The sequence below is a fragment of the Ictalurus furcatus genome, chromosome 2 (genome assembly GCF_023375685.1).
Source record: "Ictalurus furcatus strain D&B chromosome 2, Billie_1.0, whole genome shotgun sequence".
Taxonomy (NCBI): Eukaryota; Metazoa; Chordata; class Actinopteri; order Siluriformes; family Ictaluridae; genus Ictalurus; species Ictalurus furcatus.
Genome location: NC_071256.1, coordinates 27,361,199 through 27,649,556, shown reverse-complemented (window position 1 = coordinate 27,649,556; position 288,358 = coordinate 27,361,199). Strand labels below are relative to the sequence as shown.

The window sequence follows — 288,358 nt, the reverse complement described above, 5'->3', positions numbered from 1 at the left end:
AGACCTAATACACCATTGACTATGCAGTACATCTACAACATACTGTATATATACAGTGCCCTCCACTAATATTGTCACACTTGGTAAATATGAGCAATGAAGCCTGAGAACATTTCCAGTTTCCAAGGTTAAACAAGAAAGACATACAGTTTTGTACACATGATAAAATGTATATATACAGTTTTATCATGAAACAATTTAAGGAGATGTACTACTAGCAAACTATCAGCCCTGAACCATCGGGTAGACTTTGAAATGTATGGAATTGCTTGATATCTTCCGAAATATAGGGCACAGGTATGCAAGGTATAAGACATGTTTGATATCAGCAGGTACACATTGCCTAATAATAATAGAATAGTAAGGCTGGGAAACTTGCTTGCATTTTGCAGTTGCTTTCTCACCAACAAAATGATGTCTCTTCTACAAAATTCATTACTTTAAAAGGTTCGTGAAAAAAACAATTTTAATTGGAAGTTTTCCCCATTCATCCATTATGCATTTTTTCAGCTACGCAACTGTACATCTGTGTGTGTGTGTATATATATATATATATATATATATATATATATATATATATATATATATATATATATATAATGTATGTATAGAGAGAGAGAGAGAGAGAGAAGAGAGAGTAACTACAGGGCAACTCATAAAATAGGTGAGGGGTTGCAAGAATGTGAAATGTATCTATGTGTGCACTATATGTAACTATATGTAACTTATGAATGCATTTAGCCTTATGCATTATTTCCCATCTAAAAAGAAATACCCACCATCAAAATTCACCAACAATGCTACAGACGTATGTTGAGTTAACTTTAATTTTGGTAAATTAACTAGTTTTGAAACGTAGCTAGTTAAATTAGCTAGTTAGTTACTAATCTACCTTATCGTTCATTTCAAAAGGGTTGTTAATCAGTCAGGTTTTTAAACATTCAGCTAGCCCAATTCCAGGTTTGTTTGCGTTAGCAGAAATTTTCCTTTTGTCGGATTGTTTAGTGAACTAGCAAGTCATGCATGAGTGGGCACGGCAAACTTGTGGTTAGCTCTTTTCATCAGTCAAAGATGTTTTCTTTTATACTTGAGTACTTGATTATGTTTAAATGTGGGTGTTTCTTACTTTCACTCAAGTATAATTTTACTTCCAAGTACTGTTTGTACTTTTTTCCACCACAGGTCATATCTCCTGTAGAGATTATTACATTTGTATTTATTTCTTTGTCTAATTGACTCAGCAAATCTGAATTGCAGGCATTTGCACCAGGTCACCATGACTGTTTAAAGTGCTGTTTTAAATGTTGTACAGAAAGAAAAAGTCACTTGACGGAGTCGTATGCCATCCCTTTTGGTGTTACATACTGCTCTTCAAATGTCTGCTCTTGATATGCTTTTGTTGTTAGAAAATACATTGTGATAGTAAAGACGTTCTATTGCTTTTTCTTTGAGACTTAAATTCTTTCGAGGTATGGTGTATGGTTTAAACCCATAAATGAAGATTTACACATGCAGTTTCAACCACTCGCTGTTTCCCGAAGCTGTATTAAAGTATAAACGCTGTTGCAGTGTACTCTTCCAGTCTCTCTAAATCAGAGCGCTTTGTTCACACCAAGCTGTGATCCTCTGCTGTAGTAGTTCACTTATTACTAAATAGCTACAGAGAACTCAGATTTTACTCTTTTGAGTGGTGCTGTCAATATGTGGAATTAGTTTTAGTCCATATGTGCTCTTTTTTAAGTTTGTTCTCCTTTTTAAAATGACTTGTGAATTAATCCAAATGATATATGGACAGCTCTCTGCAAACATGAAAATGCCCTGCCTTGCTATTTCTGTTGTGCCACAGCCAGTTTCCTTTCTAGTCGTAATTACTTGGCAAACATGCTTTATAACTGTAAAATCCTCAGAGCAAATGTTTGACTTTCTGTCAGAGTCTGTTCCCGGCTTGTTGCTTCCCTGAGCTTTTGAATTCATTACTTCCCTCCTTTCCTTTCGAGTGCTGCCTATAGTATGCGTCATCAAAGTATCGATCATGTATTTTATCCTCTTTCAACATTGCAATCCGTTTACTGTATGAAACAAGATGATTGTAGTTTGGGCTTCCTTTCTGAATGTGACTGATAAAATAGCCTCTAGTGGTTTACAAAGCACTGTGTGGTGGGATATAAAATCATGGCCCTGAACCATTTTTATACATTCAAAATGCTGGATGTGTGAATGGTTGGAACACTGTGTGTGTATGTGTGTATGTATGTATGTGTGTGTGTGTTGTTAGCAATTATAGAGATTCTACAGTGGCCGCAATGTTTCAGCGCAATGGGCCGTTAAACTGTGTAATGGCCCTGTGTCGTAAATGAGAAGTCCTGCAAGTCGAATAGCAGCAAAGGATGATGGTAATATCGGGAATCTACCTTGACTTTCTTTTATTTCCTTCTAGCTGCGCCGACTTGCTATCTCGAAATTTATATGATTGCAACAAACGAGATTATGGTGGCAGTGTGAACTCCAATGGCCAAACATAGGCCTGCGGAACCACTCCAGTTATTGCACGCAGTAGTTTTATGGTGATAGGCGTGCTGCTGTTGTATTGATCTTGTAATGTGATGGAAAGAGGGCCAAACAAAGCCAGGTCCCGAAGAACTCACCTATGAGCAATAAATACTTTAATGTGTATATTGGAATTTCAAAGACATCGGGGAAGGCAAGACAGTTGAGATGAGGTATATTTTTGCATGTTTGGTTTAATGCAGTAAGGTGGAAACATACTGCATAACAGAAAGGAATGTGCTTTCCAAGGATTTTCTTTAATGTCGTCATTATTTCATCTCCTGTGTGATTTCTGTCTGAAGGGGAAATGATAGTTTACAGTCAGTACATTCATCAACAGTGTTGTGATTTCTGTTTGCAGCACAGAGAAAGAATGTGAAGGTAAGTGGTACAAATAGAAGGAATGAACAACCTACAGTGCCCTCCATTAATATTGGTGCCCTTGGTAAATAGGAGCAAAGAAGGCTGTGTCTTTATTGTTTAACCTTTTGATCTTTTACTCAAAAAATTCACAAAATACTCTGCTCTCATGGATTTCAAATAATTGCAACACAGGTCTATTAAAAAAAACCCTATCTTTGTTAAATATATGTGTGCCACAATTATTGGCACCCTTTTAGTCAATAGTTTGCGCTACCTCCCTTTGCCAAGATAACAGCTCTGAGTCTTCTCCTGTAATGCCTGATGAGGTTGGAGAATACATGGTAAGGGATCTGAGACCGTTCCTCCATACAGAATCTCTCCAGATCCTTCAAATTTCGAGGTCCACGCAGGTGGACTCTCCTCAGGGGACTGGGATGGCCATGGCAGGACCTTGATTTTGTGGTCAGTAAACCATTTATGTGTTGCTTTTGATGCATGTTTTGGATCATTGTCCTGCTGGAAGATTAAAAAACATTAAAGAGCCACCACCCTATTTAACCGTGGGCATGAGGTCTTTTTCCATATGGCTACCTCTCTGTGTGTGCCAAAACCACTTCTGGTGTTTATTGCCAAAAAACTCTATTTTGGTTTCATCTGACGATAGAACCCGATCCCATTTGAAGTTCCAGTAGTGTCTGGCAAACTGAAGACACTCGAGTTTGTTTTTCTTGAAAGCCTTCCAGACAACTTGTGGTGCTGTAGGCGAATTCGGATTGTAGTTTTGGAGACTTTCTGACCCCAAGACGCAACTAACTTCTGCAATTCTCCAGCTGTGATCCTTGGAGATTTTTTGGCCACTCGAACCATCCTGTTCACAGTGCGTTGAGACGATATAGACACACGTCCTCTTCCAGGTTGATTCATAACATTTCCAATTGACTGGAACTTCTTAATTATTGTCCTGATGGTGGAAATGGGCATTTTCAATGCTTGTGGTATTTTCTTATAGCCGCTTCCCATTTTGTGAAGCTCAACAACCTTTTGACGCGCATCACAACTATATTCCTTGGTCTTACCCATTGTTATGAATGACTAAGTGTTTATGTGTTCCTCATATTTATACACCTGTGAAACAGGAAGTCATGGTTTAATAATTTGCTGTTCCTAGTCACCCAGGTGTACTAAAATAATGTAAAATATCAATGGGAATATACTTCAATTATATTTTTCTCATATGAAATCATAGGGATGCCAATAATTATTGCATTGGAATACTGCAATTATTTAAACAAAGATTTTTTTATATATAAACATGTTTTGTTTGCAATTATTTGATATCCATGAGAGCAGAGTATTTTTGTGAATTTTTTGAACAAAAGATCAAGAGGTTAAACAATAAAGACAAATTTTCACAGCCTTCTTTGCTCAAATTTACCAATGGTGCCAATAATAGTGGAGCGCACTGTAGCTAAAATCCTGGTATTTCTCAAAAAACTGCACTGTTTAGAACATTCCACTCACTACTTCATGAAACCAGAGCTGTGGTATGTGTCTATTTGCTAATCCTTGATCTGCCTGCTTAAATTTCATCACAAAAAATAATACATTCAGTGAATGCTAAGGCCCCTATATTTAATGTGCCGGCAGCAGGACTAATGCATTTCAGGATCCTCATTGATAATTTGTGCTTGCCAGTGGTTACATTTAACTTTTGACCATGACATCTTTTACTGTGCTTGAATGGAGCCATTCTACCATCCTGCAGGTGCTACTCTTGCCATTATCGACAGTAGCACTGCCTTTCAGATACAGCAAAAATTCAGCATCTGCTTTTTATCTGCATGGCTGAAAGGACACACCGGCAGATCATTAAAATAAACCTGACAAATCACACTTCTGACATGTATTGCAGGGGACAGGTGCTGAGAACAGTAAGGAGAAAAGGATAGATGGTAGTATCAGATTTAATTCTTATAGCTCAGTAGACATGGCTGTTTACAGAGCAGCACATATTATTCAACTGCCTTTGATTCTTGAATTTTAAGTAGTCAATAAGCATTTTAAATGCAATGAATTGTCTAATTAAATTGGCTAACAATGTAAATCAATGGGCCAAAAAGAAGCTGGTTAATTAAACAGACAGTTTTCCTAGTGGAAAGAACTCCAATTGTCTCAAGAACATAGAGAAAGTCTGTAGCACAGCAGAAAATAAGGCTTACCTTATGTTCAAGTAAGCACTCAGAAATTGAAACACATTGAAATACAACAACCACAACAAACTCATTATAGTCATCTTAGTACCACTTTGTTTTTGCTGTGAGGAACACATAATAATTTAGCATCATCAGTAAGATACTGCTGCTTTCATTCAAATATATTTTGGTGTGATCAGCTAGCTTTACTTTTCCTAAATCCTAAGTGATGTAATTACAGACAATCCTTTAAAATGGACCATGCGACTTCCAAATCCATCAAATACATTACAGTTATTATTAACTTAATTTGGAATTTAGACTTTGGATCAGATTATCCCCTCTACCCACTCTCGGCCTCTTATGGGCACTTAACAAACATCATTGTCATCATTTACAGTCAGTTCCAGGAGTGGGCTGGAAACAAAATCAGCCTGAGAATTTGCTTTAAAATGGCTACAGTTGTGCAAAATAACAAATGACAGTGCATCAACTAGTGTTATGATATAAGGCTACACTGGGTCCAGCTTAAAATGCCAAATAAATAAGAAAACTACAGTATAACCAAATTATTAAGAAATGTGATAAAGGTGAAACTCATTTCTATATAGTTCAATATTTTCTTTTATAAAGCACTGACTTTTAATCAGTGAGTAATTTTTGGTTAGCAAGCAATTTTTCTGCTGCTAAATGATTTGAACACAGGACTAAAAATCAGACTTTGTCAGCTAGCACTGGTGTTCCCATTTCAGAAAGATAGAACCACAAGCACTAACAGAAATTCAGAAGCACACATCAAAGTGTTTCAGGGATATACACACTAAAATATACTGCTTGTATATACACACTAATATTTTGCTTGTATTTTCTCATTTGTAAGTTGCTTTGGATAAAAGCATCTGCTAAATGAATAAATGTAAATGTAAATGTAATATACTAGGTTATTTTTTCTACCCAAATGCTGGGTTGAGTCTTTTGAGTCATTTACATTTATTTACATTTATTAATTCAGCAGACGCTTTTATCCAAAGCAACTTACAAAAGAAAATACAAGCAAAGCGATATATCAAGCAGAGAACAATACAAGTAGTGCTACCATACAAGATCTATTAATTGAGTTCTAGAAGAAGCAAAGTGCGCAGAGTAGAGGTGTAAGAGCCAGAGTAAGGTTGTTTTTTTTTTAGGGGTTGGTTAGGTGTTCACGGAAGAGGTGGGTCTTTAGCTGTTTCTTGAAGATAGTGACAGATTCTCAGGTCCAAATTGAGGTTGGAAATTCATTCCACCACTGAGGAACAGTTAGTTTGAAGGTTCTTGAAAGGGACCTTGAGCCACGTTGAGTAGGCACTACTAAGCTTTGGTCGTTGATTGATCGCAGATTGCGTTATGGAACGTAAGCCTTAAGGAGAGTGTTGAGGTGGAGGGTGCTGTTCCAGACAAGGTCTTGTACGTGAGCATCAAGGCCTTGAATTTGATGTGGGCGGCTACAGGAAGCCAGTGGAGGGAGATGAAGAGGGGTGTGAGATGGGTTCTCTTGGGCTGGCTGAAGATGAGGCATGCTGCTGCATTCTGAATTATTTCATTGGGTTATTTTCTTAGTCTTTGGTAGTGCTTGGGTAGTTTTGTGTAACCCAACCACTGAGTTAGTGGCTGGGTCATTTTCACTGACAGTTGAATCAATGCACCCTTGCACCATCCTTGGGTCAAATCAACTCAGCTCGGACTGTTTGAATTTGCCTCAGGTGGAGGTAGCAGTTTTTACTCAAGGTTTGAATCAATATATTTATCCATAAAATAATTAATACACAATAAAAAAAATGAAAAATGTGTGATACCAATCCAGTTTACATGACAATATATGCACCGCTATCTTCGTTAGCTTTGGCTTACTTATTTGTAATGCCCAGTGGTTTGTAAGTTGGTTACTCAGTTCTTTGGATGTTTAAACGTCTTCTTTGATCAAAATCTGACGTTTTCTTCTTAAATATATGACTTGAGTCAATTACTTTAAAGTCTATATATAAACACCACTTTAGCAGATCTAGCAATACATTTCTGAACACCTTCTTGTGTATAAATAAAGGAGGTACCATGATGACATATTTGTTTATAATGTGGTTTATTTGTCATTTTTGAAATAAAATTAACCCATCCTTTGGGTTGAAAAACAAACCATTTGCTGCGTTAAAATTAATAACCCAACTTGATGGGTTAGTTTAGCCCAAAATGTGTTCTGTCCTATATTTACCCAGCTGTTGGGCTAAAAATAACCCAATTTGGGTTGTTTTTAACCCAGTGTTTTTTTTTTAGAGTGTAGTACATATAGTATTAGGCCTTCTCACCATTTCAGAGTTTTAAAAACTTACATTTTGACTTATTTTTTTTTATTTCAGCTTGTAATTCACTTTGAATTTTAAATGATTTTACACATTAAAATATTTCAAAATATTTAGTAGTAAATCAAGGCAATGGTTTTAAAAATGTATATATTCTGTGTACACTATATGGCCAAAAGATTGTGAAACCTGACCATCACACCCATATGTGCCCACTTCCCAAAACTGTTGCCACAAAGTTGGAAGCACGTAATTGTATAGGATGTCTTTGTAAGCTGTAGGTTTACGATTTCCCTTCACTGGAATTAAGGGGTCCAAACCTGTTCCAGCATGACAGTGCACCTGTGCACAAACAAAGGTCCATGAAGACATGGTTTGCCAAGGTTAGAGTAGAAGACCTCGAGTGGCCTGCACAGAGCCCTGACCGCAACCCCACTGAACACCTTTGGAATGAACTGGAATGCCGACTCAACCCCAGACCTCCTCGCCTGACATCAGTGTCTGACCTCACTAATGCTTGTCTGGTTGAATGAGCACAAATCCCCACAAATAAATCTAGCATAAAAGTGGAAGTAAAACTTGTAAAAGTTGTTCAACAAGCATATATGTGCGTGATTTTCAGGTGCCTACATACTTTTGGCCATGTGTTGATGCACATATATAGAATATATATATATATATTTAAAATTCTATAATATCGCTCTCGACCTAGAAATCAGAGCTGATGATCGACACACAGAATGTAGTCACAGTACTGAATACAAAACCCCTCAGACCTGGAGAGAGGAATCCATTATTTCTTCAAAACCAGCCAATTATCTCGCCACAATACTGTATGAAGCTGATGATTCAGCTGGAAAATTAATGTCTCTATGAAAATTCATTTATTCAGTGTACAATGTAGAAGCTATAAGAGTAGGGGTACATATGTGCTCATATAGCAAAAAAAAACAGAGAAAGAACAAGTAGCGTGAGCAATGCGTGAGGAGCCATGCTGTTATCTTATCCCACTGCGTATATGCTGCAGAGGCCTTTCTTCCTACACCAGACAGAAATTGATTGCTGGCTCTCCCTGACTGCAGAGCTCCATCTGCTAAACTTAAATGTGAAGTTCAAAGTACAGCATCTGAGTTCCTACGTGTGCTAAATCATTCTTGAACCTTCCAAACAAATTCCCAACCTGCATTCCAATACTATTTTGCCCTCACCATTTCTCCATGGGGAATGCTTCATTAGCTCAAATATTCCACAATTAGGGCACCATTTAGCCCTTATATGTCTTACTTTTAGCACTTTTTGAACCTTTTTTCTTTTTTCACCCCTCGATCTTCAAAAAATGATACAACTTCCTGTTGAACATGAGGTGGAATATTTAAAAGATTTCATCTGTGTGAATGTTGTGGGAAAATATAAATATTGTAAAAGTATAATGCATGACTCATTGAAAAAGGCTCTTTCAAATATGATATGTTAAATGGATTCACACATTGATGCAAAAAAAATAACATTTTTGAGGTATTGCAAGGGTTATATTTCAAGGTAAAATGTAGTTCCTTTGGGCTGGGATGAACATATTAAAAAATATAGTAACACTTTACAATACTGTTCTACATTTCATAGATAACTATGCAGGAACTAAGCAGGAATGAATCAGTAGTTCTTCATAAATTTTTCACTTATTCCTATTAACTATTAAGAACTACTAGTTAATTACTAAGTTAGTATGTATGTAGTAGTGAGTTCATTATTAAGTAATTAATTGAGTCTTAAGCAGTAATTACTGAGTCTTACATTTCTCCTGCAGAACTGCTAGTTAATTATGACTCTTTTATAATAACTACTGATTTAATAATCCACTAACAAAGCCTTACCTTCTTCCTGGAGGTCGACTACCATAAGAGGAGCACAGTGTCAGAGTGTTGCGTTTATTTAGCCAGTCAAGATCTAAAGAGAGAAATCAACAACAACCTCACAAATGTACAAGGCTGTAATGAGTAACAAATATTCTCCATTAACATACTTTCCATTTTTGTGGGGGGGAAATAATTGTCTTTTATATAAGAAACATTGGTAATGAATTGGCATGTGTAATATTGTTCCACATCATTAACTACTGAAGAACAACACACTAACACTTCAGTCATTAGTAATGGGTTTCACTTTATTGCTTAAATTCATATCCATATAGTTAAAATACATGCAAACAACATTATTCAGTGATTCATATATAACGTGGAGGTGTTATGGTACAAAAAAAGACAAATTCATGTAAATGTTGCAGTTAAATTACTTAAAACATGTACATAAAATAAAAATAATAATAAACTCAACACACATTAAAATTAGTATAGACTACCGATTGCTCATATTTGTCATGTATCAAGAAACTCTGGACTCCACTTCCCATCAGCCACTGCACTGCACTAGCTGTCACATGACCACCTGCACCTGACTCACGTTTTGTTAATGAGCACTCGTGTGTATATATAGTCCTTGTCTGCACTGTTTGCTGGTCTTTCGTTGTCCTAGACTCTTGTGGTTCATGTCTCGGTGTTTTGTGTCATGCCACAGTGTTATACCAAGTTGTCTTAGTGTCTTTGTTTCATAGTACGTTTGTTTCAATAAATGTCATTATCTGCACTTGCTTCTGGCTCAACCTCGATACGTGACAGAACGAAAGACCATTTATCAGAAGCAGCAGATCACCAAGATGGACGCCTGGTTTGCAGCATATGAGGAGTGGTATAGAGGACTATTGGAGCAGGGAAGAAGGACAGATGAACTACTCGCTCAGAATGACCGCATGCTCAGGCTGCCGCGGCGGGACAGGCCAGGCACCAGGTCACCACCGGCAATGTTCACAAAGGACTACGCCATGCCACGCTGACAGGAGGGGGAGTCTGTGGTCAGGGCGGAGACCAACTCCCACCCTCTCTCCCCTATTATGGCTCTCGCCTAGCCTTCATGTTCAGTGGAGAACATCGCTCTGCCTCCACGTTCCGTGAGAGACGTCGCTCCATCTCCTACTGGACTCAAGGATTCCCCACTGTTCAGCTACCTCAAAGTCACTCAGCCTCCCTGTTCAGCTGAGGTCGTCGCTCAGCCTCCCTGTTCAGCTGAGGTCGTCGCTCAGCCTCCCTGTTCAGCTGAGGTCGTCGCTCAGCCTCCCTGTTCAGCTGAGGTCGTCGCTCAGCCTCCCTGTTCAGCTGTGGACGTCGCTCAGCCTCCCTGTTCAGCTGTGGACGTCGCTCAGCCTCCCTGTTCAGCTGTGGACGTCGCTCAGCCTCCCTGTTCAGCTGAAGTCGTCGCTCAGCCTCCCTGTTCAGCTGAGGTCGTCTCTCAGCCTCCCTGTTCAGCCGAGGACGTCGCTCCGTTTTCATGCTCCGCCGAGGACTTCGCTCAGCCTGCCTGCCCTGCTCTGGTCGTCGCTCTGCCTTCATGCTCTGCCGAGGACGTCGCGCCGCTTTCATGCTCCGCCGAGGACGTCGCTCAGCCTGCCTTCCCAGCAGTGGTCGTCGCTCTGTCTTCATGCTCTGCCGAGGACTTCGCTCAGCCTGTCTGCCCGGCTGAGGTCGTCGCTCTGCCTTCATGCTCCGCCGAAGACGTCGCTCCGCTTTCATGCTCCGCCGAGGACGTCGCTCAGCCTGCCTGCCCAGCAGTGGTTGTCGCTCTGCCTTCATGCTCTGCCGAGGACTTCGCTCAGCCTGTCTGCCCGGCTGAGGTCGTCGCTCTGCCTTCATGCTCCGCCGAAGACGTCGCTCCGCTTTCATGCTCCGCCGAGGACGTCGCTCAGCCTGCCTGCCCAGCAGTGGTTGTCGCTCTGCCTTCATGCTCCGCCAAGGACTTCGCTCAGCATGTCTGCCCGGCTGAGGTCGTCGCTCTGCCTCCCTGCTCGGCGGTGGACGTTGCTCAGCCTTCCTGTTCAGCTGAGGTCGTTGCTCTGCCTCCCTGCTCGGCTGAGGTCGTCGCTCTACCTCTCTGCTCCGCAGAGGACGTCGCTCCGCTGTCCAGCTCCGCTGAGGACGTCGCTCCGCTTCCCTGCACCGACGAGGACGTCACCCCGCTTTCATGCTCTGGCGAGGACGTCGCCCCACGTTCATGCTCTGCCGAGGACGTTGCCCCGCTTTTATGTTCAGCCGAGGAAGTATCTCTGCCTCCCTGTGCCATTGTGGAAGCCGCTCGGTCTCCTGGTTCTGCTGGGGACATTTTGCCCAGGGGGCCAGGACCACCAGATGGAGGACGTATAATTTTGGGCGCTCCGGGAGTAGCGCCCTTGGGGGAGGGTTCTGTCATGTATCAAGAAACTCTGGACTCCACTTCCCATCAGCCACTGCACTGCACTAGCTGTCACATTACCACCTGCACTTGACTCACGTTTTGTTAATGAGCACTCGTGTGTGTATATATAGTCCTTGTCTGCACTGTTTGCTGGTCTTTCGTTGTCCTAGACTCTTGTGGTTCATGTCTCGGTGTTTTGTGTCATGCCACAGTGTTATACCAAGTTGTCTTAGTGTCTTTGTTTCATAGTACGTTTGTTTCAATAAATGTCATTATCTGCACTTGCTTTTGGCTCTACCTTAATACGTGACAATATTACATACAGCACAAGGTTTTTTTTTAATCTGTCAGTTATTAAACAAAAAAAATGAAAAATAAAAATAAAGAGAAGGCAATGTTACAATTTTATCATTTACTTTAGTGCTCTATATTAATATCTATTTATGTACCTGCCGTTATGTTTTAGCCCAGTTATCATTTCGTAGCCGACTCGAATCTGGGTAAAGCCCTGCGATCTCCATGGTGTTTTTTAATTCAGAATCTCAAATGATTTCCTCTCTACTAGCGCCTCTCACTACATTTCATTTTAAAGATATAATACAATATACACTTTGAACACATACTGTTGAAACTGGTATATGGAAGTACAAATTGCAATCAAGTTTGCAGCCTTCAAGATTCTAAAGATTGTTGCCATCTTAGTATACAAAAGACATCACGCACTCCATGGAATGGACACTCTGAGTTTCTGAGACTAGCAACCTGTCAAGGTCAAGTGTTTTGCAACACACTCAGAAGAGAAGGTGTTAAACTGTACCATTTCATGGTACTGCAGTGGTACCCTCAGTGCTGCTTTTTTGTACCTTTAGACCTTTTTTGTACATTCATTTTTTTCCTTCTGCAACTGGCAGAATAAAAAGTAGCTGTAAATGAAAACAAAACATTTATGAGAAATGCAAAATTGTGTGTTGATCAAGGTTAAAATGTTTTCAAGGTTTTAACTCTGGTCTTTCTGTCATCAGATTTTTTCTTGCCAAAAAAATGTGATTGGGTCAATTGCACTATATGAGTTAAAAAACCTCTGTGAACATTTAACTAATAAAACAACATTCCAAGGTTTTGCTTTATTCTAAGTTTCTTTTTTTTTCTGCTAGCAGCTCCGTCTTGTTTGCACACATATCATTTTGAGAACCTTACAAAACTGCTACCATTAATATACCACATATAAAAGCAAATATAAAACATATATAAATCATAAAGTTATCAACATGGAAAGAGCAATTGTAGAAAAATCATTTAAACTTAAACAGTTTTAGTAGTATACAAGTTTGCTATCAATAACTATGTGAATAGTAGTGTCTATGGTAAATGGTAAATGGTCTACACTTATATAGCGCTTTTTTAACCTTAGTGGTTCCAAAGCGCTTTACACTGTGTCTCATTCACCCATTCACACACACACACTCACACTCACACACCAATGGTAGCAGAGCTGCCATGCAAGGTGCTAACAACTCGGGGTTCAGTGTCTTGCCCAAGGACACTTCGGCATGTGGAGTCTTGTGGGCCGGGAATCGAACCGCCAACCCTACGATTAGTGGACAACCCACTCTACCACCTTTTGTTTGTAAAACTGTGAATATTTAGAGATACACAATATCTGAGTATTTTGCTATTTAATCTGTTAGTACCGGTGTGGCAAATACAGCATTATCCAGCTGGACATACTGTAAGTTCTTGGCTTGGATTTGTCTGATACATTCAGTTTCCCAGTTCCCAGGGGAAAGATAAATGCTAAAGGTATAAAATGTGCACCACCTCAGTGACACAATGATGCAGTTGTAGTTTCCTCCCCTCCACCCCTTTGTGCTCCAAGTGGCCAATCGTTTTATAGCTTTTATATACTTCATGCCATATTGCATACAAGTAATGAAGAAAAACTGACAAAGATTTGCACTTAGGAAAGTTAAAAAAAATTTCCTCCATTGTCATCAGCGTGTCACAGTGTATGTAGCAGGCCACCATGTGGACCGTACTGCTCTGAGATTCTATTTCAGTCCATTAGGCATTGATTCCTGTTTGTGGACGCATGCAGACTAGGCAACAATGGAGTGAAAGCAATTCAGGTGCAGCAAATTGTTCAGAAATGAACTTTTCAATTCCAAAATAGTACTCAATGGCTGAGTCTTATTAGCTAAATGAGACAGAGGAATGATAAATCCTCTTTTAAATCAGCCTTAATTTAGAACTGGTTTGTGTTGTCATATCGTCCCACAGCTTTCATTGTTTTGTCTCGCAGAAAACTATTACTGGCAAACTACTAAAACTTACTGGCAACCTGGGTTTACAGTATACTTGATGGTCTGTGTTTGCTGGTGAGCGATGAGTCCGGGTGCGACGATCCATCAAAACAAAACAGTATATTAGCTTGGTAGGCTACATTTGTAATGCTTCACCTCTATGGCTTCACTCTTTAACACATTCTGACAGCACATTCAGACAACACTCTAAAAAAACACTAGATTAAAAACAACCCAAATTGGGTTATTTTTAGCCCAACATCTGGGTAAATATAGGACAGTAGAAAGTAACAATCGAGATGTAAAAATCTAAGACCTTTGTTGTAATTTTATCTGTAATGAGATAATGATACATAATTTTCAATCAATAGAATATTTCCATGCGCAAAGTATGTATTAAATGGCACACATTTATTCAGGCACAATATAGAACCACTCGTTAAGGAGAATTCCATTCTAACTCAGCTCACATTTAGTATTGGCTCGGCTTGCTTGGAACCACGACCGCGGCGGTACTAAAAAAGTACCAGGTACCAGGTACTGTGCACAGTGGAAAGCCCCCCAAAAAGCGAACAGAGCCGAGTCGAGTCGAGCCATACCGGGCGGTGGAAATGCGCCAATTAGTTCTGTTAGCCACTGACTGTCTGCGCCCTAACCCATCCTCCTAATACTAATTACTACAACTTGTCTGAAACACTTGCTAAATGTAATTAACATTAACCCCCTCTCTGTATTACATCATGGTGAACAGCTGTAATGCTAAGTTATCGTTAACACTCAAAAAGGTGGAATGGGAAATTGGTAAAATGGGAGTGTCTAACATTACCGCGAGCAGTATGCTAAAGTAATGTTATTACCTCAAGTGAGTGTCTACGTTAGCATCATTCATCCCTACTGGTGACAGCATCCAGCTAGCTAACCCTCACTCGGATGCAGACCCAGAGAATTATAGAATAACCTCAGCCAACATATACACATGACACTAGTACTGTAACGCCAACACTGAAGAATCAGTACATGATATTCACTTCTGAAGCCTTCGCGATAGGTAAAGTTAATTATCACTTGCTCAGTTACTGTTATAAAATGAATACTGCCTAGATATCACAAACTCGGAAAGGCATTTTCAGCAGCGTTAACGCTAAATAGTGATGAACGCTAATTTACCTGCGGTCCGTGTGAAAATACCCCCTGAGGTGAATTCAAACTGAATTGATTTGACCCTAGGAGCTGGGCTGATGCGTGGGGTGGAGATGGGTGCGTTCATTCAACTGTCAGTGAAAATGACCCAGCCACTAACCCAGTGGTTGGGTTACACAAAACTACTCCAAAAACTACCCAAGACTGAGAAAATAACCCACTTAAATGACCCAAAAGTCTCAACCCATTGTTTGGGTAGAAAAAATAACCTAGAGTGTAAATCCTAATACACAACACTGAAAAGAGAGTAAATGTAAATAGCTTAAATACAGGCAAATTTATGTAATATTTATCACTGAGATGACAATGTAGTAAATATAAGATGCTTAAACCTATTTCTTGGTGTTTTTACTAATCTCAAGCTTGCAGATGATGTTGCTTGTTTTCAGAAATTCAATTCAATTCAATCATAGAATTATAAGCTTGCTAAGATATGTTTGCAGTGAAATTGTGCATTCTAGTTAATAAAATAATATAAAAGCTCTATTACAAATGCAAAACTATTCCAACACTGATTGGGTATCATTCCAGGAAGTTGTGACAAATCTGGTGTTTTCATTGATGCATGTACATTTGTGTGTGTGTGTGTGTGAGTGTGGAAGACATTTCAGCCAGAGGGACCAGTACTGGGACTGGGCATGGTCACAGCAGGGCAACATTTGTGTAGCAGCTGTGTGTTTTTTATTGCGCGCTGTGCCAGTGTGAGCCCTGCAGGGGAGATGAATGAGAGTGCGCCAAGGAGTTGGTTTTCACCTTGAATGTGACATCACTCTTCCTGACTAATCCTCCTCACTGGCACTGTGCTGAGCTCAAGTCAGGTGGCTGTTAGTCAATGACACAAGAAGACAAGGGCTGCATCCGGAGTCTTCCACACCCATACATCACCCTGCTAAGGGCTTAACAGGGCTTAAGTGCTCTATTATGACCCGCAAAATTCGGGTATCTCCCGGCGATCTCTCATTACTTCTTATTTGGATATGGCCAGTGAAAGATTCTGAAGATTGTTGCCATCTAATCGTGTGTGTGCGTGTGCGTGTGTGTGTTGTCATGCAATATGATTAACCGTCTCTCCTCCTGTTTCTTTTTTTTTGGCTCTGGGTGCTGTGACTAGGCCCTGATAAAGGTAGACTGTGAATGCAAATAGCACAGAGAGAACTGCCTGCAACCACTATTGTGATTCCAAAGGGAGAATGAAAAATCGTTTTCTGCTCTCCCTCTCAGAGGGCTTCTTTATCTGTTTGCCTTCTGTTTTATTCCTTTTTCTGGTTATGTCAGGTAGAGGGCAGAGGAGGATTGGAGAAAACGCACTCAAAAGGAAATCTTGTGTGCTTCCACAGACACTGGCTGGCTTGAGGGAATGACAGCATAAAGCAAGCATCCTCGGCTTGTCCCTCACCATAGCAATTGCAGGAATGTCATGTTCTCTCTATGTCATTACCACTGCCTGTGCAACCCACTGTGACAGCGGGGAGATGAGTCTGAATTCTTTGTCTTCCCCACCAGTGCCACTGCCCCCTCCCCAATCATCCAGCAGATGATGTGATAGCCTCAAAGCACTATAGTGCAGAGCTCTGGCATCAAGAGACTCAATGAAGCTACTGAATTTGGGCTCAGGATTGTACGTCCCTGCAGAAGTTAAGGTTTTGAATGTACTGTTCTAGGTGAGCCTATTTCCACAGAATAAATCAGTAGGGCCTGTTACTACAACCACCACCTACCATTACCTACCACCCACCTGCTCCATGCAATAGTTTGCAACCCAGCTGCCACTCCAGATTCTATAATGCCTATTGAGCTCTACAAAGGCATGACGAAGGAATGATGAACAGAACAAGAATTTTGGATCTGCAGGCTGACATGTAAATCCAATAGTTTGAGCATTTTCCAATCTCATTCCAAAATGTATCTCGGGCAGGGCACCTTGAGCCTGACTTGTGCTAAAATGCACTGAGAATGCAGAATCTGGAGAAGCAGCTGGCAATTGCAGACTGAAATATGAAATGAGATCAAAAGAGAAGCTGCAAACTGGAGAAGTCAAGTGGATCGACTGGTTTTTATAAACGTTAAGGAGAATTGGTAATAATCCTTTTATTCTGCATGAACTATTTGTTTCATGTGACAAGCATTCATACATCATATGAGCACATAATATTTATAATGTTCCTAAATGATTTTTCAGCATTATCAGACTTTTCCCCATTGAAATTCCCATCATATTTCGATCGTATCTCCGTTTTTTTTTTCTTGCACCTTTATCTCTGCATTTTGTTTCTAGAGGCAGATACATACGGCGCTGGTCCAGGCTGCTGCAGAGTGATCCTTTGGCCCGACAGCTAAAAAAGATCAGATTCTTGCCGACATGAAAGATGAGAGCCTCCACGGGCTGTAGAACATCCAACCTTTGAGGAGGAGAAGAGGCCGGATCTTTGCGGGCAAGCAGAAACATATAGAGCAAATGCAAGAGCTGTACTGTTCCTTGAAGTTCCCAGGGGGCTCAACTATTTTTCATCTTATCCAGAAGGCTGGACGTTGCAGGAGAACAGCCTGTCTCTGTGCCTTGCCTGGCACCAGACTGGTTATTATGCCAATAAACTAATGTCTGTTGGCTACTTTTGCTGTGCTGACTGAGCGTGATGGGGAAAAAAAAAGACCTTGAATTCTGTGAGCCAAGACGTTGTATAAGTGGTAGTTTTGACTCCTGGACATAATAGTGGAAGGGAAAACAAACAAGTCCAAAGCTGTGACAGGATCAAGTGTGAGTTAAGACAGCACTTAGAAATAATTGGAAGCTTTTACTAGGATAGGTTATGAATTGTGACTCCAGAGACAAACCAACCTCTGAATCGCTTGTCTTGTTTACTGCAAACTGTAACACTTTTTAGGGTCTATATACATTCGTCACAGTGGTGTTTTTATAACAATTGATTAGTGTGCATCAGAGGTCCATTCATTGATCATCAAATCCACACAGTATCTCTCACTTATCACTTACAGCTCTCAGTCCAAGTAGAATTGTGATAAAGAAGCTGGAGTGGATGGAAAAGCAGGGTACTCAAGCCCTGTGGCAGGAGTGTAGTGTTAATTCACCAGCGCTGATACAACACCAGACTGACAGAAACCATCTCCCAAAGTACCCCGGCCCCTTGGAATCCTCTGGTCCTGCCTGTGGTTGGTGAGGTGGGTTTGAACCATGCCATGTCAGGCACAGGCCTGGAGCAGAGCTTTCATTTTGATTAATGGACCCCTCTCTGCCCCTGAGTGAGCAATTATCAGAGGGTCAACACGCTCGTTCATCACTACAAGCGGGCAGCTCCGTCTGTGCCACAGAGCAGCGTGTGGCTTGGTGAAGTGGAGAGCAGAGTAGATAAGATTTCCCTAGAGCAACAGTTCAGCTTAATTTTGGATCTGCTTCCCTGGCCGTGGCATGAACCCTTCATCAGAACTCCTGATTGCATCTAGACCAGAAAGCACAATTCCTCACACCTTACTCGAGTGGCTTACAGTTCCCACCTGTCCATGTGGCTCCTTTTTCTGCTCCAGACAGCAGCAGTCTAAATAGATAATGATCCTATCCTTTATATTTTTTTCTCCAGGTGCTAGCAATTCATTTTCCATGCTTTGTATTTATTAGCTAAATTGTTCTCTGGATGTCCTTACTGTGTGTAACTGTGAGTTTCAGAGCAGATCTTTAAAACATAATATAGAGATAAATCTCATCATGTGTACATTTAAACCTATCAAGGACATCGGACAGATGAAATACATCATGTGCTTTATTCCTTGGCTGATGCTGACATTAAAAGCGGTATTAGACAGCCAACCAGTGATCAAAATCCTGGTGAGGCATGATCGATATGTAATTTTCAGAAGTATTATTTCTCTTGCCAGGTAACACATTAGACAAGGCACTGTGAGTCTGTCTGAATAGATTTTTGCAGGTTGCTTTGAATAATCCACTCTTCCTATACTCTCAATCCATATTGCCTGACAGCCAACAACCTTTTGGAGCACGATACAATTATAAACAGGAGAAATTTTGTGAGCCACATATTCAGATAGTGCATTGACTGACTAAGTGACCTTATTAGCTTACATCCTGGGGTCGACTAGCCCCATGCCTGTGCATGTACCTCTATTATTACCAGGTATGCCGGGCTGTTGCAAATAGATTTGCAAATAGATTCTATTATCACCAGGCATGCAGGTTTGCCCCGCTTTGCAAATAGGTTCAGCTTTAGTTCCGCCATCTCAGCATATGTCATGACTGTCACATGGCCCTAATTTCCATGTGAAGAATGAGGCTGGATGCATTTCATATGAGGGGAAATTAATTACTGGCTGCTTTCTAATGGGGGAAAAAAAAACCTGGGCATTTTTTTCTCTAGGTATCATCACCTTCTGGCTAGACCTGTATTTTAACTGCTCTTTAACAGTAAATATTAGTCCATAATCAGAGTGGCTTCAGCCAGACCAGATGAGTTAATGGGTCTGGAGGAAGGCCAGGATTTGATTTCTTTTAAACACAGTCTAATGGGATGTCTGCCTATGTATTATTAATGCAGCCCATTGGAAACCAATCACTTCTGCACATTATTAGGGTGTTTTTCTCCTCACTAGGTTTTTGTCTTTATTTTTAGTTGTTGATTTTATCTTGATGATAATGGATGCTGCTGCACTTCCTTACTTTTCAGCTACGGCTATTGGGAGGGCATCTATCAGTTGAATGGCTGATAGCAAGGTGTTATAGAACATAGATTGGTTTTTACCTCTGTCTGTAGAGATACAATACAAAAATACAAGGTAATGCACAAATCATCAACATTGCTGAATTAATACCTACATTTAATCGATTTGAACACTAATGAACAATGTTAGAGTTAAATCAGCATGTAAGTTTTGCTTTGTGGTATCACCTTCAAGGAAGAGACATTATGGTAGACAGCAAATGACTTATATCATGGCTTAACTCACATGATTAAACAAAAATAATAATAGTAATAATAATAATAAATACATTTGTCACATTTTTTTTTTTTTTTTACATATAGGTACATTTGTGTGTTAATTATTCATGATAACAAGTACCATTTTCGTGTTAATATCCATGAATAAACAGTGAGGTCCATAAATATATTTGGACATTGACAAAGTCGTTGTTATTTTAGCTATATGCCACGGTTGAGATTGAATAATGAATATGTGTTAATTTGAGGTGAAAATCAGGTGTAGGAATTGGTAGGAATGGTGTAGAACCACTTTTTTTTTTTTTTTTTTACACAGTATTCCTTTTTAAGGAACCAAAAGTAATTGGAAAATTGGCTGCAGAGCTGTTCCATTACCAGGTGTATGTTTTTCCCCTCATAATTTCACTTACAAGTAGCAAATACAAGCTCCAGAGTTGATTTCAAGTGTGGCACTTGCATTTGGAATCTGTTGATGTTAACTCTCAATATGAAGTCCAAAGAACTATCACCTACAAGTGGAGCAAGCAAAACAACTGTGGTGGATGAGAGAAAAAATTATTTTCTTGGTGAAGAAAAACCCTTCACAACAGTTGGCCAGATCAATAACACCCTCAAGGAGGTAGGCATACCTGTGTCAAAGGCAACAATCAAGAGAAGATTTCACCAAAGTAAATAAGGAGAGTTTACAACAAGGTGTAAACCATAGGTAAGCCTCTAAAACAGATTTGAGTATGCACTGAAGAAAAAGAAAAAAAAAAAAACAATCTAAAGAGCCTTTACAGTTCTGGAACAATATCTTGTTGAGAGATGAGACAAAGATCAACTTGTATCTAAGTGATAGAAAGAGGAGAGTTAGAGAAGGAATTGAATTACTCTTGATCTGAAGCATAGCACCTGATCTTATAGTGTGGGCATGTATGGCTGCTGGAACTGGTTCCCGTGTATTTATTGATGATGTGACTGCTGGCAAAAGCAGCAGGATGAATTCTGAAGTGCATAGGGCTATATTATCTGCTCAGATTCAGCCAAATGCTTCAAAACCCATTGAAAAGTGCTTCACAGTACAGATAGAAAATTACCAAAAGCATACATCAGAAGCACCTAAGACTTTTTTAAGGAAAAGAAGTGGAATGTTCTACAATGGCAAAGTCAATCACCTGAGCTGAATCTAAATGAGCATGAATTACACTTGCTGAACAAGAATTAAAGACGGCTGCGGTAAAGACCTGGCAGAGCATTACCAGGGATGAAACCCGGCATCTAGTGATGTCTGTGGGTTCCAGACTTCAGGCAGTCATTGGCCGCAAAGGATTCACGACTCAGAAATAAAAAAAGATCATTTCATTTTTGATTACTTATGATTAGATTGATATGACCACGCATAAAAAGCGCTGCAATTCCTACACCTTTCATGTGCTTTGGGGGAAAATATCTTAATATTAAAAATCTGAACGTCTGCACTTTGTGCTCATATTCATTATTTAATTTCAACTCCATTATACTGTGGTAGACAGCTAAAATAACAACAACTTGGTCGTTGTCCAAATATTTATGGACCTGTTGTATGCAATGAATCGAAGAACCAAAATGGTACAATGTGGGTGGGTAAATATTGGGCACTGCATTATACACAAATATGCCAAACACATGAAAAACCATTTATATGCTTGGGAGCGTCATCCTTGTGCCACAGAGTTTTCTAGGAAGGAAACCAGCTTTTCAAGCAAATCTTAGATAGTGTGATAGTGGTTAAGGCTCAGGGTTATTTATCAGAAGATTGGGGGTTCAAATCCACACTCCACCAAGCTGCCAGTGTTGGGTCCTTGAGCAAGGCCCTTAACCCTTTCCAGGAGTTCCATTTCATGGATAACCCTGTACTCTGACCCCAAGTACCTGGGATATGCAAAGAAAAAAAAATGACTACAATGTGACAAATAAATGCTTTCTTCTAAGTTCCTTAGAGCTGTGATTAATTTATTGTTCTTTGGCAGGCAGGCAGAGAATGCTACTGAGCATGTGCAGAGTGAGCGTCACCACAGTAAGTTGTTGCTGGAGCAATTGATAGTCTTACAACTGATCCAGTCTCTCCTATGTCTACAAATTATATCTTGGACAAATGTACCCCTATTACCACCCTTCTTACTATAACCATTATAATTAATCTGTCATGAAGCAGTCAGATGGACACACTTGCAGGTTTACTGGTTTTGTTAAAAGCAATTTAGCAAGCAAAACAAATGGCTAGGCAATACTGGGAAATGTGAGGCAGGCAAATATTCAGGTGATGTACAAACAGGCATAAACCTGACAAGACTAAATCAGTTAAAGTGAAGTAGGCAATGTTCCGAACACTAATCAAGACAAGCACACAATAAAGGCTTATGATAATCTCAGATGCAATACTGGAGCAAGACTTTACAAAATATCACTTAAGAATCTTGGATATAAAAAGTGCAATGGTCAATACTTTTTTAATTTCTTACTACTACAAATAACCTGGAGTACCCTAAATGGCCAAACGTTGTGGTTACCTGTCCATTATACCCATATGTGAGCCTTCCCCAAACTGCTGCCACTAAGCTGGAAGCACACAATTGTCTAGAATGTCTTTGCATTAGCATTAAGATTTCCCTTCAGTGGAGCTGCAGGGCCGAGACCATATGTGTGCCAGCATGACAATGCCCCTGTGCACAAATGGAGTTCCATAAAGACATGGTTTGCTAAGGTTGGTGTAGAAGAACTCGAGTGGGCTGCACAGAGCCCTGATCTGAGCACCTTTGGGATGAATTGGAACGCCGAAAGCACTCCAAGGCTTCTGTACTGATATAACAGCCTGACCTAGCTAATATTCTTATGGCTGAATGAACACAAATCCCCACAGCCATGTTACGAAATCTACTGGAAAGGAACGTTCAACAAGTACATGTCGGTGTGATGGTTAGGTGTCCACGTACTTTTGCCATATAATGTAAATGTAGAGCCAATAAAATCATAATTATTAAGTGGCTGAAAATAAACATGTAGAAAACTATCACAGGCTACTGTGCTTGTTTGTGTTTACATGAGCTTTTTTTTTTTATGTATTATTTTTTATAAACACTCCCCAAAGCCTCTTCACTCTACCCCATCTCAATCTGTTCAGATAGAAAAAAAACCATGGCTGAAAGCAGTAAACTCCAAGCACAGTCAGATATTTCTCCTGTGAGCAAAAAAAACAAAAAAAACAAAAACCATGCTGTAGTTTGAAAAAAATGTAACAAGCATTGCAGGCAAAAACAGAATAAACGTTGCTAGCACTTTTCCAAGATGGAGCATTGTATTACCGGTGAATGGGATGAAACTGGATGCAGAATGAGTGATGTTGCTCCTGGACATGTATATGAAAACACCATCTGTATAATGCTTTGAAGTGTTTGACTAGCTTTATATAACAAATCAAGTAGATACATTTTGATCACTTTTCATAAGGCAGTGCTTTGGATGAAGCAATTTCATAGAAATGTATGTAATGCTAGCTAACTAGCTGACCTCCATTAGTAATCAGGTGACTTTAAGTGGGAATAATTGTGTACAATAACTAGAGGTTATGTGATGTCTTTGTGGGCTGAGGAACATGGGAGTTGCATATGCAGGTATTACATGGTGTCACGGTGACACGACAGAGATGTCATGGTAATGTTCTAAGATGCTTCATCACCTTTATAGGCTTAATTCCCAATAACTTTACCTTTTATATGAAAGTACTAACAACATCAGCAATGGATATTTACTCTCCATTGCATCCAATTCACTTTTTAAAAACCATGTAGTCATATATTAGACTCTCTTAGATATGGCTAGCCAACAAGCTTTTTTTTTCCTTTGTGGGAGACAAGTTAGCGTGAATAATTGGCCTATCTTGAAAGCTAGATATACAGTCAATACAAGATTTAAACGCTGTTCAGTGGAAATTATTGGATGTTTTAATAGCGCTCAGTTTCAGTCAGTTATGAAAACATGTAAAATACTGCATGTTCAAAGGGAGAGGAAATCTACTAAGATATCTCATTGCTATTTAGATGGATGAGCTAATACAAAAAACCTGAATGAGACAAAAAGGAACCAGTGATTTTCCGACATAGGCTTGAAATGCTACCTAGTGTAGAGGTATGCATTTTGGTGAAGTTCCTATGGGCACACTGACACACACATAAAAAACAAACCCTCTATTTGGCACACCGTGTCTGTTCCACTCCTACTCCAATTTAGCTTTAGTCACTCTCATTAGTAAATACAGTTTGAAATCCCAAACACAGAGTGTATGAAAATAGCTCGTATGAATTAAATTTGCAGGCTAAACTAGATATCACTAAAAACACTACTTTGAAATAGGCTGCAGGATTAGTCTGTGCTGTTTAATCCAGGGTAAGTTTACAGCTTTGAGTTTCCAACACTTTTGCTACGCGACAGTTTCTAACATTGTCACATTATTTAAAACCTTACTCTTACCTTGGTTTTAAATAACCTTTTCATTTGTGAATATTCTCCAGAAAAAATGTAGACACCAGTAGCTGCTACAAAAAAAAAAGGTCTTTACTCCCATTCATCTTCTTTGTACATGGAGAAAAACAAGTGATTGAAATTAATAACTGAAGAATTTATACACGTCCCCCATCGTCCCATATCAAAACCCACTCTTGTGTTATTTATTACTTCCAATGTCAGTTTACTGATCGCAGTGTTGATGTTTGCTCAATATGGTACAACCCAACAAAGTTAATGTTCCATTTTGTGTAATTACAATGTAATATTTAGTCTTATGGAGTCTTAATAATTTAAAGCAAAACATCTGAGGAAAATAGTGGTATTGTTTCCATTGTTTTTACATTGTCAAGTCAAGTCAAGTGGGTTTTGATTGTCATTCCTTTATAGAGCTTGTATACATTGGAACGAAATGACGTTTCCTCAGGACCATGGTGCAACACGGAACAGTAGGCAAGACTACATAAAGTGCAAATACACAACAGTAGCCAGGTTTCCACTGCAGTTTAAAAGCGATATTTTAAAAATGTCGACAAAACATAAACGCCAATGGTCTGTGTTTCCTTTAAATGATGTGATGCGATAGAATCTGGGTTTTCTCCTCTTGCAATAGTCATTACAATTAAACATGGCGACGAATCTCCAAGATCTGATGAGTGTTGGCACGGTGATTTCAATTGCATCCACAGCAAGACCCGTGGTAGTGTTTAAGAGAAGGCGACGAGGGCATGTAATGCACGCAATCATGGAAAGGCAAGCCCCTTATATCTGGCAGCGGCCACGTATCCGGGAATTCTGGGAGATCATAGTCTGTAATGATTTTACAAAGGTCCTGTGGATCCAAAACTTCAGAATGATTTGCTTAACATTTGAAGAGTTATGCAACAAAATAGGAGCGCTCGTAGCGCCTGCCATATCAGGCCCGAAGGAGCCAGTTCTGACCGAGAAGCGCCTAGCCATCGCCATGCGAGAAATGTGTTTCCGTTTCATTTTTTCGAAATATTGCTTTGTCGAATCGTCTGAAAAACCACCTCATGTGAGCGTATAAACTTTTTTGCAATATTTGAGAGTTTTTTCGAAATTCTCACGTTTCCATTATCTGTTTATTAGTTCGCAATTTCAGATTGCGAATGAAGCAGGTTAAGCAGGTCACGCTAGTGTGAGACGAATGCAAAACAATAAATACACAGAACAAAACAGTAAATACACAGGACAGTAGATACACAGGACCTGGACTGTAAATTGTAAACATGGACTGTAAGCTATTGTGTAATGCACAAGTATAGCAGCAATACTGGCAGCAAAAACGAGTTCCATAGTGTAAAGTGACCGATGCAGCAGTGTAAAGTGCAGTGTAAAGTGCAGTGTGCAGTAGTCTATAGTAAAAGGCTTAACAGGTGCTAGCTAGCCAAATTGCCCCATTCATTAGCAAGCTTATGCTCAAATGTCCGGACTTCACAGTTTCCTAGCAACCATGTTCTTACAATGTTAACCACTTAAATCTGACCTGCAAGCAGGCTTTGTTTGCCTTTCCATGTTGAAAGCAGAAATTCAGTTTTTATCTATTAAGTGATAATGCTGTGTGAGCAGCTGTAATGTAACCAATATTGCACTACCTTTTCAAAATTGTTCAGTTATATGAAAAAATAACAATACAAGCTACAAAAAGAGTGAATGTTATTTTTGTAAACTTTTTAAAAACCTGTTTTATGCAGCACTGAACATTCTGATAACATTCTCTGCTAGCTGGTACAACCCCGTTTTTGTGCATGACATCCTGTCAGGAATCAAATGGACCAAAAAAATAAAAATAAAAAAGCCACACTTTTAGGGGTTTGGAATTGCACACAGTCTGAATGGGCTTTCTTTTTTCTGTTTGGATCATTGTGAGTCTATTGCACCCAGTACATTTGGAAGCTGTGCAATGCTGGGAAATTTTTTTAGGTTTGATTCATTAATCCCATCCAGGTCATTTGTGGCTGTGTGTGGTTCTGAACTTGCTGCAGAAGTGACCTCGAAACTGTGAGCAGTGGAGCAAAGGAGCCTGACTGTGACATTCCACCAACTGAAACCGCAGCGTTCTGGAAAAAAACATCCTGAGGCCAGAAAGTGAAGGGCGGTAAAGGAGGGGTTCCACGGCTCTTTCGTGGTTTGGGACAGCATATCGTTTTCTTTTGTATTTGTTCCAAATATTCATTTTAGTATGACTTGGCAGGAGATGTGTTCACAAAAGGGTCAATTAAAAATTAATACTATGTCTTTTGGTACACGTTGTCTCTGCAGGCATCAATGTCTACTCTGAGCAAAGCTAGTACCAGAATAACTCCAACCCTCTTTGTCCCTAAATAACACCAGCTTTTCAAAGGGCTTAAATAGCACACTCTATCACAAAGGCAGTAATTACTATCAGCCTTGATCAATCGAAATGGCTAGTTTATTACAATAATCTCCACCCAGTATTTTGCACTTTGAGACAGAAACTCCCATAAATGCAATCAGCTTTTAAAGCTTAAAGAGTGTTTCTAATGGCACATAATGTTAGTAACTCTGCCGTATAGACTTTATTGAATCTGGGGTGTTAGAATGCAGTTCCACGTTCAGAACAAGCTTGAAGACTCAATTAGTACTAAAGGTTGACTGTCAGAAGATGAGCTCATGTCGCATACAGCTTTTGACAGCACTGTGATATCATGTTGTGTTCCTTCTGTCCTTGGCAGCCCGGTGACCTGTTGTATTGTGTTTGAAACAGAGCAAGAGCAGAACAGAGCAGAAATCATTTACATGCCATTTGCTTTTACATAACAATGATCAGAGCTAGTTAATATTAATGACAGTGTTTCTTGAAGTCTATTCATGGGTATAAACTTGCCTGTAATTGTTTCTTCAGAATCGTATTGCCTTAGAGTAGAGAATAAGACACTTGAGTTAAGACTGATATTTGAAGTCTTTATATTGCTTTCATGTCTGCCCTTTTTATGCCTCAGCTTCGTCTCTCACTTTTTATACATACCACCCTTCTTCTTCATCTATTTCTCTCGTTCGCTCTCTTATCCTCTAGCCTCCCCGTCTCTATCCACAGCTCAGTTTTTTTTTTTTTTTTATTGCAATTTTCACACAGTCAGTCGGAAATCGAGTCGGAGGAGGACTGGGTAGCTGGATAAGACAGAACTGTCTTAGAAGGGATGAAAATAAAAGTCAATTTCAACCAGACCTGATAGCCCTTCTCCCAAGAGCAAGCACAGCACCTGGAGCATCTCAACAAGCACTCTGATTATGCAGAAAAGAACTTCTACTCTTTCGAGAACAGCTTGTGAGTTTTGCCTAAATGTGGAGGTCAGATCATTAACACATCCCTACACACATTCTCTCTCTCATAGCACAACTGGCAGCTACGCTGTAGCGGATGTAGTAGCATTGCATGTGTGCGGATGTTGTCCTACCTTAGAGGTAAGACTATTGTGATATGCACCAGAGGGCCAGATTACAAGTAAGCCCTGCTGCCCTAGATGAATTATCTGTCAATGAATCAGGTGCTCTCTGGCTCAGCACCTCTGATGGCAGCAAATTACTGTGACAAAGTAGCGCTGGGCAGCTGTCAGGCATGAGCTCTCATCACGCACTACGCTCTGATGGCAGTGCAATCGCATTGCAGGTTCACCGGGTCAAAGCAGACTCTCTCACATTGACAAAAAAGAGGAAGGATATGTCCATTTCACTACCAGTGAAAGATCCAGGTGGAGCATTTGAGTTTTTTTGTGATAGGTATGTGAGGAGGTGCAGCACAAAAAAGGGACTTGAAGCAAAATGTGCTCACAAAGCATCTGGCATTGATGTACAATTAACCAAGGCTGATCACACAAACTGTACCTGGGCTGTATGTGAAACATATATTGGTGGAAGGATCAACAGAGCCGTCACATATCTTAGGAGTAAAGTGCAAGTTTATGATCAATAACAGATATACAGTCAAGTCCATAAGCATTTGGACAGCGGCACAATTTTTGACACAATCAAGATGTGTAGACTTTCATTGCATTGACCGTTTAGGAATTACAGCCATTTTTCCTTTGTAGGGGCAAGTTTCACATGCTCAAAAGTAATTGGACAAACAAACATAATCATAAATATTGGGAATATTTGTAATACTTGGATGCAGATCATTTGCAGTCGATAACCCAAAGTCTGGAACTCATGGACATCATTAAATACTGAATTTCCTCCCTTGAGATGCTTTGCGAGGGATTTACTGTAGCTGCCTTCAGTTGCTGTTTGTTTGGGCCTTTAGTTTTATCCTTTTGGGCCTTTTAGTTTTATTTAGTCGTTAGGCCTTTAGTTTTATTTAGTTGTTGGGCCTTTAGTTTCATCTGCAGTAAGAGAAAAGCATGCTCAATTGCTGGTTTGCATCAGTGGTTTGCATCTTGAGGTTTACCATCTATATTTACATTAAAGAAGGCATCTCTTGATTGTAGACTTTGACAATGATACATCTATACCTCCTCCAGAGTGTTCTTGACTTGGCTAGATTTTGTGAAGGGGTTTTGTTCTTCAACAAGTAGAAAGAATTCTGCGATCATCTACTTTAGTTGTCTTACATGGTCTTCCAGGCCTTTTGGTGTTGCTGAGCTCACCAGTGCACTCATTCTTTTTCAGAAGTTCTTGCTATCTTTCTGATAGGACTGGGTTGTTTTTTTTTCCAGCCTAACGATGGCCTCCTTCACTTGTATCAACACCTCTTTGTACAGCATATTGAAAGTTTCCACGGACAGCTACCAAATGCAAATTCAATGTTTGGAAATAAACCCCAGACCTTTTATCTCCTTAATCTGTCATGCAATAATGAGGAATCAGGCCATGCCTGGGCATGAAACTGCTTATCAGTCAAGTGTCTAATTACTTTTGAGCCTGTGAAAAAATGGCTGTAATTCCTAAACAGTTAATGCAATATTTTTGTTAAACTTGAATTATATTAAAGCTGAAAGTGTACACTTCTATCACATCTTGATTGCTTCATTTCAAACCCATTGTGGTGGTGTACAGAGGCAAAATTACAAAAAAAAATTGTGTCACTGTACAAATGTCATAGTGGTAGGTTCAATTCTTCCATTTTCTGTAACACTTATCCTACACAGGGCCACAGGGAGCCTGGAGCCTATCCCAGGGAATAAGGCGGCACATCGCAGGCACATTCACACACAACGGACAATTTAGAGATGCCAATCAGCCAACGACGCATGTCTTTCGACTGGGGAGGAAACTGAAGAACCCAGAGGAACCCCCAACCTTGGAGGTGCGAAGCAAATGTGCTAATCACTAAGCCCCTGTGCCTCGGGTATATATAATATTTAGTTTAAAAAAAAAAAAGAAGAAAAAAAACTTTCACATTACTCCACACCCACTCTTGGTTTAAATTTGTATAGGGATACAGATATGGATACAAACAGTGGCTCTACGTTACAGGGGCAAAGAGCATATGATTGTAGGCAGGTTTAGGCTCACGTACTATGTTTGTACATATCACACAGGTATTTTGGCTTAAAAAGCAGCCTAATTGCATCTGAAAATGGTTTCAAATAGCATAATACATCGGGTCCACAGTCTAGTCACACACAAGTCAAATACTATAGGATCAATACCATCCCAGGCTGCTAATCTGAGATACAAGATATTAGCCAGTGAGTTACTGAAATGCCTGCAATTTGTATCTGATTCTCCTACTAAGGTGATTGCGATCACCTTAGTAGGAGAAAAGAAAAAAATAGAGAAGAAAAAAAGAAAAAAAAAAAAAGAAAAAAAAAGAAAAGAACCATCCTCAGTTCACCCCAGCAGAGAAAAGAACAGTAAATCGCTTCAAAAGGCCACCTTGTTCACATGGGTGAAAAGGGTAAGTGCTGTCAGGAGCAGATATCTGAGTCAAATGATGGAGAATGCAAAGAATAGGAAAGAAAACCTTTCACTCTAACAATTTTATTCCTCTTATAGGAAGGCGTAGAGCTCAAGGATCTTTACCGTGCGTTCACTGAAGTGTAGTTTCAAAGCGTATAACCCCTTGATAATGGACAGACACTCATGATAGTTACTTACATCGAAAGCCAGTAAGAAAAGAATAAAAGTAGCATGAAGGAATATGTATGAATGAGACCAATAGCAGACCTTTGGTTTATGACAGACCATTATTCAGAGTCAAAATAAGTCAAATTAAAAGAATTTTTGCTGATGAAACTATGCAATATCTATAGGTCTGTATGCAATCTCCAGGGTCCCTGGTTCTATTGAGACCTTAGGTTACTGTCTGTGTGGATTTGTTCATGTTCTCTTTGTGTCCATGTGGGTTTCTTCCAGGTTGTCTGGCTTCCTCCCACCTCCAAAAAACATGCTGGAAGGTGGATCAGTGTCTCTAAATTGCCGCTATGTGTTAATGTGTGTGCATGATGCCCTGTGATGGATTAGTATTCTGTGCAGTGTGTGTTCCAATCTCATGCCCAGTATTCTCAGAGATAGACTCCAGATCCAGCGCAACACTGACCAGGATAAAGTGGTTACTGAAAATGAAAGAATTTTCAGAATTGTCAGATGGACTATATAATCCCAAGCTCTTGATATGCACCACTTAGTCCAAAAGGTGAAATATGCAATATCACTGGCTATATACGTAAGGGATAATCCATCGCTATGTGTGCATTAGACAGTTTAGCGCACGACTTGGAGGCAAAGAACCTCTCAGAATGCTGTAATGCACACCTAGCTGTGGATTATCTCACTTATACCATGGTCACTTGCCAGCATTGACGAGTTTAAGTTGACACTGATGCTTGCAGTGCAAAATTTGACTGAAAGGATCAAAATAACGCTTCATTTTTGTTAGTTATTTTATATATGGGTCCTTAGATCTAGAATTCTCAGTCCCTTCAGGATTTTGCGATTGCAGAAATGAACGCAAAATCAAGGAGACCCTGCAATATTCTTCGGGAGCTTGCAATTTTTTGCGCAACGCCCATTCATTCAAAGCCCTCTTCGGTTCATGTGAACCGAAAATGAGTACAGCTAACAGGCCTCATTAACCAACAAACATCACTGCAAAAGACCATGCAAAACAATTTTGTGCAATTTAAATAGTTTTCCGGGAAAAAAAAAAACCCAGCTTAAAACTCAACAAATTGCATCGCAAATGTCAAAAACAAAAGCGCAGCAAAATCAAGCATTTTTGGCCACAACAATCACTAAAAAAAAAAACCTGTGAAATTCTGTACTGACTGCATTCTGCCTACTCGAAGTCATACACAGCGATAAAGTAGCATGATAAAATTACATTTATTTTGAATGAATTATAACAAATAGTTATTAGAGAGAGACCGAGAGAGCGAGAGAGAAAGATTGTGCGTGTGTGAATTACCTGCATCTCTACTAATAATGATGCTGTGAACACCATTTCAAAAATAACTGAATTCTCCCCATTAAATAGCTGTCTCTCTCTGTATGCAACTGTACAGTAACTGTATGTTACTATGGTCACAGTTGTTTATAGGCTACGCATTCATTTAGAACAGTGATTAAACTGAATAGAACCACCTGTTCATTATACGGGTTGAACGCACACTTTCCAGCCAATCAGACTCGAGTATTCAGACAGACCATGATATAAACGATCTTATATTAGCTACTGGTGTTTCATCACAATTTTGGGTGACTTTCATGCTTTGTCCTTCAATACCTTGCTAGATCAACTAAGCAGAGTCTGTGTGAACTTAACCTGAATACATTTATCATGCTGCTGTTTTGCTTGCATGTACAGTACATAATTCAAAAACTGCAGATAAGACAAAGATATGTATCATGCTTTCTTTGTATTTTTAAGAACAGAGAGCAGTAAATCAAAGTCAGAGATGTCACCTTTTTTTTGGTGAAATTTTGCTCAGGCTACATACAAACATTTAGAAAAATGACAAGTGTTTTAGTTCACAGAAACTGATAGTAATTTCTAATCGGTTCTGAGAATAATAGAATAGGTAAGGTTATGTGTTGAGAATACCAAGAAGGCAACTATCCTCCATTACTCATATGCAAATGAAAAGCATTACAATTGTGGGGAAAGACACATCAAATGATTAAATTATTTAAGTGATTTAAAGCAATTAAGAAAAACATTACAAAATTGTCAACAACATGGCCTCCAGTACCACCAGTCTTTTTAATCTAATTACTTCAGTTGCAGATGACAATCGTAAAGAGGCGCAGAATAATCTGTAGCAGAATGTAGTAGAAAAGTCAACTTTCACAGACTTGTTCTGAGCTAAAAGTATCTAATACCCAGGGTTTTTGTTGAGGCACAAAGTAGTGGAGTGTAAAAATCAAGGTCTAGGATTTTCTGATTGTTCACCTGCAGGCACTCGGTCACTTCTCACTGCTACACATTCCAGGACATACAGTAGCAGCTGAGGAAAGACAGACACCTAAAGATGCCATCCATGGAAAATCCATGACACTATTTTTACATTAAAAATCAATACGTTATTAATCTATTCGGAGAGTCTTTTTTAATACGTTACATTTTCATTACCCTTTCTCCTGTTTGATAATTTGTTTACTTACAGATATGCTGTTGTCAGAGATATATGACTCAAAAGATATTTATTTAATGATTGAGGTGATAAAATAGGGTTTCATAAATAGGAGTTCAATCGGGTATGTTATAATGGCTGCTTAGTAGAGATTCCATAATTCATGATGCCTCCTATTGTTTTTAGTTCAGGACGGCAGCCGCCAGGAGACAAACTGTTCTTGACTCAGAAGCAGCAGAAATCTCTGTGAAAATAAAAGAAAATGATGCCCTTTACAACAGGCAGACAGGATGACAGACTTCAGAATTGAAAATGAAGATTAAAGAAAATGACTCCTGAAGAAAGAGCAAGAGTTCATTTAGGCAGTCAGATGCAGTCTAGCCTGAGATTTTAGTTGTTTTTTTTTTTTTTGGCATTACGACAATGAATTAAACGAAAAAAAGAAAAAAAAAATACAGGTTAATAGCATTGAATGTAATGTATTTTTCAACTGACAGCACCGAGTCCTCAAAGAAGGGCCTGGATGAGTCATATCTGACTCAGAACACAAAAGAACTCAAGAGCTATACTATTAGTTAGCTGCCAGCATCCTGATGAACTGTGCTGTAATTGCTTTTTGCAGTGTTACTGTGGACAATTGATTCCAAAAAGGCATATCCCCTGATTTTTATAGAAGTGTACACTGTGTGACATTTAATTAGCTGAAGTTGTGAAATTTACAGCACTTGGTGTTACTGTCAACAAATGTCATTGTGATTATGCAAATTAGCTCACTGTGTTTGAACTTACACGTCCACATGCGGATACACATGCCACACATAGCGATGACGTTAGCGATGCTGAGCGCTCTGCCACATTCTGGGCTCATCAGGCACCTCTTGGTACTCATGCAGCACCGCATGCAGCCGTTTGGCCCCGAATCGGCGCGCTTGGTCTCGGAGTAGCCCTTATCCACATTGCTGGTATGCTGCTGCATTATGACATCAGGGTGGCTCCTCTTCATATAATCCTCCTCCATGGCTAGTATCCAGACTCGAGTCTGTGGGAAAGTGTGAAGAAGATAGGCCGTGACAGACTCTCGGGCAAAAATAACCAATCGATAGTAATTATGTTACACTATCTGAGGCCACCCTTTCATTGTCATTAACTGATATGGAAATGGGTCGATAGTGTATGGATCATCGAGCTGCTATCTGCACGCTGCTGACATACACTGCACCTTGGCAAGCCCCCAAAAGAACACCCAAAACCTTCAAGGGCAATTAGCCACAAATCTGACTGGCCTTAGTAGTTTCTTTTTTCAACTGTGACGCAGGCATTTGAAACAGGCAATGCAATTTTGCAAGGTGGGTCACCTCCTCGAGTGTTTAGTCTCATTTTTGTACCATGACTCAGAAATCACATAACACATAACCATAAAAAATGGTACTCAGATAGCTAACTACTTTTTTACTTTAGCATTACAGGCATAGAACAATGGAAGCACGTTTTAAGCTTTGGATTTTTCTGAACTCTCACAGTGTATGAAGAAGGTTATAGGAAAGGCCCAAATGATAAAACAGCAGTGCACTTTACCTCTGCTATAGCTTCCAGAGACTTTTATGTGTGTTATTGTTCTTGAATTGTTCTTAGGCCCTTGCGGATGCTATTCTTTTTTATCCTTTTTTTTTTTTTTTTCAAGAAATCGAATTAGCTGGAATTAAAATCCTCAATCACACTGCTGTCACAGAAGGAGAGAGAGCACAGAACACAATAATAGCTGAGCCTTATCAAGTATTCTTTATTTACCTCTCAAGCTTCCTCTTTGTCTTCTTTTTCACCCTTCAAATGCACTCCAAATGAACCAGACAAAATCCTTCACATCATCTTCAGTTCTACCGTCACAGCTTTTTCGTTGTCGATAGAGTTGTTCTTTAGGGCAGTGGTTCTCTTTAAATCACAGAACAACCAAAATACTCAGCTCTGGGTTGGTGCATTTTTGAGGGTGTGTATTCTTGTTTTTCCAGCCTGTCAGCATTGAGTAAGACATTATAATGTTCCCTGCATATCACAGATGCCTATGTGCTACCTTGATTTATTTTTTTAATGTGTCTAAATTTAGGAGGTGGAAAAGTACCTAAGGTATGTATTAGAGATGGACTGATACTAAATTTCTCAGCCGATACGATAACCGATTATTCAGAGTGATTTCGGCCAATACCGATAACCAATACCGATAGTTCTGCCTTTTATGCCTTCTTTTAAATGTATAATTAATTCCACAATTCTGAAAAAAATGCAAATAAAAACTTTATTCTCTCCATTTCAACAAGTAAATGGTCTCATAAACAGAAAACACATTACTCAAATTAACATTAACTAAATTCTGAAGATTTCTTAACTTACTGAATGTTATTAATTCATATTAACATTCACACTAACCTCCTGTTAGGCTTCACATTCACTCACCACAAACAAAATCATTTCTACTTCATCACTGACATCAAACTAGTAATATATAATATATCGGTGCAACTCTAGTATGTATATAAAACCAGCCATTTTGATTGCTATGAAATGTCTACATATGCTTACAGAATAGAGTGCTATCTAGATCAAATGGAAAATAGTGTCTCTTCAGTACTGGAATGTAAATCAATACTGGGTTTTCACACACTCTCAGATGATAATTAATAAACCCAATTTAGTTGCAAAGTGCTGAAACTGGTGGCAAAATGGAGAGGTGAGAGATGTTCCCATCTGGACCAAGGACTCAAAGTTTTCGATCTGCAGTTCATGTCCTCAGCATTCTAAACCACTTGGTCTCTCTTTTAAAGGAGCTTGAACAGCCCAGACTAAGAAATGTATCAAGGAAATTGCAAAGCAGACCCATTTAAAACTTTTCTGGCCAGAGCCAGATCACCCTGCAGCTCTCGCTTGGTTTCCACTGAAGCTAAGCAGGGTTGAGTGTGACTAGTACCTGGATGAGAGACCTCCTGGGGAAAAACTAAGGTTGCTGATGGAAGTGGTATTAAGGAAGCCAGCAGGGGGTGCTCACCCTGTGGTCTGTGTAGGTCCTAATTCCACAGATTAGGTACACTATACTGTAAAAACAGCATTGTGTTTTGTATGAGACGTTAAACTGAGGTCCTGACTCTCTGTGGTCATTAAAAATCCCTGGACACTTCTCTTAAAAGAGTAGGGGTATAACCCCAGTGTCCTGGCAAAATTCCCTCACTGGCCATTATCTATCATGGCTCCCGAATAATCTCCATCCCTGATTTGGCTACATCACTTTCTCCTATCTTCTCCACCAATAGCTGACGTTCTGACACACTGTGGCCACCGTCACATCATCCAGGTGGATGCTACACACTGGTGGTGGTTTGAGGAGATTCCCCCCCACCCCCATACAGTGTAAAGCAATTTGAAAAGCGCTACATAAATCTAAGGAATTATTATTACTAAACATGAAACTTGTTTGTGCTTGGCTCAATTACTTACATGCAAAAAATTCAAATATACTTTGTAAATATAGATAGATAGATAGATAGATAGATAGATACTTTACTGATCCCACGAGGGAAATTGTCATGTTACAGCAGCAAGAAAATTGCAGAATTGCAACACTGAATATTAAAGATATGTACAACATCAAAAGGCGTAATAGTGATACTAAATAAAAGAAAAAAGAAGGAATAAAATCAGGTGTGCAGTGAAAAATACATGCAACATATTTGGCATATATTGTGCACATATTGGTTGTGCAGTAGTGTGTTCACATATCACACAGAGATGAGCTGTTGTACAGTGTTATGGTGGAAGGTAAGAATTATTTTCCTAAAACGTCCATTATGGTAGCGTAGCTGAATGAGTCTGCTGGAAAATGGGCTCTGCTGTCTTTGTAGTGTCATACAGAGGGTGGGCTGGATTGTCCATGATGAAGAGTAGTTTGTTCAGTGACCTCCTACTCCTCACTGACTTAAACGTCTCCAGTTTTTGTCAGATAATAGTTTGGGCCTTGCAGATGAGTTTATTCATCCTGCCAGCATCTCTGACAGTGATGCTGCTCTGCTAACAGACCACAGCATAGTAGCATAGGCACTTGCAACCACAGACTGGTAAAATATCTCCAGCAGCTTGGTGCACACATTGAAAGATCTGAGCTTCCTCAGAAAATAGAGTCTGCTCATCCCCTTCTTGTACACAGCATTGGTGTTGGTTCTCCAGTCTAGTCTGTTGTTCAAGTGGACATCCAAGTACCCAAGAGTAGTGCTCGACCAGTCCAAAGTCCTCACCCATGTTGTTTAATGGCTTGGTCACAGTTCTCGTACTTCCAAAATCCACCACCATCTCCTTGGTCTTGTTTATATTTAGGAGCAGATGATTCCTGCTATACCACTCCACAAAGTTATCCAACAGTTCCCTGTACTCTGACTCCTACCCATCTCTAGTACACCCCATGACTGTATCAGAGTCATCAGAAAACTTCTACAGGTGGCATGATTCAGAGTTAAACTGGAAGTCTGAGGTGTACAGCGTGAACAGAAATGGAGACAGGACATTCTCCTGTGGCGCTCCTGTGTTGCTAACCACCACATCAGACAGGGAGCTCCTCAGCAGCACAAACTGGGGCCTATGTGATCTGAAGTATGAAAAAAAATAGTGGTTTTAGTCACAATGTCTCATGGCCTTAGTCAATTCCCTTTGCTAAAAGGTTAGCAGGGCATGGTGGTTAATGGCTGAACACTGTAAACATTTGCTAGCAAGCTTAAACTCAAATGTTATGTCAACTGGATAAAAATAACCCATGTTGACTATAGTCCACAGAGCTAAAAATGTACCATAGTAGTCACCCACCCACAAACACATTAACCAGAAGAGGCAGCTGCAGCAGATGTCCACATACAGCTGGCAGCAGCAGTCGTAACAGCAGTCTCCAAATGGCCTATGTTACTATTGGACACAATGGCGTTGCTCTTCATATGAGGGGATGTGCTGGGGTCTTGCATCATTTCAGCCCCAGTGTTCTCCTACAGTATTGCCTTGGGTTTACTACTTTACTACTACGACTTTATTTTAGTTGTTAGTACTAAAATAAGTAGTAATGATTAGACCAGGAGCTTTTTTTTTTTTTTTTTTTTACAGATGAACAGAGATTATTTTGTTAGAATTATTTTATGTACATAATCCAACTATTCAAATGTGAAGGTACGTATGTACATGTGTGCAATTATATTTTGACTGCATATTGGCACCATAATGTTTTTCAGTACTTTCCACTTCATTTTGGATTACAATTGTCATTTTATAGGCCCACATGTTTTTAACTCTTTGAGGTTTGGATTAAGCCCATTCAGTTGAAATGACCAGTCCAAAAAAAAAACCTATAACAACTCCTTAAAAACCATAATAACTTTGATAATGGTGTGGTTGTGGTTTCCACCTCTGCAAAAAAAAAAAATTGTAAAAAAAAAAATAAATAAAATATAAAATCATGGCTCCCCTGGCTATACTTCATGACCCTACTCTGAGAACTGTGGGAATAGATGGAATGTCCCATGATTAGCAGTCTTTATGTTGCCTTCCACCTGTTTGAGCAAAGCTTCAGACCAGTGACATTTCCAAAGCCACACAGTGATCAATTCACATAAGCTTTTATTTTCCTGTCAAGGTGAAAAAGGAAGTGATTGTGCTTGTTTACTCTGGTCTATATTATCAGTATGTTTAACATTTCCAACACCATCGAAACACACTTCACTGAAGACAATGGCTTTGCCATAATGGGACAGTAAAGGCAGCACAGTCAGTGTTTCTCCTTCAGAGCGGATTCAAAGTAGATCCTCTTTAGGATGTTGAGAACACTTAAATGGCCACTATAATGGAAATCAGAATTTTTCTCTGCATCCAAAGAGCTTAACATCAGGGACTGGTAGAGGAGGAGGATGCAAGTGTGGAGAATGTATTGTATAAAATACAAACAAAACAACCGAAAAAACTGTGAAAACATGAATTGTGGATACAAGGCAACAAACATACAGACTATATGCAATACTGTGTCACATACAACAACAAACAATAACTATAACAATACAACAGGAGCTTAAATAGTGGTGCTAAGGCATAACAAGACACAAAGGAGAGTGATTAGTGAGACATGTGACATGCTGGGGCTGATGGGTATTGTAGTTCTCTGCCCATTGGCGCTACCATGACAACCCCCACTTAACACCTGGCACCCGAAGTGTAAAATACAGTCAGGAGAGAGTCCTGGACAACCAAGGGAGATGTCTCTTTTTAATAAGGGCCCTTAGGCTCTGTTTACACTAGTGCGTTTTCGTTTTAAAAAGCATAATTATTGCTATGGTTATATGGTTATATCATTTTTGACGTTCGAAAACGGAGACTTTAGGAAACGCCGAAGACCCCATTTTAGTTTGAAAACTCCAGGCACACATTTCAGTGTAAACAGACCAAAACAAAGACTTTTGAAATCGAAGGCGTGGCTCCGCCCACATTCACCCCCTGATTGAGTCTTCTGGATCATTGTGTATCCTTCCCTGATTCGTCAAACCCCTACCATATGATCATTACGCTACCTTGATCGTATACACAACAACATAGAGACTGAACAGCAAGCTTTGCTGGCTTTGTTGTCATTCTTAGCAGCCATTGTGCCGTTCAATTCGGGATTTTACAATACTGCAGCTGCCTACATGCGCAAGAGGCGAGCTATGATTAGAGCAATTGGCAACAACAACAACAAGCAGCGTAAGCCCTACATGGAACACCGGTTTGTTGTGCCTGCCTGTGACTAGCAACCAATTCCTGTTTACACTTGTATGCGCATGCCCAGTGTGCATGAATGGTCATGTGACATGCGTATTCGCTCATGTAGTGTGGACGGAGATCGTTTCTGAAACACAGCGGAAACACCAGTGTGGACGAGGATCGTTTTCATTTTAAAACGCCGTTTTGAAACAACAAGTTTCATTGGGAGTAATACCCTTAGCATAGCCGACAGGAGATGTGACATTGTCCACGGCAGTGAGGCGGAGCGGTCTCTTATGTATAACTAAAGGGTGGCACAACGTGGAACTTTAATAGTGGTGCTAACAAGGCATAATGATACACAGGTGAGAGTGTTTAGGGATTAGTGCTGGGGCTGGTGGGTATTGTAGTTCTGTGCCCATTGTTGCTACCATGACACTTAATAGTGTCTCAAGTCTCAAAAGGTACGACTCCAGTCCATAAGGTCGATTTACAGAAACCAAACTCCAAAAACAGCCCATTTTGTATTTCTTGTTTCTTTGACGTCACAAAAATGAACCTGCTTAAATATACCTGCCCAGTCATTTTACAATAGGTTAGCCCCACCTAGTCCTGATGATGTCAGCAGCAGTTAGTGAATGATCCTGGCTGTCATGAAATAAAATATATCTCTACAGAAGCATTCAGAGGACCAAAACATTCAAAATGAGTGGCTGAAGTTGATTTTCCGAATGTTCCTGAGCATTCCAATCTAAAGTTAAAAACATGTTTAGCGCATTTCTGTCCTGACTGTGTTTTGACTGTCATCTCCCAGACTTTCTTACACAACTCCACAAGTGATGTGAGGAGACGTGTGAGGTGAGGTGACTATCCAATCAGTAACAAAAACAGCCTATTTAACTTGGATGGATTAAAAGAGGGTGCATTCTATTATTCCAACCATCAGGAGCCACACCTGTTTTCACCTGTAGATCTTGCATTTCAATAAACAGACTATCAGGTGTGGCTTCTGCATGGTTGGAATGAAAACCTGCACTAACACCGGCCCTTTGTGGATAAGATTGGATACCCCTGATATATAGTATATAGCGCAAACAGAAGATGAGTGTAATGACCAAACACGAGTTCAAAATTCAGGAGAAGGTTCCCTCTGGTGGCATGGTGGAGAAGTGTTCATGACAGATTTGAAAGATTAGAAAATGGTTGAATTACAATTGGGTACAAATCTATCTATCTATATATATATATATATATATATATATATATATATATATATATATATATATAGCTATGCAGTAAAGCATGGGTAGGTCATGCTGTTAGTCTAAAATCACTGTTTCCTCATTTAACATGCATGGGATGTGTTCTCCACATAGGCTGCCTCATGCTCTCACTGTTTATCAAGTAAACAACTCAATTTACGTTGACTTATATTATTCATTTCAAACAACTGTTGGTCACTGTTTGTCAGGGTAGCAGTCGCTGGACTGTTCTGGCTGCCGTGCAACATTATTCATTCAATGTTAATGGCTGCAATCCACTCAAGTCTGTTCTCAGACATGCTAATGGTGTTGCAAAACACAGACAGGCTATCCAGGGTTAATTGCTTCAGAGTGATAGGGGCAACTAAACAGATAAGGCGTCGTGCCTTGTCCTGAAAAGCTCTGTCAATGATGCTGGTGAAAAGTCTACAGGATTATTAGATGATAGTGAAATATGCTGCCAATCATTTTTGCAAATAGGAACAGACAATCACAACCTCAGACAAAAGCACAGGAGAAAACTGATGGCTGTGCCTATTTATTTTAGCCTTCCAGTGTTATCAAGACACAATTTCCTTTCTTTTTGGCAGCTTTGATCTTCGTTTTGCGGCAATTTGCGGTGATTCTGCTAAGTAGCCTCCAGATCACACACACACACAGTGTTGCTGAAGCCTGAGATATCATAGCTGACTGGGCTCAAGCACATGAAATTAAACTGCATTATGGCATTGGGAATATACTTCATCTCATGGAACCAAAAGCATTACTTCAAGCAGATATGCCAACAGAGCTGAGTTCCTGCTAGAGGCTGTGAAAAAGAGTGATGACAGAAATTGTGATGCTGTGGAGACTGAGGGTAAGGTGGACAACGTAGTTTATTCTGTAAGAGAGGGCATCCTCAAGAGAGGGCATCCACTATAGTATATCACGTGGAATGGAATCGAGCTTCTGAAACACTCCTATTTTAGCATGACCTCTTTCACTGCGGCTGGATTCCATAAACCAGCCATTCCTCAATAGCTCAGAGAGCATGAAAGTGTTTTGAAGATGGTACAGGTGTTAGTGTGCACATACAGTACATGGGTGTATGTCTGAGTGTAGCCTCCTGATACTCCATGAATACCCCTGGATTCTGAATAACCTTTATTCTTGTCTCTATGTAAATGAAGTCCAAGCATGCGTTTGATATATTGCATTGTTTGAGTTTTATGGGAATGGGAAGAGTAGTCTGATGAGCGACCTCGGTGGTTCATGTTGCATCATAAAAAAAGGAGTGAAAGAGCTTGTTACGCCGTTATGCTTGAAAACAAATGATCTGAATACATAACGGCTATATAACAGCGTGTATGAGGGCTAAATGTTAGTCAAGGTCTCTGAGTTCATATTAATGCTGAGCTACAGTCAGCATTCTAATTTCACAAAAATTACATCAAATAAGTGAACCCGCCTCAAAGATATAGGTGATGGTCGGATGTCATGCGGCAGATGGTTATCACGTGTCTGAAACACTGTATGAGTGATTGATGTTCTGAAAAAGATCATCACAGCATTGTTTTCACCTTGTCAGTGCAGCTTATTTCAATCATTAACCTCTGTCAGTCACTCTTTCCAACTCTTTCATAACGTCAGCCACATAACATAAGCCACCCCCCAACGAAAGAAACTCAGCACCTAAAAATCCGGATACTGTTGTGGACGCAGCTAAAAATGATCAAACGGGACAGCTGGGATATAAAAGGATGGCTGAAATAAATCTATTCTCTTAGCTGCACAGCCTGACTCTGGAGGGAGAGCTGCAGAGATGGCAGCCGTCAACAGGCTCTTCGCATCATCTATCAAAGGGGAGAATGCGTTGTTAGAGAGGGAGAGTACACATCACACTGGGGAAGTGCTGAATGACTGCTGATTTATGGACCGAGACTGACAGTGGCAAGCCGTGCAAGCAGGAAGGACTCTCTCCAACACCTGAGCTCCAAAAGAGATGGAGATAGAAGGAGAGTGAGAGAGGAAGAGATTGAGAGAAAAAGATAAACAGTGTCTGAGTGAATGTGTGTGTGTGTGTGTGTGTGTGTGTGTGTGTGTGAGAGAGAGAGAGAGAGAGAAAGACAGGAGGGAAAATCAGTCCTGTAAGTTTTAAACACATCCAGACAAATGGCTATAAAAAGCTTTCAGACTTGGGTTTTAATTTTAGACTTGCTACAGAAATCTGAACATTAAAAAAAACAACGACAGTAGCTTGGAAAAGTTGAGAACGCATACACATGATTCATTCAACATGTTTTAGGTGGACCCAAGTTTTAAGTGATGCCTGTGGGTCATGCAGCAATGATGAGGAAAGTCAGGCAGCAGACAATGGCCTGATGGGAGATTTATTGGCAGCGGTGATGCCTGAGGGTGAAGCTCATGGGAGACTCTGCTTGTACGCACTGATAGAGAGGGACTAGCAGGCTAATAAAGCAGCAGGATGGAGCCACAGGGGCCAGCTTCTTTAAACGCCTGGGGAGTGTGCTAGTTTGGTATTTGGATATGTAATACATCTTTACACTGAAACACAGCAGGGCTTTTTGTAGACAAACCGGCACATGAGAAGGTCTGAATTATTGATGTCTGGCGTGGCTGACTCACTCATTCAAAGCCCAACGAACCAGAAGCCTCGTGCTGCAAATATGAGCCATGCAAATTTAATGATTTAATGATGAATGGGGCGTATGGAATATGTATAGCCACGCCACTTACATATTGTACACGTCCGGCATCTTATTACTTGTTCTGACCCTGCATGGACTGATTTTTTTCTTTTTAATTCCATGAGGCACAAATTCCTCTGAGGCACCCAACAAGAAAATGATTGCTGAGTGTAAGAAGGAAGCTGCATGAAAAACAAACAAACAAACAAACACACACAAATATTCCCCAGTAATTTATCCTGGGTGGTTAAATATAAATTGGGAAATAAACCTTTTTAGCACCACTGAGCTCTTAATGTGCAATACAGGGTTCCACTTTCACCACCTGACCTTTTTCTATGGTCTTCGTTCAAACAGTGTATCATCCATAACAAAGCTCAGAGAGTTTTAGTCTGACAAAGGGAGCGTCAATACACCAACAAGCAGCTTATGTTCAAAAGGAACTTTGTGTCTCACACCTCTTTCGCTGTGTACTGTTCTGCTCTGTAATCGAACTGGAAAGTGCATTGTCCAATTCAAGGGAAAAGCGCAACAAGATGCCTATGACTATACAAATCCATAAATAAGGCCAAATTCAACTTTGTCTTCCAAGTCATTGTGTTTAAGCTCTGAAGCCTGGAGTTGTACCGCTCCAAAGATAAATGGTGCGTGTAAACGAGCTAGATGATATGGTTAATGTGTCATGGCACACCTATGTCTGTTGCTCCTGTGACCTTCTCTTTTTTTTCCCCTGAAAGACGCCATAGCAGATGGTTCGGCACATATTACAACAGATCAAAAAAAAAGGTTGTGTTTATGCAACTTGTGTTTAAAGGCCATGCAATTTCATCAGCCACTCTGCTAATTGCATGTTCCGCTCATCAGTGACCTAAAAGAGCAGAGGCTCTCTACTTCATTAATGTACACGGTGCCCTAGCTCAGATTACTTCCCTTCCATGCTGTGTGTGTGTGTGTGTGTGTGTGTGTGTGTGTGTGTGTGTGTGTGTGTGAGGTTCAATAATGCCTAGCCTCACGCCGGACCCCCTCTTATCCCCCTTTCAGCCAAAGTCCTTTATATGCACTGGGATTGCTTTGTCTGGGAAATGCATTCATTCAAGGTCATAACTGCAGAGTTTGATTATATGAGTAGCTCAGAAAGACTGTAAAGCCTTCTTCTGAGGAAGTGATACCCTATTTCTACTTTTTCATTGAGTAGAAGCAACACATATTTAGGTTCAAATGGATGATATTAGAGCACCTGCACCCTGTATTGGATGAAAAATGAATTCCTATTTCTTGTCTAATCCACTTTGGCTGAGATTAATTGTGATAGGCGGTCTGGTGTTCATTTCAGCTACCTGACAGCTGAGCTTCTGTAGGTTTACTGAAAATGTGTGGTTCAATTCATGTGAGATCAAAACTGTACAAGGTTTTTTCCTCTTTTTGACGGTTTTATAAGGGTGTTTTTTCTCTACTGGATCTCCAGGAAGTAGATATATACTGTTTGATAGTGGTCCATGAAAATACCTTTCATTCATTAATTCATTCATCTTCAGTAACCGCTTTATCCTCATCAGGGTCCCTGTAGATCCAAAGCCTATCATAGGAACAGTCTGAATAAGATACCAGTGCCTCACATGGCATCATGCCCACACTCATTCACATCTAGGGGTAATTTAGCATAGCTAATCAACCTACTGGCTAATTTTTGGGAGGTGGGAGGAAAGTGGAGAACCCAGAGTTAAAAATAAAAGTATTTTAATATGAATTTTGTATATTTGACTTATATACAGTACATGTGACATAAAAAAAATCATGTTTTTTTCTGGGGTGTATTTAATAAATTAGCATTTTCCCATGTTTTTAGTTTTGTACTTGCTAAGCGCAAAATTTACCATTAAAAACATGGTTTCATCCATCATTTGAAATAACACGTTACTATATATATATATATATATATATATATATATATATATATATATATATATATATGTATATATATATATATATATATTGGGATCATAGACATGATATTAGATGCTCAGTCAAAATTCACTCAACTCTACTCTCCCTCACTTCACTTCACTTTGCAGTCATGGATGTGAACATGCACTGAAAACCTTAACAAGTTGACTGTCCTCAATTGATTGAGTAAACGCGTTCCAATAATCCATTCATCCATTTTCTGTACCGCCTATCCTACACAGGGAGTCTGGAGCCTGGATCCTATCCCAGGGAACTCGGGGCACGAAGCAGGGGACACCCTGGATGGGGGGCCAGTCCATTGCTAGTCACAATCGCACACACACTCACACACTACGGACAATTTAGAGATGCCAATCAGCCTACAATGCATGTCTCTGGACTAGGGGAGGAAACCAGAGTACGTGGAGGTATGGGGAGAACATGCAAGCTCCACACACACAGGGCAGAGGCAAGTATTGATCCCCCAACCCTGGAGGTGTGAGGCAAACGTGCTAAGCACTAAGTCACCGTGCCACCCATTCCAATAATTTCATTGCATTGCATAATAGTATCTCCCAAAACTTGTATATTTAAGTTCACTTAACTTGGTGCTCATGTAGACTGTACTTAAATTGTTGTGTTCACGTAATGTAGTGTTCATATAGTGTACTTAAATAAGTAAGTTCACTTAACTTGTTCATTTCAAGTGTACTTAAATACAGGGTGTCCCAAAAGTCTCCATACATTGGGGAATTGACCACTTTTAGCAAAAAGTAACTTTATTTACAAAACATCCTATACATGATTGCAATTTCTTTGTAAACACACACAGAGTCGTCTCTCCTACTCATGATGAACTCTTGAACTTCACTACACCGGTACCAGCAACAGATGAGACGAAGAGGACCATCTTTTTCAATTATCTACCAATCAATGTATTAGTTCACTTGTTGCATGGCCAAACACATGAAAGAAAAACCAGAGTGAGCTATTTTCATAAATCATGTTTTGAGTTAATAACACTTGAAATCTTAAGCTTATGTATTTTGTAGGTAAATAAGCTTTTAACATTTTAAGTAATGTTCAGTCTTGAGTACTTGATTGTTTAAGTAAAGACAACATTAGGGTTTACAGTGTGATATTCCACTCTGTGATTGGATACATGATGTGTTTGTCCACTTTGAAAACATCTACGTTTCTGGAAATCTTCACCTTTGGCCTAATTTACATCAAATCTGTATTTTTAAAATCTGAATTTGCAAGATTTATGAGGTATATGATATTCATATTCAAATACTTTTGTCAGCCTCCAAGCTCCATTAAACCCATGCAATGGTATTTTTAATAAACTACTAGATTAGCTAGCCAGTTATGCACCAACCTGCTTGCTAAAATTTTCATTACTCTAACTTCCATCAAACACTGTGTTAAAGTGAACTCTATAACTCTATAGCTCTAAGTCAGCAGCCTACCTCATGATGGCCAAATTTCGTCTTGCTTTTCAAAAAGTGTACCTTCACATAGTTCTAAAAGGATGCTCCCAAACTCATGTCCAAAGGAATTGTGTGAGTGATTGGTTTATTCAAAAGCCCTGTTATCTTGCTTTCCACACAGAGAGCGACTTAATATTACCTATTTTAAATTTCTAAGTTTGGAGCTTATTTTCTTTGGGGTTTTTATTTATTATGATTGTGGTCTGAATATTTTTATGCCTCTTACGTAAAAAAAAACAAAAAAACAAAAAAAAAACCCTCCAACCACTCCATCCTAAGAGACAGGATTAATTGCTCTTGTGTAAAGAAGAACTAAAATGTAACATCAATCCTGCACATTTCACTGGTCCAGATGTATATTTGTTAGGAGACTTCTGGAGCTTGTGAAAGACGGCATTTCTGTGAACTAGCCAAGCTCAACCCCAGGAAGGTAATGACTCAATCCCTATGTTTGGTTGAATGTTGGGTATCTGAAAGCAAAGTAGCCACAGTGATCGAAGAAGTTATTAATCTTCTCTCTTATCTGCTCTTGTCTCAACTGTTTGTTTCCCTCAGGCCACAGATGGTGTCACACAGGAACTCCAGCATGGAGCTTTTAATGAACACTGAGATGGCCAGCATCAGCTTCTCCACAGGGCCTAACTTTATATTAAATCTGCTATTGATTGCTGTAACTTTGTTATAGTTATAATTTAAGTTTGGCTCGATGGTTTTAAAGGTTCTATGAACTTGAGCTAGAGTCGACATTAACGTTAACAGTTTTGTATCATCCCTGAAGGCTGCCCATCTTTTTTCACCCAAATGACACAAAATGGATACTGTGAATTTCAGAGTGCCTTAAGAAGCTCAATTTTGTTTCAGAATACTCAGTCTGTTAAATCGCTGATATCCGACCATTACTGGTAAAGCTAAAGAACAGCGAGTTCCTTTTTTTGTATCTTTTGTCTCTCACGTCAGTCCTACTCCAATTAGGCTTTTGTTATCCTTTTGAAGCTGTCTTGTGAAGGACTGCTGATGAGTTGTAACAGTCACACTTTTGCAGGAAAAAGGAAAAAGATCTTTTGTAGAATGAGGCTCAAGCAATACTTAATAACATAGTAATAAACCTTTCATTGCTCATAGATGTCTGATGAAAAGTGTGGTGGCAGTTGATTCAGAGAATGAACATACGAAGCAAAAACAAGGCACCAAGCGTATGCCTCTTACAATGGGGGAAATAAGTATTTTTCAACATTTGTCAACATTTTTTTCAGTAAATATATTTCCAATGAGGTTATTCACATGAAATTTTCACCAGACTTTAGTATTAAGTCAAGAAATCCACACATATAAAGAAATCCAAACATTAAAGTCCATAAATTAAGTTAAAAATAATATTAAAGTTAAAAATTAATAAAGTGGAATGACACAAGAAAAAAGTATTGAACATGCTAACTTAAATTTATTTAATACTTAGTGGAGAAGCCTTTATTTGTAACGACAGCTTCAAGACGCTTCCTGTATGAAGAAATTAATCGGCCGCAGTATTCAGGTGTGATTTGGTCCAATTCTTCTAAACATATTGTCTTTAAATCTTGAAGATTCCAGGGCACCTCTCGTGTACCTTAATCTTTAGCTCTTTCCACAAATGTTCAATTGGATTCAAGTCAGGTGATTGACTGGGCCATTCTAACACCTTGATTTTTTTTTCTCTGAAACCAATTGAGAGTTTCCTTTGCTGTATGCTTTGGATCGTTGTCCTGCTGGACGGTCCACCCACGTCTCATCATCATCAACCTGGTGGATGGCAGCAGATTCTTCTCAAGAATCTCCCGGTAAAGGGCTCCATTCATTGTTCCTTCAATTATATGAAGTCTGCCAGTACCATGCGATGGAAAAACAGCCCACACCATGATGCTTCCACCTCCAAACTTCTCTGTTGGTATAGTGTTTTAAGGGTTATGTGCAGTGCCATTTCTTCTCCAAACATGGTGTGTAGTATGACAGCCAAAAAGTTCAATTTTGCTCTTGTCTGACCAGACTAGACTCTCCCAGTATTTTATAGGCTTGTCCAAAGGAGTTGTAGCAAACTTTAAACAAGCATTGACATGGCTTTTCTTTAGTAATGGAGTTTTGCAGGGTGAGCGTGAGCAGTGGAGTGCATTGCCTATTGTTTTCTCTGTGACGATGGTATCTGCTGCCTCCAAGTGTTTCTGGAGCTCTTTCTGAGTAGTCCTTGGCTCTTGGGCTACTCTTCTGACTATTCTTCTGACTCCTGGTCAGAAATCTTGCGAGAAGCTCCTGTGTGTGACCGGTTGATGACGGAGTGATGTTACTTCCACTTGTGTATAATGGCCCCAATGGTGCTTACTGGAGGATTCAGAAGTTTTGAAATATGTCTGTATCCGATTCCATCAATATGTTTCACAACAATAAGGTTGCGAAGGTCTTGGGAGAACTCTTTGCTTTTACCCATCATGATATGTTTCTTGTGTGACACCTTGGTAACAAAAAGCCTTTTTATAGACCATCAATTTACTAGCCCCGCTGATATTAATTTGTACAGACAGGAGGTATAATTACATTCTAACTACTTACAGATTTCAGCTGGTTCCTTGCCTTGGAGAACTGCTTTTTTTTTTGCGTTTTCAATACAGAGCAAAATCACCAGTGTTGATTTCACACCCACAGTGTTGAATTCACACTCTTCAGTGTTTATATGAGTCCATTGGACTCATATAAACACTCTGGGTGTTAATTCTTTTTAATACTTTTTTAATTAATTTAGTTAATACTTTTTTTCTGGTGTCATTCCACTTTATTACCCATACCTTTATTTATAGACTTTAATGTTATGAATTCTTTGCGAATGAATGAATATTATGAATACTTGCGGCTTTCTTGAGTTAATACTGATGTCTGGTAAAAATTTCATTTGAATAACCTCAATGGAAATATATATATATATATATATATATATATATATATATATATATATATATATATATATATATATACAGTGAGGGAAAAAAGTATTTGATCCCCTGCTGATTTTGTACGTTTGCCCACTGACAAAGAAATGATCAGTCTATAATTTTAATGGTAGTTGTATTTGAACAGTGAGAGACAGAATAACAACAAAAAAATCCAGAAAAACGCATGTCAAAAATTTTATAAATTAATTTGCATTTTAATGAGGGAAAAAAGTATTTGACCCCCTCTCAATCAGAAAGATTTCTGGCTCCCAGGTGTCTTTTATACAGGTAACGAGCTGAGATTAGGAGCACACTCTTAAAGGGAGTGCTCCTAATATCAGTTTGTTACCTGTATAAAAGACACCTGTCCACAGAAGCAATCAATCAGTCATATTCCAAACTCTCCACCATGGCCAAGACCAAAGAGCTCTCCAAGGATGTCAGGGACAAGATTGTAGACCTACACAAGTCTGGAATGGGCTACAAGACCATTGCCAAGCAGCTTGGTGAGAAGGGGACAACAGTTGGTGCGATTATTCGCAAATGGAAGAAGCACAAAAGAACTGTCAGTCTCCCTCGGCCTGGGGCTCCATGCAAGATCTCACCTCGTGGAGTTACATTGATCATGAGAACAGTGAGGAATCAGCCCAGAACTACACGGGAGGATCTTGTCAATGATCTCAAGGCAGCTGGGAGCATAGTCACCAAGAAAACAATTGGTAACACACTACGCCGTGAAGGACTGAAATCCTGCAGCGCGCGCAAGGTCCGCTGCTCAAGAAAACACATATACATCCCTGTCTGAAGTTTGCCAATGAACATCTGAATGATTCTGAGGACAACTGGGTGAAAGCGTTGAGGTCAGATGAGACCAAAATGGAGCTCTTTGGCATCAACTCAACTCGCCGTGTTTGGAGGAGGAGGAATGCTGCCTATGACCCCTGGAACACCATCCCCACCGTCAAACATGGAGGTGGAAACATTATGCTTTGGGGTTTTTTTTCTGCTAAGGGGACAGGACAACTTCACCGCATCAAAAGGACGATGGACGGGGCCATGTACCGTCAAATCTTGGGTGAAAACCTCCTTCCCTCAGACAGGGCATTGAAAATGGGTCGTGGATGGATATTCCAGCATGACAATGACCCAAAACACACGGCCAAGGCAACAAAGGAGTGGCTCAAGAAGAAGCACATTAAGGTCCTGGAGTGACCTAGGCAGTCTCCAGACCTTAATCCCATAGAAAATCTGTGGAGAGAGCTGAAGGTTCGAGTTGCCAAACGTCAGCCTCGAAACCTTAATGATTTGGAGAAGATCTGCAAAGAGGAGTGGGACAAAATCCCTCCTGAGATGTGTGCAAACCTGGTGGACAACGACAAGAAACGTCTGACCTCTGTGATTGCCAACAAGGGTTTTTAAACCAAGTACTAAGTCATGTTTTGCAGAGGGGTCAAATACTTATTTCCCTCATTAAAATGCAAATCAATTTATAACATTTTTGATGTGCGTTTTTCTGGATTTTTTTGTTGTTATTCTGTCTCTCACTGTTCAAATAAATCTACCATTAAAGTTATAGACTGATCATTTCTTTGTCAGTGGGTAAACATACAAAATCAGCAGGGGATCAAATACTTTTTTCCCTCACTGTATATATATATAAAATGTTGACGCGTTCAATACTTATTTCCCCCACTGTATATTCTACTACATTAGATGCTGCTATAAGATCACTATGGACAGAGATTTCTTTTTGTTCTTTTTTTTTGTACAACTTATCTAACCAGGCATACAGCATTTTCAAACATGGAGCCTGTTTCTAGCTACTGCATGGCATTCGCTAAAAAAAATAAAATAATAATAACACAATGCAGCATAGAGAACTCCTCTTCCTACTGAAGCGAGCTGGAGGTAATCTAATGGCCCCTCTGAGAACAAGTTTATTTGCTATTACTCAGCACAATATATCCCTGACTGATCAGGCACTCTTTGCTTGTTGAAGCACATGTAAATGATTTCTATATAATGAGAGCAGTGAGGACAGCAAGAAGGTGGGCAGGCAGTGAAGACACTATTGAAAGGATGCAGGGAAGATGTCTCATACCATTAAGGCAACACAGTATCCCATGGTGGAGCAAGCATCATGATTGAATCAGTACTTTTTTCATCTATCATTGGATGCACCGTGGTGAAATGGTGTATGGATATTAAAAGGCTGTTGAGCTATGACGGTGTGGAAATGGCGGTTATATCAGTTTTGCATTTATAAATAAACGCTTTCCCAAACCGCGTGTGAGCTCTGTGAAATGAAGTCTACCGAGTCGGGCAAATATGAGAAAGGCTTACACACTGGTGTTTAAATATGCTCCCTTTGCATACTATGCACATCCATCATTTGAATAAGCTGCTTTCCTTTACCGTGCTGTAACATTGTACATCAGCTCAGAGGAACAGGATGACTAGAAATGGTTAAATTGTGGCATTTGTATCACTTCAGGCTCGTAGTAGTAATTTATTCAAGGGCTCAGAATGTGCCTTCTTAATGCACAACATTTCTCTGTGTGTCGTCCACGGAGACCAGATGCACAAGAGCCCTTAGGGTCATCGATTAATGTGTATACATGGCAGGCCCTCAACCCAACGCATAGGCATTCGACACCTCTATGAGTGAGGGGGAGTGCTAATTTGGTTTTCATAGATTTTAAGATTTTAAGAGGGATTCATGTGAGAGCTCCACTGAGAAGGAGAAAAATTTATCAGTCTGATGATTCATAGGTTCTGTTAGCACCATGGTTGTTTTATCCCAGTGAGCTGGCATTTTCCAAGTTTCAATCTGCAGCTTGGCTACACAACCGTCTCAGGGACAATGCTGCGTCTGTGAAGGATGATTTCTCTCTGAAGGGAATTCGGATCTTTCCACTGAGGTGCACTGTTTAGTAGCAGTGGAGCAAGACTGATTCTGGGATATCACATAATTGTGGAAGTGCGAGAGAGTGGGAGAGACAAAGTCAGACCATGTCCACAACCAAGTTTGTATACAAGCATATGTGAAGTAGGCACACTTTAGACTCTAGAGGGGTGAGATTATCAGAAGAAACATCTGTGCCACATTAGAACAGCAGCCACAGTGGGAGATAAACCAAAAGAGCTGCAGCATTAATGAGCTGCCTGCATGGAGCTGCAAAAACAAGCTTGAAACCCAAAAGTGCTAATCAGACACTTAGCATGGGGCATCTTACTGGGCCTTTGTTAACAGTCCGTGGGGACAATATATGTTCTTACTGGATAAAAAAAATGTGTACTATTGTGAATATTAAGGTGTAACAGTAAAAGCAACAAGTTGGGGAAGTGAATGTCTTTATTGTAGTACTTTTTTCTATTTCTATATACATGAATACAACTGATCTTAAGAGAAGGTACACGTTCTTCGTTTACTCCTTCTTTGGAACAGCTTTATATCCTTATTTATAGCAATATTTCTTTAGTTCATTTTCTAAACAAGCATTCAGAGCTATTCCATTATGCCTTTGGGCTATTCCATTTGGTCTGGTTCATTTTAATGGCAAGCAGAAATTGTGGCTTGGTTTTCTCAAGGCCAAATAACAGTGTTACAGCTTGATAGGCAGGAAATTGAGATGGAATTGACTAAACAACTAGCATATAGGCTGTTCATATAGATATCTGGGTTGATTTGTATTCATCCGAGTTGTTTCATTAGCTAATAAAATGGAAGGTGTAGTCTTTCTGTTGGATGATTGTCATTTCCGAACCTCTGCCTGACATGGAACGAGGCTAGGTAAAGCCCTTTATGTATGATATATCTATACCGGGCTGAGCTCAATATGGAATGTAAAACAGTAAGCGGGCCTCTCTTAAATATCAAATAAAATGTGTGACATTCTTGTCTGCATCAGGAACAAGTAAATTTAATGGATCATCACAAAATTGCCACCTAAATCAGGAATCACTAAAGCACTACAAACTCATTCCAGTACTGAAAACCAGCCTGATTAGAAAACAGAACAATAAATAATGTATCAAGATCTGAAATGCATGAGGTTAATCATGAGGCTGCTCTACAGTGAACCACAACACGAAGCTTTGCTCTTCCTGCTTTGTGTTGTAGGCAGCAGGAGATGGTTAAATATGGACAGATACACCATTTCCTTTGCATCGGAGACTCAGGCTTAGACTCAGGAATGGCTTCCCAATATGAGCACCTCGTCATCACTATATCATGAGTCTTGGCACCCAGCACACTTCAGATCATCATGAGTGAGGAGCTACAATGCTGTAGTGGTGCACTACACTCTTATTTGTACTAATTATACTGTACTTTTCTACCAGGCTACATAGCAGTAATACTTTTTAGACATACTATAGTGCCACATTTGTGTGATGGTCTCCAAAAGCAAGAATTTAGCAAACAGAACAGAACTGAATGAATTAATCATTGATTATTTCCCCACTAAATGTTAGGATGAACAGAGGTCAGTCGAGTGAAGAGCTGTTTAAATGCTGTAACTTCTACCTCAATTGATGAGACAGAGATTGATGTTAATGATTTAACATTTTGCAGCAATGTTTTTTTTCTTTTTCTATAAGTAGATCAGGTTATAACTGAAGAGGGCAGCAGGTCATCTTTCAGTGGAGATGTAATGAAAACATTAAATGCAATTTTCTCTCTTTTCACTTTTGAGAGGAACCAGAATTCAAAATGTTAAAACTTTACTTCTGGAAATACATAGAAAAGCCTATAGTTTTTTAAAACTATAGACTATATATCACATCACTTTATGAATGTAGAAAAATATCTGACAAGGGTCATCTTGTTTTTTTTTTTCTTTCTTTCTTTCTTCTTCTTCTTTTTTTTTTTTTTTTTTTTTACATCCCAGAAACCTACAATTTTAGTAGGGGTAGGTGCAGACTTTTTATATCCACTGTATAATAGAAAGTGTCCATTTTTTCCTCTTATGCTATTTAATGAACCGTATGGTTTTGGGCACTCATTTCTCTGAAGTATGTTGTAATATTACTTAGAGGTATGCAATTTTAGATGCTGCCAAGAAGAGAGGCGAGCATGACAGAGTGGGGCACTCTGCAGGCGCACACACATGGCATAGACCTCCGCCAGCAACATATTGCCTCATTACCAGATAGGCATCTCCTTGAGGAAACCAGGGCAGGGACACAATGCCACTGGTTTCAACCAACAGAACCATCTGAAGTACTGCCTCAAATGGGCATTATCTATTTAAACCACACCCTCATACCTCATAGAACCATATACAAACCATAGGTTTTGTTTTAATACAGTAGCACTCGTATTGGTTGTGTTTTCTTCCCCAGACAGGAACAGATGTTAGTGCTATTGGGGGTGGAACAAACAATTTGCTTTATGATACTCATTCTTATTCAAAATGTTGTTGGAAATCCTCTTTGGTACACCCTAAATCTAAGCCTTTCATCATTTAGAATTATAGTGTTGCTATCCAGAAGCTGAAGATGCTATACACATTACTGATGCCTTTGTGTTCTCTTGTAATCTTGATCAGAATGATGACCATGACTCATCACTGCCACTATCAACAAAACTCCTATTTTCCCAAGTATGAGGAGGATAATTATGATCTTTTTTATTTTTCCAACGTCTTTGCCTGATTCAGCCTACTTTTTGAATGTGACCCGCACAGTGGCACAGATATATGAGTCGTGACTATGCCTGGTAATCAAGCTATTCAGAATTCAAAACCAGATTTGAGCTCTCAGGATCAAAGCAGGAACTGAGTCTGTGAGTTTCTGAGAGGGAGTTACTAATATTGCCGGGGGAAGAATTCAAAACTCTCTGTCCCTCCACTGACAAAATCTACCTTGCTCTGTTACATTTTAATGTTTCCTTTTTGGTATCACACATCTTCTAAAGAAGTGCGTTACTCTAGTGAAATTCAATTTACTGGATTAACAGATTTTCAAGTTAAATTTAGATAACGCTTACTTAGAAGCTTCAAATAGAAGACGAACATTTCATGCTTTTAAATTAAGCCTAAATCATATAGACTAGTTTTAAAGTATGAGGCCACAATGTACATTACTGTGAGCAGACTGTGTGCTCTAAGACTGCCTTCCATTTCTTTTAAGGCAAGTGATACAAAGGACAGTTATTGAAAAATACTACTGTATGCACTTTTGTGTAAGCAACCTTGTAGCAGTCCTCAGGGACCTCCAGGCAGTCCAGAGTTTTTCTTGTGTTCCATCTCCTAACTTACTGGAGCAAGGTCAGTATTCTCCAGCTTTAATTACCTGGCTCAGGTGTGTAGAAGCTGGAACAGATTAAATTGATTAAATATAAATGCTGTATGATGTCTCTGAGAACTGCAATGGGAAACACTGCCCTATGGCTAGCTTAAATCTTTAAGGAATTGACCTAAATAAAGTACACTTGGAGCACAATTAGGCTACATTTTAGGACAGACATTAGTCTCAAGTGGCATGCACCCTCTAAGAAAGATGGGGTCACTCATACACTGTTCGGATGATTTTAGCTTTAAATGGAAACTGGCACATGGAAACACTGGTACATGGAACATTTAAGCCCTCTACCACCCAGAATAAACCAAACAAAAAACCTTTCAGGGTGTTTGATGGAACCATTTTTTTTTTTATTTGTGAGAGTATAAAGACTGAGCTCCAAAAGGATAAAGGTCTTATGTTTCAACTGAAAATGCATCATAGTTCCTCAGTCAAAAAGACATTCACCATCAAATCAGTTATTGTTCTTGCTTTCTTCATAGCCATTGTTTGTTCATTATCTTTTGGTTTATACTTTAAAAAGGTTCAATCTGGAACCCTTAGAACTTTTAAGGAACCCAAACTTGAAGATTTTAAGGAAACTAAAAACCTTAACTATACAAAGTACCTTTTGAAGAACCATCGAAGAACCCTTTTTCCAGTCCCTCCAGGATTTAGCGATTTTGCAGTCGCAGAAATGAGCGCAAACTCGAGGAAACTGTGCAAAACAACTCTGCAATGGTCGCAGGATTATTATAATTTTTCAAAATTGCTGAAAAATTTCCATTGGTATGGTCCAAGACGTGTCATGCGATGTCATCAGAATGAGCATTCATCCAAAGCCCTCTTCAATTCATGTGTGTCGAACATGAGTACAGATAAAAGGTCTCATTAGCCAAGTACTTTTCTGCAAAACAAGCACAAAAAAACTCAAATTGCAGTGCAAATTTTGAGAAAAAAAAATATCATTATCATGATTATCATAATCAAGCGTCTTTGGCCGCAACAATCACACACACAAAAAAACAATGTGAAATCCCCTACGGACTGTTATTCTAAGAGTGTAGGTTATTAGCTAGATGCAAAAAATTATGCTAGTTAGTTAGTTTCAGTTACATTTTTTTATGCTAACATTAAAAAAAAAAGCCAACAACCAAAAACTGGTCACGTTGGTAGGAATAAAGACTGAAGACAGTCTTCTTAGCTAGGTAGTTTGCTAACAAATCTCTTTGCTTGTGCTGATGTGTTTAGCACAAAACGAGTGTGAAGCAAGCTATAGTGCATCAAACTATCAACTGATATTTGCACTTAATTAGCAGATCAGCCAAATTAAAAACTGAAGAGCTATTAAATAAAGAACTACAAAGGAAAAGAATGAGGAATGAAAATAAAGGGGTATGGATAATGATGCAGTTTCATGTTCGTATTTCTAAGCAACGGGGGCAAGAGAGGTGGCAGCACCTAATTATGTTTATTGGGAAAAGTATGTTTGCAGAATACTTGATTTGTTCCTTGATATAAAATAAATGGCCACATAGTGACATTAATGCATTGGCTTTCTGAGGGAGGTGGTCAAAATAACTATACCTTACATTGATGATTATATTCACTTAGCTTCAATAGGCCTGAGCCTGTATGAATTTCATAGTCCTTTCAGACATCTAAGTCAGAGTTGGAGTGGCAATTGGTGTGGTAAGGTTTTTTTTTTCTTTTCTTTTTTCCAGAGTGGCTACCTGCTGAAATGACTCTAATGACTTGGAGCTGTCATAAATGGTACACGTGTAGAAACGTGTGTGCTTTGTTTAAAACAAAACAACAACAACCAAAAAGTAATGCACATTTAGCACTAAGTAGACTACACTAAGGCAGTGCTTCTTAATGTCTTCAGCACTCCCCAGGCATCCCAGACAGCCAATATATTTAATCTGCTCGAGCTGGGAAAACACACCTCTGCGCTAAAGCGTGAATGTGCAGTCCTCAAGGTGAGGGTCACGCACTTCGGCCACGCGCCGCACGGTGGCGATCCTATTCCAGCGCCGGCTGCCTCACTCATTCACCCGCACCCGTACAATTACTCGTGGCTGAGCTGAGCTCAGGGTGCAAGGCGAACGCTGAGGGTGGGGGGGAATACATATGCCAAAGCGAACGGGATCGCCCTTGTTTTTCCTCCAGTTGTTTGCGCGGCTCGCTGATTCTACACCGCCATCTCTCCCTCGCGGACTGGAATGGAATCTCGCGCGCGACACAACTTGACCGAAGGCGGCTTTACACTGAGGCAGTCTGTCTGCTCGCTGGTTTGTGTGGAGTCGACAGATTGAACTCTTTTCCAGCAACTTTTTAACGGAACCCGGGATACTAACGAGCAGACGCGTTACTGTGCAGTCCGTCTAATTCTTCAACCAGCCTTATTCGGGTTTATTAACATTCATTCAGACAGACTGAGCGCGCGTGACGCACCGCAATCTCTCCGAGCGCGCGCGCAGGGAAAAAGTGGTACTGACTTCCGAGCAACACGTCCTCTCTCTCTCTCTCTCTCTCTCTCTTTCTCTCTCTCTCTCAGAGACTCTGAGGAAAATGTCCGGCTGTTTGTTCACCCTGAAGCGGGGGACCGGCTGGATTCTGCTGTTTTCCGTTTTTCACCTCACACATGCTCAAGGTAAGGACGCGGGTGTTTTCAATTTGGAAACGACTTCGAGTTTGGACACTCTTTTTATTTATTTATTTATTTGTTTGTTTGTTTATTTATTTAAAAAGCATTCGCTCCATCCTCGTTAAGAGTCGCCTCAGTGGGCTGGGATGCTGTCAGCGACATTAGCATTTTTAACATACAAACCTGTCAAGACTGTCAAATAAAGGTGTGTTTTGTTTCGAATATGACACACACACACACGCGCGCGCGCACACACACACACACATAACGGGTTGTGGAGTCTTCTTCATGGACATAGAGGTCAGATTCCCTTCTTTACTTTTAAACAGTGGTCATGTGACCTAAATCCAGCTCGTTTTTAACACAAAATATTTTTTTTGTAAATATGGCTTCATGGAGAGAAAATGCACTTGTAGACTGGCCACTTTATTTGATTCTCCTGCCTTGTAGCTGCACTTCCTGGACGTTAAGGTGCACTTTGTAGGAAATTACTGACTCTGGTCCATCTGTTGCTATGTATAATTTGTCAGCCCAGCTCTCCTCTGTCCATCAGTGGAAAGACCACCACAGGACCACTAGTGAGCAGATTTGATTTGAGCGGTGGACCATTCTCAGCACAGCAGTGACACAGTAGTGAGTGGTCAGATAACGCTTAAGACAAACTGTACAAGGATAAATAAACTAAATGTCTACAACATGGACCAACAAGGTAGGTTTGTTTATTAAAGTGGCCAGCAAGTGTTCAAAACCCCACTTATTCCTTATACGTTCTTACCAGTTCTTACACACACTACCGTGTCAGTATGGAGGGCTTTTTCCACTGATGGATCGTGATGTGTCGTTCATGAACGGTTCGTTCATTTTGAACGAATCTTTAGTAATGAGTTGTCTCAGAGAGTGATTCGTTCATTTTTGCTCGCACATGTGCTGCAACATCCACATGGCTTCTGTACAGGAAACAGAAATGACTAGTTCACGTCTCGAGTCTTCGGGTTCGAGTCGTTCATTCATCATGTCACAGCCCCACGGGAGTCAGCCTACGGGGCGGTCACAGGATGAACGAACGATTCGAACCCGAAGAGTCAAGACGTGAACTAATCATTTCGGTTTCCGTGGAACAGACGTGACGAATGTGACGTGAAAAATGAAAGAACGACTCGGATCGGGAGGCGAGGTGAGGTGAACTAACAGACTGTATCGCCTGAAGACCTAATTCTAAACTATTAATTAATCATTTCTCTTTCTCATAATTCAGCCTTGGCTGTGTTAGCCTATAGTTTATTTTTGGCGTAAGTACTAGATGTGCTGGGGAATTCAACATGTAACATTTTAATTATATTCAGCTGAAATGAACGAAATGACTCGAAAAAAGATTCGTTCATTTTGCAGAACGAGATTCAAAGATCTGAGTCAGTAAAATGATCAGAACTTCCCATCACTACTGATAGATAAAGTAGAGGGGGTGATGAATTGCCTAATGCAAAAGACGGGCATCCTTCGATATTTATATACCTACAAAGTAACAAAAATGGTTCCTTGATAAAACAGCAGATATGTGTATGTACCCAATACTGTGGCCACTGAATGAATATACTGTATGTATATATTTAAATTATACCTCACTGTGATTACAAATAGCCCAATCGAGCTAGTAACCACACAGTCTAGCAATACTGTCCAAGCTTCCTGGAGCTTTCTGAATCATAGCTGTAACATGCTCAAATGGCCCATTTACACCATACTGCTGGTTGAATCACTGCAAAGCGTTTTCTCATTCTTCAGGTCGTTGTGTGAGACGGTTGCCATTCATGTGCCAGTAAAGCAGCAGGTTGACCTCTGAAGATTAAGCTGCTGTCATGTTTTTGGATCAGAAATGGCAGTGATTGCCATTTTTCAGCAAATCAAATGACTTTCCATTTTGGTCTTGGGGAGATTTGACCTTTCGACATGTTTTGCTTTGTCAGTGGGGTCCCTTAGTTGCTGTAAAAATCATCCAGCTGTCCTGAGGCAGATGGTTGATATACAGTCCAGTGATCCATTTTGTTCGACGGACCTCAAAGTACATGTCTCGGTGATTCATTAACTGCAAAGTGGCTCGGATCTGGTATTGTACATTTGATAATCACAATACTTTAAGCACCCCTTTGCTGAAAGCAGCATAATCCTTCAGCTTCGTCTGTCTTTGAACAAGTCACACTATTATCCAAACGCTGCCAGCCTTAAAGGAGAATTACTCAGACATACCTGATTATGCATGGCACAGTGGCAAGGCCACTTATTAGCTTCCTGCTCTGGTTGCGTAGGCTAGAAAATCACTACTCAGAGTTTGTTTAGAATCTCTTGGTTTTTTTCCTTATTGATTTAAACCTTGACCTTGTCTTCAATGTCCTTGAATGGCTTTAAGGGAGCAGGAACTAGAGATTAAAAGGCCACCACCCTCCAGTCAGTCAATGACCAGAGAGTGAAAATGTTCTCACTGCCACTGTGTGCTGATAAGCAATTATGGGAATCCACTTGGTGCTCCTTGGAGGTGTGAGACTGCACAGGTAACTTGGGGCTCCTCTTAGGAGAGGGTGCCCACCAGGAGCAGAGCCAGAAAGTGGCATGATCCTTCACAGAAGGTGGTATCAGAGCCACCAGCTTACTCTGTTTCATGCCCTCTCTCTCTCTCCTCTCACAAAGCTGGAGTATTTATTCTGGGCCTGCTCGCTAATGAGCCTCCATGCCACTGCCTCGCTGTGGTAAATAGAATGGGCTCAGTCATCCTCACAGAGCGTCTGGAGCTCAGAGGGTTGCATAAATTAGGGGAGCGTGAAAGCTGAACGGGTCCCTGGAGAAGCAGAGGTGTCTTGTGTTTGTCTGTTTTTTTTTCCTGTACCGAGAGACAAACACAATTCTCCTGCTGCATTAACAGTTTGCCGTGCTTTAATTCAAATGGGGAAACCTGACAAAGTCCGCGCAGGAACCTGCTCCAACAGTGGCACACATGCCAGCTTATTTTATATTCACTTAGATGGCTTAAGAAAATAAACCTCTGATGTCACGATTTTCACCTTGTGCAAGAAAAATCACGAAGAGGTCAAGTGGTGGTGAGGATCTCTGAGTACATTTTCGCGGTTTAGTCTAATATACTTGTGTGAGTCTGGGTGTGCATAACCATGTGTTTGGAAGAAATCATGGTTTCAGCATTGACATTCTGCGAGTCCAAGACGGAAAATTCAAGCGACAGCTTTCTGACATTTCACAATCATTAAATCTTGTGATTATATTGTGAAATCTTGTGATAATCCAGCATTGCTCAGAAAAGTCATTCATTTGAAATACTCTAATCCTGACATGATTACAGGCATTCTATTCCGTTGTTCATTTAAGATCCTCTACAAATGCAAGCACACGCAAGTAAAATAAAAAAAAGGCACATGCATATACGTCAAGTCGTCAGCACACATTAGTTTGTGCATAAAAAGGTCAGAATAACACAAGTTTAGGATTTACTCAGATTTTACTTAGAGTTTAGACCTTAGAGATTCCCACTCTTTCTGCTTGTTCCCCACAAGGTCTGGGTTTGATGTCCCGTAAATGTTGTAATGAGCAAGGAGGGATATGGTACTCCCATTGCCATGCCATAATTATGCACGCACACACACATTTTTTTGTGGCATATTTATCAGCATTCTGCGTGACACTTATTTAATTACATGTCTCCAAGGCTAGGTTTTCGAATGGGAACAGATGCCTAGTGACTTTAAAAAAAAAACCCCCATCTGTTTCCAACTGCTCCAAAGTCCGGGGTGAATCTGGATGAAGCCTGATTCTAGCTGTGACTCGCCAGCCGGTGCCCTGCTGAACCATGTCTACTGCCACAGTCTTGCACCGTCTTGCACCGTTCATTCATCCAGTCAGGGTGCAGAGGTTGGTCAGGAGAATAGTGAAATCAGCAGGAAATCATGTACCCCGGTGACCCGCATATACTGCTGTGTAGATGGAATGTCAAATGCTCTTCTTTGTTTTGGCTCCTGGTTAATTTGCCAGAGGATCGATAGCAGTCTGATAGGAGAGGGAATGTCGCCTCTGCATGTGCACGCTTCAGGAGGCCTTTTAACCGACTCACTCGAGCGGCAAAACTGTGTTTGTGGTTCAGAATGGGAGTGTAATCAGATTAGTTTGGACTTTAGGCCTTGGCACACAAGGCCCTGCCCGGTAATTGGCATGAGCTGCAGGGGTATGACTGTCAGTGTGGATGTGGGGCAGAATGCGCCATGTCTAGCACCAAGGCCATGACACGATGCCATGTAATGTCACCCCCAAAGAGATCTGATTCTCTGCCCACGGAGCTTCTGTACTGCCATGCTGTGAAAAAACCCATTCCATTATTTCACTGTTTACAACGGCTGCCGGCTCAAATTTGCCCATTTTCTATGCGGATTTAGTCAGTTCTTTCGCAACCCAGTTCATAAAATTCCCCTTTGTGAAATAGATAGCGTATTAAAGTCCTTTACGTCTTGATGTGATCAAAACCATTCCGGATATGTGAGTAAAATGATTCATTTGATATAATCTGATAAGGTGGAAAAGAAATGAAGAAAGGACAAAAAAAAAAAAGAAGTAGGAAGAATAGAAAACGAAGGAAGAGTGATGGTATGTACTTCTAGATTAAATACTTGATGGAGGGGGTACCAATAATTCCACAGAAAACCCACTACTTCAGGGCTCATTTAAATCAAAGCCGTAAAGTGAGTTTTCTTTCCGTGTTGGGTTGTTTACTGACAGTGGAAGCAGAAAACCCCTAGGGTGTAATACGCTTAATAAATGTTCTACATGTGAACTTGCTTTGGGGGAAGTCATGGCAAATTACAATATAACCAGCAGGGTATAATTTGTACATTGTTGCCAAACTGTAAATAGAGTTTAAAATGAGTGGGTTGGTGAATTGTATGCAGTGAAGTGAAATATTAAGAAGAGAAAGACAGTGAGATTGTTGGGTGTGTCCTCACATGGTTAGGGGTAGATGCTCAGCCAACGCCAAGCAGTCAAACCAGCCTGTTTCCTAGGAACAGACCTTGTTCACTGATTCATACAGAGCTTGGGATGGTTAGGACTACCTTGGGATGGCTCAACTGTACCGAAGAAGGAAATATGGAAATATGGTGGAATTGTGACTGTGTCATTTGCTCAGTGCATGCAGGCTTGTTTCAGCCCCTGGGCTTTTCAGTGTAAACATTTAAAGAACAGAGCACATCAGCTCAAAGAAAACTGCAATGAGAAACAAAGCCTGCTACAGCTCCTCTCTCATTCAGTCTCCCTCCCTTGGGATACTGTGAGCTTATTCTTGTCTTGTGAATAAAGTAGCAAAAAAAAAGGCACAGGCAAAAGAGACGTAGTGATATAACCACTGACAGAGATTGAAAAAGAGGGCGGGAGGGAGGGAAACAGAGTTTGGTTGTTGATTTTTTTTCCCCCTTTATTTCACATGTGTAAAATAAAAAAGCACCCATTTTTGTACAAAGGAATATATAAAAGAATGCACTCAGCTCCACTCATATAGTTGTGTTCCCCCATGTTCAGCAGGAGGTATGGATTTCATCCAGGTATAGCCAATTAAAATGGATAAATTTACCCACCATACAACCTGGTTCTTACTGGAAAACACATCAGTAGGACATGGTGCAGTTCTGTGTCACTAACTATGGCATGGATTTGGTCATGACACTCTTTATTCTGAACTGTTGCTTTCATTAGTGGTAGTTCCTTTCAAGCAAGTCTGTGCAGAGACAATTTTGGACAGAATGGTCTTAAGCATAAATAGGGCATCCTGAGCTCACTACCAGGCCTCAGCCTAACCAAATTTTACTGCTTCTTAGTACATGCTTCTTGATGTTTTTTTTTCTCTTCTATATTCTGAATTACATGTTTTCTAGTAAAACTATGCAGTGCTTTTTATTTCAACACACTTTTTGTGCAACAGTGTATTTCCATTAGAACTATCAGAATGGAGGTCACTCAGATTTCTAGGGCTGTAACGATACACTCATGATTCAATTCGATTCACGATACTGGCTTCACGATTCGATTCTATTCGACAAAATGTTAATCAAGAAAAATTATGACTGAAAAGACTCCTTTTTTTTATTTCAAAATCATAAACAATGCAAAAGAATGTCCATTTTTGTCTGTATTCAACAACAAAAAAAAGTAACTAAATTTTGGTGACAGGAAGATGTTGTTGTGGGTGAATACATAAAATGAGCACAAAGCATTAACATTTATGATAAAAGTATGACATATTGTGACCTAACTTTTGTTTGTGTATAACTTGTGTATAACGCTACTGTTGTTGACGTTGCTGTCGTTTATGGCAGTAAAAAAACGACGGGCTAATTAATGTTAAAATGCAATTTCAATGCAAGTAAAAAAAATACTGAATCGTTGAAGAAATTTGATAACCCTGTCATAATGTTTATTTTGGATTATTTTGAGATCTTTGACACAGTTCATATTTTCATTAAAAATAAAACATTCTTGATCCTAAGTAAAAGTATCATTTTGACATTTTTTTGTTGCATCAGTGCACAAACAATTAAGAAAGATCACGGACGAATCATTTATTTTTCCCATCCCTACAACAAAACACACATCATTCCCAATATTCTTTTCATGATCATTCACACTGTACGTAACATGGGCCTTGTTTATAGTCTGCTGAAAGCCATTATTCTTTCTGTTTTAACGCAAGAAAGCCAGCCAAGTTGCCTTGCATAACAAATGAGTTAATGTTAATTAGCGTACTGTTAATGATAATTTGCTTGTGAGTAGGCTTGTAGCCAGTTGGCAAGTCTGGATTGAGTATTTTACATGGATAGTCATATTAAAACTGTTAATGCTTTTATATTAAAATTGATTTAGCAAATAAACAATTCAGAAAAGAACACAACAAATTCTCAACAGTGGTGCCTAATGCTGGGATGATGCATCAGGTACTACACAAGAAGCGTTGCCCAAGACTGATGAAGTCGAACCTATTCTAGCTGTAATCCCGTTGCAGGGTTGAGTCAGTTGTGCATGGCCAAAGCTTGGACAATGACACAGTAGGGTTGAGACCCTGGTTGTAGGTCCTCACATCGGCAGTCACGTCTCTGCGCATATTTGTTCAATATGGTTCAATATAAAAAACAATTATTATACATGCTGACCAAGAGGGCACTAGTACATTATGAGGGCAAATGAACAGGACACCAAGATCCCCCCCGAGGTCTGTTCCCACTTTCAAGGGGGGAAAAATCATCTGAGTCCCTCTGAACATGCTGTGAGCCCACAGTTCCTGGACCATAGCGAGGTCTATGCAGAAACCTCCCTCTCCTCTGTCTTGACATCGGGAAGGGTAAATGATGGAAGGGCTCTTGTGGATTCCCTGCCTGCTCTTTGTGGCTGTGGGCATTTGTCACTGCTGCTCTCGGCATTTGTCCTCATCCAGTTCACCCATCTTCCCTCGGTTTTGGCAGGTAGTTGAGACCCCGGCCTGGCTTAGAGCCTCTGGATGCATCATACAGCTTACTGCTCGCTATTGATTAGCACAAATGCAACACACTTCCTATTGGTGTGGCTAGAAGCCAGGGAGGATTGGATGGTTGGATGATGCTACCATTTGTCTTCTCATTATGTTCCCTGCTTTCCTTTTTTTCCCCTCTTTGCCTGTACCACAATACCCTGTAGTAATGCATCTATAACTAGATCTTTGTCACTCACTTGCAGTTCCTCAAAATAAACTTCCTTCCTTGCATGGTAAATCTGATGAGGCATGGCCTGGAAGAAATCAAAGTATCGGGGTGGTCTCCTTCAGTGGGTCTGTATGTCTACACAAGGAAATGTGTGTATGTCACTGGCCTCAGTAGTAATATATGTGTGTGAATGCCTTGCCAATCAGGCTGTGTATATGTCAGTGATTCACCTCTAATCTCTTCATTCCTGCAGTCTTTATTCGTAGAGTCCATGTGCTATGTGACTTCGTTATTTGGCATTTCAGGAAATTCCAGGTCGATGGTGATATTTTGTTCATGCAAATCAAACATCTCAGAAATGTTTGATTTCCTGTCTGTGAGTCAGGAAATATATTGGGTCCTCATCCGCTCAGGCTGCTGTTGATGAGCTCAAACACCGGAGCAGTTGAGAGAAGAGACTTTAGTCTGCATGGACTTCCCCCCCCAAGGCCATGACTATGAATGCCTTGTAAAATTAACAGCTTCGCTAGACTTTTAGATTAGTAGCAGTTAATTAGGTCCATTGTTATGACAGTGAGGTATAAATCTTAAAAAACGTTAATTCCTATGTGGCATAGGCTTGTGCCCTGAATGATTTAATAGTAGCTTGTGGAGTTTTGATAGACTGGGAGGTTAAACGTGCTAACTGTGGTGTGTGGCAATTTGCACCTCTCAGAGCAAAGAAGCCTGACAGGAATAAAAGAGATCCTTGACAGATATGTTTGGCTATTTATTTTCATTTCAAAGCACAAAAGTAGAATCCAATAATATTGCTTTGATGTGTTTAAACAGATGTGAAAATATGCTCGGAATGCTTAACTACCGCAAATTTCGTCTGAGCGCTACCCAGGTGCATGCAATTGCCTGGCAGGCTTTAACATGATGACGTTGCAAGTGGGACATGAAACGCATCCAGAGTTGGCTGCCACATGAGCTAAATTCACCATGTCTGCCATTTAAATCAATTCTGGTCAGTGAGGGACGGAGTTCAGAGGAGAACTCTTTTTTAATATCTACTGCCACAGCTACTGTATCTCAGTTTATTGGATTCAGCAGCAAACCTCTGGCACTGTTAATAACTGCTGGGCGACTTTATAATATAAATCATTTTATTGATTGCACTGCTTCAGAGCTCAGGTTTGTCACTTACTTGAACCCAAGAGAACTAATGCAGCGAATAACCAGAAATCAGTTTCAAAATGTATACACTTATATAGAAAGGTCAAAAATGCACTGAAGAAGCTTTTGTTTTTTGAAGTAATCCAGAAAACTAAACTTAATACACAACATTTAAGCATTCAGTCTCCTAACTTAAACTATTTTTAAACTGTATTTGGAAGTGATACAAAAATGTATCTTTGTTATAATGCTCAGAATTCCTTTATGTAGTTAGTAAGCAATAAGACACACTTATTATAAGCCACAATCCTTAAACATCACATTACCATAGCATTAAAGTGCACCTATTATGGTTTTTCAAATATTACCTTTCAAATATTATATTTCATGTAGTTTTATATAGAAGTTTCAAAAACAAAGTGCACGACAAATGGAGTTATTGACTCCCAAAAAAAAGGAAACGATTCTGAACAGCTGAAACGAGTCGTTAGTAATTAGAGCCTTACTTCCTGTACTAATCTACAGGTTTGTAACAAAAAGCCCCGCCTCTGGTCTTCATTGGCTGCTCACTGACAGCGGTAGACCAATCTCAACATACTGGGACATCTGACCAATCAGAGCAGAGTATGCTCTCTGAAAGGAGGAGTTTAGAATGAATCCTTTAGAACGAATCATTTAACGAGTCGTTTGTGGCACGGGGGGAAAAAAGGTAATGCTGCAGTTTAAATTATGTGCACATTAAAGCGTTTTTTGGCCTTAATGATATGCATGTAAATCTATTGTAGGAGACCTTTAAAACAAAATTAGACACATTTCAAAACCATAATAGTTGCGCTTTAAGAATGACTCAGTGTAATGAATGATCATTTTTGAAGGATGGTAATGGTTAAAAAGTCCACCGTTTTAGACACGAGTACCCAGAACATACTGAGGGAAATTCTGACATGAACCTCTAACTGTCTCACATGTAATTACCCTGGAAGCAGTGCTCATGTTGAGCACAATTTATTCAGGCCTTTGAACAGTTTTCGAACAGTCAAGCATGTATTAATGTCTGCAAAGTACATGCAGTAACCCGGCATCGTAGAGCACTGAACGGTGCTGTCCTGGTTTGTGCTTGGCTGAATTCGTATTTTCAGTGTGATTTCTTTGGTCAGAGTTGTGAGTGTGAACATCAGCATTCAGCATAGTCTGTCATTGAGATGGAGCATGCCATCCATTCCATTCTGGACATCACATTTGCCACCAGCGTATAAAGCGCTCTGGCTAAGAAGCCTATCTTATACACTCTACCCTCTGGTAAGGTCACACCTCCTCTAAACAGTTTTATTGTTTTCTTCTGAAGCATCTTGTAAGACAATATCTCGGGCTGATGCACTTTGACTTGGACAACCATGGCATACAAAGGTCACTGATATATGAAGGGAAGGGAAGAAGTAGAAGGAGAGAAAAAAATATTCCAGACATATCAAAGATGTCATGGCTGAGGGGAAAGGACGCTTCCGTCAGCCCGAATCAGTACAGCATCCCATGATCTGAGCGAGAGCCTGACGTCAGGGCCCAAAGCTTCAGACCTGCGGGGTTTCAGGACTGAAAGCTGACACACACAGACACACACACAGCTCTAATTTAAGAGTCAGATGGTATACCTAAATATACTTTTTGAATGGGTAACTCCTCTTGAGTTGCTGATTAGGGTTATTTAAATTGTTGTTTCGCTCAAGATTGTTAACAATTTCAAACAGTGATTTAAAGTGAATTAAAAACTGCTTAAAATTTTTGGACCAAAAACATCAGAGATTATAAGGCAGCAGTTTACATGGAAACTTGCCTGCTAATGCTGGTGATGAACAAAGTAAAGAGCTGAGAATGCTAAGGCTGAATTTGGTAATCGAGTATTCTATCAAGTATCCTCATGACTAACTGATTCATCAGATAAAAAAGTTGTCCAATAGGGTTTGTGATTTGTTGATAAAAAAGAGTAAGTATAAAAGTAAACGCATAGTAAGCATCATTATATAGTCTAAATCAACTGTATTATTATTATAATTGATATATTTTTTGAAAATGTCATAGTATGAGAAGATATTCAGTTCACAGTGTATATAGTGGGGGTCAGTTTCCTTTCTATGTGGAAAGGAATTTTCATTAGGCTGAACTTAATTATTCATATTTAAAATTAATATAATGCATATTTCAAATTATAATATTAAACCATACTAATTTGATTATGAATATGAAATGTGAGAAATGATTGAAAATCCTGTTTTTTTCAGGATATATATATATATATATATATATATATATATATATATATATATATATATACATATATATATATAGCTAGCCTATAGTGCCAGTGGAGAGGGGACTCACTCCACTAGAGAAAGTTCTATTTTAAAGGAATGTTTATTATAATATAAATGCACAATATGGCTTATTTACATAAGTAAATACTTTATAAAATTATGTCTATAATTTTTCATATGGCAGCATTGATCAATGGTCTTTTATAAAGTTTCAACCTAATTAGTTATTTAATAACAGGTTAATAAAATGGTTGCCTGCGAATACCAGAGTCTGGTGCCTTGCCTCTGTGAATGGATGCTTCCTGTTTAAATGCTGCAGCATGGATGGTATGAAGTTGTGAAGCTCCAGCTACATATATTTTCTTTTAGTTTGGATGTGAAGTGTTCCCAAACACTTTCAGTCCATCCTACTTTCTCTCTGTGCCTCCATGAATTCAATTTGCAGTCTAATGTATATTCATATACACTCACGCTCTATATTATTAGGAATACTTGTACACTTGCACATTCATGCAATCATCCAATTTACTGAAACTGGGCAGTTTCAAGATTGGAAACAGACCAGGCAACATTTTTTCCAATCTTTAACTGTCTAGTTTTAGTGAGCCTGTGCCAATTGTAGCCTGGTCTTTGTTGACAGGAGTCGGACCCGATGTGGCACTTTGTTGCTGTAGCCCTTCTGCCTCAATGTTCAATGTGCGGTGTATCCTGAGATGCTTTTCTGCTCACCATGGTTGTAAAAAGTGGTTATTTGAGTTACTAAAGCCTTTCTTGCAGCTCAAACCAGTGAGGCCATTCTACTCTCATCTCTCATCAACTTTTGCCCACACAACTGCCGCTCACTGGATGTGTTTTGTTTTCCTCACCATTTTGTTTTGCATAAAAATCCCAGAAGATGAGCAGTTTCTGAAATATTCAATACATCCCTTATGGCACCAACATCCATGCAACGGTCAAAGTCTGTGAGATCACATTTTTCAGTCATTCTGTTTGATGTGAACATTACCTGAAGCTGTTGACCTGTATCTGCATGAATTTTGCATTGTGCTGCTGCCACATAATTGGCTGAGTGGATAAGTGCTTAAAGCACATTAACAGGTGGAATCTTAAAATGGAGGAATACAATTGTTAATCAGTTTTGGGTAGAAAAGGGGAGCTCAGCTTGTTAAAAGTTTAAGGCTATCAGAACACATTTACAATACTGCAGTCTGAACAGCCAGAAGAGCTTAAACACAGCCTGTTTGCACCATAGGGCATTCAAGAGGGAAAATATAATTGTTCAGCCAGAAGGCTAAGAGAGGGAAGTGTGAGGAGAATAAAAGTCAGTGGAGGCTGTGTAAAGTATAATTATAGATAATTAGTTTTCACAGTGCAATGAGATACTATCGGTCAACATAACCTAGCTTATGTTTAACACTATGGTCCTTTGTTTCAGAAACAGCTATCTGGTGTTAATCATCTTAATAATCCTTATAAATTCGTGCGTGCCTACATTTTTCCTTCACTCTCTTCGATATCTTTCAATGCACTCTATTTAGGAATGAAGCACAGGTGTTTGCATCACATAGTGGGCTGTTCTGTTTGGTTCTGGAATAGAGCAGTATTGAGAGGAAAAGATGACAAGTATAGAAAATGTTTACATTGGATATATATATACTCCTAAAAGTAGATCTGAAACCTTCTTTTCTCTTTTCAGACATTAGATTAGAAAAAAGTAGAGATGGCATGATGCCACTTTTTCTTTTCCCATAACAATTCTAAAATACTAAATACTAAAACCTTGTGTATCATCTCATATCCATACCCATTCTATATTTTTTTTCGTTAAAACCAACTAAGCTTTAAAATTATGTTTCTAAATATATTTTGGAAGCATTTCACTTTTTTAAAAATACATGAAAAGACACATAAAAAAAACATGACTTGCACAAAACGCCCGGGTTACGCATGCAACGATGAGATGTTGCCTGAGCTTCACGCTGTGGGAAGCGCCCTCACGCCTGACTGGTATCTGAAGCTTGTGTAACATCATGACTATTGATAGGCCTGCTGTGATCAGGTGACGTGGCAGTTAAGTGTGTCGCGTGATATAAAAACGGCACCTGTGAACCGCGCCAGCCTCTATTATCTGAAGCGAAGACGCAATTCACAAGCATGCCCCAGTATGACAAAGCTATGCAACGTCTTATTCCCTTCTCAGGGAACAGGGTTAACCCAGGTATTCCCTTTCAAAGGGAACTCACCGTTGCGTGAGCTTCACACTGTGGGAACGAGAATACCCAAGAATACCTAGAATACCCATGAATGTGTGTGGCGTAGATCACCACGCTGCAGCACACAAAACCTGTAAGGGTACTAGAGGAGCCAACTCCCCTAGTGGAAGTGGAATAAGCGTTAGAGATTGCTTCCACTATCCAATTACAGACGCACTTCTTTGACACATCATTTCTACTGTAGCCGCCAAAGCAGACCAGCAGCTGCTCCGACTTACGCCACTGGCCAGAGCAGTGGACGTAAGTACAGCGAGTAAGAGTAAGTACTTACTGGACACATTAGGTACAAGTTCTATTGTTCCGATGTGAGGAACGGAGGAGGGCAGCCACATGGACCCTGATTGTAGAAGGAGCCAACCCTGCTGAGAAGCATCCTTGTAAGAACTCCAGGACTGTAGCTATTGCGCAATTTACTGTGCAACTGTGTACTAGGTGCGCTAGTGTTCAACATGGTCTCTACAACCTCAGTTATGAGACCAGAATCTATGAGCTGGTGCCACTCAGGGGCCAGACCCACAGTTTCCATAGTTCCGGCCGAGGGTGATAAAGCTCTGGCTTGAGACAGTAGATCCCCATGGATGGGAATCTCCCAAGGAGTGCCGTCCAGCAGGGATATTATCTCTGAAAATCATATTCGAGCTGGCCAATAAGGTGCTACTAGCAGAAGACATAGACAGTCTTGCCAAACTCTCGCTAGAACTTGTGGGAGCAGAGTGATCAGGGGGAAGCGTACAGATGTGACCTCTACCATATGTGCACCATGGCATCCAGCCCCAGTGGTGTGGGGGGAGTGAGGGTGAACTCCTTGGAGGCAAACACATCCACTTCTGCTTGGCTGAACCTCCGCCATATGGACTCCACCACTTGTGGATGGAGCCTCCAATCCCTGGGCCTCAGCCCCTGTCTCGACAGGATGTCTGCCCCTACATGTTGCCCGGAATGTACATTGCACTCACTGACAACAACTTTCCCTCCACCTAGAGAAGAATTAGTTGTGCCTTCCTGAACAGGGGGCATGCACATAACCCTCCCTGGTGGTTGATATATGAGACCACCGCTGTGTTGTCTGTCATAACTAATGCATGGTGACTTCTCAATTGAGGAAGAAAGAATTTCAGTGCTAGAAATACGGCCCGCATTTCTAGGTGATTTATTTGCCATTCCAGATGAGGGTCGCACCAGAGACCATGAGCTGGACGGCCGTCTAAGACCGTGCCCCAGTCCATGAGGGAGGCATCGCTCTTGCTTGCTTGCTGTGCCTCCCTAGCACTAGCACTGACCCCAGCTCCACTCGTGGATGCCCAGGCAAACTTAACACGACGAGGAAGGAACTGGTTGAACGCCGCTGTATGTCGAGCTCACTCAGCAAATCTCCTTGGTAGGCCTGCAACACTGCCATTGTATGCAGTGACCCACAAGCGAGACCCGTTTCCGCATAGGCCTTGCCCACCAACACCGAGGTGGCCTTATATGGCTTGGATGGCAAAGCTGGCCCCTCTAAATTACCTGCTATCGATGGAGAGTGGTAGATCGCAAGCCCTCCTCCACCTATAGCATAGCTAAAAAGCCATGCCGTTCATTCCCCACGATGGCAGAATAAGCCGACGTCACAGGGTTATAAATACGGCTGGTGTATGGTTTTCCCCAGAAGCGTGATATTTCCTCCTGCACTTCTGGAAAAAAGGGGAGTTTTCTGCGGTGTGAGGGAGATTTATTTTCACTGGGGAAAAAGTGCTCGTCTAGCCTGCTACGAACCACTTCCTCTTCCCTGGGCCAGTCTAGATTTAGTTTTCCAACTGCCTCAGTAATCACTTAAAGCAACTCTTTATATGCTTGAGAGCTGTTCTCAGTTTTTAGTGCATTGGCATCCCCTTCTGGCTCCTCTGAGTCAGAGAGGATTTTTTTCTTGTTTTTTGGCTTTCCATAGTGGAAGGAGTAGTCGCGACACAAGCTCCAAAATCCGGCGGAGAGCCAGACCCGGAAGACAGAGCAAGAGATAGAGCAACGCTCGTCTTCCAGATCCATAAGAGATCCAAGAGATTCACGAGGCTCTGAAACCAAACTCCCTTCGGCCGAGAAGAGAGCGAGCCGCGAGCGGAGCTGCCTAATTGTAGACTTCTCGAGGCTGCCCTGGTGTGCTCCATCCCTAGACACTTCACACAGAAAGTGTGTCTGTCCCCCTCCATGATGAAACCGGAGCAAGGCATGACACACTTCCTGAATTTTCTCTCACTCATACTTTTCTCTCTCATTTTTTTAAAGGGACAGAAGAGTAAAGAGATTTTTCTTTCTTTTTTTGAAAAGTTAGAGAGAAAATGAAGAGTCTTTTTGTGAGTGTTACACAAACGACTGACATGCAGTCTCGATGAAGATAATAAGGCTGACGGCGTGGTTCACAGGTGCCATTTTTATATCACGTGACGCATTTAATTGCCACGTCACCTGATCACGGCAGGCATATAAATAGGCATGATGTTACACAAGCTTAAGGTACCGGACACGCGTGAGGGTGCTTCCCACAGCGTGAAGCTCACGCAATGTTGAGTTCCCTTTGAAAGGGAACCACAGCGTTTTTTTAAATTCAGTTTAACATCTTCATTTACATGGCCAAAAAATATTATTAAGTATAAAGTATAAATATAATAAAACCTAACAGAAAATATAGTGGGTATATATAATGTCTCTCTTTATACGTAAACATTTACAGTTCCAAAAAAAAAATCTTTCCAGGTTCAGTTCCAATCTTTTCCATTTATTAGAGGATTGGATTGAATTCGTTCATTCCCCCCCCGCCCCCTGATATTCAATCCACAGTTTTTAGCTGTTATCAGCCCAATGGTGCTCCTGGGTATCGGATCGTGGAATCTCTAAAAAATGTAGCCTTTTGATGAAAATAGTCAATAATTTTAGTCACATTTTATTCATTTAGTTATTGTTATATTTAGAGTAAATTTAATTGATGAAATACTACAGCTCTTTAGTCAATATAAACAAAACTAAAGGTTTTGGTCTTTAATTTCTCAAATTTCCCCAATGAACAGCAGATTGATTTACAGATTATGGGTTTACTAAATCTCCTTCTTTGATGTGTTTTGTTGAAATACATTTTCTGCAGTGGCTGAAATTTCCATAAAGCTATGATTGAGCTCTTTCATATAGAAGTGGGCTTATTTAATAATGTTACTCTAAGGAGCACTTATTATGCCGCAGTCACTTAATAAAAGTAAATTAATTTCAATGAATGTAGCGGGGTATCATCATTTATTCTAGTTTAAGCTAGCTAAACTAAGCTTAACAAGACAGACGGGAAAAATGCATTTCCCTTCCTTATCTAAAAATAACATTACATTTTTATACTCTATAACAAGTAAAGATATCATGGTATTATAGCATTTTTCCCCAAATACTCAGTGTTACTATACAGTATGCGTACACAGATCTATGCAGCGATGTGTGAAACCACAAGGGCACCCGATTTCCCCTTGCTTATTGCCGTGTGCGGCCAAGTGTATAGTGCGCACGTGTGTTCATTAATTCCTTTGTATAATTGCCTTTACAAAATGAATGAGCAAAATGAAAGGGAAAAGTTTCTCCATTGTCCAATCAACCAGTTCTGACATTTTCGTCGAGTTTTTATTTCCTGAGGAAAATGTAATTACATTTCAGCATATATTCGGAGTAGAAGGGTGAATTCTTATTATTTACTTTTTGCCATGGGAAAGAGGTTGTTGAAGATATTTCCCCTCAGTGTTCACCAAAATTAAGCACAAAACACTGTGAGTGAAATTACACTTGATTGCTGTGTAATTGGATGTACAGTAAGTATTCAAAAATTGTAGACCACTACCAAGAACTGATTTTATTCCCTAGGTAAGTAAAAAAAACAACAACAAAAAAATTGTGTACAGAAAGCATAAGCAATCATAACAGCATCAACATATGGTATTCATCATTAAAAGACAACAAAAATTAATGTTGTGTGGTAATTAACACCGTGATAAATATATCTGTTGCCTTGAATAGAAAAACATATGTTCTCACATCAGATAAAAAAAAACCAATGAGAACGTGTGTGAATAAAATATACAGCTTCATACTGCAACATTGTTCAATTCTTGATTTCTGATTGGTCAGAAGTAGAGCTGCAACAACTAATCGCTAAAATCGATAATAATCGATTATGAAAATCGTTCTCAAGAATCTCATTAGCGATTAGTTGGTCTGCGTGCAGCACTGGGTACGTTTATTCATTGCGTTACTTGTGTTCTGAAAACATGCATCGGTGAGTAAATACTAAAGTTGTGTCCCAAATGAAGTACTATACACTTACACTATGCACTATCTACTCTACAGTCTGTGAATTTTAGAAAGGTAATATCATCTCACCTGGAACACTATCGGGTTTTTTTACTAACCGGAAGCCTTTTCCCAGTCGATTGCACATGACGTCAAATGCACGTAATGTGATGCCGCTAGCTTTAGCAGATACCCAGAGTCAACGAAAGTTAATTTCTTCAGTTTAGTGTCTATGTCAGCGTTACATTTTATGCCCAACATGACCTCAGTCACCATCAGATGGAGGCGTAATCGTCAAGTGACAGCGGAAAAAAGTGGGCGACCTCCAAGTCCTCTAAGGCAGGGGGGCATTTTATATTAAATGCCACGAAGAAGATCAAACTTTACAAAGCGGAGCTTGTGTAGCACGGACACACGACAGTGATGCATGAGCACAAACTTATGTTTTTATCCAAAATGCTACACATTCTGCAAGGGGTTGCGGAAACCAGTGCAAATTGCTTAAATGGTTTAGTTTAATTCAAGTTTATTTTCATTATATGCTGTATTTGTGCGATACAGTGTAAATTTTGTAGTTTATTATAACGGAAGTGATCTACCACTATCACTCGCAATATAGACATGCTGATAATTTATATATATATAGTCTTTTGCAGAAATGTTTGTTGGTAAATGAGACCTTTTATCTGTACTCATGTTCGACGCACGTGACTCAAAGAGGGCTTTGGGTGAATGCATGTCATGCTGTGATGATGTCACACGATGAGTCTTTCAAGCTCCTGCGAATATTGCGGGCTTTGCTTGATTTTGCATTATCGCTATATTATTACATTATCGCAAATCGCTAATTCCTTGAGGGACTGTCTTTTTAAACAGCTGCTCATTTTGTATCACACTCAGAGAAAAGTGCTATTTGCCCTTTTCTGCATATATGAGCTCACAGATTCCTTCGATGTGTCGGTTTGATTGACAGCGGAGAGACAGTAATACCATCCCTCCCACCCTGAGAGCAGGGCCAATTTTGCGCCCTTGCCTTTTTGGTTGCACCACTCTGGAGCCCCAAACAATTGTAATATTTAGCAAATTGCTGTGATATATGAGAAATAAAACACGTCAGGGTGATAATGGCATTTCCCCAACCTATCGCTGATTATTTTCCTTTAACAGCACTCCCTGTCGTGTTTTATTCCTTACATATTATTTACAGTTCTAAACATATACTTATCAAATTTCTCTTCAATTCATGTAATGCATTTATCGATAAGAAAAGTTTGGGTTACTTTTGATAATTAGTAAAATGAAAGCAGATGTCGCTGGTGCACTCAGACCTACGTACCGTAGCCCAGAAGTGTTACATATGCGTTGACATATGATGCTGGCGGTAATAGGCACTGAGGCTTGTTAGCATTTCATTACTGAAGAGAAAGCTATCAGCATGCGGGCAGGCTGCGAGGTGAGCTGACGGCTCCCCCTGACCTGCCTATTGATCCTGCAGCCTCATTAAAGCCTCTTGTCCAGTTGGCTTTCACGCAACAGACCCGTCACTGTACTCACCAGAGATGAAGCCATGGCAGGAAGCACACACACATGCACATGCACACACACTATGTACTGCTGCCTTCCCTATGCAAACATGAGGTTGGTGGTTTTTAAGAGATTTAATCATGCCAGTGTTGTGAGAGCTTTGGCGCCTTTCCCTTCCTCTGAAAGCTTAATTTATTAATGGAGCCCTAGCACACAGGCTGGAGAGAATGGAAAGCTTGAGGATGAACAAAAGATGCCCATGCAGTCTGGGGGTGGGGGGACGGAGGGGGGGTCATAAAGGAAGTTGGGTCATAAAACACTTCATTAAGACCTCATTCTTAATGGAAGAGCAGAGACAGTTCTATCCCTCGAATCTAGCTCCTTTTATTTGATGTGTGCTTCCCAAAAGTGATTGTATTCATTAGTAATGAATGTGGCGGACATGCTCTCTAGTTGCAACTTCTACATCAGATGCAAGTTAAAAGTTTATCAGGATTCAGTCAAGCAGTTTTACTCAAGTTTTGTCAGTGAAAAACTGGCTCATGGCCTAAATTAGGCTCTTTGATTTTTACCTCAAACCTCAGGCCATCAAAAATATTCCCTGCACAATGGACGATAAGCACGCCCATGTGATTTGGCCTTATTTTTGCACACACGCACATGTACACCTATTAGCTAATGGCTCGTTAGCAGCCAGCGTTCACACCCTGCACTATTCCATGCAATTAAGAGCTTGCCGTAGAGATGTTACGAGGCAGAATAACGTGCTCGGTCAAAGAGATTTAAAAAAAAAAGGGCCTAATTAATTCCCACTCAAATTAACGATTTCTCATTTCAAAGGCACTAAAACAGCTTTTTAATATTGAGTTATACATCGTTTGAGCTGTTATTGAGGAGCAAATGCTTATGGTAGGCTCTGAAATCAAAAGCCATTGTTGCTTGACAGAAGCTACCTTTTCCAGTGATTACGTGCGTTATTAATTCGTGGGATGAGGGTTGCTGTCACAAGCTCAAAACGGTGGGCCTGCATTTAAGAAGAGCTGTTATGAATGACACTCAAGTCTAATGAATGTGAATACATTTATAAAAAATAGGCTTCTGAGTAGATCGGGAGTGATAGACACATTGACTAGGATGGGCTGATGAGAAGGGACCAGGATGCTGGAGATAAAAATGCAGCACTTACTGACAAACACACACACACACACACACACACACACACACACACACACACACACACACACACTGACCAGTGAGTTGCAGTGTATCCTGAGTGCAGTGTTGACCCCACACTCATCTCTTCTCCTGACATGTGTCACATTGCTTTTAATGGTTCTTTATTGAACCGTTATTGATCGCAGTGTTTACTCTTTGTTCTTACACTAATTCAAGGAGACGAGATGTTCCATTTTTCTTCTTGCATACAAATTACACCTGATACATCTTGGCGCTTTAATGACTGCTGGCAAAAATAAGGCAGAAGCTGCAGCAACAAATTTACATCTCCCCACACTACAGCTGTATCAGTCAGCCATGCGGAGCACACTGGAGCTAAAACAATGCATCAACAGCTTTCCTCTTCTATCATTCATAACCATTATTGAATATTGCTCTCTCTCTGTGACTGCGTATTAATTCAGATGGTTGTTAAATGATGGCGTATTGACTGATGTTTGTCTTCAAATAAAAGTAAATTGTCTTTACGTCACAGACATGAACCCTACTGTCTCGCTCTAATGAAAGGAAGCAATACTATTATTCTTTCCTGGCCTTTCAGTTTTGCCGAATGTCCAGAAGAAGAAAAAAAGAATGATCGCCCTGCCCCCTCATGTATAGTAGTCACAGAACATGCTTCATTTAGTTATCCTGAGGTTCTCTACAAGTATTATAAACAATTTTCTCTCCTTAGTACATGGAGCTGAATCCAATCTACATAGACTTAAGACACATGCTCCCTTAAATTAGATAGCCTTTGCAAGCAGCATTTTGTAGTCTTCTGGTAATCAACATTAAAAGGCTTTTCCTCTCCTCAGCGAGCATGCAGTCGGTGTGTACATTCTGCTGGGAGCTCAGATAAGCAAGATCACAAAACACAAATATGCAAATAGGTTCATCTGGCTCTCTCTAGGCAGCAGTTTTAATTGATTAATTGTAGCTATTTATTTGATCAGTTGCAGCTTAGTAACCCAAAACGTTATTTGTCGAGCTGTTTATTATGGAAGCATGATTTGTGTGGGGATACCTATGAATACATATTAGAGCAACATTTACTTGGTAAAATTGTCGTCGTGTTTGGATTTTTATTTATTGTCGTTTATGATATACGATGATCTATGACTTAATCTGAAAAAAGGACTAGAAGATTTCGCCCATACAATACATGCATACACAACAGGTTGTACATACATATATAGGAATCTGAGCTATTGAACCTGAGGTCAATTTGTTTCTCCCTAGATTCCACTGACATTCAAAGCCAAGTTATTACTAATCAATCCACTCATATCTGCCAATAATGTAAAAGTTAATCCTAAATTAGCTAATCTAAGAGTATTTCTGCTGCCCTTAAAAAGGCTTTTGGGTTAATAAAACAGAAATTGTCAACATTTGTTTCCCTTAGTTAAAGGTGCAGTAGTCAATATTTTTCATTTCTAACTAGTACAAATACGTTTGGAGAGCAGTTTTGAAAACTAACATCTGGTCTGGTATATTTGTCTGTGTTTGGATCGGCCTCTCGTCAGTCATTTTATAGACACACCCCCAATGCCCCTTTACATCCTCATAAATCATTATGAGGAGAGGTTGCAAGTATAGTAACTTGGCTTTCAAGCAGTTGGATATCCGAGTGTTCTTGAAAGTGATGTCATGACAGTCCATGCTAATGGTAACTCTACTTCAACCATGATAAATTTTGGAGGCGGAGCTTTGTGTACATGAGTGGAAATGGGGGTGGGCTCAATGAGTAAAAAAAAAAAAATGTAATGTTCAAACTCCACCCAGTGTGTTTACATAACGTTTACATAATCATTTCCATTTTTAGTATTCTTTTGAGGCCAGAATGTGAATATGCACATATATTGAGGAGGGTTTTACTATTCACAAAGAAGACTCCCAAGTTCTTATTCAGCGCACATTCTCATATATGTTTTCTTTTTTTATATGTTTTGAATGTACTTTTTAAACTTCTTTGGATCCTTTAGATCAGGTACGTAGAAGACCCTAAGGACAGCAGAAATATCATCTATTTAAGCGCATAATAGACTTTTGGATTCATGACACGTAAGAGTGTTTGAATAACAGCATTGCAGTAAATGCAACAAGCTAAAAGAAGGAGTTGAATACATTTCCTCAGCTTGTATGCAGCACCCATTTTGTGTATATAAACACATGCAGCATCAAGTGTGCATGTGAGAGAGAGAGTGTGTGTGTGTGTGTGTGTGTGTGTGTGTGTGTGTGTAGGCACTGTAGGCAAAGACATAAAAAATAGCACCGTGTGATTGAACAACTCCATTGAAATGTCAAGAGTCATCAAGCACTATTCAATCACAATCATGCCTGAACTCTCCTTGTAGTACATTTTCAAAAGCCATGTGATGCACCACGACTGCTTTCTGATTTAGCCGCTTGTCTTCGCCACAAGCTTTTTTCTTTCTCAGGATTTCAGAGAGAGGTCAAACAAAAGCCCTTCTTAGGGTCAAGGGTCGATCATTGAACACTCAGTGGAGAGAAACAACAGGCAGCAAGAAGGAAACACTGTCTGTGATTCTCCTCGTCTCTCTGGCTGGTGGTGAGCACAGTGTGACCATGTAACGTCGTATATATGTGCAGAGATTGCATATTGAATGCATATTGCAATCACAGCCCATGCTGGTCGAAGATGAAGTTGAAATTGGAAAATGGCTATCATGCCCTCATGAGAAAACCCATTTGAATTTGAGGCTTGTGGGGGTGCAGCTGAGTGTTTGGAAGACAAAGCTGCTTTTACCTGACTCTGTTCTATGGTGTGTCCTGTCTGGGGTAGACAATGGATCTTTTTCCCTTTTACCCATTTTATTCTCTGTTACTTCGTCACAACTTATATATTATAGGTATATACACTATATGGCCAAAGGTTTGTGGACACCTGACCATCACACCCATGTGCTTTCTGAACATCCCATTCCAGATTTAGTCCCCCTTTGCTGTTTGTTACGTCGTCGGTTATATTTCTGTTTGTACTGTGTGCCATTTGTGTGTCTATGTTGGTGGTGGGATGGGTGTCTTTTGTCTCCTCCTCTTTCAGGCCTAGACCCCTGCAACCTCTCATGTTCCTGCTAACAGCTTGCCATTGGAAGATCACAATATTTACACACCCTGCTCCCGCCTCCTGCTTCGGGATTGGTTGGATGTACTTTTCCGGATGTGTATTTAAACCCCATCCATGTACATCCCGGCGCAGATCATTGCTTTTGCTTTGTCCTGTGTAAACCTCAACCCTTCTGGGAAGGCTTTCCACTAGATTTTGGGCTGAGGCTGTGGGGATTAATGAAGAGTTAGGATTAAGGGCCTTGTTCAAAGGCTCAACAGTGAAAGCTTGGCAGTACTGGGGCTTGAATCCCCAACCTTCTCCTCAGTAACCCAGAGCCTTAACCGTCGAGCCACCGTTACTTGTTCACCCACACGAGCATTAATCAGGTCATGCACTGATGTCAGGTGAGGAGGCTTGGAACGCAGTCGGAGTTCCAGTTCATCCCAAAGGTGTTCAGTGGCATTGAGGTGCACGACCTTCGAGTTCTTCCACTCCAACCTTGGAGCTCGCTTAGTGCATAGGGGCATTGTGATGCTGGAACATGTTTAGGCCTCTTAGTTCCAGTGAAGGGAAACAGTTAAAAATACAGTTGTGTGCTTCCATCTTTGTGACAACATTTTGGGGAAGGCTCATATATGGGTGTGTGATGGTCAGGTGTCCACAAACGTTTGGCCATATAGTGTATTTATATGCCTGTTTATAAATGCCGAGCAGAGAAAACTAGTCAACATCATGCACATAAATTGATATAAATTAGCCTAGAATAAATGCAAATTAGGTTGTACTTTACTCCAAGCTTTCCAGTACATGCATAATTTAGCATTTCATGTTTAAAGAATTAAAGCATATTCTAGAAACTTTGACAATCTCAGGTGTCCCACAGTGCAAAGCCATTCTGTGTGAACTCTTACTGGTAATTAAAACACCATCAATTGATAGCGATGCCAAAGAAGTGAGATACAATAAAAAACAAAACAGGGACAACTGTTACTTGTTTAACAAGCTAACATCTAACTAAATTGTTCCACACAGTGGCACTTAAAAATAGGCCATTATTAAGAGGACTGTAAGCAAATGGAAGAATTATGACTCTAAATGAACAGGAGAGGTAGCAGGTCAGACTAGGGAATTCCATAAAGAATAGCGAGCTGTTCATGAAGCCATTTGAATGTCTAAATATAGGACAGCCATTGACTAATTACTGTGTGAGAAGACGGTGCCCTCCAGAATTACTGATACCTTTCACAAAAATGAGTGTATAAAATTAATATAACACACAATACTTCACATTTTCTGCTCCAACAAAAGGAGAAATGAGTTACCTTTGTTAGAACTACTTTTAGTAGCTTTTTTCTAGCATGTGCCAAAGGGATTGTAAATAAGCCTAAACAAATTTGAAACTCTTGAATATATTATTGCATAAATCTAAAAGCCCTTTATTGTCTATTAATATGTGGAAAAAACAAAGAACCTTCAAAACAAGAGACAGATGGATGTTGACTTAAAATTAAATAATGGATATAAAAATTAATACTACTTATAGTTAATACAGTAAGCAGTTAAAACAGCATTGTGTACTTTTAAGGCCATAACAAAAAGTTTTACATGTCTGAAACAGGCATATATTTTTATATACACCCCCCCATGTTATATACCCAGGTTGCCATCACTGACCCACTGTGTCATTTCCTGTGATCACTGTAGTTTTAACAGTCTGGCTCAGAACAGCATGATTCCATGCTGTAGTCTACAGGGTACTACTGAAGTGTACACACAGCACTACATAACAGATGCATCAATGTTGGTGTATTCAATCCATTGCTTATTCAATAAAGCATGGGAATATATTGGCAAGAGTTGTAAAATGACGGTGAGCGTCTCACTCGCAAACACCTTGATCTACTGTATGTGTAGGTACGCACAAATATTGATCCTAGGATGTGTAGCTATTTAAACAGTTAGATCCTCCCAGTCATGAACATAACAAGTGGTGTTTAATTGTTTAGGATTTGTGTAGATGGGACCAGATCACATTACTGCATAAAATATATACCAAATATTTGCTTCCAAAATATAAGAAAGGTTGGTATTTGATAGCGATGCACCGAAATGAAAATTCTTGGCCGAAGCTGAAACCGAATATAATGAAAAACTTGTCCGAAGGCCGAAGGCCGAATACTGAACACGGTTTTTCGCGTTTTTTCCATGTATTTTGCCATTTTTTTTTGCATAAATTTTTGCATAAATTAAATAGTCAAAATGTGCTTTTTACTATTTTGTCTTGCTTTTCAAAGAAAAAGTCAATTACAAAAACTACAATTTCAAAATATTTATTTAACACTGAACATTTTTTTTAAATTCCAGCAGGCATAGGCTACCAACAAGGCACAATATAACTAAATAAATAAATTAGTAAAAAAAAAATATTTTGATGTGGTCATCTTTGAGCCCCCCTTGAATAGCCGATGTTAGGCCTATAACTGACTGCTGAAAGAATGTAACTCTGTAGCCTACAACAAAAAAGTGCATTGACAAGAGTGCAAAAAATGGATGGACCCACAACAAATGAATAATTGTCCTAGTCATATGCCTACTTCTTTAAGAAAAGTGTCATGTTCTTCTTTATGAAAAGTAGCTTCTCTGCTTTCCCACATTCAAGTCGGTTCAGGGTGTACAGGGATGCGAGCGGTAAATATCCCGAATATAATCAGCGCTAAGCGCTGGCAGCTGAAAACAATAAAGCCACACCCACGAACAACAACCAATGACAAAACAGGGAGGAGACAGAACAGAAACTGCCGACGTTCCTTCCAGAATTTCACATATCAACATACAGTTCGTCTTCGTTATGGTACCGTATACAGTTTTGGGTGTTTTTATTTAATTTTTTTTACGAACGCTTTAAGTGCGGTTAATTATTTGTCATGCTGTACATGCAAATAGACAACTGCTTGAAGCCGTGGGCTGCGTCCCAAACCGCGTACTTACCGTCTATATAGTAGCCGAGATACATGTATTTTTCCCCACTATAGGCCTACAGTAGGCAAGTATGCGGTTTGGGACGCGGCCGAACTCTCTTGTTCGCTGTAAAATGTTGAGCACTGCCGTGTGTGATCGTGTCCTGTTGCAAAATGCGGTGAAAACTCTCACACGACGTTAATAATGTGATTAAGGTGTTTACATGTCTGTAATACACGTAGATAATGCGACTAAAACAGGAATACTCCACATGTCTTAATTCCATTAGTGTTTACTTCGAGTATGACCTTAATCAGATTAAGGTAATTAAAAATTGCTGTTTACATGGTAGTTTCTTAATCACAGTATTGTCTTAATTGGGTTAATAGTGGATTATTGTTGTCCATGTAAAAGCACTTTATAATGCACTTTGATAATGTGACTAAAATACTAATACTCCACATGTCTTAATTCCATTTGTGTTTACTTCGAGTATGACTTTAGTCAGATTAAGGTAATCAAAAATCGCTGTTTACATGATAGATTCTTAATCAGAGTATTGTCTTAATCTGGTTAATATCCGATTATTGTTGTCCATGTAAACGTACTGACTGACTTGATTAGAGATCCTTGCTCAGGAGAGATGACTTGATTTCATGCTGGTTTTCATGCTGATACACAGTTTAGAAGACAGGCTAAAAGGTCTGGAAATTTGCTTGAATACGTGCGTGCACATCTAGTCAACAGCTCTTTAAAGCCAAAGATACCCGGACACTTATAGTGATCCATGCAACATTTAAATGTATTGTGCCTTTTTGACTTCTTAACTAACCGACTGTCCTTAATGGCCTTCAGTTGTGGCCATGTACAGAGTGCTTAGAGGCTGATAGAGCAGTGGTACAGTAGCAGAAAAGAAGGAGAGAAGGAAAGAGCAAGAGGAGATATCTGCTGGATACTTCCCAGTCTGGATTCAATTACATAGATCTTAAGGAGAAGGAGCTACAGGCAAGCACTGTGTAAGAAGCTTATTAGGGTAAGAGATGATGCCATTTCATGATGGGTGGTTCAGAGGTATTTTGCTGGCTGTGAGAGAGCATGCGAAGAGAGAACCTTCTTAGAGCAGGTGGTGCTACTAATAGCCCCCCTCTACATATAGACTCCATTAGACCTCAGGGCTTCATGTGCCTGGATCTCCACCTGAAGAAGAGGAAAGGGGAAGTGGCGTGGTAACAAGAGCAGCTTACTGAAAACATCTGGCACACCGGTTCTTCCTCCACCGACCTCAGTGTCCCTCTGGACTCTATTAAAGGAGTTAATAAAAGACATTTGCTTTTAGCAGATTTTTTTTTTTAGAAAAGCAATGCCCCATGTTCTTTTCATGTCAAATATGGAAGAATGAGTCCCAGTTTTGAGGTCAGTGTCAGTTAGTATCAATTGAGTAGAAAAAGTATAACTTTTTGAAACTGCCAACCTTACATTGTTAATACTTCACTGACAAAGTTGTTTGTATTGATTTTTGGGTAAAGTGCATTGTCATCATTTTAGCTTGTTTGCTGGTTTGCAGTTGAAGAGGTCATATAAAGTTAATGATAATGGGTATTATTCACTTCTGTGTCGTAGTATCTACGAGCATGTACAGGAGTTGTGTTCCAAAGGATAATTTGTGGAAATTTTACCCTGAAATACATTTTGCATTAGTACATTAGAAAACTTTGCAGGTGGGTAGAAACAGAAATAACTGCTGGTATAATCAAACGTGGGCGGCACGATGGTGCAGGATTGCTGCCTCACAGTTCTAGGGTTGATCCTGAGCTAGAGTTACTGTACAGAACCTCACATGGTCTCTTCGTGTCCGCAATGGTTTCCTCTGGTTTACTAACACTTCCAGGCGTTTTCCTGCCTCACTCCCAGCATTCCCCAGATTGGCTACACTAGGAGCCATCACCCTGACCAGGATAAAGCATTAACTGAAGATGAATGAATTAATCTGGGTTGGGGAAATAATCTTACATGGTTCAGGTCCCAACACCAACAATGCTGGATACATTGATAGCAATCAGCAATTGCCTCAAGCATAGCCTGGCAGACTCCCACAATGTGTTGAGAATTTGGAGGTGTGCACGTCAGCCTTGTGTATCTCTGGGTGCTGTGCTTACCCATAATCCTTTTCTCTGTGTAGCAATGCAGAAAGGTGTATGCACAACAACGCAGAAGTATAAATCAGCCTTCACTGTGCTGACTTGACACCATTGCTGACTTGACCCCCCCACCATGAGGCAGTTCCTGTTACCGCTGCCTCACTGAACCCTTTCAGAGCCCACGGACCTACAGTGCGTCCTCCAGATCCCTGTTTTGTGTAGGCTGAAAGGAAAACCACTAAAGCTCTGCCAGGGACTTTTTGACTGCAGGTTTTGGAATATGCAACATCAGGACAAACAGTCATTTTGGTTTGTGGCGAATGGCATCCTGCCAGACTCCCGCAAACAGATGTATTTAGGGAGCCATTGTTAGATACTCTGTCTGCACATTGTTTGCATACATTTAGCATGAGTGACACATGGTTTGGATATAAACATAGTTTAATTAAAAGTGCAAAAGTACTGCTTTTGAAGATTCTAAATACCATTCACATCATTAACAGTATGGACCAATTAAAATATTTTAATGTTGCTGTTAATTAATGCTTTTTATAATGCTGGTGATACAATTTTAGGTACTGTGTGTAGTCTGTGTTTTGGCATTATGCTTTGGACATTTACTGTATATGTATGCAGAAAACAAATGCGGTATAATTTGAATGTGATACAGCTAGCAAGAAGTCGTCTGCAATCTGGTTGCATTGGTTGAAGGTGGTGTATATTTTTCTACTAACTGATGATTTTTGTTGTTTTCATGGCTTACAGTAACCAAATAGGCAGAAGTAGTCAGATGAGGGTTGCCATGGTTTCCGAAAGGACACATAGAGCTTCCATCCTCTGTCCTGTTGCCTTACTGTGATAATAACAAGGTTTTTGACATTTCTGATTTTGATTTGGTCCATTTGCAGGTTGGCAGGTCCCAGCAGGATGTGCATGTGGCCCTTTCAGTGTGTCCTCAGTCATTATGAGTCATGACCAAGCTTTTTCCCAGCCAGCTGGACTAGAAGAGTAGACCAGATGCCACCACCACTCCAAGCCACATTAAATAGTAGCAGACTTTTTTTGCCTCCACTGTAAATCTATGTTGTTTAGTTATCTGGTGCCCATTTAAGGCAACGATTTCCTCTGCATGGTGTCGTTTTTATATCTTGGTGGCGTCCCCACAAAGATAGGAGTTTCTGCCAGTTTTGACATTTGGCTGGTTCCCATGAGGAGCACTGCAGATTTTATTTTAAACAAAAACAGTATTGGTTTTTTAAAGTATTGGTTACTGAGGTTAAGTTAATATTATATTTAGGTGTAGCAGTAACATTAATTTGCATTAATAATTATGTCCTCACAAGGATAGGAAGCCGTGTATGTGTGTGTATATGTGTGTGTTTGGAGCGTGGTCAGTGAAAAGGGCGGAAGGAGATGGAGTACATGTCGGTCAAGGCCATGAAAAATTAATGATCAGAGTTACGACTAACTACAGGCTAATTCAAGAACACCTGGAATGGGCAATAGCCATCTTGTTTGGTGACAGGACACAGTGTAGATAGAGGGGCAGAAGTTCCAGTCTGTAAGTGGCTTTGCAGTTTTCTTAGACCTCACATCCAAGAAGGATTATGGGGAACGTTAATTAAAGCTTACTACACATCTTGAAGCAATGTCTGTGGTTGACTTCATTTTGGTTATTATTTCCTGTAATTTCTTTTAATTAGCGCTTGATGGTGATTTTAACTCCAGCAATGAAATGCCCTCATTACCCCATGAATTTAATTATTCACATGTTTACATAAACCTGACTATTTTCTTTCTCAGTCTGGTTTAGTACGCTTAGGCATCGACATTTATGTGGATATTTTCATGCATTTCATAAACTGTTATATAAGACTCAAGAATAACAGTGAGAACTGTGTAACATGCAGTAGAGAACAGGAAACACCAACATGGCCAAAAGTTCATTTCTTCATTCATCTTCAGGAATTGCTACATCCTGGTGAGGATGAGAAAAATAGTGAACACAAGGATATATATGGACTGATGGAATTACTGCTGAAGTTTACACTTGGATCTTATCAATAATCATCATTCAAATTGCAGTTTGTAGCATGGGAGCGTTGGATTCAGGAGTGTATTGTCACATTCCAGGGCTTCAGCGCAAGGGTATGATAATAAAATAAAGCAAATTTAAATTGCAGATAAGTTATAAAATATGAAATTACAGTTTACAAAGTACCAAACAAGTCAGCAGACATGATAAATTAAGTTTCTGGAATGCAGAAAAAATGGGGCCTTAGTCTATTGGTGAGTAAGTAACATGGAATGTCAGTGTACCAGTGCTGCAGATCAGTGTAGCAGCTCACATCTTAAAAAATGTGACCCCAACGCAAAATACACATGTTTGTTTCATTCACTGAGGTGGATTGATTCATGGTCAAATCGTGTCCTCACTGAAATCAAACCATGCCACGGTTTGCTTGGGTGTGACCTATTTCAAGCGGTCTCAGACTGTTGATTTGTTCTGCACTAGATTGCGATTGCTGTATTCTCACCTGCCCAAACGAATCACACGTTTCAGTCAGTTCAGTCTTGTCTTAAAATTCTCTTAAAGTGAAATATAAGTTCACTGTCACCCCTCCTAACCGTCAGGGTGGTGAGAAGCACCTATACCTTCTTGGGCATGTGTATGTATACTGTACAAACCAAGACCTTCTAAAAAATCAGTCAGCCATCTTCATCACTTCATATTCTTCTTGCCTTGTACACATTTCTGCTTAATTACAGTTTGTTGGAGCTACAGGAAACTTGTCCTAGAAGATGGTGAGAGACTTCTTTCATCTCTTCTAGCATAGTGAGTGTATTTTTCTCTCACACTAAATGTATTTTTCATTTTGTGTTTTCTATGCTTCAACTTTCATTTGGGTTTTCCCATGTCAGCAATGCATTCCACATCCCTCACTGTCTACATGCTGTGTGGCTGAGTGGCTCAGAGCGTTCCACATCCTCTCCTGTCTAGCCAATCAGCATGCCTGTAGATTTCACTAACAGGCAACACTGGTGTCTGGAGTCAGCATTGCCTTCATACAATGGACTCCTTGTTGAAGTTAACCAAACCATGCTGCAAGACACTCATGCAACCAGAGTCAGAGTCCCCTGGATCCCGAACATGTGCACTTACAATTGGATCACCCAGGACTCATGTTATTGCCAGGTGTGATCAGGGCAACAGATACACACTCCAGATCCAAATACCTCAACCCCACCCCCTTCCACCTGGTGCTCAGGACAGAGGCACAATCAAAAACTAAATTCAAACAGTTCGAAAACATGGTTTCTTGTTCAGAAGAATGGTGGCAATTTTTGTCCAATTCTAGATTTGATGGTGGTGAATTAGTTCCTAATTACCCTAATTAGACTACTGGAGTGTTTTTAGAAGTATTCAAGCTAGGAGCCAGAAGCCAGTCATCCAAAAGTGCCCCCACGAAAGAGCAGGCCATCAAGTACACATCCATCCTCCTTGCACACATTGCAGGATCATGATTAACTCAGGAAAGAGCTCTTTAACATTGGAACAAGCCACACAGTTTACTGAGAATCACTGAGAATACTAACCACCCTGTCACCCAAATGTGTGGCAGATATTATTCTTGCCAGTCAGAGTCAGGCAGGTCCTGTTGAGTATGATGGCAGATCATGCCAGCTGCAGAGGTAATCCCCCTAGGCTTGCTGGAACTACAAGCATTTCAGAAGTCAGTTATCAGCCTCTGGCTGTATCCCAAGCACCATAAACTAAGACATGTCCTTTTTTCAGCAAGAGGGGAACAGGGTCTACTTTGCTGGGGATGCAAGACGTTTCTAATGGTCAGTTTGGGAGTAGTTCCTAATTGGCGAGAGATCATGGACGCTTCCCCCAGTGTTAGATGACAAGACATCAACCAAAAAAAAGGCCAGTTGGCCCTCAGATTTTTCTGATTGCTTATGACAAGAATTGATGTGATATTCTGAGTCGATTGATCTTGCAGCAATCTATAAATGCAAGTCTGTGGAGTGTTCCCTTGCATGGTGGACATCGTCACCATGGCCATCACCATGACAAGTAGCATTTCCTCATAATGGGCATAACTTGGAGACAGGAGGTCTGCACTGCTGCTATCTGGGCATAACTGTAAATCATCTTCAGGTTCTACAAGATTACCCCTTGTCCCAGTGGTATGAGTGTGTGCTCTAGGCTATTTCCCTGCTGCAAAACTAGTTTTGAGGTATTTTGTTGGATTTGATCGATCAGGGTGGGGTTTTAACTCTTTAGAATTCATTGTGATGCTACTGTCAACAGTTACATTGCCAATAAAGACAGTTGAGGTGGATCACTTACAGCCTATGCTTGATTCTTGTATTTGGTGATGTGATTTAGTTCTTGAAAAGTTTCTACATTTTAGCAAAAACGTGTACCTGGCCTCTGTTACAACGATCAGACATCATTCATTAGTAACTTTTGTAGTTGTTTAATTTTTTTTTCTTTATGATTAAAATATATAAATATTATTTCATAAGGATTATTTAAAAACAATGCCACTGTCTTTAAAAAATTAAAGCTGAAATTCTTCCAGATTCCTTTCAAACCCACTATACTGGAGTACACAGCCAAAACAGTAACATCTTTGTTTATGCCCAGATATTTCTGGGCTACATTGTGTGTGTGTGTTCTGGCCAGGTGCCACCTCCAGGTTGTGGTTCGTTGCTGCTGCAATACAGGGTGGAGCTCCAAGACTAAGAGTGATTGTCATGTTTTAATCAAGGCACTGGCAGAGATCTGCAGGGAGTCTCTTCCTGTTGGATATCTTATTCCTTACTTAACATGACATCCAGGCAGTCTGTGATTTAGTCTGCTTCTATTAGTTTTACACACAAAGTCACAGTATGCACGTTGCCTATCCCCTGCTGCTGATGAGACATAGTACACCAGCCACTGCACGTGAGTCTCATCTGTCTACTATCACAAACACACTGAGGTGAAAACACAACAAAGTTACTGAGGCTTAGCAGATGTGCCCAAACCTAATTCAGCTGATAGTGTATATTCTGCAGAATACTGGCCATCAATACAATACTGCAGCCGGGATCTAATCTGAAGGGCTGCTCTTTAAGTGATATTTAGGTTAAGTAAATTGCTTCTGTCAGTATTATGAACATATTAAAAAACATACACAGATTATGTTTGGCCTAATGATAGCCTTGAATCCTGAAACTATCTTAATGTGCTTAAGTGTGCATTTGGGTATAAACCAGAGATACAAGCAATACCATTACCGGTATTAGAAGTGCAAAGATGACAACATGCTGATGCCACTTGTACTCACTGGAGGAAATATTGACTGCATATGGAATTAGCATACTGTTTATAAAATTTCATTATCAGATTTAGCTCCACTCGCACATGGTGCTATCTTGGTGTGCTACTTTATTTTATCCTGTGCAACAATCCTAATCACAGGCTTTAGCCAGCTCATACATGTGAAAAGATCTGCTTGAGACAGTCGGTTGATCCTCTATAGCCGTCCTATTTCTACCACTCTCCACATGAACAGATTATGAGCTGTAATCTGCCTGATATGGTGCAAACATGGCCTTGGGGCATTTGGAATCACTCCATTTTACATCCTCCACTCATATTATTCTAATCTAGGCCTCTACCGATGCCCACACTGCCCCCAGGGTCTGTATTACGTCACTACATAGCTGCGGGGTTTTTGTTGTTCAGAACTGCTCTAATAGCACTCTTCATCTCCCTACTGTCTCCATCGCTCCAGCATTGCTGTCTCCGTCTCTCGTAAGGAGAGAAGTAGCATGATGTATTTTGACCACAAACACCTCACTGAATAATACATGTACTTTTCCCAGTTTCTATTCACAACTGTTTGGAGGAAGCACCACGCCTGCAAAACAAACATGTTTTTAAAGGCGTAATTTGTAATATTTTTCAAATATTAAACTGTGTGTGTGTGGGGGGGGGGGGGGGGGGGTTGCATGTGGAACATGGGCAGAGAATTGAGAAGAGCAAATAATTCCTTCATGTGGAAAGCCGGTAATTATCTGGGGATGTCAGCCTTTGTAAAGTATAATTGAGTTCTGGATGAAACGAATGTCTGTAATCTGAATGACACTGCTCTGTCAGTCAAAGTTCCAGAATTCAGACCAAACTATCATGCTTGTTTATGTATTATGGTTTGACTTCCAGACCATATTTCACCCGTGACAGACTAATTTTGCAACATGGATGCCATCTTGCATATCGGAGTTTGGTTGATGGAAATTTATCCTGATGGAAATGTATTTCAACCCTATGCGTTGTTAGATTTTCAAGTTGTAATTTATTCTCACTTTTAGAGCCGTTAGGAGTTTGTTTCACTTGAGTAGCAACATATTTGTGGTAAGTCCAATGAAATAACTTTATTATTTTTTTACGTTCTTATTATCCAGCCCAGGATTTTGTGTCATCAGTCACAATATAAATACAAAATAGAAAAAATGTAAGAGACCTCAATTTCAAAGGTCAGGAACAATCCCTCTTTCAGCAGGCAGCCCAATCAATAGTATCCGACTCCTATGTAATAGGTGTGAATTACCCTTTTAACATCCTTACCCTCAGTGTGCCATCCTCAAGACCTGCCTCAGAAATGTCAGCATTCAAAGCCACTCAAATATCAGTGGTCAAAAGACTGAGAAAGGATGGTAAACTTAAAGAAAGGAAAGGAGAGCACGCTTCCTCCACTGAGCGCACATAGAAAACGGTTGTTTCCATCCTCTTTTCATCATGTCCAACTAAGTTCCTTTAATCTCTGTCATGTTTATTTTAACCCTCTTATAATAAGGTGTGGGGACCAGACTGATTCAAGGCTTTTTAAAGAGAATTCTAATAAATAGCCTGTGCTGTTAATGGTTGTCTAAACTCTCACCAGGGGTCTTGACCCACCTGAGAAGACATAAAACACCCCCTCACTGAGACACAGAGGGCTGATATCACAGTAGATTAAAGTCTGCCTGCTAAATGGCCTGTAGTTAGTGAGTTCTTCATGGTCAGTGTTAATCATGGTGGGATCAGGGTGTTGATAGTGTGGTAGTACAGACTGGTCCATTAGCTGTAGAATTAATAGCCATGTTAGCCCCCAGAGCAGGCCCCTGATTGACTCATGAGAGACGTCATCATTGCTGCAGCCATGTATGCAGCCGTAAGTACTCGACTAAAGTGTCCTTGGAGAAAGAATGAATTGCTTGTTTGGCTCCCTTTGAAATGTAGTGATATGACCGTTGGGTAGCTTTGGTTAATGAGGTATATTTGTACAATGGTCAGCATTTTACAGATGTCACATTGCTTTCTTGGGTGTGATACAGCATTGTTCAGCAGTGTAACATAAACAGATGTGGAGATAACTTTCAGTGCAGGGCTGGGAGGGGTATTTTATAAAATGTATTCCAGTACAGAATACTGATTACGTGATTAAACCTGTAATCAGTAATGTAATATTAAAGACTACACAATGCCAATAATGTATTCTGATTGATTTAAATTACCTTTGAATTGCATTTCATTTAAAGGTCATATGGTAAAGTTTAAGGTGAAATGTTATTTGCAGTTTCCTAGCCAATCAGATCGCATTTATTAGTACATTTATCATGCCGACTTTTCGTCTCTTTTAGGTAATTACTACTAATAAATTGCTGTTTTTCTTTGAATGTGTTCCTTTATTCTTTCAGTTTTAAGTGTTGTATACTGTATGACCCTGATTTACTGAGTCCAAAAACTTGCATTGATTTTATGCATGCTAGGAGATGTGTGATTTACAAAGAATAAGAATATGAGTTGAAACCTATATTAAAAAATACATTTTTGATTGTTCCATTTGTTCTTGATAGCCATGTAGAGTTCAGATTTGTAAGTGACTCATTTTTAACACGTGCATAATTGTGTGTCCAATTGTTAGTTCTACACATTCACTCTCACGTTGATTTTGATCAGGCACACCTGCATCCAATTCACAGCACAATCACAACCACAGTATAAAGGGACTTTCATTTCACTCACTCTTTGTGATGTATACGTGCTATTCCTTGTGTTTGTGACGATACTGTGCTTGTTTAGTGCTCTGCCAGTGGTTCCGTTATTAACCTTGTTTTGCCAAGTGTTTTTGATATTGTCCTGCCTTTGATATCCTGTATGTTGATTGCCTGACCTTTTGCCTGTTTACTGGATCTGATTTTTGCCTACGTTTTGGAATTGTCTGCCCCGATCTGAATAAACACCTCTACATGCATTTGCATCTGTCTGCCCGTTCCATCATGTGACACCAGATGTAATGCCACTTGAAGTTATTTAATAAAATACAAATAGTTTAAGTAAAACATTTGAATGATTTTGAGATACTATGGCATAATCTTAATAAACCTTTTAATTATATAGTTTTGTCTTTAAATGATGTAAAATGGACCACAAATATGATACCTGCTTGGCAGTTGTGTTCATATGTATTTGCAATCCGAGGTCCCAAAGTCACATTAAGGTTTAGTAAATCATGCAGGCACTAAATTTATCTATTTGCATAGATGCCATCTTTTAGTTAGAAAGCTCCAAATTGCATATTCATTAAGGTAAACACAAATTTCCCATTTTGTTCAAACCTTTAGTAAATCAGGGCCTGTGTTTTGTTAATCCTCAAATCTTTTCTCTTTTTAGTATGAAAGATTAGGATCTCCATAGTGCTTGTTCATGCCTGTAAACTTACTTGCAAAATTGCCCAAAACTGATATTTGATATCCAGTCCATTTTGCTATAGTTTTTATGAGTGACTAGCTGAAATGCTCAGTGTATCAGGAAAGACCATGGTAGCATCACTGGACATAAACAGACACTAGGTAGTAGGAAAAATTAATATTTTTTGCTTCCTTGAAGTAATTTAATCACTGAAATCAGAGAATTTCAGCTGATGTGGAACATCACATTCAATTCATTTCAATGTTAATTACATGTCTTTCTGTTCCTCTTTGAGTTGCTAGGGTTTTTAATTATTTTTTTTTTGATTTATTAGAATCTAGATACAGATTTGAAAATTATTCTTCACCCATTGTATTAGTTTGTACTAGGCTGCATCAAAAACCCAAAAGCAACTTCGCGCTGTGGGAAGCGCCCTCGCACTTGACCGGTGTCGGAAGTCTGCGTAAAATCATGCCTATTTATAGGCCTGCCGTGGTCAGGTGACATGGCATTTTGCGTGTCGTGTGATTATAAAACCGTGCCTGTAAACCATTTCATCAGCCTTCTTATCTTCAGTGAAAGACCGCATGTTGGTTGTTTGTGTGAGCGCTCCTATAAACTCTTCACTTTCTCTCTATTTTTCAGAGAAAAAAAAAATATATCTTACTTTTCTTCCCCTCACCTCTTTGCAAGTATGATTCAGAGAGAGTTCAGGAAGTGTGTTACTCCTTGCTCCCGTTTTATTACGGGGACAGACATACAGACACACTTTCTATGTGAAGTGTCTGGGAATGGAGCATGGGGACACAGCTCTCGAGGGGGCTAACTGCGGGCATTGTGAATCTTCACAATTAGTCAGCTCTGCTCTCGGCTCGCTCTCTTCTTAGCCAAAGGGAGTTGGGTTTCAGAGCCTCGGGGCTCAGGTCCTGGGGGTCCTGTTTGGATCTGGAGGAGGAACCAGTGACGAGCGCTGCTCTATCTTTTGCTCTGTCCTCTAGATCCGACTTTCTGCTCCCGGTATGGAGAGTCAACACAGCCTCTCTGTCTCCAATGAGCCAGAGGTGGGAGCCAGTGCACCAAAAATGGAGAGCAGCTCTCAATGATATAAAGAGCTGCTTGATGTGATCACTAGGGCTGGAGAAAAAGCTGAATTTACACTGGCCCGGGGAAGAGGAAGTGGCTTGTAGCAAGGTGGAAGAGCTCTTTCTCCCCAGTGAAAAACTCTCCTTTTTTCCAGAAGTGCATGATGAAATATCGTGCTTCTGGGGAAAACCATACAACAGCCGTATTTATAACCCCGCGACGTCGGATTATTCGGCAGTCATGGGGAATGACAGTACGGGTACTTGGCTATGCTGAAGGAGGAGGAGGCGCTTGCGATCTACCTCTCTCGATCGAGGACAGGGAATTTAGGGGGGGCGGATTTGCCATCCAAGCCATGTAAAGCCACCTTGGCATTGGTTGGCAAAGCCTATGTGGCAGCGGGTCTTGCTTGTGTGTCACTGCATACAATGGCAGTGTTGCAAGCCTACCAAGCAGACCTGCTGAATGAGCTCAACAGCTGGGAGCGAATTGGGCCTGAGGCAAAGGCGGAGCTTCGCCACACCATGGCTTTGTCTCTTCGCAGCGGAGAGGCACCTAGGGCTCAACCTCTGAGGAATGGGGGATTAGGATAAGGTCTCCCTGCTGGACGCCCTTGTTTAACCTTCCGGCCTGTTTGGCGGCACGGTTAATGTTATCGCCAACAGGTTTCTCAAAGCGAAACAGCAAGGGGCAGCGTTCAGCCAGCTCCTTCCCCGTTATGTTGATTTTGCCCTGGCATCCACTAGTGCAAGGGAGGCACAGAAGGCAAGTGTGGTGGCCCGTCTACCCTCATGGAAAGTCAGGGGTACCTGGCAGCCACAGTCGCAGCCTGCTAGTAGGCCTGATCTATGAATGATCATTAATACTAAGCAGGCAAAGAAGGAGTGGTCCTGATGGGGCGCGGAGGGGGATATCAGGGAACGTGAGTTTGTTAGGGCAGTTAGCCCCAGTATTACTGTAGGGCCTCCCCTAACAAATGTTAGACATTGCGCGGTCTTAGACAGCTGTCCAGCTCATGGTCTCTGGAGCGGCCCTCATCTTGAGTGGCATATAACAAGCCTAGAAATGCCGGCCAAATGCCTAGCACTGAAATTCTTTTTTCCTTAGTTGAGAGGTCACCAAGTATTAATTGTGACGGACAAATCAGAGGTGGTCTCATATATCAACCACTAGGGAGGGTTACGCTCGTGCCCCCTGTTCAGGCAAGTGCAGCTAATTGTTCTCTGGGTGGAGGGAAAGTTTTTGTCAGTGAGCTCAATGCCCCCGGAATGTGGGGGCAAACATCCTGTCGGGGCAGAGGCTGAGGCCCAGGGATTGGAGGCTCCATCCACAAGTGGTGGAGTCTGTATGGTGGAGGTCTGGCCAAGTGGAAGTGGATGTCTTCGCCTCCGAGGAAACAGCATACTACCATTTGTGGTTCGCCCTCACTCCTCGCACAGCATTGAGGATGGACACCATGGTACACATGTGGCCAAGGTCACATCTGTATGCTTTTCCCCTGATCACTCTGCTCCCACATCTGTGTCTGCTGCTAGTAGCACCTTATTGGCCAGCTCAAATATGGTTCTCAGAGATAATATCCCTGCTAGGATCACTCCCTGGGAGATTCCTGTTTTCAGGTATGTACTGTCTCCAGCCAGAGGGTTATCACCTTCGGCCGGAATTATGGAAACTGTGGGTCTGGCCCCTTAGGGGCACCAGTAAATGGATTCTGGTCTCTCAACTGAGGTTGTAGAGACCATGTTGAATGCTAGAACACCATCCACGAGGAAATTGTATGCACTCAAGTGGCGACTTTTTGTTGTGAGGAATGGTCAGAGGACCGTCAGTTATGGAGTGAGGAACATCAGTTAGACCCAGTATACTGCGCAATAGCTACAGTCCTGGAGTTCTTATTGGGCCATTTCTCAGCAAGGATGGCTCCCACTACAGTAAGGGTCTACATGACTGCCATTTCGGCCAGCCATGCCCCTATTGATTCTGACATCACTCAAGTGATTAGGAGATCTACAAGCTCTATCTGTTGTGCCTTCCTGCCTTGGCTTTGCCCTTGGCTTAGCCAAGGCCTTCCTATATCCTAGGCCGGATTATATTCCTAAAGTGCCTACATCTGTTGCCCAGCCAGTAGTGTTGCAGGCTTTCTGCCAGCATCCATTCTTCACACCGGAGCAAGAGAAATTGTGCCTAATGGGTCCAGTAAGGGCTCTCTGTACTTACGTCCACCGCTCTGGCCAGTGGTGTAAGTCAGAGCAGTTATTGGTCTGCTTTGGCGGAGACAGTAATGGTGATACTGTGTCAAAGCAGCACATCTCTATTTGGATAGTGGAGGCAATCTCTATCACTTATGAGGCATGTGGTCTCACTATGCTTCTGGGTATAAGGGCTCATTCCACTAGGGGGGTCACCTCCTCGAAGGCTTTATCCAAAGGGTTACCCTTACAGGACATGTGTGCTGCGGTGGGGTGGTCTACGCCGCACACATTCATTCAGTATTACAATTTGGACATTGATTCCACCCTGTTCTCGCGTGTCTTGCAGTGACCCTCAGGCTGTGACATTTTTGAACAGGCCATACCCTCAGTATGACAGAGTGGGTATACTTGTTACCACAGCATGAAGCCCATTCAGCGTTGAGTTCCGTTTGAAATATAACATCTGGGTTATGCATGTAACCCTGTTCCCTGAGAAGGGAACGAGACGTTGCGTAGCTTTGTCATACTGGAGCATACCTGTGAATCGTGTCTTTGCTTTAGATAATAGAGGCTCATGATATGGTTTGCAGGCGTTGTTTTATAATCATGCGATGCACGAAATGCCACGTCACCTGACCATGGCAGGCCTATAAATAGGCGTGATTTCACACAGACTTCGGATACCGGTCACGCGAGGGCGCTTCCCACAGCGTTAAGCTCACGCAACGTCTCATTCCCTTCTCAGGGAACACGGTTGCATCCGTAACCCAGACGTTTTCAACTGAAAGAGTAAAATTATTTCAGTTTTGTACCAAAAAGGTTATGCTGCCATTCAGGATTACGTTCAACAGCAGATCAAAATATAAAACAGTTCTTAAAGTGATACTGTTTACACTGCAGGAACTTGTCAGGTTCCAGCGATTTGCAAAAGTGTATCAGTCCTGAAGTTGTAGGCAGGAGGAATGTAAATTCATGTTTCCTTGTCACAAATTCCCCCTTTCGGCATACAGTGTGGTTCAGAGCGAGACAAGCACTGCTCTTATGTTTTGAGTTCTCTCTATGTGCTTTTTGTTTATATTGCCATGTGCCTTTATTTTGGTTCTGTCTCTGCCCCATCCCGTTATTCATCTGTTACCGAATGTGTGCACCTGTTCTGAGTTTAGCCTTTAATTAGTTTGTCTACCCCCCCCCCCCCCCCCCCCCGTTTTTAAATCATTATTGGATTTGCCCAAATAAAACATGCTGAATTTATGCACTTTCATCCTCTCCATCTCTGTTGAGTGTTACACTCTTGCCCAATTTCACTCATTCTTAAACACAAGCTTAAATCATTAAACTTATCATCACTGATGGATTATAAGAAAACATATGCTTAGCCAAAAAGTAAAAAACAAAAAGACAAACATCCACATTTAAATGCGTTTTCAGTTTTGGTTAAACATTACAAGTTAATTATTTATTATTAATTACCCTGTGCTTTTTCAGTTTTACTCAAAATCATAAATACAAAGAAAATTAAAACATCACTCTGTTCAAAATATATCTAACAGTAGAAAACAACTAATTAATATACCTGGTTGGTTTTTTTTTTGGTTTTTGGCCAACAATGTTTTTTGTAATGTTGTAACAGGATTTTGTTAAATTGATTTGCATTTGAAGTGCTTGATCCTTTTGTGTCTCAGTCTTTGTTGTTGTTTATTTCAAGTTCATAGTCTAAAAAGTACAGTCCAAAAATGTTCTTATCGTAGACCCTGCTCCGGCCAATGCTGACAATCACCAACTTTTAAAAGTTGGCTGTTGGATTTAGAATGGTGGGAAACACGACTGTCATGTTCACACTGCCCCAACAGAAACAAATAAACTTTTTTACGGACAATCAGAGTGGTTTAAAAATGGATGATCCTTTTACCACAGTCGAGTAATTTTACAATTACCAGGGTTCCTACGGTCATGAAAAAACCTGGAAAAGTAATGGAATTATACAATACCAATTTCCAGGTCTGGAGAAGTTTTGGAAGCGTCATGGAAATTTCTCTGTATAATAGAATATATGTTTAACTGTTAATATTGGTTAAACGATACTAAATGTTTGGGCGATTAGTCACTTCATGTAACGGTACGTTCTCTGCATGGGGTAATGTCTGGCACAGTTGCACCTTGTGCTTTGAGTCAGGGCCGTAACCACCATAATAGTGCATAATAGAGTGCTGCCCTGCTGCACTCTATTATGCACCGCTATGTATGTTGTTGGGATGACAAAAAGTTTAAAAAGTAAAATACTGTTACTTTTCATAACATAAAAGAAGATATTTTTATATATTGATATATAATTTTAGTTAAGATACACTGTGCTAATTTTCGACAGATTTTTATTTTACATGTATACGTAGACCTTTCAGGGAATGTGTGGTCATGAAAATTTGCCTCAAAACTCATGGAGAAATGATGGAAATTTATTGGAAAAATGTGTATGAAACCTGAATTGCTAGTGTCTTTATATGTCGTTCTTCACCTGAAATGATGAGGAGTGAAACAAAAGAGGTTGTGGGTGGATCCTTGGTTGTTGCGATGTGAGAGAAGAGCGCTTACTTACATTTATACAGAGAACTGCAGACAGATGATGCATAAAGCTTTAAACATTTTGCTTGGGTTGTTCAGGTTTGGGCATTCAGGGCTATAGCCCCGAGGCAAGACCAATCAGACAGCGTTTACAGGAAATACGTGGAAATACTCATGTCTTATTGACTGACATGTCTCAATTCTGCCAAACACAATCTCACACAGTCAGTGTGAGGGAAAATGGATATACGGGGTTAAAACTGAAACACTAACATGATCTCATGAGCAGGATTACAAGGTGTGTAAATGTCTATATGAGTTCCAGTTTATGTGAACATAATATGAGCAGAACATAAGAACAGCTAACGTACTTTGCATGGCACTGTAGCAGCTATACCCATACAATGATAGCTTAGTTGTGCCTCCTCTTTGCATGGCACCAAAATACCCTGGTCTTGTGTTAGATAATTCTTTTAGACCTGCAAACAGTGGTAACACCCGAGGCAAATTTTATGATGAATCCAATGTTTTTGTCTAAGTTTCACATTTTTAAGCAACTAGCCCTCACATGCAATAAACAAAATGCATGGAAACAGTCTATTTAGAAGTATGTGCACCTAGCACACGGGCTTTCGTTTCTATGGAGTTTACAGGAACACTTGCATCATCGTCATGGCAAAGGTTCATGTCCAGGTCACACTGGGAGAGGTCGGAGTTTGTTGGAAAATCATACCACACTGCTCAGACTTTAAACGACCCAACAAATGTGATAGAACATGTTCAGGTGGTGAAAAAAATGCAGACAAAACTCGACAAACGTGTCTGTTGGCATTGATCGGCATCTGCCTGTGCCGTGTGAACCGGGCTGATTGGCATTTCCAAATTGTCTGTAGTGTGTGAACGGGTGTGTGTCTGTGTGTGTGTGTGTGTGCGATTGTGCCCTGTGATGGGTTGGCACCCCATCCAGGGTGTTCCCCGAGATTGTGCCCTGCGTCCCCTGCGATAGGCTCCAGGCTCCCCTGTGTAAGATAAGCAGCATAGAAAATGGATGGAAGGATATGCTTGAACCTCTGACACAGAAGACCAAAGTATGGTTGTTGAAATATCAGGATAATAAGTTCAGTTATTAAACTGTGTTTATTGCTGATATTGTGCAACTGAACTGTGACATTTATACATAGTATTTAACTAGCTTGTCACATCCTCAATTTACATTATACCCTCAATATATTTTTTCTAACACCAGCCGAAAAATACTGTATCACAACAACCAAGATCTCTTTAGAACTAAAAAACGTTAACTACCTAGTGCAGCATACATGTCCTGTTGCTAAAGTTACATTGTCATTATTCTCTTATTATTAGTATATTTTAGCATATCAGGTCAAGATATGTTCAAGTTGTTGAGCTTGTTTTGTAAAAATCTGAAACGTAGCTCATACTTGTTTTGTTTATACAGAATTTAAATGTGTAACATGGGCAAAAATATATACACTAATGAGCCGTTCAGTGGGAGCTTGAGTGCAGGACAGGTTCATTCTTCTATTGCCATTCCTAGCATTAGCATCAGAATTGTGTAATGATATATTTTTCAGCAATAGGAAAACATTTGAGTTCTGACCTGAGAGTTACTTAACAGAAATGTTTCATAAGAACTTTTACATTTGAGGTCAAATGCATAAAAAACACTGCGAGCTCAGAAACCCAGAAAGCCACACAAAACGTCTCTGTGCAAGATGTCCCTAACCCATCTCTTTCCTGTTCACCAATTCTTTTTTATTCTGTGATTTTCATTGCATGACTTTATGCCAGGCCACCATTTTTTCTTATTGTAAGGCACAGTCAGACTCAGTTGGCTGTATTTTCAGCCCACAGAAATGCCTGTGGTAAAAATAAAAAAGCCATTGTTTATTCTACATTTGCAAACACTGTTACTATATATAGCATAAAGGCAGTTTAGGACCAATGGAAAATGTTGAATGTTTTGAAAATCCCCTATAGTTATTGCGTCGGGGGTTCGATTCCCACCGTGGCCCTGTGTGTGCGAAGTTTGCATGTTCTCCCCGTGCTGCGGGGGTTTCCTCCGGGTAGTATTCAAGTAAGAAATTGAATAAAGCAATGCAATTTAAAATAAAATAGACTTCACTATATGACATATATACAGTGATTAATTTTAATTTAACTGAAGTTATTCAGTCAAATGAGTGAGTGAGTGATTTTCTCTTTGTCTTTTGTTGTTTAGTTTGGATCTAATATAATGTATTGACACACCTCCGATTTTTCCCCAGCTGTTTACGTTCATTTAAGACATAACTGTCTGAGTTTGCATGAATACTCGGCCAGACCTGCATTTTGACATGATGTGTGTGTATTTATTTTACTGTCCAAGCGTAATAAGCCGCTAAAGAGAACTCATTTCAGTACTCGCATGATGAGGCGCTGTCTGTGTGCGCTTCAGGTGTGGCAGGGAGACATTCATTAATTTCATGTTATCTTAATTTTATTCTGACATCCCACCCTGCAAAAACTCATTTCAGGGAGGTAGCTCCACCACCCCTGCAACCCCATCTCACCCATATATATATATATATATATATATATATATATATATATATATACATACACACACACACACACACAAACACACATATACATACATTCATTTTTAAATATTTTGTTGCCAGTCTCAATGCTAATAGCTAAATGCTAAATGGGTCATTAAAATATGTACTTAATATGTACTATTATATTATATTCAACTCATTTAGTCGTTTTGTTTATTCTGTTACAACTTTAAGCAAGTCTTCAGGGAGTTTGGCAACATCACGTAGGACATCAACAGAGTAGCTCCTTAGCAGCTATCCAGCTTCTTTAAATAACATTAGCTATGCTAATGAACAAATGACACCTGTTAAACTCACCTCAACATGTCTTTTACAATCATTTAACCCACCATGGGCAATCGAAAAGTCGCTGTTGAAAACTTGCAAATCTGTTATTTTGGACCCCTATAAAGCAAGGGTACACTTTAGTGTAATCTACCACGAAGTGCGTTTTATATGGTTTTTTAAATATATATAGTGTTATGTAGTGCACAACACTACAGTGATACTGAACTACAGTGGTACACTGAACTGATGGATGAACTGAAGAGTGAGAGAGGTCGACTTTAGAGCCCATCCACAGAGAAAACTGATAGGTCTAGCTAACAGAAAGAGAGACCAATCAGGATACACTCTCAGTCACTCGCGCTCTGCTCCTATTGGTCTCTCGCTCACTCTCAAAAAAATAGATTTCCTGTGGTGGTCAAGGAGGCTCCTGGAACTTCCAGTAGAGCTGGGAGGTCTGTTTATGCTGTTTATGACGCAGATTCGACTGTACTTGGAAAAATTAGCGAGCCCAAAATGTCAGAGTCTGTGTCAAGTTCGTGTAGAAATTTACCCGAGTGTGTGACAAGTCCGAGTTTCTTCATAATCGGACTCGAGACCGAGTCCCGGATCGAATACCCTTACTCTAACAAAAGCTGTAGTCATAGGATTTGTACTCTTCCAGAAAATGTTGAGCTTCATTTCAGTGGCTAGCTATACTGCTGTACAAGTTGGCAAGGGAAGCTTACAATTACTCAAAAAGTTATTAAGTAGATTTCGGCTTAATGGAGTCCAGGTAAAATAACGTGTAATCGGATCACTCATTCAAATCATATGTTACAAACTACAGGCATATAGATGGCTAACAAATTGAATGGAAAAAATTATATCTCTGTTAACCCCAAGGTATACTTCACTTTTCATGCGTACACTAGGAACAGCATACAGTACGTGTGATGCATGTGCTGGTCGCGCATTTAATTCATTTGTACTATTTAGTTGTTCCACAAGGTGGCAATAGTGACCCAGGACCGTTGATTCTCAAGGAAGTCAAAGAAACAAATGGAATAAACGGAAGCGATAGAAACGAGTGCAGGTAAGAAAGTACCTGCATTTGTATAATTCTAGCCCTAAAGAGTATAAGGATTTGTATATGGGTGCTAATTGTCGTGAGAGATTGCCCAAGCATTGTTCTTTGTGTTGTTGTGATTCTTCTTTGTTGTCGTCCTTCACACCAGAAGACCTGCTTTACTGTTCTGTACTGACTCTTGTAGACCAGGAGGGGTAGTGCAAGTTGTCGTAACGCGCATACGTCGACCTCCTGTGTAGGCGTACATGTCAAATGGAGTATACTTTGAAAGGCTATGCGTACACGTATGCATAAATAATGCTGTGGGGGCATTTTGCTGGATCTAATTGTCCAATTAGGGGCCTCACTGCATATCATTCCAACGTTATTCTGATGGATCACCTTTATCCTGTGATAAAACATTTCTTACCCCATACACAGTGCATGAACAGAGCTCACTGAAAAGGGTGATCACTATGAAAATTATGTAAATCATACATATGCTATGACTTTCACAGTAATCCCTAGTCTCAACCCAGTTAAACACCTTGGGGATATTTTGGACCAGTGTGCTAGAAAGCACTCTCCACCACCATGACCGAAACACAAATTGAGGGAAATCAATCTTTTGGAAGAATGGTGTTCCCATGTCTCCAGTACAGTTCTAGAGACATGTAGAATCTATGCCAAGACACACTAAAGCTGTCATGTAGACAAGTTGTTTTTTTTCCCGCCTTAATATTGTCACCCATTTCTGTATATAAGCAAATATCATTTGATAGTTATATGTCTTATTTATATGCACATCTAGTGCAAATGACTTAAAATGAAATTCCCAGATGTGAGGTTAACTAGCTAAATGGTGCAAGGAAATTTTTGCCTAGGTAAAGTCTCAGTGTACAGCTTACTGCCTACTAAATCTACGTGTACATAGCATAGTTTTTGTAGTGGGGTAACCTACATGTTTTAAACACACAATTTGATTGGCTAACTGTGAGTATCAGGGCAATGTTTTGGGACCATTACTGGTGCAAGTAGAATGCAGAGGAACCCCATATTGACATGCTCCACACAGATCTTAACCCGATCTCAGGATCAAACCTGAGCTGTGATGTGGGAATAATATCAGCTGCAGCACCATTCCACCCTATTGTTTAGATAACTTGCTTTAAAACTTTAAAATCGAGTGTTGACCAGAGTGACTTACAGAGACCAGAGTTCATATATTATTCTAGGTCGGCATCCATATGACACGTTTGTCTCTGCTATCTGTGTCCCGTGTTGTACAATGTTTTGTGTATGACTTGCTCCTTCAGGGTATGCTTTTGAAGATGCTGATCACGTCCGAAGGTGAGCAGAAAGTAAGCAGACATGCTTGTGTGTGTGTGTGTGTGCCTGTTTGAGTGGGTGCATCCAGAGTTCCTGCCTCAGGGATCCACAAGTAGAGGTTTGTGATCAAAAGAGAAAATACAGATGACAGCAGTCGCTTTCCACTGGACCAGCAGAGCAGCTGGAGCATGGCATGCTTTAACCACACTGTTGATAGAGTATTACTGAAACCTGCCTGAATTTGCAAAGCACTCATGATCATCAGTGAACCTTAGGGGAGGTGTTTATGGTGTGAGGGAAGCAGGTTCACTGATGATTCGATGGGTTCCTGCTTCCCTCACACCATAAACACCTCCCCTAAGGTTCACTGAACCCACCGAATCATCAGTGAACCGTAGGGGAGGTGTTTATGGTGTGAGGGAAGCAGGTTGATAATCCCACTATTCCAGGCACTGTTCACTCAAGCTTTTTACTCAGTTTAATTAGATAAGATTATTATAGACAGGGTATATATTTATATATGGGTAAAGGGGTGCTGAGTTTGATTCCAAGCCTGAGCTGGAAGAGGAAGTTTACTTGTAATTCCAGTGGTATATTTATTTGGATAGAGATTACAACATAGCAGTGCTGAGGTGGTCCATTCCCTTTGATTATATGGTAGTTGTCAACATTCTTGTTAAATAAAATGTTAAAGGGGGCTTGTCAGTTTGTGATCGATTGTCCAGAGGAATGACCACGTGTTTGGATTGGCATTTTGCAGTATAGATTTAGAGAAGTGTTCCTTTGCACTTTTGGATTGGGGTGGGTGGGCTGTACAACTTTTACGTTAAAAGCCTGACTGCAGTGCATACTCCAGAATTATTGGCACCCTTGAAAAAAACCCAAAAATTTCAATAGAAATAAACACGTGTGTAAACAATAGAAAGGACACAAATTTTACTTTTCACTCGAAGTATAGTTTTCAAGCAAAATATTCCTAAACACTCCCAAGAGGTGCAACAGAAAAGCGTTTGCCCTATTGTCTGGAGATCGCGAGTTTGAATGCCGATGCTGCCACAGCCATCCATTGACGGGTGTCAAGGGAGCACAGTTGACCATGCTCTCTCTCTGGGAGGGATGGCATTACTTTTTCCTCCGCTGTCAGTCATAGCAAGACTAGTCAATTATAGGCATCTGTGAGCTCAAGAAGGTTGAGAAGGACAGATAGCACTTTTCTGCAAATGTTTTATGCTGCCCTGTGACACAGCATGAGCAGCAGTTTGAAAAGATGCAGATGGCTGGCTTAATGTGTCTCAGAGGAAGCACATGTTAGCCTTTACTCCCCCCCCGTCATAACACAGGGGAATGCTGGCTGTTGGGTAGGAATTAGCAGGTGACCAGATTGAGGAGAAAATGGAGAATAAATCCAAGCAATATTTTAAAATAATCCAAGCAAATCTTGACATAGTCTAAAGAAATGTTATTGTTGTGTTTGACATTTCCTGTTACACTGGGGTATAAATATGAAGTTGGAAAATCCCTTTATCGTCCACCACCACAGGGACACACCAAAGAGCTTTCAACCTGAAAGAGACAGAGTTGACCTGTACAGGGTAGGATTGGAGATATAAAAAATACATAAATAGCACAGTCAGGTCCAAATGAAAGGTAACAGAAAGATCATTTCACAGCTACACAGTTTATCTGATTCTCAAAATCAGATAATAATTTAAAAAATCAACTGCTAAACCCCACCTCTATAACAACAAGCTGTTTGCTGAGAGAAGAATTTCCTGAAAACAACGCTTAGAATTTAGCACCTTAACTTTGGTTATGGGAAATATAATTACAATAATAATGGTCTTTGAGACCAAAATCAAACTATTTGTTCATGCACACCATCAGCATGTTGATAAGGACAAGCACCTGATATCTGATGAATTGCTTTGAGCCTGTTTTGGGGCTACTGTTCCACATGCTTTTGTGAAGATTGATAGTAGTAGAGAAGACCACATGCATATACCCCCACAATGGCAAAGAACCATCTACAGTGTTTCTAGTCTTGTACATTACAGTGCTGAAACTCAGTACTGTTCCTATATAACCAGGAGGCTTTCATCAAATATTAATTTTGAGGGGGCTTATTTCGAGTTTGGAACCAGAGTTTGGGGAGAAAAATACATTGCTTATGAAAGAATGTTTGAAAAAAACATTGTATTAAATAAACCTACATAGCCACCTCATATATATGGCACTTTTTGCTATTAAAAAAACAACAACCAAAATGTAGAGTCTTATAGAAACTGACTTGATAAAATGTAAGAAAATAAGAGGACAGCACTGTAGTATTATACTGAGGAGTAGCTCATGATGCCTACCCTCATCCTTTCCCTCTTTTCTCTTAAAAAGAGCCCAATTTGGATACTGGTGGACTTTTAAAAGAAGGAAATGGTGTTCCACTAACCACAAGAGGCAGAAGGCCCTTTCTGCTCAGAAGCAAACCCTTCGCAAGGCACAATCACACACACATTCAGACACGCATTCACACACTATGGACAATTTAAAGATGCCAGTCAGCCTACAGCGCATGTCTTTAGACTGGGGGAGGAAACCCCTGAAGCACTGGGAGAACATGTAAACTCCTCGCACATGAGGTGGAGACGGGAATCTTAAACATCTCACTGCAGTGTCGCTCTGTTCATTCATTCATTCATTCATTTAATGCAAACTCGTTTCTGTGAACAAGTACACTGTATTTTAAGGGGAGGAATTTTGGGTCCCATCCAGATCGATGGCTTCACTGGGAATCAATGTGTCTCGGCGTGGGTTTCACATGGAAAAAATATCTCAATGTTTATCAGGCAGTGCATTCTTCACTTGTCCTGCCCAGACGCATGGCTTCTCCGTATGATGATTGGAAAATGTCTCAAAAGGAGTTGAATCTTATAACCGACTGCCATCCATCAAAACAGTAATGAACATGACTAACATCTCAAACTTAAACATATCAGCACCAGTCAGATCCACAGAGTGCTCAGAGCTGCAGTAGTGGTCAGTACCCTAATCCATATCTAGTATACATTGTAATTTTATCATTGCAATTGATATATATTGTAAATAAATTGTAAGTATAAAGTCATGTTTGATTATTTGCCTTTGCTTTGGATTTTGTTCGTATGTTTATAGGTCTAACTAGCTAGCTGTCACTATCTTCTTCAGTGAAATTTAGCTAGCTAGTTAGTAGCTTAGATGCTTTTTAGAGCATCATGGCAGATTCTGTTAATGCTGTTGAACTGATTTTGGAAAAGTATTTTAAAAACCCCCAGCCACCACTGAAATACAGATGTGAATAGGAAGCACACCAGACCATACAAGACTAGGTTCCACAGGGTATGTGGTTGAAACTAGAGGTGTGCATCAAGACTGGGAGAATGCACCACAAAAATGTAGAGCGAGCAAAAGGTTTTTACCTTCACAGGGTGCAAGTAAATGGTCAGATATGAAACTTGCAAGACAAAGAAAGATCACATTCAATAAGCATGCTATGTATAAACGTGATGCATTTACAGAATCCTTAGTACGTGCCTGGTCAGGGTGACAATGGTTTGAATTTTTTTTTGTTTTTACCAGCTAAATTAATTAGAAAATATCTTGGGCAGGTAACAACAAAAACATCAGTAGTGTAAGTAGGAGTAGGAGCAAGTCAGAATTCACAGACCATGCTACAATGCAAGCATTTTTATGTCTGGGTTATGTTTTTTGCAGTGTTTTCTGGGGCATAGTGGTTGGGTTCATATTTAATTAAAAAAAAACCTTCATGTTTAGGCCACATCCACTTTTGGTTTAAATTCGAATACTGAAACAGACACTTATTTGGAGCACTAAACGAATACAGATACAGTACATTGGTAATGTGTTCTACCTCTAATGCAGACAAATCCTCAAGAAGCTCTCCTCAAGACCATCCATTATGCTAAAATGTTAAATTGTTAAGACTGGTGAAAAAAAGAAATATAGCCACAAAACTAGAAAAAGAATAAGGGAGATACAGAGGAAGAGACGTTGAGGTCACACTATGAAATTAGAGCCCTCCGTTCTCCCCCCCCCCCCGTCTCTAGAAATGGAGAAAGTAAATACCCATCCTATCCTCAGAGATTTCTTCCTGACCAGAGACACCACAATGGAAACCCTGATGAGAAGCACATGCAATTACTCTCTCTTAATAAAATCTCAAAGTTCCAATTATACCCAGGCACAATGGCCACTGCACTTGTCTGCTGATTGAGTTCATACTCCGTGGGACTTCTAATAGTGTCCCCCCCCCCCTCCCGTGTGCTACGTGGGTTTCCATCCCTCAGCTCTATTCATACCATACCGTCCACTTTTATTCTTGATTCATTAGCTCCTCACCAAGATCCCATCATCCGTAGTCAATCCAATTGATTTGAATCATCTAAAAAACATTATTTTACAGCTCACTGAGCTATTAGATGACCCACCAGTTTACGACAGTGTCAAAGCTATCATCATGTTGCCACCTCTACACTGTCATATATTCAAGGTGTTAAACATTAGATGAATAACATTTATGTATATATATATACATATATATATCTTGAACTCTTGGTGTACGGTGTGATCTTACTCTTACTATTCTACTTCACTATAGGGCACTTCTCAAACGGTTGGGTTTTTCATATTGCAATAGAATCTCCACTCCATGATGAACACAACAGATGTGGAGAATCTGGTCTATTCTGTCATGTCTAATCTTAATTACTGCAACTTTCTCCCACTGGCATTCCTGATGAAACCATACATGCTCTTTAATTCATTCATCTCCAGTATTTGCTTTATACTGGCTAGGGTCGTGGTGAGTCTGGAGCCTATCCTGGAAACACTAGTTGCAAGACAGGAATACACCCTGGATGAGACGCCAGTCCACCGCAGGGAACCATGCACACACATTCACATCAAGGGACAATTTAGAGTCACCAGTCCTCCCACTGGCATGTTTTTGGGAAGTGGGAGGAAACCGAAAAACCGAAGATTGCCGATCTATGTTCAGAGTGTGTATTTAAGTGTGAGGTGTAACACAAAACCACTATCCATGTCTTCATCTGTCTAGTGGTCCAAAGTTTCATATCCGTATATGGGTTTAAACCTGAAGTGAGGCCTAAACTGGATTTTTGAAGAGATGTGCATCTCTGCATGTAAAAAGTAATCGGATTACTAATTACTTTACTTTCAAATTACTTTCAAAACCTATCAAACCTACAAAAATACACTACAAAGTGAAACTCATAGTTCTTTCAGTAATTTTAGCGTGCGTCAATGTATGACACGATCAGAAAAGTCGAATTTATCATAAAACTTGCCTCAGGTGTTGTCACTGTTTGTAGGACTACCAGACTGATAAAATATAAAACTAATATAACTAGGTTAGTTTGTTGTCACTAGCCAAAGGGAGGCACAGCTAAGCTATCAGTGTATGGGTTTAGCTGCTACAGTGCCATGCAGAGTACTTTATCTTTCCTTATGCTCAGCTCATATCATGTTCACGTAAACTGGAACTCATATAGACATTTACACACCTTGTTTTCCTGCTCAGCATCAGATGATGTTACTGTTTCAGTTTCAACCCATTTACGGGTTTAAAAAAAAAAACCCCAGCGTATATCCATTGTTCCTCACACACTGACTGTGAGCTAGCGTTTGGCAGAATTGAGAGCTGTCAACCAATAAGACACAAGTATTTCCATGTATTTTCCTGTAAACCCTGTCTGATTGGTCTCGCCTCCGTTCACCGAAGATATAAAAGTACAACACTCCGAAGAAAAATTTTTTCGGGGCTACAGCCCCTAATGCCCAGGCCAGGTTACGCCCCTGGCAGCCGCGCAAAACGTGATTTATTTTAAAAATGCATTTTACTTAATATTGTTTTCATAATAATAAATTTGTAATGCAAGTAACATCATTTTATTGACATCAGTAACTGTAATCAAATTACATAAATTTAATATGTAATGCGTTACATTAATGCGTTATCAGAAAAAGAGATTAGCTTACAGTAATGCGTTACAAAGTAACCCAACTCTGTAAATGAACATTGTCTTTCTTTCTTCCACGAGCTTCATATCTGACCAGTCACCTGCATAATAGTGTGCCTCCTATCTGTATTTGTATCTGTTTAGAATAATTTCTTTGTATTCACTTACATCCCTAGTGCGAGGAGCTGCCTGCCAATATTTAAATGCCCCCTGTGTTTCTGGGAAGGATATACTGTCAGCTGAATAATATTCTATTTATGCTACAAGTGTGTCATTGTATGATCTTCTCGTGCACTATTCATTTCCCCTCCTATTTTTACACTTGTTCAAAGCTCTTTGTTATTTCCAATCATGCGCTGTCATGAATACAACATCAGTGTCGATACCATTGTGGCTTGTGGTTCAAACTGCATGCATATATCACTGAACTGATGCACAGGCAGTTTATTAGAGCTGCTTTTTCTTGTAGCCCTCACCTTGCATCATGCATCTTGCTACTATGTCAGTGCATTGCTTCTGGCCTATACCTCTTCACATCCGACATGATTGGAAATGCATGTCACCACTGTCTACAAGAGTAAGGATTAGTGTCTTACGACTATTTTGAATTCAGTCATCTTCAGTTGCTGTAATTCTTGGTGGAAGGGCTACGGCCAGTCGTCTCCTGTTTTCTATCTGTGTATTACCCAATATGTATTTTAGTTCTTCCAAGGTGATGGAAGCTGCCAGGGAGCTGCTCGTCTCTAGTGTCAGCAATCTAATGTAGGTCAGAGGAAATTCACTCAAATACCTCCCCCCCCCACTTCCAAACACACACACGTGTGTGCTCGTCTGCTGATTATGTCAGATTAATTTCATATGGAGCTTTCAATGTGTCTTCCTTTGATGTACTTTGGCTTGAATTATTTCTTTGCTTGTTCATCCTTGTCGTGTGCTGGGGTAAGTGCACATTGATAGCATGATAAGGATCACAGTATATTTCCTGTTGACAAATCTATTGATGTCCCTGTGTCTCATCATTCTACTGGAATGAGAGCCTGAGCTGAAGAGTCCACATGGCAGGAGCAGAAGTCTCACCCTCACAATGCCAAAGTAAAGGCAGACGCGAGACTTAGAAAGCAAAAAACAGCGTGAAAGATGGGAAGAGAAAAAGAGACGGGGGGAAGAAAGAGTGTCACTGATTTCTACATGGCTGTCTACAAGCTGGCACCCATCAGTAATCTGTCTGTGACACCTTCTTGCTGTCATGCACACAAAGCTCACTCTACACCGTACACCATACTATCCCCATGCACAGACACATTAACACGCTTAGGAATGCCAAGCTCTTGTATTCTCCTGGGCTGCTGTAGCTTGACAACTGGAAGCTTTGATGAGTTTATACTGAATATGATGAGCTCAGGAGGATGTTTATGAGCTGTCACCAATGAGCAAAGGAAGATATTGTAACTCGTCTGCTGCTCTGTAAAGAGAATTAGTTCTAAACCTTATCAATGGTGGAGTGGTGGAGTCCTGAGCTGTTCCATGTGTCTCATTCTTCCCATGCCGTCCCATTTCCCCCTCATCGACACATTACCTGGTTGAAAAGCTCCAGGATCTGTGGAAGAACCATAGTGTGTAGACTCATTCCTGGCCCTGAAGAAAGTTCCAGTGATGGGTATTCATGTTCCTCCTCACTGCTAGGCTTTACACTGACAAGTGACCCACATGGTTGAATGGTGCTGATTGATGATCTCAGTATTGATCACAACATGTGTGGGGGGCTAAAAAAAGTGGGATGTGCTGTATGGGCAGTGTGGCTTAATGGAGAGAAGCTCAGTGCAGCCTGCCTCCTTTGATCTGCTGAGGATTATTGTGGCTGGCTGGGTACGGAGCCAGTGAGACTCTGAGCCGGTAGACAGTTCGTCCAGCCAACGTGAGCAGAATGTGCAAGGCGGCTGGCAGGCTTGTAGAGTGTGACTCGCTGTCATACTCAACTGTGGTTCATTCATAGCAGCATGTTGGCCCCCATTTTAATCAATGTCAGTGTAGCAGTGCTGATGTAAGATCAATTTCATCTGCATTCATTTAGTCTATTTCTGACCCTTGCCCATCACAAAGAGCCTAAAAACACTGACCTGTTATGTCGGTGCTCAGTTTGTGAGAAATAATTGTCCCTCTGGAGGAACCCTTAAAGGCTGTATGTCAAACCCTATAACAGAGGGTTGTTCTTACAGGAAAGCATAATCCCTTTAGGAAGATAGAGCCTTTAAAGGAAAACTCCACTCTGAAACACAGGGTCATTCTATCGGAATGGCATTGTGGGTAATGTTGAAAACTGTTAACCAAATTGGAAAAAAAAAATCGATATGTCCATAAAAGAAGTTTAAACAAAAAAAAACCCTCAGAATTTCAATAGAAAATAAGTCTTGGATGCCACTGAAGATCACGTTATACACAGATCAGCCATAACATTAAAACCACCTGCCTAATATTTTGTAGGTCTACCTTGTGCTGCCAAAAGTGTGGTATCTGGCACCAAGACATTAGCAGCAGATCCTACAAGTCATGTAAGTTGCGAGGTGAGGCCGCCATGGATTGGACTTGTTTGTCCAGAATGTCCCACAGATGCTTGATTGGATTGAGATCTGGGGAATTTGGAGGCCAAATCAACATCTTAAACTTTTTGTCATGTTCCCCAAACCGTTCCGGAACAATTTGTGTAGTGTGGCAGGGCGCATTATATTGCCACTGACATTAGGGAATACCGTTGCTATGGAGAGGTGTACTTGGTATGGAACAATGTTTAGGTAGGTGGTACATGACAAAGTAACATCCACTTGAAAGCCAGGACCCAAGGATTCCCAGCAGAACATTGTCCAGAGCATCACACTGCATCTGCTGGCTTGCCTTCTTCCCATAGTGCATCCTGGTGCCGTCTCTTCCCCAGGTAAGCGACACACACGCACCCGGCCATCCACATGATGTAAAAGAAAACGTGATACATCACCAGGCCACCTTCTTTCATTGTTCTATGGCCCGGTTCTGATGCTCACAAGCCCATTGCAGGCACTTTTGACAGTGGTCAGGGGTCAGCATGGGCACTCGGACCGGTCTGTGGCTATGCAGCCCTATACACAGAAAGCTACTATGCACTGAGTGTTCTGACACCTTTCTATCATAACCAGCATTGACGTTTTCAGCAATTTGTGCTACAGTAGCTTTTCTGTGGGATCGGACCAGATGGGCTAGCCTTCGCTCCCCACTTGCATCAGTGAGCCTTAGGTGCCCATGTTGCCGGTTCACCGTTTGTCGGTCTTTGGGCCACTTTTGGTAGGAACTAAGCACTGCATATTGGGAACACCCCACAAGACCTGCCATTTGGAGATGCTCTGACCCAATCGTCTAGCCATCACAATTTGGCAATTGTCAAAGTCGCTCATATCCTTACACTTGCCCATTTTTCCTGATTCCAACACATCAACTTCGAGAACTGAATGTTCACTTGCTGCCTAATATATCCCACCCCTTAACAGGTGCCAATGTAACAAGATAATAAATGTTATTCACTTCACCTGCCAGTGTTTTTAATGTTATGGTGGATCGGTGTATAAATGATATCGATTAAGATGCAAAGTTTTCAGGGTGGCTTTTTCTTTTTACCATCCAAAGAAACCTTTTAGCTGTAAGTGTACACAATAATGATCTGTGGATGTTGACAATCCTGATTGGTACACTTTTTCCACAAAAAGCATCTTTTAATGTTGGACCCTGAAAAAATTAACCAATTGGCTTGTTCTCTCTATATCTACATGGTATAGTGGATGCCAATGTAGAAGCAAATATCCATCTATAAATTAAACCTTAAATCCAATATCAAAACTCTCTATCCCATCTTCATCTCAAACCCCAGATCACATACCCGTAATGATCTTTGCTGTTTATAACAAATTGTGTTTATAACATATGGTTAGTTTACACATGAAACTCTTCCAGCTATTGTTCTGCATCTTGAAGGGCAAACAGTCCTGAAACTTTTGTTGTATTTCAGGATTAATTAAGCTGTTTAAACAGGCAGCGAGCACTTCATTCCTTCTCTCTGCATTCCACGCAAACACCTCTGGACGTGTTCTATATTCCAAGCATGGGCAGATGCTGAAGAGCATTTCAAACAGCGCACTGGCGTAGGCCGAGTGTACCATCTCCCCAGTCCCGCCTCTCTTGCTGATTAATATCCTGTAGCATCCTGCCAAGCCTCTTGCCTTCATCTTTGTTTGTTAGCTCCCGTCTAATACTCTAAAATAATGTTGTTATTGTCAGCTCTCGCTGTTGCTTGGATTAGTCTGATCTTTACAACATCAAAAGCAACAGAGACAGCAGAGTAAAAAGCGTATGCAATGTTTACAGCAGCATCCCTTCTTTGCGAGATGGGGGAAAAAATGTGTAAATCAATAAGATTGTGACTTGATATTCAAGTCAACTCCTGAGCTGGGAGGTTGAAGGAAGTTGGTACAACCAATGCAATAAAAGTTGAGGGTGCTTACTCAGAAATTAAGTCTAACCCAGATGCTGAAAGAAAACATTTGGACAGTGGGTATAAGGAAAAGCTTTGATAACATCCCAGCTGCTTCATAAAAGTTTAACATGCTAAAAAAGTAATTGATATTTTAACAACTTGGCAGGCTGCTTTCCTCACTGCATTGCCTCTTTGGCAACCAGGCATTGAGGTCATCTGCAGGCACTTCCATGATCTACTGCAATCAAATATTCCCTATTATTTTTTTTTATAAGCTGTCACTATTTCACACCAGGACTGCTTATTTAGAAAATAGGCAGAATGTAATCCTTCAGGTTCAAAGTTTCCCTCTGCCACCTGACTAGGACAATATTCAGCAACATATTAGTTATGTACAAATGCTGGGTTGAAAGGAATGGCGCATTAGAGCAAAGATCTGTGGCTTTAGGTGCAATCTGATTTATTTGCAGCACGCCAGACACAGTGAGATAGTCACTCTAGGTGATGAAGCGGAACAGCAGGTTTGCGCTCCTTGTGGTGCCGGCACAAATGACTAGTGGCATGTGATCTGCGCTACAACAGCTTGTAGGACGTTGCAGACTCTCTGATCTCCTCTCCTGCCTGATTTAGGGGGCACACTGCAGATCTGAATAGCTTTCACAAAAGAGGCTTTTGTAAAGCACCTGTGTAAAAGCCGAGTCAGGGGAGCAGTAGGGATTGAAAGCCGAGCTATGAACAAAGCTGCGATGACTTGGAGGAGAAAAGCGCATCCGGGAGCAAAAAACTCTCCAGGGGTGGCAGGAAGGGCGATATGCTGAGCATTAGAGCTAAAGCCTGTGAGCTGAGAGTGATCAACTGCGCACACTGTTCACGCTCAAAACGTCCTATCATGCATCATGCATTCTTGTAAAATCTTTTGAAACATTCGAGTTGATGTTTTTCATCGGCATTTGAATATTGCCTCCGCTGTGGGAATGAAATATAGATTTTTTTAATCTTCAGGCTGTGTACCTCTCATCTGGCTCAGGAAGACAGCTTTCGGGTTCAGGTTGACAGCACTCTCTTCTTTTCTCTCATCATAAACCAGTTTTCATCGTGTGGAGAATATGACTTGTAAAACGGCATCCTCTCCACAAAACCTGAGAGGTAGCCCAAAGAAATGCTGTCTGAAACTCTCTCCTTCTCTGTCTCTCTCTCTCTCTCTTTCTCTCTCTCTCTCTCTCTCTCTCTCTCTCTCTCTCTCTCAGACACTCAGACAGACACACGCACATACACACTCACTCTCTCTCGTACTGTTTCACTTTCAGGCTCAAGAGGCTTCTTCCTCATCTCATCTTGGCCTTGAGCTTTGTCATGTTGTGAGAAAAGCAAAGCCAGCAGCTCTAGCACATGAAGTGTTTACCTTACTTTCCTTTTTCCCATACAAGTTTTTTTGTGGTCTTTTCAAGATATAAAGGAATTGGAGAGATTCCCATTGTTTGCCTTTACCGGGACATATTAGCATGAAGGAACCGTCTATTGCCCTTAGATAAAATTGTTAGGGTAGTTGTCTGATAAGTATTTGTTAGCGTTATTGATCTTGTTTCGATACCTGGAAGTTTGTCGTTCTCCACACAGCTAGTGACCTGAGTTGGCTCCGACATTCCAAGAGTACAGCTCAATACGTGGGCTAAGGCGTCTGTATTCATACCACGTCTTGCCAGTGATTAAGTGTGCTTTGCATACTGCCACAGTGTCTCTCTTTACCTTATTATGCCTGAAATCACAGAGACCATTCAAACCCATGTCTCGTACCCTCGCCTGGAAAGGAGTCACCGTATTTACCATAGTCCGCTCTCTTGTTTCCTCTGTCCTTGTGCGGCGTGTTGGCATGTTGCATCTACATGTGTTTTTGTGCAGCTTTTGTCAAGGCATCACAGTCGTGACCCTGCACACCTCTACTTTGCATGAATCTTGCATCGTCTGTCGCTCTGTGGGCACCTGCGTGTGTGTGTGAGCGAGAGCGAGAGAGAGAGGGAGCGAGAGAAGCAATGCGAGGAGAGGTGCTGAATGTTTAAAGACTATGATGTCTGACTCCCTGTGCTTAGCAGCAGCTCCAGCAAAGTCCACTAGCTGTGGATATTTCAATTAAGGTTTGCTCAGGGGAGATTGGGTAAGAGCACAAGGGATTGTACACACTGCTGCCCTGCCACCATCCCCCTTCCCTCATCCACTGGTCTGTTGTCTCTGAACAACAAAGGCTATTTTCAGGCAATCCAACCCACAGTGGGGTGAGAAAGTAGGCCTCGACAATAGCTGTAAGAGCATTCATGACTTTTTAATGGGTGGCTGCGAAGAATCAAATCTTTCACCCCTCCATCAAAAGCACTGAGGCGTATGGAGAGAAGGAGATAAGAAAGGAAGAAGGATCGATGACAAGGTGATGAAAAAAAGGGAGAAATGCCGTTAGAATAGTTAGGATTATGAGTAAGACGCTTCGAGTTATTTTCGTATAATGTTAGGTTATACTGTAATATGATTATAATAAACACAACGGGGCGTGGTGGTATAGAAAATGAACGAGGGGGTGGTTCGGTGCGAAGCGGAGGGTTGTTACCACTCAAAAGGTGTTCCGTTTGGCAATGAGTGCAGTTTTTGTATTATCGCTATAGATAACCTTGCAAATAAAACGTACATTGTAATCCGTCACCAACCATTATCTAAAATTCTCCTTAGTTTCTGCTTTGTCAGGTTTCAGGACTAGTCCTCACTGTTCTAAATTGTAACATGAGCTGTTACTTACGAAAATGATTTTTGACTTTGAAGATGACAACAAGATGGCAAATTCAGTTATTCTGTATATTATCTAATGATATGTGACAGGAGCAAGGTTCTGCATGAGAAATTACACTGCAGAGACTAAATTGAGTGACATGGCTTTCCAAGGTTAGCACTAAGAGATGCTGCAACTGCTCTTGGATTATATATAATCTCCATAGCACTCTCAGAAATTTCACTAAAATGACCATATTACACTATATGACCAAAGGTCAAGTGTCGAGTGGCTTCATTGTCATTTCAACCATATGAAGCTGGTACAGTACACAGTGAAACGAAACAACGTTCCTCCAGGATCATGGTGCTACATAAGACAACACACTAAACCACATGAGACGACACAGAACTAAATAAGATCTATAAATTTCTACATAAAGCAACGCAAGACAGTACAGTAACTACTAAAACAGGACAATAGGCACAGTAAGTGACAGTGTAGCGCCGACCAGTACACAGTTCTAGTGTGGAAGTGTCTGATATAACAGCTAGTGCAAAAGATTAACAATAAAAGAAAAATGCTGTGAATGTAAACATAAACTATGACATAGTATTCAGCAGATTAGTTTATACCATATATGGACATATATTATTGCAGTAGCAGTGGTGACAAGAATTTTAATAGAATATTTTTTATAAATACAGAAGCAGCAAAAAATGCAGGTAGTCAGTACAGAAATGTGCAAAAATTGCAAGGGGAATGTGTGTGTGTGTGTGTGTGTGTGTGTGTGAGTCCGTGAGTCCAGTCTCTGAGTATTGAGGAGTCTGATGGCTTCGAGGAAGAAGCTGTTACACAGTCTGGTCGTGAGTGCCCGAATGCTTCGGTAACTTTTTCCAGACGGCATCAGGGTGAAGAGTGTGTGTGAGGGGTGTGCGGGGTCATGCACAATGCTGGCAGCTTTGTGGATGCAGCGTCTAGTGTAAATGTCTATGATGGAGGGGAGAGAGACCCCGATGATCTTCTCGGCTGTCCTCACTATCTGCTGTATGGTCTTGCGATCCAATACGGTGCACTTTCCAAACTATGCTGTGATGCAGCTGCTTAGGATGCTCTCAATAATCCGTCAGTAGAATGTAGTGAGGATGGGGGTGGGAGACGGGCTTTTCTCAAACTTCTCAGAAAGTAGAGACGCTGCTGGGCTTTCTTGGTGATGGAGCTTGGGTTGAGGGACCAGGTGAGGTTCTCCCCCAGGTGAACACCAAGGAATTTGGTGCTCTTGACGATCTCTACGTCAGCCATCATCCGTCAGCCATCGATGTTTGCGGAGTGTGGTCGCTCTGTGCTCTCCTGAACTCAACAACCATCACTTTTGTTTTGTCCACGTTCAGAGACAGGTTGATGGCTCTGCACCAGTCCGTTAGCCACTGCACCGCCTCTCTGTGTGCTGACTCGTCGTTCTTGCTGATGAGACACACCACGGTCATGTGATTGGCAAATCTGATAGTGATTCAAGCTGTAAATTACTGCACAGTCATGATTCAGCAGAGTGAACAGCAGTGGATTGAGCACACAGCCCTGGGGGACCCCCGTTCTCAGTGTGGTGGTGCTGGAGATGCTGCTTCCAATCCAGACTGACTGAGGTCTCCCAGTCTGGAAGTCCAGAATCCATTGTGTGGTCACCTGACCGCCATACCCATATGTGGACCTTCCCCACACTGTTACCAGGAAGTTGGACTCATACAATTATATAGAATGTCTATATGAAATGTCTTTGTATGCTTTAACGTTAAGGTTTACCGTCGCTCAAATTAAGGGGCCCAAACATGTTCCAGCATGAAAGCAAGGTCAATAAGATATGGTTTAATGAAGTTGGTTTGGAAGACCTGGCGTGGCCTGCACAGAGTCCTGACCTCGACACCACTGAACACCTTTAGGATGAATTGGCTGAATGAGCACAAATCCCCACAACCATGCTCCAAAATCTATTAGAGAGCCATCTCAAAAGTGTGGAGGCTGTTACAGCAGCAAAGAGAGGACCAACTCCATGTTAATGCCCATTATTTTTGAATGGGATGTTCAACTTGCACATATGAGTGCGATGGTCAGGTGCCCACATATTTTTGGCCATATAGGGTATTTGCTCTATGAAACGTGACTAAAAATGAATGTTTTGTGAATCACACGCTTGTCTTTAACCTTTACTGTGATTTGATTATCATGCTTGGCTCGCATTCTTGCATATTTAATAATGATTAGCCGGTTAGTTTGTTGTAATTATGCAGTCATTATTTAAAGTGCACCCATTATGGTTTTTCAAATATTACCTTTCATGTAGTGTGTTATATAGAGCTGCTCGTGAATGTAAAAAGTCTGCAAAGTTTCAAAAATCAAAGCGCACGACATAGAGTTATTGACTCCCAAAAGAATGAACCGATTCTGAACAGCTGAAACGAGTCATTAGTGATTCCAGACTTTACTTCCTGTACTAACCTACGTAGGTTTGTAACGAAAAGCCCCGCCTCTAGTCTTCATCGGTTGCTCGCAAACAGACGGAGCTGAAACTCGTTATGGTAGTGGGCGTTTCCTTTTTGAAACACCCTCACAGCGGTAGACCAATCACAACAGACTGGGACAGCTGACCAATCAGAGATGAGAAATCTGAGAAAGGAAGAGTTTACTGTAGAATGAATCCTTTAGAACGGATCATTTAACGAATCGTTTTTGACACTGGGGAAAAAAGGTAATGCAGCAATTTAAATTATGTGCACATTAACGTGTTTCTTGACCTTGGATGCATGTAAATCTATTGTATGAGACCTCTAAAACAAAATTAGGCATGTTTCAAAACCATAATAGGTGCGCTGTAAAACAGAGAACGGACTCAAAGCTTGCTTTGTCCTGAACCACAGCAGGAGGTGGACTATTCTTCAGTGAATGGTGAGTAGTGGGTGATCTGGCCAAAAAATGATATCATGGTAGTACACATGGTGCTCTGCAATGGACTCACAGGTGTAACACCCTGTGTTTCAGGGGTCCACTGTGACCATGACTGAGATAGAGCAATCTACTGAATCTTACTGGCCTTTAGTGCAGTCACAGAGCGGGACTACATAGTAATTAGCATTCCCTATCAATACAACTACATTTTGACAGCACTTTTGTCTTTATAACTCAACACGCAAATTTGATTACTAACCAATCAGTGACAACAATTTGGAGGTGAAAGTATGAAAGTGAAAAAGTGACTGAAATAGAGACAGTGATTTTCAGGCGATGAGTGACAAGTGTGCAATTGAAAATCATATCCTTAATTTTCCCCTAGATGTTCAGTTTTTTTCTCTGTTAAATCACACACTGTGTGTATTATGTGTAATGGTTTATTTACTTATATGTGTTCCATATCAGTGTAACAGTATAGGAAAAATACTTTAATGCAATATACGTTAATTACAACCAATATAGATGAATCATCGTACCAATAGCGAGAGTATTTTAATAAGCTATTTGACCCTATTTTGATCTATACATTATTTTGATGAGCTGCTTTCACAATTTCAGGAGGTGATGAATGTTGGATGGGGTTGTTTGTGAAGAAATGTGTGAAATACAGCACCATCCCATCATGTTCCCTAGACAATATCAATTTCATTTCTTTTCATCAAAACAAATGAAAACTCAGATTCAATACTGTCGCAACTGCATTGCTAATGTTCAACTCTCTTTGAGCACAACTACAACCTTTTTCTCTTTTTCTCTCAGGCAGACAGTTTTAAAAAAACAAAACTGTAATTGATCAGAAATTCTTGATGGCATCATAAATTGCCTCAAGCCTTGTGTCAGATATTTGCAGCTTTTTTTCCCTGGTTTACCCTCAGAAACCAGGTACTGCTCTGTATGTAAAAATAGTAGGGCTGCAACAAAGGATTTTTTTTTTTCACAATCGATTAATCGGTCGATTATAATTTTTATTAATTGATTAATCAGATCTAAAAAAACATTCAAGACCATTTTTTAGTTTCAAGGTAATATTCTTTTTCACAGTATTTTAACATAAAATGCTCCCGTGCCTTAGAGCAACGGTTCTTAATTTGGGGGTGGTAAAGCGTAGCTGGGGGGTCACGGGAAATCTTTTCTTTTAAACTGTTGTAAACAATGCTTCACTGGAAGCCACTGGAGGCTTTTTTTTATATCCGTGCACACTGAATACCGAGAACTGAGTGACATGGCATTGAAAAAACCTCCCAATTCACATTGAACTGTCTCTGTGAGGCTGGTTTGTCAGCACTGGTGTACCTACTACCCTTCCTAAATTCATACACTAGACGGTAGAGTACATAGTACATAGTGTAAATGCATAGTGTGTAATATGTCATTTGGGACACAACTCTCTGCCATATTTCCAAAGCGTGTTTTTGCAACAGAAGTAACGCAATGTGTACATATGCCTTGTGCGGTGCGCAGACCGACTATTCGATAATGAGATTCCTTGATTATGTTTACATGGACAGCAGTAATCTAATTACTGACCTTATTCTGAATAAGACAATATTATGATTAAGGTGTTTATATGAGTTGCTTTTAGAATATTCCTTTCATGTTCCCGTTTTACATGTTATAGAACATAGATCGATTAACAGCACACGTCGTTACGTCCCCACGCCACGCCACGCCGTCTGACGTTCCCTCCAGAATTTCACGTATCAACATACAGTTCGTCTTCGTTATGGAACCGTATACAGTTTTGGGTGTTTCATTTTTAATTTTTTACGAAAGCTTCAAGTGAAGTTAATTATTTGTCATGCTATACGTGTAAATAGACGACTTCTTGAAGCCGTGGGATGCGTCCCAAACTGCATACTTGCCTACTTTATAGCAGCTGAGATATATGTATTTCTCCTACTATATACATGTATTTCGCCTACTATATAGTAGGTAAGTACGCGGTTTCGGACACAGCCATGCTCTCTTGTTTGCCGTCAAACGGTTGAGCACTGCCGTGTGTGATCGTGTCCTGTCGCAAAATGCGGTGAAAACTCTCACACGACGTTAATAATGTGATTAAGGTGTTTACATGTCTGTAATACACGTAGATAATGTGACTAATCAAATTAAGACATGTGGAGTATTCCTGTTTTAGTGTTTACTTCGAGTATGACTTTAATCGGATTAAGGTAATAAAAAATTGCTGTTTACATGGTAGTTTCTTAATCAGTATTGTCTTAATCTGGTTAATATCGGATTATTGTTGTCCACGTACACGTACTGATTGACGACTATTTTCATAATTGACTGTTATTGATCATGTATTTTTTTCCTGTAAATTGTCAAAATTAAAAGTAAAAACTTTAAAGATATGCTTTATGCACCTTCACAGGATAACGATACAAGCTAAAAGTACAAAAGATGTACCACTGATTCCACCACCCCATTAACAAGAAGTGACAAAATTGAAATCAAGTGCATGTATAACTTTCCCAAAGCATCCATTATAAAATATAACTGGTCCTGGAGTTAGAGTAAGGAACGGACCTCTGGTATAATTATTGCAAAGGCTGAAAGAGAAAGAAATAGTGAGAGACATTTAGTTCCGGGGATTAGTCATTTTTCTACATGACAGGTCACTCTTTAATTGTCTGTCTCAAACAAGAAAAAGTGTTAGGATGTTCTTATGGAAGAAAGAGTGAGGTCGGGGAACCTGGAAGTGTTTCATCCTGGAAGACAATTGAGAAAGTGTACTCCGGGCCAGAGGAGACAGAGCTGGTGACAGTGATGAGGTAGACTCATCCCAGGAGAGGCTGTAACTGATGTACCTCTAAAAAAAAAAAAAGGAACATGTCACAGGTCGCAGGTGTCGAGTGATAAACAGAATTGCAGACTCTGACACAGATGCCCTGCATTTTCACTATGTTCATATGAAAGAGCGATACGCTAATAAATGTCTTCATGGTACAGTCCATGTCTGACCTTTTGGTTTTAATTATGTATGGAGACATTTAAAAAAGATATCTATTTAGGAATAAAAACTGTATCTAAGTGAAAGTCGAAGAGTCTCTGATAAATTATGTAGACCTCAGACAGCTGAAAGTGCGAAATGTTGTTAGCATACCACAGAGACGTCCTGTGTCAGGGCTTATGAGGCAAAAGACCATATGAGCTCTTGTCAGGGGTGGACAAGTCAGTAGACCAGGCACCCAGGACAAGCAGGTTGTGTGTCTGAACTATTAGTTTTTTATGCATAGCTGCCTGGTGGATTTAGTTTTTAGTAGGTACAGTGCTGTGATTTCTTCTGTTTTTGTGTATTTCTCATATTAAATAGTTTTAGATCTTCAAACGAAATACAACATAAAACAAAGGAAACCTAAGTAAACACACAAAACTGTTTTTTTTTAATTGAAGCAAAAAAAAAAGTTATCCAACACCTATCACTAATTACCCCCTTAAACTGGTTGCGCCACCTTTAGCAGCAATAACTGCAACCAAATGCTTCCGATGACTGGAGATCAGTCTTTCACTTACTTCTAGGACTAGGATTTACTCCTTCCTATGCTTTGGCTCATTCTCTTGCTGCATAATCCAGTTGCGCTTGAGTTTCAACTTATGGCCTGAGGACCGGACATTCTCCTTTAGGAGCAGATTTAATGTTTTTCAAGATTCAATGTTTTTCAAAGCATCCTCACACCATCACATTACCACCACCATGCTTGACTGTAGGTATGATGATCTTTTTGGAATTCTGTTTTTGGTTTATGCCAGATGTAACGGGACAACTGTCTTCTAAATAGTTCCACATTTGACACATCAGTCCACAGAACATTCTCCCAAAAGTTTTGAGGATCATCAAGGTGTGTTTTGGGCAAAACACTCTTCCATGCAGGCCATTTTTGCCCAGTGTCTTTCTGATAGTGGAGTCATGAACAGGGACCTTTATTGATGCAAGAGAGGCCTGTAGTTCCTTTGATGTTGTCCTTGACTCTTTTGCTCTTTTGTGACTTGCTGGACGAGGCGTTGCTGTGTTCTTGGAGGAATTTTGGAAGGTCAGCCACTTCTGGGAAGGTTCACTACTGTGCTGAGTTTTTCCATTTGGAGATAATGGCTCTCGCTGTGTTTCTTTGGAGTCCCAGAGCCTTTGAAATAGCTTTGTAACCCTTCCCAGACGGATGTATTTCAATCACCTTCTTCCTCATCATTTCTGGAATTTCTTTCAATTTTGGCATAGTGCGTTACTGTTTAAGACCTTTTAACCAACTTCATGCTGTTGGAAAAGTTCTATTTAAGTGTTGATCTGATTGAACAGGGTTTGCAGTAATCAGGCCTGTGTCTAGTCCAGGTGAACCCCATTATGAATGCAGTTTCAAAGATTTGGGGAATTAGTAACTACGGGGACAAATACATTTTCACACAGGCCCAGTTGGTACTGGATAACCTTTTTACTTCAGTAAATAACATTATCATTTAAAAACTGTACTCAGTTGTTTTATCTTAGATTTTGTTTTCATTTCTGAAACAATTTATTATGAGATATACACAAAAACAGAAGAAATCAGGATGGGGCAAATACTTTTTCACAGCACTGTATAAATAATAGTGAGATAGTGACTTTACCAGAGAAAGAAAAAACGCCATACTGTGTGTAACACTGCACAAAATTCTAATTTGTTACGATACAGTGGTATCTTGATGCATCTTGGTGCTTTGTTTTGGCAACAGATAACATTTTCAGATGATTAAAACATTCAACATTGTAAAAGTACAATAATTAAAATTTTATATTGACACAGTGTTTGTGTGATCCAGCCAGACTCTAAGCAGCATATAATTAAACAAAAGCTGTGCATTAAAATGTAACGAAAATAAACATCCCGAATTAAACATTAGCTCGGAGGCGAAGAGCTCTAATGTGCGCTGATGTGCAGTGTCGCCAGAAAAAAAAGTCTCCATCCCAACTACAATTCCAAAACTGCACAAAAACACCTGAAACTGGTCCAAAACTTTGGGCACTGGGAAAAGGGAATCACATTTTTTTCTTTTTCTATACCTGTGCAGGGGAAACAAGTGAACTTTCCTTTACTTTCACGCTGTCTGTTGTTACCCAGATGAGGAAGGGTTCCCTTCTGAGTCTGGATCTTCTCAAGGTTTCTTCCTCACATCATCTTAGGGAGTTTTTTTCCTCACCACCGTCGCAACCGGCTTGTTCAATACGGATAAATTCACACGCTTAAAATCTGTCTCCTGTGTTTATATATTTCTGTAAAGCTGCTTTGAGACATTGTCCATTTGTAAAAAGCACTATACAAATATTTGAATGGAATTGAATTGAGGTTCACCGTGATGCACACGTGTCTGATTTATTGTTTGAACACTTTATTTCACATTCTTCTGTTAGCTATTGGTGCTGTGAAAGTCATGCAGCTCTTTGTGGCTTAAATGTGTTTTTATATCCTGTGCTCTCCACATTCTGAATATGAACTTCCCAATTGCTGCATTGATTTCTTTAAACGTGTGTGTGTGTGTATTAGTGCCAGCTAATATGCTAGCATACTGGTTCATGAAAAGCAGTCGGATTAAGAGAAGCATGTTTTGTTTTTTTTTGTTTTTTTTTAACCCTGTAGCCTCTTCTGATTTAAGATATAGAAGAATCTACTTTTTCAGAGGAGGGAGTATTGAGTAAGTTTAAATGTTTATTACACTTCACGTAATGACAAATGACAAAGTCTGTTGAATGTATTATCCAAAAACACAGATGTATTGAATGGAGACACTTGTAACAAGCGGTGTAATATGATACACAGTATCGTGACAGCCCTAATGTTTAAATGTGACCAGTTCCAGTTGCATATTCACGGGGGAATAGCGAATACTACTAGTGCACTACTCACCACCTGCTGGACTACACACATCAACCAAGGATGCATTTGGGGACCTATTTTTATTATGGTGACTAGGGATGTCATAAAACATCAATATATATTGATTGGAACGTTATTTTCTCAATCCTGGGTTTCACCTGAAAGACTGCATTTGTTGTTTAAAAAGCCAATACAACAATTTGGAATGTCTGTAAAAAAAGAAAGAAAGCACTGGTGTACTAAAAACTAGACTTGGAACAATTCAGAAGTCTACAGAAACATCCTGTTTGCCAATTTACAGAGAAATAAATCCAATGACCCAAAACACACTGCCAATACAAAAAATGTCAGGGGGAAAAAAGTGGAAGGTTTTACACTGACCAAGTCAATCACCAGACCTTAACCCAGTTGAGAAGCATTTCACCTCCTGAAGATACTGAGGGGAGAAACCCCTCAAAAACAAATAAGAACTGAATGAAGCTGTAGTATAAGCCTGGATGTCACGAATCGAGGTTGAGCCAGAAGCAAGTGCAGATAATGACATTTATTGAAACAAACGTACTATGAAACAAAGACACGAACACAACTTGGTATAACACTGTGGCATGAAACAAAAACACCGAGACATAAACAACAAGAGTCTAAGACAACGAAAGACAAGCAAACAGTGCAGACAAGGCCTATTTATACACACGAGTGCTCATTAACAAAACGTGAGTCAGGTGCAGGTGGTCATGTGACAGCTAGTGCAGTGCAGTGGCTGATGGGAAGTGGAGTCCAGAGTTTCTTGATACGTGACAGAACCCTCCCCCAAGGGCGCTACTCCCGGAGTGCCCAAAATTATACGTCCACCATCGGGTGGTCCTGGCCCCCTGGAAAAAATGTCCCCAGCAAAACCAGGAGGCCGGGCGGCTTACACAACGGCACAGGGAGGCTGAGATACTTCCTCAGCTGAACATGAAAGCGGGGCGACGTCCTCGGCAGAGCATGAAAGCGGGGCGACGTCCTCCACGGGACAGGAGAGGGGAGCGAGGTTCTCCGCGAGGCCAGGAAGAGGAGCGAGGTTCTCCGCGAGGCCCAAGGGAGGAACGATGCTCTCCACGGAGCATGAGGGGGGAACGATGTCCTCCGTGGAGCAGGAAGGGGGAGCGACATACTGAGAGAAGCAAAGAAAAGGAGCGACGTCTTTAGCGGAACATGGAGGCAGAGCGACGACCTCAGCCGAGCAGGGAGGCAGAGCGACGACCTCAGCCGAGCAGGGAGGCAGAGCGACGACCTCAGCCGAGCAGGGAGGCAGAGCGACGACCTCAGCCGAGCAGGGAGGCAGAGCGACGACCTCAGCCGAGCAGGGAGGCTGAGCGACGACCTCAGCCGAGCAGGGAGGCAGAGCGACGACCTCAGCCGAGCAGGGAGGCTGAGCGACGTCCACAGCTGAACAGGGAGGCGGAGCGACGTCCTCGGCGGGGCATGAAAGCGGAGCGACGTCCTCGGCGGGGCATGAAAGCGGAGCGACGTCCTCGGCGGGGCATGAAAGCGGAGCGACGTCCTCGGCGGGGCATGATGGCTGAGCGAGATCCATAATAGGGGAGAGAGGGTGGGAGTGGGTCGCCGCCCTGAGCACCGACTCCCCCTCCGGTCGGCGTGACTTGACGTAGTCCTTTATGAACGCCGGGTGTGGCCTGGTGCATGGTCTGTCCAGCTGCGGCAGGCCTAGCATGCGGTTATTCTGAGCGAGCAGTTCATCTGTCCTTCTTCCCTGCTCCAGTAGTCCTATATACCACTCCGCATATGCTGCAAACCAGGCGTCCATCGTGGCGATCTGCTGCTTCTGATAGTGGGTCTTTCGTTCTGTCACGAATCGAGGTTGAGCCAGAAGCAAGTGCAGATAATGACATTTATTGAAACAAACGTACTATGAAACAAAGACACGAACACAACTTGGTATAACACTGTGGCATGAAACAAAAACACCGAGACATGAACCACAAGAGTCTAGGACAACAAAAGACAAGCAAACAGTGCAGACAAGGACTATATATACACACATGAGTGCTCATTAACAAAACGTGAGTCAGGTGCAGGTGGTCATGTGACAGCTAGTGCAGTGCAGTGGCTGATGGGAAGTGGAGTCCAGAGTTTCTTGATACGTGACACTGGAAAAGCATCACGAAAGAAGAATGGTGATGTCAGTGAGTCACTGGCTTGATGCAGTTATTGCAAGCAAGGGATATCAACCAAGTATTAATTGTTCTTTACTTTAAGACTATTTGTTCCTGCACTTTTGCTCACCCAAAAATTGTGTGGTCTGCTACCAAAGGTGCCATGCGTTAAGTTGTTTAACACATCTAAATGTAAATATCAGGAAATTCTGATCTCAAACCCAAATGTCTTCTGTGTATAGCAAAAACAATAGAACTGGCCTTGATGTTCCAATACTTTCAGAGTGGACTGTATTTACTGCACAACTTTCTCCCGATTCTTCGGGGGTTTCCTCCAGGTACTCCGGTTTCCTCCACCAGTCCAAAGACATGCTGTGTAGGCTGATTGGCATTTCCAAATTGTCTGTAGTGTGTGAATGAGTGTGCGACTGTGGCCTGCGATGGGTTGACACACCATCCAGGGTGTTCCCCGCTTTGTGCCCATAGTTCCCTGAGAAAGGCTCCAGGCTCCCCTGAAACCCTGTGTAGGATAGGAATATAGATGGCTGGATGGATGGATGACTCACTAATACACACACATACACAAGAGAAACAATTTACCAGCCTCCCATATCTCCCCCCATCCTCAGATTAAAGATGTTATTTATTTTCTCAAAGAAATCAGGTCTAGCAGGAGTATTCATAGATTCCATATTATGAAGGCATATTACTTAGTGTCTCAAAGATGTCTTTAAGGGATTTTAATCAAATTCTCCACATTGGCTTTTTCAAACTACCGCCTCTGTGATTATCACACTAGCGTTAAAGTCTCTTAATGGGTTTCAAGTAAAGATGTTCGTTTGTGATTTTCTGTACCGCTTCATCTTCCTGAATATTGTAGATTGTAGAGATTAACTAGGGGATTATAACAGAAATGTAAAAAAATAATAAAAAAAAAAAGCCTCATGATGTGTGTTTATCCAGAGCTGAAAGTGGGTCTCACATATTGAAAATAAAAGCCTGAAAAATGTGCACCCTGCCAACCTCCATCTGGCATTCTGTCGGCCATTTACTGATAATCGTTTCTAAAAGTGGAGGACTAACAGACGTTTTATGATGCAAATCACAAACGGATTCTCAGCGTAGAACGGCGAGTGCCATTAATCCTAAATCACTCAGCCTGCACACTGGTGCCAAGAACATTAGGGCCCTTGTTAACAGCACAGTGACTTTATTACTAGTTCTAGCAACTTGAATTTATTTTTTTAAAAATCCATTTTTAGTAGATATTAGCTACTTGCATGCACTCACTTTGCAGTAGCTCCATGAATTCTCTAATAGCTGCTGCTTAGGCAAGATGAGAAAGTCAGTTACACTCATCAGCCACCAGCAGTGTGTCTCAATCCTGCATGATCCCATGGGCCAAATAAGGCATAAACATGACCGGGTGTTCTGTTATCGGAAAATCAACAACGATGGGGTGGTATGATGCTACCTTGAGGTTGATTATTTTCCAATAACAGCGCACCTCAAAGTGTTGCCTTTCTTTTATACCACAACACTTGCTGTGGAACGTCTGCAAAACACATTCATTTCTGTTATCACTTCTGTTATAATAGCTATACATAGTTGTTCCCTCACCAGCCTTTTACAGACAAACTAGAAAGCACAAAGACTTTATTTCATGTCATGTCATGCTCTAGAGGGCGCTAGAAGTTCGCTTGTTATTTAACAGCGTGTTAAGTACTTTTGGGGTGCACGGTGGCTTAGTGGTTAGCACTCTTGCCTCACATCTCCAGAGTTGGGGGTTTGATTCCCACCGTGGCCCTGTGTGTGCGGAGTTTGCATGTTCTCCCCATGCTGCGGGGGTTTCCTCCGGGTACTCTGGTTTCCTTCCCCAGTTCAAAGACATGCATGGCTGATTGGCGTGTCTAAAGTGTCCATAGTGTGTGAATGTGTACGTGATTGTGCCCTGCGATGGATTGGCGCCCTGTCCAGGGTGTACCCCGCCTTGTGCCCAATGCTCCCTGGGATAGGCTCCAGGTTTCACCGAGAAGATGGATGGATTAAGTACTTTTTTTCAGGAAAAAGATCCAACAGAGTTACACCGTGTATGGACTCTGCGTATCTGTTATATTCTTGAAAAGTGCTAATGGTAAATACATGACAGTAAAGATAGAGCTTTACTGCTGACTGGTACAAAGTGTTTAAAAAAAATAAACTAAACAACGTGTCCTTACAGAAAACTTCACCATATTTACAATTATAATCCCTTTACATAGAGCGTCTGACTATGGAAGCCAGAAAAAAAATGTAAAAAGGTCATTGCCACTTTATATCTCAGAATTGTGACTTTATTACTCACAAGTGTGACTTTATATCTCGCAACTGTGACTTTATTTCCCGCAATTTCGAGTTAACATCTCGCAATTCGGACATTGTGTCTCACAATTGCGAGTTCATAGTGCACAATTTTGACTTTATTTCCTGCACTTACAAGTTTACGTCTCACAATTCAGACTTTCTCGCAGTTTAGATGTCGACTTGACATTTAGCGAGTTACAAAGCGTGCACCGACAAAGCACCAGTCATTCTCTATAAATAGGCTATGTAAGAACAACTCTCAACAGCCAGTCAAGGCAAGGAAAACCAGATGCTAGCATGTGCTCATTACCTGAAGTTAGTCACATTTCAGGTACTGCGTCGAGTGGATGTCTAAATTGCAGGGGAAAAAAAGGCAGAATTATGAGATGTAAACTTGCAAAATTGCACGAAATAAAGTAAGAATTGCGAGATATAAAGTGGCAATTACCTTTTTAGAGTTTTTTTTCTACGTGGCAGAAATGGGCTTCCATATCTGCAGGTCCCTGTGTAGGCTGTGACTACAGAAACATTAAAGTATTGTAATGGGTATACTGTATATACCTTGCAGCCAGCACTATTGTTACAGCTCCTAATGCATAAAATTGATCAACACCTTCAGACCAATCGGAATCAAGCATCAAACAGCAATGTGGTAGTTCTGTATGTGTTTTTTTTTTTTAGTGTCTCCATTTACAGTTTATAAGTGCAGCAGTAAATGCATTTATTCTTGGACCAAGAGATGAATCAAATGTCAATTTGGCAAAAAGAAGCTAAAAGTTTTTTTTTTTGTTTTTTTTTTAAGTTATGTAACTTCAACAATAACCTCTCTCACAATGTAGCAATGTAGCAAAAGTGCTGTGTGTGTAATTCCCCCCCCCCCACACTTCTTCCCTCTCTTTTAAGTGCTCCTGAATATTTATAAGATGGTGTCAAAAAAAAACAAAAGAGCTAACCTTGACATTACAACATAAATTCAACCTCATGTTGCACCTTTTCCAGGCACTGCTTCCAGTACTCTTGCATATAAATTGGATTTGTTAAAGGAAGGATACAGATTCGTCTCCTGGGCGGGATGGAAAGTTTTCCCAATCTGAGTAAGGTACTTATTCTCGCTTCTTCTGTAGCTGAGGGAAGAGGGTGGAGTACAAAAAAAAAACACACCTCTTCCAAACTCAGACACGCAAAAACAACACAGCACAACCCAGCTGCCAGAGCTTGGAATAAATGGAAGAACAAAATTGGAGTAGCCAACTATTGCCCAAAAGCAATGAGTGCAGTGTTTTTCAGCACAAGGCAAGACTTCGTAATGCTGTTTGAATGGCTATTGATTTGTCAGGGCTGGGTTTGTCGGCAGGTGATAGCTTCATCAGGATGGCAGGAAGGATGCTGTGTGCTTTCTGTATTCATTCACTGGCAGGACAGCTGGAGATGGCATCAAATGGGCTGATTTCTAAGGGGAACTAATTGGCAATGGTGTTCTTCTTAGCGATAATTAACGGTAGCAGTGGAACAAAACATCGACCCGTGTTTTGTAATGTCTTCCATTAGCAATGTTGGCAGAAGGAAGGGGCTTAAATTCCCTTAAAAGTGTGAACTATTGGTCATCTAGGTTCGTTTTCTATCTCTGGTTAGAAAGGGCTAGAGAGAGTTTTATCACTCTAATATGAGCACATGAAAAAGACAGCTCCATTCTATATTCTATAGTTTTTCTAAAGTGCACAATGTGCTAATTCACATCGGCTTTCTCCTTCATGCCCTGCCCTTCCCCAAGTCTACAAGAAACCGCTTGCATATTTAGTCTATTTTTAAAGGTGTGGTCAGTCTCGCTCCAGCTACCGAATTCCAGGAAGTTTGTCTGTCTCAGTGCCACGTTAACCACAGTGTGTCCACTCAGCCTGCCACAGTTCTGCTGACTTCAGAGGTTACTTGTGGCCGTCTGTTCTTGGCAAGGCCGTCACCATCTAAATTTGTGTGTCCACCCATGAAATAATTAGTGCTCCCAAATAGAGTCTCTCCATTCTTTTGTTTTGGAGCCATGGCCCTCAGCTACCACAGCAAAAATATCCCATAATTGAGAGTCAGAATGAGATTCAGTGCAGAGTCATGTTAATTAAGCTGAGGGAATGGTGAGGGAAGAATAATACCAGGCTTTGAAAGCACGTCTGCAGTGTTTTTTTCCCCCCTCCTTTCTGCTTCTGCCTCCTTTTAAACAGCATCACTCTAGCTATCCAAACACTGGTGAGAACAGTAAGGGGGTGGCCCACCATGCGCTGATACATGGCTCCGGGGTCAGGAGGCACTGATGGGACATTTATGGAAGCTGCACTCCAGCGCTGGCTGGACAGGGACTGGAGCCAACAAGTGCTTTGGGAGTGGGAGGGAGTCCCAAGGCACCGATAATTACGCTATCTCTGTGCACCAGCAACTCTGTTAGGAAGAATGATGGGAGAAAATGGTGGTCAAAAGGTCTGCTGGAAGTGTGTGCATGAAAGTGGTGGGACATATTGTAATTTGCCAGCCCACCACCTAGCACAGGCCTGGACAGGAAGACGCCATTTACGCAACTGATTGTTTCATCTCTAGGTTCAAAGTGATTTTTTTTTGCACACACTATCCAACCAGTCATGTACCTCTATCAGACTCTAAGATTGTTTCATGGCTGGCTTGCTGTGTTCCCATATACACTGCTGCTGTGTACTTTTGGGTTTTTTCTCACCGAAGTAGGGTTTCCTGACTATTCCATTGGCTATAGCCAGACTGGTAGGGGTGCTTGTTTGTTTTTCTCATTACCTTATTCTTACAACAAGCCAGTCTGGTGTCATGTGGCAAAATCTAGAACATGTTCTTTTCTGGTTACTGTTTTGGCAGGCAGTTCAGAAAGAGAACCTTGTGTGTGTATGTGTGTGATTTATGTGCTGGCCATTAAAGTATATTCACAAATAAAACTTTACTAATTGTCTTATTGGTGCTGTGGACCATGTCCCTATATGGCGATGTCGACATCAGTGATAATTTCCTTTCTGTACTGACCTCCTACCAGCATTTTTTATTGAATATGCATTACTTTTGTACTTTTTGATCATATTATTCAGTGCTCCTTTTGAATGTAGTGTGTAACCCATTTTTCATCATTTTAACTGTCAAATCATTTTTAGTCAGATAATGACATACTCATTGTAGCACCGACAGCTTGGGCACTATAAACTGTTTTTATGCAATCTATTTATTTATTTATTTCCCATTATTTTTAATTAGTTTCGTTTATAGCATTTGCTTCTATATACCATATGGTGTATGGGTGTGTGTATATGTGTATATATGTGAATCATATTGAAAGTGAATCAAAGTGACATATATATATATATATATATATATATATATATATATATATATATATATGTGGTATTTCAACCATTTTTGTCACTTTGATTCACTTTATAAGATAATTATTCTGGGTTATTTAAACATAGTTTGGCTGGCTGCATTCATTCATTCATTCATTCATGTTTAGCGACCACTTTTTCCTGGTCGCAGTGAATCCAGAGCATATCTGAGGAATACCGGGCATAATGTGGGAATAGATCCTGTATGGGTTCGCAGGACACCATTTACACCCTCATTCACACCTTTGGGAAATTTAGTGTCGCCCATCCACCTATAGGCATGTACCAGCATGTGAGATTGGAGGAAAGTGGAGAACCCAGAGGAAACACACACACGCACATGGAGAACTGTGAAAACTCCAAACAGGCCCAAGTTCAGAATCGAACCTGGAGCCCTGGAGCTGTGAGGTAGCAATGCTAACCACTGGTGCAACATTGGCTGGCTACATTAATTCACAGCTTATGATAAGGACGATCAAGATTTATTTGGTCTTTCTGTGCTCTTTTTATCAGCTTAGTTTTCTGTGAGCGTTCATGATGGTCTGACCGATGAGCTCAGTGCAGAGTGGGAAGTTAATTCTGGAAATGATGAAAAGGCGAGAGAGAGAGAGAGAGAGAGAGAAAACATACTATTGATATAAACTTAAACAATTGGAAAATACTCAGTATTAACTGTTTTTAGGTCAACTTTACAAAAACAATAAATTAGCAATGGTCAAATGTTAAGTCAAAATGTGCATTTACATTCACATTCACCAAATCGGCCTTGCATTAAGATTTAATGACATAATCACTAAAGCAGCCAATTTGTCTCAGTTTTACAGAACACTTGTTATATTTTGAGATTAAAATGTGCTTGTTTGATGCACACGGCTGATTGGTTCGGGATGGACGTGAGTGTAGAGTGTTTTATATAAAGCGATACACACATCGACTAGGACGACATAACATAAAACCAAACATAAACTAGACAAGCATGAAATACACATGGGCATGGCATGAATACAACAACATGTAACGACGCTACTCACACACTCTAGACCACACGTGACCTAAATACTACTGCTCATTAAATCAAAATGTAAATCAGGTGCAAACAGTCATGTGACGCGAGTGTCATGATTAGGTGGGATGCAGTGGCTGATGATCATAGTCCTGCGCCGTATTCAGAAATGAGGGTGAAGATTACTACTCACTTTTGCATGATGGTATACATCACTAGTGGACATTTTTGACATTTACCCCGAGCACAGAGTATAAAAGCAACATCTGATTTAAAAACAGTCATGAAACCTAATGGTTTTCACATGAAATTTAAAAAGGATACCAAACATTACGTTTAACATATACAACAATATGGGAGTAATAATGAAAAAGCGCAGTACCGAGGGAAAGATTTCATTGATTGGTGGTGTTGTTCAGACAGTAGATATACATCACAGTACATTGTGCAGGTAGTTCATTGTGTGTAGGGAAAGTTTAAGAGAAAGCTCCAAGAGCTAGTGCTAGAACCGAGTTAAAAAATATATATCTTAGATAAAAGCCTGGTGAATGGTGACAGTGAATGCTTGACACATGACAGAATGATGGATTCTTTTGAAATATGACTCACGTACCCGTGAGCAATCAAAAGCAGTAAAGAAAAAGCTGAAATGTGTGTGAACGATGTTCTTTATGTGAGACATGTCCCTCATCCTTGAACCAGATAAATGAAGCAGTGTCCAGGCGAGCCCCTCCCTGCTTTGGTAGACTGGCTGGTGTAAATGTAATGAAGGTGGATAGTAATTCTTTTCTCTGTCAAAGCCCCCAATCCATTAGCACATACAACCAGCCCTGCCACTCAGAACTACACCACCCAGTCCTCTTTCTCTTGCACTCCACACGCTGATAAGAATCACAATTGGCAGTCTTTCTGAACCCGTATATTACAATGCCAGCCTCTGGATACAGCACAGTGCTGAACCATTAACACATGCTCAATCTCCCCAGTGCAGGCGGGTCATGTGGAAGTGACGCATAAGGGGGAGGAGAATGAGATATCTAGTGCTTGTTACCCTCCATCCTACATCTCTGAGACAAGGTTTAAATGACAAATAGAACAGATGGGTGACTGTGGTACCTCTAATTCATTAATCTAGTCTCTTCTATAGCTGGGATGCAAGTAAATCCATGATAAATAAATAATTTACATGGACAACAATATTCCGATATTAACCCGATTAAGACAATACTCTGATAAAGAAACTACCATGCGATTATTGATAACCTTAATCCTCGAAGTAAACACAAATTGAATTAAGACGTGGAGTATTCCTGTTTTAATCGCATTATTGAAGTGCATTATAGACATGTACACGCTATAATCACACTGTTAACGTCACGTGAGAGTTTTCACCGCATTTTGCGACAGGACACGATCAGACACGGCAGTGCTCAACCGTTTGACGGCAAACCAGAGAGCATGGCTGTGTCTGAAACCGCGTATCTCGGCTACTATATAGTAGGTAAGTACGCTGTTTCAGACGCAGCCCATGGGTTCAAGCAGTCGTCTGTGTGCACGTATAGCATGACAAATAATTAACTGCACTTGAAGCTTTCCTAAAATTAAAAATTAAACACTCAAAACTGTAAACGGTACCATAACGAAGACGAACTGTATGTTGATACGTGAAATTCTGGAGGGAAAGTTGGACGGCGTGGCGTGGGGACGTAATGACGTGTGATGTTAATCGCTCTATGTCTATACAACATGTAAAACGGGTACATGAAAGGAATATTCTAAAAGCGACTCATGTAAACACCTTAATCACAATATTGTCTTATTCAGAATAAGGTCAATAATTTGTTATTTCTGTCCATGTAAACATAGTCAGTGTTATTTAGCCTCTAAATAACAGTGGTGTTATGAGTCCTAATTGCACGGCCTGTTTGTTTTTGGGTTCATTCAAATCCTGTCAAGAGTCGGGTCTTATGGACAGCGTGGCACACCGCGAGTGCAGGTGTCTGGTCATAATCAAAACTCGCGAAATCACCATGTGCTGGAGGAATGCTTTCCGACCACGCTGTCAGCTAATTAGGATCTAATTATCGAGGCGAGTATAAACAATCTCAGCAGATGGCGGAACGTATGGAATTCCCATTTCACCGTCCTTGTTTGTTATCTTCCTCCATTACTGTTTGCCCTAGTTTCTAAATTCAGTTCACTCCTTCCTCTGTATTGCTAGGAGAAGGCACTCACTTGTCTCCTCTTCCTGCAGTGGGCTCTTCCTGCCTCTCTTTCTTATTCTCTCTGGCTTTTTCTTCCCCCTAAAAATCGTTTGTCAATTTACTCTCAGCAGTAGCACCTAAACTTGATCTTTGTTCTCACTTGTTATCATTTACACTTATTTCTGCCTGTATTCAACTGAGCAGACCTTTGGTGATGTGATTTTCCATGTTAAGCAGCATGTAATTACAGGATTAAGGTCGCCTTGTCCAAGAATGAAAATTGTTTGCTGTGCAGGTCCATCAAAGGCATCAGGCTTCACAAGGTTTGCTGAAGGAGGGGGAGAGATATGTAGGTAGATGTGTATTGCCTGCCTCCGGAGGCTTTGCCCGGGGGGTGGGGGGGGTGGGGGTGTTGGAGAGGGGCAAGAAATAGTTGCGTAAGGAAGATGTAGGTGCACAGCGTCTCATTAATCGGTGGTTGGTGTCCATGGGTATACATTGTGCCAAGCACTGTGGTTCCTAATTAAGTCCGAGATACACATCCCAAGACGCACAGATTTCCCTGATGCTGAGTCAGAGAGAGGGAATTAAAAGGTAGAAAGAGAGACGAGCAAAGAAGAGAAGCAGAACGAACATGCAAGGAGGAAGAAGATAAATTAGCATTAAATCTCATATAGAATGAAAGAATCAGAAAAGGGTTGTATACAGGCATTGTGGTGATGCAGCTGGCAGGCTCTGATAATTCAATCTGCTGGCCATTGACTGCCCCCCTTCACTGCACTGTCTTCACTCCTAATTAGATCTTGGTTTGATAGCTCAATGCTGCCTCTAATTGCGTTTGAGCAACGTCACCGGGCTCCCCGCAGCTCCGTAGATCAAAGTCGCAATGCCATGCTGCATTACACCTCAGTTAATCTCATCAATTACACATCCATTAACCCTCGGCGACCTATTCATAGTCTGCACACACACAGTCGCGCCCAGCCTTACCCAGCAAGGTAATGAAATTCAGCTCCGCATATTGTCATGCAGATTGAATTGTAACCGGGAATTAAACAAAGTAATACCAAGTTTCTTATTGGTCCCTCCATCTCATTTATATAAATAACGCTGAGCCTTCACTGTTTGCATCGCTTCCTGCTACACAACGCCTCCATGGCATTTCCAGTAGTCCTGCGTAGGCTTTACAGGCCATAAACACATGTTGAGCGAGCAGCATCTGTCATGCACTTGAGCTTTTATGGGAGCTATATAGATATAAGCTCATTGGCCATTACTAGAAATTAATACAGAGAAAGATGGATCAGGGGCAGTGCCAATATTTTCCCCCTCGCCCTGTACAGATGCATGCTGTTTGGTTTGAGCAGTAATGGGCTTCTTCACCTTGCTGCCAGGGCAGAGGGCGGTTCTCCCACTCAGGGAAGCTGATGAAGTATAAATCGACGGGGTGCTGGTTGTCACGGTGACGAGGCTTGCTGACAGAATGACAGAGCAGGCTGACCTTCAACGCAACCCACGAGTGGAGAGTGAGATTGTCCCTCTGCCAGCCCTTACAACTCACCTAAAAGCAGCCATACACATACATAGGTTTACCGGGCCAAAGGCACAAACTCTGCTTTGGATGTAGATCATTATCACGTAGGGACGACATAGGGAAATGTTTGAGGAGCATGTTGTTTTAGACACCCTGCCTGCTTGTTTGTTTACATCCTGCTAAGGTGGATGCAGCACTGTGGTGAACTGGCCCTGATTGGCTTTCCCAGACGCACACGCAGGTGCCAGACAATGATTAAATAGAGCATGATGTGGCTACTTTATCCATTGAAATATAAAGGGGGGGAATTGTGAGTGCTGAATGCGAGCCCTCTCTGTATGATTGCATGCCAGCATGATGCCCTGCAAACGAATAATGGGGCATGTTTTATGGATCCTGCCTGTTGCCTATTGCCTTTGTCTGGGCGCTATTAAAATTCTGTGTGCGCAGCAGGTGAGGCAAGAGGGGAACAGTACCACCCAATTTGACTTCAGCCATTAGGTTAAAAGAAGGTGCTGTTTTTGTGGCGGTTCTGGCATACACACTGAGCACAAGGACACTCCAGAGGGGTGGCCAGCACTCGATGCTTGGAGGCCAACCGCTAACACGGTTTCCCCACAGCAAGCTCCTGTGCTACTGAGAAACCTCCCTCAGGCTCTCCATCTGGACCTGTGTTCTCTGGCATCTCCGCCTCTGCTCATGCTCGCACAAGCTGAGTGTAAAAATTACCTCCACAAGTCGCACTTGGCTGCCGACCTGCGTAGGCCGGCACAAAAGAAGGGAAGCACGTCCCTGCCGACCCCCTACTGAATACCTGTAGCAAAAGAGTACCTGACACCTCTAAAGCATATGGGCTGTAATGAGAAATGGCAATTGCATTACATCTTTGGAAGGCTGCATTTGGGATTTTCCAGACCAGGGGATTCTATTTGTGTATCTGTCTGTAACAGAAAGAGAGATAGGAGCCCACTGTGAGTGAGAGGAAGTGCTCTAGTGTCTGACATAGCTCCTGTAGATCAAAGGCTTACATTGAGCTGCTCAGTCTAGACCACCAGCATTCACTCTCACGCATACTCACACTCTCATTGTGGAACAAACTCAGAGTGGGATTGTACAACCCTGTGTATAAATAGCATTTGTCTGTTGCTCTGTAACGCCGCTTATCATCTCTGGCATGATGCGGCGGAGAAGGTAAAACTAATTACTCCAACTTTACATCAAAAGTTTTCAAGTAGTCAAATTGTTCCAAACTGTAGCAGTGCACAGATTTACAAAAAAAAACCCAATTCCTCCACATCTGTGGGAAAACAGACATTATTAGCCAGCTCTAACAGTGAAACTTCTACCTGTTTTCTCTCTACTATTCCACCCACGGACCAACCCTCGCTCTGCACTGAGGGAGCAATTACTGCGAGCCTCAACCCTTTTCGATGGGGCCGCTCATCTCTTTTCAAATGCAGGTGCATTGTTATAGAAGAGCGATCTGCACGGGGCGCACATGCCTTTCTGTATCAGCGGGTATATGTGCTGTGGAGCCTCCATTGGCATTGGCACGCAGTTGTCTATTTTGTTATCTGCTGCTTTTAGGCAATCAGTGCTGGGGTTTGGTTTTTGCATGTGGAGGTCCCTAATGGTGCTGTATTTATAAAGCTGGATGGCTAAGTGGATGGACCTGCACACTAGCAGAGGAACATTTACCCAGAGGAGGAAATGAGGCTATTGTTGAAGGCTGGAGGGAATTGTGCTTTGGGTAGGTGGTGGGGGGTTGTCATTTATGAAGGTTATTACCCAGTGGTAATGATTTGAGGAGTAGCAGGGGACATTAAATCGTTTGATTAGGCTGCTGATGGTCTTCCAGTATCAAATATGGAGGATGAGGAGGATCATCTTTTCCTAATTGAGCGTGCTGGTGTCTGTGTGTGTGTGTGTGCAAGAGAGTAAGTAATAAAAGTTCTTTGAATGTATTCATGCAGGTGTCATGTCATACTTATGTGTCTGGTCTCCACAGATATGCCCTGAAGCACATAACCATCTGTGTGTGTGTATTATAGTACCTTTATTACACAGTCTACCCTCTTCTCTATCAGCTCATTGTCTTCTCCACTGCACCGAGGGCTGTATGTTCCTCCCAAGCTCCCAGAGGGCAGAAAATATCAGTAGTCTCTGATTCCGGATGTAGCAGATCCACCAATCACTCGTTGCAGAATTCAGCCGTGCCGCAGGGCATGCCAGCTTAGTGCCACAATTAATATGAGCTTTAATTACATTTCACCAAACACTGTGACCATCAAGTCTCACATCGTCTATGTAGAACAAGTCAGCGTGGTCGCTATGTCGGGTTATGTGCTAATCAAGCATGGGTAATGAAAGCACTTTGTCTGCTGGGTTCGAGGCTTCTGCCTGTAAAGTGTGCCCCCGAGTCTAGATAATTCACCTGTATTAGAACGCCTAAAGATGAATGGAGGCACAAGGGGATCATAGCTCATTCTGTCACCTTTGCCAGGCAAACTGCTCCATCTTCGAGCACTCTTGAACGTCTTCGCTCAGTTATGCCAGTGCAGCGCTGGGAGTCATACTCCATCTTCTGTCTAGTATATGCTCACACACTCGCTGAGCAGCACTTCTCTTCGAGGTACACTCCAGGCTGCATTCCCAAACCCTCTTTAAGACTGCTTGCACGAGCAGTAGTGATTTTTCACTGAATGGCCGTTTTGTTGTTTATGACACGCTTTAATCTGTGTACTGGACCTGAGTAACCAAGCATTTCATAAATAAATCAGCGGTGGCTCAGCAGTTAAGGTTCTGAACTAGTTGTAAGTTCAAATCACATGACTGCCCGAAAGCCACTGTTGTTGCCTTGAGCAAGCATCAATTGCTTGGATTGTACCCTACATCAATTGAACAGTTGTATTCAAAAATGAAATGTGGGTGTAACTTGCAATACGACAACAATCCAAAACTGTTAATATAATAGTTTTGCCATGACCCACTCAAGCCCAGATTTAATGGAGTCAGTGTATGATCTTCCAGAGGTATAACAGATAAGTCAAAAAAGAATGGGCAAATATTGGCCAAGCAATTTGACAGAGTTCGAACCGACACTGTTGGAAAAATGTGTGGGCGGGTGGATTAGCGGGCAAATATTACAACTGAGACCATTCAAAAGCTATTCAGAGGGTATGAAAGAGATAGAGGGCAGTTATGAAGCAAATAATGGGAAAGTTATTTTTCATTTTTGTTTTAAATGTAATATATTAAGAAAGGAGGATACGAGTATTTTGCTTGTGATGATCACATGTGCAAAACCTAATATTAAATGTTTTGGTAAAAATATCAGTTCTTTGATTACATTTGATGACAATGTCCTATCCTGTTCTGTCCTTCGCTGTTAACTATAAAGTGCACTATTTTCATGTGGAGCCATTTTACAGTGCGGGCCAGATTCTCAGCAGACAAATGATATTCCCTGGATAATACACTGTAAAATTCATTATATATATATATATATATATATATATATATATATATATATATATATATATATATATATATATATATATATATAAATTTACAAAGCCATAATTTTATCAGAGTAAGTAAAATATGTTGTTAAATTATAACTATAACCAACAGGTGCTTGTTAGTGGTATATTTAATATTAATTAACATTTATCATTAACATGTGATTTATTTATCTAATGGTGTGTCACAACGATGATGTGCGAACTCGCTAATTAGCGTTGTCTAAATTCAGTCCCAGTTTCTTTCATTTCTGCCTCTTCTATGTAGTGCTCCATATAGGACAACCTATAGAGTAAATAGTGAATGACTACATGATGGAGAGACTTCAGATACAGCTTAATTAGTCTTTCTTGATTTTGCTTGTAGGGGATGCAAACTTTTGCACTCAACTGCAAGTCACTTTGGATAAACGTGTTTGCCAAAGGAATAAAAGTAAATGTAAAACAATACGCTTTTGAACCGTACTCCTTAATATGCTTCAGGAGGAAGAGGACCACAACCAGACTAATAAAGATCATGAGACAAGATGTGGAGCTGGTTGACACCTGCTCCCTTTTTGCACAGTTCTGATGTGGTCGTGGAAAGGAGGACACTAAACGAACTAGTGTCTATCTGGGACATTGTGTCACATCCCCTTCATGATTTATTGGTCAAAGAGCAGAGCAGCTTCAGCAACATTCAGCAAGGAGGTCTTTTTTTTACCCACAGCAATCACCCTGTACAAAAGTCCATCACTGTGCCAGGACATTATTGTGCATTAGAGCCTATTCCTTGAATAAGCTCATCAGACATCGTTTTGCATTTTTGCACATGGTGGCATTCTTTTTACTGCAACGCTACTAACTCACTATATAATTGCCCTATACAACTTATTGTGTACACTCTGCTGACCATATCTACTTTGCTGCATATTTGTAGTTACTACTTGCATTGTCACTTACATTTACTCAAAGGACTGTTGTTTACAGTTTTACTTTATTTATGTTATTTTACTACTATTTATAATCTTACCAAATGCGTTTCATTTATTACTCTTGATTATTTGATTGGTCCATGTTGAATTATAATGTGTTTCTCTTCACGTAGATGATGTTCCACCCTACTTCAAAATGGAGCCCGTGGCAACCCAGGTGCACCTCGAGGGAAACCGTTTGGTTCTGACCTGCATGGCAGAGGGCAGCTGGCCACTCGAGTTCAAATGGCTGTACAATGGCACGGAGCTGACCCGCTTCTCATTGGAGTACAGGTGAGCTCTCCATTTGTCATTCCTGCCACATAATTACTGAAACAAATAGACACATTAATCTCAGTTTACCTTTTAACAAATTTCTCATTTGCGGATATTTATTCAGATCCCCGCTCATTTCTATGCATTTATTCAGAAATGGCGGAGGATCATAAGCCTCTTGAGATATGGCACCTCATTCCCCATGCAGGCGTGAAATGACTCTCTTATATCGATTCATTCCTGGCACACATTAGTGCATGTCATTTCCTGCTTGGTCATAAAGAAAAGGAGGGAAAAAAAACGGAAAAGATTTGGCCCACCCCTTCCCCCACTTGTTTTTCGCTCTATGCATTCTCCAGCATAATGCAGCGTCCGGCATGTGTCAAGAATATAGAATTATATCCATCAAATCATTGTCATCAGTGGAATGCATTATGCTCCACAGCCACAAGAGCCATGTAATATTTATTATTGTAAAAGCAAAGTGAATTGCTCCCCCCCCCCCACTTGATAGGTGCATTGCCTTCTTTCTTCGCTTTATTAAGTAACACACAGTTGTGCTGACAATGGTCATTTCTAACTCAGTCAACCTTTAGAATGGATGGTACTAATGGACTTAGTCAAGTGGGTCTAAATGGCAGAGAAACCCTGCGTGATCATTCCAAGTAATGGTGGTTTTTCAGTGCAGTATTCAGTGCAGTTAACAAGCTCTTGTTAATGAAAGATAAATAATAAACTGTAGTAATACTTTCAGATTTACTTACTTTTACTCTTCTACCGCCTGTGATTAAAGTTGGATTTGACCACCTGTGGCTAAAGTTGGGTCGATTATGTAGTGTAGAAAAGCATTGTTAACCCCACCAGTGGTGAGGCTGAGCTCCATCCCAGCCCTGAGTATGACCCTTATCTTTAAAGAAAAGCAGTCCATTATTTTGTAAAAGCCTTTCAAGATTCCAAGGAGCCTCAGTGTGAGGTCCCAAGTGAGACTCCCCACCTGCGTCCTTCTCTGCAGCCAGTCAACCAAAGACCTGTGCGCGCGTGTGTGTATGTGTGTGTGTGTGTGTGTGTGTGTGTGTGTGTGTGTGCATGCATTCGGGACCGTCGGTGACAGAGACACTTCGGCCTCTTTTTCATCGCACTTCTGATTAAAGAGAGAACCTGAAGCCACTCGACTACAGTATCAGGAATCTGTGAACGGCACCACAGGGAGAACTGAAGCAGCAGATAAGGAGCTCATTGTGAGCAGCAAAGTGAATTAGGATTCACAGAACAAAAGTGGCACCGGCCATGTGTACACATCAAATGCTAGAACTCCATAACCGGCAGCGTTCAGACCGGTTCCCTGGGGTGATTTAGAGAAACTCGCACACCTCACACAGCTCCCACGTGGCTCGCTGAAGCACCACTTGTACATAATTTCCAACTCCCATTGATCAACACAAACACACACACACACACACACACACACACACACACACACACTTAGACGTGCCATTTATGTTCTCTGTTCTCGTCTGCTTTCGCACTTAATAACCTCTCAAATTGTATGCTGTCCTGATAGCATCAAGTAGTTCGGTGAAAGTTTTCCATTATGGGTAAGTGGGCTTACTTACAGTTTATAAGTTAAATCTCAACCAAGCTTGAGTGCAACAGCTAATAATCGTCACTCAAGCACAAAGCTAGTTATTTATAACCAAGGAATGATTAGCCTTTTTGACGTTATTTCCTTTGTGGTGTTTTAGCACCAGCAGCAGTGTGTGTGTCTGTGTATCTTTTGGATTGGCCCCAAAACTGCTTTTTTTTTTTTTTTTTTAAGAAAACAAACAAACAAAAAAAACGGAAGGTTTCCTTTTCGTTACTGTGTGTGTGTGTGTGTGTGTGTGTGTGTGTGTGTGAAACTCTTTCATAACCGATGAGAATGTGCTGTTTGCTAGGTACCTCATCCCGTCACTACACCGCTCCCACGCTGGCTTTTACAGGTGCATTGTGAGGAACCGGGTCGGCGCTCTCATGCAGAGGAGCACTCAAGTCCAGGTTGCCTGTAAGTGCAAATATGTCAGCAGCAAGTTTCACAGCAGAGGTAGTGGTGGGCTACTAGACGTTATGTACTGTCATTTCAAACACTACAAAATGTGAGGGGAGAAAATAACAGAAAGTTCCCGATAAAAAATATATTTCATAAAAATGCATATTATTTAAACGTTCTGAAAATGCACATGTCGTTCATAACATAAATCAGCTGTGATGATATACAGTGAGGGGAAATAAGTATTCAGACACTATGGTTTTTGTTATTTAATATACTTCCAGTTCATTTAGCAACTTCAGATTTGTGTTTAGACTTTGTACTTTATGGACTGTAGTATGTGTTCATAAGCATGAACAAAGATATGTTTAAAAAAAAAAAAAGAAATCCAAAGGGGAAAATGTATTCCGACACCAAAATGAACCAAAATTTGTACTTTCTTGCAAAGCCGTTGTTGGCAGTTACACCTGCGAGATACTGACACGAAGAAGTAATTATCTTTTTGGAGCATTGTGGTTTGAATTCGGCCCATCGCCCTTGGCGATTCGTCTTCAGCTCCCCACGGTTACGAGGGTCTCTCTGATGGACTCGCAATTTCAAGCCTCCATAAATTTTCAAGTCGGGAGATTGACTAGTCCATGCAAGGCCTTCTTGAGTTATTTTTAGCTGGATGTCTGGGGTCGTTGTCTTGCTGAAATGTCCATCTTCTCCACAAATTCAGTTTCTTGGCAGATGAGATTAAATTCTCCTCTAATACGTCCCAGTACCTCGCTCCATTCGTGTTACCTTCGATGACGTGTAATGCCTCAGTACTGTTTGCAGAGAAGCAGACCAGTAACACGATGCTCCGTACTCTGTGTACTCGTTCGCCGTGGGTAAGCTGTCCTTGGCATCAAGTGCGCAGCACTTCTTTCTCCAAACATGATCTATTGTTATTTCGTTTGACCAGAGTATATTGTTCCGAGGGCTCTAATTTGTCTAAATGCTTTTAAATCGGCTTCTTTTTTAGTAGAGGAGTTTCGTATGGGGAGTAGAAACCCAGGTAATGGCTGTGCTGTTCATTGCTTGTTGTTCTCTCCGTAATTGTACAGGGTGTCCAGAAAGTCACCATACACAGGGGAAATTAACACTTTTTAGCAAAATATCTTCCAAAATCTTTCATACGTAGTTTATAGTGTGTGTGTGTGTGTATATATATATATATATATATATATATATATATATATAATGTATGTGTGTGTGTGTGTGTGTGTGTGTATATATATATATATATATATATATATATATATATATATATATATATATATATATTTTGCAGATAGCCTTTAAGAATGTCATTGACAAAAGAAGAACGTACTGAAAGGTTGCGACAGGAACCATTTAACAGGAAACATGGCAATCACAACACACTCGACACCGTAGTCAAACTTATTATCCGGTTCAAAAAGGACCAACCGAGAAGTGGCCGTCCATGAACATCCACTGACTCATCCAACATGGTCCTGGCAAACATAGTCCCCTATGTATGGATACTTTTGGGACATCCTGTAGTTTCTGCTGCGTTCAGGTCGCCCTGTAATTCTTTTTGAGTGACTGCTGGTGACTTCTTTCTTACTTTCCTTATCATTAGTCTGAGAGCACGCTGTGAACAGGAGTGATTAGCTATGGTTTCATCAACTTCGTACCTGCATATTATTGAACCAGTTGTGCTGACAGGGAAGTTTAAAGTCTTTGCTATGGCTCTGTAGCTTGTTTCCTTCGAGCGTTGTTGAATAATGTTGCTCCTGAGAACTTGAGGCAATCAATCCGTCACCCTTCAATACAGTGCTTTTTTAAACATATCCTTGTTTATGCTTATGAAGTCAAAAGACACTATGTATGTAAATTTGAAGTAGATATATACACTGGAATTATCATTAAATTACAACTAGTACGTGAATACGTTTTTTTCCCCTTCACTGTAAGCAGGTCACTGCATAAAAATGAATGCGTGTATATTTTAGTTACTTCTTCTTAGTCTGGGTATTTTAGTGACTTCCTCTTGGTGTGGACATTTTTAAATCGTTCCAATTCAAATGTATTCGTTGAACGCTTTTAGCGATAGACATTGTAACAAAGCAGCTTTGCAGCAGTCCAGGGGTAGAGTTAGACCCTTAATGAGCAAGCCAGAGGCGACAGTGACAAGCCAAACGCCCTGAGACAACATGAGAAATAAACCTTAAGAGGAATCAGAGACAAAAGAGTCTTCTGGGTGACGCAAGCCAGAGGGATTATAAATTCATTGCAGGTACGAATGTAGAAAAGTAAAGTCAAACAGTACTAAGTGTGTTCAGAGGATGTGTAGTATGAGAATATTGTGAATACAAGTCCTGGAATTCCTCCTTACTATGGGTATTTTAGTTACTCCCTCCGTACTGTGGGTATTTTAGTTACTCCCTCCGTATTGTGGGTATTTTAGTTACTCCCTCCGTACTGTGGGTATTTTAGTTACTCCCTCCGTACAGTGGGTATTTTAGTTACTCCCTCCGTACTGTGGGTATTTTAGCTACTCCCTCCGTACTGTGGGTATTTTAGTTACTCCCTCCTTACTGTGGGTATTTTAGTTACTCCCTCCTTACTGTGGGTATTTTAGTTACTCCCTCCGTACTGTGGGTATTTTAGTTACTCCCTCCTTACTGTGGGTATTTTAGTTACTCCCTCCTTACTGTGGGTATTTTAGTTACTCCCTCCGTACTGTGGGTATTTTAGGTACTTCTGTGTGTATTTCTTTTTTCCATGACTATTTTAGTTATTTCCACCTGTTTCATATTTTAGCCTGAGTATTTCAGTTAATTCTCACTTGTTTATCATTTAGCAGAGTATTGCTGTTACTTCCGCCTTGTTCATTGTCCGTATTTTGTTACTGCTCCCTTGTTTTTAAGACTTTTGACACTCTAGGATGGTAATAAATGATAAATATAGCTTTTACAACAGCTGTACTGCCCTAATCAGATCTTTTCATTTATTATAACAAACGAATTCCTAGTTTGCTCGGTTTTTAATTAAGCTGTATTTATTGCAAACGTTGATCAGTTTCTTTACTCTGGGCCGTCATAACAGAAACGTTGTGACGTCCAATATTTGCACGCGTTGGATGTAGTTTCAGGCTTTTGCTTACATTTTTTTCTGGCCCTGAAATGAGCTCTACCTATCCTGAGCTACAGCTCAGGTACAGCTCTTTAGAGCTCTGCTCGCATTTAACCTAAAAGACAATCCACGAGGCATAAAACTGAACCCACCAGCTGCCTGTATTCATTTGACAATTCGAATATGGCTGTAGCACAGAAAAGAGAAGACAAGTCAATTCAGTTTTATCCAGAGAGTTGTAGGGTGCAACAAGGAGCAAAATTAAGCCAATATGACTGAGGCAGGTAATGCATTTGAATGTCTGAGAGCCCTCAGTGTAGCAAGTAATAACAAAGAGATAACTGAGAACATATAACGTTAGTTTGCCTGCTATTAATATTAACACAGAGTTTTATTATTTTATTATTCTATTTTATTATTTTACAGTGTTGCTGTTATATTAATTTCAGAAGTCTTGGAACGCCATTTGTCCAGTAAAATTAGTGGACCAGAATTAATGTTGATGTGATCGATAATTAATCAGTAGTTATTATAATTTTTTTTTAAAAAGTCATAGTTAGCTAGTAGTTTTACAGGAAAAATATACAACTCATTAATTACTGCTAAGGAATAAATCTTTTGTTAATAATGGACTCCTACTAACATACTTGCTGTGAAATTAACTAGGCATTCTTATTAGGTAATAGGAATAAGATGTTCCAGCATAGTTATGAGTTTTTGACTGATGCAAAATGTTAGGTGTCTAGACCATCACCGTTAAAAATAAACAGTTGCCTTTAAGCTATATATAAAAAATTTAATAAAATAGAAAATAGACAGAAAATTGAGATTGAAGGAGCTTTTTTTTTTTTTGCTGTCAACTGCGATATGAAATAACAAAAGCAAAAGTGAATTATAAATAATTAGAAAGAAGGAAAGAAAGAAAGAGTAATATGATATATGAATGAGAATATGGCAAGAATTCAAATCTAATAGGAGACAAGTTTAATGCTAATATATTGCTGCAAGAATAGTTCACATTGTAATTATCATGTTAATCACCGCAAATTTGTCTTCATTTAACGAAATGATTATAACGTAGCATTTGATCCAGCACACATTATTGTTTTGCACATTTCAGTAGAACTACATCACAGAAAGCATGAAGCAGCAGTAAAAAAAAACAAAAAAAACAAAACTGTATCTGGGCAGGAGACCAAAAATATTTAGCTGTTTATTTATTTATCATGTTCAAGTTAATTGTGTTTTGTGACAGTTATAACCTTCAATGGTAACCCATAGTCTTTTATGTCAAAACATGATTTTGTTGAAGGGAGACACCTTGATTAGACCAAACTATCATACTGCTCCTCACTCAATTTGATATTGCATGTAACAGAATCTACACTCTACATGCATAACTCATGTGCAAATGGTAAAATAGTACTTAAGTCTGCCTGAGGGTTGAATACTGACTCCGTCATGAACTCCTCACTATGTGCAAGTAATTCAGCTAGGAAAACATCCTTATGTGCACACATGAGGTGTGTTTCTATTTATAAATTAGGTGTCAATTAGGTGTGCACAAGCTCTAGTTTCAAGAGAAGGATGAAGACTATTGGGGGAAGGAGACATTAGTGCATTTTTGTACATTTTTATTACATTTGATTTGGGATAGATGCATAATATAACTGCGCAAACCTGTTGCTTACTTTAAGTAGTGAGTTTTTTTCTGCCTGCCTTCATATTTTCCTCCATTTTTCTCTATCTTGCCCCATCAATCACGCTATTTTTTTCCTACTCTCTCAGATATGGAAGACTTTGTGGAGAGGGAGCGATCTCAGGTGGTGTCAGAGGGGGAAGCTGCGCTCATAAGCCCCCCAAAGATTCCCAGCTTTCCCCGGCCTCAGATCACATGGTTCCGGGATGGCCGCAAAATTCCCCCCAGCAGCCGCATGTAAGCATGCATAAGTCTCGAGACACATCATCACGAATCAATTTTAATGTGTGCCACATTATTACCTTATGCCAAGAGAGCCTGTCCCATTGTTGTTTAATGTTCTGTTTCATGCTGGTTCTCCTGTGGAAGGCTGTGGTGAGCTGATATCACGGCCTCTCATTGCAATATTGATAAAGTCAACTATAATAAGAACCTCTGTCGATTGTGTAGCGGGTGAGATTGAAGGCTGGAGAGAGCAGACAGCAGGGGAGCCAATTAGACAAAGTGGACAAAAGGCCTTTATTGACGATCTTGGCTGATTGACAGAGCTTTCTCACACTTACATGCACTGTGTGTGTGGCTGCATGCATACCCACGTGTAGTCAGTTTTCTGCATGTCTTCACAATCAGCTGAAATTAATTTACCCGGGCAGGCGAATGGGTGAGAACAGCACTGTGACATGTTCAGCTGATATACACTAAGCTTTCCAACATAGGTGAAGAACACTGGCTGCAGCAGTGCAGAGCCTTTTTTTCAGCAAGGAATGTCAAGATATTCCTCTCTGCAGAACCAAAAGTCCATAGTGAGAAGATGTCTCACCTGCTATCAGAATGTCAGCATGGCGTTGTCACCAGTCTTTGATGCTGAGAGGCTCCAACAGTGTAAAGTTTGTTTACTGCTCATTGGCCATGGCTCTCTGGGGTATTGATATTCCACTGTCATGCTCCATATGAACCCTCACTCTAATTGCGCGTGAGTCGGCCTTAGTATGGCTTGATCGGGTTGCCAATGACAGCTCGGTGGCATCTAATGTCTCCCCACACAGTGTGTCACTCTCATTTGAGTGTGCACACCCCGGCTACTCCATGCGAGCATCATTATTGATTAAGCCCTTTAATCTTACCTGTTTAATGATAATGATAATGAGTCTTTATTGATCACATATACATATGCACAGTGAAATTCATTTCTTAAGACTATTCTTTTGTTTTTTGCTATACACGGAAGGCATTTGGATTTGAGACAGTAGGTCAAAATGTCAGAGTTTATTTCATGATATTTATATCTAGATGTGAGAACTACTTAGAACATGGCACCTTTTTATTTGAACCCACCCATTTTTCAAGTGATCAAAAATATTGGACCATGTGACTGACAGGTGTTTCTGATTTGCCTAGGTGTGACATGTTAGATTGATTGTTTAAACAATTAATGAATGTCTAATCTTGGTTTGAGTCCTGGGTTTTGCATGTGAAGAAAAGCAAGCCATTTTGAAGCTGAGAAAAGAGGGAAAATCTATCAAAGCACAAGCACTGGGCATAGCCAATGCAACAATCTGGAATGTAATGAAAAAGAAAGAAACCACTGGTGTACTAAAAACCAGACACGGAACAGGTCAGCTGAGGAAAACAAAGCAGTTGATGACAGGAACATTGCGAGAGCTGTGAAGAAAAACCTAAAAACAACAGTCTGTGACATCACCAATACCCTCCACAGGGCAGAGGTGTAGGTATCACAATCCACAATTCAAAGAAGATTTTGAGAGAAGAAATATATAGCCCAAACACAAGTTGCAATCCACTCATCCACTCAGCAGTAACAATCAGAAAGACAGATTGGAATTCGTAAAAAAAATACAGAGATAAGCCACAAAAGTTTGATAACCAAGATGAACCTCTACCAACATGATGGAAAGGCCAAAGTGTGGAGAAAGAAAGGCTCTGCTCATGATCCAAAGCATTTAAGCTCATCAGTCAAGCACGGTGGAGGTAGTGTCATGGCTTGGGCTTGCATGGCTGCTTCTGGAACGGCCTCACTAATCTTTACTGATGATGTAACTCATTCGGGTAGCAGCAGAATGAATTCTGAAGTCTACAGAAACCTTCTGTCTGCCAATTTACAGAGAAATGCATCCAGTCTAATCGGGAAGAACTTCATCACGCAGCAAGACAATGACCCAAAGCACACTGCCAACACAGCAGAGGACTTTATCAGGAGGAGAAAGTAGAAGGTTTTGGACTGGTCAAGTCTATCACCAGACCTTAATGCAATTGAGCATGAATTTCACTTCCTGAGAAACCCCCAAAACAAACAACGGCTGAAAGAAGCTGCAGTACAAGCCTCCAGGCTTGCATCACAAATGGAGAATGCAAAAACAAAAGAATTGGCCTTGCTGTTCCAATACTTTCAGAGGTAGGCTGTATCTGTCTGGCACGAGAGCGTGAATCTCTTTTCAATGTAATTTCTCCTTCCAGAGCTCTCACTCTGGACAACACCCTGGTTATCCTGTCTACAGTGGCACCGGATGCAGGTCGCTACTATGCCCAGGCTGTCAATGACAAGAATGGCGAGAACAAGACCAGCCAGCCGGTTATTCTCAATGTGGAGAGTGAGTATGCCAGAGGAGCCAAAGTAATTTAAATATAACCCTGTGTTTATGTTCAACTGCATCCTTATTCACATTTCACATTACACTGACATATAGAATTCAACTGGGGAGGTGATTTTCCAGGGATGTGCCTGGATTTTTCAACAGGTGATTTGAACACAACTAAGACATGCAGCTCTTGTGCCCCCTAGTGGCTGTCTACTGATCCTCAAGGGTTTGGACAGACTGATTTTTACTCCCACTCAATATTTTGATTCATTGTCCAGTCCAGTGTGACATGTGGTGTGGCCAAGTGTGGCTGCAGGTGATCTGCTGACTCTCACCCCGCCTCAGTGACAAAGTGATTAAGCAGCCTTGTAAAATCAGCCCGTCTATTTAATAGCCCCCCAGCCCACAATGGCAAATTTATGAAAGACATGATGCAGACAAAAGGGGGAGAAGGAGACACACCTGCTCAACAGCTGCTTACAAAAGAATTGCTAAGGAGTGTTTCAGAGAGGAACAGACAGAGAGAGAGATTGAGAGCGAGGGAGAGAAATTGGTCATTAAGGGCATGGAATCGATACCTGGGCCGGTGCCTTTGCTTTAGCCACTGAGTGACTGGTGCATTTAATCAGTATGTCTGCACCTCTCAATCAGGCTGCATTCAAAGGCACAGTACTGTAATGATGGTATTACTGTGCACTGTGGAGGCTAAGAGGTTGCTTTCTCTGTTCAGCACAAAGAGGGATTGAGCATGATGCTAGTTATGTCCACAAGTGTAATGGCAATGCTTTGTATGAAAGCAAAAGACATATTGGCTAGTGGAATGGGAGGTTGCCAGACAATTGGCAGAAACGGTGTTGAGATTAGTGGCAATTAGGGGAAAGCTAAACCATGCCTTCTGTAAAGCATTATCTTCTTTTTCTGTTTTTCTATTTGCTCTCTTAGATGTAGGCGGGCCTGCAGATCCGATCGCACCCACCATTATCATCCCACCCAAGAACACCAGCGTGATGGTCGGCACATTTGAGGTCACGCTGGAGTGTGTGGCCAACGCCAGGTGTTTATTTGCATGTGTGAAAACAGCCCTGCCATCAACACCTAATAATATAGTTCTTGCAAGTCCGTTAGGTAAAATCTGTCTCTTTCTTTTTCTCTGTCCAGACCCCTCATTAAGCTCAGTATTACATGGCGTAAGAATGGCATGGTGGTCAATCGAGGACTGAGGGACTTTGGTCGACGACTGACCATAAGTGGGCCTCTGGTCAGTGACAGCGGGTATTATGAGTGTGAGGCATCTCTGCGCAGCAGCAGTGTCCCAGCCGTCACTGCAGGAGCTTATCTACATGTGATTGGTAGATCCCTCACATACCTCCTCTTCAAAGTCACACATTTAATTTGTTATCATTTCTGATACAAATAATTTACATACACATAGAGGAACCCTTATTTCATTACTTAATTTACTACAAAGTTAGTTGGGTACATGAAGCGTTTAGCTGACACATGCCATTCTGTCAATTTAGGCCAAATACAATTCTGCTATCCTATCTTAACTTGCAATACAACAAGCCTTCTGTCACAAAATGCACCCCAAAGCCTTCCATACACTCAAATGAATCATTGTACAGCTCATGTGCTTATGCCTTCAACTCTTATTAAGTAGACCTGAAAGATTTCCAAATGTTGTTCCATAAACAGTCCGTACAGGATTTTGCTGAGGTTGTTTTTTTGTGGTTGTTGTGGCCAAAAATGTGTGATTTTTCAAAAATGTGTAATGCAATTTGCAGAGATTTTTGTGCGTGTTTTGCGGGAAACTACTTGAATTGGCGAAATTGTTTCGCACAGTCTTTCGCAGTGATGTTTGTTGGTAAATAAGACCTTTTAGCGACACTCATGTTCAATGCATGTGAATCGAAGAGGGCTTTGGCTGAATGCGCGTTGTGATGACATCACATGACGTGTCTTGGCCCAAATCTGTGTAAAATCTGCGATAATTTAGAAAAATTGCAGGCTCCTTTGAATATTGCGGAGTTTGCTTGATTTGGAAGGGACTGCATAAATAATACCACAAACAAGCTGAATAATCGCTCTAATAAGCAGTCTAAATATTTTATACCACAGATAAATTCATACATTAATTTATCTTCAGGTCAGAGTGGCAGTGAATATGGATCCTATTCAAGGAATACTAAGCGCAAGGCAGGAATAAACCCTAAACGAGACACCAGTTGATCGCTGGCAACCATGCACAGTCACACACTCATTAACACCTAGGGGCAATTTAGAGTAGCCAGTTTTTTGAGAGGTCTGAGGAAACCAGAGAACCCAGAGGAAACCCACACAGACACGGGGAGAACATATGAAACTCACACAGACAGAAACCGAGCTAAGGATCAACCTGTGAGCCAGTAAAGCTACCCAGTCATCCACTAGACATAAATGCCACAGTTATATGTAGTTGTTATTCAGGATAAAGCGCATTTCATCTCAGATATACAGTCATAAATCTCTCGGTTTTCACTGCTTCCGATTTGGGATTGCTGATTCGCATGCACCAGCAAAGACATGATCAGCACTTAAACATAAACAACTACCGAACATAATGCTGCTCCGATTGCATAAATCAGAATTCGCCAGTAGCCCAGCAGAGGCTTGTGAGAGACGGGGGTGGTGGCCAAGCTATGACTATCACATTTATAAGCTATTCATTGTGCTTATGGAGCATAATCACAAAGATTATGAGCTTGATGTGATCTGCGACTACCTTTCTAATAGATTCTAATAGATTTTGTTGTCACTGTTTGCCTTTCAAGGGGATTGCCTAGTTTGAATATATGGATGCTCTGCTTCTAATGAAGCCTAATTGTATGTAGCACTGGAGATGTTTTAATTAACTGAGTAACGACTGGGACTGATCTGGCTGTTCTGTCTGTATAGAACACCCTCAGTTTGTGAAGGAGCCAGAGAGACACATAACTGCTGAGATGGAGAAGGTGGTGGACATCCCATGCCAGGCTCGTGGTGAGTGTGTGTGTGTGTGTGTGTGTGAGATCTGTCAGCTAGCCATCTTTTCCATACTTAAAGCAAAAACTCTTTCAGGACATCGCTATTTTTATGCTGTTCTATTTGTGTAGCAAAGAACGAGTCAAACCACGCATTTGTAGCCATACACAGCCTATAAACAAAATGTCCAGCTTCAATGTTCTTTCCCGTCTACTTTGTTGCTGAACATGGATGACCTGGCAGCACAGCTGATTCTGAAACCGAGAGCATGCAGCACGGGGTAGAAGCTCTTTGTAGCTTAATGATGGATGAAGGATACAATGTCTACAACAGCATCTGGGAGGTTCAACTCAGGCCCCAGCAGCATCAAAAAACGATTCTGGAATGGTCCCTTTGAGCTTGCATGCGCTGCTGATCTGACTCTAAACTAGCTGACAGGGATTGAATAGTGACGTGCAACCCGTGGTTCTGAAACCGCTGTTTCACATAATGGAATTGACTGTGACTCAGTGCAAGGATTTTATTACAATTTTGTTTAGCTTCAATGGTAAACAGATATTACTGTGGGAGGCAGTCAGGGAGTAGGCAGGAGTGGCAAGACTCTTGTGCAGTTGACTGTAGAATTGGCTTCATGTAGTCTGAAATATTTTCAGACTAACAAAAAAACATTTAACCAGCATTCTATTACATCTTCTTATCATCTTCCTCTCTGTTTGTTTCCAGTCCAAGCAACCTCTTTTGTGTATATGAGTAATCGCTCAGTCTAACGCTTTCTCTCCACTGTACTCAGGTGTTCCTCAGCCAGACATTGTTTGGTATAAGGACGCTGTGCCCATTAGCACTGTGAAGACCCCACGCTACAAGGTGTTGGTGGGAGGCAGTCTGCAGATTAATGGCCTTGTTCCTGATGACACCGGGATGTTTCAGTGCTTCGCCCGCAACCTGGGTGGAGAAATCCAGACCAACACGTACCTCGCTGTCACCAGTGCGTTTGGCACCATATGCCCTCCTAACATTTGCGAAAGCATATTTTTTTCAGCTTCCCCTCTTGTTCAGGGCTTACCTTCACCATGACATTTTTCATCTTTACAAGTCTTACATCAAAAGAGAGAGGGAGAGAGAAAAAGAAAGTGAGGGATTTTATATATATATATATATATATATATATATATATAGTTGCAATGAAAATGAATGATTCAACCCCCATTGCAAATCAGGTTTATTTTCACAACTTACAGACTTTCGGCTGTTAGCAATGAACAAATCAAACTAGTCCAACACAATGAATACTTCAAGTGGTTTCCCCAAATTCAACTGAAAATGCGACTTATAATGACTTCTCCAAATTATTCAACTCCCTGAGTAGAATCCCTCACACCAGCACAAATATGCAGAACAGGTGTTGCCTGGTGCAACTAATGAAGCCCTTGATTAGTTGCAGCAGGTGTGCTTGAGCTGGAACACCTGAACTGGGTAGGGGCAGAGAATACATAAAATACCTGGACAGGGCAGAGAAAAGAAGCTATGAACAGCTGCAACTAGATTTCTGAGAAGGTATGTTGTGAAAAACCCTCGAGTGACTGCAAAAAACCTGCAGCAAGACTTGGTGACAACAGGTGCTGAGGTTTCAGTGAGCACAGTAAGGCTAAACGCAGAAGGTTTCCATGCCAGAACTCCAAGACATACACCACTACTGACCCAAAAGCACAAGAAAAGTCGGCTCAAAATAATATAAATAAGCCACAGAAGTTTTGGGATTCTGTTCTGTGGAGAAATGAAACAAATCTGGAACTTCTCAGCACGATGGATCAGCGGTATTTCTGGAGGAAGAAGAATGAAGAAAGAACACTCTGTCCACAGTCCAGCATGGTGGTGGCTGGGTGATGCTCTGGGGCTGCTTTGCATCCTCTGGCCCTGGAAACCTGCAGCGTGTGGAAGGCAAGATGGATTCATTGAAGTATCAGGAAATCCTAGGAGAAAACATCATGCCTGTCTGTGAGGAAGCTGAAGCTTGGGCATCATTGAATCTTCCAATAGGACAATGATCCCAATCATACCTCAAATTCCACCAAGGCCTGGTTGCAGAAGAAGTCCTGGAAGATTCTACAGGGCCATCACAGTCACTTGACTATAAGCCCATAGAAAATCTCTGGTTGGATTTGAAGAAGGCGGTTGCAGCACGCAAACCCAAGAATATTACTGAACTGGAGGCCATTGCTCATGAGGAAAGGGCTAAGATTCCTCAGGAACGCTGCCAGAAGCTGTGCATCTCATTTGCAGGAGGTCATAACAGCAAAAGGGTGCTCTAGTAAGTACTAAAGATGCTTGCCATGGAGGGGTTGAATAATTTTGAAACTGGAGAAGTCAGTATAAGTGGCATTTTCAGTTGAGTTTGTGGAAACCACTTGAAGCATTCGTTGTGTTGAACTATTTCAATTGCTTTTGTTTGATTTGTTCATTGCAAACAGCTGAAAGTTTGTACATTTTGACAATAAACTTGAGTTGCAATGGGCGTTGAATCATTTGGATTGCAACTGTACACACACAGAGAGAGAGAGAGAGAGAGAGAGAGAGAGAGAGAGCCTAGTTAGAGGGCTTTTCCCAATGCATTTATCTTGCCTTGTGATCAAAATTTTGATAAGACATTTTGTCAATGCATGAAAGAAAGTGTTCTGTGTCTCATACAGACATCATATACCCCATGGGTCACATACTCCCATCTGTATTGTGTTAGAGCATAGGTGTGTGTATGCATTATCTATCTTTATCTTCCCTGCCCATTTCAGGCATCGCTCCAAACATCACAGCAGGGCCTACGGACAGCTCGGTGATCGACGGCACATCCGTTATCCTACACTGTGAGACATCAGGAGCTCCGCGGCCCGCCATCACATGGCAGAAAGGTCAGGAGCTAATCAGTCATCTCCTGCGCACTCACACACCTGCCTCAGCGCACTTCTGACAAAAGGAGTTTTATCAGGTTGCCTTCTGGTCCCAGATCCATCAGAGTCACAACAGAGCCTATGTGATTGTGGGATTGATTGTAGACTGCAGTGGCCTTTTGATAAACACAGGAGACATCTGTTCTCAAATCTCTTGCTTTAAAATGCTTAACCCTCCCCACTCAGCCGCTTTCTTTCTCCGTTCAATTCTTTTGAATTCAGAACTAGACGAACTTAAAGGAGAACTAAATAGTAGGTGGGAATTGGAGAGGACTGAAGTGGGAGAAAATGGGGCAAAATTCTGAAGAGAAAAAAAAAACACCTTTTGTAATATTTTGCAAAGATTTTCTGACATTCTGGCAGCTGTCAATTAATTATCTGCTCGGAGGAAACGTTCCTGTCAATCAAGACAAGGAGGCATCTGTACTTGTGTGTCAGTCATGTTGCCTATCAGTGTTCTGCTCCTCTCCCTGCCTTACCTCACCTTCCATCCCTATGTGCAGGTGAGCGTGTGCTGGCAAGTGGCTCAGTACAGCTGCCCCGCTTTACCCTGCTGGAGTCAGGCAGTCTGTTGGTCAGTCCTGCTCACCTGTCAGACGCTGGCACCTACACCTGCATGGCGAGCAACTCCCGCGGCATTGATGAGGCCTCTGCCAACCTGCTGGTATGGGGTGAGTGGGCTGAGATTACAGGAAGGGGAAGGAATCCAATGTTTACTGCTGGATCCCAAATTATATACCGCTCTCTACTGTGGTCGGCAAATATCAATTCTTTCCGATCACAATACAGCTGCACAAAGAATCATATTAAAGTCACAGTCTTGATTTGTCTCTCAATGCAATACCATTCAAGTATCATTTTGCATTTGCACTCAGGCAACCATTATATAAAACAGAGCCCCACTTTTCTCATGTACACACCAGAAGCATACATGTTTATAGAAAAAAAAGGGGGGAGAAACAATGTCTGAAAAGTGTGAGTGAATTTTAAAATGCCGTTTGTAGTGAGAAGGAACTAAGTCGTCCTAAACAAATGCTTAATATTACGTACTGACTATTAAATTCCCACTTGCTGAACAGATGCTAAATGTTTGAAATGAATGAGTCGTGGCTGCATGAGTCCTGCTCAAAACACACCAGTGATGACCAGTGACACATAGAGCGCATTTATCAACACCAGTTTTCACCCACAATGGCTTATGAGTTACTATTTGTAGGAGAACAGAAGTTTTTCCATGACTAATTATTTAACCGGCTGTTTGCTGGGTTTTTTTGGGGAGGACCTGCTGCACTTTTGCCATCTTAATATGGGTCATTTTTTAAATACTAAATAGCTGTTATTTTTTGGACAGGATGTAGGCTATTGTAATTAGAGATGCACCGATGTATCGGCCGATACGGATTACTATAAGGCAATTTTTCACGCTATGGGCCATCGGCCAATAGTTTAAAAACATCCGATGATCAGGGCCGATTATATCCTGTCAATCAAAAGAGGGCGGGAAAACACAGATTTCGTGCTGTGAGTAAAGATAATGTCTCTTGTGTGGATCGACGACAACACTGCAGTTTGTAAGCTCTGTAATCTCTGCACTGATAAAATGTTACACCGGAATTGAGCAGCAGTGAAGTGGGAGTTTCATTGGGTCTAAAAAAATTTTTTGTGCCGCGCTGCTCGAGCTGAATTAAAGCGCCAGTATACTGATGAAAGATTTAAATGAAGATGACATGACAAAAAAGTATACAGTGAGGGAAAAAAGTATTTGATCCCCTGCTGATTTTGTACGTTTGCCCACTGACAAAGAAATGATCAGTCTATAATTTTAATGGTAGTTCTATTTGAACAGTGAGAGACAGAATAACAACAAAAAAATCCAGAAAAACGCATGTCAAAAATTTTATAAATTAATTTGCATTTTAATGAGGGAAAAAAGTATTTGACCCCCTCTCAATCAGAAAGATTTCTGGCTCCCAGGTGTCTTTTATACAGGTAACGAGCTGAGATTAGGAGCACACTCTTAAAGGGAGTGCTCCTAATATCAGTTTGTTACCTGTATAAAAGACACCTGTCCACAGAAGCAATCAATCAGTCATATTCCAAACTCTCCACCATGGCCAAGACCAAAGAGCTCTCCAAGGATGTCAGGGACAAGACTGTAGACCTACACAAGTCTGGAATGGGCTACAAGACCATTGCCAAGCAGCTTGGTGAGAAGGGGACAACAGTTGGTGCGATTATTTGCAAATGGAAGAAGCACAAAAGAACTGTCAATCTCCCTCGGCCTGGGGCTCCATGCAAGATCTCACCTCGTGGAGTTGCATTGATCATGAGAACAGTGAGGAATCAGCCCAGAACTACACGGGAGGATCTTGTCAATGATCTCAAGGCAGCTGGGACCATAGTCACCAAGAAAACAATTGGTAACACACTACGCCGTGAAGGACTGAAATCCTGCAGCGCGCGCAAGGTCCGCTGCTCAAGAAAGCACATATACATGCCCGTCTGAAGTTTGCCAATGAACATCTGAATGATTCTGATTTGCCAATGAACATCTGAATGATCCCTCCTGAGATGTGTGCAAACCTGGTGGCCAACTACAAGAAACGTCTGACCTCTGTGATTGCCAACAAGGGTTTTTAAACCAAGTACTAAGTCATGTTTTGCAGAGGGGTCAAATACTTATTTCCCTCATTAAAATGCAAATCAATTTATAACATTTTTTATGTGCGTTTTTCTGGATTTTTTTGTTGTTATTCTGTCTCTCACTGTTCAAATAAATCTACCATTAAAATTATAGACTGATCATTTCTTTGTCAGTGGGTAAACATACAAAATCAGCAGGGGATCAAATACTTTTTTCCCTCACTGTATATTGCACAGAAAAATATATTTGTAGAGTAGTGTATTTCATATCCAGTTAATGTTAATATATAAAAAAGTTGATATTATATATTACCAGTTTGATGTCCGATGATGAAGTAGAAATGCTTTTGTTTGTGGTGAGTGAATGTGAGCCTAACAGGAGGTTTTATTTAGAATTAATTCTGTTAATATGAATGAATAACATTCCATATGTTAAGAAATCTTAATTTAATCTTCAGAATTTAGTTCATGTGTTAATGTTCATTTGAGTAATGTCTTTTCTGTTTATGAGACCAGTTACTGTGAAACACCTTGTTAAAGTGAAGAGAATAAAGTTTTTATTTGCATTTCTTTCAGAATTGTGGAATAAATTATTATTAATTTAAAAGAAGCCATAAAAGGCAGAAATATCGGTATCGGTTATCGGTATCGGCTGAGAACTTTTGTATCGGTCCATCTCTAATTGTAATACAAAAAAGTCATTCAAAATGACTGTTCCACATAGAAAACACTACACCATGGTCTGTTACAGTAATGTAAGAATGTAATAAATGTACTAAATATAAAAATGATTGTGGCAAGTGGCAAATAAAAACAATTGGAAGCAAAAAAAAAATATCTTGATTTCTATTTCATTAAGAATCATGCAGCTCTAGATCTCAGTACAACAGGTTAACATGTATATAATGTGGTCTGATTGCCTCCAGCCCGAACCCGCATCACCAGTCCTCCTCAGGACCAGAGTGTCATCAAAGGCACCAAAGCCACTATGAACTGCGGTGTGACCCATGACCCCAGTGTCACTGTCAGGTAACGCCAGTGTCTTTCTGTCCATACACCAGGATCTCCATTTTAAACTCATTACAGGTCCATCAGTTTCTCTGCCTGCCATGTCGGATCTCTGTCTCTTTCTCGCTTTCCCTCCCTCTCGCTCATCGCTTCTTCTCTGATTAATTGTAATGCACTCAATGTTGGCGGTTCTTTATTACACTGGGTCTCATAAAACGTTGATTTAGCTGTCACCTGCAGATTGATTTGATCGAGAAAAACAGATGAATATGTAAACAGAGCAATAACTTCGAGTCAGACTTTAATTAAGCAAAAGACACAGGAGATTAAACAGAGCAACCGATGCAGCTGCAGTTTGTGTGTGGTGTCTGATTATGTGTGTGTGTGTGTGTGTGTGTGCGTGCGTTTGGAGCTGCATGGCCATATGTGTTAGGCGTGTGTGTGTGGTGTGTGTGTGTGTGTGGAGCTGCAGGGCTATATGTGTTAGGCGTATGTGTGTGTGTGTGTGGAGCTGCATGGCCATATGTGTTAGGCGTGTGTGTGTGGTGTGTGTGTGTGTGTGTGTGTGTGTGGAGCTGCAGGGCTATATGTGTTAGGCGTATGTGTGTGTGTGTGTGTGTGTGTGTGGAGCTGCATGGCCATATGTGTTAGGTGTATGTTTGTGTGCGTGTTTGTGTGTGTGTGTGTGTGTGTGTGTGTAGCTGCATGGCCATGTGTGTTAGGCGTATGTGTGTGTGTGTGTGTGTGTGTGTGTGTGGAGCTGCATGGCCATATGTGTTAGGTGTATGTTTGTGTGTGTGTGTGTGTGTGTGTGTGTGTGTGTGTGTGTGTGTGTGGAGCTGCATGGCCATATGTGTTAGGTGTATGTTTGTGTGTGTGTGTGTGTGTGTCTGTGTGTGTCTGTGTGTGGAGCTGCATGGCCATATGTGTTAGGTGTATGTTTGTGTGTGTGTGTGTGTGTATGTGTGTGTGTGTGTGTGTGTGTGTGTGTGTGTGTGTGTGGAGCTGCATGGCCATATGTGTTAGGTGTATGTTTGTGTGTGTGTGTGTGTGTGTGTGTGTGTGTGTGTGTGTGGAGCTGCATGGCCATATGTATTAGGTGTATGTTTGTGTGTGTGTGTGTGTGTGTGTGTGTGTGTGTGTGTGGAGCTGCATGGCCATATGTGTTAGGTGTATGTTTGTGTGTGTGTTTGTTACATTTTGTTACACCCCTAGTGTGTTAATTGAATTTGTGTGTCATTTGTGCGACAGTGTGTCATTTGTGCAACTGTGTTCATTATGTATAGGGTTTGTAAATATGTGTGTATATGTACACCAGCGATTCATACAGCAGGATTGTATTCTGTTATGTGCCCCAGGCACGTGTGGGAGAAAGGAGGCCTGGCCATTGATGTGAATTCAAGCCAGCGGCTGCGGATGGACCCCAACGGCACCCTGCACATTGCCCAGACTTGGTCTGGAGACATCGGCACCTACACTTGCAGAGTAACCTCCGTAGGAGGCAATGACTCCCGCAGCACTCACCTCAGAGTCAGGTCCTCTTCACTCTCTATCTCTCTCTCACTCACTGTTGCTTGGATGTTTGGATAGCTTGTACCATCGTCTGCTATTTCTATATCAATTTATGCTTCTTTGCATTAATGCTTCCCTATATTCAAACTGTCTAACTCTCTCAGTAAATATTTGGACAGAATATCTTACCTCTATCAGTTACGGTAAATTGAAACTGTAGGTAAATGAGCTCTTGGGAGAGTGTCACAAACTGAGAGTAATTCCATTTGTCTCCACCATTTGCCCCTTGCAGGCAGCTCCCCCACGCTCCAGAGAATCCAATTGCTACATACAGCTCCTCAGAGAAGCGCTCCATCAACCTCACATGGGCGCAGGCCTTCGATGGCAACAGCCCCCTCATCCGCTACATCCTGGAGGTGTCGGAGAACAGTGAGTGGACAAGAGCTTATTTTCAACTGTAGTGTGTAGTTCTCCTGCGTGTACTGTCTAGTAATAGTAAGTCAGTGGGAGTGGAATTTACATAGCTGCATGGCTTTGTCAGGTCTCTTGAGTGGTTGGAAAGTCAGCTGCATTAAATTCAATTTGATTTATTTGTACTGCACGTTTTAAGCATAGACATTGACATGAAATATTATTGCAGAAATCCATTTGTAAATTTAGATTCCTAATGAGCAAGCCAGAGGCAATAGTGGCAAGGAAAGTCTCCCTGAGGTGACATGAGAAAGAAACCTTGAGGAAAATTTAAAAGGAAACTCATCCTATTCTGGGTTACACCTGATAGTGGGATTATGCAACAGGACTAAATTTTGTTAAATAATATGGAGTGTGTGCTTATCATCATATTGTGAGTAAGAGTCCTAGAACGTGCAGGTATAGATAGATGGATAAATAGATAGGTAGGTAGGTATTTGTGTGTTTTTGTACTCTTTTTAAATGACTTTTCATAATTTTTAGGATTTCTAAAATAACTTGTATGATTTTTATAAAACTGTAAAAGGGACAGGTATGGAACATGAATGATATAAAAATGTTTCTGAACACTATAACTACTCTGAACAAGAGAACTATGCTGTAATAACGTGAACTGTTTTACATGTAAAACATGTTGCAGTACATTCGTCCTGCATTCTAAAAACATTTGCATAAGAATGATGTAAATTGGGACGAAGAGCACGTCTCGTTATCCATGACGTTGTTAAATCTCCGCCACTCTCTCAGCCACTCACTGAACAGAGCAGACGCAGAGAGAGGTGTGAGTGCAGCGGGAAAGCAAGACCTCGTGCTTGCAGGACAGTACTGCTGACATTTGGAAAGTTGCTAAGGTTTGTCCAAAAAATTGCTAGATTTGTGGCTAAAAAAGTGGCTAAAGGGGACTGAAAAGACGTTAAGTTGGCAACACTGGTCTGCGCAGACAGTTAGATAAAAGCAAAGAGAAAATACAGAGGAAGAGAGAACGCAGGGTTCTTCATTTATGAACATTCTATTTGAAAAGCAATAAAATACACCGAGTACCCAAATGATGCCCTGGCTGTCTTTTTTTTTCTTGAAAACAATTTGCGCCCTTCCGATCTCTCCCTGGTTGAGAACCACTGGCATAAACTGTTTTAAGCAAGTGCAAGTCCACAGAACAGTATCCACAAATACAGGTGGCATGAGTAACAGAACTGGAGATGAGACTCAGGATCAATCAGGCCACAGGAGGAGGCACAAAAGAAATGTGTCATATATAGAACACCTCATTTGGTATGAAAGCAACATACAGTGTGATCACAGTGCAAGCGCAGACTCTGGCAGCTCTAGCTATGACAGCATAAAAAAAAGGAGCACCAGAAGGTAACAAGGGCATGAAAGCACTCTGGGACATGAGCGTCTCATCAGTCCTCTGTCATCAAAGCTGAGTGATTGCAGGAGAGGGGGGTGACAGCATCCAAACATCACAGTTAACCAACCTCTGTATGCATATACAGTGGCTATAAAAAGTCTACACACCTCTGTTAAAATGGCAGGGTTTTTGTGAGGTAAAAGAATGACACTAAGATAAATAATTTCAGATCTTTTCCTGTCTTTAATGTGAAATTACAAAGCATGCAAATAAAGTGAAAAACAATCAGAAAATTTTTTTAGGGAAAAATGAACAAATAAAAAAAAACCTAGTTGCATATAAGTGTGCACGCCCCTAAAACTAATACTTTGTTGAAGCAAATACTTTTTTGATTTTATTACACCACTCAGTCTTTTGGTAAGAGGCTATCAGTGTGGCACATCTTGACTTGGCAAAAATCCCACTCTTACTTCCAAAAAACATTTTAGATCTGTCAAACTGTGAGGGCATCTCCTGTGCACAGCCCACTTCAAGTTCTGGGCTCTGGCTAGGACATTCAAAAACACTGATCTTCTTTTGGTCAAACCATTCCTTTTTTTGATTTGGATGTTTGAAAGGTGAAATTCCATCTTACTAGCAGACATCTGAATGTTGTGCACTTAAATCAACTGGTATTGGTAGCTATTCATGATTCCCTCCACCTTGATAAAACCCACAGCTGTGGTTAAAGAAAAGCAGCCCTAAAGCATGATACTGCCACCACCATGCTTCACCAAACGAATGTATGGTGTTTATTGGTGATGTGTTTTTTTTTTTTGCACAACATATCTTTTATAATTACGCCATTATTATAACTTTATAATGTATATTATTCATTTTGTATTAACTTTTGGAATTTATGTCAACAGACCATAATACATTTTGCCACATAGTTTGGGGTGATTTAGTTGGGCTTGGATGTGAGAAATGGCTTTCATCTAGCCACCCTACCCCACAGCCCAGACATGTGAAGAATACGAGAGATTGTTGTGACATGCGGAGAGTAATCAGTACTTGTCAGATATTCCTGTAGCTCCTTTAATGTTGCTGTACTGTAGGTCTCTTGGCAGCCTTCTTGGTAAGTTTTTGTCTTGTCCTTTTATAAATTTTGGAGGGACGTCCTGTTCTTGGTAATGTCACTGTGGTGCCCCAGGTTCTCCCCTTGTTGATGGCAGCCTTCACTGTGTTTCATAGTACATAGTTCTCCTGATTGATATCTTTCGACAACTGAGATACCGCACAATACATGCATTTTAATCTCTTTGTGGACCTTCTGTAGTCAGATGAAGCCAAGATGCCAAGAAAATCCTACAGAAACAGCTGGTCGTTATTTGGGGTTAATCAGAATAATTTCATTGACAGCTGTTTGATAATTACTTTCGAGCATGAGATTGAACGTGATTGGTTCATTTTGAACACAGCCACATCCCCAATTATAAAAGGGTGTGCACGCTACCAGGTTATTGTAACTTTTTATTTGATATATTTTTCATATTTTTCCCTAAAATATTGGTTTTTTTACTTAATTTTTATATGTTGTAAGGATGGAAAAAGTTCAGACATGATTTATCTTGGTTTCATTTTTTTTTATATATTAAAAATATCCCCTGCCATTTTAACAAGGGTGTATAGACGTTTTATATTCATAATAAATCCACCAGATCTGCACCATTAACTAAGATAAGTGCTACTTAACCATGTGCCTGACTAAACAAATAGATTTTCTACCTAGAGTTAAAGATTAAGTCCATTAATCCATTTTATCTATTGCTCTGTCCTCAACTGTGGTGTTCATTGTCCTAAGAATAAATAAATCTTCACCTTTTGATTGACGGAGACTTGGCTCACCATAATAGACCAAAAGTTTGCTCAGGTACTGTGGGGCAATGCTTTATAGGTCATTTATATAATTTTATAATCAATGCAAATTTTTTACTGAAAGTGGTGTCTGGATAGAATAGGCATTAAATTGTGAAACGTTCTGGATCTAGTCAGGACTCGGTCTGCTTTTTGGGCTAACTGAATCTTGTTTTGTACACATACTGGAACATCAAGACAGCAAAATGTTATAATAGTTCAACCTAGAGGTAACAAGTGCATGAACTGTTTTTGCTGCATCCTGTAATGACATTATAGCTTAGCAATGTTCCTGAAATGGAAAAAGCCATCCTAGTTTTCTACATGAATATTAAACACAAGACTAGCAGCAATACTCACACTAAGGTCTTTGACCTCTGTACATGATGTAACTGAAAGGTCAGTAAAGAGTTACTACATAATCAGAAGGCTAGTAGGTCATAGTAGAGGTATTTTTGTCTCGTTGAAATTAAGTAGGAGGTTACTCAGGGTCCAGTGTCTAATGTCCTTTGTTAAGTTGGTGTCTAGCATCTGGTTTGTCTGGAACATAGAGCAGTGTGTCATCAGCATAGCAGAAGTAGATAATACTTATTATGAATAAAGGTACCCAGAGGTATCATGAAAGGGGGTCCTAGAACCGTTTTAAGATACCAACTTTTGCTTTTATATGGCTAGAGAAGTCAGCGTTAATGTTTAGAAATTAACAGAGCTCTGTGCCAATAAGCTAAGTCAACTGTTACAGTAGTGATGTTACTTTAAACAAACAAACAAAAAAAGACATTTTGAAGCAAAGATGATGTGTTTGTAACAATTACATTTTTCAGTTTAGATTCATTTATATAACACTTTCAACAATGGACATTGTCACAAAGCAGCTTTACAGATATCCAGATATAAATGTCACATTTCACGTTAATCCATAATGAGCAAGCCTGAAGCGATGGTGGCGAGGTAAAACTCCCTGAGACAGCATGGGGAATAAACCTTGTGACAAGAAAGATGCAGTGGCTTATGTTTATGTGCTGTGTGCATATGATGGCTTGCATTCCTGCAAGACAAATTCCAGATCCTTTGTTTGCTTGTTTGTTCAAGGTTGTAGAAGCAGAAGCATGAATACATTTGTGGAAAAACTTGCACAGCTGGTATATAGCGCAAGTATATAGCGCATTTATTTTTTGTTGATATATATATATATATATATATATATATATATATATATATATATACTGTTGTGCCCAAAAATTTGCATACCCCTTGCAGAATCTGCTAAATCTTAATACTGTTAACAAAATAAGAGGGATCATAAAAATCCCATGTTATTTTATATTTAGTCCTGTCCTGAAGAAGCTGTTTCACATACCAGATGTTTACATATAGTCCTCAAGAAAAGATTATAGTTGAATTTATAAAAATTATCCCGTTCAAAAGTTTACGCACCCTTGATTCTTAATACTGTATGTCGTTACCTGGATGATCAACGACTGTTTTTTTTGTTTTGTGATAGTTGTTCATGAGTCCCTTGTTTGTCCTGAGCAGTTAAACTGCCCACTGTTCTTCAGAAAAATCCTCCAGGTCCTGCACATTCTTTGCTTTTCCATCATATTCTGTTTATTTGACCCCTTTCCAACAGCGACTATATGATGTTGAGATCCATCTTTTCACACTGAGGACAACTGAGAGACTCGTACACAATTATTACATACAGTGCAAACATTCACTGATGCTCCAGAAGTCAACAGGATACATTAAAAGCCAGGGGGGTGTAAACTTTTGAACAGCATGATCGGTGTAAATTGTTAGTATTTTGTCTTCTGGGAGACATGTAAATATGTTATTTAGCATCTGAAGGGCAGTACTAAATGAAAAAAAAAAGATCTTTAAACAAAATAACATGGGATTTTTATGATCCCTCTTATTTTATGATTTAGCAGATTCTGCAAGGGGTATGCAAACTTTTGGGCACAGCTATATATATATATGTTTGCTGAAGTTTCTCAAACACTCTGGACATACATGATAACAGTGCTGCTCCATCTGCTCCTCCTGCTGTGTAACTGATAATGTGCTTTCTGTCTGGGTCAGATGCTCCGTGGACTGTGCTCTTGGCCAACATAGAGCCAGAGGCGACTAGTGTGATGGTGGGAGGCCTCATTCCTGCACGATCCTACCAGTTCCGACTGTGTGCTGTCAATGACGTGGGCAAGGGCCAGTTCAGCAGGGAGACAGCAAGGTGGGTGGATGCTATTCTAGTGATGCTATGAGGTGCAGGAAACGCCCAGGCTTTTCAAACTTTCAAAATGCATCTTAGGAGAAGTTAAATGCTGTTCTTTTCATATTGTGATTTATTTCCTATAGATGCTGTAACGTTTAGAGCTTTAGAGTGTGTGTTTCACTAGAGCGTTAGTGCATGTCAAGAAAATGAAAAAGAAAAAAGAGGTGGAACAAAGGCTGCATTCCCAGCACGGCCATTTAGTTAAAAAAAAAACAGGCCAAATGCCTGATGAAAGAATGCGAAAGCTTTCATGTTGCAGGCTAGCTATCCAGGCCAGCCAAGGTGCCTTATCCAGTTGTAATGGTATGGCACTTACAAGAATGCTCAAGCTTTCACAGAGATTTATCTGCTTTTGACTGAGCTGTGTGGATCCGAGTGAGAATCTGAGTGTGCTGGAGCTTCAGAAAGAAAGACGCAATCGCTCCTTCAGATACACGGGTCTCGAGAGAATGTGTTGACATCTACAAAATCACGCACAAATGCACACACACAGTGCTGTTTTACTGTTTTTCCGTCCTGTATTATTTTGGAAACAGCGTCATTGACAAAAATGTCAGCAACTACAATAATGACTTGGGACAGCAAATAAAAAACTTATATTTACTGACTGATGAGTGATAGGGAGATGGAGCTTATAGGAAACTGGGAATACACAAAAGGTATTATATGATATTATATGTGTGTGCTTGTGTATCAGGAACAGGATTTATAGGCACTCATATTCAGATCTAAACAAGTTTCATAAAATGTTTTGGAAAATGTATGCTTATTCTGTACCCAATGTAATACAGACTCAAGATAAAAAAAGGGCTGCAGTCAGAATGGAGTTAAGCATGCATAGTCAGGATTTAATACCGAAAACACAAATCACTATTCAGGCCTCAGAATTAACTACAGATGAATTAGGGTCATTCCATCTCAAGTGGTCCATGGCAGGTTGCTCGGCCAGTTTTAATTTAGAATTGAGTGATTACCTCTATGTATTGTCATCGCAAAATCACTAGTTTTTTTATTATTATTATTTTACTTGGTTTAACTAAAACGGCCCTCTTTGTGTGATGGCACACAAGAAATTTTGGTTATACAGCTGTTTACGGAAACCTCAATATCTCGGCTCAAGCTGGTCCTAGCTCCTTGGAGCAAAAACTGATCTCTAGAGAACAAAAACTTGGAACAAATACTGATCTCTATATAAACATTTTGCACATTTATGTACCTTAAACTTCAAACTTAAATCCAAATATAATGCTCAAGATTGCTCACAGTTCCACATTTAGGGTCAGTTTATAATGGCAAGGGTTCGGGTCTCAGTCTTAGTTTTTTAGGGAGTACCTAGGTAAGTATAGCGTGCGTGCAGAACACTTCAGCTTTGAGACATCTCTTTTTGTTTTTTCTTTTATGAGGGTGAGAATGTGCCATCTTTTTTCAATTTCCCTCACTTACGGTTGAATATCTTTGGTGGGGGACCAGATACGAACCTGAAATTTTGACAGAAATAAGTCCTCTATAGTAGCATTCTGCTGTAAAATTTGTGAGTTTGAGATCGGAGGTAAACTTTGAAGGACAGTGGACCTTGAGGGCCAGATTAGAAGAACCAGCCTGATCTATCATGTTGGTACAGGTGTACGGTTGTTATGTGGAATAGATTTGATCAAAATATGGATGTACAATGTTCAGTTGGGTGTTTTACAAATGAACAGTGGCATAAATAGAGCTATTGTATTTCTCCTCTGATAAAAGCAGTAAGAAACTTCTGAGCTGTAGCCATTTGCTACTTTTATCAATAATCATGACTACGACTATTCATGAAAATCGACCTCGATATACTCACCATATATTTGACTACTATTCTTTGATAGTATTTACTTCATTTTAACTCCTCCCCAAAAAAAAGACAATTGCCTGATTTAGTAGCAAATTCTTGTAACCTAAGAGGTTACTGACTACACACAGGTAATTTTAATAATCTCATTGAGCCATGTAAACCACGTAAATATTGACATATTGATTGAACTTAAGCCGTCAACTCTGAATATGGCCCTGAGGTCTTTAGGCATTCTTTTATTTTCTGAACTAATGCAGTCTCCCTAATGCATATCACATTTTATGTTTCCTACAGTTATAATGGCAATAATGTCTGCATTGGGGGGAAAGAAGGAAAAAGGATGAAAAGCAATTTGATGTTGTGTAAAATAATGTTCTTTTTTAAAGAATACATGAAGTTGATGACAGAGGTCCAGATTAGATCAAATTCAAGGGCTTGATTTCCAGTAGAAATGGATAGCTTTTCCATTTTGAGTGAGTTTTAGACGGTTTAGATGTGTTGATAGCTGATGTGTCTCCTGGTGGGCAAGGGGGCAGGGAATAGCAGGATGTAGAAGCCCAGAAGAAGATGCAATGCAGCAGTGACTTCTTGCCCAGAATGTTTAATAGGTGTGCTGTTCCACAGAGCATATAAATAGCTATAGGGTGTATAAATCCAATTGTATAAAATGAACTCTGGTGTTGGTCTTGTACAAGATTTGCTTGCAGCTTGCCTGAGATGTTAATTAGGTCTGATAGTAATGAATTTCTTTTATGTTTTTTTTTTTTTTAAGGATTTATGAACTGCGCTGATTCCCTGTACTACCTTTCTGAACAAACTGAGAACAATAATATTGTTTTATCAGATGTATTTAAAATCGTGCTTTTTTTTCCCAATAAATAACAAGAAATCTAGTTTTTCTGTTGTACAGAAAGCAGAAGCGTTCCATATGGCAGTGCCGTTCACGAGTGAGAATGGGGAATTTGTGTTTTGTGGGATTTCCAACAGGCTGTCAAGTTGGTCAGATTGTTAAGACACTCTGCATAAGGGAGTCTGCCAAATGCCATAAATGTTAAGAATTGAGATTGATGATAACTGGGCTAATGGGTGAAAAGTCTGAGATCTTAATTTCTCTGATCTATAAAAGAGGTCTGTTATTGGTTGAGATTAATTCAGTTGATTATGTGTTAAAATTGTTACATTTCTAAAGTAACACTGGAAATGTTTGGAGCTTTAAGCTTCTATGAGTTTAATGGTTTGCAATATGTCTAATATAATTCATTGGAAATAATGGTGTCTCGATCACTGGACCGTGTAGAGGTCAAATGGGCAGGGATAATTGTAAATACATTTATTTTTGCTTGTCATATTTATAAAAACAAGAAATGAGTAAACTCTGGTTTTCTTAGCTGTCTTAGGATTGAATAATGTGGATAACTTCCGTTCCAGACAAGGAAGACATGCAATTAAAATTATAATCAGGGAGATTTGTGTGTCTGAGGTATTCGATTGTATCGAGTTGCTGATTTAAAAGGAGTTAATGTGTGACTGATGGCTAAGTAAGAAGCATGAGAATTCTTTTGCTTTTGGGTGTTTTAATCTCCAAACGTCGTTACGATTGTAGTCATTCATTAACTGACTTGTAATTTGGGTGAATGCTAATTTGGTGTATTGTTCAGCATTGAAGGATCTGTCTAATGCCTGGATGAATGACTGAATCTGGGCTATTGAAGGAGACCTGAAGCGTGGGTCATCAGTTTGTGATCTGTAAATAAACGCAATAGGGTTGTTGCTGGGGTTTTTTTTCTCCATGCCGTAGATTATGATTTGAAATGTTTATCTCAGGATCTGCAATGTAAGTGGCATTATGAATAAATGTTGTGTTTCTGCTGATTAGGATTCATAGTCCTCTCCTCATGAAATTGTAGTGGGTGGAAACGTTTTGATTAATTTGTGCTGATTTTAATTTAAGATTAGATTCAGAGAAATGAGTTTCTTGTAATAAGCATATATCTGCATTTGATTAGTCGTTGCTTAGGGAACGTAGAGGTTCTGGGGTATAGGTTTGTAGGAATGTAAGAATGCAGCATTTATAATAATTGGAGGTGCAGTATGTGTTTATGGCTATGTGCATGTGGCATGAATAAATGTGGGTATTTTCATTGATGTTGATGAGGGTAAGATTTTTAAATGCACAAGATAAGAATACAACAATATCTTTTGAAGTGGAATGGAGAAGAGCAAGACATAGATTGGACGATAGATTGGTAAGAGTGAGAGAGAGAGAGAGAGAGAGAGAAAGAGAGAGAGAATTATACAGAGGAACCTAGAATAGCCAAGGGGTCACATTTTTATCACAGTATAATTGGCCAAAGTGTAAGTTATCTACAGATATTACATCCTTCTTTCATGCTTTTATATCTTTATTACATCCTTCCTTTAGGCACAGTTTTCAGATTTTTAATAGTCTTTTCTTTTTGTCCACTATTTCACAAGGGAATTGGTCATTAATGCCATAATCCATTCCTCTGAGTTCAGTGCCTTTGCTCAGGACAAAATTTTGTCAGATTTGTCAAAAATGGGCTGTTGACATTTACTTTTTTCGCCTGCACACTGTGCATGTGATGGAATGGAATGTCTGATTGACTCCGGCTGTATTTTTTGTTACTATAAATTCTTTTATTAACCTTTTGCCATCCTCGGGTGAGTGCTCTAGAATACAGGAAAAGATGAGATTGCTTCTCATGCTGCTTACCGGTAGATCTACTGTTGTTTTCTTATTTTATTTCTCTGATTTCTCATTACAGAAGACAGTCGGGTCATAAAGGTGTTGAGGGAGTGCTGTAGCATCTTATTTTCGCTGGTTAATGATGTTATTTGTAGCTGACTGAATTCAGGCTCTTGCACTGCGCCTGGTATTCTTCATGTAACATCTCTATGAGAGAATCGTGCATCCAGACAAGACCGATTATTTCTTATTTCTATAAGTCTTTCAGCAGTAGGCATGTTTGGTTTACCATTATTCTTGTCTACTCTTTTATCCTTATTCTTAGTGGTGCTGATGTAATCTACAATATTTTATTCTAAGGCAGGGGCTCGCAAACGTTTTGGGCAAATGACACCAAATGGACATTATGACCCCAAACCTTGACCCTACATTTTATTTTTTAAATTCTTGATTTATTATATAGAACTACTATACCATTTGAACATTTTATTATTGTATGTTAGTACCATATGTATATGTGGCATTCATATACTGTGACTAAAAACCCAAGCAACATTCCTTGCACTGACTTACCATTGCGGCATTGTTCACACACGCACTACGTATCTTATGTGATACTAACGTGATACTAACTGGACAACATGTCAGTGCCAAAACATCCGGGTCTATCAGGTTTTCAAGTCAAACTGTTAAATGTTTCGCAATTTAACTTTTTGCACAGCGGCGTTTAAAACACACTGATAAGCTCTGTCTCTTTTAATTAATACCCCTTCCCCACCCTACCCCCTTTCATGATTATTTTCAGGAGCTGCATCTTAATTTGAAAACGCTGATCTTACATTCAAAAGTATTTACTAGTCTCGAAAATCCAGAAGTCTGGTACACAAAACAGACCTTTCGGTAGGTTTAAAGGTTGCCAAGAGTGCCAAGGTTGGTGTGGAAGATCTCAAGTGGCCTGTACAGAGCCCTGACCTCAACCCCACTGAACACCTTTGGGATGAATTGGATTGATGGCTGTGCGCTAGGCCTCCGTGCCTGACAGAAGTTCCCAATCTCTTGTGCTCTTGTAGCCGAATGAGCACAAATCCTCAAAGACACACTTCAAAATCTAGTTGAAAGCCTACCTAGAAGAGTGGAGGTTATTATAACAGCAACAGGAGAGGAACCTTTACAACTTGGCAATGGGATGTTCAACAAGCACATGTGGGTGTGATGGTCAGGTGTCCACATACTTTTGGCTCTAACGTATATTTGAGACACAATTCTAGTTTGTTTAGGTAGATGGATGGGGAAATTTGTCCATTTTTATTGTTGAACATGTTAGTGCAGCATGTCAGGATAGTGAAAATGAGTCAAATCACATGCACCCTATTCATTTTAAATGTGGATTGTTTGAATGTGAATCCCAGTAACATTTTATAATACAACCCCTGGCAAAAATGATGGAATCACCGCACTTAGAGGATGTTCACCCGGATTATTTACTTAATAAAAATAAACAAATCACAGATATGACACAAAACTATTTTTGTTTAATAGATGAACATTCTGGCTTCATGAAACATACCTCAAACAAGTTACATTAAATTGTTTTAATTAATGGCATATTTTTTTTCCAGATCAAGTAAAGGAAAGAATTATGAAATCACTCAATGTTGAGGAAAAAATTCTGGAATCAGCAACAACAACAACAAAAAAAAATCACAATTAATACTTTGTTGCTCCTCTTCTGGCTTTTATGAGTTCTTTGAAGCGTGGACTTCACTAATGAAAAACAATATTCTCCATCAAGTCGGTTCCGAATTTCTCGAATAGCGGCTGACAGATCAGCTTTGCAGGATGGATCCTTGTCATGGATCAATTTTATTTTGTTAAATTTCCACCATAAATTTTCAATCAGATTGAGATCTGGACTGTTTGCTGGTGGGAAATCGATGTGTTTTCCCACACTCTTTTGATTGACAGGATATAATCGGCCCTCAGCATCGGATGTTTTTAAACTATCGGTGCATCTGTAATTAGAACTGTACCAGACAAAAGTTCCAGCATCATCTCCTTGGCCAATGCAGATTCATGATTCATCAGTGAATATCCATCCATCCATCCATCTTCTATACTGCTTATCCTTTTCAGGGTCACGGGGAAACCTGGAGCCTATCCCAGGAAGCATTGGGCACAAGGTGGGGTACACCCTGGACAGGGTGCCAATCCATCGCAGGACACGATCACATACACACTCACACACCCATTCATACACTACGGACACTTTAGACACGCCAATCATGCATGTCTTTGGACTGGGGAAGGAAACCGGAGTACCCGGAGGAAACCCCCACAGCACGGGGAGAACATGCAAACTCCGTACACACAGGGCCACGGTGGGAATCGAACCCCGGACCCTGGAGGCGTGAGGCGAACGTGCTAACCACTAAGCCCACCGTGCGCCCTCATTCAATATCAGTGATGAATATTTGCTTGTATTTCCTCATTTGTAAGCCACTTTGATTAAAAGTGTCTGCTAAATGAATAAATGTTTTCTTCTGTTTAGGTGTTAGTGCTGGTTTTCGTTTGGTGTTTCTATATGTAAATCCCTTTCATTCAGATGATTTCTTACAGTTCTGTCACGAACATTGACTCTTGTTTCCATCCCTTTGTTTTTTTGTTTGTTTTGTTAAGCATTTTCTATTTTCTAGGCATATTGCGTTTGTTTTCTATCCTGACGTTTGCTGTCTTCCTCGGTCTACCCGTATGTTTTCCTTGCGTAATCTTCCCATTTTGTTTATACTTGCACCAAATTTTAGACACAGCTGACTGAGAACCGACATCTTTTGCCACACTCCGATACACACACTCTGTCAGATTTCCTTCTTGAAGGAGTTTTATAATCTTGTCCATTGTTTTAATTGACAACCATTTTTTGGGGCCATGTTTCCTTTCAAAAAGTTCAAGGTTAAGGTCTGTAAGCACTCTCTTTTAACTGCAGACTAATTTACACTTTTAGACCTGTGCCGGTATTTTACTTTAGAAATACAAATTACAAGGTGATTCCATATTCCATTCCATGTTTCATGAAGCCAGAATGTTCAGCTCTTAAACAAAAACTGTTTTGTGCCCTCTGTGATTTGTTTATTTGCTACGAAGTAAAAAAGTGTGGTGATTCCATCATTTTTGTCAGAGGTTGTATTAGCACACAGAATCCGTCTTTGATATTTCAAATATTTCGAATCGAATATAGCAAACATAAATGAATGAGAAGAGGAGATGATATGAGTTTCTTTTATAACCCCATTTGTAAATCAAGCGACCCCATGTGGAGTTGCAGCTCGTAGTTTGGGAACCCCCGTGCTGGGAAATAAATACAGAAAAAAAAGGAAAACATTGATTTATTTAGTGCTAAATTTTAAAAATTGTTTCTCTAGCAGCAGGAGGCCAAAATCTTGAATCACACACTGATGTAGTGAGTTTGGAAAGTTTAAAGCGCACCTATTATGGTTTTGAAACGTGACAAATTTTGTTTTAGAGGGTCTCATTCAATAGATTTACATGCATCCAAGGTCAAAAAACACTTTAATGTGCTCATGATTTAAGTTGCAGCGTTACCTTTTTTCCCCAGTGTCAAAAACGACTCGTTAAATGATTCATTCTAACGGATTCATTCTAAACTCCTCCTTTCAGAGAGCATACTCTGCTCTGATTGGTCAGATGTCCCAGTGTGTTGTGATTGGTCTACCACTGTGAGGGTGTTTCAAAAAGGAAACGCCCACTACCATAACGAGTTTCAGCTCCGTCTGTGTGCGAGCAGCCGATGAAGACCAGCGGGGCAGTTTGTTACAAACCTACATAAGTTAGTAAAGGAAGTAAGTCTGGAATCACTAACTACTCGTTTCAGCTGTTCAGAATCGGTTCATTCTTTTGGGAGTCAATAACTCTATGTTGTGCCCTTTGATTTTTGAAACTTTGCAGACTTTTCACATTCACAAACAGCTCTATATAACACACTACATGAAGGGTAATATTTGAAAAACCATAATAGGTGCACTTTAAAAATGACAAGAGGAGGTGCTGTCAATGACTTGTTTATTACTGTAGCTATATAATGTTATTCCTACACTTAAACCTAAACCAAATCCTAATGTTAACCATAGCAGCCAAAAAAAATATTTCTCATGGTATTTCAATTTCTGTAAATAAAGCTTTTTTTTTTGGCTTGGGACCAGCCAGCTGTTCTCAGAGTATCAAAAATTGGTCAGAAAGCTAAATACATGCCTGTGTTTTATCACCCCGAGGAGCAGTTTAAAAAACAGAGCAACTCGAGAGACACTCCAGGAAAAGGATGTCAAGCGACAGTTTAGCAAGCACTTGATGTGTGGGTATTAATATTAATAATCCTCTTGTGTATTTGCCTAATAAAGGAGTAGCCCCAGTTTGACTTAAAGAATACATTAATCCATTAAATGGTTCATTTGCATGCATTTGAGTTCAGTTAATCTATGTGTACTGTGCAGAATTGAGGGTTTGGTCTAGTTCAAGGACACCAATACATACTACTCATACTCATAACAGTGCTCATATCCCAACATCCAATACTACATGCTACTATGTTGCATAAGCCTAGTGTGTGTTGTCATGAAGATGACACAAAATGGCAGTGATATAAAACCAAAGAAACATAAACAGCGCTAAATAAAATGTACTGCGATGCCGCTGACTTCTCACTAGTAAGTAGGTGACATATTTTTTTATTGGTATCGGTGTTGAAAAGTACCAAAAACCATGTACTCGTAATAATAATTGTTCTGAAAAAATGCTACTGATTCATCTTCAGACTAATTGCATTCTTCAATCTTCTAAATCAGACCAAGGTTGGTCAGTGTTGTTTTTAGGAATGTTGTTATATCCTCTCATTTTAAACATGAAAATGGATGTATTCCTGTATCCATCCACTTTAATAGGAACACCTGCTAATTCCTTCAATTCACACATCAGGTCTTCCAAGAACAGGAATCTGTTGAAGATTTGAAAAAGACCAGCTGATGATTTTATACGTTGTGCTGCTGCCACATGATTGGCTCATTGGAGAATTGCATGAAAGAGCAGTGGTGTTCCTATTAAAGAGACCAGTGAGTGTGTATCCATATCCTATGCATATCAGACAACAGCAGCAGTGCAATGTATCCCTTGGGATATGGAAGCCCTCTCTTTTTTATGTTAATCAAATCCACCATGCTGGCAGGCTTCCACATGCAAGTAAGGACTAAAGCAGTAAGCATGTAATGCAATGTCTCTTGCTTGCATTATTAAACACTATATGGGGATTTTATTCCTGCAGTTTGTCTTCATTCTGTCGAGTAGAGCCTATGATATAGGCATATTCTCTGACATTTGCAATTAAGTTCGATAAGCTGTTTTCCTCAAGCACGCTGTTTGGGTTATCAGTTTAATACAAACAGTGCTCTGCCCAGTCTCTGCCTATTTATCTAAATATGACAATGAAGAAAAACCATACCATTGTAGTACTATACTTTTAAAGTAAAACCATATCAGAATAACCGTGATTATTATAAAAACACACGGATTGCAACACACTTAAAAAGAGGTGCAGAAACACTAATTAGACCTCACTAATGCTCTTGTAGCTCAACGAGGAAATCCCTCAGAGGCACGTTCCAAACTCTAGTGGAAAGCCTTCCCAGAAGAATGGAGGTCATAATAACAGCAAAAGGGGACTTAATCTGGAACGGGATGTTCAGCAAACACATATGAGTGCTTTGGTCAGGTGTCCACAGAGTCGTCTGACACATCTGAGTTTTGAGATTCAGTTCATTTGGGTTTAAAGGTAGTACTCGTGATTTATAAGGCATGTTAGCAATAATAAGATAATAAGCTTGTTGATTGGCTGGCTAAATTAGATACTGTAACTTCAGGTCACAGATAGTTACACTACTCTCTGTATTAAATAACATTTATTTTATAAATATATTATTTGCCAATGTAGCACACAGTATATATAATTTTATAGCCTAGATTTGCAAATATTATATTACTAAATAAGAAAGCAACAACAACAAAAAAAAAAAATGCAGAAAAGCAATATGAAGGATTTATTCTGCTGTACTGAAGAAGTACTGCTGCATTTTAATTCGGTCTTTTGTGTTTTACAATAATAGAATCATTTCGACAGGAAGGTCCTTGCCAAGATTTAGTCTAATTGTGTCTAATTGTGTCTTATGCTGTCTCAGGTCTCATTTGCATTTTTGTTCATGGTGAGTGTAAGGTTTGGTTTACAAATAGCAGTCTATTTGCTGGAAGAAAGCATGCTGAAAATGAATACTTAAGCTATAAACATTAAAATATTAAATGTCTAAAGCTATGCCTAAAGCCTGGGTACATGATTGGAATGTAATCTTAACATTCAGTGTATTCTTAAACATTGCTGGTCACATTAATTAGCACTATTTTAGGGATTTGAGAATGAGAGAGATTATAGATAATGGAAAAAAAAAAACTTTGTGAATGTGGTTAATTGTATATTTTGTAGCATTTTCTCAGTCCTAGTGTTAATTAATTTCAATGTCATCTAAGGTCAACAGTGTGATAAACAACCACACACACACACACACACACATCTAAAAGTTTTTTATTTTTTTAAATTTTTTTTTTCCCACCATTTCACCAAGTCATCATTTATTCTTTATACGGAACACATTTTGCAGAAGTACTGATGGTTCAGGTTAATGGCTGTTATATATATATATATATATATATATATATATATATATATACACATATACACACACACACACACACACATATATATATATATATATATATATATATATATGTGTGTGTGTGTGTGTGTGTGTATATATATATATATATATATATATATATATATATATATATATATATATATATATAAAAGGGACTACAGTTATTACCAATTAGTTATCACATACTTTCATATACAGGAGCCAGTACTACTGAAAGACCTTAGAAGAGCGGCAGGGTAACTTCAGTAAACAAAGAACTAAACTAAAAAAAGACACAATGTGTCTGGGATAAATCTAATCTCAGGAATGAGCTTTTATATCGTGTCATAGATTTCTCCACTGCATGCTTCCGGGTTGACATTGATTTTGTTTTGGTTTCTGTCCTGTTTCCACCCTTGTCATGTTCTTGGTTGTTTCCTCACATGTCCCAATCAGTCTTAGCTGTTCCTTGTTACCCTTTTGATTAGTTTGTGTACTTATACCCTCATTTTTCAATCTTTAGTCGCAAAATAGTGCGTTTCTGTGTTTCGCTACCAGAGTCATACCAAGTCTTTGATCCTTGTTCTTTGTTTCGTGGGTTTTTTTTTAAATCCTGTTTTGTCCACGTGTTGATGGATTCTTGTTTTGCTTTGTTTTTGTTACTCGACTTGGATTTGTCTGCCTGCCTCTCAGTGAAGCCTTTTATGGCATTTGCATCCGTCTGCACCTATCTTACATGACATATTGAAGCATGTGAAAATGTTAAGCAGTTTTGAGAAAGCAGTTACTCAGTGGTATGGCATAGCGAAGTTAACAAAATAAGGCTAAGAAATGATATGGCGTTTGTGACTAACTGGCTACTAGCTACTGTAAGATTGGTGGGACGCTGCTTTGATACTACAATGAACATCTCATCTATCCATTTTCCCGACCACTTATTGTACACAGGGGAGCCAGGAGCACAAGGCAGGGGATACCCAGTATGGGTTGCCAACCCATTTCAGGGGTCAATTGCACACACATTCACACACTATGGACAATTTGGAAATGCCAATCAGCCTACAATGCATGACTTTGGACTGAGGGAGGAAACTGGAGTACCTGGAGGAAACCCCCAAAGCACGGCTAGAACATGCAAACTCTGTAGGTCGAACGCGGGAATCGAACCCCCAACCCCAGAGGTGCGACGTAAACATGTTGACCACTAAGCCACAAACACCTTCTGAATGTTTGTTAGTGCTGGTGTACCTGGGTTTTTTTGTTTTATTTGCACCAGTTCTAATGGATGAAATTTTTATTAGCAGCAGATCGCTTTGTAAATTGCTTCCAAATCAGTCAATTATTGAAGAATGCAAAAAAAAAAGCCAAGCCGAATAGATTTGTTTCACTTTTTTTATATTGTTTATTTGACTGCATTTATTTTATATGAAAGCAGGTCATATATAAAACGTGGATTATGGAGGAATCTTTTGCAGTGGTCTAGCCCTTTGTAATATAAGTTGATGCACTTTCATTTAGAATGTATTGGACAAATGTAGTGGACCACTTTAAAGCAAATTCCTAGATTTTTGTTCCACTGGTTGATATTGCAGTTTTGGGTTTTTTGTTTTTTTTTTTCGTTTTTAAAGATGGATTAATCATATACTGGTACTGGTTATAGATTTAAAGAGATATAAAATAAAAAGGAAGTCATAAGATAGAATGTACTTCTAAGCTGCAGCGACATGTTTGGGAAGAATTCTTTGGCCGAAGCATATTGTTTCTGTGAGAAGAAAAATGTGACAAATTAAGCATGACACTACAAATAAATCTGTCCCTTCTCTTTGTCCCCTTTTTGTCAGGCTTTGTGTAGCCTGTACAATAGCAAACTGACAAGGCTGTGCAATACGGCAGAATTGATGTGTCAGACATATTGGCTCATCAAACAGCAGTGTCCAGGCATGTAAGAGACAGAGCCCAGACTGTTCATGACAGTAAGGAATAAGAATCCCAGAGACTGAAAAAAACTGTAAAGATAGAAACTAAACCCATTATCGCAGTGATTGGACACAATATCACTACTGACTTCCAAAAAGTGCCATGCTTGTCATGCACCATTCACTATAAAGACAATGATTTCAATCTCGGGTTTTATTTGTGTCTGCCTTCACAGATGGCATTTCAAAGCTGTTGAAAATCTTTGCAGTTTGCTATGCTGCTTTTGGAATTGACACGCTACTATTGGCACGCTGGGATATATTCATAACAGTGCTGTGCTGCCATTGTTATCACACTTCAGAGGTAGTTTAATTGCAAATGCATCATTAATGTTAGAGCAACTTTACCCCTAAAAACCCCCAAGGTGGCAAGGTGGTCATTATGTCTCCGTCCACACACCAGGTTGAAGTGACACAAATCCAATTTTCTGCTTTATTGTGAGACAGATCTGATTTTTTTTTTTTCAGGACTGTGGACACAAAAAGCTGACCGTTTGTACATGAGCCACTTTGTGTTCATATATCATAGGTGGGATACCTACATGTGGCTTTTTACTTGAGTGCGCATGTGCATATCATCATCATCATCATCATCATCATCCAAGGTTGTCAACATGGCAAAATACACAGTAAAATCCCTAGTGTTTTATTAACACCCAGAGTGTTTATATGAGTCCAATGGACTCATATAAACACTAAAGGGTGTGAATTCAACACTTTGGGTGTTAAATCAACACTGGTGATTTTGCTGTGTAACAATAAAGGGCAGCAACAATGTGACTGTGACTATATTCTGTGGAAGGATGGGGAAATTGTTGATTTACTTGATATTTTGGGAATTGATCCAAGATAAAACTGGAAGGAACCTACCAAACTCGGGTATTCAAACAATTGGCCAAGAAATCGATGTGTGCATGTAGGGTGTTTCAGAGGACATGTGGGTTCATTTTGAAGACAGATATGGGTCACATGTTGTTAGAGATCGACCGATAGTAGATTTTTAACAATACGGATAACTAAGTTGGGCAGTACCTGCCGATAACCGATTAACCAATCGATAGTTTTTAATATTGATACTGAATGACAACACAACACTCACAAGTAAAATATTGCTGAACTTTATTACAAAAATAAATAATACTGGCTGTACCATGAAAATGTACCGTACTTTTTAAAATGAAATAAATATATAAATATTAATATACATTAACTGTTAATACATATGTAAGCAAATAAAAGATATACATCCATCCAACCAAAAACTAATAAAAAAAAGAGACATCCAAAATCAATCAAAAACACTTCAAGTAACACAACAAAATTTGTCAGTGATAGATTTTATTTTGCTCTAGAGGCTGCTCTCGTACTATATAACTATATATACTATATAACCTCCAGACCTCCACCTCCGAAACAACCCAGTCAAGTACAAAAGCTAACAATTCACACTCACGCTTCAGTGTAAATGCCTCTCAGTGTGGTTTGTTCATTGCTAAGTCTTGTTTGTGGCCTTCAGACTATATTTCTTATATAGTCTTTTTGCCAAAAGCGATATCCTGTGTATGACTCATGATCTTTTTGCCCTTTGGATTTCCCTTTTGTGCTGCTGCTGTAATGACACGGGACTATATACAGGAAGTAAGCGCAGGAGCAATGTCTTTATTTTCAAACTTAAATCAGGACACATTAAACGCGATAAATACTGAACAAGATTAACTAGATTAAACATAAGATTAAAGTCTAGGCATTGCACGAGAACAGGCCATGGAAATAAGACCGCTTTGCGAACGTAACGCATTCACCATTCAAACACTCAGTGAACATAAATACTGCGCGAAGTGTACAGCCACATGCCAGTTTGTTTAAATAACAAACACAATCAAACTAAAACATAGATACCTGGATTAAATCAAGACACACCCTCGAACATCAACCAATGGTTAAACAGGGGGGAAAACCAAAACAAACAAAGGTGCGTATCCATATACAAAAGTCTCGTGCACGCGTGCTCTCTAAAGCCGCGCGTGCATGTTGACGCCGCAGTGCCATCTGCTGGCGGGAGCATAACAGCTGCTGTGTTTTAGATAACTCGTTTGAGGTTTTTTGTTTTTTTTTTTAGCTCTGCCTGGTTATTTCACCTCAGTTTTGTCTGACAGTTGTTTGCCTCATTGTTGTTAAATAAAGTCCATTATCTGTTTCAACCTATGCATGTCTCCACCATCTGAGTCTGACAGCCATTGATGTAACATGACTCCTGGACTAATTTTTGTGACACTTTATTCAATCTCTAGTGCTTTCATATGTGGACAAATCGAATTGTTATCAGTAATACCCTCAATTAACCTATATTTTTCCAAGCACATTTTGTCTAAGAATTTGTTATAGCCTAAGCAGATAGTGCCAATATTGCAATTGAACTCAGTTGGTGTGTTTTTGTTTCCTTTTATAATGGAGGAGAAAAAAACCCCAACGTGTTTTGTTTGTATTTTGGGAATTTTGATCTGCTGAGATGAATGGAAAATATTGCAGATGGGGTTCACGCAAAAATACAGTAACTGCCGGAGCAAGCAGGAGTGGCTAGGGGAGCGGGCTGGCACAAGGTTAAACAAACGTTTCGATTAAAACATACTACATTATTTCTTTTAAGAAAAAAGGGCTTCAAAATATTTAGCAGGAGCAGGCTGAAATTCTGCGTGCTGATGCAACTCTCGGCCAAGTATGAGACACCTTAAAGGCAAAAGGCAGATAGTGTAGGGAATTCTTTCAAGTTTTGCTGCTTGCAAACTTGCACAGTTTCACAACAGTGCTAACACAGGCACGCAACTCGTGCCTTGACTAACATACACACCAGTGTTATCAAACGCTCCCACTGCATCTACGCTCTCTCAGACCAGAGGCAGTTCTCTGTCAGTGAACAAAGTCTATGCGAGTGACATGACTGCGTAAAGTACAGTGCTCCTGAAGCATTCGCCTTTCATCCCAACCAGCACATTTTATCTCTGCCTCAGAATTTTCAACACGCTCACTTGGGAGAAATCAAAACATTAAACTGACTTAAAGTGAACTTGGCTGGGTTTCTGCTGCACCACACTTACCATTTTCATTCTCAGTGCCTTTGATTATCACTATTCTTGGCTACAGCTCATCTCTCCGGGTCTTCTGCTGAGAACTCTGAGCGTTTCTATGGACTCCGACAGTTTGTCTGAGCATGAAGCAGGAAAAGAGATGTCCATAACTGTCATTCTCTGGCATTTAAACCAGACACACTACTAATACAGCGTCCTAGTCATTATCTTCTTATGGTTCATAAAAGCTGACGTTTCATATGAAACCATAAAACACTTTTTTGAACACATACACATGAACTCTGTCTCTCCATCCCTTCTTTTTATCTTTGGCTTTATCTCTCACTCCCACTTATTCTCCGCTATCAGGCTGACATTACCTGAGGAACCACCCAGTGCCCCTCCTCAAACAGTCATCGCCAGCGGCCGCACTAATCAGTCCATCATGATCCAATGGCAGCCTCCTCCAGAGAGCCACCAGAATGGCCTGCTGCAGGGCTACATTATCAGGTGAGACTTTACGTTCTCTCTCTCTCTCTCTCTCTCTCTCTCTCTCTCTCATACACACACAGACATATGCTCACACCACCCCCCACAACACCCCCACAGCTTCGATTAATCTTCAAGTCCTGCACGGAAAGTCAAGCAGCTGTCCCTGCAGGACGTGGAATGCGCAGCAGTAAATTCAGCACTGTTGAATTAAGACTTCCATTGCTCATTCGAGACCGGTTGAACTCTATGCGGTGGAAATTGAACTTGAACGCTGTTAGAGCTAATGTGACCACAGTGATTTTACAACATACATAAATTTGACGTAAGACATATTCACTACCATACAGATCCCAAAAGGCATTGTTTCAAGTTCAGAAGTGAGGTTTTATGAAGTTATAGCCCTCTCCTCCCTCTGTCAGGTCCTCACACATACTACACCAAAAGACTGAAAGTATTTGTATGCATTTCTATATACATTTATATAACTATCTTAAATGTAACAACCCCAACTATTCTCATAGAGCTCATTCTCTGCAGCTCATTTCTGATCATTAACTTAAAGCCTGGGTGGGGACGGTGGCTTAGTGGTTAGCATGTTTGCCTCGCACCTCCGAGTCACAATTCCCGCCTCTGCCCTTTGTGTGCAGAGTTTGCATGTTCTCCCCATGCTTCAGCGGTTTCCTCCGGCTACTCCGGTTTCCACCCCCAGTCCAAAGACATGTGCTGTAGGCTGACTGGCATGTCTAAATTGTCCGTAGTGTGCGAATGTGTGTGTGATTGTGCCCTGCTATGGGTTGGCACCTCGTCCAGGGTGTCCCCTGCCTTGTGCCCCTAGTCCCCTAGGATAGGCTCCAGGCTCCCCCATGACCCTGTGATGGATAAGCGGTACATAAAATGGATGGATGGATGTTTCAACTGATTGCTTCTGTGTCTGTGTTGGCTTAGGTACTGTCTGTCAGGTCTGCCAGTGGACTGTCAAATTAAGAATATCACCAACCCTGACCAGACCAACCTCCTACTTGAGGACTTGATCATTTGGACCAACTATGAGATTGAGGTGGCGGCCTACAATGGTGCGGGTCAGGGTGTCTTTAGCCAAAAGGTCACAGAGTGGACCTTACAAGGAGGTGAGTCCTGGCATAGTTTAGTCATTAATTAAATTAGTCCATTGCTGTTATATGATAGTGGAAAGCTATCATTTGGCAAATGGCCAAATTGGAAGAAAATGGAAGAAAAATCCAAAGCAAATATGTCCTGCAGCCAGACATACTGCTTATCCAGAATCCATATCTGATTCAATGTAATTATTAACAATGTTTTTGCACATTTTACCCTAAAATCCCATATTTGATGCATCCTTTATTCTGTATTCCTCGTTCCATGCTGTGCAGTCCCCACAGTACCACCAGGGAACGTGCAAGCAGAGGCCGTCAACTCCACTACAGTTCGCTTCACGTGGAGCGGTCCAAGCCCTCAGTTCATCAACGGCATCAACCAAGGCTACAAGGTGATCCATCATCCTGCTGCCCTCTAGTGTTCAGAGCAAAAAAAAAATCACAGTTTCTGTGGTACAATTCATCTCAATAACATCTCAGTGACAGCTGCACAGCACATATTGGCATTTTCTCCCAGGGGATTGAGATGGACGCTGTGCCCTCTGATCTCTTTTTCTCGCTTTCTTTTTTCATCTTCTCTGTAATGTTCCCCTCAGCTGCTGGCCTGGGAACCAGGCCATGAGGAGGACGTGGCCATGGTGACGGTGAGGCCGAACTTTCAGGACAGCGTGCACGTTGGCTACGTCACTGGGCTGAAGAAATTCACAGAGTACTTCACTTCGGTGCTGTGTTTCACAACGCCTGGAGACGGCCCACGGAGTCCTCCGCACCGAATCCGCACCCATGAAGACAGTGAGTGTCAGAGCTTTAGATTGAATACCTAGCTGGGTTGTTTTTTTTGTGCTGTTGGACTAAATGTTCCAAGTGTGTCTCCAGCCCCAGGGCCTGTGGGTCACCTGAGCTTCACCGAGATCCTGGACACGTCCCTCAAAGTGAGCTGGAAAGAGCCACATGAGAAGAACGGCATTCTCACAGGTGCCATTATGCTCATGCACATACACACACTAGACACTGCATTCAAGCATGAATTAAAATATTGAATATTCAGTTGAGTTATACGTTAAGCTTTACATTACAAGTCTATACTATAATACTGTGGGAATGATAAAATCATGTAAGGTGAAATTTCACTTCTGTGCCGTTCCTTTAGCAATGACAGGACTTTCCACTAACCATCTTTCTTAAGCAAAGAAAATCAGAAGGACCTAACATCATAATGACTTATCCACAATAATAATTTCTTGTAACTAATATTTTCAGATCATGAGTTTACTTGAAGGTGAAGTGACATGTGGAGAGAAGCAGAGATCCAACGCTCGTATTTTTATTTGAACATCAGTACGGCTTGGGTGCAGCTGTCTGGGACCATCTGTATGTTTATTGTTTTTTTCTGTGACCAGACAGCTGGATTGTACTTCATACCCAACCCATACTGATAGAAATCCTATGTCTGTCTGTACAGTCGTGACTAGTGTCACAACAGCTGGGGATACAGTGTTGATTAGGAGGTGAGAGCACACAAAAGAATAGTGCAAATCAGAATCTCCCAACAAACATGATTAGTGACAGCAGCGGACAAGGAGAAAAATATCAGCTCACACGGAGGTGTGAAACAGGCATGTAACATAGACATGATAAGAATATAATGATGAGCACAAAACACAGAGAAAGATAATACAATTATTGCCATCAAACAGCGAGCATAAATGCCAACTTCAGTACAAGTTAAACTCTAATTATAAATGCAAGTATCTCAACCTGAATTCGTCTGGTTACCCACAAAATTAAAAAGGGAGAAAATTGCATTTATAGTTTCCATACAATCTGTGGTGAAGGTGTAGTTTGACAACCGGTGTCTGATTACACACTGGACTGATTAAGCTTGTATATCCATTTTCACTACATATCTACCCACAACTTCAAATTCAAAGACCATATTACACTTAGCTATACACAAATATGATTAAAATATTTACATCTTATGCTACCTGAAATCCATATAAATGAATGTATGTATTATTACATAGATTTTTTTTATATATACCCTCTTTATTATAAACCTTACATTTCACCTACATCAAACAACACCATTGGCCAAACCCGGATGTTTAGGACATACCTAGAACATGGAAAAGAAGTTCAACATGGGATCTTACACATTTGACTTTGGATTTTATAAATATTGTGAAAATTATACATCATTATTGAAACAGTTCCAACAGTCCTGACACACTTTTTATTAGCTCCATTGGTATCCTCCTTATCTGTATTCTTTGCTTGCTTATTGTAGGGTATCGCATCTCCTGGGAAGAGTTCAACCGCACCAACACACGAGTCACACACTACCTGCCCAACCTGACACAGGAGTACCGGGTCACCGGCCTGACCGCCCTCACCACCTACACCATCCAGGTAGCTGCTATGACCTCCAAGGGCCAGGGCCAGCTCTCCTCCTCCACCATATCCTCTGGCGTGCCACCAGGTCAGCCCTAACTCCCATAAACAGCAATAAGCATATGTGTGACCTCATACACTATATGGCCAAAGGTTTGTGGACACATGACCATATGTAGTTCTTCCACAAGCTGTTTTCATAAAGTTAGCAGAGCACAATTGTATAGGATGTCTTTGTATGCTGTAGCATTATAATTTCCCTAGACTGGAACGAAGAGGCCCAAACCTGTTCCAGCATGACAATGCTCCTGTGCACAAAGGGAGCGCCATGAAGACATGGTTTGCCAAGCTTGGAGTGGAAGAACTTGAGTGGCCTGCACAGAGACCTGACCTCAACCCCACTGAACACTTTTGGGATGCCGACTTCGTTCTAGACCATTCCAGTGCCCAACCTCTCTAATGCTCTTATGGCTGAATGAACACAAATCCCCACAGCCTCCCTCCAAAATCTAGTGAAAAGCCTTCCCAGAAGAGTGGAGGTTATTATAACAGCAAAGGGGGACCAAATTTGGAATGGGATGTTCAACAAGCACATACAAGTGTTATGGTCAGGTGTTCACACACATTTGCCCATATAGTGTATTTGTATGGCTTTTGTTAAACAAATGAGGGTTTTTTTTCTTAAGCAATATCCCCATGATTGGTTTGTTGTGGGTGCTCATTTTTAAATACCAGACTGTTCTACTTTTTTTTCTCTGTTCTTGCAGAAATGCCTGGGCCACCGACCAATATCGCCATCTCCAATATTGGCCCACGTTCCGTGGCCCTGCAATTTAAACCTGGTTACGATGGCAAGACCTCCATCTCCCGCTGGATAGTGGAGGCCCAGGTAATAATATTGGTGCTCTTGATGTCACACATGGAGTTTTTTTTCTCAACACAGCAGAGCACTTCCAGTTTTCCAGTGAAGTGCCTTTTTTATCTTTTGACCAATTAGGTCAAGAAAAACAAACATGGAGGACAAAGTGGTGGTGCACATTTAGCCTTAGTGAATATGAGGAGATTTATGACATGCTGAAGTGAAAATATTTCATTGCCAATATTCCAGTGTTGCAATATACATATAACTATAAATAACCTTTTGGGAAATTCCCCAAAAAGGTTTTATTATTATGGGAAATTCACTGGTATGCAATGTGACCGTCCAACTTGAAATGGCTTCATACAGTAAAGTCACTCAAGCAGCTCCTTTTCCATTGATTTCTTCCTCTAAAGCTACAGCAAAGACAAACAACCAATCTTTATTAAAACTTATGGTAATAATAAAATGAATCTAGAATCTATCAACCTAGGCTAGTTAGTTAGTATATTTTAACAGCATATTTTCTGTAAAATAAATGAATTATTTATTTTTTTAAATAAAAAGCTTAGTGTGAAAGTACCTGTGATGAATCTGCCTGTGTGTCTGTACATTAGCTCAATACAGAGTGAATATGAAATCGTCTGTTTCTTTATTCCATTCTCTCTCGAACAGATCGGAGTAATAGGGGAAAATGAAGAGTGGGTCATGGTCCATCAACTGACTAACGAGCCTGATGCACGTTCTCTCATAGTAGAGGGTCTCAACCCATACACCTTCTACAGGTACACTCACTTCTACCTGAACCACCTGCACACACCAGCTTCTCCTGCTTACTGACTGCTCATTGAACTGTATTTTAGGTTCCGAATGCGTCAAGTAAATATAGTGGGCACAAGTCCTCCAAGCCAACCCTCTAGGAAAATCCAGACCTTGCAGGCACCACCAGATATTGCGCCTGCCAACGTCACTCTCCGCACAGCCAGTGAAACCAGCCTCTGGCTGCGATGGGTGGTAAGTGAACATCTGAAGAATTAGCCATGTCTGACTGTGCTTGCTCTATTCTCTATTCAGTAGATACACGCACTCTGGTCTTCTACAAATATTTTAAAATATTAAATATATATTATGCCTTAAAATGCACAATATATGTCCAATATTTGCCAACGATCTCAGTTGTGTATGTGCAAAGATCATTTTTAGATATTCATATTTTTAAAACTTTAATTTTACCTTGTAACTTTCAGACAAAAATGACATGCATGTAGTCTCAGTTATGTGAATGTGATTCTAAAAAATGTTCAGCTATAAAATGTGATGTTTGACACATAAGAGTAATGTGTTGTAGCCCCTGCCAGAGTGGGAGTACAACGGTAATCCAGAGCTGGTGGGCTACAGGGTGCAGTACTCTCGGGCTGGTTTGAAAGGTGGAGTCCTGTCCCACATCATCTCTGACAGGCTAGAGAGAGAGTTTACCATCGAGGACCTGGAGGAGTGGACTGAGTACGAAGTACGCGTGCAGGCCATCAATGGCATTGGGGCGGGACCATGGAGTCAACCCGTTCACGCCAGAACTAGAGAGTCAGGTGAGAGAGCCTTTACTTCTTTCCTCTTTCTCCTATAATTTATATAATATGGGTTGTTAGTAAATGTGAACACTTTTGAACACTTGGTGGCTTTTACGCACTATAAAAAATTAAATCATAGAAAAAAAAACTCAAATATGGGCAAATGTGTCTAATAATTTTCACTATGAGATTATTTTATGAGGTTTTTTGTATATTTGTGTTCATTTCTAGCTTGATTTTTTTTTCTTACATAAAGCATTTCTAGAAAGAAACAATTATAGAGTAATCAAAAGCTTGATATGAGTAGAAATGTCTATGAACAGGCTTAATAAATGTATGTTTCATCTCATAATGAAAATAGATTTAGATTAGATACATTTGCCTATGTACAAAATATTTACCCTTGCTAAGATACTGTATTATTATATGCAGTGTTGCTCCATTATATTTTAACAGAAATATTAAGCTGCAGTGTGCCATCATTGTTAATATGGCTTTTGGTTGCAGTGCCTTCTAGTGGACCAGCCAATGTCTCTGCCTTTGCCACGACCTCCAGCAGTATCCTGGTCCGGTGGGGTGAGGTGCCAGAAGCTGACCGTAATGGACTCATACTGGGCTACAAGGCACTGCAGATGTTAATCACTCCTTGTATTTTTAATCATTTTTAAGGACAAGGCTGCCTGTCAAGGAAAGTGTATGAGAGTCTCTGCTCTATCTCTTATAGGTAGCATACAGAGAGAAAGACTCTGATTCGGCACTCCGCTTCTGGATGGTGGAGGGGAACACCAGCCACAGTGTCCAACTGACCGGTCTAGACAAGTATGTCCTGTACGAGATCCAGGTTCTCAGCTTCACACGCATAGGAGACGGCACACCCAGCTCACCTCCACTCCTGGAGCGCACACTGGATGATGGTAGAACACTATTCTAGACTCTAGATATACTTGCCTTCATGGGAAAATTGCTTTGTGCTGTAATCTTGCTGTAACTTTGCTGTAACTCACTGAGTTATTGCTTGCAGTTCCTGGGCCTCCAGTAGGAATCCTTTTTCCTGAGGTCAGAACCACTTCGGTGCGACTCATCTGGCAGCCCCCTGCTCAGCCCAACGGCATTATCCTTGGTGAGTTTCTATCTATGATGATCAAAAACCAATAATTCTCGTTCCCATGTGTTGTTTTCGGACTTGTGCGACTGTCCTCTTGATCATATGATTTATATCTCTTTTAGCTTATCAGATCACTTACCGGCGAAACTCCTCCAACACCAATTCGGCCATAGTGGACGTGCTCAGCCCCAGTGCACGGCAGTATACAGCTAGCGGACTGAAACCGGAGAGTTTTTATGTGTTCCGCCTAACAGCCCAGACCAGAAACGGCTGGGGAGAAGCTGCTGAGGCCCTGGTGGTCACCACGGAGAAGAGAGGTGCACAAGGCAGACTTATTGAATGATTAAATTAGAGCTATCAAAGAATTAAAATAGCTCACAGCTCCAGGGTTCCCAGCTCGTTCCAAGTTATGCAGCTGCTCTGCATGATCACATGAGTTCCCTCTGGTTTCCTCCCACCTCTCAAAAACCTGCCAGTAGGTGGATTGGCTGTGTTCATGTATTTGTGCGTTGTGCCCTGTGATGGACTAGCATCTCATCCAGGATCGGCCATAAGTGTCCGCCAGCATTCAGTGCAACTCTGACCAAGATAAAGCCATTATTGAAAAGCAATTAAAGTTTGGGTTTTTTTTTTACATTATAAAACCAAGCTAGTCTTTGTTTAAATCATTTTGAACGTTCTTCATCATTTAATCCTAGCAAGTTTAAGCATTTTTGCACAAGAATATTTTTTACAAGAATTTGCAATTTTATAATAATTTACAATTATTATTAATATATTAACTTTGACAGCCATAATTTAAAAACATCCATCTTACATAAACACACATTAGTCAAGTCAAGTCAAACTTTATTTATCGAACACAATTAAACACAACAAAAGTTTACCCAAAGTGCATTATAATAAGAAATATAGTATCCAGAGACAATGGCAACAAAGACAACAATAACAACAGTACAATTACATTAATCAAAAGCTAAAGAATAAAAATAAGTCCTAAGATTAACTTTAAAAGCACTCAATGTTGGAGAGGCCCTGGAGTTAAAATGTAGACCTAAGTGCATCAACAGAAAAAGCCTGATCTCTATTAGATTTACAACGTGAACAAGGAAAAGTGTCTTGTACACAAATAGAAGAATCTTAAAATCAACTCTACATTTAATGCAAATGCAATGAGGCAAGAACAGGAACCATCAACAACTGAGATAATAATGATAATGAGTCTTTGTTGGTCACATACACATTACAACACAGTGAAATTCTTTTCTTCACATACCCCAGCATGTTAGGAAGTTGGGGTCAGAGCACAGGTTCAGCCATGATACAGCGCCCCTGGAGCAGAGAGAGTTAAGGGGCTTTGCTCAAGGGGTGGTAGTGCTGGGGCTTGAATCCCCGACCTTCTGATCATTAACCCATAGCCTTAACTGCTAGCCACCACTGCCCAGATAGAGATAGACTGGATTGAGGGACATACAGGGAATTACACTATTCCAACCAAGATTAAATGAGTACATGGATCACAATTTCAAGGTCCTTACAAGAAAAGCAGTGTTTTAATTTTGCAGTAGATCTAAGTTGGCAAAATCTACTCTTTACAACAGCATCAATTTGCTTATCAAATTGGAGCGGGGGATCAAAACAAACACCAAGATTGTTTTTTGAATAACTATACAAATTGTTACTTAGGGAGCCTAACTGATTTTTAAGTGAATTGTTAGATACATGAGAGCCTAGCAAGAGAACCTCTTGTTTTATTTTCATTTAATTGTAGAAAGTTATTTACTATCCAAGTCCTGATTTCAGCTAAACATGGAAAAAGATGGTCAAATGAACAAATATCGTCTGGTTTGATCGGAAGGTAAAGTTAGGAAAAGGTCAGCATAACAATGATATATAATGTTATATATATTTTTTGAAATATGGAACTCAGAGGAAGCATTTAAAGGGAAAACAAAAGAGGGCCCAGAATGGAACCCTGTGGAAAGCCCCAAGAAATGGGTGCAGGTGATGAGGAAAAGGACCCTATGCTAATGGAAAAAGTCTGACCCTTTAAATAAGAAGTAAACAGTAATACATTACATATTTCATTGTTATCCATGATATTCCTGCAAATAATCATTATATTAACCCTTTCCTTCTCAGCTCACCCCCAGCCCCCGAGTCGCCCCGTAGTGCCTCAGGAGGACGTGCAGGCTCGTAGCGTGCTGCTGTCATGGGAACCAGGCAGTGATGGTCTGTCTCCAGTGCGCTACTACACCGTGCAGTACAAAGAGCTTCCCAGCGTCAACTGGATCGTCTATTCAGCATCAGTCAACCATGAGGCCAACTCCTATATAGTGGATAAGTAAGTCAGCACTCTAACATCACTAGTCTAGTGCTGTCAACAGACATGTTAGTGTTGAGAAACCTGACCAGAACTTTTGTGCTTTTTACAGACTCAAACCTTTCACTTCATACCAGTTCCGTGTTAAGGCTACTAATGACATAGGAGACAGTGAGTACAGTGAGGAAAGCGAGGCTATCACCACTCTGCAGGATGGTAAGGCCAGCTCACTCTTTCTGAGTCAGATCTGTAAATAAAAATCCGAAACTGAAGTAGCTAGACGTCATTAGTGCCAGTGCACTTTCTGGAATTGTCGAAAGAATATCTGATGCGCTGGATGTGGTGTGTGAGAACATTTTCTTCTGTTAACGGAAAAATCCACCTTGCATATCAATATTTATCATCAACTGTGCACAAGAATTATTTTGTCAATGAATTCTGAGTTTGTTGCTTTAAATTTCATCAATAAATTGGTCTGTTTTCACTTTGGCTAATGATTTACTACATTACCCACAATGCCATTCATCTATCTGCTGATTGTGGTACCAGTTGGACTTCATTCCTTCTGAAGAGGGCCATACAGCAGCGCTTTAATCCTTTAGTCTTTCATTTAGTTATCAAATGAAACCTGAAGGTTATCCCTTAAGATTGTTAATTTTTTTTCTCTTATTAAAAATCATTTAAACTATACAGGAAGTGTCTTCCTGTGATGTCAGCATGGCACACCACTATAAATTTCTCCAATGAATAATGAAACTACAGCACCAACCTAAAACTGCTAAGCACATTACAAATATTTTTGGCATAATGATATTTACTCTGTTCCTTTAATGCTTCAGACCCATGAGTGTTCAGTTGCAGTTCAGGAGCTATTTTATGTTTATTTTCTCACAGCCCCAGACAAAGCTCCCACAATCATCTCCGTCACACCACACACTACCACCTCGGTGCTGCTCCGCTGGAAGGTAATGCTCCGACTGCTTCTGTTCACTGTTATTTTGGGAATCGCACTACTAACAATCATGTCACTAAAGGACTTGATAATCAGACCTGATGATCTGTCTAATCCGCAGACCCCCTCTGAGGAGCAGATCAACGGCATCCTGCTGGGGTTTCGGATTCGCTACAGAGAGCTCCACTATGATCGCTTGCGCACTTTCACTGTCCGCACCGTCAACAACCCAATGGCTAGCTGGGCTGAGCTCACGGGTGAGTCATAATTTAACCCAGCAGGATGAAATTGCTTCTCAAGTCTTTGAGTGAGAGAGATGCAGTTTGGTAAATGGTCTGCACTTATATAGCACTTTTTTTAACCTTAGCGGTTCTACAAAGCACTTTACACTGTTTCCCATACACTCCACACCAATGGTAGCAGAGCTGCCATGCAAGGCACTAACTTGCCATTGGGAGCAACTTGGGGTTCAGCATCTTGCCCAAGGACACTTCGGCATGTGGAGTCTTGTGGAAGATAGACAGATAGATAGGTAGATAGATAGACAGATAGATAGATCATTAGATAGATAGATAGATAGATAGATAGATAGATAGATCATTAGATAGATAGATAGACAGATAGATAGATCATTAGATAGATAGATAGATCATTAGATAGATAGATAGATAGATAGATAGATAGATAGATCATTAGATAGATAGATAGATAGATCATTAGATAGATAGATAGATAGATAGATAGATCGATCATTAGATAGATAGACAGATAGATAGGCAGATAGATAGATTGACAGCTAGATAGATCATTAGATAGATAGATACTGTAGATAGATAGACAGACACACAGATAGATAGATAGACAGATAGATAAATAGAACATATAGTTTGTCTTGCTTCCTGATGCATTGTTCACCCTATATAGTTATATAGTTAGACATAAATATGTGTAGTGGCCTGGGAAAACCCATTCCATGGCTAATTTTTGAAATTATGTAGTAGTTCTAGTAGTTGAAACGCGAAAAAGGAGAAAATTGCGTTTTAAAAAACACGTAACTCTACATTTATACTCTCATCTACTGTACTTATGGAAAACCAAAATTACCTCCAAAGTTTAAAGAATTGTAAATTGCAAATTTACAACAGGAAATAAGTTCTCACTTTGATTATCAGCATCATCCACATCAGCCTCTGTATCATCACCTGAAGTAAGAGCCACTCATACCGTTTGAACATGAGCCTCATCATCGTTTCTTCACGGGAATGAACACTGAAATAACCACTGATTCATTCAGTCTTCTCTATTCCTTTGGTGAATTTCTTGTTATTGATTAAAAACTTTGTCAGCCGTCATCTGTACCGAATGTAAAAGCTCTCTTCTCTGTATTGACAATGATGTGACTGCAAAAAATTTTTAAAAATTCCTTATAATCATTGCATGAGGAAAGCACATTCAGCTAGCAAGGTTTTTAGACATTTTTAGGCAGACTGATGGTTTCACCACTGTGCATATTAAATGGTCTCCTTACCGGACTTTCTAAATATAAACATTTCCGTGTTAATTTGCTAAATTGTATGCAGATTTTCTTGTCAAAGAGAGATGTCAAAGTATATGACTGGCAGAAAATGTTCAAATGTTAAGAACCAAACATCTTAGTTATAGATTTTTGAGAATTTAGCTACAGCGACAAGTTTTCCCAGACCGCCACACGTATAGGCTAGATTTCAGTTTAGTTTTCAGTTTTACTGTCTGTGTGAGTGATGTACTGAGTAACAATTCTGCCATTTTCTTTAGACCCAAATCAACACACAGTGAATAAAAATGTCTTATTTAGTGTTTAAACTATTCTTTCATTCCGTTAAATTATTTAGTCAGTTTGAAATGCAGTGTAAGGCTGAAGGGTAACCTGCATGCTGCACCTGAGGCCCAGGAGATGCTGGACTGTTTAATACTTAAGTGCCTCTCTCACGCAATTATACCGAAAGATGTGTACCACAGAGTACTGTGATGAATAATAATAATAAAAAAAAGTAGAATCTTTTCCTCACAAACATCTTTGCTGGTTTTGTGTGCAATCCTAGGCTTGGCACTGCTTTGTCTCATTAACAGGCAAGTAGTCAAAGCTGTTCCATGGCTCAAGGCGTTGTGTTTGTTTCCGAGGTTGGACTGCAGCCACTACACAAGCTTGTGCCAATAAGCTGCTTTTACAGCTCCCAGCTTTTCACTAATACACTAATCCAAATTCTTCCCTCTTCTCCTCTCTGTGTTTCACCTTCTCTCTACTTGGCCTGCTTTTCCTGGTTTGACCTTCTCTGCTCCTGCCATTCTCAGCTCCCTACAGTATCAGGAACCTGAGTGAATCGTCACTCACCCAATATGAACTTGGCAGTAAGTCTCAAGACTGTCCGTCCGTCTCTCTGCGCTTTCATCAGCATTTCTACACAATTCTTTCATCCCACGTTTTTCCCCCGAATCCTAAAAACGATTCAGATACTCTCCTCCCTCATTTCAGTTTCCACTTTGTGGTTTCTCACCTCACTGCTATGCCCTGAGCTCAGTATTATAAGGTTCTTTCTGGCACTTAGGTAGAACAAATTTTCCTCACTGTGGGCTTAATTCTCTTGTGGTGTTTTTATTTTGTATTTTTTTGTAAAATATTTAAAATGATTAAAAGTTCTATCTCTAAACCCACAGATAAATTAGTTGTTACGTGGTTCTACCTGCTAGCCAGTCATCCAGGATGAAAATCGGATGAACACAAAATGGTCTGCCTTGACCAATTGATATCCATGTTTTATTTACATGCTGACAGAAAAGACTCGAAGCCTCAGTATGGCAAGTTGCAGGACAAAGTAACTTTTAGCTGTAGATCTGCTGCATGTGTTCCTTGAGAGTAATCAAAAGTAAGTGTTCAGTACAGGTTCAAAATGCTCGCTGGGTTTACAATATATAAATATTCTGGCACATTAGAAAATCTTGAGCACAGCAGACGGTTCATATTGTGACTAACATCACTTAACATTAGCATTATATATTACTGACTATGCATGCAATGTGCTTAATAAACTGAACTTTCTGCTGCAAATGAGTCTGGGGTTCAGATGGCGGACGTGTAAGACGTGTTTTCATTGACTCAGAATTTGAGCTTGTACATTTGAAGTAAACTTAAAGTGTGAGCTAACGTGAGCTGTTTTGCTAGATGGAATGTTATGCAGCTGGGAAGCTGGCAAAAGTAAATGAATATGAATTAGAAATATTTGAATTCTATTATATGTAAAGTGTCACATTAAAGTTTTTTCTGTGTTGTATTTAATACATTTTTGCTGATGTATTTATTTGTTTTGAACTTGCTAGAGGTAAGCATTTTAGTTTGAAATTGAGATTTTAAAAATGAGAGCGCTAAATACAGTTGAGGTTTTCCCTCCATCCATCCATCCATACCGCTTATCCTGCACAAGGACACTACACACAATTTAGAGATGCCAGTCAGCCTATAGCGCATGTCTTTGGACTGGGGGAGGAAACCGGAGTGTCCAGAGGAAACCCCCGAAGCACAGGGAGAACATGCAAGCTCGTGCCCACAGGGTGGAGGCAGGATTCAAGCCCCCAACCCCGGAGGTGTGAGGCAAACATGCTAACCACTAAGCCACCGTATCATGTCTCCCCCCCAAAATTAACATTTTGAAATTTGCGTTAAATTTGTTATAAATGTCAAAACCTTTCATTTCAAATGTTATGTTTTTAAAGGCAAATCTTCCCACTAGCAAGTTCTTAGAAAAGCGTCAATTTATTAAATATGCCACAGAACAAATATTTTTTTATTTAGTACGACGTGTATGTTCAGATAATTTGTCAGTTCTAAGCTCCATAGAACGCCAAAGCTTTGATGCCTCATATCTTAAAACAGCTCTTCACCCAGATGGAACCTTATAATACTTAAGGTCACAATGTGTCAACACTAAAAGGTTTCTTCTACAATATTAAAGGTGTGTTTTTACATGTGTTTGCTTTTTCCATTGCAGATCTGAGTAAACACAAGCGCTATGAGATCAGACTGAGTGTGTACAATGCCGTCGGGGAGGGGCCCATCAGCACACCACAGGAAGTGTTTGTAGGAGAGGCAGGTGAGTGTCTCTCACTCCAGACCAGAACTTCAACCTTATCACCACTACAGGAATGAATATCCACTTCACTTCGGAGCTATTTTTATTCACTATGCCAGTGCTGAGTTTAATACTCATTTTTGTATTCGCTAGTTCCCACTGCTCCACCTCAGAACGTCGCTGTTCAATCTTCCACTGCAACCCAGCTCGATGTCACTTGGGATCCTCCACCGCTGGAAGCTCAGAATGGAGACATCCAAGGCTACAAGGTGGTTGCAACATTTATTTCAGCTGCAGAATTTTATGACCTTGCAAGCGCTTCATTTAATAATGTTTTTTCCTCAGGAGCTCTCTTAAGAGAAAATGATGTCCTTGCAACCAGTTCATTTAACATCTTTCCCTCAGCAACCCTTTTTACACGTTCGGCATTTGTCCTTAAAGCTGTGCTTCAAATGAGCTGATTTGAAATTAGATGTCTCTATTGCTTTACAAATTGCACATTATAATAGAATGTAATAGATCTTTATCCTAGTTTTGTGGTAGTGTGAAGGTTGAATCTATTACCTTCTGTGTGGATTGTTTTTGTTTTTCAGTTGGTTTTTTTTGGGGGGGGGGGGGGTTTAATCCACTTTATTTTTTCCCTTTTTTCCTTTTGTGTGCCTGATTATATTACAAAAGAGTCATGCCATGACAGCCGGTTGTGATATTAGATAGGAGGCTTAAACATAATAGCTATCAATAGCTCAATAATAAAACTATTAGAGTTTAGCAATGCATTAAATCATGAGGTCTCACTGATGCAATAATTAGAAGGATGCGAGGCAAGCTATTACACACACATTTAAAGACAAACAGACAGCTGCATTCGTGATTTCCAATTTCTTTAAGAGTTTTAAGCTCGTAATTTTTGTTCTTATGTTGGTTACTAATCATTAAAACAAATTAAAAGTGGTAATTGGGCTTCTTCTGCAAACTTCAGATTACACCTCTACCTTCATCTGTCTTCATCTGAACCTTGAGACCTAATGGCCCTATATATCCACTTTCCTTGCACAGATCTATTACTGGGAGTTCCAGCTACAGAACGAGACGGAGAGACTGCGGACACTCTTCTTGCCTGAGCTGGGGGTGAAGCTGAAGAACCTGACAGGCTACACCACTTACATGATTAGTGTGGCCGCCTTCAATGCAGCCGGGGATGGCCCACGCTCTCCGCCCACCAGAGGGCGCACTCAGCAAGCAGGTACACCACTGTTGCAGAAATCGCTGCCACCCACTGCCCGTCTAACCACCAGTTTGACTCTGGGGAAAATGTCAATCTTTCTGTGCCCACATTCTTCCCAGAGTTTCCTGCTGTTTAGATTGTAGGTTTTCAATACAAGAGGTCACATTTTACTGAATGCACAACAGCTATGATATTGAAGGCCATGAGGGAAATGTCATCCTTAGGTTCTTTTTGGGTGTTTTTTAATGAGATTTGACAGTTTCAGGGTGGCTTTTGGCATATTTCGATGTGAAGGCTACAGAGAAGGAAGCATATGACAGCGTGATAGTGGGAATTTGATCATTTGGGCAGCATGTGGTGTGGGTCTTGGCAGGACCATACAATAGGAGCTGTGTTCTTGCTTCCCCATGCTCTCCACTAGGGTCTCAGCAGAAAAAGAACTTTTAAAAAAATAATAAAATTCCTCTAGCCATTTCCTCTCCCTCAAAGACTTTGACAGTGTACTTGGGAGGTGACGGCAGGAACTGATTCTAGGCCTTCATGCAGTTGAGATCCTGGGACATCAGCCAGTACAAGCTTCTCTATTTCTTTTTCTAAAAGAAACTGGTATTGCTAAAATATTAGCCTGAGACAAGAAAGAAAATGATACACTTCTATAACAAATGTGAAAGTAGTTTTAAACTTTTAAGCCTTGCTCATTGAAGTCATTAGCAAATGCACAAGTCCTCTGCTTGCATAAACCAAAAAACACTGAAAGCATCAACTAAGATGCACTAATTCCATTTCCTCCATTGAATTTGATCTTGAGTGTACTTAGCTTGGGTTTTCATGAAGACTGTCATGTTCTGTTTGTGCAAAAAAAAATCAATACGGTAATGATTTCTCTATCTGTGGCTGTGTGTGCGTTTATTTGTTCCTTCACAGCCCCTAGTGCCCCTAGCTTTATCCACTTCAGTGAGCTTACCACTTCTTCTGTCAACATGTCCTGGGGTGAGCCCAAACATCCCAATGGCATAATTGAGGGCTACCGCCTGATCTATGAGCCCTGCACACCCATCGATGGTGAGAAACTCAAACCTGTTTCCTGAGATATATTACACTTGATATACAGAGAATGTAGGCTTGATTTACACTTTGTTTTATTCACTAAAGCCCTTTCTCAAAATCAGTCCAAGCTGTTGTTCTCTTCTGTGAAGGAAAAGCATGTAATAGATGGCATACTTTAGTTAATACTTGCCGTCTGCACCATGTCATGGCATGGCATCAATCGAGCCATGTTTTAAACACATGTTAGGGAATAGATGCCTGGGTAATTATGTGATGAATTAGAGAATTCAAGCCTAGGATCATGGTTTATTAAGAGCTTCAGAGCATTTGGGGTCTAGGAAAGAGACCGTTGTGAAGCTTTACTGTTTACACAGGGTCATTCTCTAAACTGCATATATGTGCTGTATGTGAGCTCTTTTTCTCTCGCTTTTGCATGTATCTAGATTTGTAGTGTCTCCTTTACAGATTCCTCTCCTCACACTCCAGGTGTCAGTAAAGTTGTTACAGTGGATGTAAAAGGCAGCGCGCCCCTATGGATGAAAATTAAAGACCTGGCTGACGGGGTGACCTACAACTTCCGCATCCGTGCCAAAACCCTGACCTACGGGCCGGAGGTGGAGGCCAACATCACCACAGGGCCAGGAGAAGGTCCAGTTGTCTGAGTTGTCTTTATTCTGTTTTAGATCGTGTCACATTTTATAAGTGCTATTCCCAGTCTCTTACCATTGTTGTTGTTGTTGTTGTTGTGTGCAGGTGCTCCTGGGCCTCCAGGTGAACCATTCATTTCACGGTATGGCACGGCACTCACACTCCATTGGACAAGCGGTGACCCTGGCAGAGCGCCCATCACACGATACGTCATAGAAGCCAGGCCATCTGGTATGTCCTAAAATAAACAGAGAAGTGGACTAAGATTCAGAATGTATTTCAAAACAAAGTCTCTGACACTAGGACCCATATGTACCCTGCAAAATGAATAGTGCTGTATCCTTCACGCACTCAAAACATTAAATGAAATTGCAAAAAAAGGGCCAAATATATAGTATTAGATTAAACTATGTGAGATTAATTGTAGACCCTTTGAAACCCTAACACTGATTTCTTATTCTTTACTAAATACTGTAATAATACAGAATAAATGTTCATGCTTAGACAAGAATAAATGATCAAAACCATAGAATTGAATCATGTTGCAATTCATGTGTCTAGAAAGTCATAATGCTCAGCTTTGAATTAACCGGAAACCTGATCATGTTCTTTGTTTCTGGTGCTTAAGCTAAGAAGGCTTTGTACTTTTGTTTGCTAATACCTCACCACACAAAACACATTGTGGCCCCTTTCATCTGCTGAAAGTAAATATATTTAATATGGGTAATGGAGTATTTTCATTTCAAAGCTATTCTTTGAAAAAGCTACAAGACTGATGTGTTTCCTCCCACCTCCCAAAAACATGCCAGTATATGGACGAATTATTTTAATTTAACTCACAAGTGAGAAGTTGGATTAACAGTGCTGTGAAAAAGTATTTGCCACATCCTGATTTCTTCTGGTTTTGTATATATCTCATAATAAATAGCTTTAGATTTTCAAATGAAATACAACATAAAACAAAGGCAACCTGGGTAAACACTCAATATAGTTTTATTTTATTTTTTTATTGAAGCAAAAAAAAAGTTACCCAACATCTATCACCCATGTGAAAAACTAATTGCCCCCTTAAGCTTAAAATCTGGTTGTGCCACCTTTAGCAGCAATAACTACAACCAAACACTTCTGATAACTGGAGATCAGTCCTTCACGGCACTGTGGTGGATTTTTTTCCCCACTCTTCTTTACAGAACTGCTGGAAGGTTTTTAAGCATGAACTGCCCATTTAAGGTCCTGCCACAGCATCTCAGTTGGTTCAAACATCGGTTCAGACTTTGACAAGGCCATTCGAAAATTTCATTTTGTATTTTTGAGCCATTCAGACGTGAATTTACTCCTATCCTTTGCATGATTGTCTTGCTGCATAATCCACTTGAGATTGAGTTTCAACTTATAGAATGAAGACCGGACATTCTCCTTTAGGATTTTCTGGTAAAGAGCAGAATTCATGTTTCCCTCAATTACTGCAAGTTGCCCAGGCCCTGAAGCAGCAAAGCATCCCCACACCATCACACTACCACCACCAGACTGTAGGTATGATGTTGTTATTGTGGAATTCTGTGTTTGGTTTACGCCAGATGTAACGGGACACCTGTCTTCCAAACAGTTCCACTTTGGTCTCAATCCACAGAACAGTCTCCCAAAAGGTTGGAGGATCATCAAGGTGTGTTTTGTTGTTCTGGGTGAGCAGTGGTTTTCACCTCACCATTCTTCCATGGATGGCATTTTTGCCCAGTGTCTTTCTGATAGTGGAGTCACGAAGAGTCACCTTTATTGATACAGGAGAGGCCTGTAGTTCATTTGATGTTGTCCTTGGGTCTTTTGTGACTTCCTGGATGAGTAGTTGTTATGCTCTTCAAGGAATTTTGGAAGGTCAGTCACTTCTGGGAAGGTTCACTACTGTGCGCTTCCACAGTAGTTTTTCCATTTGGAGATAATGGCTCTCGCTGTGGTTCTTTGGAGTCCCAGAGCCTTTGAAATAGCTTTGTAACCCTTCCCAGACTGATGTATTTTAATCACCTTCTTCCTCAACATTTCTGGAATTTCTTTCACCTTTGGCATAGTGCATTACTGTTTAAGACTTTTTAACCAACTTCATGCTGTAGAAAAAGTTCTATTTAAGTATTGATTTGATTGAACAGGGTTTGCAATAATCAAGCCTGGTTGCGTCTAGTCCAGCTGACACCCATTAGTAATGCAGTTTCAAACATTTCAAAGATTCAGAGATTTTCAAAACAGTGAACTCTAGGGTCAGTGTTATAGATTTAACCAACTAATGTGTCTGTATGTTGATTGATCTAAAATCAAATGTGACTATATTCTCATTTAAAAGTAAAAAAAGAAATTACATTTTCTTTATTGCTGAGAGCGTGAACAACCATGTTGATATGATGTCATATTCTGAACCTTCTCTACGTTCAGAGTAGGAATTCCCAGTTAAGGAATTCCATCAGGTTTTTATATTTTTCTTAGTTTTATTATGTCGGAGGTTGGTAATTTTGAGTTACGAGGTTTAGTCAAACGCAGCGTATATTGCCCCTGTTAATGAGTATGTGTGTGTGTGTGTGTGTGTGTGTGTGTGTGAATGTGTGTGTGTGTGTGTGGTGCTCTGTGATGGACTGGTGTCCCATGCAGAGTATATTCCTACCTCGTGCCCAGTGTTCCCAGGATAGTCTCCGGATCCACCTTAACCCTAACCAGGATAAAGTAGTAACAGATGATGAATTAATGACTATATTTGACTGTAGACTGTAAGTCTACATGTTCAGTGTTTTGCTAACAATGAAAGATCCCAGATTTTAAACAAGTAACACCAGATGCCTTTTAAATTAAACCATACCATCTGAGGTTCTGTATGCTTCTAAAAGAAAAGAGTTAAAGGTTTGATGGAGAAGAAGAACATGCTTGTGGTTGACTTAGTCTTAGGCTGACCTACAGTTTGAGAAGAGGTGTTCTAGTATATAATCTTCTGTTCTGTCCTGTTTTTCTCTACTTTTTTGGAGGATGATCAATAACTTTACACATGTCAATTACCTACAGATGAAGGCTTGTGGGATATCCTTATCAAAGACATCCCCAAAGAGGTGACATCATACACCCTGAATCTGGACATGCTGCGTGAAGGGGTCACCTATGATTTCCGGGTCATTGCGGTCAATGACTACGGATATGGCTCTCCCAGTGCTCCGTCCCCTTCCATTGCTGGTGAGGAAAGTTTGACTACTCTAAACCTTTTTCCCCAAACTGTATAATGTTTCTTTACAAAGTCTGTCAATGTGGTATTATTTCTTGAATTTCCAGCTCAGAAAGCTTCCCCCTTTTATGAGGAGTGGTGGTTTCTGGTGGTGATAGCACTCGTAGGCCTGATCTTCATCCTCCTGCTTGTGTTTATCCTCATCATCCGTGGGCAGAGTAAAAAGTACACCAAGAAGACTGATTCAGGTACAACAGGAAGCAAATCAGCATTCTCGTCAAAATGGATGTATTCTATATGGTGCGAGTGTCCAATCTTACCTGGCAAGAGCCGGTGGAGCTGCAGCCACTGGCTCCTGATTGGTTGGAATGAAAACCTGCAGCCACACCGGTTCTTTGTGGATAAGATTGGGACTGTTGCTGTAGGGTTTGGGAATGTGATGTGAAACTGCTGTGATCTACTGGGTTACAATCAGTTACGATGCTTTAAAAAAACATGACTAGCTAGCTTTATCTACGGGTCAGTCCATCTCAAGTAATCCCAAAATTGTAAAGTTGGTTGCCTGACCTTTTTTAATTTTCCAAATTACCTTGTAATGTGCTCTAGAGATCTGTTTTTATTCCAAGGGGCTAGGACCAACCTGAGCCGAGATATTGAGGTTTCCGTACACAGTTGTATAAGTAAAATTTTATTTGAAAATAAACTATAGATTCAATTTCTTTTCAAATTTGGGGTCATCACTGTAATAACATTGAAAAACATGATTTACTGTTGTCTTAGGTGGAGATAAAAGAGGGATGCGCTAAAGTCTCTCTTGTGAAATGGCTTAATTTATCAAATTAATTAATTTAATTTACTAAATGCACATCCATTACTAGTTTTCATGAAAATCATCATTTTCACTCTTTCTCTATCTTTCTCTCTCGCCCACACGATCTTTGTTAGCACAGTTTTATAGTTCTTTATGTTTCTATGATGAAAGCTTTAACAGATTAGCTAAAATAATAGCTAGGAATATTTACTACATTCCTTTACTACCAATGCATTTTTACTTTCTGTAATTACCTTTAATATTCATTCTGCTGTTAGTGTTATGACTATGGAGTAATTTAAGGCCTGTGGAAAATGTAACAGCTGAACCTAAACATTACCCGCCACTAATATTGGCACCCTTGGTAAATATAAGCAAAGAAGGCTGTGAATTGTCTTTAAATTGTCTTTATCATTTAACCTTTTGATCTTTTTTTAAAAAAAATTCACAGAAGTCCTTTGCTCTCATGCATCTCAAACAATTGCAAACAAAACACAGGTTTATCAAAAAAATATCTTTGTTAAATATAGGTGTGTAACATTTATATATCTGAACTATATTTCCATTGATATTTTACTTTTTTTTAGTACAACTGGGTGACTAGGAACAGAAAATTGTTTGACTATGACTTCCTGTTTCACAGGGGTATAAATATGAGGTAACACCCAGGCCAAATTCCCTTAGTCATTCATAACAATGAATGGGGCTGTTTTTCTGCCAGAGGACCTGGACATTTTGTTAGGATGCATGGCATCATGGACTATCAAATATCAACAGATATTAAATGAAAATCTGACTGCCTTTTCCAGAAAGCTTAAAATGGGCCGTTGTTGGATCTTCCAGCAGGACAATGATCCAAAACATACATCAAAATCAACACAAAATGGTTTACTGTTCACAAAATAAAGGTCCAGGCATTATAGGAGAAGACTCAGAGCTGTTATCTTGGCAAAGGGAAGTAGCACAAAGTATTAACTAAAAGGGTGCCAAAAATTGTTGCACACATATATTTATCAAAGTTTTTTAAAAAATAAACCTGTGTTTTGTCTGCAATTGTTTGATATCCATGAGAGCAGAGTATTTTTTTTAAACAAAAGATCAAAGGTTAAACAATAACAACAATATTTACGAAGGGTGCCAATATTAGTGGAAGGCACTGTATTACACAGTAATATATATTACATTATATTGATTGCTTTAACAGATGACAGTTCACCAGTGTGTAATTGAGTCTATAAATCCTGTAACAGCCCATTTGTGACTTCTAAATGGGCTTCTAATTATATGGTTATTTAAATTTTCTAATTTTCTCTCAAATTTTCAAAAGACCTCATGCCACATACAAAAAATAATAATAATAATAAAGAGGAGACGTCTGAAGGTCCTCCTCTGATAAAGCAAAAATTCTTGGTCAAGTTCACCAGACTTCTAATAACACCATATCGAGAAGCCTAGCCTGTTTGCCTCTTTATGGATTATTTTTATATTTCACAAAAGTTACTAAGCTACTGTTTTGTTTTCCTTCTGGAAAAGGTGATACACAACAGCACAAGCTAGTAATAGTGTTACTGAATGTCCGTAATCTTACCCCCTGCCCCACAAGACACAAATCACACTTTATTAGAGGTGCTTTGGAGGCATTTTATTTTACGTTTGCTTTGACCTGAGTTGTTATAGCTGGCAGTAGTCCTAGGCAGATAGTCAGAATAAAATATGAACTGTTCCAACCTGCACTCCATTTTAGCGGCGCAAGGCTATTAGTGAAAATTCCAGCAGGACTGATTTTATTGACGAGCAACTAGGTTCAGCCAGATGTAGAAACTAATTTCCTCTGGTGTATGTATATATATATATATATATATATATATATATATATATATATATATATATATATATATATATGTTGCGTGTATCTTATCAGTAATCACTTCAATTATAGTCGCTTCATGGAAAAACTAACCCATATGGTGTAGGGCATTGTTAGAGTTCCTATACACTTTATCAGGTTAATTTTTCACTTGTGTCAAACTGAAAGAAACTACGCTGTAAAACCACTAGTGAAACTTTCCTTTTGGGGGAGTAAATGTTTTTTCAATATCAACAGTGCAGCCATGAATAGATATTTTGGTGTGCATATAGATGTGATGCAATGAAGCCTGAAGTACAAAGCAATGCATACAAGAACCATAATATATTTATGGTAATATATTTAATATACATAACTCAGTCAATCAGTTCCATAACTTCAAGTCCACCAAAATATGTCCCAACTAGACAGAAAAACTGCACGTAATTATTCCCTGAGCATATTGAATAGAATTCACTTGGGTAACAAATCACTATCTGTAGCCCTCAACGAAAGATATTGATTCTTTTTTAAATTATTTTATTCATATATATATATATATATTGTGTGCCAATATGGATACATGTGTGCACAATTTAACGTGAGTGCAAGATCGAGGTCATAAAATCAATGAGAGTGTGCTATGTAGGCTATTTTGTCCTACTTTTAATTGTTATTAATTAAATACTGCTATGATGTTACAGATAATTTGATGTGCACTCCTGTACAGAAAATGCGCCCACAAAGGATAAGCTGACCAAGCACTTATCTAGTTCCAGCTCACTTTAAGTGTACTTCATTATTTTACTCGCGTACAATTTGGTTCGCAAGATAAGCAATGAATCAGATGCTGTCTGAACCTACAATCTCCACATGGATCAATTGATTAATAGTGTCATAATTGTGTATTTACTATTGCCCTTGAATGGCATTCCATTATCTTTGAGGGTACTTACAGCCTAAATCGTAAACTTCAAGGTGACGCTGTGGTTATCTTGCTCGAGTCAGTATCTTACAAGAAAAACACATTTAAGTTCGAGGTCGGAGTCTTGCATAACCGAGACACACCTTTGTTCTTGGCAAATTCCGCCCCACATGCGTAACACATGCAATTATCTGAGTAGTTTGGAAGTCTGAATGTCTGAAAACTGATGTGTGCAGGTTTGGCTATACTGCACATATGCTATATGCTTGACGTGAATAACACGTTATCCTCACAGAGGCTAATATTGTTTGTTTGTTTTTTTTTTTATGAAGATGAATCCAACATGTAATTTTGATTCAAAGAGGTTCTTTGAATCCACCACACCTTTAGGTGTGTCCACTACATATTTAGGTTGCAGTGCCACACCTGCGACTATGACAGTGTTCATAGTTAAATGTGCTGCAAAATAAGAAGACTGTGATTCATTTTGATGACTGTAGTCCCTATTTTACTATTGTAGTACGGCATCATTCATCGTCATAGCTACACATAGTCGCCTGAGCTCCACCTTATGTCTGACTGTATCCTGCATCTTTTGACTAGTGTGGTACACCCAAGGGTAGGTCTTTTGTTTCTTTAATTAAAGGATACATTTACTGTAGCTCTAAAAGTTACTTAAGACTTGTTTCTTATCTTGAGTGTACTTTTCTATTGTTTGTACCTTATCTGTAAAGTAGGCTTTTTTTCAGAGAGTGTGTATTCAGACTAGGCTGAGTTTATCATGGGGAACAGCATACGCTCCTGTGAGGTCAGCATCTAACAAAACAGGCCTTAAGCGTTTAACAGAGCGTAGAGTGATTTAAGCCCACACAGATTTCCTGAGAGAAACCACTTTGTCCCTGCGCACACACATGTACTACAGCTCTGAGAGTGAGAGTGATGATGGAGAGGTCAGGAGTCTGTGTGTGTGTGTGTGTGAGAGAGAGAGAGAGAGAGAGAGAGAGTCTGGTCAGCATTTCAGTGTGCGGTGCCAGGGTTTGAAAACAGAGTTGCGGCTGGGTGAAGGAGCACAAGGGAAGTGCTTGTGTGAGGCACAAAGGGTCGCTCTCATGGCCTGGCCTCCCCTCTTCACCCCTCTCTAGCCCTCCATCCATGGGCCGCTCATCTCCCTCTGACGCCTATTTGTTTTTGCTTCATCCTGTCAGACCCGCAGGCCTGCTGGGGGTGAGATCACATAGATGAGCAAGACAGGGTGGAGAGGTCAATGGCCACAGCTCCAAACCTCCCTGGAGTCACAGTGCAGCTCCAATCACACCAGTGTGTGTGAGACAGACGGAAGGTCAGCTGTCTGGTCTCTCTATAGGCGTTTCCACCAAAGTTCTGGAAGGCTTTACATAGCGATGGGCGATATAACAAAAAATATTTGACATTTCTATGATACATGATATGCATCATGCTGTATGGGTTTACTAACAAACTGCCAGTGTTGATGAGATTAAATGATACTTTTATTTAATGTCTCCAAAAAATATTCTGTACATTCTATTTTTTTTTTTAATTATTATTGAAGCTTTACAAAACCTTTTAAGGATTTAAAACAGTACAGAACTTCAGCATCTAATTCTTTCAATCAGAATTTAAAGCATGTTATTTTTAACAAAACAAAAACTGTTATTAAAAGTGTATTGAGTGAAAAGTGTATTGTGACATTTTTTTATCATGATAATGATATCATCATATTGGTAAGCCCTAGTTTTCCAAGATTCTGAAAGAGAATCCTGTTCAAAATACACTTTCTGACTTGCTTCTTATGTAAAAACATAAGGCAGGGGAAAAATGTCGCTGTGCCAGTGCTTCCTGTTTGAATCATCTTTTCATCATGGACATTTGAAACAAGCCTTAGTAATTGCTACTTAGTTTTAGTCATTTGTAGATAAACACAGACACGTAGGACAGTTGGCCACTCGTGCAGCGAGTCTACCAGGGTGCGCTCCACCTCACTCATTCCCCGTCTGTAAAGTACCTACTCTGTAAAAAGATTCCTGAAGCTTCGGCCCAGAAAATAAAAATGGGCCTGGATCTACTGGTGGAGTATGATTTTACTAAACTGTGCAATTCAAAAACTTTTTTTTATTTTGGGGGGTATTTTTTCCCTTATTCACCATCCAGAGAGCAAAATTGACCATGCCCTCTGTGTCACGTAATGGAGGTTAGGACGGATGCGAGTGCAGATAAGTGAATTTATTAAAGAGAGGCAGGCAGACAAATCCAAATCGTGAGACAATAGCGTGGTCAAAAAACAGGCAATGTGTCAGGTGATTAGCAAACAGGCACAAACTAGGCAAAACAGGAATCAACTAGTACACAAAACACGATGAACACCAGCTTGGTATACAGAAAACACATGTAATACTTCGCAAAGACTTAGTGTTCAAACAGTCTCTTTTATGTGTGGTGTGAGTGTGTGAGATTGGATGATGGTGTGCGTGATTAGAATGAAGGTGAGGGTTCTGGGAATTGCGGTCCATGGCGGCCATGTTTGCTGGCCACAATGCACGATGGGAAATGTAGTTACTGGTTTGCTGTGATATGACACTCTTGGTGGGAGAGATGGCATTACTCTCTGTTTCATAGCCAATATTAGGTGTCTGTGAACTCATGTATGCAGAAGGGGCTAGATAAAATTTCCTCTGTGTGTGTTATGCTGTTCTGTAATGCAGCATGAGAAGCAGATAGAAAAGATGTAGCAGCTGGCTTCACATGTCTTGGAGGATAGGGCAGAGCTGAGTGGTGGGTGGGAATCGGCAGATGACAAAACTGGAGAGAAAATGGGGGAAAGAATCTTTCTTTGCTTCTATGAAAGACGTCAGACATACTGATAATCACAAAGGATGCAAAATCCAGGGTACCTTTTTATTAAACCAGTTTGATAACCTCCATAGCCATTTAATAATGATGATGATACTGAGTCTTTATTGGTCACATAGACATTACAGCACAGTGAAACCCTTTTCTTCACATACCCCAACTTCCTGGCATGGAGTGCAGAGAGGGTTAAGGGCCTTGCTCAAGGGCCCAACAGTGGCAGCTTGGCAGTGCTGGGGCTTGAACCCCTGATCTTCGAATCAGTCAGTGCTTTTACATGGACAACAATAATCCACTATTAACCCGATTAAGACAATACTGTGATTAAGAAACTACCATGTAAACAGCAATTTTTAATTACCTTAATCTGATTAGGTCATACTCGAAGTAAACACTAATCGAATTAAGACATGTGGAGTACTCCTGTTTTAGTCGCATTATCGATTTGTATTACAGACATGTAAACACCTTAATCACATTATTAACGTCGTGTGAGAGTTTTCACCGCATTTTGCGACAGGACACGTTCACGGGGAACAAGAGAGTACGGCCGCGTCCCAAACCGCATACTTGCCTACTGTAGGCCTGTAGTGGGGAAAAATACATGTATCTCGGCTACTATATAGACGGTAAGTACGCGGTTTGGGACGCAGCCCACGGCTTCAAGCAGTTGTCTATTTGCACGTACAGCATGACAAATAATTAACTGCACTTAAAGCGTTCGTAAAAAAGATTAAATAAAAACACCCAAAACTGTATACGGTACCATAACAAAGACGAACTGTATGTTGATACGTGAAATTCTGGAGGGACGGCGTGGCGCGGTGACGTAATGACGTGTGCCGTTAATCTAATTATGTTTTATAACATGTAAAATGGGTACATGAAAGGAGTATTCTAAAAGCGACTCATGTAAACACCTTAATCACATTATTATCTCACTCAGAGTAAGGTCAATAATTAGATTACTGCTGTCCATGTAAACGTAGTCAGTAACCCAGAGCTTTAACCGCCAAGCCACCACTGCCCCTCTGTTTACTGCTTAGTGTTTAGTAATATCTGTTTACTGCATGCAGGTGGCCACTCAAACTGCACATCTCTGCCCCTCTCCCATGGAGACATGATGAGGATGGATGAGGGCCGATTCCCAGCTATGGAGCTCAATAACAGGCGCCTCTCGGTCAAAAATTCCTTCTGCCGCAAGAATGGCATCTACACCCGGTTTGTATACCTTTCCATAACTTTGTTAATATGTGCTCTATCACGCTATCCCAATGAGTGGGATAGCGTGATATTTAAACATATACAATAAAATGAGATTATACAGAGGTGGTTGAAAGTTTGTGAATCTTTTAGAATTTTTTATATATCTGCATAATTATGACCTAATACATCATCAGATCTTCACACAAGTTTTAAAAGTACACAAAGCCAAACCCAATTTACCTGTTGATCAGTCCTGCACATTGGCTTGGAATAATTTTAGCCCATTCCTCAGTACAGAACAGCTTCATCTCTGGGATGTTGGTGGGTTTTCTCACATGAACTGCTTGCTTCAGGTCCATCCACAACATTTCTATTGGATTAAGGTCAGGACTTTGACTTGACCATTCCAAAACATTAACTTTATTCTTATTTAACCATTCTTTGGTAGAATGACTTGTGTGCTTAGGGTTGTTGTCTTGCTGAATGACTCACTTTCTCTTGAGATTCAGATCACGGGCAGATTCTCCTTTAGAATTTGCTGGTATAATGAAAAGCTCATTGTTCCATCAGTGATGGCAAGCCATCCTGGCCCAGATGCAGCAAAACAGGCCCAAACCATTATACTACCACCACAATGTTTCACAGATAGGATAAGGCTCTTGTGCTGGAATGCCATATTTTCCTGTTCTGTTCTGTCCTGATCCCTGTTCTTTAAATAAAACAGGGCACTCACTCACACCTGATTGTCATTCCATTGATTGAAAAAACTTGACTCTAATTTCACCTTCATATTAACTGCTAATCCTAGAGGTTCACATACTTTTGCCACTCACAGATATGTAATATTGGGTCATTTTCCTCAATAAATAAAAGACCAAGTATAATATTTTTGTCTCATTTGTTTAAATGGGTTCTCTTTGTCTACTTTTAGGACTTGTGTGAAAATCTGATGATTTTTTTTATATTTATGCAGAGATTCTTAAAGGTTCGCAAACTTTCAAGCACCACTGTATGTCCTAGCAAATGGGTTTTCTTTTTAATATCACATTTTTAATAGAACATATTTCACCACCACAAAGAAAATGTAGAAAATGGCAGTGGAATTGGTTTCCAGAAGTAGACTGCATAAGAAAGCTAGACTTGGGCCTTGGGCCCACAGCTTATTTAAATTCAGCTTCCTGGCATCATTTAAATGTATTGAATGGAGAATTGGCTAAGATTCCAATGCCAGTTGTTCCTTTCCACTCTCCATCTGTCAACCTAAAAGAAACCAAAGAGACTGTGCCAATCAGAAGCTGAGATCTGGCCTCCCCTCCCACCACATTCTCATTCTTCTTGACTTTCAAAGCACACACTGGATAAAGTTTATATTAATGTAAAACTTCAGAATAACTCTTCATCTTCTTCCTTGCATGAGTACATCGTTTGTTTCCACAATACAAAAAGACGCAAGATGTGTCACCTCTCTTGCTTTTCTGCATATGGACTGAGAAATGCTCTTTCCTCACAAGGGCACTTGGTTTGCAGCACTCCTGTTTAAGTTTGCACAGTGTTTGTACAAACACAGATAGCGTGGAGGTCAGCGAGCTGCCATAAAGCCACTTATGAGGGACCCAGTGAGCCGTACGTGTGGAGGGTGGAGGGGTTGGACTTGTGGCCAACTTCCTGTGGCGGTAACCGGAGAGAGCATTTTGGGGCCATTAGAGTGGAATGCGTCGATGTGAGGGAGGGGGGTTCGTACTGCTCCTCATCTCTTAACTCAGCTGAGACGATCTTCCTGAGATCAAAGCACTCTGTCTTTGAAGAGCTCTACTCGGGTGCAGTAGTGCTACAGGGCTGTCCCCTAGGGAGAGTGAAAAAGATTGATTTGTTGAGCACAGCGGTATCAGGAGAGATAAAATTCACAGCCAAAATCTGAGCTGGTCAAGCATGGTGTATGAGACGGTAGAAAAGCAGCAGATTGTGTCTTTTTAAAAATTGGATGGTAATGGCTGCTGGGCTGTTTGACATGGCTTCATCTCTGCTTTAAAAGCCCAACCTCCACTGAATTTTAACTAGACACTTAATCATAATGCTCCCCTCCCCCTGCTCCCATGAGTTTGTCCTAGGAGCTCTGGATTAACCCTTCCAAAGCCAGAACTTCATTCCAGCATCCTGTCTTGTCTTTAGGTGGGTTATTTATTTATAAATCCTTCCAAAATGCATTGGGTTTTCTGGGGCCTCCATCCAAGTCCCTGATGTTTTCGCTTCTGCTCCAGAGTCTTTATAGTATGATAGATAATTCAGCATGATTTACAAACTAAGCTAATTGATTGCAGAACAACTCTTGAGTTCTCCTGCTTGCTCGGTTCAAATGCTAACATTTCTAGTGTTCTTGGTTTAATGCCCATCAGACCTCATTACAGCAAATTAAAGAGCTGTCTGTGGTTGAAACCTTTGGCAGGGCAGTGGTTTTCTGCCCTTTCGTTGAGAACAGAGCTCTCTGAAACATTTGTTGGTTTGTGATATGAGGGGCACCTGACTTGCATGACAGTCCTCAATCACTTATTATGAACTGAGAGACATACTATGCAGACGCTTGCCTGAAGCTCTAACATGTATCATGTGATGCCCCTAAGGGCACTGGTGGGCTCCACCTTTCCTCATGCTAAACAGATGCCTCACTATCTGTCCAGAGATCAGAGAAGCTCAGGAGATTAGGAGCTAATTAGGAATGGCTGAAGTGTGGAAGCACAGCTTGTTTCCAGTGTTCCTCCGAAGTAGCCTGTTCTTCCTAATATCCATCTGTCTGGCTATTGGTGAATCTCCAGAAATTTATTAGAATGCTCTTTAATCTGTGGATGTAATGGTATTAGAGTCTGTGCTTACTATAGGATTTGTTGGAATTAAATGAAAAGCAAGCTCACGTGCAGTAGATTTCTTGAGGAAAACCCTGTTTTTTGAAACCAGCAATCTTTCAGAAAAGGAGAAAAATGTTTTTTTTTCCTGTCGCCAAATCACATAATGTTAAAAATCGAAATGGTCAAAATGAAGGTGAATGTTTTCTTGCAGCAGCAACAGTATTAAGGTTCTGCTCAGATTTGGTATTAAGATCTGGTCTCAGGTAATCTGATCACAAGATGGATAATCGTTCGTTCACCCCTGGTATTTCCATGTGTCTTGAATGCTTCTTAACCATTTGTGATCACATTTCATCAGAAACAGTGTTGCCAAATCTACCAAAAGAAAGACTCTAAAACCATTCCTAACTAGCCTGATACCAAAACTTAAAAGAACAAAGTATAGCCTATTTGTTGCCATCAGCATGCCACTTAAGAGTTATTTGACCAAGGTGCTACAGTTGTCTTGTATTATTACAGATTGTCATACATACAGAACCCGAACCAATTCACTGACACCCTGATATGGCCATTTATGTAACATTAAAAAAAATAACCCTCAGAGAAACATGATGTGTATTACAGTTCTAGAGTAGGTTAGTTAAAAAATTTAGTGATATTGTGAGGCATCAGGACACATCACTGTTCACAAAACAAATGTTATGGGTCCGCATGTATCCCAGAACACCCCGTAATGTGGTGTTATCCAAGAACCCAAGATGGATGTTAATGCCAAGTCTAAACAGGGCTCTAAATAATCTCCTTTTCGGTCTCTCAGAAGCACACAGCTGTGATCATTAAACGTTTTAGAGCAGGCACACTTATCACATCTAAATTGCTACAGAAGAGCTTATCCTAATTCTGCACGTAACTATTTTTAGCGTTTTTCATACTCTCTGTCCCCTCCCTGCTCCAGGTCTCCTCCGCGGCCCAGTCCAGGTGGCCTGCACTACTCCGATGAGGACGTCAGCGCTAAATGCAATGACCTGATGCCAGCTGAGAACAGCAGTCTCACTGAGAAACCATCTGAGGTATCCGACTCACAGGTATCCCAATCCTCTGAGATTAGAATCACATCTGTGCACATATACACACACCTTGTTTCATTTTTTATTTCAGTTGTAAATTGTAACGAATGGCTTTCCACAAGTGTTACAGGTATTTCTGTTCATTTCATGGAAAACGACACCATTTCTTCAGTATGTCCAAGCACAGCAGCTTTAAGATGAAGCATTTTTTTCAAGCTGTGAAAATAATGAGCTGACATGCTATTCGGTAAAGACAAGCGAACCTGACCTTTGCCTGAGAAATGATGCTATATATCAATACAGAGCCACCCATCTCTTGACACCATTTTATTAATCTGCTCACTGCGACCTCCTTCATTGGAAACAGATGAAAAGCCTAAGCTGATTTCACCCTACTTCTTTTATAGAAGTTAGATTTTATCCAGATCTTTTTCCTCAGTTCAAAGCAGCATGACTCAGCTTTGAAACTTGAAACAAGGGCTAGAGTTATAGTGGAGATGACATGTAGAATCTTAGGACTCAGTGCTGAATAGGAACTCAGGAACAACTGGGAAACACACTCTTGTGTGAGCAGTGTGTATCTCTCACTACACATTCTCACTCTGAGTTTTCTCCTGCAGACACCTGTAGAGTCAAAATAGTGCTTCCTGGTGCCACACTGGTTTTCTAAAGAACCAGCACCTTGATTTGTTTTTGTTTTTTTCATTCCATTCATTAAAACCATTTAACCTGAATGAAGCTTTCTGGAGTTATACCAAGGAACTAAAATCAGGACCGGCTCTTCTGGTAAAAGCCAAACATTAGAAGGTTCTAATCACCATCACATAAGCTTGCTCATAAAGGATGCTAACACAACAGGACGAAAGACATTAAAAACATGAGTTTTCACTTTTATGTTCTTACCAGATGTTCCTATTGCCAAACATTAGCATTGTTTTTCTCCAAAACCCATATGTATTCAGTTTTTTTCGTGTCAGTTCTGCAGAGATTTGAAAAAGGCCAAACGGTTGCATGGACAGTTGTTGACATTTTTCGTCCTCTCCTTGGCATCTGTCAGTTCTCTCTAAGGATCATGAAGTTAATCAGTGTGCTGGAGAGAGTAGAGCTTTGATGTACCTTTGAACAAAATGCCTGCGGTTGGATGGACTGAATTTTGAGTAGGTGTTTTATGCCTGGGCCACACCAGAGGATAATCGGGATTTTGAGGCCAATACGCCCCAAACTACCATCGCAAAAAGCTGGTTTTAAAGGATTATCTTCCCAGATTATCCGGTGATGTAGGGTGTGTAAAATGTAATCTTAACCCTTCTGATCTACTCACAGTCCAGTCATGGTTGGCCCAGTGTTCAGTATTTTTAACTCAGTATCTTGTAGTGTAGGAGGAACACAATCTTGGTGTCTAGCATTTAAATAAAAAAAATAATAATAAAAGTCAAGTTGACCTGTTGTTCACGGGAAATTCTACAAAATCCAAGAGTCAGGATTGTTGGTCAGAACTGATTCATGACCATAATCTGAAAGTGTGTGGTGTGTTAGTTAGTCTGGGGCGATCATATTATGGGATTTTGATGACTGAAGGACGCTCCACTACAAAATATCTGAAATGTCATTATATCTGAGGTTTCTCGCAATTTCACCGTCAGTCAGGATTGTATACAGTAATGCTGTAGTGTGGTCCAAGTGGTAGTCCTTTAAAGCTGATAAAGCCTTTTTCTTGTAAAGTTGTCCAATTTTTGGCAATAAAGATTTGATTCAAATAAATAATTGGCAGGTCTGTGAACGAAAAGTGTTTCCTCCCTTCCTTCTGATCACAGGGCAGTGACAGCGAATACGAGGTGGATCCAGCCCATCAGAAAACACACTCATTCGTCAATCACTACATCAGTGATCCGACCTACTACAACTCGTGGCGTCGGCAGCAGAAGGGCGTCTCACGGCCCCCTGCGTACAGCTATGGGCAGGCAGAAGGTGCGACCGAACAAGAGCCACGCCCCCACGCTCCCCCTCTGCCACCGCTGCCTCCTTTGCTGCCCCACCACACACCATCTCCACAGGCCACGGGCCAGGGCACGCTGTTCAGGCCTAAGGGTAGCCGGACTCCCACTCCATCTCTGCTGTCCTCTGAGATCCACAGCCAGCACGGCCTCTACAGGCCCCCCAGCAGCCTGGGCACCTCCACCCAGACCCCAACTACAGGCTTCTCGTCCTTTGTTTGATATGAGACTCTGGTTCCGTTCACAACACATCTGATTGGGACTCCCATGTGAGCAGCAATTTGCTCCTTCAACATCACTGTCGTTGTGGTTTGTTAATGATTTTATCTATTAAGGAGCGCTGAACATCTTAGGTTGCATTTTTTGTTTTTTATGTATGTGTGGTGTGTGTCTGTAATAGCATTGAAAAACAGACAATCATTGAGCACATTTGTCTTTGTGGTTTGAGCAGAGCAAGTCACTTAGCCAGTCACATCTAAACAATGCGTAACCTGAGAAATTCCTAAACCTTATTTCTAAACTCTGATAAAAGTGTCAAAAGATATTTTTAAATGAGATTTCTGTGAATAAAAGAATGTAATACGTATTTAAGCAGGAGTTCAAAACTTCAACATGGGTTTTGCATGTAATTTTACAAATGACCCAAAGTGATCATCTTGAGTGTACATACATTCTGGGTGTATATAAACATTTGCTCATTCAGTCACGTCTAAATGACAGCACTTTGCTTGACGAATAATATAATAAATGAGTTGTCTTAACGAGAGGATACGATCTTCCTGGATTTGACCTGTCTCCGTTTTTAGTGAAGGTTTACATACGTCTCGGCCGCAGTTCTATTTTGAGTTATAAATCAGCACACAAGCTATTGCTAAGCTAGAAGTTGTGGGTTCTATGAAAGTGTTTTCGCTAGTCCGCTTTGTTGTGTCACTGTATTCTGTCATACGCATGTATTATGTTCATAGTCATGGTTTTAAAGGTGCTTTCCCTGGGAAAGGCTGTTCAGGTGTGACTTGGACCGTTGCCAGATTGTGTAAAATGTTTCTCTTGTACTCGTACAGGAGATCCTGCAATTACTCTCCTCCTACTGTGGTAACCTGGTCAAATCTCCATAACTAATATTCAAAAGCAGTGCTGTTATATTATTTCTGTGAAATGAAATGAGGAAATGACACCAAGAGGTTAAAACCTGTGCATATACTAACGGAAATGCGACGAAGCAGCACTTATTGTTTGCAGTTGTATGGATGAAGAGATTATAAATACACCTGTTAAAGAAAAGCTGTACACAAGAACTCCATGTAGGAGGAGACATCGAGTGAACACACTGTCCTCATTTTAGCTGATTTGTACTGTGAGTTATTAAAAATAAAATAAAATAAAATAAAATAAAACATTTACTTATGTTCCGAGAACCTGAATTTGGAGGACATAAGATAAACCTTTTCCTCTCACAGAGACTGAAAGTAATGTCTGTTTCTTCTTGCATATGTATTTCTCTATTATATTGTAGAATGTGTTTTTCCTGCTCACAGTGAGACACCGTGTACAGATATGCCTACATGTATGCAGATATGCTTAATTTATTTATGGTCATTCGATCATTTGCTTTTATATTCAAACTTAAAAAGTGAAGATAGACTCAAGAACTGGAATTGATGATAATAATAATAATAATCCACACAATTTCTTGTCTTGTTCTCTGTGAGGTGACTATCACTGTATAAATTCTTCAATGAATTATAATGGGCCAGGCAATGGTTCTTTTCCAAAATAAATTCTTTTATTTTTCATTGCTTCTGCTGAGCTCTTTCTTTATACTGTAATTTATATAACAATACATTGTACTGTTAAAGGTCCACATTGAAATTTTAAGTCCTAAATACTATATAACAGGGAAAAAAATCATGCATGAATTGTGTCCTTCGTCTATCTTGTCTCTTCAAGCGTTCCATCTTTTAGATTTCTTGATCATAAGAAAACCTCTCACTTCATTGGGTTTAGATCCATAAAAGGAAATGGCTCGGTGATTTGGGCTGAATGAGAATGCTAAGTGGGTGTAAAATTAATAATGATCCAGGGAAACTGTGCCGAGAGTCTGGGGGGGGAGGATGGAAGAGCTCGTCTGGAGATAATCTCTTTATTCCGGACTGCAAAGCATTGATCTGGTTAGGGAAGGGGTGTCAGAGGGGAGAGGGGAAAAAACTCCATATTGAGGTGGCGGGAAGACGAGAATGGGATATGGGCTCATCTATCTCTAGGCCTGCCAGCAACAATAGCCCTGTCAACATTCTGGATTGTCTCTGTTTCAAAGTATCTCACTCTGAAGTGATAGCTACTTTCTTTTAAAAAATCACTTTTGACCTCAGTGTCAGGTTATATGAGCCTTGGATCTGGGAACATAGCCAGTGAAGGAAGTTAGTTTTAAACATTATTGAAATTCTTGCCTCTTTAGTATACACTCAGTCAAGCTGTCTATAAGATTAGGATATATCACTTTTCGAACTACAAGTCTTCAGCTCTTTGGTCCTATTATACAATAATTTGTTAGTGCAAGCATGCTAGATGTTAATTGCTCCTCGTGTAGAAAAGTTGTACCCGATTAATCGTGCTAACTAATTACTGTGGTATATAATATCTTTCATTGTAATCCCTCTATGAGACTTTTTCTCCTTTGAAAACACTAATAACTGATTTTTATCATCGCGTCTGGCCATGGGTAATGATCTAAGTGTTTAGACATTCCACTTATCTTAAGCACAGTGCCACTGGCTTTGTCTTGCAAGAGGATACATCTCCTACAACGCCCCATGGCAAAGGCATGAATTACTCCCATGGCAGGCTTTTGGAAAATGAATACACAAACAGGGTATTTAGTCCTCAGGCAACATAATGGACATCAGACATGTTGAATTGGCCTGGCAGGATATTACATTTCAATTGAAAGGCCAGTTAAACAGGTCATCAATGAAGAATGCAGCACAGCTCATTTCTTTGTCTCACATATTTCCCCAGGTTGGTCACTGCTAGTCAGAATTTCGTAATGAAACCTTTGTTGAATAAATGAACCTGCTACAAGAATGAAGATAAACCAGGTATAACAGTTTCAGTTCTATATGCTCCTGCATTTAAACAGTGTATATATTTGTATATCAGCTTTAATATGTCTCCCACGACTGGAGTAGCCCACAAGTGGTTAGTGTTCAACTGAAATAGCAGCTTTGCCTACTCAATCCGCTGCAGGCTGAGATCAAGTGCTTCGACATAAATGTGAATAAACATGATGCACTCTGCAAGGGTACCAATGCCATGAGCCATGCTGTGAATAGATTCTCCATTGTCCTTCAGCTCAGGCGGGCTTTGCGCGCATGCGCACTGGAGGCGTGCCCACAGAAAGAAACGGCTGAGCTGTGCGAGCTTCAGACCGAGCAGAGCGTTTACTCGTTGAACGGCAGGAAGGATGCGTTTCTTCGGTTTATGTGGAGTTCATTTCTGTTGTCGAAATTCACCGCTGATGTGTGTTTACGCGTGTTAATTTACAAATTCACGAGAAAGTAGTGAGGCGAATGCGAATAGTGAAAGGGGAGGAAACGGTGAAGCTAGTCACCTGGGGATGAAAGTACAAATCGTCGGTTGCACGCGAGACTGTTGATAAAGGTAGGTTACATTGTGATCTTTGATCTTTTCTGTAACTTTGTGTCCCCACCACAAACAAGAAGGTTTTATCTTCTGTTTGTTGATATGTTCACTATTCATGTGTCCACCAGGTATGAAATAAGCTCCGTTGACTGTTTGTTTCCTCAGACTTCAGTTAAAACCGTTGAGTATTAATTAGTGATCCATCACCTGTCCCATCTCTTTATTAAAACACCACGTGCTTGTCCTTCCTGCTTTATCCATTCACTCTTCTATGTATTAATTGTCCTTCAATGCCAACTCGACCCTGTGCTCATCATTGTTCTTCGTTCTGGTGTTTTCATCTAACACCACCACATTACTCTTATTCCACTTCCTGTCCCTGAACTTTAATGAGGATTTGATTGGACTGTTTTATTTCATGTATTCTGTAGTGCCTTGTTGTTGTTGTTGGTATACCTAGCATGTTGTTGTTCATCACACAGTTTACTGTGGATATCCTGATCTTTGGTTACACTATTGTACTAAATAATTTGTCTTCTGTGCTGGAGAGATATTTTGAGCTTTAATTAATTAATTAATTTAAATTAGATCCACCCTTTGACTAAATGCTATAAGAGCCTAAAGGTGCAGTTATCTGAAGCGTAATGAACCCCAGAGTGGCTACAAAGCTTTATTTTGGCAGTTGATTTCAGCAGGTGAAGCTGTTATGTCTCAGAGCTTCTCTAGTGGTGGTGTAAATCATTAACAAGGTGCTGCAAGGTCATGGGTAAACTTGGAGAGAGCAGCCAGGAAGCACCTAGTCCCATTTTGCCCATGTTTAATAACCACGGTTGATTAGGCGGTACATTGTGCTTTTGTTAAAATGATAATATTGGAAATTAAGATGCCAAACTGTACTTGTTCTGGTCGCTTGGGTGTTACTATCAACATTTAGTACGTATTTACAGCTTTCTAGGTGAATCAGGTCTAAATATATGCCTTAAATTATTTGTAAAGGTGCACTATATTGACATTTCCATAGTAAAGATGATAAGCATAAGTACAGTTTGGTTGCTTTATTTCTGACAGTGTAGTGTGCATAAATTTAGTGTATTGTCTAAATGGTGGCACGGTTTCATCACCATGTTTTAAACAGATTGCTTAACGAGTATTACTACCCTGGTGGTGTCACTGACCTGGATGTCAGAGCGCTGAACTTAAACTGTACGCAGGTCACCATGTTCTTCTCTTTCAGTTTTATAAAGAAGTCACCTGTCTGTGGGGGTGTATTCACACATCTTTTAATTCACCTTTAACTTAGATTTCACGTTATAAAGTGGCACTGTATGTTGTATAACCATACGCAGAGATCATAAAAGTAATTATGGTTGGTTTATCCCACTTTAATCTCTGCCGTTTATTGTTCAAGCTTCCTGAGAAGTTACCAGTAATCAGCGGGTGAACTTTCCACATATCAGTCTTTCAGCTTTAGAGGTTGGTGTAAGTCTGTTATTTCTTGAAGTGCGCCACTGGATGCTGCACCAACAACCCTTATTAGTAAATACGTTTACGTGTACAAAAGAATCAGATCAGATACGTAAAGTAAATTTTGGCACTAATTCACCCTGCACTATAGATGCACTAATGTAACCTGAAACTCTGAGCTTAATATGAGTCAGCTGATATAATTGGATTCTTTTCTAGACACATGACTGCTCCTCTGCTGTTTCCTTACAACCTACCAATGAACCAACCTACCAATAAAATTCCAACTTCCTGCTGTTTAAAATAAATAAATAATTTCTGCTTTGCTTGGCGATCATTATTTAGGAGTTTTATGGTTGCACAGCTGTTAATTCTCTCTTTAGTCTTTAGTACTTCCAGTGCAACTCTTCTCTAATCTCTATGCTTATCTGTGCTGAATAACTTGGTCATTTTGCTAAGAATCCAGGTGTGGCTTACTTGAAATGCATTAACAGCATTAATCTGATCCATCACATGATTGCTCGAGTGAAATAGTAACTGCTGAAATCAGATGCTGCTTATATTCTTGGTGCACACTCTCGGTCTTCAGCTTCTCTAACACACCAGCCTGACCTCTTTTATGGTTAATGAGGTGATTTACCTCAAAAATCTACTAGAATAAGGAGTCCTTCCACTGGAGTTGGGGTTCTGACACTGCACAAACATTGCACTGATCCTAGATCACCTTGGAATGGTGGTAGTAGTAGGAGATTTATGGAGTTTGTGCCTGCGAACACTCTCTGTAAGCAAAAAGAGGATAAACTGTATATAACATGCAAGTATTTCACTTCAGATTGCAGCATAAACAGGAATAAAGTTTTTGTCGTCTTCTTCTTTAATCCTTTCACTTGAATTATGCCTTGAGCACTGAATCACAAGGTTTAGTAGAGTTCGGTGTATTAGTTAGGCCAAAACAACATTCTTGCTGTGTATGTCCAAACCATGCCAGTCTTTTGATCCACAGGCTCTTCAAACTTTCTATAACCCTGCTACCCTGAGAGCAAGGTCAGCCATCCTCATCCAATTTGTGTATCATATTTCATTCAGTGGATGGCTCATGCAATGTTTTCAGACATTCTTTGTTCGTGTTTATTGTGTAATCCTGAGGTATCACAGCAAATGTATTATCTTTTTTAAAATCTATTTTTTTTTAAAATACAGGTTCCATGCTGTTGTGTATGGATTATTAAGAGTGTATGGCTGTGTTGACAGACAGCTTTATATATAAACACAGCTCCTCTTTTAATTATGAAAACAGTCATGGATCCCATAGTTGAGAACATTTCAACAGCCTCTTTATTTATTTATTTATTTATTTATTTATTTATTTATTTATTTATTGTGAGTGCTACAACCTTGTACGTTTGTGGTTCTGCAGTAAGCCATCACTCCTGTCAGTTATGCTGACACCATGAGGGTGTTCACACCTGTAGTGAAATTGAAGGTGTCCTCAATCACACTGTGGTTTCAGGTCTGTGGCTTAATTCAAACTTAGTATTACACACACATGCTGCGTTTAACATGTTGCTTGGGCTTGTTCTCAGAAATCATTGCTGCATGACTGCATGTTGGAGTATTAATGGAAACACTGAGACAGTATTACATAATGCCAGGAGACTGACAGAATCATTGCTGGTTCTCAAATCACCCTTTCAAATGTTAACAAATTGTGGTGCTAAAGACAACACAGGTTTATTTAAAAAAAAAAAAAAAACCAAACTTTGTTAAATATGTGTGTACCACAATTATTGGCACCCTTTTAGTCAATACTTTGTGCTACCTCCCTTTGCCAAGATAACAGCTCTGAGTCTTCTCCTATAATGCCTGATGAGGTTGGAGAATACATGGCAAGGGATCTGAGACCATTCCTCCATACAGAATCTCTCCAGATCCTTCAAACGCTGGTGGACTCTCCTCTTCAGTTCACCCCACATGTTTTCTATTGGTTTTAAGTCAGGTGACTGGGATGGCCATGGCAGGACCTGGATTTTGTGGTCAGTAAACCATTTTTGTGTTGATTTTGATGTATGTTTTGGATCATTGTCCTGCTGGAAGATCCAACCACAGCCCATTTGAAGCTTTCTGGCAGAGGAAGTCAGGTTTTCATTTAATATCTGTTGATATTTGAGTCCATGATGCCTTGTATCCTAACAAAACGTCCAGGTCCTCTGGCAGAAAAACAGCCCCAAAACATTTAAGAGCCACCACCATATTTAACCGTAGACATGAGGTACTTTTCCATACGGTTACCTATCGGTGTGCGCCAAAACTACCTCTGGTGTTTTATTGCCCAAAACCTCCATTTTGGTTTCATCTGACCATAGAGCCAGATCCCATTTGAAGGTCCAGTAGTGTCTGGCAAACTGAAGATGCTTGAGTTTGGTTCTGGATGAGAGTAGAGGCTTTTTTCTTGAAACCATTCCAAACATCTTGTGGTGAATGTAGGTGGCTTCAGATTGTAGTTTTGGAGATTTGTAGTTTTGGACAGTTCTCCAACTGTGATCCTTGGAGATTTTTTGGCCGTTCGAACCATCCTCTTTACAGTGTGTTGAGACAATATAGACACACGTCCAATTGTCCAATCAATGTCAAGTTGATTTGAACTTAATTATTACCCTGATGGTGGAAATGGGCATTTTCAATGCTTGTGCTATTTTCTTATGGCCACTTCCCATTTTGTGAAGCTCAACAACCTTTTGCCACACATCAGCTATATTCCTTGGTCTTACCCATTGTTATGAATGACCAAGAGAATTTGGCCTATGTTGCCTCATATTTATACCCCTATGAAACAGGAAGTCATGGTTGAACAACTTCCTGTTCCTAGTCTCCCATGTGTACAAAAAAAAGGTACAATATCAATGGAAATATAGTTCAGATACAGTTTTCTCATATGAATTCATAGGGGTGCCAATAATTGTTACACACCTATATTTAACAAAGATATTTTTTGACAAACCTGTGTTTTTTGAACAAATTATCAAAAGGTTCGACATCAAAGACAATTTTTCACAGCCGCCTTTGCTCATATTTAACAAGGGTGCCAATAAAATAAATATTCGTGGAGGGCACTGTATTGAGGGCCCTTACAATTTAACCATAATTAAAAAGCTACACGAACTCCTCTTTCTGCCTGATCAGAATTGTCAGATCGTATGTTGATGGACCGTTGCATCTCCGGTGACTTGAACAAGTCCTCCCAGTGGGAAAGTGTGTAGGAGTGATGTTGGTGTGTTTTGTACACACTTCTAGCAGCATAGCACATACAGAACCCTGCAAAATCAGGTAAATGTGAACCCCAATGCTATTCCCCCTTTCCTCCGCAGTATGCAGGAACCGTATGCGTATCTCATCTGCTTAATAAAATACATACAAATTGGTTCTACTGCCCTCTCATTTAACTGCCTATAATCACGGTGAAGCTCGGCAAGATCAGATTAACTGTAAGACCTTTCTGTTTATAATGTTATGAAATTGTATCATACAAATGCAATACAAATATGGGTTATTTAAACAAAAACACAGCTTGTCCACTTTTTACAGTATTCGGTCGATCATGATTCTCTCATAGTGCAGCCACTCTGCTAATGTGCTTTACCATTTAAAAAAAAGCAAGGCTGAATTACTCACCATTGCTGCATATAAATAATTATTACGCTAAAAACAATCTATATGAAATATTCTAACTAAATGTGTTTTTGCTGATGATCTGGGACAGAAAAGAAGCCAGTTCAGTTTCTGTGGTTGGGATAATGTTTGCAGTTGTTTATTTCTGATTGGTACTATCATACATCTAACGTCACAAATATGCGCAGCAGTTTGTGAAAACGCCTCCGCTGTCACTGTGGCTGAATTCTGTAAACCTGCTAAGAATGTCAGAAAACTGGTTGTAACCAAAACCAAATGTCTCTGCCAGTAATATTCTTTTATATCTCAGATTTTAAAGAAACAAATACACTATGCGAACAAAGTATGTGACACCTGACCATCACACCCATATGTGGGCCTTCCCTAAACTATTTCCACCAAGTTTAAAGCACACTATTGTACAGAATGTACGCTGTAGCATAAATAATTCATCTTTACTGGAAATATGGTGCTCAAACATGTTCCAGCATGACTGTGTCCCTGTGCACAAAGCAAGGTTTCTAAATTTGCCAATCTCTGACCTCCTTGTCCAACATCAGTGTCTGACCTGAGTAATGCTCTTGTGGCTGAATAAACACACATCCCCACAGCTACACTCCACAATCTAGTGGAAAGTCTTCCAAGAAGAGTGGAGGCTGTTGTACCAGCAACAGGGGACTAAATCTGGAATGGGATGTTCAACAAACACACATGGGTGTGATTTGTCATGTGTCCACATAGTTTTGGCCATATAGTGTACGTTTGACTAAAATGACAGAGGAATTTTTTTTATTTAGGTTGATAATTTGTTGCCATTGCTGTCTGCCTGCAAAGGTTATGTCTGGTATGGAGCCAGTTTAACAAATGCAGCAGTAAGACCACTTTGCCTAAAGGTGTAAAGGGTTTTCCCAGGACACCACCCATATAAGCCCATATTTGAAATCTTTTGTGGTCAATGGTAACTTCTATAACTAAGCTATAGCTAACAGTAAGAAGACTATTTTTAGTATGTAATACTGTTTAGATCGTGTATTTGTTTGTTTCTTAAATAGAAAATAAATCAGACACCACTTTTGACAACAATGACTGAAAGCTTTGAATAGTTTTTGATTGCTGCTGTTCATTTTTATCACATGGAAAAAGTAGTAGCCCTGGATCTGCCCTCTAATCAATATAGTCTTTAATCACTGAGATGTACAAAAACATACACAGATGAGCCTTTGAACAATGACTCATGAATACCACTATGTGCACGCGCGCGCACACACAGAATCAGCCCTGTTTCCAGTGAACTAAACTAGCCTCATTATTGCGTATACCCATGGAGCTGTTTGTTTAGAGTATGATCAGTAAAGCTGTAAGTGATGTGTTTATGAGAGTTCAGGAAGGGTGGCGTCATGGATTTCCGCTAACATGGGAGATTACTAATGGCTCATATACAGTTCGTCTTTCTTGTCTGTACCCCCATAATGAACCCATGCGATGCTTTTATATACAGTACATTCTATTGCTCCCAGTTGGGCTGGCGTGGCATAATGGGGGTTGGTGCAAATGGTTCTGGTATGGAAAAAAAATGCTTTAAACTGCCCATCCCCCTGATATTTCCCTGCTCTAGGCAAGATAAAGGTTTGCTCCAACACCTGATGTGTATTCACGTACACTAGATGCAGCAAAGTAAAACTGAATGGGTGAACAAGTTGAGACAAAGATGTAGGTCTGAATATAAGAATGAAATTGCAATTCTTCAAGTTCAAGAAAAAGTTATACCAATTGTAGTGTAGAAGACAGAATTTCTCACAATATAAAAAAATAACATCCTTATACCAACAGCTTATAGTACCTAATCCATTTCAACCTAAAAAGCTACATAGTTAACAGGATCTTTACAAAAAAAATCCATCCCACCGCTACCCTTGCTTCCAGTCTATCTCTCTCCTGGCCCTTGTCTTGATTTCTGTTTTGTGTCGAACACTTTAGAATTCCGAACGCGGTTTCAGTTTTACATGGCATCAATAATATTGAGCAAGTGAAAGATGCATGCTCAAGAATGTATCTTTCTTACATTTACATTCATTCATTTAGCAGACGCTTTATCCAAAGCGACTTACAAATGAGGAAAAACAAGCAAAGCGATATATCAAGCGGAGAACAATACAAGTACTGCTATCATACAAGATTTATAATTGAGATTTAGGGAAGCAGAGTTTGCAGAGTAAGGGTTCTTTTTTTTAATATAATGTGGGGGTTGGCAGGGCTTAGTTAAGTGTTCACGGAAGAGGTGGGTCTAGCCGTTTTTTTTGTTTGTTTTTTTAAATAGTGACAGATTCTGCTGTCCATTCATTCCACCACTGAGGAGCAGTCAGTTTGAAGGTTCTGGAAAGAGACATTGTGTCTTGCTGAGTAGGCACTACTAAGGAGTGTTGAGGTAGGGGGATGCTGTTTTTTATTTTTTTATTTTTTTTCTTGTACGTGAGCATCAAGACCTTGAATTTGATGCCAGAAGCTACAGGAAGCCAGTGGAGGGAGATGAAGAGGGGTGTGACATGGGTTCTTTTGGGGAAATGTTTTGTTTTCACATTTATGACATTTGGCAGATGCCCATATGCAAAGCAACTTCCATTTTATTTTATTTATACATCTGGGCCTTGCTCTTAACACAACAGTGGCGGCTTGGCAGTGTTGGGCTTAGCCCAATGTTTTAACCACTGAGCTGCCACTGTAGTTTCATAGGCTGGGGTAAGAGTTTACGTTTGTTGGCATCTGCTCCTTTTTCTGTTCTTTAGAGAAATCCATATTGTTGTCTTTAACAAGTTTTGCATGTTTATCCTGCTGTCTCAAACTAAGCCAAAAAGCCCCATCTGCTTCTTACAACATGGTTAACTTCTGTTTCCCCTGGCACAGCCTCAACTATCTACTTATGATCAGCTTAGTCATTTGTGACCTGCAGGAGTAAAATGTAGCATACATCAGAATGAAAATGTCATCTGCAGACATGTTTACGATTTGATTGAGGCTACTAATGAGGAGATACTAAGCTGCTTATCCAGGCTTCACACTCCGATCCATATGTGCAATATTATCTAAACAAATTTGGTGGTATTTTTGCATATCCTCTGCCAACTGCCAGATGCACAAATCCTGTCACCAGCTCTGATGCTTTATGGGTTTGTGTTGCTCTTGTAACCTCAGTTAGTACAATCTACTACCAAACCAATTTGCTGGTGACATTGTTATGCTTAAAAGACATTTTGTAACTGTGGTTATACACACATGCTTGATTTTATTGCCTTTTTGAATACAGTACTTTTTAATGAATATTTATGGTAGTGCTTGTCTGATTCACTATGTACTTGTGTACTAATTCACAGCCATGTAAATAAGCCTAAAACTGATCTCTTCATAGTTGCTATCTCTCTTGGATATTCATAGATAATGGTTACTGTTGGGACCATAAAGATTCTTAAGATTTATAAGTAGCTTTTATTGCTACTTGTTGTTGTTGTTGTTGTTGTTGTCCACAGAAAGACACAACCATAGACACGACCTTAGAAAAATACTAGTTTAGCAAGACGGCATTACCTCTGTCATTACATAAGCTGAATCTGCATGAACGTGAAAGCCATTTTAGATACATAAATAAATGATGGCTGCCTTTATTGGAGGTGTGTGAACCCAAGGGCATGACTCTTCCTGGGGTATTTGGGTGAGTGCTGATGGTGCTGTTCTCACGTTGAGAGGTGTCAGTCTTCACTCCAGGTGTGAGGGAAGGAGGTCAGGTTTATGAACCTACTGTCTGTACATTGCAGGAATCCAGATTGGCTCCTTTATCTCCAGTCAATGGCCTCAAAGCAGTCTGAGCTTATCTTTATCTCTCTAATCCCATTCCAACTGCTCTTTACACAGTTGAAAAACAATGACCTGTTCAACATTTGTCAATATTCTTAATTACCTGAGTGAAGGGATGCTTTAATGTGTGGGTTTATTTAGCTGCAAGCTGTGGCTAAGGCCAGTTTTCAATTCGGATTCTTTAGATTTTGGTTATGAAGTTGGATATTGGATATATGCATGTTGCAATGCAAACGTCTGTGTGACTGTAAAAAAATTAATATTTAATTCTTTATTATAACTTTTTAAGAGATTTGTGGTTAAAGTGTTTGTTTTTTTTATTTTTTATTATTTATTTGTGCATGGTCTGGGCATTTGCAGATCTGCACTAATATATGCGTTGTGCCATAATGAAGCTTTCTGGGAGGTGGCTTCAGGACATCCAGCCTTCTGTCCAGGTCAGTGGCTCTAGAGAGACTCTTCTGCCAAAATGCAGCATGATCCACGTTCTGCCACATGCTAGGATACGCCGCACCATTGTCTGTTTGGTGCAACGCATCATTCCAACACCAGAGAACTAGTGGTAGTTACGGCCAGCTATAGATCGTTTCACTTCTTGCCCCACAATTTCGACTGTATAGTGCAGTAGTGTGAGTTTTGGAACGTCGCCAAACAAACTAGCCTAGCTACCATTGTCATGCTACTTGGAATCTGTTTAAATGTTCTCCTTTTGAACTGAAAGTGTCCGCTCACTTTCTTTTGATTTTTGTTGTAGGGATTGGTAGAGAAGGCTCAGTCCTCTTTGTGTGTTCCAGTTTAGGCATACTGATGCCGCATACTAACTCAAAATTTCTCTTGTTGCTGTTGAGAACATGCAGGAAAGGTGCTATTGCTTAATATCAGAGAGTCTAAAACACCTACACAGATCATTTCAGATACATATTTGGATTGCTTCGTCTCCTGTTGGTGTATTTTTGAGTTATAACGTCTACAAGCATACTCTGAATTTCAGAGGTCCTGTGCAAAATGTATAAAGGTTGTCAGATCTGGTAATACCATATTACACTGATTATCATGACGGTGTAATATCGTCTAGAAGGCATTATTATATCATACAAGCCTATGCGCACTCCTAGCATGTAACACGCTCATGTACTTCAGCTTCTTGTTCTGTTGATCCAATTGCTATTGAAGTAAAGTCCTCTAGGATAATAATCTTTCCTCATGGCGTCATTTCTTTGAAAGGCAGATATCTGTGGTCATAAGAAGACGTGCAGTTCGTTTAGAAATGCTTGCAGATATTTGCGTCATTCCCAGTTGACTCTACAGCGTGTATATTTGTGAATGTGACTAGCCGGGCGCACAGGGTCAGAGGTTAGTATGTATAGGGTCATTTAGGCTGTGGGGATTGTGAAATGGATGGATGGAGAGGGAGGGAGGAAGAGGTGTTCAGTATATGAGGGATCGAAGAAAGCCAGCTGCTCCCCTTGCGTTGTGCTGCTACTGACATGGATGTCAGAAGGGGCTGTTTGGAAAGTCACTGGCAACATCCGAGGCCTTTGGTTTCCCACGCTGCCTTCTCATGCTCCCCGTACTCCCCTCATTTTCACACAGAGCTATAAATAAGCCCCACTGCCCCAATCTGATAGAGCAGCTATGAAAAAGTGCTCTGGAATGAACACTATTTAGCTGTGATTATTAGTCCTTCCAGTAAATCATATGAATGGTGTGATAAATAGAGCATTGCTATGTATGAGTCAAGCGCGTGCGTGCATGTGTGTGATAGAGGGAGAGAGAGAGAGTGAGCGAGCGAGAGGTTAACTCCTATAGAGGTTTTGGGGAGTTCCAGGGAGGATTAAGAGTTTCAGTCTTTAGTGATCTGCTTGTTTTTCTTCCAGCTTCTGCCACCCAGTAGCAGTACCCCACATAACCTTGCCATTCTTTGTCTGGTATGCATTATTTATTATTAAACTAATAGTTATGTATATTTGTTATGCATATTTGTTGAAGACATCCTCCCCTCCATCTTCAATGCGTCACATTGTATTCCTTTACCCATTTAAAAAGTAATTTACGAGGAAGAACGATGGTGTTAATTTGAGATTCTACAACAGGGTGTTTCATTATATTTTGTGGATATAATTATACTCTGAGCATCAACTCAGTGCTGTTATGGGAAAAAAAAATGTTAACAGAAAGCAGGCTTCTAGCATTCATTGTCTCTGGTTTAAGGGTGAGTCCAGCAGGCTGCATGCGTTCATTCAGCCACAGATGAATAACAGAAGCCACTGCATAGACCATAATAATTTTAGTAAATCTAACAAATTACCAAATGGTTTGAGATGCATCCAAGATAAATGCAAACTGTGTGTCTGCAGCACCTGAGTAGCTGTGCTCTCTATGCTTACTAATGAAATGAGCATTATTTAGTTTCAGTTGTGTAATGTGTGCAAAAAAAACCCGACCCAGTAGCATCATATCATCAGGGCTTGAGGTGTAGGGCTAGGCACAAGGGCTGACTGCTATGCTCAAAGATAATAAACATGTTTTTCCGCTGCCTTAAAAAGAAGCCACGAGCCTGACGACAGGAAGTACCTTTGTGTCGCATGCTGCACGGTGTTGCCGTGGCAACAAATGCAGGTAAGCAGCTCATCAGGAAGTGAAGGCAGTGCTGACAGACGAAGGAACAATCAGATTGAGGTCAGTGTCAGATGGAGCACCACCAGAGATGACTTCACTCTGCTATTGTTTCTCTAGAAAAGGGGAGGACTGATGAATATTTCATTAGCATCAGCTGGAGAAACCTGTTTGGCCTGCTGAGCACTTTTCCTTTCTCTTAATCTGAAAGGCCGAATTGAACGTGCTGGGATGAGTGTGACGCTACTATTCAGACAAGATTTCTGGACATGTCTGTACGCATTACGATTTGCATGTGTCACGCAATCTCTGTATAAATCACAGAGATGGAAGTGTCTTCACCATGTCTGCATGGCTTTCACACCAAAAGTTACATGCATATTATGTAATAGCATGTTTTTAATGCCAACAGATTGTTCTGACGATTATAACTGCTCGATGTAGGGCTTGTGGCCACGGACATTGTGTTCGATTATTAATAGGACACATGGCCATAACGTACATGTGTTATACCTGTGATAGGAAGTTAATAACTTACCACAAAACCCCCGGAAGCATCGTTTCTCTGACAAGCTTTTTTTTTTTGTCTATATTTAATTGTTCTGCATTTTAAACTTTGCCAATACTTGCTTTCAGTTTAATTTTGACAGGAGATGATGGAAATAAGCACTCCATTCACCTCTTTTCCTACATTTTATACTAGATAAAAACAAGGAGGTGTTTTATTTCTGAGCTCAGGAACACTCCATCTGTAGTAATTATATTGACATGAGCGAATAAGGCTTAAGAGTTCATGTGAACATCATCAGCCGATAGCGTTTTATGAGTCTCTGTCTGAGGTTTTACATTGGACTTGCTGGTTTATTAATTTAAAAGGGTTTCTGCTTTGATAAAGAGAATCAGCTGACCTTTATCCTGGACCTCACTGCTGTCTCTGTGTGTGATTTTCTAATGTTGGGAATGAGTATGTTTTGATGAGCAGAAAATAATGTTAGCTACCTACATTTGTTAGTAGATGGATCGACTCGGAGGCGTCATTGACATGGATTCATGACGAGGCCTATCCGCTATTTAAAAACTGGTGATCAAGACTGCTCCTTATCGTAAATGTTTAGATAACAGTTGTTCTAGCACCTTGATATAGTGTACATAGAACGTGAGAATGATAAATTCTGGCACATTGTTCAGCCAGGCTAGCTACTTTCTCCACCAAGAATGTGTGTCAGTTCTGAGTTCTTATCTTATCTTAGGATTGACTAAATCCTCTGGTCTTCACAACCCAAAGGTTCAACTTGTGTACTCTGGGTAATGGCGCAACCAGACGTTTCTGTCTGACTCATGCCAGGGCAGATACACTGCATTCTGGAGTTTCTAATGGTATTCAAGACTGTCTTTGAGATGAGACATCTTGGAACTGCTCCACCACTGACTCTTCATTACAGAGTGTAATGAAACAGCAATAGTGGAATGCACTTAGCTTAATTACTTTGGCCTTTTGTGCTGTATGCCTTTTGTGATTTAGAATATCTGTTTTTGTTTTGTTTTTTGTCCAGAAACTTAGTGTTTTGTTTTTGTTTCTTTCCACAGGTTCCACAATCTCACTGGAAACTGCATGTGCCTTCAACTGTAAGCTAATCTTACAAGATACAGATTAACTGGATTTATCTTTTAGTTGGGAGTATAAATTTGCAAAGATGCCCATCTTGAAGCAACTAGTGACAAGCTCATCTCAGACCAAGCGACGCTCTCGCATGGACCTTACCACGGAAATGATTAGTGCTCCGTTGGGAGATTTTCGTCACACCATGCATGTGGGCAGGGGTGGTGATGCTTTCGGGGACACTTCCTTTCTCAGCAGCCACTCTGGCGAGCCCCCACAAGATGCCACTTCTAATCCCCGCTCTCCCAAGCTGGGCCTACTGTCCAGAACCTTCAGAAGCAGCAAGCGGTCTCAGTCAGTCACTCGTGTGGACCAGCGAGACAACACACAACTACCCCCAAGTGACTCACCAAAGTATGTGAAGAATGCCTTGTCACTGCCTTTTCTGAATGATGAGGATCGGGATACTGAAGGCGGTAGGATGCTCAAGAGCCTAGCATCTAGTCCCATGAAGCAGCAGGCCTCCAATGGGGCAGCCGCTCATGGCCTAGACCTGGAGCTCCACGAGAGGTCCTTCGGGGAGCTCACAGACTTGCGACCCTCTCTGTCTTATAATGGAGGAGGCATGAAGCACGCCGAGTCAGTTATGTCCTTTCATGTGGACCTGGGGCCTTCTATGCTAGGAGATATTCTAGGAGTCATGGAGAAGGAAGAAGATGACCTGGGCTTTGAGGAGGGCAAAAACAGCGAGGGTCAGGCTTCCCCTCTTCTCAGCCACCAAGGAGTACAAGAGGAGGAGGCAGAGGAAGACGAGGAGGCGGAGGAAGAGGGAATGAGAGGAGAGGAGGAGCAGGAGATGGATTTGGAGGTGGAACATGACGCTACTCTTCATGCCCCCAGTTCAGTAGACCTGGAAATTAAAAGTGAGGTCATCAGCACTCCTGAGCCTGAACACAAACAGTTGCTGCACTCTGACAGCTGCTCTGTCTCCAGCTCTGGCTCCCAAGCCGTGGAGGACAAACAACTCTGCCAGCCTTATCAAGGAGACATGGACAGCACCAACTACAGCTACCACCCTGGGGAGGAAGGAGCCTTCTCTGCCTTCTTGGAGGATGAGGATGATGAGATCCGTGTGTGAGACTCTAAGCCTTGTGGAATCTGTATGGGGATAGAGACATGTAAGCAATTTTGAAACTGTTAATGAAAATGAAGGTCTATATCTGCTCCTGGACCCTGTGAGGGAAGTGAGCAAAACATATCTAATGGCCCAGCAGAGGACCTCATAGCACCACTGTCAGACATGTTCACTCAGCCTGGGTCTGGCAGCTGCCACATTTTGCCACTGAACATGTAAGTGATGATGAGGAGACTCATGAAGAAAAGAAATGTCATTAATGTCTTAACCTCATCACTTGCCTTTGCATCTTCTGACTCCAACATTGCGTATTTGTGTAAAGGTTTTTGGTCATGTGTACTACAGGTGCTGGCTAATGGTATCTCCCGACACAAGTATATTTTCACTACACAATAAGCAGGCTCTTTGCTGAAGGTTTAAAAGGCGCATGTAGCTAATGCTGGTGTGCCCACAGGACATGTTGCATATCTGCCTGGCCTGTGGATGAGTGCAAAATCTTTGACAGTAATTGCAACATTGTAGTGCATGTGAAGGATTATGGTTACACATCCTGTTCGACACCGTCATTAGGGCAGCTGACGGAGAAAGATGGGAAATCATTCTGTAATAAAGATAACAAACCAGAACCTGAAACGGGTGCAGTGGCCAGATGTTTTGTGTTCCGTTTTCCCTTCCACTAACTGTGCATAATTTTGCAGTGCTGACAGCTGGGAAGCTTCATGTTAGGGGGATTCATGTTTGTAGAGGACTTTGTATAGGCATTGCATGTGTAGTGTCGTTATCTCACCACTTCCTTCCTCATCACGTGACCGTAACTATTTAGCTCTGCAGCTCGCTGGTTAAGATGGTGGAGAAATGTTTCTGTACCTCTGTATTAAGGAACACTCTGTGAAATTGGGTTGAAATTGGGTTTTCCTACCTTGCATTATTATAGCAAATAAAAAGACACTGCACTAATTAAGCTAAACTCAGTTTTGGTATACAATGCAGTGTGTTTCAGCACCACTGTATAGTGTTAATCACCTGGGTGAGGGACAGCTTGTACACTAACTTGTACTTAGTTTCTTTTATCATTTGTTCACAGAAGTCATGTTGTAAAATGTGAATATGTGAGGCCTTTACTGCTGCCCAGTCTGTGCTGGTGTGCTTGCCTATTATAGCTTACTCATTTCTATCTTTTGTAGGCTACAGAGACTAGCTGTTCTAAAAAAAAAATAAAAAATAAAATAAAATGCTGAGTTGTAAGAAATCCTTGCAGAGCTTTTAGCAATAGGGTTGTCTTCAGCCTTAAGTAGATATGACAAAAGTGCCAAATTTAATCTGCCATGTAATCCGAAGTAAAACTAGCAATTTGTATATCATCAAAGAAGGGATTTTACAGTCTGGGTCCCTAAGTGACTTTATTCAAATAAGGGGCTCAAACCTCGTACTTAATTCACTGAATTGTTTGAGTGTATTTGCTTAACCCGCAGAAGAGCAAAATCACAGAAGTTCCAAGATATTTGCCTTTTTTTTGTGGAAAATCTGTTTTGAATATGAAAAAGTAAATATGAGGAAATCGCTCCAGATTTGCTGTGCCAGCTGAATTTTAACATTCAGAACACAAACATTTAGCTAATCTTTCTTACTTAAAGTCCTCTTATGCATATATTTCTTGCTTGGATGGCCTTGTTTTGAAAATGCAACATAACTATATTTTTCAATAAAATGATATCACCAAGCAAGGCTTGTGTGTTGTTTTGTCTAGGACTTTCACTTTGAGACAGTTCCATGGTGTGTACAGTATTGTTATGAACCCTGATTAGATTAACAGTGTAGCTTTATGGGAGGCCACTATCTGTAACTGAAAAATAGGGAGAAATGACCCTGACTGGTAAAATGATGACATGCTCACAGCTAGAACAGCTTGGCTCCATATCCATAGATTGAGTTGATTTTATGGAAAAAGAAGACCTTGCTGCATTTTAAAGCTAGATTTTAGATAACTCGTACTGTGGACCACGGTCCAGCTGCAGACCCAGTAAAGTGTTTCAGTGGATTAAACTGAGTACTTGAAAAATACTGTAGCAGATAAGCATTCAGAGACTCTGGTTTTCTAAAAATAAACCATTGCAGCTTCTGTAGCAAATCCTCTGATAAACTGTATCCCATCACTTGGATTTATGTAAACTGTTTAGCTGAATGTGCAGCTCATTGACTAACTACAGGTCTAAGGGGAGAGTTTTCTGAAATATGAAATAAAATGAAATAGCTAGTTCATTTCATTTAACTTCCATGATCTACAGTTGCAATCAAAATTATTCAACCCACATTGCAAATCAGGTTTATTGTCAAAATTTACAGACTTCAAATCAAACAAAAGCAGTTGGAATAGTTCAACACAATGAATGCTTCACGTGGTTTCCCCAAATTCAACTGAAAATGCAACTTATGATTTCCTTTAAAGATAAATAGAGAGAAGTATGTGTTTATTCGAGCAAATTCAGAACAAATGTGTATTATCAGTTCAGAGTCCATGCTGCTAGTCAAAAGTGGTAATATAAAGCTTCAAAATAAAACATGACCACCTTAAACTGTCTTTTTATATATATATATATATATATATATATATATTACACATAAACTAATCACTAATGGTAAAGCACTAAAAGGTCACAGTCTTCCCTATTCACTCATGTTAATGGCTTATCTGGAGCCTTGTAAACAACAAATTTTACATAGCTGGACCATGACAAATGTTAGTTGCTTACCCCCGCTCTAGTACCATGCTCACTCAGTGGCAGTACAGCGTGAGTGCATTATGTCAGTTTATCAGTTTGTGTACCCTGACAACAATCTCACCGCCACCCGGTTCCTCTGTGGAGTGAGTGAGGCCTGGGGGAGGGGTGACCTGAATCAGTGATGGGGGAGTACTGTCCTTACTCAGCTCTTAAATACAAATCTTATGTGATGAGCCCTCATTGCACTGGGAGCAGTGCTGAAGAGCCTCAGGGAGCTTCCTGTTCATGACCATTCAGCATCACCCTTACTGCTGATTAGGACTCCCCAAACCCCTTCTGCTGCACACTCAATATATATATCTAATACTCAACTCTAAAACAAATTCACCGCTTGCCTGTTCATTGCAGCATTTTGCCTGGCTTTCCTTCATGTCTTTTTGAAATGTAATCCATCTCCATCTAGCAGGGGTGTGTATTAATAGGTCCCCTATTCCCAATTCTCATCTAAAAGCAAATGTGTATTGATGGAAGGCTTTGAAAAGAGTACATGTCTCTTCGAATTTTTGTTGGCTTCTGCCACCTAGTGGCTCTAGATAAGATCTTTGGCACATGAGATTTTCTTTGTGATCAAATATTTATTGTCAAATTGAGAAACTATGCCATCTGAGGCTCTTTGGGTTATAAATCCTCTAGGACTGCAATGAAGTAAAACCATACTTAGTTTTATGGCATGCCATATTGAGCTTTGTAGTCATGAAGTCTAGTTGCTATTTTACTAGAAGCACAGCTTGAATAATTGCATACAGTGAGGGAAAAAAGTATTTGATCCCCTGCTGATTTTGTACGTTTGCCCACTGACAAAGAAATGATCAGTCTATAATTTTAATGGTAGTTGTATTTGAACAGTGAGAGACAGAATAACAACAAAAAAATCCAGAAAAATGCATGTCAAAAATTTTATAAATTAATTTGCATTTTAATGAGGGAAAAAAGTATTTGACCCCCTCTCAATCAGAAAGATTTCTGGCTCCCAGGTGTCTTTTATACAGGTAACGAGCTGAGATTAGGAGCACACTCTTAAAGGGAGTGCTCCTAATATCAGTTTGTTACCTGTATAAAAGACACCTGTCCACAGAAGCAATCAATCAGTCATATTCCAAACTCTCCACCATGGCCAAGACCAAAGAGCTCTCCAAGGATGTCAGGGACAAGATTGTAGACCTACACAAGTCTGGAATGGGCTACAAGACCATTGCCAAGCAGCTTGGTGAGAAGGGGACAACAGTTGGTGCGATTATTCGCAAATGGAAGAAGCACAAAAGAACTGTCAATCTCCCTCGGCCTGGGGCTCCATGCAAGATCTCACCTCGTGGAGTTGCATTGATCATGAGAACAGTGAGGAATCAGCCCAGAACTACACGGGAGGATCTTGTCAATGATCTCAAGGCAGCTGGGACCATAGTCACCAAGAAAACAATTGGTAACACACTATGCCGTGAAGGACTGAAATCCTGCAGCGCGCGCAAGGTCCGCTGCTCAAGAAAGCACATATACATGCCCGTCTGAAGTTTGCCAATGAACATCTGAATGATTCTGAGGACAACTGGGTGAAAGCGTTGAGGTCAGATGAGACCAAAATGGAGCTCTTTGGCATCAACTCAACTCGCCGTGTTTGGAGGAGGAGGAATGCTGCCTATGACCCCTGGAACACCATCCCCACCGTCAAACATGGAGGTGGAAACATTATGCTTTGGGGTTTTTTTTTCTGCTAAGGGGACAGGACAACTTGACCGCATCAAAGGGACGATGGACAGGGCCATGTACCGTCAAATCTTGGGTGAAAACCTCCTTCCCTCAGACAGGGCATTGAAAATGGGTCGTGGATGGATATTCCAGCATGACAATGACCCAAAACACATGGCCAAGGCAACAAAGGAGTGGCTCAAGAAGAAGCACATTAAGGTCCTGGAGTGACCTAGGCAGTCTCCAGACCTTAATCCCATAGAAAATCTGTGGAGAGAGCTGAAGGTTCGAGTTGCCAAACGTCAGCCTCGAAACCTTAATGATTTGGAGAAGATCTGCAAAGAGGAGTGGGACAAAATCCCTCCTGAGATGTGTGCAAACCTGGTGGCCAACTACAAGAAACGTCTGACCTCTGTGATTGCCAACAAGGGTTTTTAAACCAAGTACTAAGTCATGTTTTGCAGAGGGGTCAAATACTTATTTCCCTCATTAAAATGCAAATCAATTTATAACATTTTTGATGTGCGTTTTTCTGGATTTTTTTGTTGTTATTCTGTCTCTCACTGTTCAAATAAATCTACCATTAAAGTTATAGACTGATCATTTCTTTGTCAGTGGGTAAACATACAAAATCAGCAGGGGATCAAATACTTTTTTCCCTCACTGTATATATATATATATATATATATATATATATATATATATATATATATATATATATATATATATACACACATACAGTATCTCACAAAAGTGAGTACACCCTTAACATTTTTGTAAATATTTGATTATATCTTTTAATGTGACAACACTGAAGAAATGACACTTTTTGTTGCCAGCGCTTTAGATATTAATGGCTGTGTGTTGAGTTATTTTGAGGGGACAGCAAATTTACACTGTTACACAAGCTGTACACTCACTACTTTACATTGTAGCAAAGTGTCATTTCTTCAGTGTTGTCACATGAAAAGATATAATCAAATATTTACAAAAATGTGAGGGGTGCACTCACTTTTGTGAGATACTGTGTGCGTGTGTATATATATATATATATATATATATATATATATATATATATATATATATATATATATATATATATAACAAATGGTCTGTAAGGTATTGCTTAGTCCTCATTAATGAGTGTATATATAGGGTTCATTTGTATGTGTGTGTGTATACAGTATTTAGGATAAAAAGGAAAGAGTTTGTGCCATATTGGATCTGATTTGGGTTGGCAGATATAAGACAAGCTCTCCTTTCCAAGTTTTTTCTTTCCTTTTTTTTATTTTCTTAAAAATCACTGAGTTTGTTTTATATAAAAACTCTTTTATATAATGCCCTCTCACATTCAACTGCTTTTATTTCCAGCATATTTTGTAACGTGTAAAATTTGCATTAACATAAAAACATTCAACTGAGACACAAACTGAACAAATTTGACGAACAGAAATGGAATAATGAGTCCCTGAACAAAGTGGGGGTCAATATTAAAAGTAACAGTCAGTATGTGGTGTGTTCACCAGCTGCTTTAAGTACTACAGTGCATCTCATCCTCATGGACTGCACCCTGCACCAGATTTGTCAGTTCTTGCTGTGAGATGTTACCCCACTCTTCCACCAAGGCATCTGCAAGTTGCAAGGGGGGGGCACATTGTTCATGCAGTGGAAAATTACAAGTAACCATCAGCTGTCCTTCCTGTCTCCCTGTAGCACCGTCTTAGGCGTCTTACTTTACAGACATTGCAGTTTATTGCTCTGGCCTCATCTGCAGTCCTCATGCCTCCCTGCAGCAGGCCTATGGCATGTTCATGCAGCTGAGCAGGAACCCTAGGCATCTTTCTTCTGGTGTTTTTCAGACTCAGTAGAAAGGTCTCCTTACTGTCCTAAATTATTGCCACTGTGACATTAATTGCCTACCGCCTGTAAACTGTTCGTGTCTTAAGGACTGTTCCACAGGTGCATGTGCAATAATTGTTTATGGTTCATTGAAAACGCATGAGAAACTTGTTTAAACCCTTACCAATAAAGATCTATAAAGCTTATTTGGATTTTACAAAACTATCTTTAAAATACAATCTCCTTTAAAAGGGACATTTTGCCAAGTGTGTGTATCAAACCAGGGTACCTGGTTTGATCCTGAGCTCAAGTTATTATCTGTGTGACATTTTGTAAGTTCTCTTTGTGTATGTGTGGGTTTCCTTCATATTGTCTGGCTTCATTCCACCTCCCAAAAACATGCCCTCAGCTGTGGAAGAGTCTGCATGCATACATGTGTGTGTGCATGGTGCCCTGTGATGGACTGGGGTTCCATCCACTGTGTATTCCTGAATCCTTACTTCCTGAATGAATGAATGAGCTACAAAATTTGATATGCATATTTCGTGTTTTTGTTACGCTCTTATACTGTTTGTTTAACCACAGACCCATGTATGTCCTGGTTATAGGTACGGCTGAGTAATAACACCTTCGTTTGCCCCTTCGTTTTTCCCCTACTAATACTGGATTTGACCAGAAGAGGGCCCTGCTTGTTAATATATGGAAGAGATCTGCAGTCTGCTGCCAGATCTGCTGTCCTTTCTCCTGAATTCCATGGCAGGAGCTGCACAAGACGGCCAGCAGGAAGAAATCTGGAACACATTAAACAACCTGCTAGGCTGGAGATTTTGGACAGAGAGAAAGCAGAGAAAGAGGGGGTGGGTTATAGCTCATACAGAATGCATGATTGTTCATCAACTTCTTTTCCTCCTGCTTTACTTCCACCCCCCCGGGTCTCTCAGTCTCTCACTCACACACTCTCTCTCTCTCTCTCTCTCTCTGTCTCTCTCACACACACACAATTGCATATACACATGACCAAACGCTCCCTGGATCTCAGTAGGAAGCGTAGTCATCAGAGTACTTTGAGAAATCTGTCTTGCCATAGCTTGTTTGTTCAGGGTCACATTGGTGTTGGAGATGTCTGCACAAGCTGTGACAGTCTCCCGCTATTGTCTTAATGGCATGATGGCCCAAAATGGACATGGGTGGTTTGAAGAGCACACAGAGTCATGGACATAATCCAGGCTGCCCTTCCCCTTGAGTGAATGTCTCTCTAGAACATCCCATCCACAGAATAATGTACACATTCACAGATCCAGATGCTCATGTGCGAAAGAATCCCTCTGGAATGAAGGGACAGAAAAGGAATTAATGGATGGCTGGGAATTATTTTCCCAACAATACCAGTTTACATCAACAGCACAGTCTGATCTTAGCTTGAGCAGAGAAAGTCTGAGATGTGTTTGTTTTAACAGTATTACATTTCAGGGAATGAAATGCAAAAAAAAAGCTTTATTCTGTTCTTTCTCTGCTTACCAATTCAGTGAATGTGCAGATAGGCCATGGTACAAAAGATTATAATTGGGTGTTTGAATAGTTTTGACAAGAACATGCTGTTCAGATTCTCATTTTGTAGCATTGGTTGTTTTCCTGTATTTCCTTCCACTGCAAAACTCAAAACCTCAAAGTTTGGAAAAAAAAGACAATAAAACCCAAATGGAAAAAAAAATGTATTACTCCTGCTCGGACTGTGCCTGGAACCTTTCTCACTGTAGCACTGCTTTTTCCATTCCGTATTTTCCACAGAGCATTTCAGCAAGAGCACTATCTGTTATAGAAGTGCAGAATGAAGCCTCCAGCTAGTTGTGTGAGTAGACTGATCAATGTAAACACCAACTCCTGTCCTTGAGCTCATGGGACTGTGCATGCACACGGGTGAGACTGGGGTAAGCAAAGCAGGACTTCAGCTGGAGCATACCAATGACAGTCTTACTCTTGTTTATGAATGTATGCAAAAAGATGTATCACTGCTCTTGTCTCATTAATATGCCAAATCTGTGTCCTAATAAAAGAAATCATCAGGACAAAGACAGGAAGAGAAGTTTGGCTGTCTTTCCTATTGAAATATTGCACAGACTTTCACATATTCTTGCTCCAGTTTGTGTTGCAATATGCAGTTTCCTGTGTAAATCCCAGCTTACTGGAAAAGACTCAGATGCACCACCTTAAATCTCCCTACCCTACTCACGTTAGCTGCATTTGCTCACAGGACCCTAAATGTCAAGTATTAAAGAATAAAAGTCATCAGAAATATATTATTTACCGTAGGTCAGTCTCCAAAATGCAATTCATAAATATCTCTTTCAAATACTCCTCAATCATAATGTAATTTGAAAAACTTCTATATTACGCATGATGAATTTTAGATGCTGTTATTCTTTCCCATGGATATCGCTGACAGGATTTCTTAACGTCTCTGAACCTCCTCATCCGCATTACGGTCTTTTTATCCTGTATACTTTTTCCACCCAGCGGAGTTGCACTGAGCTGTAAGTCCAGCACATCCACTTGTCTACATAATGGATCCTCTTGACCGAGTTCACCTGGGCTGCTGCCAGACCACACAGTACTTTTCTCTCTATTTACTATTCCTCGTAATCACGCTTCTATGTACAAGATTTGATAAAAAATATCTGATATCTGGAAAAGGCCTAGCATGTGTTTGTTTGTATTTTAATCTAGACAACCTCCATAACCTTCAGATTCCTCTGAAGGAAAACGTGCAACACCCAACAAAATTGGCCGTGCTCAATCTGTGAAGCACATGATGCAGTGTCTGTGTGCTAGGTATGATCTGAAATGCGGTGCAATGCAGTGGGGTGATGGGGTCAAATCTGGCCAGGAAGTAAGGAATCACTAGGGGTCATTTGCTTTTGGCATGCATTAAACTTTAACCCCTGGAACCCTGCCGACTTTGTGTCCGCTTAGTTCCAGAACTGTCCTTTCCATCAGTCAGTCTGAGATGGTCTTTATTTGTCTTGAACTAATATCCACAGCTAGCAGTATAAGCACAAGCAGGACTCATGATTTCAGTATGCCTACAGGAAAAAAAAAATGGATTAATTTACAGTAACATTACTATAAAAATGTGGGGCCATATATCTTGACTCTGGTGTGTTTGCAGATCAAATATGACTGCTGAAACGAATATCAAAGCCACTGAATCTATGAAAGTATTGGAAGTGTCAATATGCTACAGTATATTAAATCAAGACAGTGCCAGTTGCTTTTTGTGGTAGAACTTTTCAAATATTTATTTATGCAAAAATCGAATTATGTTAAAAAAAAAAAATCTGATTAAATCTGCATACATTTGCTTACTTGATCATTTGCTTACTTGATCACTGCATACATTTGCTTACATCATCTTTTGATGTTGTTAGTATTTAAATGTTTATTTCACTGTTAAGATGCTCTCAAAACAATGCAATTTACAGAAGTATAAAGTATTTCTTTAAATATACATATAAGAAATATAAATTCTTTGGAATTTGTAAACAAAAGAGTAAATATGAGTAAATATTTTATGCCGTTTTAGTATAAAATCTAATCTGAATCCAACAATAATCAACCTTTTGGGAAATCTCTGTCTAATTCGAATTAGTGATAGGAATAAACATGTCAAATGTAATTAATGCAGGTCATCTAGGAACTGAAATTTTTGGTTCTGAATACAGAAAAAAAAATCATTAAAAATACAATGTGATTTAATATGTATCCACTCTTGTAAGTGTGGTTTATAGTGTTTATAATGTAATTTGACATGTATATCATAATGACATATAAACTGACATACTGTATATCAGGAAACATGCTTTTCAGAGATATATGACACAAACTGATTGCACCAAGTGGGTGGAGCTTAAACCTTCATGGTTGCAAGGTTTCCGAAAATGTAGTTATTAGTTGTAGTTATTTTGAATTACTACACATTAAGAGAAGACATAGAAACTATTTATCCAAAAATCTGGAAAAAACATTATTGACCAACACTGTTTCTCCCTGTACTGTCTTGTGTTTTCAAATAGAGCTTTAGTGAAAGATTTTATACATTGCCCTGATCAGAAGAACTGCTCTGTTTAAAAAAATGAGATGATAAAGGAACATGTGGCCCCTCCACCCTCTCTCCAAGCTGCAGAAAGCTGTTGCGTGTTGAAGGCTTCATAGTTATTTACACATTTCAAAAGCTCCCTCCCATATGGTAAATCAGAAGTAGTTGTTTTTATATGGGAAACGCCTACTGATGTACACTGAGCGTGAAGCAGGATCTGCGTGCACATTCCTGGTTTAACAGTTAAATAGTGGTCATAGTGGCCAGCATATGCTCCCATGCTGATAATACAGCAGAGAAAATAAAGCCTTTTCCTTTATTATCCACAGCTCTGTGTTTTCCTTCACTGTCGTTCCTGCCTGAGAAGTAGCTTTGCATGTTCTCCCCATGCTGAGGGGGTTTCCTCCTGGTACTCCGGTTTCCTCCCCCAGTCCAAAGACATGAGTTGTAGTGTTTGTAGTGCTGAATGTGTGTGCAATTGTGCCCTAAGATGGGCTGGCCCCCTGTCCAGGATGTCCCCTGCTTCGTGGCCTGAGTTCCCTGGGATAGGCTCCAGGCTCCCCCGCAACCTTGTGTAAGATAAACGGTACAAAAGATGGATGGGAAAAGTGTAGTAAATGATTGGAGTGTCAGTGCAGAGAGCAGCCGCATTGCTGGAGCCTGCTATGGCTCATCTGTGTGGATGCAGTTTGTGTGAACAACTTTCTGAGCTTCTCCTCTTGCTAACACACTCTCATAAGTGAGCTGGATAAGAGAGGGGAAAATACTGCAGACTCTGGCCATGTCACGGGTCTGTGTGTGCTCGACCCAGTTCAGGCCTGCTCCAGGGTCAAGGGACCTGTTAAAATCATGCTGTCATGCTGCACTCAGCTGGATAGAGAAGGGGAAAAAAGCCAAGGTCAAATGTGTGTGTATGTGTGTGGGTGTGTGTGTGTTTAAAAGTACAGGAACACAATGTAATTTCTAGACTTTTCATTAACTCTTTTTTGATTCAAAACTGGACTGCCTCTACAGACATCAGATGAACAGTCATGTGTTAATGTGAGAACACTGTGCTTATAAGCGACATAATATCAAAAGTGATAGCCTGCATGATTCCAAATAGTTGTACTGAGGGAGGATGATTAGTAGGATTAGACTTTCGACACAATTTTGAGCTCAATCCCCATTCCCCTTTTCTGCAGTTGTGTTCTTGTCCTGGAGTAATGCAAATATGATTTAAAGGCAACCACATGTAAAGCGAGCGTGTAAGTTAGCATCTCCCATGGTTTTTGAATGAAAAAAACAAAAAAATGTGCTTCTGTTTTAAAATGTAGCTGCAGATAAAAGGAATTACAAAATGGAAAATGAAATGCTTGGGTGTGTCTTGTAAGAAGGAAAAAATAGTTTGAGACAAGTTTTTCAGTCTCCGGACCAGATTTGAAGCCAGCATTTTATGTCACAGTTATAGAAATGGCAGAAAAATGGGCAAAGATAGGCGACAGTGTAAGCAATCTTACAGTGTCAGAAAGAAACGCGAGGTTGAATATTACAACTGAGAGGATCAGAGGTAGTTATAATAGTAAAGGCCGTGCGTACAAGTTATCCATCCATCCATTTTATGTACCACTTATCCTACACAGTGTCACAGGGAGAGATCCAGGAGCCTATCCCAATGAACCTGGGGCACAAGGCGGGTGACACCCTGGATGGGGGCCAGTCCATCGCAGGGCACAATCATACACTACGGACAATTTGGAAATGCCAATCAGCCTACAACACAGGTCTTTGGACTTGTGGAGGAAACCAGAGTACTCGGAGGAAACCCCCTCAGCATTGGGAGAACACGCAAACTCCACGCACCCAGGGCAGAGGCAGGATTCAAACCCAAAACCCTGGAGGTGCGAGTCAAACATACTAACCACTAAACCATCGTGCCCCCCTACAAGTTATTAAACAATATTTATCAGATTCAAAATGGAGGAAAACCAAAGTATTTGAAATGACATCATTTTGATTTGTTTTCTTTATTGTGTCTAAGGCTGTGCAAACTCAACTTTATATTGAATAAACAATGCAATATAGTTTTATTACCATGTTTCATTTGACACTTCGCTCGTTCTCCCTCTCTCACACAAACATATGTAGACATGTGTAGATAATATGTGTAGAGGAGGGGGTGGAGGTTGAACACACAATACAGCTTGCCTCTGGGACAGACAAGAGGCCCTGAGCACAGAGTTACGCCCCACTACTGCGCTCTTTGCTGCTAGCCTTATCGAAGACAGCTGTTAGAAGCAGGACATTTAAGACAGTCCTGGGGACTCACATCCCTGCACACTTAAGTGTTTTCCCTGCTCCCTTTTTTTTCCATGTGGACACAGAGGCCATAGCTGGCATTATACTGGCTCGCGTGGATATAAATCTCTACAGATTGATGTACAGTAAAGGCAGCAGGCAGGAGCTCTGCATTCAGCAGCCTTGTAATAAAGACTACTATACCAGTCGGCTTTACTATAATGAGAGCTCACATAATTGTTGTGAAAGGGTAACTTTATAATAGGGGGGAAAAAATCAAACAAAAACAGCCTCTGGTTTCAATTAAGGATCCATCCCCCATCCCATCATACAGAAGAGGAAGAGCAGAAGGGAAGAAAAAAACTGTATAGTTTGTGGAGGGTTTTCACACAGGCTAAGGAAGTAAGATATTCAAATTTCCGAGTGTTTAGAGCTGGCCGCAATGTCAGAATCTCATCTGGAATGCATAACACCCTCCATTTCATGAGATCTGGCTGCTAACCAAAAATGGGAGCCTGAAAGAGGTATGCATCTGTGTTTTAAATGTGCATCTGTGGAAGAGGTGTGGGTCAAAGCACTGTCAATGGAAAACTCCTTCCTCTCGTCACTCATTTTTCTCTTCATTCTGATTCGTCTCTTATTTCAGTTCCTGTAGATCAGGAAAACAGTCACAATGTGTTTCAGACTTTCTTCCAAGTCTCCAAGGCTGCAAATGAGTCAGGCGCATGCATGCGGCATCGCCTAAATTCTCCTGAGATTTCTTTTCAAAAGGGACTGGCCAAACCACTTGCCATAACACATGGCTTTACAGAGTGACAGTGTTGTTGCACATGCCAGGGGAAATTCATCTTAGGCTAATACAAAAAAAAAAAAAAAAAACACAGCTGCATCTAAAAAACTGTGTATGTTCATACATATATATGTAGTTTATGTATCATTTGTTGAATTTCTGGACTACTGGACCAACATTGCCCATCTGCCTGACTGTCTACTCAAGTGAAGCTGTGCTGTGACAAGAATTTTAAATCAGATGCAACATTGTTACCTTTTAACCTGTTACCCTTAGAGAGAGAGAACGAACTCGAGAGAACTCCAATGGACCCTTTTATTTATTTATTTTTTTACAGTAATGTAAAAATATAACAAAAAATATTGTATTTTTTACAATAATGGTGGATCGTGGAGCCTCTCAATAGTTCCTGGAAGTTAGCACCAAATACTTGCACAGTCACTACACCTGAATCAAATTAACTTGTACATTAAAGCATGCTAGTGAATCATTCCTCACTAAATTAGTAGGTTTAGAGGATGATATCAAATAACAGATAGGCTACTGGATGTTAGCAACATAACAAACCATGAACAGCCTGTTAAATAAATTGTAAAACTTGTTCTCTTAATGCAGTTTTATACATGGTTGTGAAACTGCAGGAAAAGGCTTCTAAACGTGATTTGTTTTTGCAGGTTGGGGGAGGGTTAAATATTAGTTCAATATAACATTGGGGCGTGTGATTATGGTGGGTGGAAGTGGTAAAATGAGGATATCTATTTTATTCCTTATTACACATCCTTATTACATTCCTTATTAAAGAATAAAATTCTTTATTGTTGGAAGAGAGCTATTTTTACGATGCATTCTATTGATATATCTCTGTTCTCATCCCTTGTTTCCTCAATCTTTGTAACTGATATAGTTAAATATATATAAGCATATATATAAAATATATAAAAATATATAAGTTAAAGGGTAAATGATAAATGGTCTGCACTTATATAGCGCTTTTTTTAACCTTAGCGGTTCTACAAAGTGCTTTACATTGATTCTCATTCACCCATTCACACACACACAGTCACACACCAGTGGTAGCAGAGCTGCCATGCAAGGCCCTAGCTTGCCATCGAGAGCAACTTGGGGTTCAGCGTCTTGCCTGACTTCGGCATGTGGAGTCATGTGGGCTGGGAATCGAACCACCAGCCCTACAACCCGCTCTAGCACCTGGGCCACAGCCGCCCATTATGTTCATGCATATTATGCCTGTGTCACCTGTAACACTATAGCTGTGATCAGTAGCAACGTGCTCTATGTTTATAGGTCCAGGGGTGCATCGTGGTGTAGGGGCCCTCTACTTTTTGAACACAGGACGACGCACAAAGATAGTGGGAGTAGCATCTGTTCTCAGCCTAGTCTTAGAATTTTCGGTCCTGACAAACTGGTCTGCCTCAAAATGTGTGTGCAGAGTGACTTGAGTTTACTTCCAACACACAGCTCCTTTTTGTGTACCCACATACTGTACATATCCAATAGTGGTTAAATGCATTATGGAACACTTTCTACATAGTTAAAAGTCAACTAAGAACATGACACAACGGCCTGAAGACTCTCTGCAATGAGACAGAACTCTCACCATGAGTCTCAGCTCCCTGAGTTTTGCAAGTCTTTCGCTGTTCCTTATTTTTAATAAACCTAACATTAAAACTTCGCCAAGAACTTCCTGGAACTACCTGAAGTCTACGTGAATCACGTGACGATCAAGTGTTTTGAACTTCCATTGATGCGACTCTCTCTCAAGGGCTCTGCCCTTTTCTGTGGATAATGACGGTCACTTGAAGTATCAGTATTACTTGATTACCATTTTCATCTTGATGATAATAGTCACTTAATTGTGGTGCTGATCCTTATCGATGGTGAAATCCACGTAAATGCTGGTACTGACCTTATGTGAGAATCAGAACGACTTAAGTGCTGATATTGTTTCTTTTAAGGATAAGAGTCTACTAATGATAACATTTTATTAATTGTGTACCCTGTCGAGGATGAGAAAAACTAAACCTATTAATCAAATACAGGAGATTAGGAAACTGAAAAAATAATTCACAAGTTAGAATGTATGATCATATTTTGTGATGATATTAATTATTTGCTGCATGCCAACACATACAATAGGCCAGGTGTCTGCTATCTAAATCAAGGTTTAGTATACTTTGCTAGTGGTACTCGCCTAGGAAAAGAGCACACAGGAAAACTCCACCAGTTCCAGAAGGAAACTTCCCTGGTGTTACGGTTGTAAGGAAGTAAAACAAAATGATGAGTTTCTTTTCTGCGTAACATAGAGGTGAGAAGTCTTGAGAAATTGAATCTTGAGCCATTTCAGGATCAAGAAGCATCTTAAGCTCAAAAAGTTCCTGACAATACTAACCTTAACGTTATCATCATGCATTATAAAGATGGAAAAAAGGACTTCATGAAAAAGACTGAAAGTTGTTGTTTCATGAGATCATACCCATATGTGCTTGTTGAACATCCCGTTATAGATTTAGTCCCCTTTGCTGTTATAATAACCTCCACTCTTCTGGGAAGGTTTTCCACTAGATTTTGGAACATGGCTGTGGGTATTTGCCCATTCAGCCACAAGAGCATTAGTAAAGTCGGGCATTGATGTTGGGTGAGGAGGTCTGGGGTGCAGTCAGCATTCCAGTTCACCCCAAAAAAGTTTTTCCACTCCAACCTTGGCAAACCATGTCTTTATAAACCTCACTTTGTGCACAGTGGTATTGTCATGCTGGAACAGGTCTGGGCCTCTTAGTTCCAGTAAAGGGAAATTGAAATGCTACAGCATACAAAGACATTTCCAGTTTCAGGAAGACCCACATATGGGTATGATGGTCAGCTGTCTACATACTTTTAGCCACATAGTGTATTGCAAATTGCATTGCTAGTGGATTTGCGCTACAATACCTGCAATACCTACAAAATACATTTCAATTTATATTTACATTAATTATTTGGCAGAACAGTTTGACTATTAAACAGTTGAAGGCACATGGATACAAAGTGCCTAGCTCATCGATAATCAGTCCATACAGGATTTCGCTGAGTTTTATTGTGATTGTTGCAGCCAAAAATGCTTGATTTTGCCGCAAAATTTTTCAAAGTTTGCGATGCAATTTGCAGAGATTTTTGTGCTTTTTGCTGTAAACTACTTGAATTAGTGATGTCACAATTGCATGAAGTATTTCCTAGTGATGTTTGTTAGTAAATGAGACCTTTTAACTGTACTCGTGTTCGACGCACGTGAACCGAAGAGGGCTTTGACTGAATGTGCGTTGTGATGACGTCACCTGACACATCTTGGCCCAAATCTGTAGAACATCTGCAGTAATATTAAAAAATTGCAAGCTCCTTCAAATATTGCAGAGTCTCCTTGATTTTGCAGACATTTCTGCAATTGCAAAACCCTGGAGAGACTGTATAATGATTCAAAGGCTGACACACAAATTCTCAAGTGTTCTAGGTGTTTACAAAAAGACTATTTCAACCTTACTAGATAAACAATATAAAATACAATCACTGACAAAAAAAGACCATTCAAATCTAAGTTCATGAATAATAATAATAATAATAATAATAATAATAATAATAATAATAAAGAAAAAACAAAAGAAATAAAAAATATCTAAATTGAAGAAATATCTTAATTGCAAAATAAATGCAGAGAAAATTAAAGTATTATCCTAGACAGTGTCTAAAGAGGAAAGTCTTTAGTGCTTTGCGAAAGCAATAGAGGCATGGAGTCATTCTTATTGGAGGTGGAAACTTATTCCACCACTGAGGAACTAGAATGTGAAAGCAGCTAGATTTTGTATTACAAGTATGTTTAGATGTTAGAGATCCTTCTAGACCTCCCAGATGCCCTGAAGATGAAACCCTGAGTTAGTGAATAGGTGTGCAGTTTTAAACCAGGATGGGTATATAATGCAGTGCAGAACCCTTTAAAAACTGGAATGCAATAACAAAAGTGTTTAATTTTTCAGTGAATCAGATCTTTTGGCTCAGCTCACCAAAGTTGATATTTTGACCAGTGATTGTTCTTCTTTGCCTAACTATGGCTGAAATGGTTTCATGAAAATGTATTCTACCTTCTAATTTAGAAAATAACTTTATAACCAAAAAATCCCCCAGTTTATATATGCAAGTCAACATTCATTTGAATATGCCAAAACTTTAGGGTTTGAGAGCAAACCTTCACTTAACTTAATTCTCCCTACACTCCCAAACCCAGTAAAGTGTGCAAGTACTTTAGTGAACATCCAGAGAGGTTTGAGTGCAAAAAAAAAAAAAAACACAGACACATTCAGTCGTGGATTTCTATGGCTCAACCTCAAATCCCTTTCTGCACTATTCATGAGGGTATCACTTCCCTTATGTTATATCCTATGTAGGTATCACTTCCCTTATGTTATATCCTATGTAGGGTGCAAACAAAGTGAATAGGAAGCCACTGGATTGGATTAAATGGCTTCCTATTCACTTTGTAGATTTTTCATGGATTTTACTCCATATAATTTAATTCCATATAATGTGGAATATGATCCATCTACATAGGATAAGAAAATATATAAAAATAAATCTGATACATTAAATTGCTGTTTAAAATGGCTGGCCTGTTAAATCTGCCAGAAAAAGAACTTTTGTAAAGTTCATGAAACTTAATCAGGCACTACTATAGCCTGCTTCTGGCGATTTTTGTGCCAACAGAGAAGCAATTCCAGCCAGAACCCTTAATCAGGACATATGTGATGACTGATCAATGAATGGTCTTCACCATTTTCTTTTACCGTGTACAGTACATGGGTAAAAAAAAAAAAAGAATAAAGATATTCAACACAGAAACCCAATTTAGGACAACCCAGCTTAGGGGTGAAAATAGCTACAACGTGGTGGATTATGGGTAATTCGTAGAGCTGAGCCATGCTGTCTGGTGAAAAAGCATTATATGTGGACAAAGAGAAATATCTGGAGTTTCTTGGTCCTTACCTTGAATGCTCTCACTGTGTGACCGAAATGGCCAAGTGTGCACACTTTTATGCATGCACAGAGAGAGAGAGAGAGAGAGAGAGAGAGAGAGAGAAAGAGAGAGAGAAAGAGAGAGAGAGAGAGAGAGAAAATTTACTAAGAGTATTGAAAGAGGACCAACACCCAGGGATGAGCTAATCACTTGGCAATAACAAGCCTCACAAGAGCAGAGGAAAAGCCTCCTACCTCTCCTTCAGGTCAGATCATGTGACCCATTTTTGCTTGAGGCTGTTGTATCTAGAAGGAGTCATGACTACTGGTAATAGAGGGAGCCTAATAGATGGAGACGTTTCACCCACATGGAGCTAAACAGAATGCTAGTAGTACTAAAAACGTAGTAAAGAAAATGTGACCAGTTCTCATATTATGGGTAACACCAAGGTGATATTATCAGTTTGTAATATAGATAAGAGTGCATCATGCATGTTCACTGAGGACTGTTGCAATCTTGTTGAACTTTGCCTGAGAGCTGATCTCAGAAGACTCTATTTCAGAGGCCATGCAGATGTCAGCTCTGTGCAGACTGGAGTCTGTCTGGATTCTCCCCTCCTCCCCCTCATCGAGCAATAGTCAGACGACCCCTCTGAGTGTGTTCACTCAAACCTGCAATAGGGGTGTGTGCCGATGACACAGTCTCAAACAGGAAGCCAGGGCTAATAACTAGCAGATGGTGGAAGTGATTGAAGCGCCAGGGTCTGGCTTTCGTCATGGTCTGTGACTGCGATTTGTTTAGGTATTGTTTCTGATCAGTCCGGGTGAGGTAGAGAGGTTGAGTTTAGGATCTCACACCAACGATCTGACAGAGTTTCCCCTCCCAAAAAGTCTCAAAGTTTGACTAACTGGGTTAAGGCTGCAAAGATTGCTATATCACATTTGATCATTGCACAACTGGCCCTCTCATTTGGATTTAGCTGCAGAAATGCAAGCAGCTGCCGTCTGGTGTAAAATATACAACTAAGACTTGTGAGAACTAAAGATAACATTCAGCATCCAGAGCGACAACAACGCTGAGAGAAATTCATGGAGCTGTCTTTTTGTAGTCTCAACATCAGTGTGTCTGTGTATGTGTGCAACTTCGAGAAAGTTTGTACGCCACCATTTTAAGTACAGTGACTGCCCACTGCTTTCACTAAGGCTGCCTTGGGGCCCCCCTTTGGCTCCGCCTTTGAGATCTGTGGCCTGTTATCTGATAGTCACTAAGTGGCGAAACATAAACAGAGAGAGAAAGAGAGAGGGGGAGAGAGAAAGAGTTCAGAGATCTCAAAGATCTCAAAGATCTGAAAGCTTCCCTTTCTCTATATAAGTGCAGACCATTTCACTACAGGAACTATGCAAAATCAAGAAAATAGAAAGTGAGAAAGGAAGTTAAGGTAAAATGAAGAAAGGTAAAACTGCAAACAAAGCATTATCATTTATTGTGCTAAAGAGCTGTAACCTTTGATTTCTAGCTACAGTAAGATGGATGTGCTGTGCAAACCTAGGAGTTTATCAGTCCATCGTTGTTTTTAATGTTTACATCCTATGGGAGGAAACTGAGTCCCAAGAATCCCAAGAATCTTCATGGCACACATTTTACCACTCTCCAAACGTCTCAGCAAAATAGTGTAAAAATATATATTAATCTGGCCCGTTTCAGAGTAATGACACCTCAGAGTTAATGCTCATCCAGTTCATAACTATGGCATCATACTGTTCCTCCATCGACATACACTGACCTGACACAATTCTTCACTATGTCCAAAGAGCCTTAATGTTTGTTCCTGGCTTCTAACATTCTAGTTATCACTCTGCAGTGGGTGTCACCATTCCTCTCCTCTTACTATCAGCCCATGTGAGGTTCCCACTGCAGCTGTTTCAACCAGATGTGCCTGCAGTTGGCCAGCGGAGGCCCTCATTCCCTCTGATCACATGGACTTTTGATATTACTGAATGATTCTGCACACGGAAATGTTTAAGTCAGCATAATTAATTTTTACAACAACATAGATGTTGTATTTATTAAGATGGAGCCACATGGTCTGGCTATTATACACTGCCAAATGGATTTGTTGTTGTAAATTGTTCAGAGTCAGCCTCGTACTTGGTGTCTAAACACATGGATGTAGTTACGATAGATGTACAACCTAACTTTAAATAAAAGATGGACAAAAGTATACTATGACACATTTTGTCCATACATAATTGTGTCTTATCTGATCACATTTATGTTAGGGAGGGATTCTGATGCTACATTATAATGCTATAATGGCAATATCATTTTGGGTGTGGGGGAAAATAAAGACTTCATGCAGTTAATAATCATGAGTTTCCACATGCCTACTGTATGTGATACACCACTATCTAAGGCCTAGTCCACACAATCACTGGTCAACATACATTTTTGCCTCTTCATCCACACTAAAAGGGTAACACTGAAAATGTACCCCTTCAAAAATGCTGTATGATTGATGCGATCTCCACAATTCCAAGCTGAGGGAACTTATTGTGATGCTGCATTTTAATTTCACAACCGACTGCTTTGTATCATATACAAGTAACACTGGGGCATACATTGTTCAAAACAAACAAAATAGCAGAATTATATAAAGGCCATATATGTATAGGTGTTTTAGTATTAACACTGTACTCACTGTGGCTAAAACATAAAAATGGTAGTGTGTGCTAGGTCTAAATCACATCTCAGAGATGTCAGGATCTGGTTTTTCACTGCTCCTAGACACAATAATGGCATTACCCTGACAGTGGTGTCATCTTCATACAATCACACTGATAATGATTATGTAATTTGTACTGCTACTGCATCACACAAAGAACTGGTGAAAGGTCCACATGGACCAACAAACATCAAACCACTAAACTAGCTCACTTTGCATTTCCGCTCTGTTGTCCCAGACAGTATACAGAGGGATTTTAGATAGGCTGTGAAATACAATGGAGCATACCATGTGCAGTGAGTCATCCTCAAGCCTGCACTCAATTCAGCACTCGTGTTGTACCACCAAGGGAGCAATGAGCAGATCACCCACAAAGTGATATTTATATTTATGGCCCTTTTGCCACCTGCTACACTGAGTCAGAGCACAGCAGAGTTATTGCTCCACTGCAGCTGCTTAGGGTCATCCCTCTCTTGCCCACAGTCCTCCATTCGTGTCCAGGCTGTGGATTCAGAACTTAGGCAGAGTTAGGCCTCGGAGCCACAGATCAGGGCCTGACTCCAGGACATGCCTTCGCCACTGTATTTACAAACACTGCTCCAGCAAGAAGGCGTGGCAGAGACGACGCCTTACCATAGTGCTCTTTGAAAACTGTGGGGTTGTGACGCACAACACAGTGACAGTGTTGCCAGGTCTGTGGTTTTCCTGAAGCATTGGGCCATGTTTGAACTGCTACTGCACGCTGTGGGGTGTAGTTTGGGCATTGTGCTTACATAATGTTCATCAGAATTGGTAAAATGAAGTTTACTGCAATTAGTAAATGCACATAATATTGCACATGCATATACAGTGGGTGTGATTCAAATGTACTAGCAACAAGAATGCAACAATCTGATACTGACTGGTTCTATACTAATCCAACACTGAAGTATCTATCCCTAATTAGCTATAACATTAACAACTAACACTGGATTAGCAATGGATCAAACTTTACATGTTTTCCAAACAAATGTATTTTACACTGTATACATGTCATATTGATTCATCCAACACAGATCTTGCACGTGAACACAGGACTACAGTCAGCTATCTACAGTAAATTCATATGAAATCTACTGTGTAAATGCACTTACGAAAAAGATGATCATTATTGGGGGCAGTGGTAGGTCAGTGGATAAGACATTGGCCTTCTGATCAGAATTAATTCAAATCCCACTACTGGCCAGTTACCACTGCTGGGCCCCTAACCCTCAACTGCCCAGTTGTATAAAAAAAACAAAAAACAAGAGAAATGTATGTGCTTGGAAGTTTGTGAACCCTTTAGAATGTTCTATATAGCTGCATAAATATTATCTAAACCTCATCAGATTTTCACACAAGTCCTAAAAGTTGACAAAGAGAACCCAATTAAACAAATAAGACAAAAATATTATACTTGGTCATTTATTTATTAAGGAATGGCAAAAGTATGTGAACCTCTTGGATTAGCAGTTAATTTGAAGGTGAAATTAGAGTCAGGTGTTTTCAATCAGCAGGGTGACAATCAGGTGTGAGTGAGTGCCCTGATTTATTTTAAAGAACAGGGATCTATTAAAGTCTGACCTTCAGAACACATGTTTGTGGAAGTGTATCATCCGGCTGGAAAAGGTTACAAAACCATCTCTAAAGAGTTTGGACTCCAGCAATCCACAGTCAGATAGGACTGTGTACAAATGAATGAAATTCAAGACCATTGTTACGCTCCTCAAGACTTGTCATCCAACAATGATCACTCTACGAACAAGACGTGCAATTGTCCACAAGGTCACAAAGGGACCCAGGGTAACTTCTTAATGTTTGTTTAAAACATTAAGCAACTAAAGGCCTCTCTCACATTGGCTAATGTTAATGTTCATGAGTCCACCATCAGGAGAACATCAATGGTGTGCATGGCAGGGTTGCAAGGAGAAAGTCAGTGCTCTCCAAAAAGAACATTGCTGTCCTTCTGCAGTCTGCTAATGATTACATGGACAAGCCAGAAGGCTATTGGAAAATGTTTTGTGGATAGATGACCAAAATATATATTTTTTAATTTAAATGAGAAGCATTATGTTTGGAGAAAGGAGACTACTCCATTCCAGCATAAGAACCTTATCCCATTTGTGAAACATGGTGGAGGTTGTATCATGGCTTGGGCCTGTTTTACTGCATCTGGGCCTGAAAGGCTCGCCATCATTGCTGGAACAATGAATTCTGAATTATACCAGCTAATTCTAAAGGAAAATGTCAGGACATCTGTTTGTGATCTGAATCTCAAGAGAAAGTGGGTCATGCAGAAAGACAACGACCCTAAGCACACAGGTTGTTCTACTAAACAATGGTTAAAGAAGAATAAAGTTAATGTTTTGGAATGGCCAAGTCAAAGTTCTGACCTTAATCCAATAGAAATATTGTGGAAGGACCTGAAGCAAGCAGTTCATGTGAGGAAACCCACCAACATCCCAGGGTTGAAGCTGCTCTGTACTGAGGAATGGGCTAAAATTCCTCTGAGCTGATGTGCAGGACTGATCAACAGTTACTGGAAATGTTTAGTTGCAGTTATTGCTGCACATGAGGGTCAGTATTGTAATGCTGGATCATTTTCCTCAATAAATAAATGACCAAGTATAATATTTTTGTCTCGTTTGTATAATTGGGTTCTCTGTATCTTAAGACTTGTTGGAAAATCTGACGATGTTTTAGGTCATATTTACGCAGATGTATAGGAAATTCTAAAGGGCTCACAAACTTTTAAGCACCACTGTAAGTTGCTCTGGATAAGGGTGTCTGCCAAATGGCATAAAAGTAAATCTAAATTCCTGGTAGCTCAGGTGTGGAGTTTTGCATGTTCTCCCCCTTCTCTGGTTTTCTCCAGGTTTCATACTACCTCACAAAAACAAGTATTGTGGATTGGCTACCTAGGTGTGATTGAGCGTGGCATCCCACCCAGGGCGTATTTCGTCCTCATACCCAGTGTTCCTGCAATAGGCTCCGTATCCGCCTCAACCCTGTCCAGGAGAAAACGTTTACTGAAGATGAATGAATGAATGAATGAATGGATGACATTCATACCTATCTCAGACCAAATACAGAAGGTTTTAATACACAGCATTGTTAAACTGCATTGTTTTGCGTTACTTTGTAAATATTTGCCATAGTGTTGAACTTTCTAAGTAATGTATAGGATTTGGCACTGTTTTTGCTTTTGTCACACAGTGTGAAATATATTAATTCCATAAACATGAGCATGCCTGAACAGACCTAGATTAGTATTATGTCTCTGCAGTGAGTGCTAGAGGATATATCTATAATAGCTTTCGCCTTATTTGAGTTCCACACTTGATAGCATTTGAGTAAAACCCACATGGAATGGTGAACATGGTGTAAACATGTCGGGGCTGTGACTCACTCCTTCACAATCCCTGCTGCGCACGAGGGGTCTGGCAAAGTTTAAACGCAGCTCTCCCACCCCAGCTGTCGGAGTAAATAGGGGTGTTGTTACACACGCCGGCATTCTGGGCATACCGCGGGGCCACTGGGAGGGGCACACACACACACACACACTCTATTCCGTTAAATAACTCACTGTGTGCAAAAACTCACGCACGCTAGAACACCTCGAGCTCACATGAAGCGCGAGCGCGCGTCTAAACGCATTTTCAATTTCTGCGCGAGCACCAACCAAAGCACGAGCGCATTCGAGGTGTACTCGAATAAATAGTAAACACACTGCTCAATAAAAATCTCCATAAGTTCTCGTTTCGTTCTGAGAGCCGTCTGTAAGGCACCAAAACACTGTAGTAGCCCCAATCATGCAGTCAAGTAAGTGTGTGTAGATGCAGAGGCGTGTGTGGTGACGTAGAGGCGCTCACAGGGCGGTGTTCTCACGTTCCTGACAAAAAAAAAAAAAGAAAAAGAAAACGGCAAAAGAAAATCCACATCTGGAATCCAGAGGCAGTGGTTTAGGGGAATCTATACTAGGATCTCGTAGTGTAGTAAAGTAAAGGTGGCTCGGTGTTTTTCTCCAGCTTCCTCTCTCTCTCTCTCTCTCTCTCTCTAACTCTTTAACTCTTTTCAAGGATTCTTCACTTCACCTCGTAAGTTGGAGTTTTCTTTTTTATTTGATTTATTTGTTTACAGTTTGGACAAAACATTCACATGCGTAGTTGAAGGATTATCAGCATCACAGGAGTTGGGATTTACCGTTATTTTTCATCATGGAAGAAACTTTCTGCATCATTAATGTGTTGTTTACTTTTTTATTTTTTATTTATTTATTTTTTTTATCGCAGTAGGATAGTTATTGTAGGCTATGTGAGGTTTTTGTTTGTTTGAATCTTTTTCGCAAATCAACAACTTTTTCTGTCGTTTGTGTTGTGCATGTGCGCAGTGCAGGTTTAGTTTTGAACTGATGGGCTGCGTATAGCCCACGCCCCAATTCCCAAATCTCTACTTAAAAGTGTGGAAAAAAACAACCAGCTTTTTAAAAAACTGTATCTGTTACATGTCAAGCTCTTATATCATTAAAAAAAAAACAGTGAATGATTAACCTAGTTGTTTACATTTTTTTTTCTAAATTAAACTAGTAAAAGCTTTGTAAACTTTGGCCTTTCCGCATCTTTTCCAAGCTCAGTTAGAAATGTACTCAGGTGTTTACATGTTTTTTCAGCTATTTTTCCTCCCCTTTTTTGTTACTATAACGCAGACGTGCAGTAAGTTTTTTTTTTTTGTTTTTTTTTTTAAATTTGAAGTACACATTAGGGCCAAGATAATCTTGCAGTAGTTAGAACAGAACGCCTCCTGCTGTCCTGATAATGAACTGCATGTAAGAATGACATTTAAAACACCAGATGGTGGGAACTGTTGGGTTGATGTTTATCTTCTGTAATGCACTCCGTCCCAAACCACATACTAATATCTTATTAACTATTCTGCTACCTCTATTTTTGCCTCAGGTACAGCTTAACGCAACCATGTTGGTCGTCCTGGTCGGAACAGTTATTTTGCACCTTCTGGATCTGATTCTGCTGCTCATTTCTACATCTGTGAATGTGAGTATGAATGTTTATTGCACCCTATACCCGATTGTGGTGTGTACGTCAGTTTGAACTGATTAGCATATCCTGGGTATGCCTTTTTTTTCTTAAATCAAGGCCTGGGGGAAAATTAATATGAAGAGTTATGACCTCTGGTATGACTGCACAACAACCAATGGAGGATATCACTGCAAAGATGCCGAAAATTATGGTAGGCAAGATGTTTGTCAAAAATAAATGCCTTTAAGTATTTACAGAATGCTGGGGCTAATTTTGGTCTCCTGGTTTGTTATTTTAGACTGGCTACAGGCAGTACAGGCTCTGATGATCCTAGCCACAATCTTCTGCTTGTTGTCTTTGATCTTATTCATTTGGCAACTCTTCACCGTGAACAAGGGAGGGCGATTCTTCTTCACTGCTACCTTTCAGATCCTCTCCAGTAAGTATTCCAACCAGATTACAGATGCATGCCATTGATGTGACAGAAAAGGATTGTTTGAGATAGAATGGGTGTGTCCCATCATTTCCCTTGTTCTCTTTCACCTTACTCTTGCAGGCCTATTTGTGATGAGTGGAGCTATAATCTACACAGTGATGAGCCCGGGAACGCAGGATAGGGACCATTCGTTTGGCTTTGCCTTTGTGCTAGCCTGGCTGGCATTCCCTCTCACTCTGATAAGTGGCCTCATTTACATTGTTCTGAGGAAGAAGGAATGAAGGATCAGCGGAGAGACCCCCGCTGTCATCACTGAGAATGACACTCAGTCCACAGACCCCAATGGCCTTTTCTTACTGGCCTGTATAACAATGCCAAATGTATGATCATGCAAAAGTGACAAATCATGAAGATTCAACTCAATGTCGACTCAACGAGGACGAGTCTGTGGCTTGTGATACTATTTATATCACTTTTACATAGTTTTTGTACATATGAATGTTGAAACCTTGTTGATGAAGGTCCATATTTTGAAGCTGACCACAAAGAAGACAGTATAAAGATCATTTTTATCCTTGTGTTTTACTCCATATCTTGTATCTAATATCTAACAGAAGTACATTCTTAAAATCCAATTTCACAATGATTGTATGATGAAATTATGCTTAATAATTTGTATGTGATAAACCAAAAGGATTTTCCCCCCTAATTTTGTTCCGTTCATATTTTTAAATAGTGAAATGGTGCTGTTTATTTTTTTGCCTTCAATTAATAACTAGATATACATATAAGCTCAAATTTTGTTAAATTGAGCTAAATTATTTTACATTGTGTATTTTATGTGTGCCAAAATATCCACTCAAAAGCTAATTGTTTTTGTTCTGTATGCTTTTTAAATAAGATTTTAAAAATAAATAAATAAATACATACATACATACATAATTTCCCACCTCATTTTGCTAGGCCACCAGAGGGCACCTGAAGTGTTGAATTGAGTGTAATTCTTTGCATAAGTTTGCTGTAATGTTTTGTGTCTCTATTGAGATGACAGTTAAACTTGCAATGTTAAAGAATCAACTGTTTAAAAAAATGGAGCAAAACCCCTCTCAGGGGATACTAAAGAGAATGAAGTCATCTTTTAAAAAGAATTTCTTCATGGGAGGAAAAACCAGATGTTCTAGCTGACTAATGTGTTTGCATCTACTCCATACAAGAAGGCATAACCTTGCATAACTCTGCAGGGCTGCATGTATTCTACAAGGCTGCTTGTGAGATCAATGGATATCTGTGGATTAGACCAGGTCAATGTCAATGTTTAAAATACATTAGTCTGTTTAAAATACATGTTGAGATGTTATCCGCTGAGGAGTCCTGTATTTCTACATAAAATATATTAAAAGTTGCTGTACATAGTTTTTAATACAACAACAGTTCTATATGAGGAGCATGCTGGTGCAGTGGGTAGAACTGCTCCTTCACAGCTCCAGGGTTTAGGCTTCCTGTTTGGACTTCTGCATGTTTGCCCAGTGTTCACATGGGTTTCCTCTGGATTCTCCGGTTTCCTCCCACTGTCAAAAAACATGCAGGTAGGTGGACTGGCTACGCTAAATGGCCCCTAGATGTGAATGAGTGTGTGAATGGTGCCCTGTAATGGACAGATAGCCCATGTAGGGTGAATTCTCCTATCTTGCACTCAGTCAAATCAAGTGGCTTTATTGTCATTTCAACCATATGAAGCTGGTACAGAACACAGTGAATCGAAACAACGTTCCTCCAGGATCATGGTGCTACATAAAACAACACACTAAACCACGAGATGACACAGAACTAAATAAGATCAACATATTTCTACACAAAGTGCACATGCAAACGTGTGCAAACAACACAGGACAGTAGAGTAACTACTAAAACAGGACAACAGGCACAGTAAGTGACAGTGTAGCACCGACCAGTACACAGTTCTAGTGTGGAAGTGCCTGATATAACAGGTAGTGCAAAAGATTAACAATAAAAGAAAATGCTGTGAATTTAAGCATATTATACTATGACATAGTATTCAGCAGATTAGCTTATACCATATATGGACATAGTAGCACCTGACGGTAGCAGCCAGGTAAAGAGTATAGTGGTAGTGTTGGGTCTTAGTCCACCTTTTTTGAGTTCAAGTTGAGACAAAGTCTTTAACCAATCAAGTCTGAGTCTGAGTCTTAAAGGGGTTGAGTCGGACTCAAGTCCGTGTCCTTAATGGCCGAGTCTGGCCAAGTCAAGAAAGTAATTACATTTTTTAAAATTGCAGTTGCAATTATAAACTCAACACTGAGCTGTTAAATGAATATTTTAACCTTCACAGACAAATATCGACATAAATGTAACAAAAATGACCAATATTACATCTTGCCATTACCATTTAATATTTTAATTTCATGTCATCAGCACCTCATCTAGTTTCCTATCAAAACAAGGTTTCGAAGAAAAAAAAGGGATATAGAGGTATATGTAGAACTTTTATTATATTACAAGTGTATGAAGATACAAATGAACCTGTTTTGTTATTGTATCACACTATATTGTGTCCTCCAGTTCGAGTTGATATTTCAGTGATTTGATGCGTCTCCCCCACAGATATATAGACTGAGAGAGAGAGTACAGAGTAGAGTTACATTTAGCAGCGTCATAACATCAAGCTTCATGCTTTATTGCTGCTTTTAATCTGTCTATGAATGACAACAAACTAATTTCTGAACACAGCTCTGTTCTTGAATAATTTTTTTAAAAATTTTAATTCCTAAAATAAATTTTAAAAATCCCTATCAGCAGGGTTTATGATATTTATTGCATTAAGAAGTACATTTCACATCCATCCATCCCTCCATTTTCTATGCCACTTATCCTTCAGGGTCACAGGGAACCTGGGCACAAGGCAAGGTACCCAAATCCATCGCAGGCCACAATCACATACTCATTCACACACCCATTCATACCAATGACTTTGGACATACCAATCAGCCTACCAGGCATGTGGGAAGAAACCTGAGTACCCAGAGGAAACCCCCACAGCACAGGGAGAACATGCTAACTCCGCACACACGGGGCAGCGGCGGGAATCGAACCCCTGACCCTGGCAGTGTGAGGCGAACTTGCTAACCACTAAGTTAGTAACTGTGCACCCCTTATGTTTCACATTGGAATCACCAAATTCTAATGTTTAGGGCTGGGCAATTTGACTACAAACTTATTTCACAATAATGATACGTTTTCTCAGGTCTATCAGTAGTATTCAAGTAAGAAATTGAATAAAGCAATTCAATGTAAAATATAATAGACTTCACTGTATGACATATATACAGTGATTCTTATTAAATTGAACTGAAGTTATTCAGTCAAATGAGTGAGTGAGTGATTTTCTCTATGTCTTTTGCTGTTTGGTTAACATTTATGATACCGATAGCAGCAGGTTTATTAGACTGCTGGCACTTTAAGACCAGATCTAACATACTGTATTGACACACCTCCGATTTTTCCCCAACTGTTTACATTCATTTAAGACATAACTGTCCGTGTTTGCATGAATACTCGGCCAGACCTGCATTTTGACATGATGTGTGTGTATTTATTTTACTGTCCAAGCGTAATAAGCCGCTAAAGACAACTCAATTCAGTGCTCGCATGATGAGGTGGCTTGAACTTGAAACGTGCGCACAGAAAGCCCCTGCTCAGGGGGCAGGGAGACATTCATTAATTTCTTGTTATCCTGATTTTATTTATTTATTTATTTTTAATGTTATTTATTTTTGAGTTTTCATTTCATGTTACACATGACGCGGACTCGACTGTACTCCAAATTTCCGAATACAAAATGTCAGAGTCTGTGTCAAGTTCAAGTACAAATTTACCCGAGTGTGTGACAAGTCCGAGTCTGGGATCGAATACCACAACTCTAGATAGTGGTCACAAGAAACTAATTATGATATTGTTAGAAATACAGTAGCAGCAAAAATGCAGATAGTCAGTACAGAAATGGGCAAAAATTGCAAAGGGAGTGGGATGGTTTTCAGTTAGGGCTGCAACAACTAATTGATACATTTGATAATAATCGATAATTAAAATAATCAACAATGTACTTCATTATGGATTAAGTGCTCTGTGGATAACCCCCCATCAGTGCCGTCACTTCACAACGGTGAAAAACACATCTGAAAACCAGAGGTCACAGAGTGAGCAGCTGCGAGAAAAGTGCATGATCCAGGCTGTCCAAAACATGAGACTGTTTTATATTAAGCACTTCAAACAAACTCGTAAGTGTATTAACATGGCTCGTCGTGTCAGATGCTGTGACAGATGCGTGTACTGTTTAATGTGTTCCAGACGTGTTTTCTTCAGTGCAGAAATGACATTTTACCTTTATATCCTTATCTGTAAATGTTAGAAATTCATGCCAGTATCTCCGTTTTACATAAAACCTCGTCCTGACAGCAAGTGAGTCTCCATTAAATTTCACTGAATGACTTGGAGGAAGAAGCTGTTACACAGTCTGGTCGTGAGTGCCCGAATGCTTTTTCCAGACGGCATCAGGGTGAAGAGTGTGTGTGAGGGGTGTGTGGGGTCATGCACAATGCTGGCGGCTTTGTGGATGCAGCGTCTAGTGTAAATGTCTATGATGGAGGGGAGAGAGACCCCGATGATCTTCTCGGCTGTCCTCACTATCTGCTGTATGGTCTTGCGATCCAATACAGTGCAATTTCCAAACTATGCTGTGATGCAGCTGCTTAGGATGCTCTCAATAATCCATCTGTAGAATGTAGTGAGGATGGGGGGTGGGAGACGGGCTTTTTCTCAGCCTTCTCAGAAAGTAGAGACGCTGCTGGGCTTTCTTGGTGATGGAGCTTGGGTTGAGGGACCAGGTGAGGTTCTCCCCCAGGTGAACACCAAGGAATTTGGTGCTCTTGATCTCCATGGAGGAGCCATCGATGTTCAGCGGAGAGTAGGGCTGCACAATTAATTGAATATTGATCTCAATATTGTCCTCCGCTCATAGAAAACTCCGCTGCATATCAAATCAAGCGTGTCCTAAACTTACAGCCAATCACCATAGAGTGGCAACAGGGAGGATGTCATTTTGTATGCCAAAGCCCGGAAACAAGTTAGCATTTTAGCACTTCCGGTTCCACCGTCCCAAATTCAGTGGGTTTTTTGAATGGGATTTTGGTTAAAAGCCTGATATAAGATCTTTGGTGAACACAAGCGCAAAATGTTTTCACGTTTTATTCGATGACATAAAATATGCCAGTAAAATCCCACTCATGATTTTTTTAAAAAGCTTTTACGTGTATTGAAAAAGGCGCTTGCTAACTGTCACGTAATGAGGGTTTAGGACAGATGCAAGAGCAGATAAGAGCTTTATTGAAGAGAGGCAGACAAATACAAAACGTGGGACAATAACGTGGTCAAAAACAAGCACAAACGGGGCGGAGACAGGACAGAAATCATAACAAATGCACAAGTAGAAAGTAAACAAAGTCGATGTCACTAAAAAAACGCTTCGGGTTTCAGAGTGTGCTGCAACCTCCAGCGCTTTGCGCGAGGGAAATCATGACACTAACAACGTTGTCGGTGTCATATCACAGCAAACCAGTGACTACATTTCTCATCCTGCACTGCGGCCTACAAACATGGCCGCCATGGACTGCAATTCTCAGAACACTCACACTCATTCTAATCACGCACACCTGCGTCCAATTCACAGCACTCACATCCACACTATATAAGAGACTTTTTGAACACTATGACGTTGCGAAGTATTACGCTCAGTTGCTTAGTCTCTGTTGTATTTCCAAGCCTTATCTCATGTTTGTTTTCTGGTTATAGACTTTGTTTACCCTGTTGACCTTGAATCTCTGCTCTGCCTAGTTTGGCCTGTTTACCTGATCCTTTGACCCTAGCCTCCCTTGGACTTTGATTTCTGCCTTATCCTTTGTACTTCTTATTGTTTGAAAAAACTGCCATACGTGCACTTGCTTCTGTCCTACGCCTACATTACGTGACAGTCGGGGACATTAAACGTCATCATGCTGAACAAGAAAAACTTTGCAGATAAACTGGTTCAGGTTTGCTGTGCACAATTCCCCCAAAAAGACGTAGATGAAAATTCATCCACAGAGTAAATCCGTATTATGGAAAATGTTTTAAATAAAGTTTGGAAAAGTAGTCGGAAGCTAGGTGACCATAGTGTAGTTCGTTTATAGCGTACGGTGAGCTGTTCATTTCTGGTGATTGTATTTAAGCTTCAGATTTCATAAAAGTTGTGTTCATTTGTGAAAATTATCTTGATGGACAAAACGTGTTAGCATTGTAAACTTTTGTTGATCTTATTTTTTGCGATAATCCAAAAGTCTATGGGGAAATGCTATTGAGTTTTTGTTGAGGGAACCAGTGTGATATTAACTTCCGGTTCCGGTACAAAATTACGTCATCCCTGAGTCACTCTATTGGGTGATTTGGCTGCATCTCTCCTCCTGTAAACATTGTTATTGCTTTTTCTGCATTCGCCTGAATTCTTTACATTTGGTTGCATATTGTTCTATTTCATGCATATTTTCATTTGGTTGATGGCATTTTTATTTTTACTTATCCTATATTTTGGGATAATCGTGATTATCATTTTGGCCATAATTGTGCAGCCCTAGCAGAGAGTGTTCGCTCTGTGCGCTCCTGAAGTCAACAACCACCTCTTTTGTTTTGTCCACATTCAGAGACAGGTTGATGGCTCTGCACCAGTCTGTTAACCGCTGCACCTCCTCTCTGTTTGCTGACTCGTCGTTCTTGCTGATGAGACCCACCACGGTCGTGTGATCGGTGAATCTGATAATGTGATTCGAGCTGTGCATTGCTGCACAGTCATAATTCAGCAGAGTGAACAGCAGTGGACTGAGCACACAGCCCTGGGGGGCTCCCTTGCTCAGTGTGGTGGTGCTGGAGATGCTGCTTCCAATCCAGACTGACTGAGGTCTCCCAGTCTGGAAGTGCAGCATCCAGTTGTAGAGGGATGTGTTCAAGCCCAGCAGGTTCAGCTTTCCAATCAGGTGGTGAGGAATGATTGTGTTGAATAGTGAACTGAAGTCTATGAACAGCATTTGAACATAGGTGTCCTTTTTGTCCAGGTGGGTGAGGGCCAGAAGTAGGGTGGTGGCAATGGCATTTCAGCGGTTGGGATGATACACAAATTACAGGGGGTCCAGTGAGGGGGGCAGCAGTGTTCCATTACAACCTTGACTAGGATGAAATGGTTACTGAAGATGAATGAATGGATGAATGAATGAATGAACAATTCTACTGTATATAGGATTTCCAGCATTCACGTTTTAGGCACTCTCACACCACTCTAACGCGCCACACAAAAATCATGAACCCCTCTTCCCTGCATACTACAAAATGCAGTAGGATTACAGTATGCGATAATTAGCATTTACCATACTACTATAGTCACGTGACTACATATTGAATCCAAATTCATTGTAGGTCTTCGTTTCTTGCTGTATTATCTTAGACTGCTTTATTTCTGTGCAAAGATTTTCAACACTGACTGTGAAATGTGCTCACTTACAGTTTGTACAGTATGAAGCCATGGAGAAAGGCTTTAAAGTAGTCAAGCTAATTTGCTTTCAATTTTACAGCATACATAGTAGCATAAATGGCTAATTTCCTCTTTTGTGTAAAATATTAATTAAGTAACAAATACTATCTTGCATTTCTCAAACAATTCCATAAATAGTGAAATTATAGACAATTAAAAATAAAGTTTATTAGACACTTAAAAACATACGGCCCTACTGATTTTTTTTAAGCAGGCCCCGATGCATTGTGGGATGCAGTAGTAGGCTACACCAGTGGTTTTCAAAGTGGGGGCCGCCAGGGGGCGCCCGGGGGCCTCAACAATTTGGTGTGAAAAATAAATAAATACATGATTTTTTTTACATTATTTTTTTTGAGACAACCACACACATACACACACACACACACACACACACACACACACACACACACACAATCAATTCCTAATGTAATGTAATGTAAAGATATAAGATGTAATTATTAATAATAAAAAAAGGGGGATATATTCAGAAGTCTGTATTTTTAATGTGTTTTAAAGACATCTTGCAAAAGGGGGGCCTCGGTCAAATGTTAATGCAATTTGGGGGGCCTTACCCTGGAAAAGTTTGGGAACCACTGGGCTACACCACGAATATCAAGCTAAGCAAAGATGAAATTAGAGCTATTTGAAATAGCATATTTATTATTTCAAATGTCAATTGATTTTATTTTTGTGTGTGTGTTTATTTGTTTGTTTGTTTGTTTGTTTGTTTGTTTGTTTAGACTTGTAGTAAGGGCTTAAAAACCCAAGGTACATTTCATATATCACCACAAGATGGCGACAGAGTCTTAGCCACCTACAGGTGAGCGCAAAAGTGCAACGAAAAAAGGGATGCAATATTAGCCTACCTACCAAAGACTCATCTACAAAGACTGTGAATTGTAATGAGTTATAAATGAAATTTAGGTGTATCGTGTAGGAACATAAGGAAATTGAACAGAAAATAGTTTTGGCAGGCAGGGGGAAAGTGTTTAACTGTGTCTTGGTTCAATCCTGAGCTTGGGTTCCTCTTTGTGTGGAGTTTTGCGTGTTCTCCTAGTCTTTGTTTGGATTTCCACTTGCTTCTCTGGTTTCCTCCCACTGGCCAAAACATGCGGACTGACTATGCTAAATTTGGCCTTAGGTGTGAATATGAGTATGATGGACTTGCCACAACCCTGACTAGAATAAAACAGTTTCTTCATATGTATATATATATGTATATATATATATATATATATATATATATATATATATATATATATATATATATATATATATATATATATATATATATATATATATATATATATATATATATATGTATGTGTGTGTGTGTGTGTATGTGTATATATATATATATATAGAGAGAGAGAGAGAGAGAGAGAGAGAGAGAGTAGGATAAGCAGTATAGAAGATGGATGGATGGATGGATTGATGGATGGATGGAGTGAGTGGGTGCCCTAGCCTATATAGCAAGTCACATGGTTCTGAAAATGGTGCCAGTTGATCACATGAAACCTCTGTAGGACTTTTCACATTGCTGCATCATGGCTGACCCTGCGCTCTGACCCCAACTTTCTGACATGCTCGGGTATGCGAAGAAAAGAATTTCACGGTGCTGTAATGTATATGTGATCAACAAAGACTCATTATCATTATCATTACAATGGTACCTGTCAAGGGGTGGTCAATTAGGCAGCCGGAAAAATGGGCAAGCGTAAGGATCTGAGCAACTTTGACAAGGACCGAATTCTGATGGCTAAATGACTGGGTCAGAGCGTCTCCAAAATGGCAGATCTTGTGAGGTGTTCCAGTGCTTAGTTCCTACCAAAAGTGGGCCAAGGAAGGACAACCAGTGAACCACGTTAGGAGTGAAGGCTAGCTCATCTGGTCCGATCCCACAAAAGAGTTACTGTAGCACAAATTGCTGAAAAAAGTTAATGTTGGCTGTGATGGAAAGCTATCAGAACACACAGTGCGTTTAAGCTTGCTGCATATGGGGCTGCATAGTCGCAGACCAGTCAGAGTGCTCATGCTGACCCCTGTCCACCGCCTACAATGGGCACATGAACATCAGAACTGGACTATGCAGCAGTGGAAGAAGGTGGCCTGGTCTGATGAATCAAATTATTTTACATCATGTTGATGAACAGGTGCTTATGTGTTGCTTACCAGAGGAAGAGATGGCACCAGGATGCACTATGGGAAGAAGGCAAGCCAGCAGATGCAGTGTGATGCTCTGGGTAATGTTCTGCTGGGAAACCTTGGGTCCTGGCATACATGTGGATGTTACTTTCACACGTACCACCTACCTAAGCATTATTCCAGACCAAGTACACTCCCTCATGGCAACGGTATTCCCTAAAGGCAGTGGCCTCTTTCAGCAGGATAATGTGTCCTGCCACACTGCAAAAATTGTTCAGGAATGTTTTAGAAACGTGACAAAGAGTTCAAGGTGCTGACTTGGCATCTGTGGGATGTGCTGCACAAACTAGTCCGATCCAAGGACGCCCCACCTTGCAACTTAAAGGACTTAAAGGATCTACTGCTAATGTCTTGGTGCCAGATACCACATCGCACCTTCAGAGGTCTTGGGGCGTCCATGCCTCGACGGGTCAGAGCTGTTTTGGTGGCACAAGGGGGATCTACACAATATTAGGCAGGTGGTTTTTGTTATAGCTGATCTGTGTATATATATGAATGCAGACTTCATAGTACTATTAGCCTTTAATTTGACTCTATGAAACACAGGGAGAAAAACAGATATGCATTTATTCAATAATTCTAGAAGCTCATACAGGCATATGGGTTTAAATAACTATTTAGTTTACAGTGGGGTTTGATGATACAACAATACAAACTATCATTTCTACCATTATGTTTTGGTATCAATACACAACTGTTTTTCTAGCACTCTATAGCAAACCTAGGTATAGTTGTAAATGTTGTGTATCTTGAAAATGAAAATGTATTTAAATTTTATATTTTTTGCCATATTGCCAAGCAAGTTTGCTGTCATTCAGGAAATTATGGAAATAATTTAAGTTACTTACCTTCTGTAAGAATCATGGGGTGTCATTTCATAAAGTGGCATGATGTTCCAGTTTAAGACAATGTATATCTCATGGTATCACTCAGTACAAGAGAAGCATTTAGAAGTCTTAATGAAACTGTTGTCAGTATTTAGATTAGTGTATAAATAAGAGATGCTGCCAAAGGTGTTTCAGTAGCCTATGAATGTGGCATTCTAAGAATGTGGCATTTCATGAATTGTTTATTTATTGCTAAAACAGCTCAAACTACCTTCCGCATTCCTAAATCCGAATTAGTACAACAGTACTTGACATATTGGGAATGTCAAGAAAAACTCAGGGGGCCTATAATAGTCTCACAGCTCCATTTCAAATGTGGTTAAACTTAAGGGTTATTTATCACTGCCAGGGTCATGGAGGGACAGCCAGTATTTACTACAGGATGTAGCACCCCTCATGTGGGACGAGACAGAGCAGGGTGATGAGGATATTGTCCAGCGCTTGTAGATACAACTCTCCATGAACTAACGCTGGTGTTAGGCATTTTGTTTCCATCCTCCAACTTGATCAAGTAGGCATACATTAACTGGGCAAGATGTTTTGGATTAAGAATATCAAGTGTCCTGGTGGTCCTACTCACCTTGTGTCATGCATCAGCTGATAAAGGACTCAAAACAAGTGTCTCCAGCCAGACGGGGGAGCGTCCCCTTGCTTTCTTTCTTTAGATTGGCCATCTTTTTCATCCCAGGCGACCGTCTCCAAGAACAAAGGCAGACCCTTTAGATGGGAGTAAATGATGGAGAAAATGGGGAAGCTGGGGATATTCAAGCCCAATTTCATCATGGCTATAAATCTCCCCAAAATCAAAGCATGGCCCCCACCATAGCCCCTCAGCAGCCTCTTTGTGGTGCTAATACACATTACAGTGCGGCTGGCTGCTTTCTTTGACTGCCTTGGCGAGGAGACCTGGCCCAAGTTGCAGATGCACAACCCGATGACGCCTTTGACCTCTGACCTTGGTGCTTAAATTGCTAATAGTTTGACTGACGGGCCCTCTGAAGATACAGGAGTCTCTCTGCTCTCACTTCCAGCTTCATGGAAGCTTGTATGCAAAGATATATCAGTACAAGCAAAGAGCTAAGAAATGAGACAGAAAGCAAAGGATCTGTGAGGAATATACTGCTACCAGAGTTTTTCTTTCCTCAAAAGCACACATTCTAACAAAAATCTATGACCCAGTAATGCACGCCGAGAAGAGGCTTTTTCAGAAACTCTAAATAACCCATCTAATGCACTCGTCTCATTCCTCTCGCTTTTCTTTTCTGTGACCTCTTCCCCTCTTGGTTTAGTTCTCAAGTCAGGCAATCCAGAGGAACACAAAAGCTTCTTCCACGCTCAGCTAAAGTGAGTGATCGTCATGGAGTCGATGTGTTAGCTTGTTCTAAACTTTCAAAGCTTAAACAGTTGAGCATTCACTTCCCATAAAGTTTTTCCTCTACAGGGAATTAAAATAAGCAACACACAACAAGTTAGGACTTGAGGACTTCTTAACCTAAATATTGGCGTTTCTAACTTTCTGGAATCTTTAGGAATTACCACAAAACATTAAAATGCACTAGTTCATGTACAGTTTTGTGCACTGCATTTGTCTACACTCAATTACCCAAGTTTGTATGTTTTCTTCTCCATGAAAAACACTTACATACCTCTAGTACTCTTCCTCTTTCAAGTGTACTTCATGCTTTTTTTGCTTTCACAACACCTACAGTCATTTCCACAATTATTAGCACCCATCATGAAAATGAACCAAAATGACTGACATGTATTGTGCAAAAGTTTTATGCACCTTTTTTTTTTTAGTACAAACTTTGTTATAGATTTTTTATTTTATGACTTCTACATTATCGAGTCAGTACAAAAAACATTTTAGATTCCCAAACATTAGTTTTCTAGCTCAAAATTAAATGTTACAGAAAAATCTTTGTATGTCATTAAAGAAAGCAGCATATTACATAAGAGACCACTTTTCAGACAATGGCTGCTGAGTTTTGCTACAAAAATAAGAAGCAAGTGCAACAGTCAAAGTCTCCAGAAGAACTGTGGCTGGTTCTGCAAAATGTTCAATAAAACTTACAGATCATTTCCTTATAAAATTGCGCAAATTGTACTATTGAGGCTACTATATATATATATATATATATATATATATATATATATATATATATATATATATATATATATTTGTCATAGCAAATATTGACTTTACTGTTTACTGCTCTTTACGCTTTTTCTTTTCTTTTTTTTAAAGTAGAAACATTTAATTTCATTATTTTTGAAGGCATCTTTGCTCTACAGCATTTCTTTGCATGTGCCTAAAACTTTTGCACAGTACTGTATGTGTGAACGTATGGGGACTTTTTCTTTTACACAATATTTTTAAATCTTACATAGAAAACCCTCTACCCACCCCTAACAGTGAATTTGACAACCGCTCCCCTGAACTGAATAACAGCAGAGAGCATTTTCTTAAAGTCTAACAAGGTTAGAGACACTTGAATATTTCAGAACAGTTCAAAATACTTTATATTCTTAGATCTGTGCATGTTGACTGCCCTTGTCAAGTCACACCACACGTAATGCTATTTTAAGTTGTGCTTAAAAATGTGCAACCTCATATTTGAAGGCAACAATATAGTTTGTGGGGACTAAAATTGTAATGTAAAAAACGATTTTCAAGGATGAACATTTGTTGAAATTATTTTTTTTCAATATAAGGGTTGGCTATTACTATTATCTTAAAGAGAAACTACTATTATCTCTAAGAGGGTCTTATGATTTTGATAAATAATTTTAGCCCATTTTCTTGAGGTGTGCCAGCAGTGATTAGTTTGACTGTAATACATGAGCTCTGTGACTCTAATCTCTAAAACTCTTAAACTATTGCCACTAATCCTTAACTTGCAGGCAGGGACATCTTCATTACTGTGTCTTAAGCCTTCATACATGCATCTAATTACAGCTCTCTTGCCTCTTTCATTTTCCTTCACTGTATTCTTAGTGTGGGGCCTAATTTCAACCTCAGTGGTTGAAAAAGAATTATACTTATTATATTAGTGGTCTACCAGATTTTTGGATACACAATGAAGATTCATTTTTGGACACCATAAAAAGAGTTTAGCATTTTAATCCCTGTGTAGTGTTCACTTATAGATGAGTCTTTTGCACATCATATGATTACACATTTTGCATAATTATATGCTTCTGTTTGGACAAGCACTACACAGTGTGTGGTAATTAGACTGTCAGTGGTCAGAGTTTACAGCTCTGTGTCTCTGTATTCAGGGAGTGTTATTATGCCCAGCCATCACCAGGTTAAACCAGTTCAGCGAGCTTCCTCTCTAACAGACGCCTGATTAAATAGAGGAAAACTAATAAAGGTCAGTGCAGGTTCATCTACTTTAACCCTGCTGACCTCAGTTGGAGCCTTCGGTGTACTTGTGGGTTTGTTTGTTTAGTCCTCGCAGGACCTTCTGTTTTAGTGAGTAATGAATGATCAGTGGCCTGATAGGTCTGATTCAACCTGAGATAAATGAGAGCTTGCATTACACCCAGCAAACATTTTAGCCCCAAGATGGATGGAGGCTTTGAAGAGTGTAGCTCATACGTATCACTTGACAGAGAACAGGCTTCAGGTAAACACTTATAGAAAGATACTTCCTCTAAGTATCCACTGGCAGCGCAATCAGACAGGCTCATCCCCCACTAGCACAACAGTGCATTTGCTATTAGTGTCAGCTCTGCTTAGACAGATTGGATGAGTCTGTATAAAACTTATCTCTCTATCTTATGAGTATGTTTCCCATTGGATGAGCTATAAACAAGAAAGAGTGCGCAGCCACCACAGTCTGATTGGATCTGATCTACCCATGGTGTTATCTCCCACAGCCATCCCCCATCCTCTCCGCCTGCAGGTTAATTGCCTTGCAGTAAGCTTCTAATCACTCCTGACTAAAAGCAGAAGGCTTACTGTATATCTGGGACTTTCTTTCTCTCTATCTCAAACACAAAAATTTTTATAGTCATTTTAAGTGCATTTCACAATCCAGACAGATGGACAGAGTACCTCAAATGCCCCCATTGAGGTTAACGAAAGACGCTGAGAGAAAATTGCATACTATCGACGGATGTTAATGGTGTATTCAGTAACCAGTGCATTTGGACTGAGCTGTGTATCCCTGTAAAACTGTTAAAAGCCTGTGAGATACAAACAAATGATTTTGCAGAGAGGGGGAAAAGAGCCAGCGATGAGGGAGGGACAAAAGGTGAATGGAAGTTCAAGATTGCACTATGGCTATGAAACATCATAATGTAAAGGAGGGTTTGCATCGTTTCTTGGTTTGCATATCTGAATTTCCTCATGTGCTCTCAAGAGAGAGTTGTCAAGACAAATCCCAGAGCTCTTTTTCCTAACGCGTCAACATGATGCAATTCCCATGCTGTTAATGATAACATCTTATTAGTGTTTTACATTTGTGTGAGTGTTGGACAGATTTACAGGCACTGATCAGTTTAATAACCTTTCTGTCTTTTGCATGGATCACATGAATCTGATTGAGTGTCAAATTGTCAGGAATCTAGTGTGAAATCCTAATGTGGATTAATGACTTGAAATTAGAACAGCTTCTTTAGATATGTCTACAGATAACCTTGTTGTCAGTATGCAGTTTCTGTATCTTGCACCTCAAGTTCAAAGAGAAAAAGATAAAAGCACTCCAAATCCTGGGGCATAAATGAAGTATGTTTTGAATTAAGTAATTTGGGGAATAGAAAAAAAAAACAGAGTGAAATGCAAGCATACTTACTTTTTTTCTTGTACAGCCTCGAAGACTGACTGATACATTCACAATGGGTTTCAGCTATAAATAATGAAAACTTCAAAGCTTTTTTTTTTAACTCGTGAGATACATCACATTCCATGTTCAGGTAAACACCTATTGAAATATGCCCATTTAACTCCTGAGGTATTAACTCCCGACTATTCAAACCAGCTTTTATCAGTCATGACAATAACTCCATGTCTCAACAAGATTTAATATCATTATGCTTTGGCAGGTCAGAGCTACATGTTTTGTGGTTTATGACACTTAACTATAATTTTTACAGCAAAACATAGCCTCACCTAATAGCACGGAAAAGACGTGAGGTAAGTACAGTAAGAAAGAGACTTGCCACTTTATTGACAAAGCATTAAATCTTGCATGCTGCATGACACTTGTGAGTCTTGCCCACGGCTAGACCAGGAATGATCTCAGAAAACAGACTGTGAGAAGCTACGTGCGTTTGTTGTGTAACAGGAAAATTACCTGAAATCTTTATGTTCCCAGCAGCTTAACATTGTCAGCCATTTAGAAACAGACATACAACATTTAAGTCTTTAAATTATCACCTCCCTAGAAGGCCTTACACCACTTTTTTAACCTACGAACAAAGACAGTAATTATTTGTAAGTCTTATTTTGAAGCATTTTGAAAAAACAAGTCAGAGCAACAGTAGCTCCTAATTTGACATGCTCCATGACATGCATTTATTATCAAAGCTTTTGTTTTCAGTCCCTTATTGTTAATAAGGAGTTCTAAACCCGTTTCTTCTATTCAGTAGCCGCCATCAGTGTCACCATCAGAGTAAGTTAATAAACCATTTGACCTCGAAACTGAGGTCACTCTGAATGCCCGACAGCTGAGCATGAGACTTGACATGAGCTTTCCTCTCTTCCACCATACTTTTAGACAAAGGTTCAGTCTGCTTTCCTTGATTCATTGCTGCGTTTTGGTGTCACAATAGGCCACTTGTTTTACACTCTTAAAAAAACATGAATGATTTTTGCCTTTAAAGGGTTCAAGTTTTACTTCAATCAGACCCTCTGTTGTTGGGTTCTACATACAACCTTTAAAGGTTCCCCCAAAAGGACAAACCAAAAAAAAAACTTAACAATGCTAAATGTAATCTTTTCTTTAGCGGTTTACTGGATTGAGTGACATGGAAGATGTGTTTTCATCTCAATGAGTAAGTGGCCAATTGGAACCATATGGACCTTTGGTACCAAAACAAAACAGCTGACTTCATTCGTTCCAAACATATGCAATATCTTCATTATACCTCACTTGGCTTCCCTTGCAATTTAAGGTCTTCATAACCAAGAGATTCTTGTGCTTATGTATAGTAGGGCATTCAGAAATGAATTTTGCAGTGCATCCTCTATAGTCAGTCCTTGGTTTGACAACATCACTATTCATTCTCAAGAATCACTGGTTGAATACAATCTCCTTTTTCTCACTTAAGGTATAAAATAATAAGGTGCTATCTTTAAAGGAACATTCCAGAGAAAGTAACCGCATCAGATTCATTTTTAGTATCATTAGTCCTACTTTTCTGTTGGTGTGCAGTAAATTAGTCATCCCCAAAGAGATCAAGGCACTGCTTTCACACTCCAATGCTTTTCTGTCACCTTGCGCCCCTACTATTAGTCTACATGTTCCACCTGCAGGGTCAAAATGAGTTTCCGCCGGTCCAGGGTTCACACTTTATGTGGTGCACCAACCATTCCTTTGGAGATAAGAGTCTTGAGGAAGACAAACAAACCCCTAAGTCCTCCTGTCATACGCTGGACTGAACAACAACAGAAAAAAACACCATAGCGGATGGTTCTTGGGTATGCGTTTGAAGATGTGGGTGGAACTTTGGGTCATCTAACTGGCTTTATCTACTCAAGGTTTTTTCTTTGACTCTTTTACATCATCACAGCTGTCACAGTATTGTCAAGAATAGCAAAGCTACTATATATGTGGTTTTTCACATGGACTAGCTAGTTTTCCATAAAAATGACAGACACCATAGCTCTTGCTGAAAGTTGTCTGTGTGCACACACACTCATTCTTTTCTCAGGCTCTGCTTTTTGGATCCCAGAGCTATAGTTTGACAGGTTAACGGTTTCTCGGTGAGCAGATGGACTGACAACTTTTCAAACTCCAGCGACTTCTTGTGAAAGACTAGCTCCTGTGAAGAAATTAGCACCAGTTTTGGGGATCCAAAATAGCACTGCAACCTTTGAATCAACTCATTTGAGCATTTGTGAAACATGTCTAGAACTCTGGAGTTTAATGCTACCAAAATTCTACTCAATAACAAATCTCAATGATGGATATGTTCTTCATATCCCAGGGGCACGAGCAGTCCAATAAATCAATCAGATTAGAAAAATACCAGCCTTGATTCTAACAAAATACATGTGAGGTAGGGACACAGCACAAGATGATGCTATAAAAGTCAATGCCTTCCCCCAAGCAAATGTACCATTTTCACAAACACAAACTGTAGAATCATTGAAATAAATCTGAGCTTCTAAGAAAACTCAGACTTTATGGTTAAGAGCAAGTATATGTAGCTATGCTTACAAGACACTGCTCAGCAAACCATGCTCTCTTTTTCACAGGAAAGGAACATGGCTAGTGGGTACATAACACCACCCAGCAACTCCAGCAGCTCTGTTGTGGTCCTGCTTTGTCAAGTCCACTCCTGCTTCTGTGGTTTTGTGGTTTCTGTGGCTTTTCTGATTGCTTACTAACAATACACAGGCTACAGACTTTTCTCTCTGTCATTTGGCTTTCTATTTCTTTTTTGGCACAAGGACTTATTTTGTGGCTGGAAAAACATAAGCCAAATTTCATCCTGCTTGAGTTCAGACCCCACATAGTGTGCTCTACAGTGTGCTCCAGGGTCATACTTATGTCGTGTCTGCATGCTTCTAGTTGGCAGGTACTTGTTGGTGATCTGATCTTGTTGGAGATGTTCCAAGCCTTAAGCACCTCATGTTATTTAAGCCTAACAAATGGATGGTTGACACCGAACTTCAAAATCCTTTTACAAAATTTCTAATTTCTAATATATCTCTCACAGAATTATCTTGAGCTTGATATTGAAACTCTAATAACACAACTCTGTAGTTACTGTGATCTGCACTTAGCTGTTATGATACCGGGTACATAATACGTGATGTATGTGGTATTTTGGGGTGAGCTACTATATGTTTCAGACATAACAGAACCTTCAAAACAAACCTTCACTCCAAAACTTAAACTCTTTTAATGACTTGAATGTAGATCATTGGATAGGTTTATCAAATAAAGTAATCAATTAACAGTAAGACCTGGGCTGAGAGACATTACACTACACTGAAACCTAACTAGTCTCTATGCGTGAGTGAAAATCATGTTCAGAATTTCACAAATCTTTTCCTCATTATCTGCATGTGGATTGAGAAAGAGGTGGCATGGCTTTGAAGCAGTCATAATT

The 288,358-nt window shown here is 40.2% G+C and overlaps 3 protein-coding genes and 1 long non-coding RNA gene across 4 annotated transcripts; 3 read left to right on the top strand and 1 right to left on the bottom strand.

Annotated features, from left to right (window-relative positions):
* Nucleotides 1-33,306: 33,306 nt before the first annotated feature.
* LOC128600138 (uncharacterized) lies at nucleotides 33,307-35,132 on the bottom strand. Its single transcript, XR_008384520.1, has 3 exons — nucleotides 35,042-35,132; nucleotides 34,043-34,292; nucleotides 33,307-33,497 (listed from the first exon to the last, which is right to left on the bottom strand). It is a non-coding gene; the product is annotated as an uncharacterized LOC128600138 (long non-coding RNA).
* A 23,958-nt stretch (nucleotides 35,133-59,090) lies between these two features.
* On the top strand, nucleotides 59,091-225,698 carry sdk2a (sidekick cell adhesion molecule 2a). Its single transcript, XM_053612331.1, has 44 exons — nucleotides 59,091-59,284; nucleotides 147,127-147,286; nucleotides 149,203-149,309; nucleotides 154,209-154,356; nucleotides 156,595-156,728; nucleotides 157,659-157,770; nucleotides 157,875-158,065; nucleotides 159,651-159,734; nucleotides 160,507-160,701; nucleotides 162,503-162,619; nucleotides 163,162-163,329; nucleotides 166,228-166,330; nucleotides 167,668-167,844; nucleotides 168,114-168,250; nucleotides 173,622-173,769; nucleotides 190,503-190,643; nucleotides 191,571-191,752; nucleotides 192,017-192,132; nucleotides 192,337-192,532; nucleotides 192,617-192,715; nucleotides 194,031-194,222; nucleotides 194,902-195,023; nucleotides 195,669-195,778; nucleotides 195,857-196,007; nucleotides 196,342-196,579; nucleotides 197,069-197,184; nucleotides 197,286-197,475; nucleotides 197,583-197,681; nucleotides 197,789-197,983; nucleotides 199,809-200,010; nucleotides 200,102-200,205; nucleotides 200,884-200,954; nucleotides 201,063-201,198; nucleotides 204,964-205,065; nucleotides 205,198-205,313; nucleotides 206,101-206,287; nucleotides 207,194-207,331; nucleotides 207,803-207,964; nucleotides 208,070-208,195; nucleotides 211,004-211,168; nucleotides 211,265-211,405; nucleotides 218,681-218,825; nucleotides 222,606-222,735; nucleotides 224,532-225,698. The coding sequence occupies exons 1-44, from the start codon at nucleotides 59,203-59,205 to the stop codon at nucleotides 224,931-224,933; spliced, it is 6,537 nt and encodes a 2,178-aa protein (XP_053468306.1). The 5' UTR covers nucleotides 59,091-59,202; the 3' UTR covers nucleotides 224,934-225,698.
* Nucleotides 225,699-228,088: 2,390 nt separating this feature from the next.
* Nucleotides 228,089-245,227, top strand: cdc42ep4a (CDC42 effector protein (Rho GTPase binding) 4a). Its single transcript, XM_053612307.1, has 2 exons — nucleotides 228,089-228,368; nucleotides 241,530-245,227. The coding sequence occupies exon 2, from the start codon at nucleotides 241,637-241,639 to the stop codon at nucleotides 242,678-242,680; it is 1,044 nt and encodes a 347-aa protein (XP_053468282.1). The 5' UTR covers nucleotides 228,089-228,368; nucleotides 241,530-241,636; the 3' UTR covers nucleotides 242,681-245,227.
* A 22,537-nt stretch (nucleotides 245,228-267,764) lies between these two features.
* Nucleotides 267,765-270,280, top strand: pmp22a (peripheral myelin protein 22a). The gene is made up of 5 exons (XM_053612319.1): nucleotides 267,765-267,972; nucleotides 268,831-268,926; nucleotides 269,029-269,122; nucleotides 269,210-269,350; nucleotides 269,468-270,280. The coding sequence occupies exons 2-5, from the start codon at nucleotides 268,849-268,851 to the stop codon at nucleotides 269,626-269,628; spliced, it is 474 nt and encodes a 157-aa protein (XP_053468294.1). The 5' UTR covers nucleotides 267,765-267,972; nucleotides 268,831-268,848; the 3' UTR covers nucleotides 269,629-270,280.
* Nucleotides 270,281-288,358: the final 18,078 nt, after the last annotated feature.

Excerpts from the sequence above, each read along its gene's own strand:
- sdk2a (XM_053612331.1), top strand. The coding sequence starts at position 59,203 with ATGTCCGGCTGTTTGTTCACCCTGAAGCGGGGGACCGGCTGGATTCTG. Across the intron at positions 166,331-167,667 it reads GACCCCAGTGTCACTGTCAG|GCACGTGTGGGAGAAAGGAG; the intron begins GTAACGCCAGTG and ends TATGTGCCCCAG. Across the intron at positions 205,066-205,197 it reads AGTGTTTGTAGGAGAGGCAG|TTCCCACTGCTCCACCTCAG; the intron begins GTGAGTGTCTCT and ends TGTATTCGCTAG.
- cdc42ep4a (XM_053612307.1), top strand. The coding sequence starts at position 241,637 with ATGCCCATCTTGAAGCAACTAGTGACAAGCTCATCTCAGACCAAGCGA.
- pmp22a (XM_053612319.1), top strand. The coding sequence starts at position 268,849 with ATGTTGGTCGTCCTGGTCGGAACAGTTATTTTGCACCTTCTGGATCTG. Across the intron at positions 268,927-269,028 it reads TCATTTCTACATCTGTGAAT|GCCTGGGGGAAAATTAATAT; the intron begins GTGAGTATGAAT and ends TCTTAAATCAAG. Across the intron at positions 269,351-269,467 it reads TACCTTTCAGATCCTCTCCA|GCCTATTTGTGATGAGTGGA; the intron begins GTAAGTATTCCA and ends TTACTCTTGCAG.